This window comes from Zootoca vivipara, chromosome 13 (assembly GCF_965207765.1).
Source record: "Zootoca vivipara chromosome 13, rZooViv2.hap1.1, whole genome shotgun sequence".
NCBI lineage: Eukaryota > Metazoa > Chordata > Lepidosauria > Squamata > Lacertidae > Zootoca > Zootoca vivipara.
Window position 1 is genome coordinate 24,367,390 of NC_142596.1, and position 241,095 is coordinate 24,608,484.

General features: G+C 47.0%; 2 protein-coding genes across 2 annotated transcripts; both read right to left on the minus strand.

The window, feature by feature from the left end:
- Positions 1-24,225: 24,225 nt before the first annotated feature.
- On the minus strand, positions 24,226-132,334 carry IGDCC3 (immunoglobulin superfamily DCC subclass member 3). The gene is made up of 17 exons (XM_088657250.1): positions 132,314-132,334; positions 130,596-130,693; positions 129,267-129,797; positions 128,292-128,296; positions 110,175-110,480; positions 64,357-64,501; positions 60,811-60,941; positions 57,430-57,567; positions 55,424-55,582; positions 46,972-47,137; positions 35,483-35,730; positions 32,675-32,839; positions 30,356-30,544; positions 28,812-28,916; positions 26,919-27,057; positions 25,308-25,518; positions 24,226-24,850 (listed from the first exon to the last, which is right to left on the minus strand). The coding sequence occupies exons 1-17, from the start codon at positions 132,332-132,334 to the stop codon at positions 24,659-24,661; spliced, it is 2,949 nt and encodes a 982-aa protein (XP_088513376.1). The 3' UTR covers positions 24,226-24,658.
- A 3,388-nt stretch (positions 132,335-135,722) lies between these two features.
- On the minus strand, positions 135,723-208,308 carry IGDCC4 (immunoglobulin superfamily DCC subclass member 4). Its single transcript, XM_035131241.3, has 20 exons — positions 207,939-208,308; positions 187,383-187,715; positions 180,537-180,678; positions 179,166-179,299; positions 172,147-172,284; positions 169,463-169,618; positions 167,918-168,328; positions 166,282-166,446; positions 164,414-164,551; positions 163,764-163,934; positions 162,469-162,702; positions 157,916-158,023; positions 156,131-156,314; positions 153,596-153,723; positions 150,353-150,523; positions 149,911-150,048; positions 149,710-149,815; positions 148,628-148,865; positions 140,600-140,761; positions 135,723-139,582 (listed from the first exon to the last, which is right to left on the minus strand). Exons 1-20 carry the CDS (start codon positions 207,997-207,999, stop codon positions 139,058-139,060), a joined length of 3,843 nt encoding a protein of 1,280 aa, XP_034987132.2. The 5' UTR covers positions 208,000-208,308; the 3' UTR covers positions 135,723-139,057.
- Positions 208,309-241,095: the final 32,787 nt, after the last annotated feature.

Consider the following 241,095-nt stretch of genomic DNA (forward strand, 5'->3'; position numbering starts at 1 on the left):
CCTCCTCTTTCCCAAAGCTCAGTGCAAACGAGCCTGGCGGCCGCCAATACACACCGCTAACCCACCGGACGGCTTGTGAAGCCTTATTACAGGAGATTGCAACCAACACAGCAATTGGCAAGTGTTTCTTACAGTCATAATTATAGTCAATATAGGGCGGCACAGAGTTAAATTTTTAAACTTTTTTAATGGTGGTGTGCCTCGTGATTTTTTTCACGGAACAAGTGTGCCGTGGCCCAAAAAAGGTTGAGAAACACTGACCTAGAGCACAGCTGTAGCTCAACATCTGGAGGGTCGCAGACTGCCCAGCCCAACTCAGTACAATGACTGAAATCTGACTGTGTGAATCGATTCCACAGAAAAGCATTAAAGTGACTCCACAATCCCAGCTTATTTTCACAGAGACTTGGCTGCACCTAACTTTCACCAGATAGTGCCCCATTAACAGTTTCTGGGCAACTGATTAGCATGTAACACATAGCACATAGCCATTCATTCATGAAACCAGATTCCACTTTTCAGGGCCAAGAGTTTCTGTTGGAGAGATTCTGCAATGGAAATCCAATCCATCGCATTCAACTCTTAATGGCCAGTTTTGGAATCCCAGGCAATATGAGGGGTTTAGTTGTGTTGTGTTTGTTCAACTGTTTTTCTTTTCAACACTTTCATCTTAAGCCGCCTTGTGAGGGTTTGTGCAAAAGGCAAAGAAGAATAATTGTATTTAATAATTTTTTTAGATCTTATTGCAGTGAACCTCAAGTATGCAATAAAACCATCAATATAACCCACATTGACCGAAAGAAATATACTACTACTATGTCACTAAAACATTTTAAAAGCCTAAAATTACAGTGTCATAAAATGCAGAAGGGTTAGAGTCTAGTGATCCAGGAATATATTGAATAACTAAGGCGGGCATTGAAAATAAAGCACTTTTCCGTGATGGATGCATGGATTATCAAACCACCATACCGATATTATTCAATATTTCAGTGGTATTTAGAGTAGCAAGTGCATAACCTTCTCACCCCAACCCAAGAAGGAATATTCATGACAACCGAATTCAGTGCTGATTTTTATTCTCTCTCTCTCTCACTGAATTATTTAACAGTGGTAATGAATAATGCAACTCAGTCTTAATCTTGGTAACTATCCCTATGTATGTAATGTTGGGCATCCCTCATTTCCTTTTGAGGTGTTAGGGAAGAGAGAAGAGATCTGGGAAGGCAGTGGGATAGAGTGGCCTTTTCTCCTTTCTACCTAGGCAGAACTGGGGGAGTTGACTGCCCTCTCTCCTATCAAGGCAGAGGAAATAGAAGGAATTATTTTGCACTACAGGCAGAAAGAGTTTGTTGCAGAGAATCCTGAAGGGCAGCAGCCAGGAAGGTGAGAAGCCAAATGCAGAAGAATTCTCCTTCATTTTAGCACATATATATGCAATGGCAGCTGGCTGCCTCCCCAACCTGAGGCAATTGTCTCAATGCATCTCAGGATTGGGCCGGCCCAAACACACACACCCTCGTTCTCTTAGAATGGCAGTGGCATTATTTACTCAGTTCCAGCACCTCTCTTTTATTTATAATATTTGGTTTTACATATTTAAAATTATAATCACATCACAACATATCCACAGTTAAAAGATTCCTCCGAATCTCTGGACTTCCCACCTTCTCCTCCATGGGTTCTGTTGTTAAACCTTTTCCACTGCATCTTTTTTCAACCATCCAAGTTTTTTTTTATATAACTCCATTATGTCCATAGTTCTCCTTACATTACAAGTGTTATTGCAGTCCTGCTAATGTTTTCAACTGCTTACAGTGGTCTTTAAAATAAATTATATTTTTTTCTCATTCCTTATTAAAGTTTTGGTTTTCCTGGTTCCTGAACTTTCCGGTCAGTTTTGCCATTTCAGCATAGTCCATCAGCTTGATTTGCCATTCTTCTCTGGTAGGGACTTTATCTCCCTTCCATCTCTGGGCTAACAACATCCGTGCAGCTGGTGTCGCATACATAAAAAAAGTCTTTTCTGCTCCCTTGGAATTTCAGCACCTACAATTCCTAATAAATAAATAAAAACTCTGGTTGTTGTTTTTTAAAAAAAGTTATTTTAAACATTCTTTCAGTTCATTATATATCATTTCCTAGAATACTTTTGTTACCTTATGATAAAAGGAGCCTTCTTTTTCTTTACATTTCCAGAAAATATTTGAGTTCTGGCATCTCTGGTGCCATTGCAATTTGAAGAGAACAAGGGAGGTGTTTGGGCTGGCCCAACCAGAGGTGCATTGAGACAATGGTCTCAGGTTGGGGAGGCAGCCAGCGGCCATTACACAGAGTTCTCTGCTCAATTGCCCCTCTGCCAGCCTTCTAAAGGGACCTTGTGCCTCACTCTCAAAAAGGGTCATTAGAGCAAGGCATTCTGGATAAGGTGGCTGGGAATAGCGAAGCATTTTGTTGAATCATTCAGTGGAAGGAGGCTGGTCTGTGAGGGCAAATGGGGAAGGAGATGGGGGTTATGGATTTAATTATCGCCCCCACCTTTCCCCTATAATTAGGGCGTTCTTTACCAATGCCCTGCTCTCTCTCTCTCTCTGATGATCCTGCCCTTTTGAGGGGCTTGCCTTGCTTCTGAAATAAAAGACCTTTCGTCAATGGCACCGTGAGAATGCTTATTTCAACACCATTTGAATTTTTAAAAAGAAAAACTTTGAAGAAGGCAGATGGAGCTGGCAGTGAGCAGAGACAACGAATGTTGATGCTGTGAATGTAATAGCAGAAGCTAGCCATGCCCTCTGCATGGGTGTTCCCAGCATAAACGTTTCCAGACTGGGGATGTCACAGCAATGGAATGCAGGCAGCAATTCTCATTATAATGATGTAGAATCTTCCCAGGGACGCAAAACTATTTGGATAGCTGCTGCTGTCATTAGGACTGATATGGGTTATGGGTGTGAAATAGTCTCCCTCCCTCCCCTCTACCATTATACTTCTGGATGCAAAACTTTAATAGAGACTTACGGAAGAGCTCTGGAATTTGCAATGATAGTCTTGGAGATGCAATTGAGCTAAACTGAATACAAACTGTGCAAATGGGAAGTGGTGCCCATTCATATATTTCCAATTCACCAGGGACAGCCTGGGTCTTCAGGGTTCCATAAAGGTGACTTTTTAGGTGCTTTCAAATTATCAGTTTATTGAGCATTTATCCTGATCAGTTTGCAGGGTGATTATACAAAGCTGGCTTTTTAACAAGCTTTCTGATTTGCTTGTGAGGAGGCTAGATGGTGTTGCATCAAAGCAAGCATTATCCCACGTTTCCCCAACACATTTTCCCCATCACTTTCCTTCTTGCAAAAAGCCTGCTCTCTTGAGAAAATAGGTTTATTGAACAAGACCTCCCAATCAACTATAACTGCACAACCTGGGTCTGCTGTTATGTGATTGGATCCCACCTGAAAACAGAGATAGTCCAGAAGGAGTACTAGTTCCCTACCTCCTAGCAGAGGACTTTAGGACAAAAAGTAAGCTGGGAAGGGTTTTGTTTTGTTTTTTAATATTGAATCTCTTGGGACTCAAATGAGATTTATTCATATTTTATTTACACTAAAGTGGGTGTTTTCACGCACAATTTACCCTAGTACCTGCATTTTTGTATATGTTACTAGGCTGAAGAACTGCACTTTGAAATTCAGAGAAGTGTGAATTTAAAAGAATGTTTCAGTTCACATACTGTTTTTGATAGTGCAAATTAGGTAGGTAGGTTCACCTTTTGAGAAATGAATTAGAATAAAGCCTATACCTAAGTATGCTGTTTTCCCAGTTTTCCCAGTAGTGATGTATGGAAGTGAGAGCTGGACCATAAAGAAGGCTGATCGCCGAAGAATTTATACTTTTGAATGATGGTGCTGGAGGAGACTCTTGAGAGTCCCATGGACTGCAAGAAGATCAAACCTATCCATTTTTAAGGAAATCAGCCCCGAGTGCTCATTAGAAGGACAGATCCTGAAGCTGAGGCTCCAATACTTTGGCCACCTCATGAGAAGAGAAGACTCCCTGGAAAAGACCCTGATGTTGGGAAAGATGGAGGGCACAAGGAGAAGGGGACGACAGAGGAAGAGATGGTTGGACAGTGTTCTTGAAGCTACGAACATGAGTTTGACCAAACTGCGGGAGGCAGTGGAAGACAGGAGTACCTGGCGTGCTCTGGTCCATGGGGTCACAAAGAGTCGGACACGACTAAACAACAACAACAAAGTATGCTGTACTTTTCCTCTTGGGGGTTCTCTTTTGACTTGGTTCAGATGAGCTGGCTTTGTTTCCCCAAGGTCATCTCAATGTCAGGGGAGCAGCCCCCCTCCCCAGCTGAAGGGAAAGGTATTGATCACGGATGATGAATGATTCACGCTCCCTGAAGTAAGAATCCTTAGTTAATGGGTGAGCCATGTGAGCATGTTTGAGCCCCTTGTTGATGAGCTCTTTGGTGTTTAATTTTCCAACCAACACTTGTTGCAAAGCTCAGCTCATTGTCTTGCAATTTCTTTTTTATTTAAAGCCTTAATGTTAGTATGGCATTAATTGTTGTTGTTACTAGTCAAGTGATATTGTGGCTTTCTCTCTCTGCAAAGGAGTTGCTCACAGCGGCTTACAAACAGAAAAGGAAGCCCAAGATAACAACAGTGACTAAACCATTGAAACACAAATGACCAAAAATGAAATACAGCAGTGAAAATTGAAAACACAAAGAGCAAGGAACAGCAATCAATACATGAAGCGGCAACAGAATTAAAAGCTTGGGTTTTTTGTTTTTTTTTAATGTCAGTTACTGGCAGAAAACAGATTAAAAGGAAAGTGACCTAACCTCTTGGGGCAGGGAGTTCCACAAATCAGAATCCACCACAGAAAAATCCTCTCACATTTTGCCGCCAATCTCACCACAGAAGGCAATGGCGCTTGAAAGAGCAGCACAGCAGCTGGTCTTAAAAGGAGATGGTCTTTCAAGTGGCTTCATCCCAAGATCTTTAGGTAAAACCAGCCCCTTGAATTGCACTTGAAAATGAACTGGGAGCCAGTGCAGCTGATACAAAGAAGATCACTTGATCAAAGGAATGCAGGAAGCTGCTCCATCTAGCTCACTATTGTCAATACTATCTGGCAGCGACTCTCTAGAGTTTCAGAAATGGGATAGCCCTATCTGGAGATGCCAAGGGTTAAACCTGGGACCTTCTGCACGCAAAGCAAATGCTCTACCACTGAGCTACTGCCTGTCCCCAAGCGCTGGCCCCATCAAGATTTTACTGACAGCTTATGCACCAGTTGAAGTGTCTGAGTTGTTTTCAAGGGCAGGTGTGTGAAGAGTGCATTGCAGTAGTCCAATTGAGATAGAACTAATGCATTCAGGACCATGGTCAGCTCTAACACTACCAGGAAGAGGTGCCACGGGTGCTCCAGGCCACAGGCAACATCTGAGCATCTAGCAACAATTCTTGGTCCAGTTGTACTCTCAAGCCACAAATCTGATCTCCTAGAGACAAGCTAATACCCTATTCCTTAGCCAGCAAGCCTCATGCTAGCATTTCTGCCTTGTCTGGATTTAATTTCAGTTTTGCTTACCCTTATCACTGACTCTACCGACTCCATGGATGAATCTTTCAATTTCAGTTTCTCTCCTTTTCCCAATGTTAAGTTCAATTCTCCACATCCCCACATTGGTTTTTTATTGGTTTGTTTATCTTAAAAGTCTCCATGCATTTAATGCCTATTTTTAGTCAAACACCCCCCCCCCCCGGGAAAAGCTGCTGTTTGATTCCACTCTTTTGACTAATGATTGGCAGGTGTCCAACATTGCATTTTGGGGCAATTCGTGCTGACCAAACGGCCAAGAATTCCTGAATGAAACTGATAATCTGGATCCATTTCAGTCTGGACTCAGGTCTCGTTTGGGGATGGAAATGGCCTTGGTTGCCCTGACTGGTACCTCCTCTGGACAGTGGAAATGTGTCGCGGTTGATGCCATTGGATTTCTCAGTGACTTTCAATACACTTCTTTCAATTACATTGCAATACATTTCATTGCATTTCTTCCAAGCCTCCTTGCAGTGGTGGTGGTGGAAGGGGGTGGCCATTTCTCAGTGGTGCTGGTCCTTCATTACAGATGGGTCTCAGAAGGCAGTTTGGGGGACGACGACTCACTTGACCTTTCCCCCTATGGGTTTCCATATATTTTAATTTGGTCCCCCTTGCTTTTCAACATCTGCGGCAAATCCCCCTAAGACAGATGACACCCAGCACTTAGGAGTGGGAAATGATTTAGGCTTGACCATTAACAGGAAAGTCATGTGCAGAAAATGGATTAATGGGAGGAAAAAAAACCCCAAAACAGCAGCCGCTTTCCATTAGAATTAGGCCAGGTCAGATGGGGTTAAAACCAGGTAAATGAAGCAGGAAACAGTGCAGCATGTTACTGAGCAAAGATGATCAAATGCCTTGACATCTGTAACTCCCCGCCCCCCTCCGGTGTCCTATCAGGCTAAGAGAAAGCCTCTGAAATAGGCACACCCCACACCCTCAGCAATATGGTTTCAGTCTATATTTTTATTAGATTTTAGGGGGGTTGTGGCACAGCCTTTCTAAGACCAGGTTGGGGGAAGGCTGGTCCATGGCAGCTAGTAAACTAACCTAGCATTCTCCAGACTGGTGTTCTCCAAATGATAAGGGGAAAACCTCCATAGCAGAGTACAGTGGTACCTTGGTTCTCAAACGCCTTGGTACTCAAACAACTAGGAACCCAAACACTGCAAACCGGGAAGTAAGTGTTCTGGTTTGCAAACATTTTTCAGAAGCCGAACACGCTCTGTTTTGAGTGTTACGCTTCTGATTTGAGTGCCACCCTTCCGTTTTGAGTGTTAACGCTGAGGTCTGTTTTTGCTATTTATTTTGCTATTTATATTTATTTTTGCTATTTATTTTGTGCTATTTATTTTGTATTTTGTGTTGTGGCTCTTTTTTGTTTTGCTTTTGTGACCGTTTGGAACCCAATTCAGCTACTGATGGATTGATTGTGTGTGTGACTGCAGTACATTGTTTATTGCTTTCATTTTATGGATCAATGGTCTTGTTAGATAGTTTTGTTGTTGTTTAGTCGTTTAGTCGTGTCCGACTCTTCGTGACCCCATGGACCATAGCACGCCAGGCACTCCTGCCTCCCGCAGTTTGGTCAAACTCATGTTGGTAGCTTCGAGAACACTGTCCAACCATCTTGTCCTCTGTCGTCCCCTTCTCTTTGTGCCCTCAATCTTTCCCAACATCAGGGTCTTTTCCAGTGAGTCTTCTCTTCTCATGAGGTGGCCAAAGTATTGGAGCCTCAGCTTCAGGATCTGTCCTTCCAGGGAGCACTCAGGGCTGATTTCCTTAAGAATGGATAGGTTTGATCTTCTATCAGTCCATGGGACTCTCAAGAGTCTCCTCCAGCACCATAATTCAAAAGCATCAATTCTTCGGCGATCAGCCTTGTTTATGGTCCAGCTCTCACTTCCATACATCACTACTGGGAAAACCATAGCTTTAACTATACGAACCTTTGTCGGCAAGGTGATGTCTCTGCTTTTTAAGATGCTGTCTAGGTTTGTTAGATAGTAAAATTTATATTAAATTGCTGTTTTGGGGGGTTGTTTTAAAATGTCTGGAACGGAGTAATCCATTTTGCATTACTTTCTATGGGAAAGTGCGCCTTGGTTTTGGAATGCTTTGGTTTTGGAATGGATTTCCAGAACGGATTAAGTTTGAGAACCCAGGTACCTTTGTTTGCATGGGAAAAAAGTCCCAGGTTCAATCCATGATATCTGCAAGCAGGACCGAAAAATTCTGAAAACCCAGAGGACCACTGCCATTCATTTCAGGCTACACTAGGCTAGATGCATCAAAGATCTGACACAGGGCAGATGCACACTATCCTTCTAACACACATCCAGTGTGCATTTAAAGTGCATGGCTTCCCCCCCCCCCCAACATCCTGGGAATTGTTGTTTCCCCTCTTATGGAGACACAACCCCCATCACCCTTCACAAACTACAGTTCCCAGTATTCTCCAGGGGAAGTCAGGGGCCTTAAATGTGTGTTGGGTGTGCTTTAGAGGTATAAGGCATCTAAGATGAATAAGGTAGCTTCCCCAGGGTATCACTGTGTTTTGGACGGCAACTCATGGCATCTCCAGTTGGCGTGCCAGCATGATCCTTGGGCCAGCATTCGAAACTCCCCTTGTTCTAGGTGTGTTTTGCGACAGGGAAAATTTCATTAATGTGAGCAGTTTCTGAGCTCTGGGCACAGTACTGTGCCTAAGATTTCAGATTAAAACTGCCACTGTTGGAAGGAAAGGAGGACCTTTTTCTGCCTTCCAACTTCCAGACACTCTCTGAAGACCAGAGAAGCGACCCTCTTAAGAATATTAGGGGGGCGGGCAGGGAGAGTATGGCTTTGTTTTTTGCAGTATTAAGATGAGGACTTTTGCTGTTTAGTCGTTTAGTCGTGTCCGACTCTTCGTGACCCCATGGACCAGAGCACGCCAGGCACTCCTGTCTTCCACTGCCTCCCGCAGTTTGGTCAGACTCATGTTCATAGCTTCGAGAACACTGTCCAACCATCTCATCCTCTGTCGTCCCCTTCTCCTTGTGCTCTCCATCTTTCCCAACATCAGGGTCTTTTCCAGGGAGTCTTCTCTTCTCATGAGGTGGCCAAAGTATTGGAGCCTCAGCTTCAGGATCTGTCCTTCCAGGGAGCACTCAGGGCTGATTTCCTTCAGAATGGATAGGTTTGATCTTCTTGCAGTCCATGGGACTCTCAAGAGTCTCCTCCAACACCATAATTCAAAAGCATCAATTCTTTGGTAATCAGCCTTCTTTATGATCCAGCTCTCACTTCCATACATCACTACTGGGGAAACCATAGCTTTAACTATACGGACCTTTGTCGGCAAGGTGATGTCTCTGCTTTTTAAGATGCTGTCTAGGTTTTTCATTGCTTTTCTCCCAAGAAGCAGGCGTCTTTTAATTTCGTGACTGCTGTCACCATCTGCAGTGATCATGGAACCCAAGAAAGTAAAATCTCTCACTGCCACCATTTCTTCCCCTTCTATTTGCCAGGAGGTGATGGGACCAATGGCCATGATCCCTTTCATGGATCACTGCCTTGTCGTGGCAAAGGGGCTTGAACAACTCAGAGAAGCTATGAGCTATGCTGTGCAGGGACACCCAAGATGGACAGGTCATAGAGGAGAGTTTTGACTAAACGTGATCCACCTGGAGAAGGAACTGGCAAGCCACTCCAGTATCCCTGCCAAGAAAACTCCATGGACAAAGATGAGGACTAGACCATGTGAAAAATGCACATAAGGTTTTAGCTGCAGTATTCTTGCTATATAAAAAAGCAGCTTTGTATTTTTGTTATATAAAAAAGTGTGTCGACTCTAGACACTCCATTATGGTGCCCATGACCTAGGTTTAAGGTGCCATTTAGCTCCTAGGTTTCATATCTCAGTTTCTAACACTGCCTGGGACTGGTGGGAGTTGTAGTCCAAAAACATGTGGAGGGCACCAAGTTGGGGAAAGCTGGGCTGGTGCTGCTGGCCACTGATCCTTGATAGCCATTTTGCTATAAGACATTTTGCTTTAACGGCTCACCTGATGGATGAGCTCAGTCCTGAATTCTGTTCAGGCACATTTTTTTCTAGCAGCAGCAGCAGGAATTAAATATATCTGTGAACATTCAGGAACATGCAAGAGAGAGATAAAGAGTGTAATGATCACTCTGTTCAATTGCAATGCTCATAACCTGTTTTGAATAAGAACCACTGTTGGCGTAATTTGGAAATGGGCCAAGTCTCCATACATCTTCATCTCCCGTGCTTAATAATAATACCCGCCAGGTTCATGGCCTCTGAATCTATAGCCCAGCTGTAATATTATGTTGCATATTAATGGGACATGTTTGAAAGTGCTTTCAGATTATTAGAATTCATACAAGTGATTTATGGAGGGGAGGGGGGGCTTAAAACAGCTGGCTGCCAATATAAATGGGCTTAGGGAAAGTCGAGTGTAATATTTGCAGGTCCAAATAATGACAGCCCTCTCCCCCACCCCCAATACATCCAAAAGGCTGAGAAGCAGGAAATAATTTCCTGGCTCAAAAGATAAACCAAAGGCTTTGGGGCTGAGGTGGTGAACCCAGCCTGTGAAGAATTCATGCTATTCTCAATTAAATGTCAGGAGCTGCTTCTCTTGATTTAAAAACTGGCGGATTAAGACACCACAGATTTATATTTATAGCCCAATAAACAGCACAACCTTTCTTCTGCTGATCCTGGACAGTGGCAAAGCGAGATTCAGGGGGGTGCAACTGGTTCAGTCACAGAGTCTTGAGGGTACCACAGGGGGTGTCACAACTATTATTTAGAACAGAGCACAAGAGGCGGGGGGGGGGGATTTTGACTTCACATAGAGTGCCACTGAAATTGGAGACTCCAAGGTCCCCCGCTGCCAGTGGCCCTGAACTGCCTTCACCGGTAGGCTGAGAAGCAGAATCAGCTGGCAGTGGTTTGCCTAAGGTAAAAATAAATGCAAATTTGGGGGCCATCAGGAGCCAGGCTCATGAATTACATGTGACCAGCTCTGCCAGTGAGCAGAGGGGAGCAACTGCCTCAGGTGGAAGATACTGTGGGCAGCCTCTCCTCCTTGCTATTCCCCCCCCCCCGGCCACACACAGCAAAGGCAGTGTACAAATTCAAGTTGAAATGAAATTTCCCTCTGTTGGAGAGCAAAGCTATTCATGCTATGGGGGAAGGGGAAGCAAACTTACCTATTTCCAACTTCACTCGTGGACCAAAATGCAACCCTCCTTCAAAATATGCCCATCTCTGAATTTTGCAGTTCGCTTCTCTGACCCAAGTAATGTGTGAGGAAGCACATATAATGGACGGGGCTAAGTGTGCATTGAAATGCATATATGAGTTTTGCTTTGCAAAAATATGAATATTGGGCAAAATCAAGTGCACCTATATTATGAGACATTCCCATTAAATGCTGATTAATTTTTCACGAGGACTTCAATAAATAATTGCAAACTGTTTTGGAAATCTGGAGAAGCAAACTTCCTTCATCCCTTGCCCCAGTGCTGCCCTATATCCCCTTAACTGGCTTGCAGCCACTCAGGTGCTTTCCAACCCCATCATTCAGCCCAGACACAGGTGCAGCTCCGAGGGCTTTCTGGCGGTTCCCTCCCTGCGAGAAGTGAAGCTACAGGGAACCAGGCAGAGGGCCTTCTCGGTAGTGGCGCCCGCCCTGTGGAACACCCTCCCATGAGAGGTCAAGGAAATAATCAACTATCTGGCTTTTAGAAGACATCTGAAGGCAGCCCTGTTTAGGGAAGTTTTTAATGTTTTAATGTTCTGTTGGGAGCTGCCCAGAGTGGCTGGGGAAACCCAGCCAGATGGGTGGGGCATTAATAATAATAATAATAATAATAATAATAATAATAATAATAATATCCCACTATCATTCTTGGAGTGAGAATCAGCTGCCAATTTAATCAGCTTCTGTACAAGGAAAGGAATGTCTGTGCACCCTCTCGTCTTTGATCCCCAGATAAGAAGTGCATCACCTGCAAAAAAAGGTGACCCTATACAAATTTGCAAAAATGCTTCTGAATACCAGCTGCTGAAGACTCTTGTGCTTGGGTGCTGCTTCCGGTTTTCGCACAGGCCTGTAGTTGGCCACTGTGTGAACAGGATGCTGGACTGGATGGGCCATTGGCGAGATCCAGCAGGCTCTTCTTGTGTTCTTATATTGTCTACACTGACTGGAAGCAGCTCTTCACAGTGGCTTTTCTCACCCCTCCCTGATTTTTTTTTTAAGGGAGATCCTAGCAATTGGACTGCAGGCATTCTGCCTGTAAGGCATGTGCTCTGCTACTGAGCTCTATGGACCACCATCCTCTGGAGGGGCGCCGGGTTGGGGAAGGCAGACGTCGAGAGAAGCCTGCCAATCTGCATACGGCTGATGAAGACGTTCCAGCCCTTGATTTTTACAGATCGTTTTCCAGTGTGGCAAACATCACTATAAAAACGGTTTTATAGCCTCCCGGTTGAAATTAAGCATGGATTCATAAAAGTGTCAGCAAATGAGCCCAAAGGACCCGATGCAATCTCAGAGGAACCCAAATGACCTTTCAGGTAGCTTGATTTTTATGGGGGGTTATAAAATATATATTTGCCAGCAGCGTTGGAGTGAGAGTGTGGGCTGCCGCCTCTCCTGCCTGCTCCCGTCTTCAGCAGACCAGCCTTTCCTCCTCTGTCTTGAACAGCAGCTTTGAGTGGGAGAATCTTTTCAGGAAAGGGAGAGAAATAGGGTTCCCTTCTAATGCCTGCATAACCGCTATTCACCGAGAACAGTGTGGGTCACACCTGCATTCCCTGCAGCTTTGAAAGAAACTGGACATGCGGATTTCAGTTGCGCTATGTGCAGATGTGCCTCAATGAAGCTGAATGCTGGAAGATTCAGGGCAGGTAGAAGAAAGGAATTATTCATGGCGCACATAGGTAATCTATGGAACTCGCTTCCACAGGAGGTAGTGATGGCTACCAACTTGGATGGCTTTAAAAGAGGATCAGACCAATTCGTGGAAGGCAAAGCGGTCAATGGCTACTAGCCATGATGGCTATGTTCTGCCTCCATGGTCAGAGACAGTAATGCTTCTGTGAGGGACAGGGGATACCGGGAGGTCCCTCCCATCTTAAGTACCAGCTCATCGCCAAGCGCTGGGGAAAGCAGGGAGAGTTCCGCCTCAAGCGGAGACTCAGGAAGTGGTGCCCGAGGCTCCGGCAAGGTAGCGGAGCCCATGCACAAGGTGGGACAGGAAATGGGGAGCAAGGGGGGAAGGCCGATCCCGCCGACCCCGGAATTACGCAAGAAACGTCGTGGGAGGAGATGAGGTCTTCCCAAACTTCTTTGCTGGAAGAAAATGCGCCAACCTCCATTCGGAGGTACTGACACCTGACTGACAACATGTATATAGATCGCTCCGAGCACTGTAAATAATCAGCACTTAATAAAAGCCTAAAAGGACAATGCTGTGAGGAGTCGTTACTCTAGAGTAGCCGCATCTGCATCTCTGACAGCTTCAGACTGGGATCAGTTGCTGGAAGCCACAGGAGACAGTGTCCTTGTGTGTGGGTCTTGCTGGCTCCTGTTTGGCCACTGTGAGAACAGGATGCTGGACTAGATGGGCCACTGGCTCTTCTTATGACGTGTTGCAAGCAATCTCTCATAACACGTTCAGGAAAGCTACGTGCAGCTCGAGCCTGTGCTTCTATACTTTAAAATAAGCCTCGCTGAGGGCTCTCTCCCAAGGGTGCCTGCTGCCCCCAAAGCTTTCATAGCATCACTTGGAAAACCATCCAGTTTCCAGTACAGACAATGGAAGCTTTGCGTCGCTGGACCAGTATCCAAGTGATAGACTAATATGTGTGAAGCTGCCTTTAAAGCTGGAGCGAGGAACCCTTTTCAGTCTGAGGTCCACATCCCCATATGGGAAACCTTCTGTGGGGGGTTGCATACCTGTGGTGGATGTGGCCAGAGACACCCCACCCATTCAAACTCAAGCCTCCACTCAACCAAGTGGATCAATCAATCAATCAATCTTGGAAAACCAGATTTTGAAAACCAGGTAAGAGTTAGAAGCGAACCACACTTCTGAATGTGGTTTCCTTTCCTTTTTTAAGCAAGCTGGTGCTAAAAGAGGAGCCCTATCTAATACGACTTGTTTAGAATGTACAGTGGTACCTCAGGTTACAAACGCTTCAGGTTACAGACTCCGCTAACCCAGAAATAGTACCTCGGGTTAAGAACTTTGCTTCAGGAGGAGAACAGAAATTGTGCTCCGGCGGCGCAGCGGCAGCAGGAGGCCCCATTAGCTAAAGTGGTGCTTCAGGTTCAGAACAGTTTCAGGTTAAGAACAGACCTCCAGAACGAATTAAGCTCTTAACCAGAGGTACCACTGTATTTCAGCTGTCACCCAGCCTTCCGAGAACCAAGCGGCAGGTCTTTGGACTGCAGAATATGCCTTGGTTGATTTTCCTACCCAGCCAAGCAGAACGCACAGGGAGAATCACGCACGTCGAACAGTGAAGCCTGCGAGCTTAGTTGCAGATTTAAACCGAGGAGCGGTGCCCTGTGGGACTGGCCTTTCTGATAGCAGTTAATCCTGAATAAACATTCGCTAGGAAGCATTGCCTTCTGCCTAATGCATGTGCTTAGGGCTGCAGCGAGGGAAACCCCATCCCTAGGGAATGTCATGCCGTGGCTTCTCTTTTCAATTTCGTGCAAATTTCCGAAAGCCAAAGCCACACAGCTGCATGCGTTGATTACGTGCAAAACTGCTTTTGTCAATACGTTGGCAGAGGCATGGTGTGCCATGAAACCTTTAATAAGCCAAGATTGAGGCACCACATGTTATTATTAGGTTAACATCCGTGCTCTCAAACTGCTCCTTTGTTTTCATTTCCCTGTTCCTGTTTTGTCCCATTTAATTTGCCTTTTGGCAGCAGAGGTTGCTGGGGGAATGTGCAGGATGCGCATTTAAAAATGTTTGTCGGCAGCCTGGAGTTTCTAGACTCCTTTTCTTAGGCAAGGAAAGTGTCACACAGGATTTTGCCTGAGTTGACTGTCCAATGTGAAACTGGAGGTAGGCTAGCAAACAGTACCTGGTGTTGAGTAGGAATTCCTAGAAACCAAAAAAGTGTTCATAAATGGATAAGGTAATTTGTTAACTTTCTAGGGCAGTGTATATATAGAACAGAGAGCACATTTTAAGCCAAGGGTAAAATGTGGCTTCTGGGGCAAATGAGACCTTTTTGGCATTTGAATTTTCCATAACATTCTTACCTTATGTCATATTATGGCACCTCCATGTTTAAAAGCCATTTATAGAGCAGTAACTGCCTCTCTTTGGAATAGTTCTTGCTTGGGGCTGTTCATCCTTTCTCACTCACCGCCATCTTATAAATCTTCCTTCTTTATGACATGCCCCACAAGATAGCCATAAAAATATGCACTCAAGAAAATTACAGCAGTTATTTTTGACTACCAAATGAATTTATTTTTCACACTTTTTTCTTTCTTTTTTTAAGCTGTGGCCAATTTCTGACATCTTTCAAGCAACACTTTCACAATTCCTTCCCTGCCTGACCACCCCCAAATTTCACTCCTGAAATTCCTCAATGCAAAAAGAAGTGGGGTATTTGGTACGAAGTTGCAAGTGGGACAAGGGGAGGGGAGGGGGGTTAAATATGCTCTCTGTTCCTGGTTTTGAAAATGCAAATAAAATAAAATAAAGATGCTAAAAGAAGGAGGGTATATGAGTGAAGCTGTGTGAGATGCCAAGATGACGAGCCTCAGAGGCTTCCCACTAGCACACTGTAAGCTCGGCATCATGTTTTTTTATGGGGGTGTGTGTCCTTTTAATAATAATCTGCTGGAGGACCAGCCAAAAATGCTTTGCCGTCTGATGGGGAACAGCAAATGGTTCCCCTCCCCTAACGTCAAAGAGCATATCACCCAAAGCTGGGCATGTTATTTTGGCACCTATATGCAGAAAGATTCCAAAAAGCACCTCTCATGGGAGTAAAAGTACAATGACTACGTATTAAATGAAAAGCAATTTGCTGCCCTTTCTTGACACTCCAAATTAGCTGCCTGAGGCAACGGCTTCACTTAATGGTAGGGCTGCCATGTTTTGTTGCACCTTTTTGAAGGCATTGGATAAATAAATGGACAAAGAAGGCTAAATGCAGATGCCACGGAATACCAGTTCCAGGTGCAGAGAGCATTCTTACGCTCAGGAGGGGAGCTGATTTAGGAAGCTGCCTTTTGCCGAGTCAGTCCAGCGGTCTATTTCTAACTCAGGATTGCCTCTGAATACCAGCTAATGGGGATCACAAGTGGGGAGAGCCCTGCTGTGCTCAGGTCCTGCTTGGGGGCTTTCCATGGGGGCATCTGATTGGCCACTAGAACAGGATGCTGGACTAGATGGGCCACTGGCCTGATCCAGAAGGGTTCTTTTTATGTCCTTAAAAGGGGCCCTTTAAGAAGGGATTGTGTTGGAGCTGACTGAATAATCAGTTGGGATTTGGTTGGAAATGGCTATTTTATATTTCATATACTGTACCTAGTGTCACATTCACCTATGATAGTGCTGGAGTTGAAATAGTTAAACGGGTCACCCAATAAGAACCCAGGGGGGTGGAGTCAAGAGGGACTATAAAACCAGCTCTGGGGGGGGGGAGTTCAGTTAGTTCAGTTGGGACTGGAGTGGGAGTTGAATTGTGGGGGAGTCTGTGGGTAGGTTGAGTTAGTGTAGCGGAAAATAAGCTGAGTCAGTAACAGTTAGTTGCTAGGGAGTTCAGTAGATAACTGAAGGGTGGAACTGGATGCAGGAAGAAGGCTGGTTTAGGGAGTATGAGCAGGTATAGGAAGGTATAGGCCGGTATAGGCACCAAGTGTTTATAATTGACTGAAGACCATCTATGAAACCACACACTTGTTAAACTGCAATAAATAAACAGAAGTTTTATGTTCCAATTTAACCCTGACTGGACTCAGTATTTTACCAGGTAGAGCCTGGTTGGCGGCAGTGGGAAATAAAGCGGTGGCACAGGGATCAATAGACCCTGAAACATCTGGGGACCCTGTGTGATCGGCACACCTAGTTGGAGTGGAAAACAGGTTTGTTGCGATCTCCTCTATATGCAAGGAGCTCAGTCAGGTGGACTGACACATTCAGAGAAACTGCGTCATCACCTGCGGCTTAAAACCGCCCAGAAGCATCTTTCCTGGTTGATTCTGCCAAATGTACCAACAGCCTTAATGCCTGCAACGAACGTAGATTCTGAAGTGCGTTGAGAGCCTTCAAGAGGTTTCTGGTCCCCTTGTGTGTGATCTAAAGACACTTCAGCCTGGCAACATTGCCACTTCTCTGCTTAGCTCCAAGCAAGGTTCGCCAGTCAATTACCCTCTCTCAGAAAGCCTTTGTGTGCCTGCATCTCTGTCTCCTTGGGTGTTTCTGTTGCTTCAGAACCGTGTGACAGAATAAAGGGGCAGCCTTGAGTCATCTTTCCGATGCAGTTAATCTCACAAGAGGGAAGAGCTGTGGCTCAGTGGCAGAACATCTTCCTTGCATATGCAGAAGGTACCCAGGTTCAATCCCTGACAACATTCCAGGTAGGACTGGGAGAGATTCCTGCCTGAAACCCTGGAGGAGCTGCTGCCACTTAGTGCAGACAATATTGAGCTAGATAGACCAATGGTCAGGCTACTTGCACCTGCTTTGTCTACTCAATATGAAAACAGAATATGTGGACATGAGGTTTATTTTCCACTAGCAAGGATGTTATTTTGAGTGAGTAGCAAAATAACGAAGCCATATCACCAAGTGAAGAACCAGTTCTAGTTTTCCTACTCCACAGCGGCTAGCGCTTCAAGAGAGCAGGCAGGGGCCCAGAAAAAGGCTGCACGACAGAGGAGACCACAGAAGAGAAGATATTACTTAATTATTTTAAAAATAACTTTAGTAACTTTTCTCTCTCTCTTTTTTAAAAAAAGTGTCCCCGGATTCTTTGAAAAAAAAATCTGGTAACCTTACGTAGAATTGTGCGGCCAAATTGTTATTTGAACTGGGGGCTTTGCATGAACATGTGAGACACTATCTTGAGTTTCTCTCTGCAGTTTCCTCTCGCCGCAGCTGGGGAAGTATGGCCAAATGAGCAGGCATGCCATAGGTCAGGGCCCCACCTCTGCATGAACAGGGGCAGTGGTGCTCATTGGGTGAAAGGTGTGGAGACCAACAGTAGGGGGAGTCAGACCCAACAGCAGGCAGAGCCACCCTCTGACTACTTGTAAGTAAAGAGTCAGGTGGGGAGGGGGAGCCTATCTGAAGGCAGACCAATATTAGAAGGGCTCTATTTGTACTAATGGACCCACAGGGGCATAAAATTGGACTTGCACATTGGCATCGTGTTTTCTTCCAAATAAAATGGGAGCTTTGCAGAAACAATTTTCTTTTTCTTTTTAAAAATACTGGTCATTTGAAGATTCCCTAATTTTCATAGCTGTCTCCCCCCTCAAATAATAATTTAAAGATGAAAATGTTTCAGCTGCAAAGGAATGTCCCCTCACTTCAATGAACACTACTGAATGGGCAAAAGTTTCATGTGTATCACATCCGAAGCAGAAGATGCTCTAAGATGCAGCATCACGTCTGCATTAGGTGTTTTGGACTTTGTCAGTGGTTTGGTGAACGCAGTTGCCAATTTGCTGGCTATTCGGATTGGAAAGTGGAAGTTGATAACGAGACAAGACAACTCCTTTTAGCAGAATTCACCATACTCCTAAACAGGCTTGCCCAACCCATTGCCCAAATATGTTTTTGGACTAAAATATCCACCAGTCCCATCCAACACAGACCTTCTGGGTGGGGCTGGTAGGAGTTGTAGTCCAAAACACCCAGAAGGTACCGGGTTGGGCAAGGGTGCCCTGAAATGACAAGGAAGCCCCCATTTCCTGCCTTGCTTGCAGAATCAGCCCCTCTTTTGCCTGTCATAAATTGCTTTGGCTATTTTGCTATGGAACTTTCAAATGCTTAAAGAAATCCCAAAACAAAAGGAAAATCCAACCACCTAAAAACAAAACACAGTGTAATAATAATAATAATAATAATAATAATAATAATAATAATAATAATGTTAAAACTATTTAGGGGTTCACACCCATGAGGAATCTGTTGTCTCATAATGGGAAGTCCACATTGGATTAAATCATCACATTTTTAAGAAAGAAAGAAAGAAAGAAAGAAAGAAAGAAAGAAAGAAAGAAAGAAAGAAAGAAAGAAAGAAAGAAAGAAAGAAAGAAATTTCTACCTGATAGGCTACTGTAATAGCACTAATCAAATGGCACAACATTTTCCCTTTTAATCAAAGGAAGCAGTGACAAATATTTGTTTACAATATCACAATAACATGATATTAAATTAATAGCAGGTTCATACAGCCCTGGGGATTTGGAGCCAAAACTAGTCTAAAAAAGTACGTATCTTGCTTTGGCAATGATCCTTTATTTAAATCTGAGACTTCACATCGCTTACGAAGAGAGATATCATGTTAAAAAAACCAAATAAATCATTGGATGAGGTCGCCCTGACATAGATGTCATCAAGTGATGTACAATCAAAATAAATGTTCATTTTCTTTGTGTTTCTTAGCTATACAGTGTGAACTAAGCCATGCTCGACAATGTGCTGGTGACAAGATGGAGGAACACCAAATACTGGCTGCATTGAGTCTAGAATGTATTGGATTCACTTATCCCCTCTTCTGGCTGTAGGAGCTGGGTGTTCAGAGAGCAGGAGAAGAGAGGGGAGAGCTTATATTTTGAATGACAGTTGCTTCCATCAAGGAGGCAACACTAGAAACTGCTTCTGAAGGGTTGGGAAGGGGATCAAAGTTTTTTAAAGGGGCATGGGTATAGGTATGATGGTCTTAAACAGGCTCAATGGGTGTTCTCTTGACCTAGGGAATCTCTTCTGCAAACTGGGATAATTATTTTAAACTATGGGTAGCCAACATGGTGCCCTCCAGATGCTGTCAGACTACATTTCCCATCAGCCCCAACAAACGAGGCCAATGGCTAGGGATGATGGGAGATGTAGTCCTACATCATCTAGAGGGAACCATATTGACTACCTTTTTTTTTTTACACTTATATCCCCACTTTCCTCCAGGGAGTTCAGTCCACTTTTTTATTTTTGCACAGAGCCAGGTTAGTCTGAGAGATGTTGGGCTGGACCAGGGTCACACAGTGAGCTTTGTAGGTGGAGAAATATTTGAACTTGGTTCTCTGCAACTTTGTCCCCCAGATGCTATTGGACTCGAACTCCCATTGCCACTGGCCATTGGTTATGCTGGCTGGGACTCCTGGGAGTTGGAGTCCTGCACTGCCCGGAGAGCCACAGGCTTCCTATCTGGTTACTATGCTGTACCACACTGCAGGTACTGTGCCATAATAGGGAATGCAAACTTGAGTTAAGGGATATTTGGGGAGGCCGGTGTGGAGCACATGGAGGTCATTCCACACAGGCATGCTGATGGCAGTTCTGCCATGCATGCCTCCAATCTCCCCTACTTGTGCTTACATTCCCTATTCAGGAATAATCCCTGAACAGGGCTTCTACAACGAGGATTTCCGAGGAGGTCCCAGGACTCATTTAGACAAGGGCTGTTGCACAGCAGGAGAGCATCTGCCCCAGGTTCAGTCTCCAGTGGCCTCTCCAGGCCGGGAATGTCGCCTTCCTGAAAGCCTGGACAGCTGCTTGACAGTCAGTGTAGACTATAGTGAGCTAGATGGACCAAGGGTCCAACTTGGGAGAAGGAAGCTTCCTATGATCCTAGGATTCCTGGGAAAGAACCACAGTTGGTGCTAGATATGTATTTATTGGGTGGATCAGGGATAGCCAACAACAGTGCCCTCCAGATATTCTCTGACAATGACGCCCACCATTCTCTATTGTTTGTGAGGGTGAAATGCTTGCTTGAGGCTAGAAAGGCCAGCCTGTTTTTGGAAGAGTGACACCCTTTTCCCCACTCACTAGTCTCTCTCTCTCTCTCTCTCTCTCTCTCACTGCACCCTGCCGCTGCTGCAACGCTTTGCCCTCCTCTCCTGTTGCCCAGTTCTGAATAAACTGCTCACAAAAGCAACAGACTTATTCACAGACAGTTGGCGCTTCTGCTGTCCTCGTCCGGTGATATTTACACTGTTTAATGTACATGAGCAAAACAGTTGATGGGTGGGAAGTAGGGGGCAGTGAGGGAGCTGCCAGCTGACCCCCTAGTGCTGGTACTCCTAATGGAGAATTGGGGGTTTTCTTTTGTTTTAATCAACTTATTTTAAAAGACCTTAAATGCCCATTGTTACTGTTAGCTGGTTTCCTCCCCCCTCATCACCACACAGCCCTCTTTGATTTCATCTGCTTCTCTTTCAAACAAATCATTATTATTTTCAAAAGAACCTTTTTTCGATTCTTCTTTTCATCACCATATATAAAAATAGCTATTGGAATTATTTTTTAAAAAAATGAAAGGAAACATGAAAATGGAAGTGGCTTCTCTGTAGGATAAGGAGGCAGTCCACAGGGTTCCTGCACACATCGTTTGCTCCTTCCATGGAAGAGAGATGCAGGGAGCTTCCGCAGCCCAAAGGAGTCCCATAGGCATTTCACAGAGTCTTTCCGCCCATCTCAATTCTCAATGGACTTTGGGGAGGGGGAGATCTTTCCCCTTCCTCTCACCTCCTGACAACGGTCACATCAGAGGGGCTCCTCATCCTTTCTTCCATAACCTTCGACTACTTGTACTGAGGTAGGTCACCAGCCTAGAGAGAAAACACGCTACATTCTAAGGCTTCAGATATGAGGTCTATAACCAGCCGTGCCGCCACCGGTGACCTAAAGAGCAACTGTCAGATTCAGATAAGACATCTCCACAAGGAGAGAAGCTGACAACCCGAGAAGCTCAGCCCGCAGCATCAAGTGCTTTGAGGCTTGGCAGGAGATGTCCACCTTTTAGCAAACAGGTCTGGTTCACATGGACACTTTTGATAGCATGTGTGCTAAAACTGGAACGGTACAGGATGTAGGAACAAGCCTGCTGCATCATGCCAAAGACCCATCTAGTCCAGCATCCTGTTCTCACAGTGGCCAACCAGATTGGCAACACCCCAATTCTGTCCCCACCAACCCCCCCAAAACGACACACACACACCTGTGCAGTGTTCCACATTTCAGGTGAGAAATGGTGAGCGCTAAACCTTTGCATGTATATAGTCTCCTGCTCAAATTCTAGCACCTGCATTTAAAAGTATCTCAAACCAGAGGGCTCCTCTCTGCCTGCAATCTCCAGGAGTTGCTGCCAGACAGGGCAGAGCGGGCTTGGCTTGATGGGCTTGAAGGGAGAAACTACAGCTCATCCCAAGCATGTATGGGGAGGACCATAGCTCAATGGCAGAGCCCTTGCCTTGCATGCAGAAGGTCCCTGGTTCAATCCCCAGCATCTCCAGTTTCACTTGGGAGAGACTCCCTGTCTGAAACCCTGGAGAGTCCCTGCCTGTCATTGTGGACAATGCTGGGCTGGATGAGCCAATGGGTCTGGCTTGGTATGAGGCATGTCCCTATGTTACCTGGAAGCAGATTCCACTGAAACAATATTTAAGGGCAGTAGTTTAGTGGAAGGGCATCTAATTTGCGTGCAGAAGGTCCCAGGTTCAATCCCAGGCCTTTCCCAGGTAGGGTTGGAAGGCACCTGTGTCAAACCCCAGAAAACTGCTGCCAGTCAGTGTTGACAAAGCTGAGCAAGACGGATCAATGACCTGACTTGGTATACGGTAGCTCTTTCTATTTCTATGTTTTACAGGCCCTTCGTTCAGTTTCAGAGCCCTTGTTACACAGGCAAGAAGCCCCACTTTCAACCTTGGAGCATCTCAACACCATGAAGGATCTCTGGTACCAGGAGAAAGACTCCTCTTCACCTGAGACCCTGAGGAGTTGCTCCAAGGCAAAGGAAAAGGGTCATGGCTCAGAGGTGGAGCATCTCCTTTGCATGCAGAAGGTTCCAGGTTTAATCCCTAGCACCCCCAGGTAGGTCTGGGAGTGACCTCTGTCTGAGAAACTGGAGAGCCAATGCCAGTCAGTTGAGAAATACTGGGATAGATGGATCACTGGTCATACTCGGCATAAGGCATGTGAAGAACTGGACGCTGGGAGTGTGGATTCCACTGAACAGCCTTATGCACAAAGTGATAGGACTGTCCTCTCTGTGATGAAATCATTTGCACATGCAATCATCACGTGATGTTTTCAATCCTCACTTGATATTCCAGTCGTCAAGTATGCACAGATGTAGTGAACCAGCTCTGAGTGATAAAACTGGAAAGGGAGCAGCTCTTCAGTAGTAACCCGTGACCAGTAAGTAGTAAGTAGTCGCTTACGGGCAAAAGTTTCATCTTTAGGTGACCGGTGGCCCTGCCTTTTTTTTTTTTGCTACAACCCTAACAATCTTTAAAGTTCCTTTTAAAAAAACAACAACCAAACAAACATGATATAAAAACAACTCTTGACACAGTAAACCTCTACACAAGTTAACTAGCAACTTGCCTAAAAGTCAAGTTTATAACACTAAGGGGGGGGGGGGAGATGTCATCGACAACCACTACTGGGGACGAATCCATGCCTGCTCATCGTCATTCCTCTTTTGGAGTCTCGGGGCTGAGCGAAGGAAGAGAGGCGAAGGAGGGCGAGGTGGTCTGACGACACAACAACATGGTTCTTCTACAAAAAAGCTTCTTGAGGTAGAACATTGCTTTCAAGGTTTTGGAAGTGCTTTACATTGGAACGATGGTGACAATAAAGGAATACTTTAAAATAAAAAAATAATAAAAAGGTAACCAACAACCAACATGATAGACATGGAGTATGAACTTCTGAGGTAGTACCACAGCTTGTACTGACCAAGTGCTACTCTACTTTGCTTTGAAAACAAAAGGAAGACACAAGATACTTTGCTTCTTCCCAAAAGACATTCAATTCCGGTTGAGGTAGGTTCTGAATTTACTCGAGATGTTAGTCCAAGTATTTTCTTTTTCTTTCTTTTTTTCAGCAGACCTTCTTGTAGGCCTGGGTTTTTTTTATTTTCTCCTTTTTCTTTTTTTTTTTGACACACTCGCTTTGCCTTTAAAATAGTTCGTCGGCAACAAAACATCCTGAGAATTAGAGACAGAGAGACTTGAAACACGTCCGACAAAAATGTCGTCAAATGCACCGAGAAGTTTGGCCAACCAACCGAGCACCTGAACGGTTTTTTTTCCTCCCGGGTTTAGAGGGGAGGGCCCCGTTCCAATACCCTGTTTCTCATATTTTAAGACATACCCATAAAATAAGCCATAGCAGGATTTTTAACCATTCAAGGAATATAAGCCATACCCCGAAAATAAGACATAGTGATAGGCGCAGCAGCAATGCCGGCCGCGGCAGGAGGAGGAGGAAAAAAATAAGACATCCCTTGAAAATAAGCCATAGTGTGTTTTTTTGAGGAAAAAATAAATATAAGCCATGTCTTATAATATGAGAAACACGGTATGTTATCTCGACACATTTAACAATGGCAGATCTGTGGGAGGAGAGTCATCCTAAAGCTGCCAACTGAACGTTGGTGAACCAAGACGACAAGAGGTTCCCATCTCGGTGTCTTATGGAGTTGACCAAGGAAGGCGCCTTGAGAAGCCACAGTAGCTGTAGAGCGAACAGCTGGGATCCACGTGGGAAGGAATGTACTAGGAGGCCTGAGACAAGTCAGGAAGAAAAAACTTCATGGAGCTTCCGCAAGGCTGCCTACCGATATAGATATATATATATTTATATATATATATGTAATAAAAAAATTAAGAAACATATCGCAGAAATCTTAAAATTGACCTGAGATTGATGAGTCGGTTTAAGGACATCGCCAGGGGTGGGGTGGGGGGTAGGGAGTTGGTGGCTGGCGAGGTCCCGTTAAGAGTCTTCAAAGTCTTGGCAATTATCCTTCATTGGTTGGAGCTTGGTTCAAAGCTGGCTCATCTTGGCTGGCATTGAGGAGGGGCCTGCTGGGGGCCCCCAAGTGTGGGGGCTGGAAGAGGGTGTCGCTCTCCTCTTCGATGATGCTGAAGTCATCCGGTGGAAGCATGGACGTCTGGGTTTCGTCATGTGAGGTAGGAGGAATATGGTCCAGCTGGGAAAAGGGAGTGAAAAAATGGCTATTTGAATGCCCAAGGAGAAGATCAGTGTAGGCAATACTGAGCTAGACTGTAGCTTCCTATGAAACTAATGGACACTATCAAAGGCCGTGGCTCAGTGGTAGGGCACCTGTTCTGCATGCAGAAGGCCCCACATTCCATCCCTGGCCTCTACAGGAAGTGCCCCTGACTGAAATCCCAGAGAAGTCAAATGATGGGCGGAGCTAGAGGCAAAAGTGGGCGGAGCCCAGAGTGCCAATTTTACTTTGGTACAGCAGCCTAGCTTTTCTATACATGCTCACACGCCTCGCTCGAGCCTGGAGAGGGTTCCAAGGGCCAGGCTAAAAGGTGTGGAGGGCCGCATTTGCTCCCTAGCCCAGAAGTTTACCGCTGCTGTTTGAAGGTGTGGCAAACAAACAGAAGCCGCCCCCCCCCCCCGTGTCCCTTCCTTACCACAATCTCCTTGTTGTGTTGATCAGGCGGGGGAGGCGAAGCTGGGAAGAGTCTTTCCAGTTCATTCATATCCAGCTGCTTCCCGTTCGCATCTGGGTTGTCCCTGTCCCTCTGAGCAGATCCGTTTGAGGTAAGGCCTGCAGCATTCCTCTGGCTTCTTGGGACCTGTGGGGTTGACAGCTGCTCCTGGACATCTTTGCACACCAGCAGCCTGTGGAGATGAGTGAAAGAAGAAGAAGAACAATAAAAACCCTCTCTAGCAATGTAAGGTAAAGGTAAAGGGATCCCTGACCATTAGGTCCAGTCGTGACCGACTCTGGGGTTGCGCGCTCATCTCGCATTATTGGCCGAGGGAGCCGGCGTACAGCTTCCAGGTCATGTGGCCAGCATGACAAAGCCGCTTCTGGCGAACCAGAGCAGTGCACGGAAACGCCGTTTACCTTCCCGCTGTAGCGGTTCCTATTTATCTACTTGCATTTTGACGTGCTTTCGAACTGCTAGGTTGGCAGGAGCTGGGACCAAGCAACGGGAGCTCACCCCGTCACAGGGATTCGAACCGCCGACCTTCTGATCAGCCAGCCCTAGGCTCAGTGGTTTAACCACAGCGCCACCTCTAGCAATGTACCATCATATAAACAGGAAGTCGCCACACTGGAAGTCCATGAGAAGGGCAGAGGCACTGGGTAAAGTGTCTGTTTCGCACGTAACAACTCCCAGGATCAATTCATGGTTGCCTCCAGGTAGTCTTCGGGGTTTCAGGCAAAATAATTCCCCAGTCCTGCCTGGAAAGCCCAGGGAGTGAGCCTGAGACCTTGTAAGAGGTGCCCTCTAGCCCTGAGCTACAGACCTTCCAAAACTGAGTTTCGTCCTCTCCCTACACACAACATGGTTCTAGCAGAGTGCTAAGGACATCATATGAATGGGATGCTTATAGATGTAGACTTTGTTTGGATAAATATATTGACATTCGGAAGGTGTCCATACAGAATATAGGAGGTTATTAATAACCATTTATGTATTAGGACAATAACATTACTCATAAATCTATATAATAATGTATAGAAAAGTAACTGTTTGTAGTTACTGTATCATATTTTATCTTTCTTACTGTATTTTTTGCACTTCTCTTCTCCCTCTTTTTTTCTTTACTTTCTATATTATTTTAATAAAATACTAATAATAACAAAAAAGCGATGATGGGTGTTGCAGAACTATGTTTTATCTCTCTGCCTCCACCCCAACCCCAGGTTCCGAGTTCTCCTTCCAAACTCCCTCACTGCAAAGCTTAGTGGGGCAACCCAAACATGCAAACCTCCCCAGGTGATTTATAATGTGTGGGGACCTGGGAATTTCATAATGTGAGACTCCCAAGGCAGTAAATTCTATGCCTAAGGCATCTCCCATCAAGTGCCTGCAGATGTCTTGGACCACAACTCCCATCATCCCTGACCACCAGACACGCCGACTAGGGCTGATGGGAGTTGTAGTCCAACAATATCTAGAGGGCACCGGACTGGGGGAGGTTGGCCTTAGAAAGAATGCTTGTCCTGCTGCTCTGGAACATGAAAGCAGCCCACCCACTCCAAACGCAGCCAGTGGAGAGAGCCATACCTTCCTCGGTACCCAAACATGAGGAAGAGGACACAGAAGATGATGCAGGTGACTCCAATGTGGATTCCAATGATTATCCCAGTGGCCGACGTCTTATTGGTTTGCCCGTCCTTCATGCAGTTGCACGGTGGGTTCAGCCCTGGGATGAAAAGGAAAGGTGTAAATGGAAGGCAGGGCTCCATTAGGCATGGGAAGTTGTCAGTACTGGACTGTCTAGGGTGGCTGGTGTTAGCCCTCTGCGTTAGAGAGAGAGAGAGAGAGAGAGAGAGAATCTCTCCCAGCCATTGGAGATTGAACCAGGGACCTTCTGCACACAAAGGAGATGCTCTATCAGTCAGTTAAAGCTCTCCCCCTAAAAATAATTAAGATGCTAGTCCTTACAGTTCTATAAAAAAAACCCCTGAATTAAATAGGAAGCTGCATTATACTGAGTCCAACCAAAGATCCATCAAGATCAGTAGTGACCACATTGACCAGCAAGGGCTCTCCAGAGATTCAGGCTGGAGTCTTTCCCAGCCCTACCTTGGGGATGGAACCAGGGACCTTCTGCATGCAATGCAGGTGCTCTACCAGTGAGCAATGGCCCCCTTCATTCTATGCAAGCTGCCAAATGCTGGACCCCATCTTTTGCAACAGCCACCCTGCAGAGTGAGGGCCTCTGAGCCAGAGGGGGGGGGGATCTGGAACTCCGGTGGATTGGGCCTCTTGCAAAGGCTTTGGACCCAGAAGGAGGACAAAAACATAGAATGGAGAAATGAGTTGAGGCAGTTGAGAGAGAGAGAGAGAGAGAGAGAGAGAGAGAAGCGCAAGTACCGTAGCAGGCTTGGCAAATGGAAGGTGTGGGAAGGGAACAGTCAGGGACACAGAGAGGAGCAAAACTGGTGAGTAGGGAGGAGTAGTTTAAACATGGCCAGGAAAAGTCAGGCTCCTATCAGTGGGTAGGAGGTGAAGCACAGCAAAGGGCTAGGGCCCAGCCATTTGGGCCCTTTGTTTTTTCACAACGGAAAGTGGCTCAATGGAGAACGCTCCAGCCAAGCTCCCTGGCAACCAATGGGTCAGCTGATGGGAGCTGTAGTCCACAACATCTGGAGGGCACCAGGTTGGCAATAGCTGCAGCACTCTGATAAAAAGGTATCACTCCATGGGGCAGGAGAGAGGAGGAAGGAAGGATAGCCTGCTGTTATAGAGCCTTCTGCTCCACCTAGTGATTTGCAAGCTCCACATTTTTTTTCCTGCCGCTGTCAGTAAGGTATAGATGAAAGGGAAAGCGGCTCTCACTTTCAACTCCAGCAATGTCCCCCTCCCACTTCGTTGTAATGGCATGACTAATGGTGTCGCTAAACCAATTCCAGACCGAAAGAAAGAAAGAAAGAAAGAAAGAAAGAAAGAAAGAAAGAAAGAAAGAAAGAAAGAAAGAAAGAAAGAAAGTTTTGTCAGGGATCCGTTGCAATTTTCAGTTGAGATTAACAGTTACTGTGAAAAAGAAAAAAAAGAAACAGCAAATAGGAACCTGATCACAAGGAGGATGAGTAAGATGGTTCTCAAACATAAACCACTTTTAGAAGATGTGTCCCAAAACAAAAGCAGCGATTGAAGAGAGTCACACAGGTATGTATGCTTGGGTAAAACATCTAAACATCTATTTTTTATTTATTTTATTAATAATAATTAAACCTATTAGCATCCCACCCCCCAAAAAAGTAACTCAAAGTGGCTTGCAAACTTGCATCACAGCAGCAATGTGGAGAAACTTTCAACATGCCGATCTCCCTCTCTGTGTGTCTCTCTGTAAAACAGCTTTCTTTTCTCATCAAACCCCCTCAGCCAAAGCCTCCCCAACTGTCTTCAAAGACCATCTCCCTCAAGGCTGCTCAGGGCCGCTTGCCCACTCACCTGTCCTTTCGACAGTCTCTCGAAGGGACACAAAGCGAACAGTGGCATTCCCATCACCATGCTGGTTGTAGGCGAGGAGCTTTACTTCGTAGACTACTGATGGGTCTGGAAGAAAAAGGAAAGAAGAGATGTCGACCTGTGACTAAATGTGGCTAGACCTGCTGTGCTCGCTTGCATTTAAGGCAGGTTGGGGGAGCCTTTTTACAGCCAGAGGGCCACCTTCCCACTCGGGCAGCATTCCAAGGGCCACATGCCAGCAAGAGGCTGGTCCAGAGGCAAAGGTGGACCGGGTACCAGATGTAAATGTTACCTTTAGTACAGGAGGCTAGTTTCTACAAACGCTTGTAAGCTTCCATCCAGTGAATCAGGAGCTCAAAAATGCTCAAGGAGGATATGAAGCAGGGCTGGTGCAGAATGGGGAGAGGGATGTGGTCCCAAAGGCTAGATAGAGAGGCTGGGAGGGCCACCTGGGAGCATCTAAGATGCTCCCAGGTGAGAGCTGGGAGGGTACAACCTTTTCCATATGGGACAAAACTTAAGATACACCTGTGAGACAGGACTTCACATTCTTTTATCCTTTCCCTTCTCTTTCTTTCCTTCTTTGGTTTATTATGTTTTGTTTAGGTTAGCTTTTTTATTGTATTATGAAAAGTCTTCATCAAATTTTATTACTGACGGTGCAAAAAGAAAGGGTCCTCACTAAGGAAGGCAAGTCAGATGTTGGCAGCCCTGATTGGTGGTGAGGAACAGGGAACTGGGGAATGCGATACTGACAGGAGTGGAGAAGGAAGAGGTGGGTTTGGCAAGTCCAGTGGGCCTTCGTTTAATCTATTAATTAAACGTATATTCTATACTTCCCTCCTTCCCCAAGGAACCCTGAGGCGCAGGGTTCTAACATTTTCTCAGCAGCACTAGGGAATAGGTGCCAAGTTCTGGACTGAAAAATCCGGGATCAGCAGCGCCGCAGCACCGGAAGTCACTTCTACGCACTTCCGGACAGGCGTAGAAGCAATTTCCGATGCCGCTGTGCCCATTTCCAAAATGTCCGCAGCACCAGAAGTCGCTTCTACGCATTTTGTAAATGGGCACAGCGGCATCGGAAGTCGCTTCTACGCATGTCCGGAAGTGCGTAGAAGCGACTTCCGGTGCCAGCGCGGCATCAGAAGAACATGGCCGCCGGCAGTAGCTACGTAATCTGGGGGAATACGGGGTATTTTGCCATTCGGGACACCTGCGGGAAATGGTAAGAAAATACAGGGGTTTCCCGGGGAAAACGGGGTACTTGACAGCTATGCACTAGGGACTAGTTGTTTGACCCCTTGTGTCTTTTATGTTATCACACTCTCTTTGTATTTTATGAGAATCCGTATTCTGTTACGCATTCTTGATTACATATTTATCTAACTGTTTTGACGCTTGCTTTGCACAGCTATTATGCTACGCATTGACGCATTCGTTCTATGTCGCAAACCACCTTGTAGCCTTTTGACAAAGGGCAGTACATAAATTTAACGAATAATTGTAATAATGGAAATGACGCTCACCAAGCTGACTAATGTTGCAGGATGTGATGTTGCTGGCCAAAAACATGGGCCCGGTAAAGTGGGGAAGGTGGACTTTGCGGTAGTAGAGCTTGAACCCTTCGTGCTGGCCCAGTTTGATGGAGGGTTCCCACGTGGCCTGGATGGTGGTGCTGTTGAGGACTTTGATGAAGAGAGATGGCGTGGCCGGCACTGGAACAAAGCCACAGAAAGAGATAAAGTTGGTTTTGCCCTTTGATTCCTTTTTTACCCCTTTGGTTCCCCTTCCCTTGGATTCCTTATAAGCCGAACGAGCCACTCTCAAAGCCCCTTGTGCATTGGTTTTTAAAAAAGATGAAGGCTGAGGCTGATGGGAGTTGTAGTTCAAAAATCTGGAGGGTACCAGTTTGAAGACGGCTACATAAATCAACCATTGGCCTTGTGACGTTTCTTACTGTAGTAAGCCATGGTTTATTCTGAACCAGTGACCCTCAAATGTGGGGAGCGGCCGTCAAAATGGTGTTTGGGACATACTATGGAGCTCAAAGGGGTTTTCTAAACACAGGGGCATTTCCAGCAAAGAGACTGACCTGTAAATCAAACCGGGACAGAGGGGCTGAGCTAATGGTTAACCGCACCTGCTCATCCATGACGGGAGATGGAGCTTAAGGTCTAACCTTTTGTTCCATGGAAGCAAAGTTGTTGTTTTTCAAAACACATGCTTTAGAGCTTTGTGTGGTGGGATGGTGTTGAGCATCGAAGAGGTATATGTAATTTATTAGAGTGCGACAAGACCTGCAGCCCTTAACTCACAGGAAACGCAGTGGCCTGACTTCTCAAAACTCCAGAAAAACATGAACTTTATGAGGCAGAAAGCTACTGCCTTGAACTGCAAGGTTTTAGGTCAAGGTTTTTAAAGGGTTTAAGCCTTGTCAATCTCTCCGCTTGAAAAAGGAGGAGGCCAGGTTAATGGGCGGTTCTATCCTAGAATGCTGAGCGAAGGGATCTGGAAAGATGGGGCCATTGCTGGGTGCCAACCATCTCAAGGGTTTTGTGGGCCCTTTGCTCAAGTCATCTACAGCTGGCAGGGCTTCTGTGCAACCCTTGCATAACAAAGGTCAAACTCTGTTGGCTTTTATGCCATTATAGGAATTTTTAGTACTTTGGTTTTACGAGGTCTTGTTGTTACTGCAGGTTTATTGTTGTGTTTGTGTATGTTTGGATCATATATTGTAAGCCGAGGGATCCTTTGGGGGCTGTGTGGCCTGACTGAAATGCCAAAAGAAAAAGAAAAAGCAAATAACAAAAATGTCACAAGCTGCTGCTGCTGCTACAGTAGCTTAACAATGTGGCAGCTATTTTGCATCCTATTGACATCCGTGACCTCCCCACAACAACCCTGTGAAGTAGGTTGGACTGAGACACACCAAGTGGGGATCCCAGGTCCTTGTCCAACACAGTAACCACTACATTGCACCGGCTCTCTATAATATAATAGATTGTATGTTGCTATTAATAAAAAAAAAACCTTGGGCCACTTAAACAAAAATTAGCAGATTACAGTGGTACCTCGGTTTGCAAACGCAATCCGTTCTGCGGAGACGTTTACTCGCCGAAGTATTCGCTCGCCGAAGGCACGCTTTTGCGCATGCGCAAAGCGCCGATAGAGCGCTTCTGCGCGTGCGCGAACTGCACAGATCGCGTCTGCGCATCCAACGCCGCGGAACCCGGATGTAAATACTTCCGGGTCCACGGTGTTTGTAAACGGAGGTTTTCGTAAAGGGAGGTAGTCGTAAACCGAGGTTCCACTGTACTTTAGAAAAGGGAAATGAATAATAAACACATCAGAAATTGACATGAATTTAGCATGCGAAATTGATAGAAATCATGGAAATAAACTGAACCATGGGACGAGCTAGTCACACATGAAAATGCTTTATACCAAATCAGACCATAGACCAGGCATCCCCAGACTTCAGCCCTCCAGATGTTTTGGACTACAATTCCCATCATCCCTGACCACTGGTCCTGTTAGCTAGGGATCATGGGAGTTGTAGGCCAAAACATCTGGAGGGCCGCAGTTTGGGGATGCCTGCCATAGACCCATCTTGCTAAATGCTGTCTGCTCTGACATGCAGGAGATCCCTGAGAGCTCAGGCAGGGGGGGGGCGGGTTCCTGGTCTTGCTCCTAAGGGGTTTTTATCGAGAGGTGTCTCGGATTGGACCTGGGACCTTCCATATGCAAATTGGGTCCTCTGCCACTGATCTGCGTTCCCTCCTACAGCCTAGCAGGATGATGAGCTTGAACTTCCATTTCTCTTCGGCCCTTTTATCCATCCTTACCTTCTCCTAGCGTGCTCACCACCACGACGTCAGAGGCCTTGCTTGCCCCCCGAGAGGTATAAGCCTTTATGTAGAAGCTGTAGCTCATGGAGGGCTCCAAGTCAGTCACAAGCTGCTGGAATGTATTTTTGCTGACAGCTTCCTGGTACTCCATCTCCACAGGGTCTGAAATGCAAGGGGAAGGCGTAAGAACATAAGCGGAGCCTGCAGGATCAGGCCGAGCAGAATCTAGATCAGCATCCTGTTCTCACAGATGTCTCTGGGAAGCCAGGAAGCAAGACTTTTGTCTATACTTATATTTTATTGAAGAATTTCAGTGGGCAAATAAAGTGAAAGAAATGAAAATGTGCTTGGAACTGGAATACAATCCGATATATAAGTAATGTTATTATTACAAAGCGTATACAATCATTAACACGCCTCTATAATTTTTATAAATGCATTACAAATATCATGATAAATTAGCCATGCACGATCAGCTTCTTCTTTTATTTTGACAAAGTAATAATTATAAATAAATAAGAATAAGAATGTGCACCCCACCACCAAGACTGTTCCATTGTAACTATCCAACCTCCCAAAATTTCAACACCTCTTGCGATGGTTTGACCCCTTTCCATTTTAACAGTACATATTCTACAAACACCCTCCACATCTCCTCAAAATCATTTCTCCTGCACATTCCCCATCTTACCTTAATGGCACATGTTAATTTATCATTAATAGCTATACCCCACACCTCTTTATACCATTCTTCCATTTTATATTCTGCTTGCCCCTTCCACTTCCTACCTAGCTACAATAATTTGTGCAGCTGTCAATAAAGCACGATCAGCTTCTAAAAGCAATCTGTTCATAGGTCGCAAGACTCTTATTCTATCCACTGATCAAAGCAAGCATGGTTTCTATTTCAGATATTGGGAAAGCAAGACTTGTGATTCCCAGCGACTTTCCTTCAGGGCAGACTGCCTTTTTGACATCTCTGAAATCCGTCTGGATTTCCTCCTGCCATCCAGCCACCCAGATCCCGAGCATAAGAGAACTCTCCTCTCCATCTGGCACTGTTTGCAGCTCTCAAAAATCTAGCTACAGAGAGTGAGGCCATGTTCCAGTCGTAGCTTGCCAGTCCCAGGATGTGGCACGATGGCAGAGGTGTGCCGGATGCCACTCTGTTCACCATCAAGAGCTTGGCTCTGCTTGCTCCCTTGCTTCCTGCGTCACCAAACAAGGCATCCTGGCGGTTCCAAGCCACAGACCTAGTCTCTTCCCAGGAGACAAGCGATCCAGGAAGGTCACCTCTTGCCAGGGCCTGTGGTGAATCTCAAGATCTGGGAAGCTTGTCGTGGAGGGAAAGTCTCCATCTGAGCTCCCAGAATGCTGGACTGTTGTCTTCTGCTTGGAGGGAGTCACTGTGTCACAGGCTGTGGGGTGCTGGACCTCGCCACTAGATGTCAGGGCATGTCTACACTACAATCATGGGTATTTATTTATTTACTTACTTTATTTCCTTTCTCTCTCTCCCCCCCCCCCCACTTCCCACCCTTCGCAATGTCAGCTTACAAATGATGCCAGCGTGATAAAAATAAGATAGGCACAGGAGAGCCAGTGTTCAGTGGTTATTAGAGTGTCAGAGTAGGACCTGGGAGATCGGGAGTCGAATCCTCACTCAGCCATGAACCCTGGGTCAATCAGTCACTTGCAAACCCACCCTACTTCACAGGGTTATTGGGAGGAGGGGGAAGAGGAGGAGGAGGAGAACCATTTGTCCTACCTCTTTGGGGGAAAGGCAGGATATAAATGTAATAAATAAAACAATGCACACCCGCCCCTGAAACGTAAATGGGTGACCTTAAACCAGTCACCCAACTCCTGGGCCTAACCTATTTCATAGTGTTGCTGTGGGGATTTAATGGGTCCACTCTGAGGACGGCTGGCACTGGCTACAACCCAGTATGATTATATTGATTATTTGTTTATTTATTATAATTATTGCATTTACAACTTTTTCTCCAAGTAGCTCGCGGTGGCATGCATGGTTCTGCCCCTCCTCATCCATGCCCCACAACAACCCTGTGAGGTAGGTTTGGCTGAGAGGCAGTGACTGGCCCAAGGTCACGCAGTGAGCTTAATAGACGAGTGGAGATTTGAACCCTGCTCTCCCAGTTCACAGTCCCACACTCTGAACGATTACTTCGCATTTTTAACACTATTGCTAAAACTGTGAGCTGCATTGAGCTCAATATTGTTGTTGGAAAAGAGACATGCAAATATTAAACTAAACCACAGCCCTGCATCCTGCCCCGTGAGAATTTCACTGACATTTTACTTCCCCTTTGACAATTTTTGAAGGCAATTGGCAGCTTCCAAGGAGGAGCAATTCCAAAGAGCATCTGTTTGCCCATTGTTCCAACCTGGAGGTCCCTACAGTTACCGTAGGTGGAAAGTGTGGCCTACAAGAGAGCAGTAACTCTGAAAGCTGAGCCTCACACTTTTCACCAATCAGGATAGCCCTCATAGGCCCCCAAACTACACAGGTGCCCAGTGCCAGAGAGACCACCTTTACCCTAAAGACTGAAAGAACAAGCCCGGCAGCCACTTCTGAGCTCATCGCCACCACTCCTGCCTATAATTCCTCATTGGCGGTGATCACCAACCCTCTTACACTGAACAACCCACTTAGGTTGGGCCTGTGGTGGCACTATACAGCTCCCTGCCCCCTCACCACCACCCCTGCCACGACAGGGCATTGCGGAAGAATTTTTCAGCACAGCGCTAGTATCAATGCCCAATGGACTGTTGCCACCTCACCTGCTGCTCTCCTGATGTGTAGGACGTAGCCAATGATCTCCTTGGTGTTCTGCAGCGGCTCACTCCACAGCACTTGGATGGTGGTGGCAGAGACGGTCGTGGCTCTCACCTTCTGGGGCGGGCCAGGAAGCCCGTCGGCCCACAGCACCGTCAGCCTGGCACTGGCTTGGGTGGAGCCAGCACTGTTCTCCGCAATGCACTGGTATATGGCCTCGTCCGCTTGGCCGATGCTGTAGATCGTCAGCGTGCTGTGGGGAAACCCAGGAAGGCCATCGGGATTAGCGCTTTCCAGCAACGAACCTAGAAATCCCCCAGCCCTTTCTCCCTCCCTCCCTTGGCCAGCCATATCTAGGTTAATCCTGATGTGTCTGAAGAGGATGTAATGAAAGGCTAAGGCCGCTTAGTGGGAATTTCACTACAGGTCCTCCCACTTTTGGCTCTGGCAGGACAGGAGAAAATGTAGAGGATTGTTGCCTGGGATGGAAACCCGCAACCCAGTCGGGAAGTACCATATGGATTATGTTAAAGGCCGGGGGGGGGGGGATGAGGAAGTGATATTGGTGGCGGCATTATCCAGGTCTGATAATCACACAGCTCAGCTCTGCCTTGCATTAAAGAGACTATAGCCGCAAGTATTTAAAATCGCAAGGGGAAAGGGCAAATTCCCAGAGGGAAAAATAGGTAAGTGCCCATTCATACAATTGTGTTTTGCACCTGGTGGATGTGCCTACAGCGCAGTACATGTGTACAGAGAGACACCATGACATCTACACCAGGCATCTCTTCCTATATACATAGAAATGCAAGGCTGTCGTCACACAGCCCCTGTTGGAGGATTTGTACTGCTGCATCGCAATCCTGGATTTGAATGAAGAGAAACCCAAAAGGTCAAGAAAAGCAAGCTCAGTAGGTGCATGGGGTGGGAAGGGGAAGCTGGGGGGTGGGGATGGCGGGGTGTACATATACAGCCAACTCAGATGGTGCATCACAAGTGCATTGATGCAAGTAGGCCCACACATCCCCCCCATTTAAAAATCATGATTATAGTATTACATTTGTATCCCACTTTTCCTCCAAGGTGCTCAAAGTGGCACGCATGGCTTTCCTTTGTGTTCCTAAGTGTGCAAAACACCTCACGTACATTGCCTCAACAACCTTTACAGCAAGGGGAAGAACACCAGACTCTCCAATATATTGCTTCCAGCTCACATCATTCTTCAGTATTGGATCCTAGCTCACACCAGCCTCAGCAGCCAGCATGGCCAATGGCTTGAGAGGATGGGAGATGGAGAACAGCAACATCTGGAGGCCCACAGATTCTCTCCCCCTGCTGTACCGGGGTTCCCCATTGGGGTCCATGTAACCCACCTGGGAGGGGGGGGGTGTCCTGTGGCACTATTCACATAATAGAAACTACCATAGAGATATCAAAACTTTCAAAAGCAGAGGAGTCATTGGCTTGGCTTTTGAAAAACAGGGGGTTCAAAGTACGTAGCTAATTGGGAACCTTTGCATTGAAGTCTAGAGACAGGAGTGGAGAGAGTCCAGTGATTAGGGGAGCCACTGAGGCAGGTTCATGGCTGGCCTGAGGTTGGGAGTGGAGGCTTTCAGCTCATCACTCGTGTTCTCAAACACTCCATTACCTGAGATGGCTGAAGGGAACTGCCTGCTTTGCAACTGCTTCCATTCCAGTGGGAGGAATAATTAAACCAAGCTTCATAAAAGAACCACTTCCGCATTTTACGGAGGTGGTGTTGTGGGCGTGGCCCGTCTCGACCCTTGCGAGGGGGCTGAGAGTTCAGCCCTCTCGCGAGAAGGGGGGTTCCCGCCTCGGTCATTCCCCGGCTGACCAATAGGGCCAGCCGGGCGGGGCTTCCCCCGTGTTTAAATCAGGCTGGAGGCGGGAAGTCTGCCTCTCCTTCGCCCGGCACCTTGAGCGATCGGATCACCCATCCACCCACCCTCTGGTTAGGCAGGTTTAGGCCGACGCTGCTATGGAGTCAGTCGGTCGCCTCGGTTGGCCGTGGGGCCGGGTAGGACTTTTTCCACTTGGATTAGCCAATCTGGTTTTTTCACCTACCTCATAGCATTTCCTCACAACTTGGTTTGGCGGTTAGGCATTGGAAATTTGCATAAATAAAGAATGGGGGGCAGATTACGTCATCCTCTGCCCGAAATTGGAGATTTAATCCCGTTAAAGGGGTTCCGGGGGCGGTAGCTTTGTCCTGGGCCTACGGAGGTCAGGGCCTTATGGCACCCCCCAACGGTGGCCACAGGAGGTGTCTCAGTAGATGCATATCACTGGGCTCCTTTCTGGTGGTTAATTTCTCCCAGACTGTAACACACGGGTTACAGTCGGATATAGTCGGTTAGGGTCCAATGCCTAAGCCAATACCACTCAACATCCTTAACCAATAAAGTTGTGGCATTTTCACCCACTTAAACTTACTTCACTGTGTCTTGTTCATTATTTCTGGGGAGGGAGGGACATTGCCACACAATCAGCGCCACACTTGCCTATTGATGAAAGCCTGAAGAAGACTATGCCCTCCTTGCCAGTCACTGCCTGTTTAAAAGCACATTTTCCAACGACAGTCCACTTTCAGGCACAAGAAGAGTGGTCCAGTCAACAATTGCTCTGCTTTTTGCAAGCTCTGACATGCTTCCTTTGGAAAAATCAGGCTCAGAACAAAGAGGTTCGAACGACTGTGATCAAACGCTTTGCAAGAAATCACAAGTGACCTTCCAATGCTTGATCTCCCTAAGGTCTCCAAGCCCCTTTATCCACACCGTGTTGTTCCCTATATTCTGGTTGCAAGGAGCAGGCAACTTCTGAAGCTAGAATTAAATCTTGCTGAGCTTGCTTAGACCCCAGTGTGGCAGCTCAAGGAAAGCTGCACATTTAAATTTGCTCAATCTACTCACGTCACAGCGTAATTGCTACTGGATTAAAATGAGCATACTTAGAATCATAGAATCACAAAATTGTAGAGTTGGAAGGGACCTCGTGGGTCATCTAGCCCAACCCCCTGCAATGCAGGAACCTTTTTGCTCAATGTGGGCCTCGAACCCATGACCCTGAAATGAAGGGTCTCATGCTCTATGAACTGAGCTATCCAACAGGGGAAGCTGCCTTATACCGAGTCAGACCCTCAGAACATCTGGCTCAGTATGGTCTACACTGACTGGCAGCAGCTCCCCAGGGTTTTGGGCAAATAACTCTTCCCCAGCCCGACCTGGGGATGCTAGGAATTGAACCTGGCACCTTCTGCATGCCAAGCAGATGTTCTCCCATTTCTGCACATGCCCCTTTGCAGCCATTTCCCGGCTACACACTGTAGGATGAAAAGAGGCAATTTGTCCCCACAAATGCTTCCTTGTCACTGGGGCCAAAATTTGGACCTTTCTGCCTGCTGGTCCATTCTCTCCTGCTCTGCAAATGCCCAGAACCGCAATGACCATTGAACAGATGCGTATTCTACCCCCCACTCCCATGTGCCAAGAGTCCATGTTTCCTTGGAAACATTAGCAAGAGGTTTTGCTGATGGGGGTGATTTCGGTGGACTGGCCATAAGCTCTCCCCGTTGCCACAGACTCAACATATCTGATTAAGTTGCCAAGAAGACAAGAAGGAAAGAAAGGTCATCAGAGGCTGAGGGATGAGGTTGGGGACAGGAGGTCCCTAAGCCTCTTCTTCACTCAGGGACAGATGGAGGGATGGTGGAATCTGTCAATTTCAGTTTCTCTAATCTTACATTCAGTTCTCCGCATGTTCATATCAGTTTGCATATATATATATATATATATATATATATATATATATATATATCCGCATGAAAATCCATCAGCATTTTAGTGAGACGTTCTCCTAAAATACATATTTTGGCAACATAACTTCCTCCAAATGTAATTCATTTCTGAATATTATTTTCACTAATATATGCATGTTTTTTCATTTTACCTTAGAATTCAGGTGCGATTTTTGTGCACATTACTTGGCAAGAGAACATCACTCCAAAAGTCAGAGTATGGCTATGTTTTGGTCTGCATATTGTTTGGAGAAGTGGGAGTTAGGTAGGTTCACCTTTAAATGCACAGATGTCACCAAAAGCCCTCGAGGGGATGGGGCAGGGCTGCCAAGGGGTGCAGCCTAGAGACAGTTGTGAGTGGCAGATGGAGAGGTCTTGGGGGGGGTTGTATATGGAGAGGCTCCCAACTTCAGCTTGTACCCTAACTCAGCTTCCACTGGTGAGAGTGTCCTGTGAGCAGAGTTCTGCTCATGGGATGCTACTTCAGAACGGGAGTGGGAATTTTCATTTATCTCTCTTCCTCCCTGCATTCCTTTTGACCCTCAAAAACCTGCTCTGGAGAGTTGGAAACCACAGCGGGGCCGTATCCAACACAGCTCTAAGCTAAAGTCACTTGGGAGAATCCTTGTTCCGCTAGGAAAATGTTTTGTGCCTGTGGAACATGGTTGCACAAACCATAAGCAGGTTTCAGGGGGCTGCGTAACAGAAATGCGCCACCAGCTCCACTGTAAGTTTCCGTTCAAATCCTGCAACACTAGGAGACCAAATCCTCACAAATGTGGAACAAACACTGTGTGGCACTTGTAAAATTCCAAGCTGCGGCAGAACAGGCACGAATAATATGAGCGTTTGGAAGAGACGGGCAGGCGGCAGGGCTCCAAAAAAGAGGGGGGAAAGCAGGGTATCACTTTCATCCCAAGGGCGCCCCCTAAAGGGCTTCCCAGACACAAGAAGCACTGCAAGAAATTTGCCATTTCCATGTGGGGGCCACTCCCCTCCCCCACTTCAACAACAAATGTTAATTCTCTTTTGTGGGGAGGTGCAGAAGGCCTAAGGGGGAGGGGATGGAATCACAGACATTACGCCAAGCTTTTTTGCAAATCAGTCAGGTTCTAATTTATGCTCAGGCACCATCTGGCGTGTGTGTGAAACTGTCTCCATGTAAAGACGACCAGCCTTCATGTTTGGGGTGGGGTGGGGGGGTTGCTAGGTGTGACAGACATGATAGAGCAAAGAGGTGCCCTGAGGCTGTCGGGGGGGGGGCAGCCTCCTCTGTCATTGTCAGCTGTCACCCCCCCTCCAAACAAAGGAAATGTTGTTGCTGCTTAAAAAGCAGCTTCACACATTATGAAGAAATAGAAGCAGAGGAGAGCACGGAAGAGCTGAAAGTCAAGCAATTGCACAATCTGAAGCCACAAGACTCTCTGAAAGATGCTTCAAAACCGCTTTGGGTGTCCAATTTCGAGTACCAAGAAACCCATAAGTGAGTGGTGAGGAAACTCTGATCCAGTGTCCAAATGTGGCCCTCCATATCTTTCTATCAGGCCCTCGTGGCTCTTCACAAGCCATGCCCCCACCAGCCCTGTTGCTCTGTGGAAGAACCAGCTACTGCCTCCTCCATCTGGGCCAGGGAGGAAAGGAAGGCTTGATGCTGGTTGATGCATTTTTCACACAGAGGAGAGGGAGATTCCCTTTGCTAGAGCTATCCAAAATGAGTAATTGCTCCCCTTTGAAGCAAAGCCCATCACTCTGGGACATCTGCTCTCTCGAAGAGCCAGGCAGGTAGTGGCATTCACAGCCTGCCTATACTAAAGACACATTCAGGGAGCCGCAGTGATGTCAATCAAACCTTTGCACAATGACTCTGTCAGGCAGGGAGCAAAGAGGGAGAGGAGGCTTTTGGAGATTCACACTTGGCTCCACGAAGGTGGGGGCCCGCAGCCCCAAGAGAGAGAATGGAGAGGGGCGAGGGGGAGAGAGAACGGGTGTCTTCAGCCATTCAAAGAGAGCCCTATTCACAAGCTGTCGCTTCAGCCTGCAGGCAATCAAGATGACTGATCTCATCAAAGGTCAGCGGACCAGAGATGAACTTTCGGAGGCACCGCAAGGGAGAGGAAGCCAAGGCAAGAATGCAATGCTGAACCAGGACGACACGGGTTCAGCACACCCGAGGGAGCAAACAGGCCCACCTGCCAAGTTGTGAAAAATGCAGGGGGCCATGGACAGAGAGGAAGGGTGCCCCAGAAGGTGTGGTCCAACTGGCTCATGCTAGCGAGCCAAGTTTCATGCTGAAAGGGCAGCCTGGCGGGTTGAAGATGGGGCTGCGTGTACGCTGCATGAAAAGAAAAAAGAAAAGAAATCCTATCCCTTCAGGGAAAGCTGGCTTCTGCAACATGCATATATTATGCAAATCTTGCAAATCAGCACGATCCCCAGATTTTGCATAACTATGCCACCTTTCCTACTTTGCATAATTTATTCTAGTTTTGCTTGTCATGGAAAGAGGGCGGGAGCTGCGGAGGGCACTGAGGCCCCACAGCCACCCCACCCCCAGGAAATCCTATCCAGCTCCTCTCCCTGAATACTTGCCATGTTTTTCCAAGTCTCTTTTTGCAACCAGAAGAGCTAGAAACTTGCCCACTGTAAAAAGCAAAAGCAAAAGATTCTGAGGAAGCTGGATCCTGTTACTTCTTCTTCTGTCATGGAAAACCAAAGCTATTATTATTATTATTATTATTATTATTATTATTATTATTATTATTATCAATTGACCTTACAGGATCTGAGGGTGACGATGCATATAAGGAATCCTTCACTGGTTATGGCAAGCAATGGCATAAAAAGAAGAAGAAGATTTGTATGGCTGAAGTCCCCCTAGGAAAAGTTCATTGCAATGCCTGGCAGAGCCACAATGCCATAGGTTGTACCCAATACTAGTCCTACTCTTGCGTTGCAAGGGGTTGGACTAGATGACCCTTTGCACCCTTTTCCACCTAAAGTTAAGGGAACCAGCTTGGTGTCCTCCAGGGGTTGCTCAATTCCATCATTGCTGTCCACTGGCCAAGCTGGCTGTGACTGAAGGCATTTTGGCTCCAGTAATATCTGGAAGGCTAGCAGCTGCCCACCCTTTGACTACAGCATTATGGACCAGCATGGCTAAAGCAGCAAGAGATAATGCAGTGTCCTCCAGGTGTTGATGGATGACAACTTCCATCAGGTGTGTTGCCTCTGGTGCTGAGTGATCTCAAAGAAAGACATTCAAGAAGCCACCAGTGAACATTATGATGACTGGGGAAGCAGAGAGTTAATAGGGGAGAGGGGGGGATGGGGAAGACTTGTTCATAAGATGCAAGTTTATAGAGGAGAGCAAGTTCTTGGCCAGGGCTCAGCGTTGCTTTTTGGCAGAATTAATAAATAATGCCCACTTAATTACCATTTTGTAAATACAAGCAAACACACACACAAAATCAATATCAGGAGCTTGTGCATCGAGATGGTTGGCCTCTGCTACATGCCGTTGTGGTGAATGCATCTTGGCGATATAGACCCTTTAAGATAATTTATTTCTTCCCTGCCGATGACTCACCACCACTGCTCCAAGCAGACACACAGCCCTTGATGTGCACAGAGCAGGCCAAAGGAAAGCAATACACCTTCACTCTGTTACATTTTCTCACCTCACATCCCATACAAGCTCATGGCTATGCTGGGTGAAGCTGGTGGGAGTGGCAGGTTAACACATTGCAGAAGGTTGCTCTGAACCTCTTGTCCAAAAAAAAAAAACACCTTTCCCCCTCATACCTGGTCAATGGGCTTGCTGTCTGGAGGCCAACTCCAGTTGGAAGTCTGCAGGTTTCCCTGTTCTTTCTCTCATGCAGAAACCCTCCCTTTCCCCCAGGTCAGGAAGACTGGAGTTTGGGAGTGAAATGATGCTCAGAATTATATAGAAGCTGGAAGCTTCCTGGCTCACATGAGAGCACTGTTGCGCTCAGAGTTCTGGTTGTGGGTTTCCTATTGGGGCATCTGGTTGGCCATTGTGAGAAAAGGATTCAGTAAGAGCTGTTCAACAGTGGAATTTGCTGCCAAGAAGTGCGGTAGAGTCTCCTTCTTTGGAGGTCTTTAAGCAGAGGATTGACAGGCATATGTCAAGAATGCTTTGATGGTGTTTCCTGCTTGGCAGGGGGTTGGACTGGATGGCCCTTGTGGTCTCTTCCAACTCTACGATTCTATGACTGGGTGGGCTTACAATATGTTCTTCATGTAGGCTCTCCTTATGTTCTTACAGTAACTATGGGGATAGCTCCAGTTAGAATTTTGGGAAGCGTCCATGGAAAAGGAAAGCCATTGCTTGTGACCCTTATGTTCTTACAGTAACTATGGGGATAGCTCCAGTTAGAATTTTGGGAAGCGTCCATGGAAAAGGAAAGCCATTGCTTGTGACCCAACACTTTTCATTTAGCTTTCTCTTCTTCTATGTGTTATCCAGCAAGTGAGGAGATCATTTAGATAATACTGCCAATTAATTAGTAAACAGTTCAACCTGGGGTAGATTACTTCCCCCCAATTTTCATTGCTCTTTTCTTTGCTCTTTCATTGCCCCTGCCCTCTTCTAATCATCAACAACAACAAAAGGAAAATCCTTCAGGGGCATTCAGTCTTTTTATTACTATATGATGAGTTTTAATCCAATGAAATTTTCAGTAGGGGAAAGCATGTAATCTAATTAAGAGACTCAGGCGGCAGTTTAGCTGGACTCATTAACTGCAAGATAAGAGATCCCATCATTACAGAGACAAATATCCCCGCCCCCCAAGTGCACATCCGAAGGCCACTATGCAAACTGATTCTGCTTGGAACGAACTGGGCTATACCGTTTAGTCATGCACACAAGCATGAAACAAAGGGATTTGGGGAAGAGGGAGAGAGAGATTGAGAGAGGGGGAGAGAAAGGATGAGGAAAGCATCTCAGGAAACCTGGCTTCCTTTCTGCAACTCCTCCTTTCCAATAACATCCAGCACCTTAAAAATAGTTTTAAAGGACTTCTCGGCATCCTGGGTTTGGGAATTACCAAGAACATGGATGTATCGGTTGTAGGAAACTTATCCCAGTAAAAAGGGGGGGGCGGTAAAGGTAAAGGACCCCTGGATGGTTAAGTCCAGTCAAAGGTGACTATGGGGTTGTGGCGCTCATCTCGCTTTCAGGCCAAGGGAGTCAGCTTTTGTCCACAGACAGCCTTCCGGGTCATGTGGCCAGCAGGACTAAACTGCTTCTAGTGCAATAGAACACCGTGACAGAAACCAGAGCACATGGAAATGCCATTTACCTTCCCACTGCAGTGGTACCTATTTATCTACTTGCACTGGTGTGCTTTCAAACTGCTAGGTTGGCAGGAGCTGGGACAGAGCAATGAAAGCTCTCCCCGTCGTGGGGATTCGAACCGCCGACCTTCCGATCGGCAAGCCCAAGAGGCTCAGTGGTTTAGACCATAGCGTTACCCACATCCTAGTAAAAACACTTGGTTCATATAGGCCCTTTTGGTATGGAGAAAGTGGATAGAGGAAAGGTTTGCTCCCTTTCTCATAACACTCAACCTCTCTCATAGCTCTCAGACTTGGGGACATCCAATGAAGCTGAATGTTGGAGGATTCTGGACAAATCAAAAGGAAGTCCTTCTTTAGGCCGTGCATAGCTAAACAATGGAGCTTGTTCCCACAGGAGGCAATGGTGGCCACCAACATGGATGGCTTTAAAAGAGGATTGGACAACTTGTGAAAACAGGATGCTGGACTAGATGGGCCTGATCCAGCAGGCTCCTCCTGTTTTCTTATGCCAGTCATTTTCAAATTGCATCCTGCAAAACCAAAGTGTTTCTTGGAAATATATTTAAGGCGCTCCTCCATGAAAAGGTAATGCTTATGTATTGCAACAACTCAATCCCGCAGAGGAGTGCTGGGTGTTTTCCAGGGTGTTTTCCCAGTTTGCCATGGGGTGGGGATGGGGGAGGGGTTACAAGAGACCTATACGCTCTTCTTGAATAGACATGGGGCCCTACAACATGCTCCAGCACTGTCTGAAAGAAACAGAACTTTGTCATGCTGCATAGTGGTTAAGGTGACAAGAACAGGAGTGGACAGACTTGGGTTCAAATTCTAGCTCATCCATGGAAGAGAAGGCAGAAGTCCCATTGCGCTAGCAGGGCTTGTTACGCTGGCTCCCATGAGTACACCTGAGTCATTTACTTTAAATCAGGGATTCCCAAACTATGGCCCCGGGGCCGGATGCGGCCTGCGCGAGCCAATTGTGCGGCCCCCGACAACCCCTACCGCTCGCTCTTACTGGCATGCCGCGGTGCAGTTGCCCATTTCCGGGTCGGCGCGACGCCAGAAATAGCTTGTGCACAAGCGCGAGCCGGAGAGCAGGGGAACGTGCTCCCATACGCACGCGCACAAGCTATTTCTGGTGTCACGCCGACCCGGAATTGCACTGGAAATGACGTCTGCACATGCGCACAAGCCATTTCCGGTGCCGCACCATGCCAGAAAAAGCGAGTGCACACGCGTATGGGAGCATGTTCCCCGCCCTCCGACCCACCGTGTGATCGGCGCCGGAGGAACCAGCCCGAAGCCGGGTAAGTTTTAGGACCCCTGCTTTAAATACTAGCATGAGCACCTTGACTTGGACCCAGAAATAAACTGGCAACAACTTTTTCTGCCATCTCTTTCTCTGCAGCATGTACCTGCAATGTGTTGCAGTACAAAAAACCTGGAGAGTAGCAGTTTGGGGAAAATTGCATTAATCTATGCTGAAAACTGCAATGAGTGGCAATGGTTTCTGCAGAACCGTTTTTCAACAGGGGTTTAATGGTTTGCTTCCCAACTGTGGGTCAAATTGACCTCCCTTCCCTGCACTTTGAGGTAATAAGTGTCCTTGTGACCAACTTTCTCTGAATCCGGGCCTCTTATCTCGCCAGGGAAAGCAAAGAAAAACCAAAGAACCACATTTTCATGCCGCAGTACAGAGTGGTATTTGTGTGATGGAAATAGCAGGCCTGGGTGAGCCTAGTGTGAAAATTACTGGTCAGTGGATTTCGGTTTCTATGGAAATAACAGGCAACAATACAGAGAGAAATAACAGAGCTGGAGGGATAAACCCTGTAGGTTCATATAATCTCCTTAACGTGATATAACAGTGTTAAGTATATTAACAGATGTGTAGGAGCTTCAAGAAAATAATAATAATAATAATTGTTGTCATGATCCAAAGCTCCTCCGGGGTCCTGTTGGGCCTACAAGCATGTGGAGATTCCTCTGAGGTACAGAAGACATTGACTGAAAACATACATTCTGCCAGCCATACAGTGAAATGCTATTAAATTAAAGGGCTAGGGTTGCCAGACTTAATAGAGGACAGGACTTCTGTGCCTTTAATTGCCCTGCTCTCTTTTGAGTCTGGAAACCTTAAAGAGAAAGCAGCAGGCCCTTTGCTTGGAAATTAAACACACCAGCCCTTTCTTTAAAAGAAGTCAGTTCCCAGAAGCCTGTTGGAATAAGGAGGGATTCACCCATTCCCTAGGACAAGGACCTTTGTACTAGCAGACGCAGAACACTGGACCCGACCCATTCAGTCTGCTTGGTGTCCCCCACCCAGAGAATCTTAAGATCTACACATAAGCGATTTACCTGTTGTTATTCTTTAGCTTAATGTGGTCCGTAGGTTCTAAAATCTGCCCGTTCTTCAGCCACGTTATCTGCGGAGGAGGTTCTCCCTGTGCCAAGCAGGTAAAGATGGCAGTGGTCCCCACGGGCCTGGAAATAGACTGCGGGTGCTGCACAAATTCTGCAGGAGCTGCAAAGGCAAAGGAAAAGATGGGCGCTCTTTCTCTCTCTCTCTCTCTCTCTCTCTCTCTCTCTCTCTCTCTCTATATATATATATATACATGCACAGATGAAACTCAGAAAATTAGAATATCGTCGAAAAGTGCATTTATTTCAGTAATGCAACTTATTATTTTTTATTTTAATTTTACAATAATTATTATTTTAAATTTACAATAATACAAAAATAAACATCACTATTACATTTCATTAATTACATTCCATTTATAATTGACCCGCCTAACAAAAAATGATTACAACAAATATAGGCTTGACATATCTTGCTTTGCATGTCATGCATCTATCTCAGGGGTCCCCAAACTAAGGCCCGGGGGCCGGATGTGGCCCAATCGCCTTCTAAATTCAGCCCACGGGCGGTCCAGGAATCAGCATGTTTTTACATGAATAGAGTGTGTCCTTTTATTTAAAATGCATCTCTGGGTTATTTGTGGGGCATAGGAATTTGTTCATATTTTTTTCCAAAATATAGTCCGGCCCCCCACAAGGTCTGAGGGACAGTGGACCGGCCCCCTGCTGAAAAAGTTTGCTGACCCCTGATCTATCTCATATATTGGTTTCACCTTTTAAGTTGCATTACTGAAATAAATGCACTTTTCGGCGATATTCTAATTTCCCGAGTTTCACCTGTATATATATATAGAAGGGGTGGGGGAGGCAGAAAACTAAGCTTATTGCAGAGGTGAATCCCAGATAAATGAATGGGAGCTGCTGGAACTGGCATCACCAGGGTGCCCACGAAGATGCCAGGGCCTACGTGCCCTGGGAGGAGCCTGCATTGGCCTCCCTTTACGAAGAACATTGTGCCTTCAAATACACATGCATAGATAGTTGCATAAAGAGCTAGGGTGTTATATGGTTGGAATGGCACAGCATGACTCCCAGCCAGTCTTGGCTCTGCCACCGGTGACCTGGAGCACTCAGTGGGGAAATAGACAGTGGCCACACACGAAACTTGTGATGGCTGATTTTGAGAAGTGTTTCCCCCTTTTCTTTATTGCAACCCATTTTGACCATTTGTGGGAAAGCTTTATGCGAACAAAATTACCAATGAATGAATGGTACGATCTGGAAAGGAATGCCCAGTCCTGTAATCCCCAGAGCAGAAGGAAGTGAATTTAGAACGAGCACCAGCCCTCCTATTAACTCAAGCAGCGAGTGATGTACAGTAGGGCGTCCAGCTAGTGATGTGCAGAAAAGGGAATTTCAGCAGGCAGAGTTAGTTGTGCAAAGTACACCTCTCAAAAAACAAAAACAACAACAACCCCTTCTTGTACCCAGCTACTAAAGGCTCAGGAGCCTTGCCTTCTTTTCCATTTGGCCTCCCTAGAGGGCTCACGGCACTGGGAAACAGGAGGAAGGTATCAGCATACTTGTGGAGGACCAGGATTTCTGCCCACCCCCCCTCTAAATCAGTTAGAGGATGCTGGTGCCCATCTGGATATTCACCAGCCTCTTTGGTCTCTTATGACACCAAATGGCTAATTGGAAACAACAGAACGGGTGGCTGGTTGGGAGGGATCCCTGTTTCTTTGCAATCTGTTCTTCTTCCTCCCTGCCTCAAAAAGAAACACCCTCTTCATTTTGTCGTTGTATGTCTTAAGTTGTTAAGCATTCTCCTATACGGAGCTTGTTCATTTGCGACAAGGGATGAAAATGAGACTACCAACATCTGAGGTCACAGAACTGAGTGGAGTATAGGAAACTTGTCTGCTGCAGGGATCAAAGGAAGGAGATCAAAAGGACTCTCTGAAAGGGTCAAAGAAGGGGAACAGAAGAAGCTGGTTTAACATTTAGTACAGGGAGATGTTCCTGTCCTCCCACCACCACCACCAACTGAACTTGATTATAATACCACCGTGTTAAGTTGGCTTAAAAGATAATGATTGCTGGGAATAAATAAGCATTTCCAAGGTGCTTTAACAATCAAACCTTCTTCCCTGGGAACTCTGGACATTGTAGCTCTGAGCGGGCAATAGAGGATTCCAAACCACTCTCAGCACCCTTGGCAAACTACATCTCCCAGGATTCTTTGTGGGGAGCCATGACTGCTTAAAAACGGTATCATACCACTTTAAATGTATGGTATAGATGTTGGATGGACAAGATTCAAATGTAATGAATGAATGAAGTAGCTCTATGCTACTGTCAAAAGAACAGTTCTTTATACTTTAGGAAAGAATGCCAACTTTGCAAAGGGAGCACCTAAGCTTACTGAAAGTGTAGAAGGAGTCTGGTACCATTGGATGCAAGGAAGAGAATGAATGGATCACAATAAGTAGTTACGGTAACAACTGGAACGAGAGATTTTCACAATGTGGGTACAGAAAGCAGCAGCTACTGCAACAGGGACAGGGGAGGGATTCTTTGTTTGAGACCCTCAGCCCTTCACAGGAACATGGAAGTATGTGCCACACATAGCTCAGTACTGTCCACACTGACTGGCAGTGACTCTCTGAGGTTTTTTCAGGTAGGGGACATTTCAAGCCTTAACTGGAGACGATAGGAATTGAACCTGAGACCTCCTACATGCAAGGCCCTTCTCCTCTTTCTTTCTTTCTTTCTTTCTTTCTTTCTTTCTTTCTTTCTTTCTTTCTTTCTTTCTTTCTTTCTTTCTTTCTTTCTTTCTTTCCTCACTCTCTCCCACTTCTCTGCAATCCTGAGGCTTTTGCATAACACCAGCAGCTTCTGGATATATTCCAGACACTCCCTGATTTACTGCTCCAAACCTTCAACTGGCCCACTTGTGGCATGAGTTATAAACAAGTGTTTTGTTTAATACCTTCTGCTTTCAGAATGTTGTTTGTGTCTACCTGAGAACGTAGTGTGTGAGCTGATGAAAACCAGCAGATGGGCATGCCCCAGACCCTGTGGTGCCTTCAAATCAGCAGCCCACTCAATGCTGCAGAAATAAATTATTCTGAGTGTCTGGGAAAGGGTGAAGGAGGAGGAGGAGGAGGACACCCTAACATCAAGGCTGCTGAACGGGTCATCCTCTGTCAGCAGCAGCCATTCCTCCTCCTCCTCCTCCTCCTCCTCCTCCTCCTCCTCCTCCTCCTCCTCACACTCGGCTTCTTTCGTTGCATAATGGTTCCTCCAGCCCAACTGCTTCGAGAGCTGTGTTGCAGACAGAGGATGGCCGACCTTTCACTCACCTGGTCAACCGCAACGAGCAAGACTGCAGCTGCGCACACACACATCTAAAGCACATGCTTCCCCTCAAAGGCTTTTGGGAACTGTAGTTATCACAGACCCACAATTCCCAGCCCCCCAACAAACTACAGTTCCCAGGATTCTTTGCGGGAATGTATGGTGTACATGCAGCTTAACTCTCCAAGGGACATGGGGAGCTGCCTCAGACAAGTTCGGGATTGTCTGAGGAACCTCAGGCCCAGGGACTGGATGTACCCTTCAAGGCTCTCTTGTCTCTGTTTTGCACCCTCTCCTTGAGGGTCTTTGCCTGGCTGGAATTTTGTCCTAGAATTTTTGTAATGCCTCACCCTTCCCTAGATGGGAGGATGGAGAGGAGCTTTCAAAGAGGCTTAGACAAATCTGTGTGGAACAAGCCAATCAATGGCTACTAGCCGCAATGGCTAGGTTTACCACGTGTGGGTGGGCAGAGTGCTGTTGTGCCCCATTTCCAACTCGCGAGCTTCCCAAGGGCATCTGGTCTGCCGCTGCGAGAGCAGGATGCTGGCCTAGATGGGCCACTGGCCTGGTCCCAGCAGGGCTGTTCTTAGGCGTGTGCAAATATGAATGGAAATCAGCCTACCATACAAAGGTGAAATTGACAGGAATTGTTCCACCCACTTTTGCCTCTGGCTCCACCCACCGCTGGCATGTGGGCCCCAGAAGGCTGCCCAGGCGGAAAACAAATTATATTTGTTTACTTCTATACGGGGTTCCAGCACTTCTCAGGTGGGTGCCATTGCTATGATAAGAGAACTATGGGAGGCATTCCTGGTGAGTTCCAGCACCTCTTTTTCTAGAAAAATAGTACTGCTTATATATTAAATTTGTATCCTGCTCTTCCTCCCAAGGGAATTGGGTTCAACAGTGGATCTACAGTGGCGTCATCTCTCCTGGATTTCAGAGAGGGGTCGTTCCCAGGCCTTCTGCACATACCATGTGCTCTCTGTTTGTTCCTATGCTTGTTTTCTTTCTAGGCCGCAACTGACTTGGCGATGGTTGTTTGTGCGAACGCGCACAGGATGGCACCAAGTTACTGGTGCCCAAGGAAGGGGGTCTTTCGGGCCAATGGGTCTCGCCTTGTCCAAACGGAGGCTACAACAATGTCGTTTGGAGGCAAGGATGTTAGCAGAAAGAGATCTCCTTCCCCATTGCCCCAAAGGGGAAAAAAACCCCTCTTGCCTGGCCATCCCTGTGAAAATGGCCAATTAGGCCGCTCAGGTGGGAGAGAGATAATTTGAGATTCAGAGGCTCATCAAACCGAGCAGTTAACGAGGGGAGCTGATGAGAATGCGGGCCGCTGGAAACGGGCTACTTCAAAGGCGAAGCCGAGGCTCGTAATCAGGGAAAGGATTAACAGCATTCAGCTCTGTGTTGCCAGCTGTGTGTCGCTCCCCTTTTCTCTCCCCATCCCTCCCCTCCTCAAACCCTGGAAAAGGCATTCTCTGTGCAAAAACTTCACCATGGAGACTGGACGCACAGCAAACATTTGAGAAACTCCTTTTGGGGCAGCATTGGCCAAGGTCATTAAAAATGGCTTTTCAGGTCTGCTGTTAGGAGGATTTTGCCTTCGGTGGGGGGGGGGAGAGAAAAGCGCCCGCATTTCCCTGGTGCACAGACCACACAGCAGAGGGGTTTAGTTGCAGGACTGCAGCTACAGGAGAGCAGGGAACTGAGCTCTCTCACTAAGTTTTCAGCTTCCTTTTCTTTTCTTTTCCCCAAAACAAAAGGGAAAACGTAAGCTTCTTGCCCCTTTGCATACGGAGAAGGGAGGAGGTAAGGGCAGACAGCATTAAGAATATAAGGAAAGCCCATCTAGTCCAGCCTCCTGCTCTCACAGTGGCCAGCCAGAAACCTGCAAGTAGGATTTGAGCACTGTAGCATACTTCCCCCCTGCTGAGGTTTCCAGAAACTGGTATTCAGAAGCATTACTGGCTCTAAATGTGGAGGTAGAGAACAGTCATCATGGTCATCATGGCCAGTAGCCATTGGTAGCCTTCTCCTCCATGAATTTGTCTAATCTGAGTTAATCTGAGATTCTGTCCTGAATCTTCCAACATTCGACTTCATTGGATGCCCCTGACTTGAATTCTAGCATTATGAGAGAGGGAGAAAAACTATTCTATCTCTGCTTTCTTCAGGCCATGCATGATTTATTTATTTTTTAAACCAAACCTTGTCATGCCTCATTTGCCTTTTCTTGAACCTAAAAAGTCCCAAATGCTGTGAGCTTTCTTCATGGCGATATCGTTCCCTCCCCTCGATCATTTTGGTTGTCCTTTCCTATCCAATTGCTCTGCAGAACATCAACCTCAGTGCTCTCTGGTCAAAGAGTACAGAACAATGCCAGACTGTTGAAGGTATTTGGCCAAGCCAAATCTTGCAGGTTAAAGGGATGGGGCAAGAGGCCCAGCACTTGGTCCTGAAATTGCAAATCGGTGCTGAATGCTGCAACACGATTGCTGACAAAAGTAAGGCCCTGCCAGCATTTTAGACTTCTCTTCAGAAAATTGCACCGGCCACTGATTTGTTACTAGGTGAATTCCAGGTGTTACTCTTAGTATATAACAGCTTGGGAACAGTTTGCTTGAAGGATCACCTTGCCCACTTAACTGTTTTGGTCCGTGGAAGTGGCATTTTTCAAGTGCCGCATAATGTTTGCTCTGCGCTTGCAAGCAAGCAATCTTTCACTGTGGCACCCCGTGAATGTTGGAACTCCCTGCCTATTTACATTGAAGGGAGGCACATTCGCTGCATTTCTTTTCACCACCTGCCACAAGTATTTCTTTAAAGCAGGCATCCCCAAACTGCGGCCCTCCAGATGTTTTGGCCTACAACTCCCATGATCCCTAGCTAACAGGACCAGTGGCCGGGGAAGATGGGAATTGTAGTCCAAAACATCTGGAGGGCCGAATTTTGGGGATGCCTGCTTTAAAGCAAGCCTTACCCAGACATGTAAGTTTGGCATGAATTTCACTGTGTAGTTTTATTTTACAATGTAGGTTTTGAAACTGATTTTATTTTGAAAAATAAATACGTAAATCTTAGGCTAAGGTTTTTTACTGGCTATTTTTATAAGTAATTTTAGTTTTATGCAAAACTACTTAGAGGTTTTGAGGATTAATAAGTGGTATATAAATGAACAAGGCCAGTGGAAGTGATGATATTCCAGCTGAACTATTTAAAATTTTAAAAGATGATGCTGTTAAGGTGCTACACCCAATATGCCAGCAAGTTTGGAAAACTCAGCAATGGCCAGAGGATTGGAGAAGATCAGTCTACATCCCAATTCCAAAGAAGGGCAGTGCCAAAGAATGCTCCAACTACCGCACAATTGCGCTCATTTCACACGCTAGCAAGGTTATGCTTAAAATTCTACAAGGCAGGCTTAAGCAGTATGTGGACCGAGAACTCCCAGAAGTGCAAGCTGGATTTCGAAAAGGCAGAGGAACCAGAGACCAAATAGCAAACATGCGCTGGATTATGGAGAAAGCTAGAGAGTTCCAGAAAAACGTCTACTTCTGCTTCATTGACTATGCAAAAGCCTTTGACTGTGTCGACCACAGCAAACTATGGCAAGTTCTTAAAGAAATGGGAGTGCCTGATCACCTCATCTGTCTCCTGAGAAATCTCTATGTGGGACAAGAAGCTACAGTCAGAACTGGATATGGAACAACTGAGTGGTTCAAAATTGGGAAAGGAGTACGACAAGGTTGTATATTGTCTCCCTGCTTATTTAACTTATATGCAGAATTCATCATGCGAAAGGCTGGACTAGATGAATCCCAAGCCGGAATTAAGATTGCTGGAAGAAATATCAACAACCTCAGATATGCAGATGACACAACCTTGATGGCAGAAAGCGAGGAGGAATTAAAGAACCTTTTAATGAGGGTGAAAGAGGAGAGCGCAAAATATGGTCTGAAGCTCAACATCAAAAAAACCAAGATCATGGCCACTGGTCCCATCACCTCCTGGCAAATAGAAGGGGAAGAAATGGAGGCAGTGAGAGATTTCACCTTCTTGGGCTCCTTGATCACTGCAGATGGTGACAGCAGTCACGAAATTAAAAGACGCCTGCTTCTTGGGAGAAAAGCAATGACAAACCTAGACAGCATCTTAAAAAGCAGAGACATCACCTTGCCGACAAAGGTCCGTATAGTTAAAGCTATGGTTTTCCCAGTTGTGATGTATGGAAGTGAGAGCTGGACCATAAAGAAGGCTGATCGCCGAAGAATTGATGCTTTTGAATTATGGTGCTGGAGGAGACTCTTGAGAGTCCCATGGACTGCAAGAAGATCAAACCTATCCATTCTTCAGGAAATCAGCCCTGAGTGCTCCCTGGAAGGACAGATCGTGAAGCTGAGGCTCCAATACTTTGGCCACCTCATGAGAAGAGAAGAATCCTTGGAAAAGACCCTGATGTTGGGAAAGATTGAGGGCACTAGGAGAAGGGGACGACAGAGGACGAGATGGTTGGACAGTGTTCTCGAAGCTACGAACATGAGTTTGACCAAACTGCGGGAGGCAGTGCAAGACAGGAGTGCCTGGCGTGCTATGGTCCATGGGGTCACGAAGAGTCGGACACGACTAAACGACTAAACAACAACAACAACATATAAATGATCCTTTAAACAAAACAAAAATAATAATAAATACATTTAGGCTCCCTCATCACTCCCTTGTTACTATCACCACATTTTCAGCTGCAACCCTGTTTAGGTGATCAGAAGAAGAAATTTCCAGGACACAGTTATACTATTTTTAAAAATGAAAAATCCATTCATGGCGAGGAAGTAGGCACTGGACATTTCCTCATGTGACGCCAGGAACACTCTTAACTTGAAATGTGCTGCTTGTAAAATGTTGCTAATGAAGTATAGGAAGTGAAAGAGACCATTTTAAAAAAACTGAGTGTACATGCTAGTCAATGTCACTCTTCTGTTCTAGTTGAAGGAAATCCAAGGGCACCATTTACACTTTGCTTCACTTGTGAAAACAGTCATTTGGTGTCTTAGCAATTGAGGGATCCTGATCCTGATCGGCTTACCTTGCACCACCAACCTTCCTTGGGCTGTCCGCCTCACCCTCGTGCCGGGCTTATTGGCTGCGCACACATATATCCCAGAATGCTGCACAGTGAGGTCAGAGATCATCAGGTTTCCTGTCCCAAGGACCTGAATTCCTTCAACGCCAATCGGTCGGCCATCTGGGTTGCAGAAACACAAGAGCAAATTACACCCTGGGTCCATCTGGTATTTACGATGCAAAGGAGCCTGGAACTCTCTCTCTCTCTCTCTCTCTCTCTCTCTCTCTCTCTTAATCTAGAAAGGCACCGTTTCCCCTAGAACAACCAGGCTCACTCTAAGGGACCAGAAATGGGATGAGGAGATATGCTTCTCTTATGCCAAACCCAAACTCTCTTTCAAAGGCAGCCCTGAACAGATTTTAGCTTTCAACTTCAGTCGTCATCAAATATAATACAGGCACAAACTTAAGTTCCAATGAATACTGTTTAAAGACGGCTTCAAAGCCGATACCAATCTTCAAAGCATCAATGTACTTCAGGCATAAACAGTTTTTCACTTTTTATATACTTCTCCCAAACTTTGCAGTTTTCACAAGGCCACATAATCCTCCTCTTTTCCCAAGAGGAGCGTAAGCCCACTCCACCCCCTTTTGTCCCACCCCCTTTTCCGGCCACTTCCGGGTTGCCGCGATCCGCACATGCACGGTTGCACATCCATTGGATGCACATAAATTGGTCATTGCCTGTATTTTAAAGGTATAGTTATATGCCCAGGTTTACCGTGACCACTGAATTTGGTCACACTGGACGCTTTTATCTATTATTGGAACAATGTGAGGATGAGCACTTCTATATTGCTTATTAATACAACATAAAAACCACAATTTAAATGGCTGGTTTTATATACTGGGTTTCATACACCTCTTGGAGATTTTTCTTTCATATTAAACTTATATAAATGTGGCTCCTGGGAGGTTGCCCATGGGGGATTATACCCCTCAGGCTGGGGGGGGGGATAAGGCTTTCCCGCCTTTCGCTGAAACCTAACTACTGGTTCCATTTCTATTAAGTTCTTTTTGTAATTCACAGCATCCTTCAAAAATGCTGTCCATTTAATAATTTCAATCTGTGCCTCTCACAACTTTTGCAGCAGTTCCTTCTCTCAACTTCAGATATATACATCATATTAATTTTTTTAATGCTGTTGTAGAGAAAGAAGATGTTTAATATTTGTATGGTGCAGTCAAGGTGGCAAAAGGTATTTAAAGCAAGCTGCATTGCTGTGGTCAGGGCAGCAAAGCACAACAAACAGAGCACATTGATGTGACCTGGCGTGTGTGTGTGTGTGTGTGCGCGCGCGCGCGCGTTTAAAGCTTCTTGCTTGGCTATGGTTGACGGAGGCAGTGACCCCACTCTGCTCCAGCAGTCCTGGGATCAGCAGGGCCTCCATAGCTCACCAACCAGCCGTGAGGGATTAGAAGCTAGAATCTCATTAACTAGCAGAGAGAGCTTTAGCACTGAAAATGAAAGGGTGAATTCGCTCTCCTATGGAGAGCCAAGGAACATCTGATCCTGCTGGCTCCGATGAACATGTTTATGCTACGTTTAAGGAACGTGGCTTTCCTCAAAGAATCCTGGGAACTGTGGTTTATTAAGGGTGCTCAGAATTGTATGCCTGTGGGAGTGGCAAACTACATTTCCCAGGATTCCGTGGAGGAAGCAACGTGCTTTAAATGCATTTCAGGGACATAGAGAAGCGGATGTGAGAAAACCACAAGAAACAGATGACAAAAGCATTGCAGGGGGTTGAACGAGATGACCCTCTGGGTCCCTTCCAACGCTACCAGCTTTACGCGCAAAACTAGCAACTTCTTCCAGCTCACAAGGGTCTTCATACCCTCAAACCAAATTCCTACCTAGTAGCAACTATAATATACTGCGTGTAACTTCGCCCGCACTGAAGTAATAGCAAAGCTCTCCTTTCTTGTGTATGGATTCTGAAACGAGGGTAACCTCTGGTCACTTACCAAGTCGACTCCAGGAGACGATAGGCCTGGGGTTTCCAGTTGCAATGCATTCCAGGATGGCGGTCTGATGCACAGTTAAGGTCAGGTTCTCTGGTCCCACGAGAATCATGGGATCCTTGTACACGGGAGCATGAGAACCTGTGCATGGCAGACCAAGCGTTAACATGAGACATTCTGAAATTGAGAAGGTGCATCTGTATGTGTATATATACACCTCATTCCTGGGGCAGAGGCTCCGCGCGTAAGGTTTCAGGTGTGCTGTGTCACGTCAAGGCTAGAGCACAGCCTCAGCTCAGTGGTAAAGGATCTGCTTTGTCTGCAGAAGGTCCCAGGTTCGATCCCCAGGTAGGGATGGGAGAGCTCCCTACCTGAAACCATGGCGTGCTTCTGCCGGTCAGTGTAGACACAGTACTGAACTAGCCGAGCCAATGGCCTGACTCAATGGCAAGCAGTTCCTAGTGCTCTTATGAGAAGGCAGCCATGCCCCAAACCCGCATTGCCAGGATGTGCCTTCCCACTCACTGCAGAGGCTGAAATCCCGCAGGGAGAAGGTTCTCTTGACCAGGAAAGAGCACAAGGGGCTGACTCCTGGAATTTATACCAGGCTTGGCCAATCAGGAAGCCTCATGCTGCCTGCCAGTCACAGGAGCAGATGCCACATGGTGCTATTCTCTTCTACAGCTGAAGGGGGCACTTCCAGGCAACCTGTTTATCGAGCAGGGAAATTAGACAACACTGGCTATTTAATGATTCTGATTTGTTTGTGGGGAGGTTACACAACCTTGCATCAAAGCAAGTGTAATTCCACAATTTTCAGTGCACTGCCCTGTCGCTTCCCTCGCTGCATAAAGCCTGATAATTTGGGGAAGCATGTTTGTTGCACAAGACCTCCCTTTCAACTATACTTCGGCAACCTGAATTTGCTGGGATGCGATTCAATCCCACCTTAAAGCAGCAATGATCTGGAAGCTGAAACGCCCAAAACACCCACGGTAGTTCACTAGGCTTGGCTCCCGTGCTCAGGTGTCCTCAAGGGTTTCAAGGTAAAGCCACGAGGCACGACTGGTTTATTATACAATCTTTTAAAAAAGCCAGTGTGGCATAATAATGGTTAGTGTTGGACTGGGACGTGGTGAGAGCAGGGTTCAAATCCCCACTCAGCCATGAAGCTCACTGAGTGACTCTGGGCCACTCAGCATCCCATCTCTTAGCCTAACCTACCTCATAGGGTTGTTATGGTGATGAAATGGGAAGAAGAAGAACCATGGAGGTCTTTAAGTGGAGGCTTGACAGCCATCTGTCAGGAATGCTTTGATGGCATTTCCTGCTTGGCAGGGGATTGGACTGGATGGCCCTTGTGGTCTCTTCCAACTCTATGATTCTATGTATACCACCTTTTAGATCCTTGGAAGACAAAGGTGGCGTTTAAATGCAATAAATAAATAAATAAATAAATAACTATTTTTAAAAAATTAAACCAGTCCTTCCTATGCCCTCTAAATCCTACACTGCATGCTGCCTTATACTGAGTCAGACCACCTAGCTCAGCCCTGAACTGATAGCAGCTCTCCAAGGATTCAGGTAAGACTTTTTTCCAACCCCTATCTGGAGACGTCAAGGATTGAACCTGGGTACTTCTGTATGCAAAGCAGATGTTCTATCACTGAGGTAGGTCCCTCTCCCCTGACACCAAGCCACTTGCCACCCTGGACAGCTCCCCCTTGGGATCACCAAGATTAATCTGTTGGGAGACCTGCTTGCTCAGGTTCTGCTCATCACCAAAAAGCAGGCAGTGCTATGAAAGGAATGCTGTTTTTGCCTGGAGGTCAGTTTTGTTGCAGACCAGAGATGGACATTTTGACTCATTCCTCCTCCGAAGGCTGGTTTCCAGGACATGCTGGTAAGCAGGTGTGTGAACAGCCATTTGCAAAGTGGGTGTCAAGGCTGAAGGGAGGTGGGGAAAGCAGCTTTCAAGAGAGGGCCAGAAAAAAATCTAATGTGTCCTTTTGGAGAATAGGGCCAGACTGGAAGAAATTTAAAGAATATTTAAAGAAATATTGTAATATCTGATTGCTTGAGATAGATTTGGAAGTATTATAGGTTGCAGTTTTAGAAATTATGGTTTTAGGATGAAAACAATATGAGGTGATGATATAAAGGATGAATTTATAGAAATAAGGCGAAGTAAAATAGATACTATGAAATAAGAGTTAAAATATAGAAGTTACTAAAGATGAATTAAAATGAAGCACAGATGGGAGGGATCTGAGGAAGTCATGTTAAAATGGTTAGAAAACGACAAGATTGGAAAGTACAGATTTTTTTCTTTTGTATGTTTGTTTCGATGTGCTGTATTGTGTTTATTGTTCTATGTATTGTGTTTATTGTTCTATTATGTGTTGTTATAAAATGAATAAAAAAAATTGGGGGGCAAAAAAGGAGAATATTTAGCATCCTGCCAGGCTCAGGACCAACAGTTGGCCAGGTTGGGCACAAGCAAGGGTCTTGGGGGTTCAGAAGAAGAGTGCATTTGCAAGCCCAACATTCCTGCAAAGCGAGAGGGTCTCATGAGGGAGCATGTCATGCATCATCTTTAAAAGCTTGGTGGTCAGGATGCAGAAAGTGTTGGGACATTTTCATTGCTTTTGGCCAGTTCTAAATACCCTGAACTCTGGGACTCTGTGTCTGCTGCTGAACCTTCACCTTTTACTTGCCCAAATTAAGGTATCTTTCTTACTTGTACGTTAAGAGCCTTTGCCTATGTGTGATGAGCAGGAGCCAGGACTGTTGGGTTCTGCAGAGAAATGGCCTTCGGGTACCACCAGTCTGCGGTGTTTTGGGCATGAGAAAAGATGGGCCACCCCAACCACTTTGCTCCCTTCTCCTCTCTGCTCCACTTGAGGAAATGGTCTCTGAATTTCCAACGAAGCACTTTGCGCAAATTCAGGGCTCTCGGGTAGGATTCTGGCTGCAGAATTTCACATCCCCTGCTGAGAAGCAGCCGGCTTTACGGAGCAATGTGTTCAAGGAATGTCAACCATCTACTGCTTGCCCCTGGCAAAACAGCTCTATGCACCTGCACTGCAGAATCCGGACATGGTTGTTGTTTCAGGACTTTTGACAGGTTGACAAGCACAGTGGGCACAGCGGGCAGGGAGGGTAAAAAAAGGGGCTGTGTGAAGGTAAGCTCTATCTTCTCAATAGTCCCCTAACCGGTGCCCTCCAGGTGTTTTGCATTCCCAACAGCCTCAGCCAGCACATGGCGTCCAACACCATTCCAAGCACCGGTCTTACTGCAGCCAAATGAGTCGCATTAATAGGCTGGCCTGGTAGGAAATCAGTGGGACGAACCACCTGCTTCTGCCCCACAAACACACCAACCTGACACAGTGAGCCTGGCTCCCCTGCTGAACTTCACACTGGCAATGTTGGTGGCAACACAGTGGAAGATCCCAGTGTCTTCAGCTCGCAGTCCAGTAATCTGCAAAACGCCCTTGGGCAACAGCGTGTACCTAAAGGAGGAAGAAAATGCAAGGGAAAGAAAGGGAGGGAGGTTTTCAGCATAGTAACGGGTACATGGGTATTTAGAGAGTTAAAGGCCTGCTCCAGAATGAGGTGGCAAAGCATGCCACTCCAAACTGCAGGTGGCTGGTGATGTTTTGACTTCTTCCTTATGTTTTTGTTAAGGATCCTTGCAAGTAGAAATCTAGCACATCCAGCAAAGAACCCCGTTATGTTAGTTTTCTGACTGCAGAGGGATTTATTTACTTTGGTTTTCACATGGTGGACCATTCACAGTTGGCATCCAACAGCTGCAGTACGTAGTGCTGTAGTCCATTCTGCCACCTCAGCATCCTGCCCGCTATTTGCCTGCATATGCACTCTGCTTCCAAGCAGTTGCCTGAGGGGCATAATGATAAATGATCAGCGAAAGAAAGAGATGAACAATCACTTGGTATACCTGATCTCATAGATGGTTTTATGATTCTCCGCTTTTCCAGCTTTCCAGTATTCAGTTGTTGGTAGTACTGTAAATAGTTTTTCCCCTTCAGAACTGAACTAAAATACTATTTTCTGTATGTGGTAAGCATTAGCTGAATGAAAAATGGATTGTTTTGATGATACTCTATACATCTGTGTATGTATTTTATGGATGCAGCTCTTTACTCTGGCGTTTGACATCCAATATGTGTATTTTTGGATGCGGGTGGCGATGTGGTCTAAGGTCGGCGGTTCAAATCCCCACGATGGAGTGAGCTCCTGTTGCCCGGCTCCTGCTCCTGCCCAACCTAGCAGCTCAAAAGGACGTCAAAGTGCAAGTAGATAAATAGGTACCGCTCCAGTGGGAAGGTAAATGGCGTTTCCGTGCACTGCTCTGGTTCGCCAGAAGCAGCTTAGTAATGCTGGCCACATGACCCAAAAAAACTGTCTGCGGACAAAAGTCTGCTCCCTCGGCCAGTAAAACGAGATGAGTGCTGCAACCCCAGAGTCGTCTGCGACTGGACCTAATGGTCAGGGGTCCCTTTACCTTTATGTATATTTTTAGGATCCACCTTATGTCTGTGAACTGTTTGAATTGTTTTTAATATTGTACAGTGGTACCTCAGGTTAAGAACTTAATTCGTTCCAGAGGTCCGTTCTTAACCTGAAACTGTTCTTAACCTGAAGCACCACTTTAGCTAATGGGGCCTCCTGCTGCTGCCGCGCCACTGGAGCACGATTTCTGCTCTCATCCTGAAGCAAAGTTCTTAACCCGAGGTACTATTTCTGGGTTAGCGGAGTCTGTAACCTGAAGCGTTTGTAACCCAAGGTACTACTGTATTTTAATTGCTATGAACTTCCTTGGAACCTTAAGAGTAAACAGGTAAACAGTAAGCAGGTAAACAGCAGCAGCAGCAACATTTTAATATTTGCAAGCTACTTTGAAGGCGCTGCTATAAAGCAATCAATTTGGGGCATGGGTGTAGCCAGGATTTTTGTTAGGGTGGGGCAGAACCTCAGTTAGCTATGTATTTTTACTGATTTTTATTGATTTTTGGGGGGGTAGCTGCCACTCCCTACCCCTCTGGCTACTCCCATGATTTGGGTTGTTGATGGAAATAAATGGACTGAAAAATTAACAAATAACTAAGGAATGAATTGATAAGTGGGAAAAAGGCAAGCAGCCAATGGTGCGACCCTGCAGCCATACCAAGCCAACAAACACAAACCTGATTTGCAAAATTTGTTCTGTGAATGTGCACCGAATGAGGACACTTGGTTCTATGAGCACAAAAAGAGCCTCGCCAGATCAAGTCTCATCTAGTCCAGCATCCTGTTCTCATGGCAGCAAACCATGGAAAAGCCTGCAAGCAAGACCTGAGCACCACAGCACTGCCTGTCACCTGCTATTCCCAGCAGTGGACGTTCAAGAGGCTTGCTGCTTCTGACAGGGGAGGCAGAACATAGTCACTGTGGCTAATTCTCCTCCAGGGAATGACCTTAACCCCCTTTACAAGCCCTCCAGTTCAGTGAATGTCGCTGCCTCTTTGGGGAGCAAATTCCACTTTGCGCTGTGCGAAGAAGTTACTTCCTTTTCTCTGCCCCGAATCAGCTTCGTTTCAAATGTGCAGACACACACCCTGGGATTATCACGGGGTGTTTTTCACTTACCAGTTTAATTGCCTTTGCAACTGGTTGGGGGGCAGGTGAGTGGAGGTGGGTTATGAATAGGAAAGTTCCCTTGCTTAGTTATAATATCAAGCTTAGCGCTGCTATTATTCTGGAACACTGGTTTTCAAAGCCTGCAGCTTCGGAGAAGCTTATCAGGGGTTTGCCAGCTGTCTATCTTCCCTGAAAGTTAGCTTGCCGATCACAGTATTTTCTTGAAAGGCTCGGCAACAGAGGGGGATGTCAGGCATGTTCTGGAGCGCAGTCTCAGTTCAATGCTGAGGTCCATTCTGTCCAGACAATGGCAAGCACAGGATTCCCAAAAACATTTCCCAGAATCCTCTGCTGCATCCAGGCCTTGTCATGGGTCCAGAGAGGCTCATGTCACTTCGAGCTTTGGGGGACCCTAGCTACACAAAAAAATTTTTTTTAAGGACAACCCATGAAAACAAAATAAGGCACACCTCCCTCCAAAAAGAAGAACAAGGGTGACTGGTTTGTTTATAGAATAGTTGATCTGAGAGCACACATTCATCACAGTCTAATCTTGTAACATCAAATATATTTCTATTGGTATTCATGAACATTTTAATTTTAATTCTTTAAAATCTATTAACAGGTAACAAAAAAATCCCTTTTAACAAATCACATCTCTTACTTGCTTAAATTTGTAGCTCTAAGCTGAGAGAGCTTTGTCACATTTTCGTCCAATGCACATGAAAAAAAGTTGTGAAGCTTATCAGATGCCAAAAGATTAATAGGTGTCTAAATCGGAGGCCCCCTTTGAGGTCAAGGACCAGGCCAATTGGATCTACCTCCCCAAGTTGGCCCCAACTACTTGGAAGGGTTTTTAAGAAATCCATATTTTAGTGCGGCGGCAGCTCCACTTTGGAACTCCCTGCTGATTGGCGTCAGGCAAGTGCTTCACTGTACCCTTTTGAGCACCTGCTGAGAACATTTTAGTTCAGGCAAGCCTATCCAGACATGGAGGATGTTGGAATGTGTTTTAATCTGGATTTCAGCTTATTGTGAATTTTAATTAACTTTTGGATACTTAATTTTGGATTTTTGGATTCTATAGCTGTTTCTAACTGAATTTATTTTACTGCTAATTCAGTTGTTTTATCCTTTTTGTAAACCACCTTGAAGTTTCATTACAATCAAGCGGTATATAAATCTTGTGGTATAAATAAACGAGAGGTTCCATAGTAGATATGAAGAACTTTCAACCTGCAAGGTGTTTCTGAATAGGGCAGTGTTTGGACCCACTGTCCTTACCTGTCGTTTTCTGTATTGATGGGGAGATGGTTCTTCTGCCACATGATCACAGGCTCTGGCAAGCCATGGATCTGGCACTGAAACCTGGCCACGCCGCCTTCTTCCACCACTGCACTCTGGGGGTGGATGTGGAAGTCGGACATAGCTGAAAGGGAAAAGGAAGGGGAAAGTTGAAATGAAAATTTGGGGGGGAAATGTCGTGGAATTCTACTCAATATTGATCCAGAGCAGAACTCCAATGTATAGACCAGAGGAAAAACTTTGTAGGATTCCCAAAAAATTGATCAGAGACAATTGTATTTCATCCAGCAGAGCTTTACTGCTACTGAAGGCAAATCAGCATAATGGTCACAAATCCAATACATTCAGGATTGGCACTGTCCATAAGAAATGGAGGCAGAGGAAGACAGGAGTGCCTGGCGTGCTCTGGTCCATGGGGTCATGAAGAGTCGGACACGACTAAACAACAAAACAATAAGAAATCCAGCTGCAGCAGACTTAACTTAAACTTACAATAACTTACAATAAGTCTAAATCTTAACACTAACCATGTACAGAACACCATACCAGAAGGAAGAGAGGCTGAAAGCTAAAGTGAAACCTAGGCTCCTTCTGGCCCTACTTTTATAGTCAGCATGACCTTGACTGAAAGAGATAACAGAACCAGTTTAAGACAGTTTTACTCAGTTTCTCTGAAGGAATAACTCAAATATCATGAACCTTCTGCTTGTTTCCTTCACACAGAGAAGCTTCCAGAAGCCTCTTGAATTAAGTAGAATAGGAAAGATCTCTACACATCAGATCAATACTTTCTGCGCTAAGAAATGCGAGCTGACAGTTACCGGTAATTCTGTATTTCAAATTCTGGCGCGGCTACTGTCAAGAGCAACCCACGACTCCAAAAATTGCAACCTATGTCCATCTTTGCCAAGCTGCTGCGTTCCAGATGTTCCCACTAGCTAAATCTGCTCAGGGATTCCTGCTATGGGGATTCTCAGGAAGATTCCTGCTCTGGGGCCAGGACATGGAAAATAAAAAGAGCCTGCTGTATCAGGCCAATTTAGTTCAGCAACCTGTTCTCACAGCGACCCAACAATGAGAAGCCAGCAAGCAGGAATCAATCACAAGAGAAATCTCACCTCTTGTGATTCGCAGAAGCATTACTGCCTCCAACCATGGAGGAAGAGTGTAGCAATCGTAACTAGCAGCCATCGATAGCCCTCTCCTCCTCTGGGAATTTGTCTAATCCTCATTTAAAGCTGTTCCAAGTTGGTGGCCATTACGGCCTCCTGCGGGAGTGAGTTCCACACTTTAACAACATGCTGTGCAAATGAGTTCTTTCATTTGCTCTCAGTCCTTCAACATTCAGCTTCACTGGATGTCCCCAAGTTCAAGTATGATGAGAGAAGGGGAATAAACTGGTCTCTATCCACTTTCTCTACACCACACATCAATTCATGGATCACTATAATGTCTCCTGTTGCTCAATTTTCCCCTAAGCTGAAAAGCCCCGAACGCTGCAACCTCAGTTGTTCCATCTCCTTGATCATTCTGGTTGCTCTTTTTCCTGAACCTTTTCCAACTCCGCAATATCCTTTTCCAGGATATTTTCATCCGTGCTCGTAACTCCAAAACAAAAAGCCCATATTTAAACTGTGCCTTATCCTCGCCCCCCCTGCCAGCCTCCCCTTAACACAAAATGCCTCCTTGGCTGCACATTAACACACACACACACACACTCACACCTCAATCTCCTTCCTTCAACACACATCAAAGATAATACATGTGCATCTCTTTAAGGAAAAGAACCAAAGACATGTCAGGAAGGATCCATCATTCATCTCCAGACTCCCATTGGGCTCCGACAGATGGGAGACTTCTTATTCCACTTCATACATTAAACATGGGCCATATCACCCTCCTCTCACGCCCCTCTGTCATAAGCTTCAGCTCACTAAATAGGGAGGGTTTAGAAAATACAACATGCTGATTGTGCTTTTAAGGGATCCACCGTTGTTCTTCTCTGTCTTTTAACAACAGGGGGAAAAAACCCAAAACAACCCTGCTTTCAACTGGATTTTAATGCCATCTGAGAGCATTTTATTAAATTATGTAAGCTGCTTGAGCACTAATTACATTTTATTGTGCTAAGAAAAGGGCTTTGAGCAGCAACCAACCAAAGTGGAGGTACAATCGGAACATACTTATTGTATTAGCGCTCAATACCATTATACAATAGCGAGGCTCATAAGAAACATCACTCTATTTTTAGCAGTGCTCTTAGTAAATGTTTTTGTTAAATTCTACAATCTAAGTTGCAAGGGTAGCTGGAAATGATCCGCCAGGACATAGTTTTATCCTAAAGCTTATTTCCATTGCGCTACACATTTCAGTGAAGTGTTTTCTGGGTTAGGGCCCCTAGCAATGATTTCTGAACTGTTTGGGTAACCCTAGAGTTACATGGAAACTGATCAGGGCTTTGCGAGTGGACATTTAGGAATGGAACCTAGGAAACGGTGTTATTCTGAGTCCCTCTAGCTCTGTATTGTCTACACGGACTGGAAGCAGCTCTCAGGCTGGGTTCTCACCTAGCTCTGCCTGGAGATACTGGGGATTGAACCTTCTGCATGCAAAGCAGAGATGCTGTATCTCTGAGCGAGGGCCATTGGGGCTGAGTGTGTTCTTGATAAGGACCCCATTCATATTCAAGCAGGGTAACACTGAGGCCCCAAACGATGCCCCATGTTAATTGTGTTGGCACCCTAGAGCAATGTACTGGGGTTCGCCAACAGACTAGTTGGCACTGAAAGGGTCGCCCAGGAAGATTGAACTATTAGTTATATGCATATGAGGAATGAATAACGCATCACAGAGCTTAAAGACTTCCACGAACTAAATGGATTGGCTCCAGGTCCAAACACAAAGCAGGCATGCCAGAAAAGGGGATTCCCTCCATTAATGATTTGCAGGGACCAAAGCAAAACAAAAACAAACCTCAACCACCCCCAAACCATTCAAGTTCAGAAGGCATAACTGCTCTCTAGGAATCCCCAGGATAGAGGTCCTCCAGCTGGCAAAGGGTTAACCAGAAGGAGAGCTTTGTCAACAAAAACAGCCCCCAAGTGAAGAAATGGGATCTCTGTCACTTTATTTCAATAATATCATCTCTTCCAGGTAAAATTGCAGCAATAACCTCTCCTCTTAAAGACACTGGTATTAATATTTATCATGAATAAAACATCGGGAGGGCATAAATAATTCATTGATGAGGATGTTAAGTAAAATAAGGCTCTACAGTGACCCTATAATGTGGCTTTAAAGCACAGTTTTATGTCAGATGCAGGAGGAAATGCCACAACCCTCGCCCAAGCAACTGGGTGTTTTGTTTTTGATCATTTGTGGGCTTTAAAATAAATAAATAAATCATGCCCCATGTTACAAAATGTTCTTCTCCTTGTTTTTAAAATATGGGTTTGGCAAACTTTATTTACAGCTGCAAAGGCAGCCATTCTGAGTCTTGCAGCTCAGCCCCAGGCTCCAGCAGCAAACCATCGCTGGTAGATTCTGAGTGGTGGGTGGGTGGTGGTCCCCCCATCACTGCCGTTACCATGAGATTTCCAGTATGACTGTGTCAGAAATTCACTGGAAACAGGCCAAAAGAATGGCGTTTGCTAATTGCTCACATTTCCATTTAAATTCTCAGGAACTTAGGAAGCTGCCTTATACCGAGTCAGAGCACTGATCCATCTAGCTCAGGGTTGTCTAGAGCAGGCATCCCCAAACTGCAGCCCTCCAGATGTTTTGGCCTACAACTCCCATGACCCCTAGCTAACAGGACCAGTGGTCAGGGATGATGGGAACTGTAGTCCAAAACATCTGGAGGGCCGAAGTTTGGGGATGCCTGGTCTAGAGCCTCTCCCAGCCCTACCTAGAGATGCTATTGGAGATTGAACCTGGGACCTCCTGCTTGCAAGGCAGGTGCTCTTGCACTGAGCTACGGAACCTCTCCACTGGTTGATCAATGAAAGTAGCCTTCCCCGAGCTGACACTCTTCAGAGGCTTTGGACTGCAGGAGCTGATGGGAACTATAGTTCAAAACATCCCGAGGGCACCAGATGGAGAAAGCTGACCCCAAAGATTAAACCCATTCAAGATCATACCGCAGAAATGCTACGGTACCTTGTGTGATTATCTTTCCACACCATATAAGTAACGCACGCAATGCCTGTCAAACAGGGGAGAGGCAAATCAATGGCTACTAGCCATGATGGCTGTGCTCTGCTTCCACGGTTGGAGGCAGCAATGCTACTGAATACCAGTTGCTGGAAACCACAGGAAGGGAAAGAGCCCTTGTCCTCAGGTCCTCCTTGAAGGTTTCCTACAGGCATCTGGGTGGCCACTGTGAGAACAGGATGCATTGGTCTGATCCAACAGGGTCTTCCTAGGATCTTAACTGGTGCTGGCAAACCGGTGCCCAGTGCTTTCTGATCACTGAGCATATATCAGTGGGTTCTGGCGGACTGGTCTCCTTTCACTACAGATGCAAAGGCTTACGAACAGAGCAATAAACCCTTCTATCCTCTCCCGTTTAAGGGCCGGGTCACAGCTCCATCCATATTCATGAGAGGTTTATTCAGGCAAACAGCTTGGCCGGATCCCCCTTAATCGAACCACAAGCCAGCTCATGAGCCTGATGACAGCGGCGGCAGCGGAGGCAGCAAATCTGATATAATAAAGATGAAAACAGGTATTGAATGAAATTTTCTTTACTCCATGAAAAACTAAATTGAAGCCATTAGGAGGCAATCTGTTTTCGCTCAGCGGAGCATTAGCGATAAGGAGGAGGCTGGCCTCGATTTGGTGTGGAAAAAGGGGGAACATTAACTCAATATGTCACAGTAAATCCAAGGCCTGTTAGGATCATTAAAGCACAGACCCTGGGATCAACTGCAAGCAACAGAAAGTGGGGTGTGTGTGTAGGTAGGTGTAGGTGTGTGTGTAGGTGTAGGTGTGTGTAGGTGCAGCAGAGGAGGGATGAAGAGACAGAACTGGCACCAGGTTACAGGGGACTCTGGGCTAAGTGACCCTTTAAGTCCCCCAGGGGACTAGGCACCCTCACAACATAGAACACAAGAAAAGCCTGCTGGATCAGGTCAGTGGCCTGTCTAGTCCAGCATCCTGTTCTCACAGTGGCCTGTAGGAAACCCGCAAGCAGGACCTGAGCACAAGAGCCCTCTCTCCCACCTGTAGTCTTCAGCAACTGGTATTCAGAGGCCTCTGACCATTGATTTCATAATCACTTTTCATGAATTGAGAAGGCATCTGACAACACCCCTTTTCCAGCATGCAGCCCAGTAGAAGATTGTCTGCGAAGGGAAATACGTATGTCAGGGAAGCTTGCCCAACCATTAATTACCTTCCCTGAGGGTCCTCTGAAACACAATTTGAAAACCACAGATATTGAATGTAACAACCATCATAGTTGCTGAGAACAAAGGTCTATCCAATATGGCGCTCTCTCCATCATCCTGTGGCCATCGGCCATGCTGGCTGCCGGGGCTGATGGGAGTTGGGGAGTCCATCAACATCTGGAGAGCACCAAATTGGCTACCCTTAGTCCATCTAGTCCAGCATCCCCTAATCTGATGCCCTCCAGATGTTTTGGACTACAACTCCCACGGGGCTGATGGAAGCTGTAGTCTAAAATAGTTTTTGAGGGCACCAGATTGGGGAACACTGATCTGATCTTACATCCAGGTTCACTAAAATGTTCGGCCGTTAACTTTGTGCTGTGGCTGCAAACATGTGTTTGTGGCTCAGACCAATTTGAACCAATTTTATTTTAGTTTATTATTTCTTACATTTTTAGGCCACCTTTTCCTCCAAGGAGCTTGTGGTTCCCCTCCAACCCATCACATCCTCACAACAACCCTGTGAGGTAGGTTAGGATGAGAGAAAGTGACTGACCCAAGGTCACCCAGTGAGCTTCATGGCTGAGTGGGAATTCAAACCCTGGTCTTCCAGGCCGTGGTCCAACATTTTAACTGTGATGCCTTGCCATGCTGGCTCTCATGATTCCAACCTCCTCAATAAGAGGAGTATAAATGTCTTATTAACTTACTTACGGTACTTACTACTGTACTTACTTACACCTTTTTCAGTAGGGTTGCCATATTTCAAAAAGTGAAAACCAGGACACCCCGAAAGTTGTTGAGCCAAAAAACCACCACTTTTCGATTGACTTGCCTAAGATCCAAGACAAAGCGCCACATTTCAGAAATCACACACACACACACACACACACACACACACACACACACACAGCATCATTTCTGTCTTTGAAATCCCGTTACTGTCCTGTGAGCCCTATTTTCAGGAATATCCCACCTTTCTTCCACCAAGGAAGCCAAGGGGACCCTGGAAAATGCAATAGAATTAATGTAATGTTTAATAGTTGCGTGTGAACAGCAAAGAAGAAAGGTGTGCTCTCTCTCTCTGACTCCCTTGGCCATTCATGGTTCATGAGAATGCAGCCTTCCTGTAGAGGGCAGGATAGGGCGAGTGGAGGGAAACTTTTGTCTGCAGTCGTATTAAATTAGCAGCATTATAAGATCAGAGGCTGAGCATCATTTGCTCTGGAATCCTTCCAGATGGCAGAATTGGTCAGGAGTGTTTATGTGTGGAGAAACTCTTTTCTGCAAAAGGCATCATTATACAACATGCCAATTAAACAGACATGGGAGCCTTTAAATTGTTGGCATTCTCGCACTCAACCAGAATCACCCCTCAACTGACCTGAGTTCAAATAGCAAAATGCCAGGCTTACCCCCCCACACACAAACACACCTCCACAAATACACACATTATAACAGCATGAACCAGGGCTGGCCCAGTACATTTTGCTGCCTGAGGCAACGGACAAAATGGAATCCCCTCTCCATGTACTGAATTTGACTGAATAAACCACTGAATCTTGCTTCCAAACCCTGTCAGCGTTGATAACATCCCTTCAATGCACCTAAAGTCAGGAGGCTAATTTGGGCCGCTATCACAGCATATGTTCAAAGCACCCTGGCACCATTTTTAACAGCCATGGCTTCCCCCAAAGAAGCCTGGGAGCTGCACCTTGTTATGGGTGCTGAGAGTTTTTAGTCAACCTCTAATCCCCTCACAGGGCTACAATTCCCAAAGTTCCTCATGTAGAGAGATTGAACTGTCAAACCACTTAGGGAATTGAAGTTCTGCGAGGTGAATGAGCGTCTTCTCACAACTCTCAGCACCCTTAACAAACCACAGCTCCCAGAATTCTTTGGGGGGAAGCCTTGACTATTTAAAGTGGCATCATAGAGCTTGAAATGCATGGTGCAAATGTGGCCCAAGAGGGTCCATGACAGGCCCGCATAGCTCTGATCTCCAATACACAAGCATGATCAGGGGGTCAAGAGGAATGGCTGGTAGGAGAAGAGTGCTGCTCCAGCCCCAGTTTCTGTCACATGAGGTGACTGCCTCAGTCTGCCTAGCGGTAGAGCCGGCCATGCCATGAATCTTGCAGCCTGACCCACAAGCCACGAGGTCAACCCAAGCTACGGAGAGTCTGGACATTGACTGCCTTATACATCAAGCTCACTGTTGTTTACACTGACTGGCGGTAGCTCTCCAGGGCTTCAGGCAAAGCACACCCACTCAAGAATCTCAAGAACTTTAGTTTGCTATGGGGGCTGGGGGCTGTAGTTCTCTCAGGGGTGAATTACAGTCCTCTGGATTATCCTGGGGGGTAATGTGCTGTGGGTTAAACCACAGAGCCTAGGGCTTGCTGATCAGAAGGTCGGCAGTTCGAATCCCCGCAACAGGGTGAGCTCCCGTTGCTCGGTCCCTGCTCCTGCCAACCTAGCAGTTTGAAAGCATGTCAAAGTGCAAGTAGATAAATAGGTACCACTCCGGCAGGAAGGTAAACGGCGTTTCCGTGTGCTGCTCTGGTTCGCCAGAAGCGGCTTTGTCATGCTGGCCACATGACCTGGAAGCTGTACACCGGCTCCCTCGGCCAATAAAGCGAGATGAGCGCCGCAACCACAGAGTCGGTCACGACTGGACCTAATGGTCAGGGGTCCCTTTACCTTTACCTTTACCGTGCTTTAAATATATGGTTTGTATGCACCCCTTATCGGAGGAAGGTGGGGGAAGAAGTGATTTAATACAGTTCCCCCCTTCACACTCTGGAACCTTAGGATGTGAAAGCAGTTGGGAGATGAAAGGGAGGGAAAGAGTTTGGGGACGGAGGAGAAGGGTGGGGAGAGGCTTTGTCCTCTTCCTTCTGCGACCCTCTGCTTTGACAATCCCGATGGTTTTTACAAAGCTTTAAGGGCATTCAGAAAGTGACATTGTATCTTCCTTTTGCATCCCCCCCCTTTGATAAAATAGACCTCTCCTCCATCACTCAACCCCAGCCCCCCACCAAAAGGCTCCACTCCCAGAACAAGGGGCTGCTGGCTATTCAGGGAAGCTCAGTGGCGGCAAACTGGAGACTCGCTCTCCGTGTCTAATGATGCTATTGTCCAAAGCTGCCACTGCCAGACCCCAGAGCCCGGCTCTGAATACTCCCTTCTCTATGCGTAGCCAAGTGTGAACGACAGCGCCGCCCATTTATTCTCCCAGAGTCCGGGGAATAGGGGGAGGGGGGAGGGGGCAGGCCGGACTCCCTAGTGTTGAAAGGGAAGAGAAAAGAAGGATTTGAATATAATAAAACGGCGGGATTTTTTTAAAAGCCAACTAGACTCCTTTTGCTGTTCTCTGTCCTTCCACGCAAAGAAAACATGCCTTTGCATGTTTTCCAAGAGGGGTTGAAATGCTAACACTTCTTCATCTTCATCGTCTTCTTCTTCAACATCATCGAGACGAGGTCCAAGACCTGAGCAAAACAGGCTAAAAAGGCTCTATTCCTGCCCACCCCCAACTGCTTTCACCATTTTATAATACGAGCATATTTATTGAAATATTTATATATCATCACCTATTACAAAAGCACCTGAAGGCAGTTTACAATAAAACCCATTAAAAAATACCACCCCAACAAAATGAATCAAGCAGGATTATCAGTCAGTAGGCAATCTTACTAAAAACAGGACTAGATGGGTCACTGGTCTGATGAACCAGGCTCTTCTTCTGATATTAGATTAGGAACATGGGAAGATACCTTATTCCAAATCTTGCCATTGTTCCATCAGTATCGGTGCCCCCCCCCCCGGGGTCTCTCCCAGCCCAACTAGAGATGCCAGGTTTTGAACCTGGGACCTTCTGCATACAAAGCACATGCTCTGCCGCAGAGCTGTGGCTCTTGCCTTTCTTAAACTTTAGAGAGTGTAGACCTGATTCCCACCACTTCTTGTAGCCTGGACCCAATGGGATTTGTAGCCCCAAATATCCGAAGGGCACCAGGTTGGCAAAGGTTTCCCTAACGGTTACAAGGCACGGCACCTCCAGGAAAGACACATTTAATTTTGCACATGCCCGTCGATAACGCCATCAAAACCCTTCCTGGTTCCCAATCAAGCCTAATGAATTTTAAATGGGAGGGGCAAATTAACTTTACATTGTCAATCCTCACAAGTCCACAAAGCAATCATCTCCAATAATAGACCGCAAGCTTTCAGAATGCGTTTGCGACGGCATCCTTGCAATTAGCTCACTCAATGTCTAACCCAGCTTTGTTATTTTCCAAGAATTGCTTCGTTCGCTGCTATCAAGAGATAGCAGCCTTGCTCCGGGGTCTACAAGGATTTTGCCCTTTGTTCTTTGGTGGATATCCAAGTAAGAGGAAGATGACACACCGATGAATGACAAGCCAGCCTATCACCGCACACTCCACATTTAATGTCTTCATACTGGCTCATTAATTACCACGGAAAGCTCCTTCCCAAATGGAACCTGTGATTTATAGAACGCTCAGGCAAGGTGCCATTTTCATCAGGCAAACAGCCAATGGCGTCGCCAGAGTTAATTGCCTTCCGTTTTTTCCCCCTCGGCAATAGCAGACGTCATCTTTGTTCTGCTCTGCCTCCAATAAAGACTACGGCTTGGTTTCATCATATTTCCTAGGAGGTGGGTGCTGTCATATACCGGAAGGGTCTGCCCACCCCCTGCCCACAAGGTCAAGTGGGGAAAGGGTACGGGGGACCTTGGCAGGGTTGGGATTTTTGCTGAGAACAGGTTGGGCCAAGGCATCAGACCGATGGGGCAAGGCAAAGAATAAGGTTGGAGACACATACAGAGAGGATAGTCAAGCTAGTTCACTGGTCCACTTAGCTCAGTACTGTCAACACGGACCGGCAGTGACTTTTCAGGTGGGAGCCTTTCCCAATCCTACCCTATGTCGCGAACCGCCCTAAGGTCTACGGATGAAGGGCGGTGTAATAAAAAAATAAATATAGAAATAAAAAAATTGAAAATACCTGCAGACACCACAGGAATAGAACCAGGAATGCAAAGCAGGTGTTCCACCCTCCCCTCCATGGGTGTAGCCAGCGTTTGTTTGTTTGTTTGTTTGTTGGGGGGGCAGGCTTTATGTTAACGGGGCCAGAACCAAGTTATATGTGATGCAATTGGTCAGTGAGTTAAGTATTTTTATTTATTTACTTGATTTGGGGGGGGGGCAGCTACCCTGCTCCTGCTACACCAATGCTCCCCTCCCCTCTACATCCCTCCCCCAAAGAAACAGGCTGAGGTCAATTCCAAAAAAAAACCCAGTCCAGGCAGGCGAGGAGAGAGAAGCCCACCACAGCAGGCCTGATAAAAGGCATATAGGGCATAGAAGAAGGAAAGGCAGGGATATGTGTGCAAAATGTACATAAGAAGCTAAGAAGAGCCTGCTGGATCAGGCCAGTGGCCCCCCATTTACTCCAGCACCCTGTTCATACAGTTGCCACCCACACACCTGTGCAAAACAAGCAAGCAGGACCCGAGCAAAAGAGAGCTCTCTCCTCTCCTGTGGTTTCCAGCAATGTGGGAAGGTGCTTAGCTGCCCAAGCGAAGGGTTGGTTTATACCAAGGCAGGCAAGGTCCATGGCCAGTCATTGCAGAAAGGTGGACCAGGGAAGGTAACTTGCGCCCATGGAGGTCTTTGGTTTTCACAGGGCTCAATGAATGAAGAGGAATCTAGCCATGCTACTGGAAGGCCTGTGGGTCAAGTCCGTCTAAGGCGCTAAGCCCTTACGCAGGCCACCCTCATGGAACCCAGACATGTGTTGCCTTGTGGGAAGCTAGATGCAGCCCAGAGACTCCTGGAAATGAAGCATTGCTTTGTTACGGTTGCCATACATCCGGAATTTCCCAGACATAGCCAGAATACAGCAATCTTGGGGGCGGAGGGAGGAAGCCTAACAACTTTTGTGTCCGGATTTTCACTTTTTGAAATTTGGCAACCATAGCGTCTTCCCGTCCATCTGATGTGGCTTAGTGACATCATCACAAAGGCAAATCTGTTTGGCAGCTTGATGGTATGATATCATCACATTGCAGAGGTAACCCTACTCAAGTCTCATGAAAAAGTCATTTAAAAAAAGGTCTGAAAGGGCAGATTAGGCAAAGAAGCAACTGCATGCAGGTGGTGAATGGGACTTTAAAAAGATAAGCAGGCTGGGGGGTGGGGAACTTTCAGCCTCCCTGACCCCCAACCCCTTTGAGTAAATGAAGCAGATTAAATTTCATAACATCTTAAATTTGGCCAAATCAGTTCCCAACATACAATTAAATCCATGGCTAGTTCAGGGAGGGGGGGCATTTTTCAGCCTAAGGGCCACATTTCCTTCTGAGCAACCTTTTGGGGGCCGCATGCCAGAAGTGGGTGGGTCCAGAGGCAAAAGTGGGTGGAGTCACAGATGTAAATTTTACTTCTCATATAACAGTCTACCTCAGGCATCCCCAAACTGCGGCCCTCCAGGTGTTTTGGCCTACAACTCCCATAATCCCTAGCTAACAGGACCAGTGGTCAGGAATGATGGGAATTGTAGTCCAAAACATCTGGAGGGTTTGGGGATGCCTGGTCTACCTTATACACAGCCTTCTCTATCCTCCAAGCAGGCAAGCAGGAGGCATTATCAGAGTTCAGTGACTCATACTAGGAAAGGGGGTGCAAAACAGGTCTACTGAGGGGCAGTAAGGATGGAAGAGAAATTCAGTCCAGTTTGCATTTAAAGCCAAAAGCTGGATTTAACAATTACATTAAATACATCTCTGCTGCTCCAGAGAAGCGGACACGGAGCAATGGATTCAAACTACAAGAAAGAAGATTCCACCTAAACATTAGGAAGAACTTCCTGACAGTAAGAGCTGTTCGGCAGTGGAATTTGCTACCAAGGATTGTGGTGGAGTCTCCTTCTTTGGAGGTCTTTAAGCAGAGGCTTGACAGGCATATGTCAAGAATGCTTTGATGGTGTTTCCTGCTCGGCAGGGGGTTGGACTGGATGGCCCTTGTGGTCTCTTCCAACTCTACGATTCTATGATTCTATTAAACAAGAACTGAAATTGACATATTCTTCAAGATAGCTCAGTTGATAAGAGCGTGGTGCTGATAACACAAAGGTTGCAGGTTCGATCCCCATATGGCACAGCTGCATAGTCCTGTATTGCAGGGGGTTGAACTAGATTATCCTCAGGGTCCCTTTCCAATTCTACAATTCTATGATTCCATTCAGTCATGAAGATCCCAAAAGTTCCCCTCCCATGGCCCAGTCCATCGAATTATATTAAGAGGGAGAATATGCAATCCAACATCTCCCGGTGTTGCTAATTTTATTTTCTACAGGTTGAGTATTTCTTGCTTTCTCCCTAAACGAAGAGCTGCAATTACTTTCTCGTAGCTAAGCTGTGCATATCCACTCTCTTTGGCGCCTGTAACTACTACTGCATTTTGCTGGCAAAAATTCAAGGGAGGGGAAAAGGGAGGTTGAATCAGCTGTTCCTCAGAAAATACAACATATCCCTGGAAATAGGTCATATGACTCCATACATTGGGGGAGGGGGGGCATCCTGTTCTATTTATTCACTGGGAAAAGCCCTGTTGGTTGAAAATAGCTTGTCACTAGAAGTTCCCTCTTCCGCCTGTGCTGGCTGCCTTATGCTTCGATTGGCCGATGGCCAAATCCTGGCTGCCTGAACGAAGAGGTTTCGTAGCTCTCCAGCATGCATGCTCAGCTGTTATTATGGTAAATGCATTTTGATGTTTTCACTGATCTCTCTCTGGTCTGTGCTTCTGTGAAATATGACTTTTGAAACCAACCCATTTCTGATCTTCGGTTGGGAGTGCTTTGGATGGAAAATGTCATAGACTATTAAATCATCGACGCTGCTGCTATAACTACTGGAACAAGCCTTTCGCCTAGATGCTAATAGTAGGCGAGTTAAGCCAGGTTGCATATACTTTAAGCCAGTGATCAAATCTCACAACCCCGCCAAAAACAAACAGCAGCAGTTAGCTGCCCAGTGTGTTAGCACCCCATCCGTTAATTTGGCATACCTGTCACACACACACCCCCTCCAACTAAGGCAGATTTCAAAAGCATGTAAGGGAGACTGCTCTACATTTGAAATTTGCTGTTATTTTTCCATGGGAAGCTTTATAGGGGGCAGGGAATGGGGTCCTCATATTTCTCTTCTGCAGGGAACCTCTGGTGCTAATCGCCTGCCTCATACAACATCATGCTTATGGAAATGAGCTACACCTCACTAGAGCAGGGGTCAGGATACTTTTTCAACAGGGGGCCGGTCCACTGTCCCTCAGACCTTGGGGGGGGGATGAACGAATTCCTATGCCCCACAAATAACCCAGAGATGCATTTTAAATAAAAGGACACATTCTACTCATGTAAAAAACACACTGATTCCCAGACCGTCCGCGGGCTGGATTTAGAAGGCGATTGGGCCGGATCCACCCTCCAGGCCTACCCATGCACACATCTACAGTGGAACCTCGGTTTATGAACACCTCGGTTTACAAATTTTCGGTTTACGAACGCCGCAGACCATCTGGAACGGATTAATTCACTTTCCATTACTTTCAGTGGGAAAGTTCGCTTCAGTTTATGAACGCTTCAGTTTATGAACAGACTTCCGGAACCAATTACACCCATGCTTCGGGTTAAGTACGCTTCAGGTTGAGTACTCTGCGGACCCATCTGGAACGGATTAATCCACTTTCCATTACTTTCAATGGGAAAGTTCACTTCAGTTTATGAACCCTTCAGTTTAAGTACTCCGCGGACCGCCTGGAACAGATTAATCCACTTTCCATTACTTTCAATGGGAAAGTTCGCTTCAGTTTATGAACGCTTCAGTTTATGAACAGACTTCCGGAACCAATTGTGTTCATAAACCGAGGTACCACTGTATCTGGTAGTGAGGAACCTCCAGATGAAAAGAAGTGCTTCCAGCAAATGTATAGTCAGCAAACGATGTGGAGGCATTGTGTTAAAGGGTTTTTGAGGACAGTTTTTTTTAGAGAGATGTAATATCATCGGTCAACAAATCATTCAGTTCCCAGAGTTAGCTTTACTGAATATATTTCAGGGTCAGAATACAGATCACTTCACTTAAATCTCCTATAGGTCCTCTGTTGTTAGCAGCTAGACTTGTTATAGCCCAATTGTTTAAAAAGTCTTACAAGGAGCATCCTTATCAAATTGGCTTAATAAAGCTTGTCAACTGGCCCTAATAAGAGAAACTGGTCAACAAAATATGACTATCAAAAGACACAAAGCCTGATTTACAACTGACTGGAACGTTTTTGCATGAATAAGGAAAAAAATGCTGAACTTTCCCAAATATCCAGACTTTTTGGGTTGCTCTAGGTTAAATCATAGTCTACACTTTCAAACCCTCCAAGTGTCCCTACTTCCCAGGGACAGTCCCAGATTTACAGAAGCCGTTCCAGATTCTGATTTGATCCTGAATTTCCCACTTTTCCTTAGGACGTCCCTATTTTTATTGGAGAAATGTTGAAGGGTATGGTGGGATGTCCCTATTTTCATCAGAGAAATGTTGCAGCGTATGGAGTTATGGGACCCCCAAGCCAAGGAGATAAGTAAATATACAACCTATACAACAGGGAAGTTTTTAAAATGTTTTCTTATGTTTTTATATATACTGTATTGGAAGCCGCCCAGAGTGTCTGGGCAACCCAGTCCGATGAGCAGGGTAGTAGTAGTAATAATAATAATAATAATAGGACACCCCATCTTTATCAGAGAAATGTTGGAGAGTATGAAAATGGGGGGGGGTCGTGGAGGGTCAGTTTTGGGGAGTGAGAAATATCCTTATTTTCATCTAAGGAATGTTGGAGGGTATGCACTTTAGACTGCTGGCTATTCTTACGCTGTATTTTCACTGCATACCCCAATATTTCTTTTAGTAAGGGTGGGGCGTTATTTAAAAAAAAAACCAAGAAAGTTTTTTTAAAAGTAAACAATGACAGTAACTTGCTTTGTTAATCCATGCAAGCAACAACAACAACAAAAATTCCATTCCCACAGCCTTCACCAACCTGGTGCCCTCCAGATGTTTTGGGCAACTCCCAAAGCTGTAGTCCAAAACATCTGGACAGCATGTGGTTCCAGAAGGCTGCATGGCTCTTGTGAAGGCTATCTGAACAAAAGTGTGCCTACAATAGCTCCCTAGGAGACCCACAGAGACACTTTATTTAGTTTGTTCATGCCAGGACACTGGCAGCGGAGGGTAGCCCATGTGCTGAAGCCCAGGCGGCGTGGTGCCTAGGGGCAGAAAGGAACCTCTGCTGCCCCATCTCAAAAGTATACAGAGAAGGAGCAAATAAATAAATAAATACATGGCACAGTTTGCAAGGAGCCGAGGCATTCCAAAATGGCAGCCACGCTCAGGCTAAAGAAAGGAAAGGCGAAGACTGCAGGCAGCCCCTCTCTCCTTTGTCAAGAGGCACAATGCTCGTGTCAACAGAACCGTGAGCCTGCTCTGACTCTACAATCCACCATCTGGCCGGCTGGCTAATGCACGCCCACAGCAATTCAGCTGGGTAAGGAAGCCACAGGGGAAATCAAGCCCAGCCAAGACCGATGCTTTGAGCTATATATATATATATAAATTAATGCAGATGGTTCAAATGCAGATGGATCGCCACTTGGATGGGGCCAGCACTGGTGACCTGCCTGTCGAGAGAAGTCTGACCATGAGGCACTAAAAGGAGAGGGAGGGAGGGAGGGGGTAAGGGAGGGAGGGGAGGGACAGAGAGGAGTAGGAGGCTCACAGCTTCCCACTTAATAGCATTGTCAGGGAGCGTCAGGGTAGCTCTTTCCTATGAGAGGGATCTGGTAAAAACATGCAAGGCTCTACACATGCCAGAGGATATCTGAGCATACTTCTGCAGCTGCAGGGACGGAGCCACACACACTCCTGCTTCCAGAGTTAGACCCATCTCTCAATATGCTAAGGTCGCCTTCGCCATCCTAAGGCCCCTTCCGGTGTTTCGGATGAGAACATAGCTGAGGGCTGATAGGAGTTATAGTCCAAAACACCAGGAGGACTCCAGGCTGGCAAAGGTTGTGCTAAAGAAAGGCTGGGCCAAGGAACATAGAATTTTGGCCACTGGCTACAGCCGATCAACCAGAACCTTGAAAGTCTTCAAACCACATGCTTTTGTTTTGTTTTGTTTTGTTGTATCAAAGAGGGCTGCTCAGAAGAATGCCATCTCCCCATATGAACCAACTAGGACCCTGTAATTGTCCCTTCTCTGTGTGTCCACTCCACAGGAAGTTCAAAGGGTGGCAACATGAGAACCAGTCTTTTTAGTGACGGCTTTCTGCTTGCAGAATACTCTCCAGAGAAAGGCTCACCTGGCACTTTCATTACATATCTTTAGGTGCCCGCCAAAAACATTTCTTTTCCGCCAGGCCTTTGACTTTCTGTGGCCTCCTTTAGTGGGTGGGATGTTTGGGCAGGATCCCTTTCTTCCCCTGCCCCATCTGTTCATTGAACGTGCAAGGGTACATTTTTAAAGCTACACATCACAGGAATTCTGTGAGATGGAGGGTAAGTTGAATTCAACTCATTAGACTATACACCAATAGACCTATTGAAATTAACGGACCTTCTCCAATTCCCTCTTCTTCTCCAAGTATAGTCAGCCCTGGAGACAACCCTGACTCATCATATGTCACATCTCAGTTTTTCCTCATATCTTACAAAAAACCAAAAACAACTCTATCACACTTTAGATTGGCAGTTGGCAGGGGTGAGCTGGAAAAGATTATCATTCCAGCAGAGCCAGATAATTTATAATCCCATTAAGAAAGGTTTCCCATTTTCTTGCTCAATGCTACCAGAGATGCTACCTCGGCATGCTTCTGCATCCTGGTACCCTTCAGGTGTTTTGGACTACAAATCCCAACAGCTTTTGGGCAGTGGAGGACCCTAGGTTTCAGAAGGCTGTTTTATAACCATGATATTTAAATTTTTACACACACAGACACTGCACCTAAGCTTAAAGAAAAGTTCCATGTGACTCAAAATAACACCCCCTGCACTGTCAATGTTAATTAATCCAGTAAGTGTGTGAGAAAAACCTTCTGGATCAGGCCAATGGCCCATCTAGTCGGGCATCCTGCTCTCACAGAAGCCAACCAGATGCCTGCAGGAAATTTGCAAGTACAGCCAGAGCACAAGAGCCCTCCCTGCTGTGGTTTCCAGCCAGTGGTACTCGAAAGCATTACTACCCCTAATATGGAGGCAGAGCATAGCCATCGCGGCTAGTAAACCTTGACAGGCTTCTCCTCCACAAATTTGTCCAAGAAATCTAAGTCAGTGGCTGTCTCTGCCTCCTTCCAATGTTCAACTTCATTGGAGGTCCAATACTTACGAAAGACAGCGAAAAACTTTCCTTTTGGCACTTTCTCAATGCCATGCATAACCCAGTTTTGCTCTGTCTGAGCGGGTTATCGGGGTGTACACATCAGCAGCATGTTTCTTTCTGCACATGCTTCGATACTGAGTCATGACCGAAGTGCTGGAGCAACATCCCTTATGGAGCCTCAGTGAAACTGAGCCCAGTGATGCTGCCTTGTTCCCACAACCACCTGCCATTATTTCTCAGTTGCTACCACCGTTCACGTGGGTGGCACTGTGGGTTAAACCACAGACCCTAGAGCTTGCCAATCAGAAGGTCGGTGGTTCGAATCCCCACGACAGGGTGAGCTCCCGTTGCTCGGTCCCTGCTCCTGCCAACCTAGCAGTTCGAAAGCACATCAAAGTGCAAGTAGATAAATAGGTACCGCTCCGGCGGGAAGGTAAACGGCATTTCCGTGTGCTGCTCTGGTTTGCCAGAAGTGGCTTTGTCATGCTAGTCACATGACCTGGAAGCTGTACGCCGGCTCCCTTGGCCAGTAAAGCAAGATGAGCACCGCAACCCCAGAATCGTCCACAACTGGACCGAATGGTCAGGGGTCCCTTTACCTTTACCTTACCACCGTTCACGTCCCAAGAAGTCAATGGTGGAAATGGACAACCTCCCCCTCCCTACCCCTCAATCCCCACTGCTGCAGTGAGTCTGTGAGCAAAGGAAGAAAGCAATCAGAGCACAGGAAACAGTTATAGCTCCAAGAGCACAAAAAACAGCAACACCCCAAAATGAGAGAGAGAGAGAGAGAGAGAGAGAGAGAGAGAGAGAGAGAGAGAGAGAGAGAGAGAGAGAGAGAGAGAGAGAGAGAGGACCCATAAGTCAAACCCAAGGAAAAAAGGGGGGAGGGGGAGACCCAGGCATGTGAGGCCTGAGTTAAGGTACACTCACATCAGGCACTGCAGGAAAGGAGGTGAGGTTTTTTCCCCCCTTCCCTTTCTTTCAGCAGGATGCTTTAAACGTCAGGCATGGCTTTAATTAGTGGGGCTGGGATGAGAATTGTAGCCCTTTCTCCCTTTTCTTTTTCGCCAGGCTGGGAACGGAAACAAAGCCCCGGTCCTCACAGTCCTCGGATGGAAAGCCCAGATTCCAAAGTTTAGCCGTTCCACCTCAGTTCAGATGAATGGTTTTGCTCCCCAGCGTCTAACTGACATTTGGATTGGCCTGATGTGGAACGAGTTTGCCTAGGTGTCCATGAGGCCATGCACTACCCAAGTGATGGCTGGCAACCACTGCACTTAATGGGGCTAGCAAGGAGATAGGGACAAGGAGGTCACCAGAGGTGGCGGTGGTGGAACCCAACTTGTTCTGGTTTTCTCCCCTTCCCCCCCCCTGGTGAAAACAGGGCACCAGCCTGCAAATACTGTGGGCACTAAAACAATGTAGAAGCACACTTAGCAGCTCAAAGGGCAGATCCACACTTCACATTTAACACACATCTTGGGAACTGTAGTATTCCCCTTACAGAGGCACAATTCCCAGTGCCCTTCACAAACTATAGTTCACAGGATTCTTTGGGGGAAGTCATGTGTTTTAAATGTAAGGTATAGATTTGCCGTTAACTGGGTGAAGCCAAACTGCTGTGTTAGCACCACGGAAGTGACCTCCCCGGGGCGCAAGCCTGGGCAGTGGGTATGGAGGTCCTGGGCTGCCCAGACTACAAGATCTCCCTCTCAGCCTCACTGTTGTGGTCCAAAGGAAAGCAGAGCAATACATTTGGCAACAGCTTGGAGGCAGGGGTTGCCAAAAGGAGATGTACAAGGCACCATCCAACCGTCTTAGAGACACCACTCCAGATTTGTGTAGGGTTTACTCTTCCGCCTTTTTCTCTCCCAAAGATATCCCGCAAGTACCAGGCAAATTTGGCAGTTTTCCCAATGCAAACTGAACATTCCCTGGGCACACCTGAGAGCATCTGTACCTGGCCCTGTACTCAATGGTATCTTTTCTTCCCTGACAACAGAGACGGAGGTCATTTTGACCAGGGCTGTATTATCTAACAGGCTAACAAGGCTCTGACATCTGGGCTATGATTTTCATAGCACAGTGCTGCATTTGCCTATGATGGTGGTATTGCAGAAAACATGCTTTTAAACATATGCGCATTGATTTGGAGAACAACAAAAAGTTTATTAAGTGGTCCGCTGAGACCCCGAACAATTTCAGGTAGGGGGTGGAGAGTTTGATAACAAGTACTCATCAGTCAGAATCCCTACACATTAATAATAATTATTATTTATACCCCCACCCATCTAGCTGGCTTTCCCCAGCCACTCTTTTTACACATTTTTTACACATTTACACCCATTTGTCAGTGCTCTAATATTTTTAAACCGTTGGTTTTAGAGAAAAGCATGGAAATTGCAAGCAAAGATATCTGGGAAGAATAGCTGTGCCATGTAAACAGTAAAGAGATTCACTTGCAAGACATCCTCCATGTATCACACTTTGACTTGGTCTTCTATTTCCAATCCTCTTCCTCAGTTGGGCAGGGGAGGGACACACAAAAGTCTGCACCCTAAGCTTCTGCTTTCTCTAGTATACACTTTCCTTTGGGCTAGAGATAATAGCATTCATTAACATGGGGAAAAGCCATCGCTCAGTGTTAGAGCACCTGCTTTGCATGCAAAAGGTCCCAGTTTCAATCCCTGGCATCTCCAGGTAGGGCTGGGAAATCCCAGAGAGCCTCTGCAAGATGGCCAATGACCTGACTCAGATAAGGCAGCTTCCTATTTTCCCAATGTTTGGGGAATGGGTGGGGATAGAGAGGGGAGGTCTGCAAGGGACAGAAAAGCCTGGGGGAAGACACACACTTGTGTATCTGCATCATCACAAGGCAGCACACGTCAGCGAGCAAAAAGGGGAGTCAAGTCTTGAGTTTACGGTTAAATAGGCACATAATTAGTTTCTGCAGCCCTCCTTTAGGATGAATGAATTAAATCTTCAGCGCTCACAAGTCGACAAGTTTGCTGCTCTGATAAGCTTGAACAGTTCCCTAGTTAGTTTGCCTTTTCAGCCAGAGGTGCATAAGGTCTTATTGAAAACCAAAGTACAACTGGCCAAAGCCAGGGGTGTGGTCTGGGGGCAGTTCTGAGGGCCAGATGGAAAGGCCTTGAGGGCCACATTTGACCCCCCCCCCCCCGTTGCACAGCTTCCCGACCCCTGCCTTATGGAATAGAGTAGCCTCTCGACTGCCTGTATAGCTGGCCACCCATAACGACAGCCAACTCCCCAAACCAATGAGGACACATCAGACCCTTAAAAAAAAGCCAAAACCCTTGAAACCAAGCCAGCTTATCGGCCTGAGCCACTTGTCTTGACTTGGTGGGATTCTGCCTGCTCTTCTGCTTTCTCTTCCTGACTATGGCCTCAAGATTGTGACCCCTGCCTTTGACCTTGCATGTCCTCCTGGCCCCATCAATCCTCTCCCTGCCACTTTGGAACTCGACCTTCTGCCTGCCTCTGACTCCATCCTTGTCCCTGGCACTTTGATCCTTGCCTGCTTGATCTGGTGCCTGACCTCCAGGCTATCTATGGCCACATCTATTTCCCTCCACATCCTACATCCAAACCAGAAACCATCTGCAGCCAATCTTGGGAGCCAGACTATGGCCACCATTTCAAACCAACAAAACCCAGAAAATAAAGCAGGTTCCATATTTCATTATGCTCTGAAACGGGGTGGAGGTTTTTTTGTGTGTGTGATTTCTCACCCATTTGGACCCATCTGAGTTCATTTTGTATTTTATTTTATTTAAAAAACCACATATACCAGACATATATATCCATTCACTTTAATGGATCTACTCTGAGTAGGTCAACCCATCATTGCTAATGAATAGAAAAATAAAACACTGCACAACCTTCTACAGAAGATTTTTTAGGGATATTCCTGCCTAAAAGATGAAGAATGGAAGGCTAGCATCACCAGAAACACACACGCTCATGAAATCCTTGAGCTCCAAAAAAGCCTAGAACAATTACTTTCCTAATTAGTCAACAAATTACTGTTTCACCAAAGCAGATCTTATGTTGTTGGGGAAACTATCAGCATTTCTAGTGCAATTTCATGCTTTGTTGATGATGGATAAAATGAGGCTGAGTGGCGCCCATTCACATCCCAACTTCACTGCTGGACAAGTAGTTGGACTCAATATCCAAAGGAGCAAACACTGAGATTTGGACCACAAACCTTGGACCACAAGGGCGGTAAAATAATGAGGCTAAGGCCCATTCCATATATTATATGCAGAGAGAACCACACAACTGATGAGTTACCAGGCCAAATACAAGGTGTTAGTTCTAGCATAAAAAGCCCCAAATGGCTTGGGACTCAAAAACTCAAAAGAGTGCCTTCCCCAATACCAACCATCTTTGGACCCTACAATTGGCAGATGAGGCCTTGTTGGGGGCTGCCTGGTTGGTGCTGACCCATGGCAGGGCCTTTTCAGTGGTGGTTCCCCAGTTGCAGAATGCCCTCCCTAATGAGGCGTACCTGTCTCCATCATCATTAACCTTCAGGAGGCATTTATAAACATTCCTGTTGTTCGTTTTTATATCTCTTGTTACATTCAATTTCTATTTTGTAACTTTATACAATATGCATATCACTGAAAAACCATTTAAAAAAAAACATTCCTGGGGGCACAAGAATACTGATCCTGGCAACCCTGAGATCATTGGATAGAAGAATGTTTTTAATTGCTTTCTAGAATGTTTTAACTGTAGCTGATTTTCAGCATAAATGTTTTTAGGATATTTGTAACCACTTTTTAAAGTTTTTGTTTGCTTGTTTTTAAATTGTGCATTTGTTTGCCAGCCTGGGCTCCTTGGGGAGGAAGGGTGGGGCATAAATAAATTCAATCAATCAATAAGATATAAATAAAATTCTGGCTTCCTTACAAGCACACATGTATGATGCACCTGTTTGGAAATGCATATTCCTTCAGCTCAGAGGGGTTTAGCAGTAACTGGGCAGTGCTGACCCCATGCTTTGGAGCCCCTTGGTACACGAGACCCCCTTCCCCCCAGGTAGCTCTCAACAGATGCCTGCCCTTGCTGCCCCTCACCACCAGCCCTACAACTTGGGTTGGGTTTGTGGCTTTCTGAGTTTCTTTCCCCAGAAAACTTGCTTGAAGGTGACCTGGAAACTACAACTAATCCAGAATGTGGCAGCTAGACTGGTGACTGGGAGTGGCCACCGAGACCACATAACACCAGCCTTGAAAGACCTACACTGGCTCCCAGTACGTTTCCAGGCACAATTCAAAGTGTTGGTGCTGACCTTTAAAGCCCTAAACGGCCTCAGTCCTGCATACCTGAAGGAGCGTCTCCACCCCCATTGTTCTGCCCGGACCCTGAAGTCCAGTGCCGAGGGCCTTCTAGCGGTTCCCTCGTTGCGAGAAGCCAAGTTGCAGGGAACCAGGCAGAGGGCCTTCTCAGTGGTGGCGCCCGCCCTGTGGAACGCCCTCCCACCAGATGTCAAAGAGAAAAACAACTACCAGACTTTTAGAAGACATCTGAATATAGCTTTTAATGTTTGATGGACTATTGTATTTTAATATTTTGTTGGAAGCCGCCCAGAGTGTCTGGGGAAACCCAGCCAGATGGCCAGGGTATAAATAATAAATTATCATCATCATCATTATTATTATTGCTGCTGCTGCATTTGGGGGGCAACGAAAGGTGATTGCACCCACTATGTATACCTCCTTGAGCAGCTTTCCCGAGCTTCTTTTTAAACTAATTCACCCTCCTCCTGCTCCTCTGCTATAACTGGGTTTGCAGGGCCCACTGATAATGAACTTTTTCCAGCCCACCGGCGGCAGGAATATAAATCGCACGCCACAATTCCGTGCCGTTAATGGCCGGACAGGCATCTCTCTCTACCCTACCTATCTGTTTTAAGAGACTTGGATAAATATGCCGCTCATATTAAGAAATCGAATCGAGCTGCTGGGGAGCACAATTTATCCCATAAAATCTCTAAAAAGCTTGTAAACTCCTGGTGTTATTAGCCCAGATTTATTATGTGTATTTGAAGCAATACTCAGAGGCATTGTTAAGCTACTGCTGGCGGGAGGCTGTGGCTTTCTCGTTTTACATATTATTGTTGTTGTCGTTGGGCTGTTTTAAATGTATTTCCCTTTTGTTACGGGAGGTTGGGGCACTGACTGCCATATGGGGAGTTGGCATTGAGAAGCCCATCAAAGGCAAAGGAAATTGATGGGTGCCTTTGCTTGCCCATTCCTGCTTTCCATAGCCCATTCCTGCTTTCAAAATCCATCCCTTTTGTGGCTTCCAGCTGAGGTTCTACTCCCATTTCAACTGCAAGCTGCAAATTTCCAAGAACAGGAAAGTCATGGAACAGCTCCACAGAACCAGCAAAATAGTGGTTAGGGTGTCAGACTAGGAACTGAGAGAGACCGGGGTTTACGGTGTGAGCCAGCCACTGCCTCTCAGCCTAACCTACCACACAGGGTTGTTGTGCAGATTAAATGATGGGAAGAACCATGTAGGCCACCCTGAGATCTTGGGAGAAAAGGGTGGGAAATAAATGCAAAAAATACAATACATAAATAAAAATTCTGACCAAAGGCTGTTAAGGCAGCTGAAGCTCAGCAGCAGAGCACATGGAAACGCTGCTGCCAGCCTGTCCTGGCAATGCTGAATAGGTAGACCAGTGGGCTGAGTCAGCAATAAGGCAGCTTCCCATGTTTCTGTTCGAATTGGCTCTTCGTGTAGAATGGGGGGGGGAGCCTGCGCCCCTTGGGGCGTTGTTGTGACTACAGCAAGCATAGTGCTGTATGGGCCTAGCGAGAGATGCAGTCCACCAACATCTGGGAGATATCCCCTCATTTTGAACCATGAGGACTAGAATCTTTAAGAAAAAGGACCGTGGCTCCATGGCAGAGCACACGCTGTGTGCATGCAAAAAAAAACCCCAACATCTTCAAGCAGGATTGGGAAAGCCTGAGACCCTTGGAGAGGTGCCACCAATCAAAAGAATATAGACTATACTGAGCTAAGATGGACTAGTGGTCTGGCTCACTCGACAAGGCAGCTCCCAGTGTCCATTTTATCCAATCCTCCCGAGGGAGAAAGGCTGCCACATCAATGGGCCACCCATGCCTCAAACGTCTTGTTTCCTGCAACACACCATTTCAAATTCCATTATACGAGAGTTACCAGCCTCCAAATGACAGGGTGAGGTAGGGTCTGTTTCAAGCAGCAGCTTACGGGGAGACATCAAAGGCCAGAAAACTGTCGATGATGATGATGATGATGATGGTTATTATTATTATTATTATTATTATTATTATTATTATTATTATTATTATTATTATCTCAGTGCGGGGAGCCTTTTGAATGCCCTGCCTCGGGGCACCAAAACGTCTTGGGCTGCCTCTAATGCATCACTCTTGCATCTTGAAGAAGCTGGGGGTTGGGGGGGGGAGCATGGAAATCGTCGGGAAAGAGTGCAAAACTGCCCTCTTAAGAGCAATCTTAGAACCGTGCAGCAATACGGTACCAAACTCCTTCCCTTTTCTTTTTATACATGTGCTGTAGCTCAGTGGCTGAGCATCTGCTTTGTCTGCAGAAGGTCTCAGATCCGATCCCTGGCATCTCCAGGTAGTAGGGCTGGGAGAGACTCTGTGGCAGAGACTCTAAGAAACCCACTGCTGCCAGTCAGTGTGGGCATTACTGATCTAGATGGACGAGTGGCCTGGCTCAGTAGACGGCAACTTCCTAAATTCCTGTGATAGCATTGCAAGTGGTGGAATTTGAAGAAAGCAGTGAATTCTTTGGTTCAGAAGCAGGAATAAGCAACAGCAGCAGAGCAGAAGGCGAGCCATTGCCCAAGTATGGATTCCCTCAATGGGACCCCAGTGCATACCTTCCCCCCCTCCCCTCTTGCAGCTTCCTTTCACTGCCCCCCCCTTCAGAGGCAGCTGCGTACCAGGTGAAAAGAATCAAGGGTCGAAACTACCCTGGGCCGCTTCTAATTGGCTCCCAGCCCTCTGACACCCTCCCCTCCTTCCAGCCCACTGCCCATTTCCCTTTGAAGCTCAGCTAATGACAAAATGACATCCTGCGCCCCCACCCCACCCCACCCCAATTCTCCCCCTTTGCCCATTAAGAGGGGCCCCTCACCCTGACCTTAAGGTGTTTCTGCTTCCCAGCTCCAAGCCGCAGCTCCCAAGAAACGGAGCATTTATACTGATCTGAACACACACACAAACACAGCCTGAAAGAAAAGGGATACTTCCCTCTCTGTTTCAGGCTGACGCTGCTTTTGATTGATCAATCAATTAAACAAATACAGTCGTAGGACAGGACTCTTGTCTTCTCTTTTTCTCTGTTTCTGAGATAATAAACCCATAAAGCCAGTGTGATGCAATGTGCCGCACAGTGTCGGCTTTCGCCAAGGTAGAGAAAGCATAAAAAGGAAGGATTTCTTCATGCAACACATATGGGAACTCAATTCCACAGGAGGCAGTGATGGCTTTTGGGTGGCTTTAGAAGAGGATTAGACAAATGATAATTCTATCAATGGCTACTAGCCATGAGGGCTATGCTCTGCCTCCACAGTCAGAGGCAGAAATGCTTCTGAATACCAATTGCTGGAAACCGCAACAGCAGTAATGCTGTTGTGCTTAGGTCCTGCCTGCCTGCATCCCACAGGGATCTTGTTGGCCACCAGAAGAACAGGATGCTGGCCTGATCCAATGGGCTCTTCTTAAGTTCTTAAGCAGATCTGGAGTCCTGCTCAGTCATGAAGCTCTTGGGCTGGATTTGACCAGACCTTGCCTGGGCCGGTTCACTCCAGCGGAGATCCCTCCGTGGGCTGGATTTGAGCAGACGCGATTTCCAGCGTCTGTGCAGACACGATTTTTGGCGCCGTGGAAGCAAGTCCCCCCGCTGTGCTGCGCTGGTTTAGCGCAGTGCGCGGGGACTCGCCAAGCGGGCAGCTCAGTTCAGGGGCAGCTCAGGGGCTGGTTAAACAACCCCCGTGGGCCGCTTGTGGCCCATGGCCCTTCGGTTGCCTACCCCTGCTCTTGGGTGATGAATCGTTCTCTCTGAGCTTGACCACTTTACAGGACAGTCCCCCAAGGATGTTGAATATGTGTGTGTTTCTTTTAGCTTACCCTGTTTCCCCAAAAATAAGACATACCCATAAAATAAATCGTAGCAGGATTTCTAAGCATTTGCGCAATATAAGCCATACCCCCCCCAAATAAGACATAGTGATAGGCACAGTTCTGGAGGGCGCCAAGGAAGAGGCGAGGCTGGACGCGTAATAAAAAAATAAGACATCCCCTGAAAATAAGCCATAGTGTGTCTTCTTGAGGAAAAATAAATATAAGACAGTGTCTTGTTTTCGGGAAAACATGGTAGCTATTGGCCCACACTATGCATTCCACATTCACGAAAGCAAAAGATGTTAGTTGAAACAAAGAATGGATGAGGAGAGAGGCGGGGTGGGGTGGGGGGGGGGGAGAGAGAGAAATTACTCTCCATCACTGAGAATTGCAATCATCAGAAAGGGTCGTTAAGGGAAAGAGTCGGCCCAAATGCATATAATCAGCAAATTTATGGTCTGCTTGTTCTATTATTTGGCAGGGAGAGAAGGTGGAAAGGCAGAAAGGGAAGTGCTTAATCCAGAATTATTAAAATACAAGCTGGTAGGTCGTCTTCGCTCTTGTTTCACTGCTCGGGATGCCAGCTTGCCTCCACGTGTCTCTACAGTTTTGCAAAACACATCCATACATACACAGCAGGGTTTCAGTCCCTCCACCCCCACGGCCCACAATCTAAGTGATTTCCCCCAAGGGAATTGTATGAATTTTATAGGGCATAACTAATACCGATAAGCAGGCTTGATAAGGAGGTGTTATTAACCAACTGATGGGCCAATTCATTCACAAATGCATCCTCTTTTAAACAGAGGGGAACGTAATTAACAGTACGGCAGCCTGCAAGCAACCTTTATTGCTTTGCAAGGGCTGTGGCAGGGTGGGCCCAGCAGATTCCCTCTGGAGGATAAATGGAGGAACACAGGTAAGAGCAAGTGAGCCAAGTGTCCTTTTACTGGAGACACAGCTGGGCTGGGCTTGCCACTGTCTTGCAAATCAGCCCCTCTTCTGCCACATGATAACTATGCTCTACCTCCACTTGTCGGGAGATAGCATGCTCTGAATGCTAGTTGCTGGAAACCACTAGAGAAGAGAGTGATGTTGCACTCAGCTCCTGCTTCTGGGATTCTCCTAGGTATATGACTGGCTTATGAACTAGATGAACCACAGAATTGTAGAGTTGGAAGGGACCCTGAGGATCATCTAGCCCAACCCCCCTTGCAATGCAGGAATATGCAGCTGTCCCATATAGGAATCAAACCTGCAACCTTGGCGTTATTAGCAGCATGCCCTAACCAACTGAGCTATCCACAATCATCCAGCAGGGAAACTCTAATGTTCTTACGGACTACAGTAACTGCCATGGGAAAGAACGGCTGGCATAGGCCCTCGAAAACGGCCTTGCGTCGAGTCAAGCCATTGGTCAATCTAGCTCAGGATTACCTCCAAATAATAATAATAATTTATTATTTATACCCCGCCCATCTGGCTGGGTTTCCCCAGCCACTCTGGGCGGCTTCCAACAGAAAAATAAAACACAGTAATATATTAAACATTAAAAGCCTCCCTGAACAGGGCTGCCTTCAGATGTCTTCTAAAAGTCTGGTAGTTGTTTTCCTCTTTGACATCTGTTGGGAGGGCGTTCCACAGGGCAGGCGCCACCACCGAGAAGGCCCTCTGCCTAGTTCCCTGCAACTTGGCTTCTCGCAACGAGGGAACCACCAGAAGGCCCTCGGTGCTGGACCTCAGTGTCCGGGCAGAATGATGGAGGTGGAGGCGCTCCTTCAGGTATAAATGCCAGCTGCTGGAAGCCACAGAAAGGAAGAGGGGCTCTTGTGCCCAGGACCTGCTTGTGGGCTTTCCAGCAGTTGGCCACTGCAAGAACAGGATACTGAGCACAACAAGCCTGACCCAGGGAGGCTGTTCTTGTGGAATCGGTCCAAAAACATGTGGGGAAGGGTGCAGGGAGCAGGCTGGCGATGGGTGCCCCGAAGAGGCCACCGTAACGAATTTCCGCCCGCTTGACGGCATGCCTCGCCTCTGCCACCACCACCACCCCCCTGCCCCGATGGAAGGGGAGGATAATGTTATGCCTGTTACCGAGCATACCAGAGTCACGTTCGAAGGTCTCTGGCATTCTGCGGAGGCAGAGGTCAGGGGCCTGTGCCCCCAGGGGCTATGAGAGAAAAGCCAGCGAAGGAAGGGGGTGTGGCCATCTGCTGGACTACTTACTCAGAGGTCATTGCTCCCTGTCACACAGCCCCTCTAGCCTTTGGCTCCCAGGGCCCCCAAAGGGAGGTGGAGAGGGGGGAGATAAGCATGATGAAAGCCAAGCCCTGATGCACAGAGACAAGCTGGCCAGAGGAGGCTAAGTGGAAACAGCCGGGAGCGCCCCACTCTTAAAGGTGCAGCGCTGCTTTAAAAGCTTCCCTTTCCTTCAAGATGAATTCCACCAGAAGTACAGGGATTAGGTGTTTCCCCCCCCCTCCCTTTTAATCTCATCTTCTTCTCTCAAAGACCAGACATTTTAAGTACTTTTATATCACTTTGAACAGCCATGGGCTCCCCCTCACAGGGATTGTAGTTTGCTAAGGGTGCAGAGAGTTGATTCCACCTTTCCCCTCACAGAGCTACAGTTCCCAGAGTGGTTTAGCAACCAAACTCTGGGAAGGAGTTTCTGCGAAGGGGAAACGGGGGGGGGGGGAATCTCATAACAGCTCCCAGCACCCTTAAAAAACTGCAGGCCGCAGGATTCTTTATCTACACGTGTTTTCAATGTATGGTGAAGCAGCTGCCCTGCTGGATTTTTTCCTTTCTTGATATATTTATGGACAGCACTTATTATAAAAGCACGTTTTATAATTAATTTTTATTTTAAATTTAATTTTGATGTATTTACTTTTGTTGTTGAGTTGTATTTTAACCAGTTGTTTTATATTTGGTGTTAGCCACTCTGAGCCCGGCTTTGGCTGGGGAGGGCGGGGCATAAATAAAAAAAATATTATTATTTATTCATAGTATACAAAATGGCAGCTACAATAAAAGCATCAATGAAAGAAAGTCATGTTTGAAGGGCCTGTTTGAAGAACGGCTTTCGACAGATGTCTAAAAGCAGGCAGGTGCCTCTAGTGGCAGGGAGTTTCACAGGCAGCGGCTACCTCACCGAAAGCTCTGTCCCTAGCAGGGCCGTCTCAAGCAGGTGGGGCGCCCTGGCGCTGAGGGGCAGAGATCGCTCTGGCGCCCCTGCCCTCGCAGCGCGCAGCGCCCCCCCCCTGCCGGCCCGGTGCCCTGGCGCCCCGCGCCACTGGGACTACACCTGGAGCCGGGCCTGGTCCCTAGTAGAGGCTGACCGAACCTCAGAGGCCTGGCGGGGAACCACAGAAGTGTCCCACCAGTAGATCTCTGTGACTGAGGTGAAGCAGAAGGGATCAGGTGATCTTTAATGCACTTTGGGGCCCAAGTTGTTTGAGTCTTTGTGAGTTAAGATAAGAACCTTGAACCTGGTTGATTTCAGATCAGAGGTTCACCCCGCGTTATCAGACTGTTTTCAGAAAGCAGGCAGCCGGCCATTCTCAAGCGGCATTTTACTTTTCATCAGAATTGATTTGTTTTTCATTTCTAGCCCATCTTTCATTCCAGAAGGATTCCCAAGGCAGCTTACACAGGGCAATCAAACACAATGTGCGATATCTGATATTAGGCAGACTCAAAGCAAAACCCTTGAAAGGGATGGCCTTAAGTTACTTGAGTCATAAGAAGAGGCCTGCTGCATCATGAAGGGGAGTGTGACTGGGTATGAAAAACTTAACATTATTAGTTACTCGCCTTTTGCCCTAAGCCCCCCCTCCCCCTACTCCCGGGGATTGGGGGGGCGGGTTTACAACAATTTAAACACAACAGTTTAAAACAAATGAGCCAGAGAAATAGGGCGAGTCCTAAAAATATGCAACTCGGGTTTCCAAAACCAAGATGCTCTCCCACTGAGGCCTTGAGATCTCACTCAGCATTATGCAGATTTACCAGGCTTTAAGGGGTGAAATGAGACCCTCAGCACAACAATTTTAGTGCCTAACTCCAAAAGCACAATTGCCAAATGCACAACATAGCCTTTGCGGCTGGCATACATACACACTATTTGCTGAAAAGAGAACATGCAAAAAATAAAATGTAGTGACTTAACAGGAATCCACCAGAAAACAGAAATGAATAAAATGACATCAGTAAACCTGAGTGTTGGAGAAGAGTCTCCCCGCTGTGCCTCTGTATGTTTCACTGCTTTAGCTTCTTCGCCTACCAATGGGCCTCGGCTGGAGGCAAGTCATTCTGCTGCCTCCCTGCACTGGAGGTGACTTGATCACTCAGTCACTCCTGAAGCAAAGACATCCATGCTTGAAAGAAGCTGGCTGTTGTGTCTCTGCATGAGTCATGAGGTCTGGCTTGGCTCCCTTACAACCAGGAACCATAGGGGGAAACATCATGGCTGCTCTCAGTTTTCCCTGCCCCAGTAAGGAAACATTTGGGGGTGTCAGAGAGAAGTATCTCCCTAATTTCAATTTGGAAGCAGAAATGTGCCATATTTTGGAAAATAGTGTTCAGTATCAGCACAGTTCAACAAGCCACTTTCTTATTCAAGCAGCAGAACTCCAGATCTTCTGCAAGATTGCAGAGTGTGATGTTTTCAACACTTTTTTTCCCAACCACTTTAATCAAGCTTCACAGGAAACCTGGAATGGGAGGAAATGCATTTAATTCATCTGCAAATATAATTAAACTATGCACTGCTAAGATTTCATCGTTAATTGGCTCACATTCGCCATCTCATTCAGGCAGCAAATCATGAGGTAGCTGTGCTCTGTTCCTCTTCCGACTTTATGTATAATGCATTTGACAAATACTAGGAATGGAGAAGATTACATTCCAAACCCCGCAGTGAGTAAATTAAATGTAGTTGCTGCAAAGTAAATTGAAATACATATTGGACTTATTACACTGTCGAGTTTAATAGCCACCAGTGGGCTGGATTTCACCTGGTGAATATAATCTGCCTGTGGTGTGAATGAATGTGGGTTGGATTTTTTGATTTTAAAAAGGCAAGAATATCTTTGAACGGTGGTATCACAGTTTATTTTGAGACTGTTTAGCAACTGCTGGCGTTTCACCTTTTTCATCAGTCACCAATATTCCCCAGCTTTTTATGGCCTAACCCTTTCCAGACCAAACTTAAGAGCTGTTTTGTTTACAAAGAGTTTTGATAAAGATAGCTGGTGAGGGTGTAGAACAGGGGTCCCCAGACTTACCGTGCAGCGGGCCGGTGCCCGCCGCGCCGACCGCACGGCGGGCCGGAGGGCAGGGGAGTGCGCGCGCAGCGGACCGGAGGGCGGGGGAGTGCGCGCCCGTGCGCATGCGCACACGCACGGGGTCGGGGGAAAATCGCCGAAAATCGCTTGTGCGCATGCGTATGGGCCTCCCCCGACCCGGAAGTGCATCGGAAATGACCTCTTCTGGGTCGGGAGAGGCCCATACGCATGCGCACAAAGGATTTTCGGCGATTTTTTGCCGATTTTGAAGATCGTCGCCGCGCCGCGCGCTGTAAGAGCGGGCGGCGGGGGTCGTCGCGGGCCGGATTGGGAGGCCAATTGGGCCGCATCCGGCCCGGGGGCCGTAGTTTGGGGGCCCTGGTGTAGAACAACGTTTTTTGAGGCCGGGACGGTCCACTCCCCAGCAGACCTCTCGGTGTGCAGGAGTGTGCGTGCTCGTGCACACCCGCTCGTGCTCTCAAGCTATTTCCGGCGCTCTTCTGACCCGAAAGTTGGTCTCCACAGCGAGAAAAAAAAATGGTTCCGTGGGGGAAAAAAGCACGGAATCCCCACACCGATCCACAGAACGGCCATGGACCGGTTCCAGGAAGCTCATGGGCCGGAATCGGCCCATGGGCCTTAGGTTGCCGACCTCTTGTGTAGAAGGAAGAGGTCTGTTTGTGCAAATCCACAATTTGAGTTGACTTTTAATTTGGTGGTTTTGCAAACTTTGGAGCAGTCTGGCGAGCATGTTTTGACGGATGTCAAGATGCCAATTTGCCAGATGAGTCCACACAACTGACTTATACTGGGCCACTGCTGAGCAGGCATTTTGTACCATGAATCCAAATCTGACTTTCTGACCTATGCCTTGCTCATCTCTAAAACCCTGATCTCATGAACCAACCCTTTGGCTTAAGAATCTGCCCAGTCTTGGGGGGGCTCTTTCTTCAAAGAACCATTTCTTTCTTCCCATCCCTCCTCTAATGACAGTGATGCTTTACGAGGGAGCTAGCCTGGGCTCTGTTATTTATTCTTCAGCCTTTAGGTGAGGTGTATGTGTGTTGGTGTGAATGTGTGTGCGTGCGCGTGCAAGCACACACACAGCAGGGTATTGTTCCCAAGTTGTCCTTTCTGGAAAATAAATCCTTTATGCATGGGCTTTAAAAAGGGGAGAGAGCCTTCATGCTTTCATATTTATCCTCCTGTGCTCCTCGCTGACCTTGCGTGACCTCCATTACTCAGGAATCCTCCAGAGGATTCCTTAAAAGACAGGCTTGCAATTATGGACCTTCAAAATCATTTGTTTGCTCAGGGCAGGGTGGTCTGCGACATCCGGACCCTTCCCCCATTCCCTCTCCCCACCCCCTAAAAAAGCATCCCCAGAATTCATTGGTAGGGAAAAGACTCTTTCTGCTCCTGTTCCCAAAATTATGATGATTATCATAATTATCCCTCTCAGCTTAAAATTGCAAATCCCCCTCTTGTTCCTAAAGGCCGGAGGACCCTAATAAGCTTTGTGAATTCGCTGGCTTAAGCATGTTCCCAGCCCAGGATTTCAAGGCAGTATAAGACTGGGGTGGGGTGGAAAAGGATTCATCTACATTATAAAAATGAAGTGCTCCCCTCTTGAGAAGGTTTCTAGTGGTGTGAGAACGGGGGGGGGGGGGGAGGAGAAAAAAAGAAGGAAAGAAAAAAAATGCTCTTTTTGGACATCTGCTTCCTGGTGCTTCCCCCCCTCCCCAAGTGGAAGCCCTGAAAGAAGATGGCAGGAAGGAAGGAGGGAGGGTGGGAGGGAGAGGTAGCCAACAATGGATGAAAGACATTTGAAAATCTTTAATTCTGTGAGAACTAGAAGCTGTGGGTGGTAAGCAGATTTTTAATGCAGGGAGGGGAGTATGCAATTTTTAAACAAACTTCCAGTGGGTTCGCATAACCAATATTCTGCTATTCAAAATGTTTTCTGCAAGTTGTTGGGTTCTTCTTCTTCGAAAAGAATAATAATAATAATAATAATAATAATAATAATAATAATAATAATAAATAATAATAAATAAATAATAAAATTTTATTTATACCCCGCCCTCCCCAGTCAAAACCGGGCTCAGGGTGGGAAGAAGAAGAAGAAGAAGAAGAAGAAGAAGAAGAAGAAGAAGAAGAAGAAGAAGAAGAAGAAGAAGAAGAAGAAGAAGAAGAATTTCCATGAAACCACATGTTGGAATATTCAAGGCAGATAACAGAAAGGACTTCTTCGTAGAGCACATAGAAGCAGTGGTAGATTTGGATGGATTTAAAAAAAGGATTGGACAAATTCATGGAGTACAAAGCCATCAGTGGCTACTAGCCACAACTGGGACTTGGGTGGTGCTGTGGTCTAAACCACTGAGCCTCTTGGGCTTGCCGATCAGAAGGTTGGCAGTTCGAATCCCCACAGCGGGAAGGTGAGTTGTGGCCCAAATAAAGGAGACATCTCAAGTGATGTCTGAAAACCAGCCCAAGCTTTCGGACAACCTTCTTTAGCCTGGTGCCCTTGCAGATGTTGCCATGCTCACTGGGGCTGCTGGGAGTTGTAGTCCAACAACATCTGCAGGGGCACCAAGATGGGGAAGGCTGCTTTAGGAGGAACAAAAATGTTTTGCAAACTGCTTGTTAGACACAGTTAGTAGTGAACAACCTTGGTCCTATAATGGAGTATTCCAGCCTCATCCAAACTAATTTCCTTTTGGGGAGGTGGGAGACGACGGCAATGAGCTTTCAGGAACTGGGAACCACTTAAGACTTCACAATAAAAATAAAAAGCCACCATTAAGCTATCCTCCTTCCTTTTTTTCAACTGTAAGTGGACTGGTTTGTCTAAATTAGATTTAAATGAAGTATTTTACATTTGCCAAAAGTACCTGGAGTCACGCTGTCAAAACGTCACTCTTGTTTTCCTTAAAACACCACCACCCAGCTCACTCGGCAGCTCTTGGTGGGAGGGGGGTGGCCTTGCCGAAGGCGGGGGGGCGGGTTGGAGAGAAAGAGCTGCATTAAAAGAGTGTCTCATAATTATGCGGCAGTGGTTAAGAAAGTGTTATTTGTCTGCTAAATCCAGCACCCGGGCCATTATCATCCCTGGCAAGGAGCCAAACTTTGCAGCAATTTTGTGCCAGAGTTTTCGTTGACATACTGCTGCCGGATCGTTAAATAAATAAATAAAAATTCTAAACACAAAACCTTGCAGGAAAAAATGTATGTGTGGATTTCTCATTATTTGCTCTATTAAAATATTTATATCCCATCTGTTATGTGGGCGCCACGTGGCAATGTACAGCAAACACAATATAAAACCCTCAAATGCGATCAAAAGTCACCAAAATACAACAAACAACCATCAATCAACAATCCAAAGATAATCCTTAAAAGTTCTACAGCGACAGATATCAATAGCCAGCAAAAGCCACAGTGAGCAGAATCCCCCCCCCCCGGGCAAGGACCAAAACTGTGTTGATGCTGGTACATACCTTATTTCTATGAGGAAGACTGTTGACCACTACCAGAGAATCGGAGAATCATAGAACTGTAGAGCTGGAAGGGACCACAAGGGTCATCTAGTCCAGCCCCCTGCCATGCAGGAATCTTTTGCCCAACGTGGGGCTCGAACCCATGACCCTAAGAGTAAGAGTCTCGTGCTCTACTGACTGAGCTATCCTAAGTTCAAGGCCCTCTCTTAGATGGCTTTGTTTCTTGAAATATACTGTATTTCCATCTTTCTGCTGCATTGCAGCTGCTGGCCTCTCATGATTTCAGAACCCAGCAGCAAGCAAGACTTCAGAGTCCAAGGCCAGGTTCAAAGCTTTGGGCTTGCTGGTGGAGATCAAGAGGATCATGGAGCATTACACTCCTGAGCTCCTAGAAAAAAACTCTCATAGTTCAGGTTGTCTTGGACACCTTCACCTTCCACAGGACCTCATTGACCAAGCAGCAAAGGGAGCTTACCAGGTGGTGGGTTATGGAATAGAGGAGGCCAGCCCATCTTCAGGTGAGAGTTGGCCCTTTAAAAAGTTGAAGTTATCCACATGGGGGAGCAGAGCTTAGGAGTAAGGTAGTTTAAAAGGCTCAGTCTTCCTCAGCTTTCCTCAGAGCACAGAGGCTCCCCTGGAGTTCTCCGTGGTCCTGAAACTCCTGACCCGCTTTGTCCAGTGAGATCCAGCATGAGACCCAAGTAAGACAACGCCAAGGGCTTGCCAAGGGGCTTCCATCTTTCAAAAAGGAAAGCACCCACATAGCTGAACCCTTAGCAGATGCTCCTTAATTCTAGGGCTCCCTCCCCACACCCCTTAAGAGATTTCCCACAAGTTATGAGGCAACAAGATGGCACTGCTGGTTCCCTCAACGGACATGTAAACTGCGCAAAGCAGGCAGGGCCTCTAATCCCTGGGAATGTGCACCAGACAACCTTGATTGGCTGCTCCCCAGCATGATGTCATCCCCATGTATTTAGGGGCACAGGGCAGGCACCCACCTTCCCATGAGGCAGAGTGAGGGAGCTGCATCACACAGCTAAGGCCCCATTCGCACTACATATTTGTAGCAGGAATATAGTATCTCGAGAAGTATCCTGAGAAGCATGATTTGTTAAGGGTGCTGAGTGTTGTTAATACACCCCCCCTCTCCTCACACAGCTACAATACCCACAGCTCCCTAGGAAGAGGGATTGACAGGTGAACCACTCTGGGAACAGTCGCTCTGTGAGATCTCTGTGCCTGAAGTAATACATGCAGGAGGTCCCAGGCCCAATCTCTGGCATCCCCCTCCCTGAAGCCCCAGAGAGCTGCTGCCAGTCAGTGTAGACAATACTGAGCCAAATGGGCCAATTGTCTGAGTCAATTTAAGGCAACTTCCTATGTTCCTAAACGGCAATGCTATAGCCCAGGGGTCAGCAATTTTTTTAGCAGCGGGCCGGTCCACTGTCCCTCAGACCTTGCGGCGGGACAGAGAAATGGCACCGGGGCGGGAAGCTGGAAGAAGAGGCTAGAGGGGCAAGTAGTCCTCCTCCCCAGCCCCCAGCTGCTGTGCTTACCTTCCCAGGGGCTGCCGCCACCACCACCACCGCTGCTGCTGCTTCTCGTGGGTAGGCAGAGTGAGCTTGTCCGCGGTGGCGGGAGGAAGAGGCGAAGCGGCAATGGGAGGAAGAGGCCACGTGGCAGCCGCTCTTCTGGCGACGGGAGGAAGTGGCCAAGCAGCGGCAGCTCTACCAATAAAATGCCTCCCCTGGTTTTCCTCAGTGCGGTGCGAGGACATCTCTGCCAATCAAACGCCGCTGAGGTAAACCAAGTGCAGCATTTGAGTGGCAGAGCCACCGCCAATCAGCCTCTTCCTCTTGTCGCCATCACCGGGAGTCTTGGCTTCATGGCGGGTTCCAGCTTCGTGGTGCTGGCCGGATTTAGGACCCAGGTGGGCCTGATCGACCCCTGCTATAGCCCCTTCAAATATATGAATAAGCTGGGTAGAGTTGGAGAAATGTGTTTTGGGTAGGGAAGTGGCAGAAACTCCTGACTTTTGCAAACTACTGCACAAGGTAAGAAGCACACCTGGTGCCCCATCCACCTTCACCTCTAGCCCCCACTGGCTTGCGGACCCTGGAAAGTTCCACTTGGGGGAATGCGGCCCTCAGGCTAAGCTAGATTCCCCACTCCTGCCCTTGCAGGCAAAGTTCGTGCTTTTCTGCAAAGCCATGGCCTCTTGAGACGATGGCCCTGGGCCTCTTTGCCAATTGCAAAGCATACCAGAAAGAGGAGAAGAGGACCTCGGGCTCAATAATTGCATTTTGCCTTCCACTGGGTCTCCTGGGATGGATGGTCCTCTCACTCGCTCCGGCAGCTAGAAAACACACACACACACACACACACACACCCTCCACCGCCTGCCTCCTCATAACACTGCTTTGCTCACACCCCTCACTGCCATCCACCGTCGCGTTGGCCTGAAGATGAACTTGTTGCCATGGCAGGAGCTCAAATGCACACAGCCCAGCTCTGAATGGACAGGCAGCGGCAGAAGCGCCGAGCTCTGCCGCTTCTCCTGGAGATTCTTGTTGATGGCCTCATGCTCGCCATGGCCAGGGATTGGGCCCAACATCCGGCTAGGTCTGCCTCGGGATGTCTGGAAGCCTTAAATCACTCTTTCTCAAATTACCGACTGCCCAGCACACAGTCAACTTCCCCTCCCCACCCCTGGCTCTGCTTGCTCTGCTCATGGAGGGGGGGGGGAGTTTCCTTTTAAAGCAGACAGGAGAGTAAGAGAACCTCCCTTGCCCATGTGAGGTCTGAGTGAGGTCCACACACCCCCTCCAATTGATCTCCAGAGCAGAAAATCCAAGCACAAAAATAGGCAGAAGCCCCCAGCCAGTTAAAAAGAGGAGGGAGAGGGAATTCCCAAGAGCTACGAAACTCACTGTAAGCCCAGCCTGTTCCCAAAGGCCACCTTTTAGCAACACTTCTCTAACACACCAGAAGATATTGTGGGACTTGCTGTAGTATCCCTGGTGCAAAGGGTTGGTACCTTTGCAAAAAGATTTCTTCCCTTCCGCCCACCCCACTGCTGGTGCCCTGAAATGCATTGGGCTCAGAAAAATAAACACTCTTTCTTAGCACCTGGAGTTTTCTGGACAAAGAAATTCAAAAGAAAGCATAAACTGTATTTATGCTTATTTAACCACAACGGCAAGGAATCACTATGCACAGAAGTAGGAGGAATGAATACCCTTCCAAGGAAAAATGGCTGATGAAAATCATGGAATACGCAGAGATGGCAAAACTGACGGCACTGATAAGAGACACAAGTTTAGTATCTTTCAAGGACTGGAAACCTTTTCTCGTCTATTTAAAAATACCTTTTCATATGCAAAGTCCACAGTGGGGTTTGAAGTTTATAGCAGAACATAGTTAAGAAACCTGTTAAAGAAGATGAAACTGAATGCGATGGAATTTAAAAACACAACTGTGTGTAATCATGATTATAAATACCGAGGATGGGTGAGCAGGAAGTCATTAGTATTCCAGAATAGGATTATTACCATTGAGTGGCAAAGTGTAACTTTGAATCTTGAAATAAAATAAAATATTAAGCAAGTTGTCTCCCAGAAAACTCATTCAGAGGCTCCAAAAGCAGCCAAGACTATGCACTGGGGGTGACGGAATGAACCAGCCCCACCCACTGCCAAGACATGGAAGAACTGCTGGCCGCAGGAGCAGAGGCTGAGTGGAAGGAGAAACTGACAACACAGAGACTCAGGTGCTTTGAGCTCCTACAAACAAAGGATGCTGCCACTGATCCAACTAGCTCGGCAATCTCTGCACCAGGGGAGGTAATCACATGCTCTCCAGGTGTCATTGGATCCCACCCCCCCCCCCCATCCCTGACCACAAGGACCATAGGAATTGGGAGTCCAGCCATATCTGGAAGACTAAAGATTCCCCAACCCACCTCCTTTGGCAGGGAGCATTAAGAACATAAAAAGAACCTGCTGGATCAGGCCAAAGGGGGACCATTTAGACCTGTTATCACAGAGGTCAACCACATGCCTCAATGTGAAGCCCCCAAAGAAGGGCCTAAAAACAACAGCCGTCCCCCCACAAAGGGCAATCAGAAGCATTGTTGCCTCCGACAGTGGAGGCAGGACTTAGCACCACCACTCCTCTGCATGCCACCTGGATGCGGCCACCAGCCCTTTGCCCCCTCTGTGCATCAGAAGGCGGTCCTTGCTTCCTTTCTGGAGCCTAGCCTCCCTCGCAGCAAAATCCCACTTGCTGCTCCTCTGCCTTCTTTCCAACAAGGCCTCTTGCCTCCATTGTTCCCTTCCTGTGACCTGTGAAAGCCGAGCCACTGAGCTCAGCGAGGGTGGTGGGCGCAAGAGGCGGCATCAAAGGGACGCTAGCAGAGGAGGGGGCTGGGGCCTGATCTTGGCCTTGACAAAGCGCTGCTGTTAATCAAGCGAGAGCTCAAGGAGGTGCCAGCTTATTTAGCTGTGGCTCCTCTTCAGAAAGGATTGGGGGGGCGGGGGGAAAGAGTCGAGAGGCCAAGCGGCCGCTCCCAAACCGAGAAGGGGAGATGCCATAAGATGATCAGCAAAAACCTTTTAGGCTCCAGACTAATGGTCAATTCGGACACACATTCCAAGCATAAAGCAACCCTAGTTTTATCAAGCCAGGAACAAGCACCCAGACAACCTCTGCTTTTGCTGGATTTGATGCTACAATCCCAATTGTGTTAAATTGTGGTGCCTGGCTGCATTCGTAGTTTAGGGAGCTAAGAAAGAGTGTTAGGGTTCTTCCCGCGAGCTTCACTTCTTCCCCTCCTGCACTGCCCTTACTCCTGCAGTACTAGCTATGTTAAACAAAAGTTATGTCAAACCGTTAGTCCCTCTAGTTCAGTACTGTCTACACCAGAGCTTTCCAAAGTTTTCATGTTGTGCGACACATTAATTCAGTTTTACTAGGAAACTGGAGGTTAAGTGAACCCAGGAGGAGTGCGGAGACAGCTACACGCTGCAGCCAGCAGACTAACATGTTGCAACACACAGTTTGGAAAGCCCTGGTCTACACCTTTTAGAAGAGGCTCCCCAGGGTTTCAAACAGGATGCCCTTCTGGAGCTGTTGGGAATTGAACCTGGGACCTTCTGCATGCCAAGCAGATGCTCTGCCACCGAACTACACCAAAATGGCGTAAAAAAAAAAAAAGGACTATAATTCCCACCATCCCTGATCATTGGCAGAGACTGGTGGCCAGTGGGAGTCGCAGAGCATCCAATGGGGAGAAGGCAACCTAAGCCTTTCTAAACTAACCTCCCCACAACTCTGTAGCTGTTCCTCCCTGGGAAGGGGCTCCAGCACTTTTCCCCAACGGGTTTGCCTTTGCCCTCTCCCCCCCCCCCAGCCATATGGCATTTGAGAGGCGGTCCACTCTGCAAGGAACTCAAGTGCAGAGCTCGGCTGCTTTCCCACCGCAACTTTCTGGCAGGGACCATTCCTGTCTCTGGAGTTGTTTACCAGGGACGGGGCTTTGTCCGTTCTGCCGCCTTCTCCCAAGGCAGGAGGGGAAGGAGCTGCCTGCACTTGAGCTCACACAGGGCTCTCCTCCTGCCTACATCTAGCAGTGTGCAAGTATTCAACGCCCTGGGAAAGAGCAAAGAATGAAAATGGCCAATTGTCTGTGGCTGAGCACCCTCTCCAAGCAGGAAAATTGCAAGGAGGTGGCAGAAGAAAAGAGAGGAGGGGGGGAGAGTCCTCTCCCACTCATACATCCTCCCCACCCACAAATCTGAGAGGTAGATGTGAAAGAAGGTGGCAGTTGTGTGTGCTCTGAGAACAGTTCCCAGTCCTCTTAAGGATGCAAGCCCAGCGAGGAAGGAGGCCTCTTTTTCAATCCCTCTCGAGAATCCACATCGCTTGGGCCGCATCTCCCAGGCTCCGCAAAGCAAGCAGACTTTCGCTTTCAGCAGCGCCCCATTCAGCTCTGAACAATGAGGGACAATAGGCGGAGGGGAAAGGGTGGCCGTCTTTGAGCTGCATTCAAGAGGCCATCTGCTCCAGACGTCACGGCCAAGGCTGGGAACCAGGGAAGCTCCCAGGTTCAGCCTTCATCCGAGCCACTTCGCAAGCGGTCCTTAGGCAAAGCTGCCTGACCCCGCCTTTGCGAAGCCAACTGTTAAAAATCAAGTTTAAAGAAGGAGCCTCCCTTTAAAAAGCCAAGATGCTACATCTGGGGATGTAGGCGGCCAGGAAGGCAGAAATGCCTACTGCAGTGGCAGGGTTACCCTTTCCAACCCAAGGGCCACATGCCACTCTGGGCAACCTTCCGAGGGCCGCATGTCACTGGTAGGTGGAGCCAGAGGTGAAAGCGGGCAGAGCAACAGCTGTCAATTTCAGCTTTGCACAGCAGGCTAGTTTCTGCACACAGTCACACCCCCTTCTCTATCCTGCATACAGGGAAGCAAGAGGACATGTCCCAGCAAGGCAAAAACACTCCCGATATTATGCAGGGCCAGTGGGAAGGCTTGAGGAGAATTCAAAGGGCCAGTTCGGTTCCCCACCTTCTGGGTTACCCTGCCTGATGGCTAAATAATATATAGAAGCCCTTCTCCAAATTAGGAGAGGGGGCCTTTCTCCTTGATAACTCTCTGGGTTTGAACCATCCTCCGGAGAGATGCCTGTCTAGCATCCACCTTGCTGAGTTTTAGTTTCTGGATACAACTTGTTTAATGTGTCAGGTTTCCCCATGATGTTGTTTGCTGCTGTTGCTGCTACTTTACTGCTATGCAAAAGTGGCTTGGAAAAACGTGTCCATTCAGCAAAATTGCATTAACCTGCTGGTGAATGTCATGAAGGCTTCTTGAAAATCGCAAACTGGTGCAGAAATGTGGCAAGCAGAGCTTAAGAATAGAAGATTGAGAAACTGGAATTGGCAGGTTCAGCTACCCTGACCCTGGGGACGGCAAAGGATTGGCCAACAGCCTGAAGCCTGCCGTGAAGAAAACACCCAGAGAGATAAACTATACATGGAGCACATTGAATCTAGAGAACCATGCAAGATGATACAAGGTGACATGAAAGAAATTTATAAAATTACACATGGCACAAGGAAGTGGATAAAGAAAAGTTGTTCTCCATCTCTTACAATGCTAAAACTCATAGATATCCAACGAAGCTGAATGCTGGAGTTTTGGGACACATAAATGAATGGCTACTAGCCACAAGAGGCAGCAATGCTGCTGAAGACCAGTTGCTGAAAACCTCTGGAGTGGGGGAGAGAGTTCTTGCATTCAGGTCCTGCTTATGGGTTTCCCACAGGCATCTGGCTGGCCATCGATGTTGGACTCTCTGGGACACTGGCTCTTCCCACATCCTTACAATGCAAACATAAAATTATTCCAAAGATGTCCTTGAGCAATTGCTAGGGACCCCTTACGATTTCCACGTGCTGAGATTTGATGGCTGTAACAAAGCCCAAGCCTTCTCGGTTTTGCAAGACAAGTTAAAGATGATAAATTGCTCAACAGGATTCGCCATTAGTGCAACGCCTTGGATAAATTTCCCCTGAGCCTCCTGCAAACAACTGGGTGATGCTGCTACCTGCAGCAGGCGGATAGAAAAAGCCAGCAAGCAACTTATCCCCATCGCGTAAGAGAGGGAGGTCAATTTTTAGCATACCTTGCATGATTACAGTCCCAGAGCCCATGCAGTGCACCTGGCTGTGTTTGAGTACGGAATCCGTCTAAGATAATACAACCTACCAAGATTATACAGTAATCTTATAATTATACAATAACAATCAGGGATGCATTGCAATGATCAGTGCAGATCTCCATGTCTTGCCTTTCAGCGAGATGTACTATTTTCTGTCCACATACTTGAGAAATCATTTGGAGTGCTCTCTAGTATGTATCTTCTTTTGGAATGACCAAAGGTGTGTTTTCCATGAAGTAGTAGAAGTAATAATAATAATAATAATAATTTTATTATTATTTATATCCCGCCCATCTGGCTGGGTTTCCCCAGCCATTCTGGGCGGCTCCAAACAGAACACTAAAAACAGAATAAAACATCAGACATGGAAAAACTTCCCTAAACAGGGTTGCCTTCAGATGTCTTCTAAAAGTCAGATAGTTGTTTATTTCCTTGATATCTGATGGGAGGGCGTTCCACAGGGCGGGTACCACTACCGAGAAGGCCCTTGGAGCTGGATCTCAGTGTCTGGGCTGAACGATGGAGATGGAGACGCTCCTTCAGGTATACTGGGGCGAGGCCGTTTAGGGCTTTAAAGGTCAGCACCAACACTTTGAATTGTGCTCAGAAAGATACTAGGAGCCAATGTAGGTCTTTCAGGACCAGTGTTATGTGGTCTCGGTGGTCACTCCCAGTCACCAGTCTAGCTGCTGCATTCTGGATTAGTTGCAGTTCCACTGCACATAACAGAATGAGCACCCCCATTCTCTTGAAATTGAAGCACCTCTTGTTTTTGGTGTTCCTAAATACATTGGAGCACTGGGACTAAAAAAACCCTTCCCTTTCAGTCTGATGTAGTGGCTCTAGGACATTGGGGATATGGACCTTGCATGGACCCAGCTGCAGAAACAGTAATGGGTCTTCTGCTCCCTGCAGCCCTGGACCAGTACCCCTTTGATCCTGACCCAACCTGGCCTTCTCCAAGTAGCCTGATTCAAATCAAGATCAAGATCAGGTCATTCATACTGATCTCATCCAATGGCATACTTCTCCAGGGTCTTTTTCCAGGGCAGAATTCCAGCCTTGTAAGAGTCCCAGCTTCTCACACCCTCCCTGCTCCCCTCTTTCACCACAAAGAAAAAAAGGGGGGATCATTGTGTAGCTGGACAATGTTTATTACAGCATGTGGCTTTCCTGCAATCCACTGTGATCTGTTTCTCTCACCACCACTACCACCCCATTCAGTCCAGAGATACAACACATATTAAAGGGGGTGGGAGGGGGAGAGAGGGGGGGGAATCCCTTCATTTAGGAACAGTCAAGGAATCCAATCATTGAGAAATGCAGTAGAAAACTGGCTGGATCCCTGCCTCCTGCGTTTAATGTGCAAATCTGAACACAGAGGGGCATATTTAAGGCCATATTCACACCACACAGACAAAACAGTATCCATCTCTTTAAAAAGATGTTGCTTACTCCAAAGAATTCTGGGAGCTGTAGTTTGTCAAGGATGCTGAGAGCTCCTAGGAAAACCCTATTCCTTCCCCCCACCCCACCCTGCACAAAGCTACAATTCTCAAAGGGATTTAAATGTATCTGTGAATGTAGCATCTGCAGACCTTTGTACTTCCCCAATGTTCCAACACAGTTCTCACCAATACAGTCGTACCTTAGTTCTTGAAACATTTTGGCTCCTGAACGCAGCAAACCCGGAATTGACTGTTCAAGTTCGCGAACTATTTTTGGAAGCCAAACGTCCAACGGGGCTTCCTACAGCCATTCAGAAGCCACGCTTTGGTTTCTGAAGGTTTTGGAAGTTGAACAGACTTCCGGAACGGATTCCGTTTGACTTCCAAGGTACGACTGTAAAAACATTTTCAAAAAATGTGTATTGACATAAAATACTTTCTTTAAAAACACACATTTAAATGTACATTTTCTTCCATTTTTTAAAATTCATCCAGCAAACTAAAAAAAGGGGGGGTAGACCTTTCCTTCTGCATTGCAGCCCTAACTGCAAACTATGGGATTCCCCCCTCCAATATTTGAGAAAGAAAAAGGAGCTACAGGTGTGCTTACTGTCATGCTTACTGTCACCCAAATACTTAGAAATCATCTGATCACCATTCAAAACCAGCCAATTCTAGCTATTATAACCTGTGCTCCATCAACGCCTTCCAGCCAGCTTAGCTACTTTCACATCTATTAATGTCCAACAGTCAACAAAGGCAAGGGAAGGGATTTGCAAGACGGAGGAACCTCCTCAACTTACTTGCTGCTTGAATCCTGGCTTTGCGGCTCACCACCATCCCAAAGCGATTCCGAGCCATGCAGTCGTACTCGCCTTCGTCCGAGGACCCATCGCCCTTCAGTTTCTGGAAGTGGGAGAAGTACAGCGAGCCGTTGGCGAGTGTGAAGGAGTCCTCTCTGTCCACCACCAGCACCCCGTTCTTGCGCCATGTGATGCTGATGGGCTGGATCCCTTCCACCTGGCAATACAGCTCCAGCGGCTGCTCCTGCACAGCTATGTGGTCACTGGGCTCGATGGCAAAGGAGAGTTCTGTGGAACGGCTCAAGTCTGAAACATAGAGAGGAGGGAAGGGGAAGGAGAGGTCATCTCAAAGGCCACAGAGACACAGTCTTCCTGCTATGGCAGGGATCACCCACCAGGAAGCTGCCTTATGAATATTGGAAAATAATATATATATGATAAGAATATTGGAGAAAACTGGATATTGAAACCTGCTTAACCTAAATCATATATCCTAGTTTTACAGCGGCCCTTTAAAGTACGCTTCACGCAGAGTATACACAGTCAGAAGTTGACCTGGCTAAGAAAACACCACCAAGAGCGTAGGGAATTACCCTTATATGAAACCCCTTACTAGCTGCACACTTGTAAAAGTATGCAGATGAAAATATAAATGGTTGGGTTTCTTTAACTGAAAAGCAAACTGACTCTAAAGAGACTTTAAACTAAAGATAAATGCTTTCTCCCACATTCCAAACCTCCCACAAACTCCCACATAACTCCCATTAAACTATCCAAGAATTAACAGCAAACTAGCACTCGCACTAAGAAATCATACTAAGATTCAACTAAGGAATCTCTTAAACTGAGAACAACTGAGAGAGTGATCTACTAAGAAATGAATCAAACTGAAAAGATCTAACTAAGAGATACAGACGGCTTTCTGGCAGAGCCTTATATACAAAAAGCAGAGCCCACGCCTGTGAGCAATTAACAGAAACACCGGCACCTGTTTCTCTTAAACAGACAGTATTTACATTAGACCGGCTCTAAAGTAACTTGACTATTCAAAAAATCCAACAGTGAAGAGGGTCAAACCACTGGTCCATCTTGCTTAGCATTGACCACAGTGATTGGAGTACAGTGTGGCATAGCTGCCAAGTTTTCCCTTTTCTCACGAGGAAGCCTATTCAGCATAAGGGAAAATCCCTGTAAAAAAGGGATAACTTGGCAGCTATGCAGTGTGGTACTCCTAAGATCTCAGGCAGGGTCTTCCCCAAACCTAGTTGGAAACGCCAATGGATTGAAGATGGAGCCATCAAGCTGTGGCCCTTCTCTTAGTGATAAAGATTCCTCATGGTTCATAATGGAGAGCTAATTTAAATGTCAACATAGGAAGCTAGTCCAGTGTTAAAGGTAAAGGTAAAGGGACCATTGGGTCCAGTCGTGTCCGACTCTGGGGTTGCGGCGCTCATCTCGCTCTATAGGCCGAGGGAGCCAGCGTTTGTCCGCAGACAGCTTCTGGGTCATGTGGCCAGCATGACTAAGCCGCTGCCGCTTCTGGCGAACCAGAGCAGCGCACGGAAACGCCGTTTACCTTCCCGCCGGAGCGGTACCTATTTATCTACTTGCAATTTGATGTGCTTTCGAACTGCTAGGTGGGCAGGAGCAGGGACCAAGCAACGGGAGCTCACTCCGTCGCGGGGATTCGAACCGCCGACCTTCTGATTGGCAAGCCCTAGGCTCTGTGGTTTAACCCACAGTGCCACCTGCGCCCCAGTCCAGTGTTAGCAACTCAGATATATAAGCTAATTGCCAAATGGCATCTTAAAGCCTAGGTTACAGTCAACACAACGGAGTCTCTAGGCGCCTTTTTCCCAAGGAGATTTTATTTATTTATTTATTTATTTATTTATTTATTTATTTACTATTTTCATTTCTATACTCCTTTATATTTTAAAGAAAATATCTCAAAGTGGTTTGCAACACATTAAAACATCAAATAGAACAATCCAGAATTATACAAATTCAAGCTTCAAGGAAAATATTTCACATTCTTCTCTAAGTGACATTTTGCTTTCCCCATATTTTGTTGCCTACTTAATATATATAGCTGCCCCACAGCAGAAGTACTCTAGGAAGTCAGTGCGGTGTAGTGGTGAGAGTGTCAGGCTAGGACCTGGGAGATCAGGGTTCAAATCTCAACTCAGTCAGGAAGCTTACTGGGTGACTGTGGGCCAGTCACAGCCCCTTAACCTACCTCACAGGGTCGTTGTAGGGATTAACTGAGGAGGGGGGGTGAACCATGTACTCATTGGAGAAAAAGGTGGGATATAAATGCAATAAATAAGCTGCTCGGTTTACCTGCTTAAGAAGGCTGGAGGGGCCAGCTAGTTGGAGACGTCAGTCGCCAACCTGGCATCCAAAGATCTCCACATGGTCGCAACTGGACCCATGTAAGTCACAAAAATGTGCCTGGCCCCTGGCTAATTTCAAACACTGGAAGCTATGTGATCATTGACTCACCCATTAGTCCTTCTAGCTCAGTGCTGTCTATAAACGGAGTAAGATGCACAGGTAAGAGTTACTCGGGTCTGTCGTGGGACTAACTTGCAAGGAAGCTGGAAAGCCAAGTTTCAAGGTTTGCACCTGGGAATGCTAAAAATGTGTATGTGACCTGCAGAGCACAGGACACAGAATCCTGCAGCTGGGGGGGGGGGTGTCACCCAGTTCAATTGCCTGCTTGAGGCAGGAAATCCAGAGTTAGAGATTTCCTCCTAATGTTCAACTGAAACTGGCCCTCTTGTAGCTTAAATCCATTAGGTCTAGCCCAGTCCTTCACAAGAGCAGAGAACACGTCTTTACGTTCTCGTGTGGGGAACCCCCTCAAGTTTTGAAAGAGTGCTATTCCAACCACCCCCAGGCTTCCCTCCTCTAGGTTAGAGATGGGTCAGTTTCCGTTTCCCACATTTTCCCCATCTTTAAATTCCGTTTTCCACATTTCCATGTCAATTTTTGTTTCCAAGAGTCCTCATGAAAATCCAGCAGCATGAATTCAGTGCAAATTCATTCGAGTATACAATTTGGCCATTTGCATATGTAACTTTGATATAAAGAATTTTTGACTGTCGATTTCACCAGTATGTGCAAACTTTGCCTCAGTAGATGCATTTTTGTACACACAGAAAACTGCATTGCAGGATTCTGAATAAGGCAAATTTGAAAGGATGTATTTGGGGTTCCCATTAAGTTCCAGGAAGTGCAAATTAGATGGATTCCCCTTTAAATGGAATCCAAGCTTAATTCCACAGCCCAGCAATAAATATGGTTCCCTCGGATCAATTCAGCCCTGCTCCACAGCACCTATCTGCCTTGATGTTTAGAAGTACAGTACTAACCTTCCTGTTTACAAGACAGGCAGCTCTTTAAAGAGGGAGAGCGGAGGGAGGGAGGGGAGGGAGGGAAATCTTAGATGAGTCTTTCCGTGACAGGATGAAGCCTGATGTTTTAAGATGCTTAATGGGTTAATAAAAGGAGGCGGACAAAGGCCATGTTTATTCTCAGCCTCCACTGCCCAAATGGAGTCGCCATTTGGAAAAGTTCCTGCAGCCTCACCTCTGACATGCAGCTCGGTAACCCAAAGCTGCCTCTTTGTCTGCCCAAGTCCATCTGCCTCATCTCAGATTTCACTCCATGCTGATCCCATCGTAATCCAATTTAAGTTGCCATATATAAGGCGAGAGGGGGAAACCTGGAAGTGCCCAAGTCTCCCAAAGCATACGGGTTCTCATTTTTTGCAAAAGAGAAGCGACTAGTTCCTTTCAAAGCAGAATAGAGTTTGCGGGGGGGGGGAGGCGCAAGCCATTCCATCCTTTGCCAAGCAGGCTAAGTTGAGGGCTGGGGAGCTGGGGAGTCAGCGTGGACCAACAGCAGAGGTGGATTAGGGCACAGCAACCAGTTCCGTTACACTGGGCGCCAAAACTATGACGCCGCAAATTGAGCAGAACGGAAGGTGAGAGGTGGGGACGCTGAATTTTGGGCTGGCACAGGAGGGCGCTGAAATTTGAAAGACCAAAGTCTCCCCCTGCCAACAGAGATGCTCAGGCTCAGTTGAGTGCTGGGGGGGGGGCATTACTGCTGACACAGGTAGTACTGTCAAAACCAGAAAGGAGCCAGGTCCTGCTACCTTAGTCACCACTTAAAAGTGTTTGAAATTAGCCAGGCACAATTTTCAACCACTTGCGGCCAAGTGAAGATGCCTGGGCACTAGGATGGCACCTGGCACCTCCACCATCTGGATGGATGCCAGCAGATCCTTGGATCTTGCCTGTTTCCTCCACACTAACACCACATCCTGTAGTATTCTATCAGTTCTTTTTTATCTACACAATCAAAATGAATTTCAGGAACCAAAATGCTTTTCCTGGGCAGCCTGAGCAGGAACAGTGAACCATGTTAATATACCGTAGTTCAGGGGTTCCCAACAAAATTTTCTCGAGGACCCCTCATCGAGCCGCTATTGTGACAAGGACCCCCATTAATTCCTAATCCTAAAATTAAAAAGTGAGAGCCAAATTAAGAGTCTTTTTATATTTTATATTTATACGTTTTTTACAGTTACAACAGAGTACTCCATCAGTATACAGTTAGTTTTAGTTTTCAGTTCTTAATGAGATGAGTTAAATCTGTCCTTTGAGTCCATTATTTCTGAAATATTAGGTTCCAAACTTGAAACTTTCACTCTGAAATCTGACCGCATGTCGAGCCGATTACTATATTTGTTTTTCATGAAACACATGGAAGAAAATGCTTGCTCACACCGATATGTGGTTGCAAATGGAAGGATCTTTTTCATTGCCTTATCTCCAAGTTTCTTGTAGTCCTTGCGGCATACAGCAGAACTACTGCCTCTATCTAATTTTGCGCTAGACTCTGCTCATGCAGGAAGCGGCCAAAACAAAAAATCTGTTATCATACGAAATATATTTAATATATTTTTTATTCTAATAGGATCTTGAGGACCCCTCTGGCATAGCTCACGGACCCCTGGGGGTCCCCGGACCACCTGTTGGGAACCACTGCCATAGTTAATTGTTGTAACTTGTCTTCACTTACCCCACCCCACTGACCTGCTCATAGTTGTGAAGAATATTCCTACGTTATGAATGGTCCGTGTCGCCATTAAGAAAAAGAAGTAGGAATCAGTGTTAGAAACTGGGATAGAAAAGCTAGAAGCCAAATGGCTTCTGGCGCCTGGGTTGTGGGCGCCAAAACAGAATGTCTAGTTGCCACTGGGGGCAGGTCAGCAACACTTTTTAGTTATTATTTTGATAAGCATGAATTAATACACAATTCACATAGGTGACAGATTGTTAATATCACATTTTTAGCAGAAATTGTTAATACAGTCGTATCTCGGAAGTCGAACAGAATCCATTCTGGAAGTCCATTTGACATCCAAAACACTTGGAAACCAAGGCGTGGCTTCCGATTGGCTGCAGGAAGCTCCTGCGGCCAATCGGAAGCCGCGTCAGACGTTCGGGTTCCAAAGAACGTTCGCAAACCGGGACACTCACTTCTGGGTTTGCAGCATTCAGGAGCCAAAACGTTCGACTCACAAGGAGTTTGACTTCCAAGGTACGACTGTACATGTTTAATTTGGCGTTGACAATGAAAATATTGGTACCATACTTCCATTTTCAAACACTCTACTCTTTAAACTCCTTAACATATTGTCTATCCTTGACATATACTTCGAGGCTTCAAAGCACATACATTTCAGTAATCCTTGAGTGTCAGCCCGGCACAAAAAAAATGGCACCCAGACTTACAGTATTTAGATTCTCGCAAATGGAGAACCTTTAGGCACAAAACGCACCTGGTTCCCTGCTAATTTCAAACCCTGGTAGGAATAGGCTAAAATAGATGTGGACTGTCCCTGGATCAAGTGACTTTTCTTCTATAAGAAGAATCTAGCTCAAGGTAATCATCCAAACTAGCCAGATGTTTAACTAAGATTCCATCGCAGCCGGTCCATCGTTTGAAAAATAAAACTTAAGAGCAGTCTTGCTCAAAAATGGCAGCTAGATATTCCGTTGTGGCGACTGTAACCTTGGTTTGAGGAGTCATTTGGTGCCTGGCTTATACACCTGAGTTTCTGATCACTAAGCAAGGGACAGGAACACAGGAAGCTTCCTTACACCGAGTCAGGCATATTGGTTCATCTAGCTCAGTATTGCCTACCCTGGCTGGCAGCAGCTCTCCAGGGTTTCAGGCAGGGGACACTGGCAACCCACCCTGGAGGTGCACGAGTTTGAACCTCAGGCCTTCTGAGTGCAAGGCAGTTGCTCTGTCACTGAGCAACACTTCGCTAAGCTCTGGAGGTAACCACAGAGGGGGAAGAATGAAAACCCTTTAAAATAAAATAAGGGATGTTTGGTTTAGAGATCAGCTTGGATTCACTGGCAAAAGAGTGGCTTCAATTGAAATGAAGGCAATTTCAGATATGGATGAGATGTTTTATCTTTTGCTCTCGAATAACTGAAATATCACCCCAGGCCAGAGGCAAAAGGTTAAAGGCGGTTTTGGAGGTGGATTTCCACTCCTCCTCCTCCTCCTCCTCCTTCTTCTTTGTTTAAGGCAATTGTAAATACGATTACACAATTAATGGAGGAGGAGGAAAAGGCCTCCATTCACTTTGCTGGAGGGGGAAAGAAAATAATTGCGGCTAATTTCCTAATATAACCCTATTCACATCTTGGATGCCTATCAAATCTAATATCATGGTGCCAGAGCCCCAAGGCAGGTGGATGGGAAGACAGATGTGAAGGAAGCCTTTTCAAAACAGGGTGTGCAACACTGCAATAATTTAATACAGTTGTGTTATATACAGTTGTGCTATATACACCTGAGCCCAATACAGCTGGGCTCAGAAGTAAGCCCAAGCAAGTTTAAATGGGTCTAACTCTAACCCAGGGCTGTAGCCTCCTATGCTAAGTTGGCTTCTTAAATAACTGGGAGATTCTTCACCAGTAAATTAAGTTCTTGCTCATCTCCACTCCAGCTGGGGCTTTGTCAGGGGAATTTTCTCTCCCTCCTTTTAAATCGCTTTTACCTTTTATTATGGCAAAGGAAAGGAGGGTGGGAGCCAGGAAAATGTAATTGACAATGTCACAATGGAGGAGGGAAAACTTCAAGACAGAAAACTCCCCCTCTCTGCCAGTTCTCCTACGAGAAACATTTCATATCTCCCCCAACAATATGATGTGTGGCGACACAAACAGTTATTTAACCAAAAAATATTTGATCAGAGAGAAAACAATTAGCAGTGCAAAGGCTGAACTCCCAGATTTATCTTGCAGAGAGAGGGAAAGGGGGGGAGGAGGCTTGGGGGTGAATGAGAGCTTTTCAATGCACTCTGAAGTTATTGTTTTCCCCATCTTCCAACCCTCGCTTTTAACTGGGCATCTGCCGTTCCTTTCCACAACCTGAACAGCACCAGCTACCACTACACAGTATCAAGGTTGGTGTTTAGGGAGGCTTTTAATGTTTAACTGTTTTATTTCATTTTTCTGTTGTAAGACGCCCAGAGTGGCTGGGGAAACCCAGCCAGATGGGCAGGGTATAAATATTATTTATTATTATTATTATTACTACTATTATTATTATTATTATTATGATATTGCCCACACCTGGGAGTAAGCCCCATTGAACATGGTGGGGGCTTACTTCTGAGTAAACCTGCAAAGGGTTGTGTTGTGAATGGGTTACCAGACTCCCGGAATCTTATCTCCTCCCCCACAATGACAATTGGGGGGGGGTTGCTTCAGGAGGGAAGCCACCGTAAATGCAGAACCCACCATTGCTTTTTTTTATATAAAAAAAAAGAGCAACCCCTCCTAATATTTTTCAGATGCTCCAAAACTAAGCTGAAGCCTTCCCAGGTGTTAGCACTCCAAATACAATTGCTAAGGGGAAACAGGAAGGAATTTGGGGGGGGGGAGGGCGCTCTAAGGAGACAGCCAGAAAGAGATCAAACTAGCTCTGACCCTTTCCCTTTTTTTTCTGCAAAGCTACAGGAGGCTCAATCAGGGATTCCATAGAGGGGCACCGTGAGAGGTTTGGTCATATGAAATCTATTTACAGCTACCGTAAGGAATCAGTCCTTGCACTGTCTAACATTGGGGGGGGGGAATGAGCAGGGAGCATACTGGGATCTACTGGGAGATCTCCGAGTGATTCACAGTAGATCAGCATGCGGTTCTGACTCCTAATCTCTAGCGATTGCAACTACCGGTAGAAAGCTTCTTTATTTCTTTTTAAAAAGCACAGGGTGGTGAGGAGAGGGAGAAGAACATGAGTTTAGGTTCAAAAGGACCAGTGTGCTTGGTTCTGGTACTGATCCTCATATCTATTACATTATTATATCATTATCCCATCCTATGGAACGCCCTCCCATCAGATGTCAAACAGATACACAGCTGTATGACTTTTAGAAGACATCTGAAGGCAGCCCTGTTGTACAGGGAAGTTTTTAACGTTTGAGGTTTTATAGTGTTTTTAATATTTTGTTGGGAGCCACCCAGAATGGCTGGGGCAACCCATTCAGATGGATGGCATATAAATAATAAAATTATCACCATCATCATAATCATCATCACAAACTCCTTAATTCTTAACTAAACCACTTTGTCTTCCTTCCTTCCTTCCTTCCTTCCTTCCTTCCTTCCTTCCTTCCTTCCTTCCTTCCCTTATTACTACACTAGTCTCATTCAGCCCATTAAGAAAACGGGCACTAGAGGTGCGACGGGGCCGCGGCCTTCCCTCCCTTTCTGCACTCGGCCGCGGGGGGGCGCCAGAAACGCAATTAAACAAAGCGCTCTCCCATCATGTCCCGCGGCCGACCGCAGAGAGGGAAGGAAGGCCGCAGCCCCGCCGCTCCTCCCACGGGCCAGGTAGGGTTGTCAGGAGGCTGCGACGACGGACCAAGATGGCGGCATCAGGCTCCGGAGCCCGATGCCGCCATCTTGGTCCGCCGCTGCAGGGGAATGGGAGGCAGAGGGTTGGGGGGGAAGAACGCGCGTGCGTGGGGCACATGCGCATTAGCGCGGACACAGGGACACAGGGACTGGACGCAGAGACACAGGGACTTTATTATATAGGATTTACTTTCCACCTAGGAGCTGAAGATAGTGTACATGGCTCTCCCTCTTTTACTCTCACAACCACCCTATGAGGGAGCTCAGACGAAGAGGCGTGCCCGGCCAAAGGTCACCCAGCAAGCTTGATGGCCAAGTGGGAATTTGAATCCTGGTCTCCCAGGTCATAGTCACAAAACACTCTAACCACTACACCACATTGGCCTTTTTGCACCTGGCTGTGATCGGTGGCCTCCGGATTCTAGTGAGAAACAAGCAAACAAAGGAGATCCTGCATGCCTGAAGTTCGCCATCCTTGGTCTAGTATCTAATCCATGTTCTGAAGACTCGCTTGAAGGCTTTTGGGGTTGGGTTTGCTGTGAGCAACCCTCTTCTAGGGCCTTGCTTTACAGTACGAGTAGGAATTGGAAACCTTTTCATCTCTGAGGGCCACATCTTCATCAGGATCAGCCTCGTAGGGCCAAATCGGACAGGTGGGTGGGGCTGCCCACCTATCAGTCCCATGAAATCACACGCAAGGCACTTTGAAGTCCCGAAGCTGGGGCTTCTAAAAGGGAGTGTTTCTCCCCTTGATTTGGCGGTGGGATTCCAATGCACAGCCCTTCCTGATCCATTGCAGGTCTGGATGGAAACCTCAATGGAAACAATGGAAGAGAAACTCCATTTTAGCAGATGGCTACAATGTAAACCCCTCCCTGAACACCAGGGTTTGGGGAAGGGGTCTTTCCTACTTGGAGAGACCAAGGATTGAACCAGAGAATTTTTGCACTCAAAGCGCTGAGTCAAAGACCCTTCCACACTCCAAACAAAGGACATACTAGCACTAAGCAGCATAGCATTAATGCTTCCCAATATATTCTGTTGGAAACCTGCACTGAAGCTACCTCAGCTCTTAAGCTGAGGCTGCCCTGGGGAACATGGCTGAGCCTCCTCCAGGAGGGGCCATTGGCCAGTCCCTCTCTGCCTCTCTTTCTTTGAAAGTGCAATTATGGGCCCGCTCACTTCCTGCCCTGTTGCTTTTACGGGCTTGCGAAACACATGAAAACAATTATTTTTATCCTCCTGCAAAACCAAAACTTTCTAGACTCTTTTGGGTTGACTGGCCAAGGACAAGCTTTTTCATGAGCCATGCTACATAATTTATTGGTTTTTTAAAAACTCTGTAAAGTTTTTTTAAGAAAAAAAGAACTCCAGTAAAGTTCAGACCAGTTCGTGAGACTGAAGTAATTCCGAACTGACTCTTTCACGCACAAACCCCCTAATCATTTCGACTTAACAGATGTTTATAGTCCATAGAGAACTTGACTTGCTACAGGATACTAACAATGGTATTGTTCAGTAAATGGAAATAAGAGTGTGAAGAGGAAATAGCCGTTGGGGCTTGAATATTCCTGTCCCCTTCCCAACTAAAGCTTACATATTGATTGCATTTATATACACCACCTTTTCCTCCAAGTTGCTCGGGGCAACATACACAGTTCTCGCCCTCCTCATTTAATCCCCACAACAACCCTGTGAGGTAGGTGAGGCTGAGACACAGTGACTGGCCCAAGGTCACCCAGCGAGCTTTGTGACCAAGCAGGCATTTGACCCCTGGTCTCCCGGGTCCTACTCAGACACCCGAACCACTACACTATGTATTTAAAAGGCACATTCACACATACACCCCAACAACCAGCCCAATAATTAACTTCAAGTTGCAGTGGAAACACCACACACTAGGAAAGTCCTACTAGAGACTGCAAAGATGGGGAAAGCATAAGGTGAGCCTGGCTGTGAAATCGGGCTAATGGCCCATTTAGTCCGGAATCCTGTTCTCACAATGACCATCCAGAATCTGTATCTGCGGAGATATGAAGGCCACAGCACTCTCCGGGGCCAGTGTTAGAAACTCAGCTTTATAAACTAGGTGCCTGGTGAACTTCCCAGCAACTGGTATTCAGAGGGCTAGTATCTCCGAGAGTAGAGGTAACAGAGAATAATGATTGTGGCTAGTAGCCACTGATAGCCATGTCCTTCAAGAATTAATCTAATCCTCTGTTAAAGCTGCCAGACTTAGCAGTGTCACGGTCCGGTCGGCGGGCGATTGAAGCCCTGACTGAGGACGTCAGGACCAGAGGCAAGATGGTGATGTAGAAGCAGGAACAGGTGCAGGGCTGAGGGTCCAGCAAAAGGCAGTCGCAGGGTCAAGGAGTAAGGCAGAGGCGAAGGTCTGGGAGTCAAGGAGCAAGGCGTCGGCAAGGCAAAGGCCCAAGGAGCAAGAGGCCAGAGGCAACCAGGCAGGGGTAGCATTGCTGTGGCCAAGAGCTGAAGGGAAATGCTGAGCTTTTATCCCTCCCAGCTCCTGCCACCAGGTGCAGTGAGGTATCAAGTGGCCTCACCTGAGTGACCACTCCTTGCCTCTCCAGCACAAGCTGAGGTCTTCACCTGAGTGGCCACTCCTTGCTTCTCCAGCACAAGCCGAGGCAGGCCCCAGTCCTGCAAAGCACTACAGGCCCCAGAGCCTGACTCCTGCCCATACTCCTGACAAGCAGTCAGCCTCACATCCTGCTGACTGATTTTATATCTACTGCTAGTTTTACTGTTGCTACAATAATTGCTTTCGGTTCTGATGTTTCTGATCTGTTTTATATTTGTTTTATGGTTCTCTTTCGCAGGATTTCTTGAATATCTGACCTGAAGCTTCCAACCTTCAACTTTGCTGGACGCCGGGGGCTCCGCTCAAGGAAAATCCGGCACGTGGATCTGCTTGGACAAGCTGTTCCTCGGGGCTGGTGGAATGGGGAAGGCCCAATCCAGCAGTGCCTACCATGGGAACAAGATACAGACCATCCCAACAGCAGCCACTGTGCCATGGCAATAAAGCCAGCTTCCTTTGATCTCTCCATGCCACGCAAAGGAGCTGGTATGGATCAGAAAGCCCGGTGGGGATGGCATAAAAGAAGACAGTCTTGATGCACAGCCACTTCCAAAGGCAGAATGGCGGACAGCTGAGTTGACTTTGGGTTCCAAGGGGAAAGGGGGCTCATGAGAACAAAAGCAAGAGTAAAGAAAGACTAGAAAGAGAGAAACGCAGAAAAGGAATTTTGTTCCTCGGAAATGCACCAGAAAAACAGCACCAAACACCAAAAGCAGCACTTTTGCTCACTCATTCACTGCATGCCCACTTTGTTGTTGTTGTTGTTGTTTAGTCGTGTCTGACTCTTCGTGACCCCATGGACCAGAGCACACCAGGCACTCCTGTCTTCCACTGCCTCCCACAGTTTGGTCAGACTCATGTTGGTATCTTCGAGAACACTGTCCAACCATCTCGTCCTCAGTCATCCCCTTCTCCTTGTGCCCTCCATCTGTCCCAACATCAGGGTCTTTTCCAGGGAGTCTTCTCTTCTCATGAGGTGGCCAAAGTATTGGTGCCTCAGCTTCTGGATCTGTCCTTCCAGTGAGAACGCAGGGCTGATTTCCTTCAGAATGGATAGGTTTGATCTTCTTGCAGTCCATGGGACTCTCAAGCGTCTTCTCCTCCTCCTCCTCCTCCTCCATAATTCAAAAGCATCACATACTCAGACCAAAAGGAGGAGCAGATCTGTTTCCCTAACAGAGAGCTGCACTCGAACCCGGGAATGTTAACGTGTAAACCAGTCTTCCCTCAGGAGGTTTTGAAGTACAACTCCCATGGCCCCAGCCAATGGAAGCTGTAGCCCAAAACATCCAGAGGGCGCCAGGTTGGGGAACAGCTGCTGTAAATAATCAGCTGACCCCATTCCCATCCACTTTTCTTTCACTTCCAGCGCAGCTCGGTTCACACGCTAGAGAACCAATCTGCTCCTTCCTTTTGTTAAGCTGGCTGTTTTGATTAGAAATGAGCACGGATCCAATCTCGGCACTTTCAAATGCATTTGTATGCCCAACGCCAGCTTTAATTTCATATATCATGTCAACGTTTTTTATTAGTTAAATGATACCCGGTGTGTGGTTTAAGCAGGGAGAAGGAGAGATATATAGGGGGGTATTACACCAATTTAGGTGAAAGCAATCCCATTCCACATCAAAAACAAAACTAAGCCCATGTAGGCAGAGGAATTAATGAAAGCTTAGACCCTTGAATAATTTAAAAAGTGAAGCCCTAGTTAAATATAAATGACAAGATTTAATTCTAGGGCTCTAACCAAGCAGGGGCTGAAGCTCATAACCTGTTCTTGTCCCTGAAAACTGACTGGGCTCTGTGGCAGCAGACAAAAGGTGTCCATCACCCAAAACAAAGACGTTTTTTTGGATTTATTTTTAAAATATATAGCGTCAAGGCTTGCAAGCTGTTGTAAACCTAGTGTTTCAAGTTACCCGTTCCCGATCCTTTATCCTTCAACTCAATTACTGAGATCCTCCAATGGGGCATTTCTGGTGGCTCCTTTCAAGGCCCCTGAGATTCGGTCAACCTTTACTAGGGACTGAGTCTTTTGCGTGGCAGGCCCTGTCCTGTGGAACTCACTGCCAGTGGAGACTCAGCAGCAGGGCCATCCCAAAACATGTTGACACCTGAAATGGTTCCCAGTTCCCTTCCAAATTTGAATACCAGCTGCTAGGATCCACAGGGGTCTGCTTTGCCACTGTGACAGCAGGATGCCAGACTCTGATCCATCCGTGGAAGCCTTGTAAGTCATTGCAGGAGAAGGGCTATGAGCAACAGCAGGCCAGAAACATTTCTAGGACCAAACTGAAACTGTCAAGTTTCCCTGTTACTTTCCCTATTGCCAAGGGGTGAAATGCTGTTAATGCAATATTGTTATATTTCCGGTAATGAAATGCTGGGAGGTTTTGAATATTGTTATATTTGCCGTGATGCTGTTGTTTTATTATGTTATCATGATTTTTCTCTCGCAATGGTTAGTTTTGAGGTGCATTCTTGTTTTCTTTGTTGTAAGCCGCTTTGAGCAGGATTCTTTTTTGCAGAAAAAAATGGCATGCAAATAAAATCATGAATGAAACAACTTGGTTCACCGGTGGAACAACTTGGAATACCTTAGAGCTGCCACCAGTGGAGTTCTGAGACTCTGCATGAATCACAAATCAAATGTGGGAGGAGAATAATGCAATAATAATGCAATCCAACCACACAGTTTCCCTCCTTCAGGCCACAACAACCAGCAAAGGCAAGTGTTAAAGCTTGATGTGGACACAGGACATTTAAATGCTGCATTCACAAGAATATGCAATGGACAAGTGTTCAGTCTCTTCTGAAAAATGGAGTCATTAAAGATCTACTTTCACAAGCTGTTGGAAAGAGGAGTGCTGAAAGTGCACCTTTCAGTTGGCTAGCCCACATTTTACTCAAGAGTAGACCCATTAAAACTAGTAGAAGCAGGTTAGTAACACCCATTTAACTTCCACCGTAACTTCTTTGAGTATAACTGGCATTGGTGTTTTAAGTTTCACACAACAAATTAATAATATTTCATACAAAGAGGACTGGGCGATGAGCTCAAGGGATACATCGATTCCTTTAAGCCACAAGAGATACAATCTTCAGGAAGTTCAGAAAGCAAAACCATCCCCTGCAAAAATCAGGATTGTTTGTCTGTTGTTTTTCTACTCTTCCTAATACCCATCTAGCTGTCTGGTGGTTTGCATTTATGAAGGGTTCAGCTTTCAAGAGATTGTCAGATTTGGGGGAGGGGGGGAGAGAGAGAAGAATCAGCATTATTTCAATCATCTTAATTGCATACTATTATCCGCCCTGACATCATGACAGCAGAGCTCCCTAATTGCATTTTGTTAATCAGTGCTTTGTACTTCACAAGGGCCACAATACACACTCTGCTCACCTTTGACTGCTGGAGGTGCAAGTGTTAGGGACCTTCGTTTGCTGAAACCCACAGCCTCATCGCTCTCATTATTCGTTTCCTAAGAGGCATCTCACCTCCAGTGAACAAAATACGGTACCCTCCTTTCCCTCTTGGTCTCTTTTAGACCAGCAGTGGGAGCTCAGAGGTCAAAGGCAGCTCTCCTCTGGGCCTCTCTATCTAGCCCTTTGAACTCTCCCCAGGCCACACCCCTCACTGGCCCTGCCCTGCACCCCCAGAGTCTTTGCCTGGCTAGAATTTGTCCTCGGACTCCGATCATGCCCCTTGTGTGTAGGAACTAGCTTGCTCTACAGTAGTAATATTCACATTCGATGCTCTGCACACTTTGGCCTCCCCATCAATGGCATGTGGCCCTTCAAAGGCTACTCAGGGGGGAATGTGGCCCTCAGGCTAGAAAAGGCTCTCCACTCCTGTTCCAGGGAAGGCATCCCTTGCTACTCTTCCCCATCCCCCCCAACTACTACTACTACTACTACTACTACTGTTTGAATTTAGATTGCCAGCTGCTTGCAGGCAGAGACCATGGAAAGCATTACAGGAGACCATAGGAAACTGCCTGATACGAGCTCAGTCGATTTGCCCACCTCGGCTAGTATTGCAGACTCCGGCAGGCAGTGGCTGTGACCCTTTTAACTACAGATCCCAGAGGGTGAATCCAGAGCTTGCACAGAACATCTGCTTTGCCCCTGATCTGCAAGGTGCATAACTGTCCACAGATCATGCTCTCAGAAAGTTAAGAGCCTGCTGGATCAGTCCACTGGCCCATCTAATCCAGCATCTTGTTCTCACAGTGGCTGACCAGAGCCTCTGGAAAGCCTGCAAGCCGGACCTGAGCACAAGGGCACTCTGCCCACTTGTGATCTCCTGCATAATGCCTCTGACAGTGGAGGAAGAACATTGCCATTGTGGCTAGTGGCCAAAGTGACTAGTAGCCACTGGTAGCCTTGTCCTCCTGTGTGAACAGCCAGCAGCAGCAATGGATCATGTGATGATTGTGCTGTAGGAGTTCCCAAAAGAAATTTTGGGGTTGGAGAAGGGACACAGCAACCTCCCACTTTCCCAGTTTCTGACCTAAATGTCCCCTTCCTCTTTGCCTATTCACTTCACATAAATTTGGAGGCTGGGCAGCAAAAATAAATTGGGGGGAGGTGATGGCAAACAGGAGGAGGAAATGCTTGCAATCATTGGCAAAGGTTTCAGCTCAGTAGTTCCAAGGGGGAAATCCCTGTAATGTTTTTGTTGTTCTGCTTCAGTCCGGCGGGTGGTGTTAACTAACAAGTTTCTTGAAAGGTAAAAACCACACATTGCAATAAAGCCTCCTGCTTTCGAGGATAAGGAAAGGAACACTAATCTCATGCCCAACTTTCCATCCTGCAATCACGTTTGTGCAATGGCTTGTGATTTCACTGCCTTCTCTATCAGTGGCTCCGTGCTATGCCTGCTTGGCTCAGAAGAAAGCCCCTCCAATTCCAATGGATTTACTCGCAGGTAAGCATGCACAAAATTGCAGCCTTCATCTTCCTTCCCGTCCCTGGTGCATGCAAAGGAACAATGCAGAAAAAGAGGCATGGCCCACTTGGGAGAACATTTTGCAACTGTGTTTTTATTTTAAAAAAATATGAATTTAAAGGTGGCTTTTCTGCAGACACGTTAGTGAACATCCTTCTGGAAACTGGTAGGAAAAAAAACATTATGTGTAGTAGAGGCTTTTTCTCCCAAGATGCCTAGTCTTCTCATCAACATCTTTTCAAGCACATCAACTTCGACCAAGAAAAGGTCTTCCTAACTCTAGAAAAAGGCCAGCACAGCCTAACATCTTTCCAAGAGTAACCAACCAGAGACCTCCGCAAAGCAGCACACAAAGACAACAGCCCCTCTCCCCCTGCATGCCAATGTGGCATAGTGGTAAGAGAGCAGGTCTAGGGCCTGGGAAACCAGGGTTCAAATCCCGCATTTGGCCAAGAAGCTCGCTGCATGACCTTTGGCCAGTCACTGCCTCTCAGCAAAATCCATCTCACAGGATTGTTGTAAGGATAAAACAGGAGAGGGGGGGGGCGTGTGCACCACCTTACATGGCTTGGAGGAAAGATGTGGGATATAATAAACGTAAGAAAATATAGTTCAGCTCAGCATATGAACATGGGAGTTTTCAGGACCAATACCGTTTACATACACAAAAGCATGCCCTATTATCCCAGCTCGCTCCATTTGCTATTACCCATATACATTAGCTGGAGTGAGAGAAGTATCCTGTTTAGATGGCAAGCTTGAAAGTCCAGCTAAGAGGGGGGGGGGAAAGAAAGTCCAGCTAAGAGGCTTTATGAAGGTCCACGCTGGGGTAATCTCAAGAGTTCACCTTGCTTCCCCTTCCAGTTCTGCTGTCTCGAGCCACTTTCCTTTCTCAGGAAACACTCCTGGTGCATTTGCCCCTTGTGCATTTGAAGTTTCCTTGATGCTTTAAAGTTAACCATCCATTGCGCTCCTATGGATGCCTCCTGATTTGTACCGGGATGTTGCCATCCCAGATAAGAACAGTAAGAAGGAGAAAAAGCCAGCACATCCCCATTGGCACCTGCTTTGTCCCTGAAACTCAAGAGGGGTCCCCACAACCTTTTCAGCAATTCCGTGTTTTGAAAGGAGTAAGGGAGAGTGGGACTCACAAGACCCACCGACTCCTCCATACCCATTGGGTTCTCTGGACTTTCCCTCCAGCAAACTGAAGACACGCACCCCCTTGCACCCCACTTCATACTAAAAGGGAATCTCAACCCACATATTCCACAAACCGCTTCTAGCCCATGATAGTAAGGACTGACCAAAATCGGACCATACCAAATGTCCATCTAATCTGTCCCCAACAGTGCCAATCACATGCTGGGAACGTCCACTGGGACAAGACAGAGAGAGCCACCCCCAACTGCTGAACCCCAGGACCTGGTGGCAATCAGAGGCCCCCTGTCTCTGGGAATCAGAGGCGTCCAGCATCGCCACAGCATTGGTGCAGGGAGAAATCTCACTCTCCACATGACCTGTTCTTAACACACAACAAATGGAAGCAACTGCAAAACCATGGCTCAACCCTGCATTAACAATGTACACTGCTCCTTGCCATAAGACCCAACAGGACCTAGGAACAGAGAAAGGGAACTTACAGCAAGTCAGACCATTGCTCCACCTGGGTCTGTACTGCCTACACTGGCTGGCAGCGAACCAGAAAGGTTCTCCTTGCCCTGGGATCCTTCTGCACGCAAAACAGATGATCTACTACTGAGTTACTACAACCACTATCTTTTTTGGTCAACGAGATTAAATAAATACACCAAAGACAGGTCAGGCAATAGCTACCAGTCACGGTGAAGAGGCACTAGACCCCTGGATACCAGACGCTGGGGAAAGACGCCAGAGAGAAAACCCAGCTCCTTTCTGAGCTTTGCAGAGGCATCTCTGGCTCGTTAGGCAGCGCTGGAATCAGAGCACCAGGGCGAAATTTCGGTCTGGTCCAAAGCACAGCGCTCCTGATGCTCTTAAACAAAGAGGGTGCGGAGGAAGGCGAGAGTGATTTTATCATGTGGAGAAGCATTTATCCTAGGCAGAAGGGCGAGCGCAGCTCCTTCCTGCAAGAGCTGGTGCTTCGCCCAGAAGCGCCTCTCTCTCAGCCTCTCCGTTGCGCCTCTGAAGGAGGCGAGGGAGGCGGAGAGAACAGGCGGATCGCGGTCGTCGGTTTATTTACTGCGACTTGGCACGTTTCCCTCCTTGGAAGAGGACTTGTTGACAGACCCATGTGCTTTCCAGAGAAGGGGAGGAAAGAAGGGGAGAACCACGCGCGCACCCAAACGCAGCCGGAGAGAAGCCGGGGAGGGGATCGCGCGGCAACAACCGAGTCCGGAGCTTCAGGGTGCGATTGCCATTTCCACACACCCACACCCACACCGAGAAAGGGGCTCCCCCGCCCCGTCGAAGAAAAACAAAGTCTGAAAGGGGCGCACGTCCCAAAGTTGAAATCTCAGCTAGTCAGAGGAGGGGGCTCCCTACCCTTCCTGAAGAATCGGTGCCCCCCTCGTCCCCCTGCCCCTCCGAAGGGAACCCCGCGTGCCTACCTGCTGCCAGGGCGGCGGCGACCAGGAGGCAGGCGAGCGAGCAAAGCGGCGGCAAGGGCCAGCCGCGGGGAGCCATTGGCTCCGGGAAGATTGGAGGGGTCCTCTTTTTTTCCCGCGGGCGGGTTCCCCCGAACCCTTCTCTCGACGACGAAGCCCCGTCCGGCGCGGCTGCCTCGCTTCTCTCCCGGGCGAAGCAGGCGTGGCGAGGAGCCGACGGAGCCGTACAAAGCAGCGGCCGCGCACGTGCGCCCGCCGCCGGGCCCAAATACAAGCGCCCTCGGAGCCGGGCCGGACCGGCGGTGGGTGAGCGGATCCGTCCGTCCGTCCGTGGGGCAGGCCGAGCCTAACGCCTCAACCTTCGCCTCGAGGAGAAGCAGTAGCGGCGGCAGCGAGGGCGGGAGGAGCCTGCGCGGCGGCGAGGGCGGCCTTGCGCCATCTTGCCGGACGGGCAGCCGGCCTGCCTGCCTGCCTCTTCGCTTGGCGTACGCTCTGGCGCGGCGGCTCTCCCGGCGCCCGGCTCGCCTCTCCTGCCTGCCAGGCGGCGCCCCAGCAGTAGCAGTAGCAACAGCAACAGCAGCAGCGCCGCTGCCGCCGCCTTCGAGCCCCCCAACCCTCCTCCTGCTGCTGCCCCGCCCCTCCTTTCCCCTCCCCTGGGAGTCCCCAGCAAAGGGGGCAGAACAAAAGGCGAGCCAACGGCCGGCCGGCGCGCTCCGGCTTCGCTCGCTCCTGCGACGGGACGGACCCCGCCGGCCAGCGCGCACGGCCAAATAAAGCCCCCCCCCCAATGACTTCCTGAGGAGGAGAGCTCTCTTTTTTGTACGGGGGAGGGGGTTTCCTTTAAATGCTGCTAGGAATCAAAGCAGGTCAGACGGGGGGAGTTTGGGGGGCTGAGGGTGAGGTCTCTACCCTCCCCAGCACAGCTTTGCAAAGGCTTGAAAAGCCTTTCTCTCCCCACCCTCCCTTTGCAAAGAAAAAGCTACGACCGATAGTGGGGTTTCCCCTCTTTGTGGGTCTGCAATGTCTGCGCCCCCTCCCCTCAAAAAAAGAGCCCTAAAAACATGCACAGATTTCACCCCCTACCCCGGCCCCGTGAAAACACACGCAGGGATTTCGTGGCGCATGGTGCAAATGTGGCGAAGAATTGCGCTGTGTTGGAGATTCCCTTAAGGGGAAAAAGTTCTCCTCCGGATCAGCAGCGCTGTCGAAAGTAGCAACTGCGGTGGTGTTGGTAACTGGACGGTGTCAAAAAATCCACACCGCTGAAGAGGTGTGGCCCGGCAGAGGGGTTGCAAAGACAGAGGGCTCGATAAAGGATGAAAACACTCCTACAGTTTCCCAGGGACTCCCATACGCTCCTCCCACGGGCAGGGACAGACGAGGACCTCTGCGCCCCGAAACTGAGCCCCAGCGTCCCACAAGGCCTGGTACTAGAGACGGGCGAGAGTAGCGGTCAGCGGAGAGCAGATGCTGAGCTGGGATTCGGGGGGTTGAGCGAGAGAAACAAAAGATGCTCGCTTGACATTCAGACGTTGTGCAGCAGCCCGGCTTGAGAAAGAAGATGGCTATCGCGGGGGTGTAAAGTAGGGGTACTTTTGTATGTTGGTTCCCCGCCCCGCCCCCGTACACTGTTCAATACTGAACGGAACGAAGGCCGCTTCCCGTGTTTAAATCAGCTCCTCTTTTACAGTCATGAGGTCTGGAGCCTTTTATCTTTAAGAAGGACCACAGCTCAGTAGCAGAGCATCTCCTGTACCTTCAGAAAAGGCCCCACGTTCAATCTTCAAGTAAGGCTGGGAAAAGCTCTAGGCTGAACCCCTGGAGAGCTGCTGCCAGTCCGTGCAGGCAATGCTAAGCCGGATGGACCGAAGGCCCGCCTTTGCCTAAGACTGTTTGGAGCGGGGGCAAACTGTGGTTCACTGGCAGAGCACATGTTTGGCGTGCAGAAGGTCCCATGTTCCGTCCTAGAGAACTGTTCTACTCCTGTCCTGTTTATGGTCTCCCTCCCCTTCGGAAACCTGAAGAGTCACTTCAGGTCATAGCTGTCAAGTTTTCCCTTTTCTCGCGAGGAAGCCTATTCAGCATAAGGAAATTTCTCTTAAAAGGGGGGAGAACTCGACAGCTATGCTTCAGGTCAGTGCAGAAGGACCAATGGTCTGACAGTGTAAAGGCAAGAGAGGCAACTCTGGGGTTGCGCGCTCATCTCGCATTATTGGCCGAGGGAGCCAGCGTATAGCTTCCAGGTCATGTGGCCAGCATGACAAAGTCGCTTCTGGAAACGCCATTTACCTTCCTGCTGTAGTGGTACCTATTTATCTACTTGCACTTGGACGTGCTTTCCAACTGCTAGGTTGGCAGGAGCTGGGACCGAGCAACAGGAGCTCACCCAGTTGCGGGGATTCGAACCGGGGACCTTCTGATCGGAAAGCCCTAGGCTGTGTTACTTAGAGCCTAAAAGTCAGGTTCTGTGGCAGCCTCCAGGGGGGCGCTCGGGGGCTAGAAGGTCCCAGTACCAGGAGTATTGTGTCCAGTTCTGGGCAGCGTAATTTTAGAAGGATATTGACAAGGCGGAACGTGTGCTGAGGAGGGTGACCAAGATGATCAAGGCTCTGGAAACCAAGCCTTGTGGAGAACAGTTGAAGGAGTTGGGTATGCTTAGCCTGGAATAGAGGAGACTGCGAGGAGATATGATAGCCTTCTTCAAATATTTCAAGGGCTGTCACATGGAAGAGGGAGAAAGTTTTTTCTCTCCTGCTCCGGAAGGTAGGACCCAGAACCAATGGATTATAATGACAACAAAGGATATTCCAACAGGATATTCCATCAGGAAGAATTTTCTGACCGTAAGAGCTGTTCGACGGTGAAACAGACTACCTTGGAAGGTTGTGGATTCTCTTTCACTGAAGGTTTTTAAGCAGAGGTTGGATGGCCACCTGTCATGGATGCTTTAGTTGAGATTCCTGCATTGCAGGGGGTTGGACTAGATGACCCTCGGGGGTCCCTTCCAATTCTACAATGCTATGATTCTGTGAGGACTTGGTGACAGTTACCAGGTCAGGGCTAGGAGTCATGTCAGTTAGATGTTGCATGTGCTCATGTGCCAATATTGTATGTCGTTTTCTAAGGGAAAGCTGCCGTCGAAGCAAAGTCAACAAATATATAAACTAAGTTTTAAAGCGGGGTGGGGAGAGAAATGCAGGTGTTCCTGTGCAAAAGACCCGGGACTGCTTGTAACGCCCGCTAACAACATCCCTGCAGGGCAGGCCGCTCCCCTTATTCATATTTCCTAATGAAGTCTGGGGTCGTCTGCCACTTAAATCGGCTGACCCCGATGCCTTGCCTGATGACATGACTCTTTCTAGCCACCCCTAAGTTTCAGAAACCTCCAGCGTTATTTTCATAGGATTGTATCGCTGGAAGGAGCCCCAAGGGTCATCTAGTTCAACCCCCTGTGATACATGGCTTCCCATCCAATTTGAAACCATACCGGACCCTGCTTAGTTTCGCAAGCGTGCAAGCAGTTTTATTGTTGCGCTATAAGAAAGATCTCCTTTCTCATCCGGAGTCAGAAGTGCCCGAGCTGCGGAGCCTCGGGAACGTTCCCAAGCTCCAGCTCTATATATGCCTCCTTGCCCCTCCGCGCGCTCTCGCTCCCGCTCTCTCTGCAGTTTCTATGAACCACCTCTAGCCCGGACTAGATTGTATTACCAAACAGTGAGCGGGAGCCCCTTGCAAGGGAGAGCAGACCAGGGCGGCTCTCACTTCGCCGGAGCAGCTACTGAATTCCACAGCCGTCGCGAGCAGATTAGACCGGCGCTTGCAATAACAATCCCAGCTGCATCGGGAGCAATCGCACTTTCGTGGATAATTAGGAGGAGGAAAGAGGGAGGGAGACGCGGGCGAAATGAGGCTTTCGCTGTTCTGGGAAAAGACCTGTGTTTGGGGGTCTGCGTTTTCGGCAAGACCAAAATTGCATCGCGCAGAGACATATTGCAAACCTTTTGCTGCTGCTGTTCAATGCGAGGGCCACTTTCCTTGGTGGTTCCTTGGTGGTTGGGGGGGGGGAGAGAGATGCCGGCGGTCGGTGGATGGTGGGGGCCATCCTATCCCATCAAATAATCCCCACTGATCCCCAGTGTAGTTGCAAATTCAGACGTGCAGGGTAGCTTCATGATAGTCATAGCCACTTCCTCTCTAAAATTATGCAACCATCCAAGATTATACAATGATCTTATAATTATACAGTAATAATAACATGGGATGCATTGCAAGGATCAGTGCAGATCTCCATGTGTTGCCTTTCATATTGAAAAGGAAGCGCGTTATGTTTTCAGTGTTCCTAAATGCTTCGCTTTGGAACATCTGGATGCCATTCAAAGTGCTGGTTTTGACCAATAAAGCCTCATGCAGCTCAGCACCCCAATGCCTCAAGGGCCGTCTCTCCCCATATGAACCAACCTGGACCCTGTGATTGTCATCTGCAGATGGGCCCCCTTCATGGAGGTCTGGAGGGTGGCAACACAAGAACAGACCTTTTCTGTGGTGGCTCCCCATTTGTGGAATGTTCTCCCCAGAGAGCCTCGCCTGGCGGTGCCATCCTTACACATCTTTAGGTGCCAGGCAAAAACATTCTCTTTTTCATCAGTCCTTTGGCCTTTTTGTGTGGGTGGAATGTTTTCATCTAGCTTTTTAAAAATAGGATTGTCTTTTAGATTTTTTTTAAATGCCGTTCTTAATGCATGTATGTTTTTGTTTGATTAAAATATTGAAAAGTTTCTTTGAGCTGCTGCAGCAACAACAAAAAAAGCAACCCATAAATTTAATAAATAAAGCAAACCAATAATGTAGCTATACAAATACAGTCATACCTCTGTTTAAGCACGCTTCGGTTTGAGTACTTTCAGTTTAAGTACTCTGCGGACCCGTCTGGAACGGATTAATCCACTTTCCATTACTTTCAATGGGAGAGTTCGCTTCAGGTTAAGTACGCTTCAGGTTAAGTACAGACTTCCGGAACCAATTGTGTACTTAAACTGAGGTACCATTGTATCCCCTTTCAGGCTGATTAGGACACTGAAGATGGGGAGTCTGCAAATAATCTTGCTGCAGAAATGGCAACATCAGCCTCTCCCCGCCACCCGCTGTCACCCAGAACACTGCATCACTGCCACTGATGCTTCTCCCAAGACTTCCAGTTTGGGAGCCCATCTGGGAAAGAAGAAATATTAAAAATAGATTGGGATGTGAGATTTCCAGGGGAGAGGTGGTGGCCAGGAGAAGGATGTAGCACCCCACCGCCCTGCTTCCCCCCCCACCCCCCCGGAATTTATACCTCCCTGAACATGTCATGTCTAACGCTGGCAGGAAATAGGACCTGGCCATTTCGAAGAGGAGTACATCCTGTGAACACCCCCTCACCACCCCAGTAACTCTCAGTAGAATGCCCCCCCTTTCTCACTCTGCTTTTTGTAATTAAGTCCAACATCTGGTTTACTTTCTTCCCTAACTGTTGCTGCACACAGAGCAGATGTTTTCATCCTGATGGCCAGGCCAGCATGTAAATCTATTTCCTGAGTGGTTCCAGTTCATTTAAAACCTATCAACATGTATGTAAATAACCAATGGGCATGATGGAGTTCATTAATCTGTGATTGGCAGGTCCGGCGACAGGGTGGAGGGGTGGCTCCTAAAGCCAGACCTGATTTAATATCCCCAGATACAATGAAACCCTCAACATCTCTGCTTTTGCTTATTTCCTCTTCAAGCAAGTGACAGGGAAACGCAAAGAAGCAAGCAAAGAAAGAAAGAAAGAGATACCAGGTTGAGTCTCCTTCTTGCCATGTTCTTTCTGGGAGGCAGAGGGTGGAACCCTCCCAGGGGCCACAGTCCCTTGGTCAATGGCAGGGGCCTGAGTTTGTCCGAACCCTTTTTAAAGCCTCCAAGTGGGTAGCTGTAAAAGTGAATTGTATGATGACGATAATGATTTATGCCCCACCCATCTGGCTGGGTTTCCACAGCCACTCTGATGATAGCGATAAAACATTGAACATTAAAAACTTCCCTAAACAGGGCTGCCTTCAGATGTCTTTTAAAAGTCAGATAGTTGTTTATTTCCTTGACATCTCATAGGAGGGCGTCCCACAGGGCAGGTGCCACTACCAAGAAGGCCCTCTGCCTGGTTCCCTGTAGCTTCACTTCTCGCAGTGAGGGAACCACCAGAAGGCCCTCGGAGCTGGACCTCAGTGTCCAGTGCTAATCCTACTCACCCGCTGAAATGAAAAGTTGTTGTTGTTAAGTCGTTTAGTCGTGTCTGACTCTTCGTGACCCTATGGACCAGAGCACGCCATGAAAAGTAGCCATGTTCAATGTGCCTGTTCTGAGTGGGTTAAGCCTTGGATATGACTCATATATACTTAGTTTACTTATATTTTTTACAAAAGAATAAGAGCAAACACCGCAAAGGAGCAAAAATCTACTGCTTTTATTCTTCCTCTTTTTTTAATAATAAAAAAACAAGCATGAGGTAGTTGTTGTGTTAAAGGGGGGGGGGACACCATAGAGAAATAGCAGTACAAACGCTACGCTAGAGACACACACTACTAGATTTTTTTTTCCTTTTTCATATAAAAATTAAATAATATAAAGATGCTCTGAGGAAATAAAAAATACATTGTCATACATTAAAAAGGAGAAAAAAGAGAGAGGCCAATACCTAAAATATTAGGTACAAGAACCTAGGGGGCCCCATCGCAGCAGGAATCCCTCACCGAGCCCCCAGTGAAATTAACAAGAGCCATAAATGGACCCCCGTTCCTTTCAGTGGGGCTGAGGCAGGAGGGCTTCCTGCCTGGAAAGTGGCCTGTGTTAACACAAACATCCAGGCTAGTGAGGTGACCCAGTTGCTGGAGACGGTTCTCTATTTTCGGAACAAGTTGTTAGAAGCACTCGCAGAGTGTGTAATAAGACGCGGCAACACCTGCCTGCAAGGAAGGTTGCTTTCCAGCTGATGATGAACACAGAAAACATAGGGAAAGGATGGGGGGGAGCTTTCTCAGCCCCAGGGCCACATTCCCCTGTGGGTAACCTCCTGGGGGCCGCATGCCAGTGCTGCATGGGGGCCTGAGGCAGAAGCAAGGGATGTACAGTAGCTAGATTAGAGGTGTGCCAACTCAGGAGGTCCCTACACAGCCCCACCTGCCCCTCCGTGTTCTCCATGGGACAAACAGGAGGCAGTATTGCAGCCCAGCTGGACAAAAGCACCTAGGAGGGCTGCATTGCCAGATCAAGAGGCCCATGGGGGTGTCACCCCCCCCCCAGGATTGAGGTTCTCCACCCCCGTGGAAAGGCTTTCATTGCAAGGGAAGAAAAACTGATGGTTGTGGTTGTGAGCATGTCAGGGTGAAGGCTAAAGTGAAACTGTTGTCCAGGCCAATAAAACCTTCATACCGCTTGATTCTGCTGAACGTATAAACCGGCCCTAAATACTGCAACTCTCACATAAGGTGAGGGAGCAGGGATGTTACAGCAGCATTGCAAGGGGGACAGGGGTGACCCTCTCTTCTTAATCAGAAAAGTCAGCATCGGCAAAGGATGCAACCCAATAGGATGCTGGCCTGGGAGGTGGAGGGAAATTTCAAGGAATAGGTTGAGCGTTTCGGAACAGTTCCACAGCCCCACTGTGCCCCCACCCCAACACTTCCCTGCTGCTGGATGTTGAGGACCAGGTAGATTGGGGCTCCTTTTAAGCACCGGAAGAACACCAGATGAGCTGCAGTGCACTGGGAGTACCTGCAGACTGAATTCTACCTGCTCTTAGTAGAAATACACTACTGGAGGGACCAAAGGCAAGTGGGAAAAGATTGCCATATTGTTCCCTGGGCCCTTTTGATACACAACACAGTTTCTCTCCTACTTCAGAGAGGGAGGTCCAACAGCCTCCCTGAAACTGGAGGACTGCAGCTTTAACCGTCCTGATTGCTGTGCATCACACACTTGGAAAATGTCACCTGGTTTGGTGTTAGACTGGAGACAGACAAAGGTTTTAAGCTGAGAGCGGGTGGAGAGAGGCGACCATTCCAATGGCCTTCCATACTGAATCAGCTCTCATCCCTCTGTCTACAGTGTTTTTAAGTAGAGTTCAAAACCAGACATGCACATGGAGGGAGGGGGTCAGATTTCTCTAACTGTGCTATTTTAACTGAGATCTGTTTGAACAAAATGTGCATTTATGATATGCTAATGCAAATTCATTTTTGGCATTTCCAGTTACGGAAGCCATTAGGCATAGGGATTCTCTTTCCTGTTTTTAAAAGTAGGGGTAAAGGCATTAATTCTGGATAGTTGATATTTAATATAATTAAAATATTTCAATTGGGGTAAAGAAAAACACCTTATCACATAGCCCAGGGGTCCCCTAACTAAGGCCTGGGGGCCGGATGCAGCCCAATCGCCTTCTCAATCTGGTCCACGGACGGTCTGGGAATCAGCATGTTTTTACATGAGTAGAATGTGTCCTTTTATTTAAAATGAATCTCTGGGTTATTTGTGGTGCCTGCCTGGTGTTTTTACATGAGTAGAATGTGACCTTTTATTTAAAATGAATCTCTGGGTTATTTGTGGGGCCTGCCTGGTGTTTTTACATGAGTAGAATGTGTCCTTTTATTTAAAATGCATCTCTGGGTTATTTGTGGGGCATAGGAATTCGTTCATTATTTTTTTTTCAAAATATAGTCTCCCCCCCCAAGGTCTGAGTGGACCGGCCCCCTGCTAAAAAGTTTGCTGACCCCTGACATAGCCTTTAAGACTTGTAAAAAGCATCCCCCTCGAGGCTGAATTTGGAAAGTGCCCCTTTCCTCCTAACCTTGCATATGAAATAAACTGAATTGGTGCCAGGTGTTGGCAAAGGTATCCCTGCCCCCCAGTTAAAGGGCTCAGCAGCTTCAAACCAATCCTTGAACGGGGTGGGGGGGTTGAGGGAACGGCTCAGCCAGGTGAGAGGCAGTGCACCCCACCTGTTTAGGCAAAGGGTGACCCTTCCATAGGGTCCTGTGTTGGCACAAGAGATTCTGGGTCGGTTTCACAAGTCACACAACCTATTGCTCCTCTGCAAGGCCGGATTGCCAAAAGGCCTTATAAAAGCTGGACCCAAACTAAGACCTGCTTACTCTGCGCCATACAGAGGTGCAAACCTGACACTGGTGCCAACGCCAGAAGGGAGCAACACTCATTCCATTGCGCCAAGGCTCCTCCCGGCTGCATGGCAACCACCAAAAGGTGGCACTACGGGGTTGTGTGGGCTGGAGGGGGGAAATCCTGGTGGGATGAAAACACCCTGAGGGCCTTGTGTGGCCCAGACTGGCCCTTTGTGACCCCAGAATACCAGTCCATGGCACCTCCTTGACCCTCAGCAGCTACGTTAACCTTTCCATAGTGGTAACTGCAGGAGAACTGCTCACAAAATAAGACAGGCAGCAGCTTCTTGGGTCCTACGTAATGCAAAGGCAAAATACTTGTGGGGTTGGGAGGAGGTCTCCATAGTATATACGTTTGGGAGGCACTGGTGTACCTTCCAACAGGAACACAGGAAGCTGCCTTAAACGAGTCCATCTAGCTTGGTATTGTCTACTCTGTCTGGCGGCAGTGGCTCTCTGGGGTTTCCAGGCCCTCCTCCTCCTCCTCCTCCAGACCAGGAACTGTGAGGCTATTTAGTACCATCAAGGGCTAAGCCTTATTTAATAGGTATTACGTTACTTCTAAGCTCTGCTCTGGTCAAAGGTTTATAGTCAACGCCCCCTTCAAAGATGGTGGACGCAGGCCACACTCTCAAACACTGAGGGTGAATTGATTATACTAGAGAGGCTGCTACACAAGAGGGCCTGCGACTGGCCTGTGGGGAAGGCCTTGCGCAGGTTGGCTTGCGCATCTTCTCCCCCTTCCGGAAGGGAGTCGGAGTCCCCGCTCTTGGCTGAGTCCAGGCTTTGGCCAGGCCTGGGGAAGCCAGTGTCTGTCTCAAGGAATTCAGTGGCCATCTTGTGGGCCTGCCCATCCATCCTGAGCAACACACTGTGGGCCTCAGGGTCAGTCTCGTTTTCTTGGTCCTGGGACACTTTGGTGAGGCTCAGGCTGGGGGACGCCTGCCGTGATGAGTCCTCCGCATGGAGGTGTTCCCGTTCGCAGTCCTCAAAGAGAACAGGTTCCCCGTCCAGCACACAAAGCTGGGAGTCATAATCTCGGTCAGAGGCTGAGAAGTCCGAGTGGACAATGACCTCTGCTTCCATCTGGTTGAGGCTGCTGGGGGCGTGTTCCTTGTTCGCGTCGTTCTGTATTATGAAAGAGACAAGCGAAGAGTAGGAACAGCGGTGAAATACTGCAAGGTGTGTTTATCGAAAAGCAAGAGGTGCGTCTTGAACAAACGTAGGATGAGGAACACCTGGCTTGACAGCAGAACACATGAAAAGGATCTGCAGGTCGTAGTAAACACAAGCTTAATGTGGGGCAACAGTGTGATGCAAGAGCAAAAAAAGCGAATGCTATTCTAGGCTGCATCAACTGAAGTATAATATCTCTGGGCCTTAAATTGAGGCTCAGACAACAATAACAAATATTTAGAATATACTGGACCCCATTACGTTTGTTAATCTTAAGGTATCTAACTGCTGGAGATGCAACAGGGATAATGCTTCTCTAAAAGATGTGTTTCTTCATTGTCCTATATTGAAAGATTTTTGGCAGAAGATAACTGAAGCTATCAACAGAACTGCACAGAACAACCTTGCATTTACAGAGCAAAATATCCTCTTGAATTATATACGCAGCACATGGAACCTTACAAAAGGACAATGCGGGTGGATTCTCTGTGCCCTTACCACAACAAAAAGACTGATACTGATGAATTGGAAAAATAAAAATGTGGCTCCCTTCTACGATTAGATTGAAAACTTATACAAACATATGAACAACTTGCATATAAACACAGAGTTGCAATGGGCAAATTCAATGATATTTGGAATCCATTCTTACAAATACTGTAATAGGTTAAGATCTGGTGATGTGCACACACACAAAAAAGTATAATGTCCAGATCAAAGGAAGTCACTAGAGTCTGAGTAGCAATCCAGCCAAATTTTGCTGACCCCTGGCACCAACCTGAGGAAATTCCTATAGGTGCTCTGTTGACAGAATGCACTTTCTCCTGGTAAACTAGTCAACCAGGCATTCTGAGGAGAAGCCAGGAATTTAAACGTAACTTCTCAGTCCCCAGTGTTATGTGAGCCCTGCAAACAAATCTTTCCCTTCCTCTTCCAAACAGCAAGAATCCCCCTGCTGGGAATACACACCGTAACAACCTCGTAGACCAGCGCTTGCAGCAAGACCTTTTGCCCTCCGTTGGATGCCATCTTCAACGATCCGTTCAAAGCCATGGTGGGATCTTTGGGAGCTGTGTCTCCATAGCCAGCAATGCTGTTTGCCCAGCTGCTCAGCGATTTCTCCCAGGGAGGCTACAGAATTGTAAGGAAAGGAAGGGACATTATCTCTGGTGCCACACAGGAAGAACAACCAAGGTCTATGGGTGGAAATAAAGCCTAAGGGTTTGGGGGACACTTTGCTGCTGGGATTTGCAAGGCAAATGGAAGCAGTGGAAATAAACAAAGGTAAACAAAATGAACTGTCTAGTAATGTAAAAAAAGGAAAAGGCGGTTCCTCACCAGCCTTTCCCAGATGTTTCAGACTGCAACTCCTGTCAGTCCCAGCCAGCACAGCTGTCTAAAACATCTGGAGGGCACCAGTAAGGCTGCTCTTCTCCAACCAGTTTGAAGCCCAGGTGAAATAATGAAATAAATGCTTCATTTCCACTGAGGTGAGTCTTGGCTGAGCCATTTTGGACTTAAGGTAGCCAAATGCAATAAGGAATTAATCCCAGCACATAATTAGTATGTCGGGGAGAAAGGTAGTCAACAGCTGCATGACATGCTAGCTTTCTAGGTGAGGGGATTAAAACTTTTTTTTTGTACAAAGGAGTATTCAGTGATGTGAGCCCTCACCTGCAGTCTAGCACTTTAGTGAGAAGAGGGCCAAAAGGGCCTCAACGAAGTGTATATGAACTCTTGCAAAGTGTTCTACTCTTTAATGAGTTTCTTACCACTTAGTGCCTTGTAATAAAATAAAAATATTAAAGAGAGCTGGGTTAATTGCTTTTAAAAAAAGCAACAGAAACAGAATTTTGCAGTCTTCTGAAGTTAGACCAATTTATTCAGCTTTACATCATTTCTTCCCCTGCCAGGTTCTGAATTTCTCTGGCTTTTGCTCACATGTTTCAATTCTGCCTTTGCAGACTTAAGGGAACTAACTTGCTTGTTTGTTTGTGGGAGCGGGCAGGATGGAAGCATGAGTCTCTTGTCTTTCTGCCCCTAGGTGCTCAGCTTTGGACTAGTTTGGACAGAGTAAATTCATTCACAAGGAGGGTTGATATATGGTGTATTTGTTTCAAAAGGCCATGGGTTTTCTTCCCCCCTGTCAAAATCGCCAAAAGGAAAACAACATCAGCTAGGGATGGGGCCCTGTCTTTGCAAAGAGGTTCCCTTGTGTGGAGACCCAGCCAAAACCTGACTAGAGGAAGAGGAAGGCAGCAAGGTGGGAAATGAAAAAGCGAATTGGCCTTGTGGACTGGGCAGTTAACATGGAGAGAGAGAGAGAGAGAGAGAGAGAGAGAGAGAGAGAGAGAGAGAGAGAGAGAGAGAGAGCGCCACAGGCATGTGAGAGAATCTGGCAGCAGTGATGCTAAGGCTGACAGTCCTGTGGTTTATCTTGCATTGGATGATCTCCTTCAATAGGTTTTGGCTGCATGGCCAAATCCTGCTCACTCCCCCCCCCCCGATCCCAGACTCAAAAACTATTGCTTCATAAACCAGGCGAAAACTTGCTCCTCTGCAGCGTTCTCCAATCCCGTGGGCCACAAGTGTTACCCTGTTTGCAAGCCTAATTAAATTATACAGCTAGAAGAGAACCTGTCCAGGCTCCTTTATTCTCTCCTCCTCTTCCTCCTCTCCGGTTTGCCATAAAAACTACCATGCGCAACACTTTGGGCCTTTGGGAAGCTTGGCCTTTCAGAGCTAGAGCTGGTTGGCTCTCAAGTTGGCCTTTTCCAGATCCCAGAGTGGGACGGTTTCTCTGGGTGCTGGAGGTCCCCAGCTGGGGCAAAAGGACTTGCTCTCAGGTGTTTCGAAAGGTACAAAAGTTGCTGTTCCCACCCACCCATTCCCCAACCTTCCCCGCTAGCTGGAAATTGAAAATGGCATACCAGAGCCCTCCCACTCTTGCAAGGAGCACCCAGGGAGGCCTCCGTATCCATTGGCAATGCCAGGGTGTTGTCTCGCCTTCCCCTCCCACTCCAAAGCATGCCAGGTCCTGCTCTCAGTATCCCCAGCCCTATTTTATATCTTAGAAGAGGACCATAGGAATCTGTCTTATCCAAAGTCAGACCATTGGTCTATCTAACTCAAAATTGTCTACACTGACCGGTAGCAGCTTCTCTTCAGGGATTCTGGAAAGGAGCTTCCCCCAGCCATTGGGGACTGAACCTGGGGCTTCTGCATGCAAAGCAGATGCTCTAAAGCCGACCTATGATCCTGAGTCTGAAGCTGCCTGATACCCTTGGTCCATCTAACTCAGAGCTGTCTACACTGACTGGCAGCAGCTCTCAGACAGGGATGCTCTCCCAGTCCTGCCTGAAGATGCTAGGGATAGAACTCAGGACCTGTGTTCTAGCCACTGAGCTACAGACCTTCGAATTCTAAAATTGGATTATAAAGAGAAATGCAATCATGTTTTTCCTCTGGGGGGAAAAAGAGAAGATGAAACAGGAGGAAGGATTAGAGTAGAGGGACCTTCCCTGACATCTGTTTAGCATGCTGCTGTTCTGGCACGGAAAAAGTGGAGCGAGTGAGAAATCAGAGTGTGATGCTTCCTAACACGAGGCTGACCTTGGCTCAAGTCGACCTGACCTCGTTTCCACGTCAAAATGTGGAGGGGAGCACACCAGATGTTGTGTGTTTCTCTCATGCCGTGACCTTTCCATGGCATGCCGCTGTCAATAATCCAGATGGGAAGGGACAAGGAAGGGTGAGCTGGGCATGTTAAAAAGGCCTCCTTGTGCCAATCTTATTGCCAGGGCAGCTGGGACGATCCCTTTGGCAAGGACACCTTCCAAGCCAAGACTAAATCAGTGCGCCTAAGACTCTTAAGACGAGCCCCTCAGGGTCCTTTTCTCTCTCTTCAACTCACAGTATGTCTAACTCTGCACAACACCCCCCAAAAAGGTAGGACCAAAGGGCACACAAGTAAAAAATATCCAGATTTATATGGAGGCATGGAGGCAAATTTAGAAACGATTGCTAAACATTCAATAGGAATACATCTCACCTTGGAGGGGAGGCCTGGCTGCCTGCAGGGCTAAATCCACTGCCCAGGTTTGCTAACTGTTGATGGGCAGCTTCCAGGTTGCCTCCACCAGGTTCCTCCCACTATTCCTCTGCGTCCAACCAGCCCATGACAAGGCCTCACGTAGCCAAGATGGTTAACAGGCATTTCTAGACTTATCTTCCATTAATGTAAAAAAAACATTAAAGAGCAGCTCTGCTAGATCTAGCCCAGCCTGTAATCACAGCAGCCAAGCAAATACCCATGGGGAACCCACGGTATGTCACTCTAACCCCCTTTAAAGTTATGCAGCCTGCCTCTCTGATAAGAAGGTAGGCATATTGGGGCTGGCTGAGGGCAGACTGAGTTTGGATCAGATGCTACTCCTTAATCCATTCCAGAAGATCGTTTGGTTTCCGAAAAGTTTGAAAACTGAGACTCAATGGGCTGGCTGCAAAGTCAATGGGGGGGGAATTAAAAACATGGTTCGGAAGCCATTCAGCTTCCAAAAACCGTTCAAAAACCAGAGCAGTTACTTCTGGGTTTTCGGCAACCAGGAACCAAAACGTTCCAAAACAGAGGCATTCGGGAACCAAGGTTTGACTGCATGGGCCAGATCTTGGTTAGGCAGTCGCATTTCCTTTCAACCGCCCCCACAAACCTCATAGATTTGCTTTTAGAAAAATAACAACACAGACCCTGAGCTTCCCAACCCTCCCCCCCCCCTTTGTGGAGAGATATAAAGTGGAAATCACACCCCAAAATCTGTCTCAAAATAAGGCCGGGGAACAACTGGCACCTGTCAATAATGGTTTGCGTAGAAGAAAATGAAAGGCAAAGATGAAAGCTGCATCTTTTTACTGGGCCAACTGATTGTTGGAAAAACCAGAAAACTGTGGAGTTTCAGCTGTTCTTTGTAGCTGAAACTGACCAGCAGCTACATTAAAAACCTAACCCAGGCTGGGTTGGTGGGTTAGCACAGACATCAAAGCCACCAGGACAAAGGAAATGAGTTTGCAGCAGCAGGATTAGCCAGCAGGGGCCTCTCAGTGGGTGTGAAAAGAGGGGGGGGAGGACTTCGAGATACATGGATAAACACCCCTTCCCCATTACTTGCTCAAACCCCAAACAGCTCAGATGGAACAGCAAAGAAGAGTTGCGTTCCTCCATGTTTTCCAAGATAATCTGGGGTCTCAATGGATGATGAAGCCACATGAGACTCTCTTACATGGAGACTCTTCGAAGGTGGGCAGGCCTCGCTCCTTCCCCCACCAAATGCTGACAGTAGTGGCAGCACACACACACACAAACACCCCTCTCTGCAGGGCAGGCTTCAACAGAGATTGTCTTTGCTCCCCTCTAGCGGCCAGCCAGGAGTGTGGAGACCAGGCGGAAGATGTCTCCCTGCTCAGCTCAAGGCTGAAACAAAACACTCTCAGCAGCTGTTCTCAGGGCACTCATGCCCAGGTCCCTCCCTGCCTGGCAAAGGTCATGCGGGGCTCTGGGTTGGCCCTTTCTTCTCCAGCAGGGCTGTCATGGGAGGACTTGGCCACTGTACTTCATGCTCTCCAGATTGGACTACCGCAATACGCTCTCGGTGGGGCTGCCCTTGAAGGACGATTCAAAAAATTTCAGCTTGCCTGGTTTTGGCAGTGGTGGCAAGGAGGGGAGAAATTAAGCAAACAGGGTGCTAGGGTGGGCAGAGACAAGGAGTGGGGGATGCAAATCACCCCTTTCCCATTCATCAGGTAGATTGATGAGTGCAGCAGAGGTGGCAGCTCTCCACCTTTCCTCAGCAAATCTGCACAGAACCGCTGAAGGGGGGTTGTGGGTCTCCATGCTTTTCTGTGTATGTATGTGAATGGGTGCATGAGTGTGTGGGGTGGCATGTGACCCCCTGGAGGCTGAATGCAGCCCTCAAACCAAAAAAGGTAAGCGGCCCCGATGTACAAAATCTTGACCAGACTGGCAGCTGAATCTTATTTCAACGGTGGTTGTGGGACAACTTCCCCCTCCATCACGCAATACTAGAGGGCAGAAGGCTAGCTTAGGGGGCGCAGACCAGCTTTGGGGACTCAGGAGGATGGGGCGGGTTACACCTCCAGCATCTGGCACCTGGGGCAGCTGCCCCACTCTGGCAAGATGTTGCTGAGCCACTCTGGCAAGTGGCAGGGCTGGCTCTGATGTTTAGAGTCTGCATCTGCTTACTGAAGATAATATCGAGCCTGAAAAGAAAGACCATGTGTTGCATTTCTTGGAAGATCTTATACTTCTGCTTCCTCAGACAAGCCTCACAGGGTCCTGGAGATGACTCCTCCTGGCCACCTGACCTGCTGTTCAGGTGTGTACAGAGCCTTTCCCTCCCTCTCTCATCAGATTGTCACTCCGGACATCCATTGAAGCCGAATGGTCGAAAATTCAGGACGAATACTTCTTCATGCAACATATAGTTTAAGGTTGCCTTTCAAAAAGTGAAAATCCGGACACAAAAGTTGTTGAGTTTTAAAAATCATTTTTGGCCTTAAATTGAGCTTAAATGTGACGTTCTGAGCTCTTTTTAATAGCTCAATCTACACTTCCGACATGGGCGCTGTTTATCAGGACCGAATCCCAGCTACGTCCGGGAAATTCTGGACATATGGCAGCCCTAATATAGTTAAACTATGGAAATCAATCCCACAAGAGGGAGTGACGACCACCACTTTGGATAGCTTTAAAAGAAGACTGGACAAAGTCATGGAGGAGAGGGCTATCCGTGGCTACTTGCCAAGAAGGTGGTGTTTTGCCTTTGCCACCAGAAGCCTATGAATACCAGTGGCTGGGAATCACAGGACAAGCGCTGCTGGGCTGGGGTCCTCCTCCTGGGCTTCCCAGAGGCATCAGGTTGGCCACTGTGAGAACAGGATGCTGAGCTAGATGGGCTCCCTTTGGCCTGATCCGGGAGCCAGGCTCTTTTTATGTTCTTATGTAAGTGGTTTACAAGCAGCTGAGCTGCAGCTATTATTCCCTTTTTAAATACGGTATGGAAGAGAAGAGAGGGTGAATTGCCCGAGGGCCATGCGGTGAGTCCTTGGCGGAGGCAGAGAACATGAACCCAGATCCACCACCATTTCTCCACCCGCAAAGAATGAAACCTCTGGCTGTAACAAAACTCCACCCTGCCCAGCTAAAGCTCATGCCACCCGGCTGCACTTTGGCCTCCTCCCCGTCTCCAGCTTGACGGCTGCTTTCTCTTCAGGGCTGGGGACCCGCAAGAAATGCCATGATTGACGCCAACGCGAAATCCCACGCGCTCGCCACACACTTGTTTCAGTCAATCTCCTAATTACCTTACACATTCTCCACAGGCAACAAAGACAGGCATAAACTGATTAGCTAAATTAGGCCAATTAAACATTCCCTAATGAAATGAAATGCTCCAGACTAACTCTGGGAAGCTTTAAAGCAAAAGGGGGGGGAGGAAAAGCAAAGACGGCACAATTGGCAGGCAAAATAAGTTGCCGCGAAAGAAAGTAAAAGTTATAAAGGGATCTTGGAGCAGAAACTGCCGTGACAGCAATACTTTTTTGGGGGGTGGAGTGGGAGTGGGGAAGACGCACAGGTGCAGCCCCCCCCCCTTCTGCCTGTCCATAAAACACACCAACCTCCAGAACCTTATGATGCAGATCTGTGCATGGGGCAACTTCTGGCCACAGAAGGAGTCAGAGGAAGAAGAATGGTTCCCAAATCCATGACCTGGCATGCAGTTTGCTGACACCAAGCCCCAACCACCGAAGGGGAATGGGCTAAATACACATGCAGGACATCTTGGGAAGCAATAAGTGGGAGCCACAGCAGGGATCACGGACGTCTCTTAAGACACATGATTTGGCTTGGTTCTGAACTGCAGAAGTTCTCTCTGGTATTCCAGGTTGAGCAATTGTTTTTCCTACATTGCCTTAGCACAGGGATGGCCATTTTCTTCTCATGGGATTGTTGTGTTTTCTAAGCCGAGGGCACTGGTTGCCAGCAACAGTCCTCCACTGAGCTCTTCCTAAGGTGTCTGCGAACCGGCTTCCCGCTCCTCTTCGCTGCTCCCTTGGTCACACAGTGGTGGGGGGCGGTTACCTTTTCCTCCCTTGCAAAGTACATACAGCTGAAGGAGGGAGCTGGAAAAGTGACTCTCTTCCCCACTTCCTCCTTCAGCTCTATGTGCTCAAGCTCACTTTTGCCCAGATCCTGTGATCTCAGCACACGTTTTCTCTATTGGCGGGGCAGAGGACTGATCCATGAGAGAGAATTGAATGGGGGTGGGTGGGGAGATGCCTACTGCACTGAGCAAAATAAATAAATCTAAATGTGCCTTGGAATTGGCTATCATGTGCTCCTGCACTTTCTTTGCAGAACTTATCTGGCCCCATCTGGATAGTCGCAATCATTTTCACCCCAAACCAGACACTTCTTGGCTCCTTTCAGTTCCCCACCCCACGCCCAGCAATCACGTTAAAGGCTGCTCTGCCATTATTTTTATTTTAAGCTCTAGCAACCTGCTTCCATCCTAGCAGAAGTGGTGCCTGGGCCCTTTTGCACATTCTCAGCATGTCCCAAAATGTCTCCCAGTGCCTAACAAATCCAAACCCCCTCTTCCCAACGTCTCATCCATACATTGTCTAGCTGGCCCTGCGTGTGGAACAGAGAAAGCCCACCTTGAAGGTCCTGTCTTTCTTGCCCCCCTCCCCCTTCCAAGCAACCTAATTTGGGCTTTCAGGATCGCCAGGAATGTGTCCTTTCCGCATTAAAATATCTTCACTGGCTTCAACATTTCAAGGTGCAATTCAAACTGTAAGATGTAATCTCCCCCCAAAATTATCCAACCCACCTTGGGAACAGGTTATCCAAGGACTGCTTGTTTCCCTTCAAAGTGGCAAGGGGATCCCCACGAAAGGTGACCATAGTACCAAAGAAAATACCTTTCTTTTGACATGGCCCATGCTCTCATCCAGGGGGCAACCACGAATGAAGCCCTGTGCTTCAGTCAGCTCCATGATGTCCGCCGGTGGTGAGGGAGCATCATCAGAGAGCGGGGTCATCAGGGACTCCAGTTCGTGAGAGTTGGAGGGGGCCACAGGAAGGGACGGTGTTTGCCGGCTCCGGTGATAGTAGGTGTGGTTCCCGGCTGCTTGGGAAACCAGGCCTGCCACAGACTCCCTGCAGGAGTGAATAAACAAAAGACTAAGCGCTCACCGACCAGTAACGAAACTTCCCCCGCAGCTCAATGAATGATGGAGATTTCCCAGCAGATTGAACCAGTGCTAGGCATAGGACTCATTCTTGGCCAATAGCAGCAGGTTATTAAGTGACCGATTGCTGGCTTATTTGCTGCAGGATGATATACGGAACAGAAAGCTACCTTATACAGAGTTAGACCCCTGGTCCATCTAGGTCAGGGTTTCCCAAACTTGGGTCTCCAGCTGTTTTTGGACTACAACTCCCATAATCCCTAGCTAGCAAGACCAGTGGTCAGGGATAATGGGAACTGTAGTCCAAAAACAGCTGGAAACCCAAGTTTGGGAAACCTTGATCTAGGTCATTATTGTCCACAATGGCAGGTAGAAGATCGCCAAGATTTCAAGCAGGGGTTTCTTTTCAGTCCTGCCTGGAGACACAGCCAGGGAAAACACATGAGACCTTTACTTTCAAAAACCGTGACATTGCCTTCCTAATTCCAGCAAGGCAGCTGTGTTAGTTAGCCAATACAAAAAAACATATGCTATGGTACACTTTAGGGTTGTAGCTACTTTTTTAGATTATCCTGCTACGTGTGTCCGTGACGATGCTTTCTCTAGCACCATAGGAAACGGTCTTTGACTGAGTCAGACCATTGGCACATCTCGCTCACCGCTATCTGCACTGACTGGCAGTGGCCCTCCAGGGCTTCGGGCAAAAGACACAGAACAGAGGCTGCGATACAGATATGGCAGCCTCATGGCCAAACGGAGTGGCTTCAGTTTGGTCTGATGTACTTTGGGCCAAGGCGAGACAGAAAACCTACCTTGGCTTGTTGTTGCGAAAGCTGGCGCACATGCAGAAGAGGACACACAGCAAGCCTAGGCAGATTCCCACGATGATCCCCGTGACAGAGTGAACGTCCAGCATATCTGAGGGACACAGGAGAGCAGTCAAAGAGAAGAGGGCGATGCCGCGGCCTGTCAAGGCGAACCCCGCCTTGCACTGTGTGCGCTGCTGTGTGTACCTGAGAACTTCTCCTGCAAGGTCTGCACGTCCTTGACGTTGGAGTACGGCCCTGACCCGACCACCGTCTTGGCTCCCATCTTGAAGAAATACCGGGTGTCACTCTCCAGCCCGTGGACTTCAGTGCTGAACGTATTGCCTGAACAAAAGAGCAAAGCCAGCAGGTGCTCAAGTGTTGCAGACTGGTTAAAAAACCAGCGGAAGTTCTGCGCCTCCTATATAGTGGAAGATAGCTTCTTCTTCAAACATCCACAGGGGTCCAATTTCAGGTGAATGGCAAAGAGGGGGAGAGGGGGTGGCAGAAGAAGAGAAAGACCTGTTCACCGCCACCCCTGCTCACCCCGGCATGTGGCCCCTGGCAGGTGACCCCCGAGGGAAAGTTGAAAAACGAAACGGCTTCCGCACTCCTGCACAAAAGTTCCCTCTCTGCATTTTTTTTTTACCTTCTTTTGTCAGTAGAGTCCACATCTCATCGGGTTGAGTGTGGTTGGCGTTGTACAGGATGAGGTACTCCACGATGATGCCGTTTGGCTCAGAGGGGGGGCACCAGTGGACCTGGACGGCATATGGGTTGATGGGGTGCAGCCGCAAGTCAGAGGGAGGCGTTGACGGCCCTGCAGGAAGAGGAGGACAGAAGGCAAAAGGGAGAAGGGGGGTTTATCGAGCAACCGTTAAGGCAGCCGTCTCCAGGTGTCAGGGACTGGGCAGAGGAGGAATGGTGGAGACTGCCTCCCCAGCCTGACCCTTCCAGAAAAGAAGAAGACAGTTCAGAATTACAAGAGGGGTTTGAGAGAGATCGCAGCTCAGAGGCAGATGAGGGGGAAAGTTGTGAAATAATGGGAGAGGAGGAGGAAGAAGCGCTAGGGGGTCGACAGCTGACAGACACAGCGTCTTTAGAAAGCATTCCAGACCCCCCCCCAACCCGGTGAGCCTTAAAAGTAGGAGAGCAAAGAGCTCAAAGGCAGAGGGCCCTTGTCAGCACCCGTACTGATGACACATGAAGGGAGAGGGTGGAGACTCGCACGGAGCAATGCCATTATTCCAAGAGGCTGCATTTCTCAGCCTCTTGTGAATATTGTGAATATTGTGAATATTGAATAAAAAGCAGTTGGTAAGAACTTTTCCTTGTCTTATCCATCTTATCTATTCCTGGCAACCTGCCATGGGGGGTTGGATCCTTTGCTGCCTGACACCAACCTGCTATGTCCTTCGTCTAGAACCCTGGGGAGCCACAGTGGTCTTCTTGAACCTTGGGTCCTCAGATGTTGATGGGCTATAACTCCTGTCTTCCCTGACCTTTAGCTAAGCTGCCTGTGGATGTTGGGAGTTGGACTCCAACAAGCCCTAGGGACTTCAAGGTTGAAGAAGGGCACTGGTGCAGATAATGCTCAGCTAGAAGGGCCAATGATCAGTGGCAAAGCATGTACTTTGTATGCAGAAGGTTCCAGGTTCAATCCCTGGTGCCACCTGGTAGGGCTGGAAGAGACCCCTGCCTAGAACTCTGTAATGTCAGTGCAGACATTACAGAGCTAAGTGGATCAACGGTCTGTTGGTATAAGGCAGCTTCCTGTGAGACTCAGTAGAAAACCAACTTCTTATGGCTTACTCCAGCCTTCTCCAACCTGGTGCCCCCCTGGATGTTTGGGACGTCAGGTGCCGTCAGCACCGCCAGCCAGCATGGCTGTCTCATGGCAAGGCCCATGGGAGCACATTGGGATTTTTCGCTCTTAATTTGGATTTTTTTTTTTCTGGTCGAGGCTTCTGTTGTGTCTTCGTTTTTTTTTTTTTTTTTACAGTATTTCACAAAATTTCGCTTCCCTTACTGTCATCTTTTAATTTGCTTTCCCTCTTATTAATTCCAATTGATTTATTGGCGATTGGAAGCCAATTTTAATTTAAAATGAATTGATTTTATGGGTATATGTTTATGTGTTATGATCTGATTTGGGGATGAGTTTTGTTACATTATGTTTGTTTAATTTGATATTGCATATTATTTGCAGTTCAATTGATTTAATGTGCCCAGCAAGTTTTGATTAATTTGATTTGCCTATTTATGTTGATTAATTTATGTTAGGTGGCTTAAATGTGTAGTTATGTTATTTATGTTACTATGTTATTACATTTTTTCCCTGGTGTATGTATACTTCTTTTTAAAAGTTTCTCAAATAAAGTTTATTTTAATTTTTAAAAAAGAAATATTTCACAAAATTTATATTCTGCATGGTTCTATTAAAAAAGCCAAACCTCTCAAAGTGGTTAACAAAAAGAATAAAACAATAGACAACTATTTAAAAAAACCTTTAAGAATAATTAAAATCAACGATAAGCTAAAAACCAGATTAAAACACATGTCAATGTTCTGCATGTGTGGATAGGTTTGCCCCCCCCCCCAAAATGTTACGAGCAGGCATCAAAAAGAGAACAGCGAAGTTACCCGCCTGTTGTCAATAGGCAGGGAGTTCCAAAGTATGAGTTCTAACACACCGAAAAATTTATTTCTTTGCAGAGCAAATATTAGTTATTGTCAGAAATTTTTATTTCCTTTTGCCTGTATTGGAGATTTGTATCTTTACTGAGATTTTTTTTAAATGAACAGCAGAATATTTTGGAATAAGCAGTTATAGGGGCTAAAAACTTACATTTAAAACTCTCAGTCTTAAAACTAAGCACTGCAAGAACCTGGGTAAGAACCCAAGCCGTTTTGCTGCTTGAGGCAAAGGGAAAAGTGCAGCCTCCTCTGTTCCTATCATTCCACATGCAGAAGCCAAGGAAATGGCAGCTGAATGTGACAGTGGAGGTAGAGCACAGCAGCAGCAGCAGCCTTCAGTTTGTCTAATCCTCTTTTAGAGCCAACTAAGTTGGTGGCCATCACTATCTCCTGTGGGAGAGAGAGCCACAATTTAACCATGAGCTGTGTGAAGAAGCCACTGGTCCAAGGGTTAGGAGAGAAGCAGCCATTGGTCTTAGCAGGTGATACACCCAGCTCTGTTCTCCCCAACACCTTTTCCATCAATGCTGTCAGGGCGTTGTTGCGGCTACTCTCGAGTAAAGACGCTCCATTCTTCCGCGCTGTCTTTAAGAGTTTTATTCTGCATACTATTTACAGTGCAGAGATAGCAGAAAACATGACCGCCTAGTCACTTTCAGAGTCCGGCAATGGCTTCCGTCTGCTTTGGGGCCTGCATAAAAGCCTGGGAACCCCAAAACGCCGCCCCTTAGCCCTATGTGTGGGCGCGCGCCTCAATTCGGGTGCCGGAAGGAGAGGTCTCCCCTCTTGCTGGCTGGGGCGGCGCCTGGGCTCCAACGTATCGCTGAGCTCCTCATACGCTGTCCCCCGACCAGTGCATAGCCAGGGCTCGGACGCGTCTCTGAGCCCTCTCTCCATTCCTCGTTCCCTTCTCCTGACTTGCTGCTCATGCTATCTCTGGGCAAAGTGCTGGTCAGGATGATGGGGGAGGGGGAAAGCTCCCTGTAGGGAGTCCCCCTGACAAATGCCTCCATCCCACATCTGCTGCCTGAGACTCTGCCTAACGCTGCCTTGCTCTGCCTAACGATAGGGCCGGTCCTTCATGGAACACATATGCTATTGTTCAGTTAGGGAAGGTAACCTGCATTCCCCCACCCAAATCTTTCGTCCCAAACCTGCAGACATTTATTTATCAAGCACTCTGTTGTGTACTCACTGTCTGGAAGGGTGAACCATTCCACCGCATTCCCGAATGGCCCATCGACGCCGACGCCATTCGACTGCACGGCAAATTCGTATCTGGTGAACGGCTTCAGCCCACTGATGAGGATGTCTTCGTCAGAGCTACGGAAGGAAGAATGCCCACGAGGGAGAAAATATTATGACGCCATCTGCAATCTGTGTGCCCCCATAAGAAGACTGGCAGCTGTCAAAGCAGAAGAGATGGCAGGTCTTGTGGTTTCATAGTGCTTCACTTGATATTTGAGATTCTTACCTAATAGCAACCCCCACTTGAAGCAAAGAGTTCATTCAGAGAAGTTCTGGGCTTCTCTGTGATAGGACAGGAAACTGATGGATGCAGAACTCACTGGCCTTAATGCTGACCCATGGATTGCCAATATATGGTTTATAAAGTCATGGATTATGTACAGGGCTAGAGAACTTCAGGCCCAGAGGCTGAATGTGGTCCTTCAAGGCTTTCCTCAGGCTGCACCTCCCCTCATCAGCCCTGCTTTGCACCCTCCTTGAATGTTTTTGCCTTGCTGGATTGTGTCCTTGAACTCTTGCCTGCTTGGATAGAGAGCAGGGAGGACAGTAAGAGTCTGCATAGAAACTAGCTTAGTGTACAAAGGTAACATTCACATCCATTGCCCGTTCTCATGAGTTGCAGCAGAAGCTGGCAATAATAGGCCATCTCCGTACATGTGAACCTGCCTGTCCTTTAATATGAGCTTTTTTTTTAAAAAAAAAGTTTTTATTAAATATTTTCTTGTGTTATAAAACAAGGAAATAAACAAGGAAAAGTACATAAGAGTGCCTCCGCTTTCAATTCATAAAGTCTTTTTACAGTTCATTTACATTCAGTATGAAACACTATTGTCATAGACATTGTGCAGTTGGGGGGAAAGAGAGGAGAGGGAGAGAGATGAGGGTCTAATGATCTTTCATTCTGTTGCACAGTATTTGTGTAGGGTTTTTGCGTCAGCCTCACGTGGATGGGTCCTTTATTCATTTTTATTGGCTTTGCAAGAGATTATAGCGTACAGAAGGGACACGGGTGGTGCTGTGGGTTAAACCACAGAGCCTAGTGTTTGCCGATCAGAAGGTCGGCGGTTCGAATCCCCGTGACGGGGTGAGCTCCCGTTGCTCGGTCCCAGCTCCTGCCAACCTAGCAGTTCAAAAGCACGTCAAAGTGCAAGCAGATAAATAGGTACCACTCCGGCGGGTAAGCGTTTCCGTGTGCTGCTCTGGTTCGCCAGAAGCGGCTTTGTCATGCTGGCCACTTGACCTGGAAGCTGTACGCCGGCTCCCTCAGCCAATAACGCGAGATGAGCGTCGCAACCCCAGAGTCTGTCACGACTGGACCTAACGGTCAGGGGTCCCTTTACCTTTACAGCGTACAGAGCTTGCTTGGTTGTGTTCAGTTGGTTGCAGTATGGTTTGTTTTTATGTGTGGGGGGTTGTCGGATCAGACTGGCCAAATCATTTCATATGCTGTTGGGGAGGGGGGGGTAGGTCTTGTTGTACTGTATATGTGATAAAGGGGAGCCACACTGGGATGAAGGCATCCTCCTTTGCTTGTCCCTGGGCTAGTTTAAGTTTGTTGGTTAACTATTTTCCAAGATGATCTGTTGAGGCAAATTCACGTGTGCAATTGTCTTCTGAGACACAGTTGGCTGCAGTGCGCAAGAGAGCTTTCTAAACATTAAGAAGAGCCTGCTGGATCATGCCAATGGCCCATCTAGTCCAGCATCCTGTTCTCACAGTAGCCAACCAGATGCCTATGGGAAACACATAAAAAGGACCCGAGCGCAAGAGCCCTCTCCCCTCCTGTGGTCTCCAGCAGCTGGTATTCAGAAGCTGCTTCCAACCATAGAGGCAGAGCATAGCAGGTAAAGGGACCCCTGACCATTAGGTCCAGTCGTGACCGACTCTGGGGTTGCGCGCTCATCTCGCATTATTGGCCGAGAGAGCCGGCGTATAGCTTCCAGGTCATGTGGCCAGCATGACAAAGCCACTTCTGGAGAACCAGAGCAGCACACGGAAACGCTGTTTACCTTCCCGCTGTAGCGGTTCCTATTTATCTACTTGCATTTTGACGTGCTTTCGAACTGCTAGGTTGGCAGGAGCTGGGACCGAGCAACGGGAGCTCACCCCGTCACAGGGATTCGAACCGCTGACCTTCTGATCAGCAAGCCCTAGGCATGGTGGTTTAACTCACAGCACCACATGAGTCCCCAATAGCCATCATGGCTAGTAGCCATTGATAGCCTTATTCTTCATGGATTTGCCCAATCCTCTATAAAACCCTTCCAAAGTCGTGGCCATCACTGCCTCCTTTGGGAATGAGTCATATAGCTTTACTATGGGCTACGTGAAGAAGTCCTTTCTTTTATCTCCCAACATTCAGCTTCACTGGAAGTCAACAAGTTCTAGCGTGATGAGAGAGGGAGAACAACTTTCACCCGTCCTCTTTATTTGCAGCAGCACCCCATATGCAGACCGCACGGGTGCTCAGTCACCCTCTTACCTTGTGTAGTAAGTCACAAGCGAGGCATTTTTCAGCCCCCAGGGACTGAACCGCACGGTGTAATTGACGATCTTCACAGTGGTGAAATCCGGCTTCTTCCACCTCAACCAGATTGACGTGGAGCTGTTGGATTCCACGTAGACGTGGGCCGGGGGCAGTGGTGGGCCCTTCTGAAGTGGAGGGTCTGAAAGGATGATCAAGAGAAGACAAGAGATGCAGGATCAGGCGCACGGAGGATGGCTCCTGGACCAGCTCGCAAAGGAACAGCAGCAGGAATTACAGGGGAACAAGGCAGGGTGAAATGCTGTGGTCAGTTGAGCCACAGAACGTGGAAGAAGTCAAATGCGGCTGACTGCAGCTGTGGTCCATAAGACCCCCAGCAGAACCTGCTGGATCAGGCCAACAGCCCATCTAATTCAGCATCCTGTTCTCACAGCTGCCAGCCCAAAAAGGCTATGAAACAAACAAACAGGACCTGAGCACAAGAGCTCTTTCCCCTCCTGTGGTGTCCGGCAACTGGTATTCAGAAGCATGACTGCCTCCGACCATGGAAGCAGAGCATAGCCTTCTCCTTCATGAATCTGTCCAACCCTCTTTTAAAGCCATTCAAGTTGGGGGCCACCACTGCCTCCTATGGAAGCACCTTTCATAGTCTATGCTCTGCATGAAGAAGTCTTTTCTTATAACAGTCCTGGGTTGTCCAACATTTGGCTTCATTGGATGTCCGCAAGTTCTAGGGTTAGGAGAGAAGGAGAAAAACTTTTATCTCTCCCTTTTCCATGCCGTGCAAACTGCATCTAAAGGGAATTTTTAAATATTTGATGTTTTCTTCTTGTTGTTGTTGTTGTTTTTAAATACAGTGGAACCTTGATTGCCGAACGTTTTGGCTTTCGAATACCGACAACCCAGAAGTGAATGCTCCCATTTTTGAATGTGCCTTGGAAGTCGAACAGAAGTTCTCCATTTTTTCAATGGATTTTGCCAACTGTCCATTGAGCTTCGGTTGTCAAACGTTTCGGAAGTCGAACAGCCTTCTGGAACGGATCATGTTCAACAACTGAGGTTCCACTGTATTATGTTGGGAGCAACCCAGTTAGATGGTTGGCATATACATAACAAGTTGTTGTTGTTGTTGTTGTTGTTAAACAACTTCCATCATGTCACCTTTTACTCATCTTTTCTCTCATCTAAAAGTCCCCAGTACTGCAACGTTTCCTCATATGGGAGTTTTTCCATCCCCACAGGGCCGGATTTAGGTTTGATGAGGCCCTAAGCTACTGAAGGTAATGGGGCCCTTTATATGTCCAGCTGTCCTTTGTCAACAAAAAATTGTCACTGTTTCTTGTGTTGAATATATGCTATATGGTAATTTATGGACCTAATAGGTCCATACACAACTCAAAATACTGTTGCTGTATGTAGGTTTTATTTTATGTGTTTTTTATCTTATATTTTGGAAATGTACATCCAGTTTTTTCCCCTGTAATTTTTTGGGGGCCCCCAAGAGAGTGGGGCCCTAAGCCATAGCTGCCAAGTTTTCCCTTTTCTCGCGAGGAAGCCTATTCAGCATAAGGGAAAATCCCTTAAAATAAGGGATAACTTGGCAGCTATGCCCTAAGCTATAGCTTGTTTAGCTTATACTGCATTCCCTTGATCATTTTGGCTGCCCTTGTCTTAACACCTGGAGGGACCAGGTTAGTGAAGGCTGCCTTATCATATTGCTTTGTGGAAAAGCCATCCACAAACATGAGCCAGGAGTCAAGGCCTTGCAGCAGCAGCATCTACCTGCTACGGTTACAGGTGCCCTCTCGGTCCTTCCCTTCCAAACTGCCGCATAGCCGTCTTCGTGCTTGTTGAACGCCACCAGCTTCACTTCGTAGAGTCTCCCAGGAACTGGAGAGAATAAGCAGAGGAATGGAAGAGTGGGTCAAGCAACAAAAAGAGCAGCATGGCTTAGAAGAGCAAAATCATGGCTACAATCTCCATTTCAGCAAAGGGTCGTATCCAACGTTCTCTCTCCGCCAGTGGAGGAACTCTTGGGCTAGCATATGGAAGAGTTGAAGGAATCCAATGCAACAACTGCACTAGCGGAAGCTTGTTGCACAACAGCTGGTTCTTGCCGCACAATCTATTACACAACCATCTGTGGTAATGAACCAGCACAAGTGACTTCAACTTAGCACTGCATCAGATACAACCCATTCATAATAATTAAATGTGTGCCTCACATCGTAAGAGGTTTGCAAGACAAGGCAAAAGTTCTGCCTAGTCCAGCAACCCTGTTTCCGATAGTGGGGAGACAAACAAGTTTGGGAAGCAGAGCAAGAAGGCAACCTCCCTCCTCTCTCAGTTGGCATATAGCTTTTAGTGGCATTCTGCTGATCCAGTCCAGACTTCCCTAGCCTGTTGTTCTCCAGATGTTTTGGACAACACCTCCTATTACTCCCTTTCTTAAACCACCTGTACCTAGTACATAGCTGCCAAGTCTCCCGCTGAAAAATGCGGGATCAGCAGCGGCGCGGCACTGGAAGTCGCTTCTACGCATGTCTGGACCTGCGTATAAGCAACTTCCGGCGCCGCTCTGCCCGATTTCCGGTGCCCAGGCATGGGCAGAGTGGCACCCGAAATGGAGCCTCCCTGGCAGGTAGGAAATCCGGGGGATTTGCGGCATTTTTTCGATTTGGGATAACAGTGGGAAACGGATTAAAATCTGGGGGGTTCCCGCAAAAAATGGGAGACTTGGCAGCTATGACCTAGTGGCCCATGGACTTATTTTGGTGATCATGAGTTCTATCATTAACGGATGTATCTTTTTTAAAACGAAAAAGATAATAAATCAGAGAAAACGCCAAAAACTGAAAAGCAAGAAACGAGGGCAATTAGCAGCAAAAAATCTGGATGATTTAGTTTGGTTTAATGGTCAGAGCGCCGGACTAAGACGAGGGTTCAAATACCCAATTAGCCACGAAGTTCACTGAGGGGCCTTGGGCCAATCACAGTCTCTCAGAATTGTATTCAACTAACTTTTACTTATAGGAGACCGACTGAAATAAATGACTCTAACTTAAGCCGCTTAATTTCAATGGGTCTATTCTGAGTAAAAGTTAACTTGGGCCCATTAATATTCAATTTCAATGGGTCTATTCTGAGTAAAAGTTAGGTTGAACGCAACTCTCAGACCATAACCTACCTCACAGGGTTGTTGTGAGGATAAAAAGGGCATGCTCCTTTGAGTTCCTTAGAAGAAAAGTGGGATGCTGTATAAATGTAATGAATACATTTAAAATTAAGAGAAAAACTTGGTGTCCCAAATCCATCTCCCTTTGCCCAACTTGAATCAAGTGCCGGGTGAGTCTTCAGTAACCTCCTCCAGGCAATTGTCCTTTGGCATTTCCATCACTACGGGGGATTGTACAGCGACTCTACTCCACGCTCCCATTGACCCCACCTCTTGAATAAAGCAAACCAGGAGCAGGGCTGTTTAAGCATTTTTATTGGATGCTGCCAAAATATAAATAGGGCATTTTTTTAACCCATTAAATGAGTGCATGGACCTGCTGTATTGTTGAAGGCCATCCAGGGCAGATCATGGCCTTGCAACCAACGCGGAGCTTTCCGGTGGTGTGAATTCTGTGTTACCGCCAGATCCAGCCACCCTTTTTGGCTGTGCTGCAATCCAAGCCGAGCTCCAGAGAGAGCAAGCCAAGAGGGCTGTTCCAAAGCTCGCCTGCTTCTTTCTTCACCCCTCTTTTGTAAGATCTGCTTATTCAAGGGAACCGCTTGAGCATCTCAAAGTTTACAAATAGAGGGAAAATGGGGCAATTCTCTCTTTGGACACCCAGCTCCTTGTTCCTCCCCAAATGGCCTCCCCCCCCAACCTCTTGTCGGTTTCATTGACGAAGCTCTGCTAATTAAGGATGTGCCTATTCAGGGCCTGGTGTGGAGAAGATGGCCAGCTCTTTTCGCCACCACAATACGGTCTGTACAAAAGCACTTTTTGGCTGTGCCAAGTGTTATCATTCTTCTTTTGATTGTGCAAGTGTGTATGGGGGGACGGGGACGAGTGGTGCCACACACACACACACACACACAGCAAGGAAAAGCACATGGATAGCAAGGATCAGAAAAGCCTTATGCTGTGCAACACACATTTGCATCTGGAAGAGAGAGAAAACATTTTAGCTCCTTTTTTTTTGCCAGCCTCCCCAAGAATGCCACAGCAAAATGGCTTTTTTGTCTGCTCTGAAAATCTTGGCAGCAGGCAGAACAGAGTCAGCTTGGAGATGGCCCAAACTGGTGTGTGTGTGTGTGTGTGTGTGTGTGTGTGTGTGTGTTGGCTGAGGAGTGCCTCAGCATTGAGCAAAGGCTTAAAAGAGGGACCCACAGCCAAACATCTCCCCTCACAGGGTGCCCTCTCTCTCCAGTCACAGCCCAAATGTAATGGAGGTACCCCTCAGGCCTGGTTCAGGCAACGGCACATGGAGGAAATGTTCTATGGTTATTAGACAACCGCCAACTCAACTTCCTCCTCTTTCAGGCATGGATTTCTACCTACTCAATTCATAGCACAACAAACTGTACAACTGAGGTTGTATCCAACTAATGCCACATTTGCACCATGCTTTTTAAAGCACTATGAGCTTAAACAGCCATGGCTTCCCCCAAAGAATTCTGGGAGCTGTAGATTGTTATGGGTGCCAAGGGTTGTTAGGAGATCCCAAATCCCCCCCCCCACAGAGCTAAGTTCTTAAGAGTGGCTTAACAATATATCCCTCTGGGAACTGCAGTTCTGCGAAGAGGAATAGGGGCCTCCCAACAGTCCTCAGCATCCTTTAAAAAACAACACCTGCCAGAATTTGTTGGGGAAACCAGGATTGTTGAAAGTAGTTATTGTGATGCTTTCAGTGTCTGGTGCAAATGCAGTCTAAGTGCTACTTAGAGGCCTAATTTTTGCACACCCAAGTGGATCTTCTCAATTATAGATCTTCTCAGTTTGGCGCCCCCTTGGCTTGGCGCCCTGGGCGGGGGAACCCCCTGCACCGCCCTAAATCTGGCACGGCTCAGGACAGGCATGTTGAAAGAATTAGGCATGCCTACTAATGTTAATGGGTCTACTCTGAATAGGACTAGCATCAGATACAACCTTTGGGATTATGCTAGCTTGACTAATGCAGGGAGTTTCGGGTTATGTTTTTATTTATTTACTTCATAAAATTTATACACTGCTAGATTGCAAAAAACTGCAAGTGGTTCTAGTGCCTGGGAGAAGTCCTGTTTCCTCTACCCACAGCTATCTAGATTCCTCATTCTCCTGACTCCATGGCCCGTTCTTCCCAAATTTTCAGAACCTCCCGCCTTCCTCACAATTCTATACCTCTGGACTAGCCTTTGCCAAATCGGGTGCCCTCCAGATTTTTCCGACTACAACCCCCTTCAGTCCCAGCCAGCCCCAAACATCTGGAAGGGCAACAGATTAGGGGTACTCTGTCTAAACCCTGTCTTGAAATGCCAGCATATGAGATGCCCCCCCATAAGCAGTGCATGCTATTTGTTTTATTCATTTAACAAAATGCGTATACTGTACTGCATAATTGTAAGGAAATCTCTAAGCAGCTTACAAAAAAAAAAACCAAACCATTAAAATTTTTGGTAAAAACGGGTATTTAAGAACATTCAAGATTGTTTAAGTCAGCAGGAACTAAAAAGAAATGAAACAGATTTAACTTCTATATGTCTGGAAATTTGCAAAAGTTGGCTTAAGTAGCAACATTTATCCCACTTGGAAAAGCTGTACAGTATTTCTTTGGCATGGCAATTAGATGGAGGTTGGATAACTTTTTTCCCTGTTGAGGACCACATTCCTTTCAGGGTAATCTGTTGAGGGCCGCAAGCCAGCAGAGGGTGGAGCCAATGGGGCGCTTGCTTTTCTCTCTCATCCTGCCACTCTGTTTTCTCCTTCCTTGCCACCCCCACGGAATTAGGTTGAGGACCTAATTTGGAAAGTTTGGGTCCATACAGATCAGATAATGTTCTCATTGATGGGCTCCTTGCCACAGACAACCTCCATGGCCAGTTCACGGGAACAAGCAGGGCACAGGAAACCTTTTCCGAGAGCCAACATGGTGTAGTGGTTAGAGTGTCAGAGACCTGGATTCAAATCCCTCCCCTTGATCATGAAGTTCACTGGGTGACCTTGGGCCAGTCACTGCCTCCTGAACTAACCTACCTCACAGGTTTGTTGTGAGGATTAAAGGGAGGAGGAAGAGAACCATGTACACCACCTTGACATCTTTGGACAAAAAAGGTGGGGTATAAATTCAACAAATAAATGAACTTACTTAACTCTGTCAGTTCATGCTGCTTGACCTTCTTCTTCAGCTTTATCGGCCCAACATCCCAAGCGCCATCCCCGGGACCTTCAGAGAGGTTCTCCTCACTCGTCTCCTCTGTGGCCACTTCGCGGTAGTAAAGTTTGTAGCCTGAAATCTGGGCGTGGTTAGCTGGAGGTTGCCAACTCACCAGCAGGGACTCCATTTTCGCTCGGACTTTTAACTCAGTCGGGGCAAACGGAACTAGGGGAAGCAAGGAAGAAACATCAGCAGTGGTTGCCCCAAGAATCAAGGTGCTAGGTTTTTGTTTTGTTTTTTGGTGTATAAAGCCCTACTCAACTTGGGACCAGGAAACCTGAAAGATTGTCTCATCCTTTATACACCCCAGCTGCTCTGCAGGTGAGGATCTCGTGTAGATACCGTCTTATCAGATGGCCCATTCCACACAATATAGGAATTGGGTCTTAAGCGTTGTGGCACCTTTGGAATTCTCTCCCTTTACCCATTAGAAAAGCTGTTGTCTTTTTTGGTGCCTGCCAAAAACCTTCTTCCTTCAACAAGCCTTTTAAGTAGCGCTCTCTCCCAGTCTACATCTGCACTGGAATTGTTTTCATTGCTTTTGTTGTTGTTTTATCAGCTTTTTGTTTGCTGCTCATGGCTCTTTTGAGAGGAAGGCAGGGTGAAAATTAAAATAATAATAAATGTGCTATTCTCAGCTCCTTGGAGGAAGAGTAGGATAAAAATACAAGAAGGTACCAAACAGGGTTGTACTATATCAGGGTAAGCAGTGCGGTACTCTCCAGATGTTTGGGAAACAACTTTCCTCATCCCCAACCCTTGACCAAGATGGCTGGGGCCAATGGGAGCCAGAGCCCAACAACACTGGGGGGACACAAGGTTTTCCAGTGCCTCCCCCACTCTGTTAAACAGTTTGCCTGGGCCAACTGCCACCCGCGCTGCTTGCTCACTCACTTGCCACCTGTTCCTGCTGGAGTTGGTGTGATCATGAACTGCTGCATGATGACAGCCTTACATTTTTATTTATATAGGAAGAAAATACTCTGGATGCATTCTGATGAAGGGTGGTACATATACATTTAAAATCAAATAAAGTAATCAGCATTTCATTGCCACCTTTATCTCAGCTCGCTCTCCTTGGCGATTATGCTTCCTACCTTTGATTAAAGCTTCCACGTACTTCTCCATCTTGGATCCGAATTCCATTTGTAGACACAGAACTCTCCATGTCCGACTAAGCCCTGAGAGCAGCGGATATGATCCTCAAAGGCAGTGGGCTGACCTACCATGAGTTTGGTTGTCTCTATCCGGGGTACGGTGCTGTGTCCATTCTGAAGGGGCCCCATAGCCCACGTTTGTACTCGCTGCAATGCGCACTTTGTAGATTTTATTAGGATGCAGGCCGTGAAGAGTGAGCTGGGTCTCATTCGCACCAACCTCGGTTGAGGAAATCAGATCTGTTAGAAAAACAGAGCCCAACATGCTGAATCTAACATGCTGCTGGGTGCTAGAGAATTTCATCAGAAGCAGAAATGGGAGCAGAAATTGCCACAGTTCACATGTGCATCTGAGGTCAGGAACAGAAATAACACCAGTGAGCACAAGCTATTGTTTTACATAAATAGTTACATTACTTTCTGCACTGTTTTTGATGTTTCCCTTCCACTGAACTTGATTGTGAAATTAATTACATTAGTTTTGGTCAGTGCTATTTTCCCTCGAAAAATAGGTGCTGGTACTCAGTACCCCCTGAAAAAAGCACTGGTTTTGGTCAAAGCTTAGAGTGAGAAAACAACACCAGTTTTGCTGGAAGCTGAACTGTAGCAGAATGGAAACAGCACTGATCGTGATGAACCCAGGACAGGGTGAAAATCACTGCTTCGCTACATCCCTAATCGTGCCCCAGTTTCTGGCACTAGAACCATCTCTTCCTTACCTTCTTTGAGAGGAGCGTAGTCAATTTTGTACTTGGTGATTCTCCCATTGCTGAGTTCCGGAAGGAGAGGCAGCCAAGTCGCCTTGATGTCCATCGGTGTGGTGCTGGAAAGAGACAGCTGAGGAGCTGCGCTGGGAACTGGGGAGGGTGAAAGGATAAAAGCGATGACTCCACCTCATCACAAAGGAAACGAGCAAAACACCCATTTGGTGGGTAAAAACTCACACACATATTTGAACCTGGAGGCCTTCACTGATTGGCTGCAGATTGGTTTCCAGGCTCAATTTGAAGTGTTTGTTTTGACCTTTAAAGCCTTAAATGGCCCAGAACCCCACAGCATAGCTGCCAAGTTCTCCCTTTTTTAAGGGAAGCTCCCTTATGCTGAATAGGCTTCCTCGCGAGAAAAGGGAAAACTTGGCAGCTATGCCCCACAGCACCTTAGGAACCACCTCTCCCCACCATAGCTGCCAGGTTATCCCTTTTTTACAGGGATTTCCCCTTATGCTGAATAGGCTTCTTCGCGAGAAAAGCGAAAACTTGGCAGCCATGCTCCCCACATGAACCTACATGGACCCTGTGTTCATCACCTGAGGACCTTCTTTGTGTGCCCCCTCACAGGGAAGCAACACCAGGACAGGCTTTTTCAGTGGTGGCTTCCCCAACTATGAAACACTGTCCCCAAAGAGATATGCATGGCACCACCATTACAAACTTTTAGGCGCCAGACAGAGACAATCCTGTTCACCCAAGAGTCTGGGTCTTAACTGGATGATAGGGTATGATTTATACCCAAGTCTGTATTGATGTTCATCTTCAGTAGGGCAGGATAGGGGCTGACCATTTTATGTTATTGCAAGATGAGCAGCACTTTTCGTTAATTTATGTTCTTTTATTTATTTATTTCCAATTTTGTTTTATGCCCGCTTTTATAATTGTAAGTTTCTTTGAGACGTTTTGGTAGTAGGAGACAAACAACTGTAAGAATAAATAATAAAGATAATAAATAAGAGAACATTTGGAAACACACTCTGAAATTCACTTAGTCAACCTATTTCCTCTAGGAAAGGAAATCTGGCTACCGGTATTTTTCTTTCATGCAGAAGTATTTTCTAACACCAATGCAAAGAGAGATTTCCAAGGGGGAAGGGTGGAGATACCAGAACACCAGGACTGCACAACATGAGACCCACCAAGCTGAATTGATCTCAGGGTAAGTTCTTGATTTTTGATAATGCATCTGCATGCTATTTCAGATCAACAGGGCGCCTAATTGGCACAGGGATGGCTACTAGACACAATGCCTAAGTTAGACCATGGCAGCATGCCTCTAAATACCAATTGTTAGGACCACAAATGAGAAGAGTGTTGTTGCACTCAATATCCTGCTTTGGGGCTTCCTTTCAAGGCACTTGGTTGGCTACTGTGAGAACAGAATGCTGACCAGACAGGCCATTTAGAAATTAAATATGTCACTGTTGTATCTAGCAATGAAGGGAGGATTGCTGAACAAATTTGTCATCTTTAAAATTATTTTTATCATACTTTTTTCTTTTTAAAAACTAACATACAAACTTTTTTTTGCACAACTGACCAGCAGAACATCCTGCGGCAAGGAGTTCCACAGATCAGTACATCCTTTTGTTTTAAACTTCCACTCCATCAGCCGTTTGGCGCGTCCCAGTTTCAAAAAAACAATATGCAAATTGTGTTGACCTCATCTAATTACAAACACAAATGAGGGTCACCCCTTCAGTTCAAAATACTTCTCACTGCTGCACACACACATATAACGGGGCCCGCTATGTGATTTATTTATTTCAGGAAGCATGGGGGTGTGGAACTGTCCCTTCCCCTCCAGGTCTACGAACCATCCTCCAGTGTCTGTACGTTGATGGAAGAGGAGGTTCGGCTGGCTCCAAGCTGCGAATATGCTACCACGTAGAAAACGTAGTTGGTGCTGGGCTCCAGATCTTTGACCTGGAACTCTGTCGTGTCGTTATTCACCGCGAACTGGTACTCCACATTGTCAGCGCCTAGAGAGGGTACACAACGCTGTCAGACAAAGAAAAAGGAAAAAAAGAAGAAAGTGTTTTGTCCTTTCTTCGGAGCAGCTTCTTGCAAGCAGCTCGCAGAAAAGGTCCAGTGTGCCTTTCACGGCACGCAGTTGGGTTTTTAAGCAAATGCTGGGGCTGTTCCCACCTTTTCAACACAATCAGGGTTTCAAACCCACATTTCTGGCAACGAGTTAAGTGACATCTGTGCCAAACACTTAAAGCACTATTAAACAGTCGTGGTTTCTCCCAAAGACTCCTGGGACTTGGAGTGTGTTGAGAATTTTAAGAATATGTTAAGAGAGTTGTTACGAAACAGCTACTCCTCTCATAGCGCTACAGTTCCCATAGCGGTTTTTAGCAACAATTCCCTCTTTTCAGGGCTACATCCACCCCCTTCATACATCCTTCATACTGTGCTTTTTATTTATTATTTATTATTATTTTGACAAAGTCATAATCATAAATAAGAATAAAAATGTGCACCCCACCACCGAGACCATTCCATTGCAACTATCCAACCTCCCAAAATTTCAACACCTCTTGCGATGGTTTGACCCCTTTCCGTTTTAACAGTACATATTCTACAAACACCCTCCATATCTCCTCAAAATCATTTCTCCTGCATATTCCCTGTTTTACCTTAATGGCACATGTTAATTTATCATTGATAGTTATATCCCACACCTCTTTATACCATTCTTCCATTTTATATTCTGCTTGCCCCTTCCACTTCCTAGTTATAATAATTCGTGCAGCTGTCAATAAATTTGTGAGCAAGTCCTTCAGGAGGAAGAGGAGGAGGAGGAGGAGGAGGAGGAGGAGGAGGAGGAGGAGGAGGAGGAGGAGGAGGAGGAGGGAAGTACTTCATACTGTGGTTTAACCTCAGCAATGACCTCCTCCCAGAGTTCCCAAGAGTTCTGTGCAAAGAGGGACTGTTGTAGCTCTGTGAAGAGAACAGTGGTCTGTGAAGAACTTTCAGTAGCCTTAACAAACTATAGGTCCCATAATTCTTGGGGGAAAGAGCCATGACTTCTTGAAGTGGAATACACGTGTGTTAAATTTATGGTGCAGGTGTGGCCTAAAGGACAACAGGGAAGTCAATTCTGCGCCAATTAACATACATCTGAAGACTTTAATCTCATCTTTGAAACAGAGACTCAGACTTTTAAGAGAGGCCCAAACAGCATTAGAAGGCTAGCTACTTTGACCTTCAAGTCGGAGGGGCCAGGGGGCCACCTGCCCACCTATTATTATTATTATTATTATTATTATTATTATTATTATTATTCTACCCCAGCCACTCTGGGTGGCTTTCAACAGAACATTAAAAACAGAAAAAAACTTCAAACATTAAAAACTTCCCTAAACAGGGCTGCCTTCAGATGTCTTCCAAAAGTCAATATACCACGATACAAACTATGACGACAAAACAACCATTTAAGGGACATACCCAAAGCCTTCTGGTAATGGAGTGAGAAGCCAATGATCCGCTCGCTGTTGAACTCTGGACGTTCCCAGGATACCAAGACAGTTGTGCTGGAGAGGGAACTGGCAGACACCCTCTTAGGGGCGCTGGGCAAACCTTCCCGCACGATCACCACCAGCCTGGCCCCGGCACACGCCATGCCCAGCTGATTCTCTGCCACGCATTGGTAATAGCCGGCGTCGTCCAGCCCGATCTGGTTGATCACCAGGGTGCCGCTACTTTGCATCTTCACCCGCCCTTTGGAGAAGAGAGGCTCTCCATTCTTCATCCAGTGGATGCTGGGGGACGGCTCTCCTTCTGCTTTGCACACAAACCTGGCAGTACTGGCACGGGTCCGAGAAATGGTCTCCGGAGCCTGGGAGATGGCAGGGGGAGCTTAAGAGGCAGAAGAAGAAATTTAGCTTCTAAAGGTTAGGAAAGGAGCTATTTCGTTTCGAGGAAAGGCAAGGAAGAAGTGACACGACAGAGCAACATAAAATCATGAATGGTGATGGGTAACACTAGAACCCAGGGACAGCCAATGAAGCTGAATGTTGGAAGACTCAGGGCAGGCAAATTAATGGAGGATAAGGCTATGAGTTGCTACTCGTTCTCCCATCCCTGTCATAGTCAGTATGCCTCTCAGTATCAGCTGCTGGGAATCACAAGTAGGGAGAGAGTGTCACATTTTGAGTCTTGCTTAAGAGCTTCTCGTAAGATAGGTTGACTGGGGCTCGTGAGAGTTGTAGCCCAAAACATCAGGAGAACACCCAGTTGGGGAATGTTGTCCTAGCCCAGTCTTTGAGGCTGTCACTTCGACAAAGCGAAGGCTAACCAAAACCATTTCTTCTAGTCCTTCCTGCTGGAATAGATATGGGGGCCTGGAAGTGGTGAGTGGACCCCATAAGCAAGCAGGAGAGACCTTGGTTCATGCAGCATTCAGCTTTGCAAGGACCCAAAAATAATAGCCCCCAAATATTGAGGCAGTTTTTACAACATAAAGAGCACAGGAAGGCGGAACTTACAGCTTTGAGCTTCTAAGTCAGGCATCCCCAAACTTCGGCCCTCCAGATGTTTTGAACTACAATTCCCATCATCCCTGACCACTGGTCCTGTTAACTAGGGATCATGGGAGGTGTAGGCCAAAACATCTGGAGGGCCGCAGTTTGGGGATGCCTGTTCTAAGTCCTTTACAGTGCAGTGTTGAATTTTATTTGAAGAAAGCTTTTTATTATGCATTTTGTGTTTTTGTCTTGTATTTTTATGCTGTGAACCACCCTGAGACAATAATAATAATAATAATAATAATAATAATAATAATAATAATAATAATCTGAGCCAGACCCAATGGTCCAGCTCAGCATTGCCCATACTGGCTGGCAAAGTCTCTCTACGATTTCAAGCCTGGTTTTCTCCCAGCCCTACCTGGAGATGCTGGGGGTTGAACCTGAGACATTCTACATGCAAAGCAGATGCTCCACCCAGCTACAGTCTACGACAGCACAGAACCGGTTTATTCTCTGTTCTCACCAAGAACTCTGAGCTCAGCCGCAGCAGTTACAAACTGCCTGGTCTGGGGTTTATTGGCACGGCAGACATAGATCCCTGAGTGATGGAGCTGGGCGTGAGGAATCAAGAGGTTGGTCCGTCCCAGCACAATCACATCTGTGGAAATAGGGTCCCCATCTGCAAAGGAACAACAAGGCATCAAATTCTTATGTAAGGTAATGGGGGGAGAGAGAGAATCCCTGCACATTATCATCTTAAAATTGCATCACTCTGGCAGGATGATGATCTTAATATTTCAGACTTTTGGGCAGAATTTTTGCACTCAGTTTTGAGAACCTTACGTTTCGGCTATAATTAAGCACCACGTTTGCAAGGGGTTGTTGTAATTTCCAACTGATTGCTTAGAGCAGCCAAAGAAAGACTGTACAGTCGCGTCCCCTACTTAATCAGGGGACACACTGCAATGGAATGTATGAAGATCAGTGGAGGGGTGTTGCAATTTTACATCAAAATTGGTTTCTCTTATGGCAAGGAGGCGGAGTGGGGGGGAACCTTTTTCAGGGCAAGGTCCACATTTTCTTCTGGTCAACCTTCGGTGTGGGATACATGCCAGAAGTGGACAGGGCCAGAGCAAAAGGGATCAGAACAATGAATGCAAACTTTACCTTTGTAGAGTTGGCTAGTTTCTACATACACACATCTATATCTTCAGTGCTTTTTTGGTTAAAAAATGAGGTGCCAGTACTCTGGCTTGTTAAGAATGGAAGAAGAGCCTGCTGGATCAGACCAATGGTCCATCTAGTACAGCACCCTGTTTCTCTTTTTATCTTCAATAAATGTTTTCCAACCTTCTCTAAACGTATGTTCTTTTTGTTCTCTTATTCTATAAGTTATGTCTGCAAGCTGTGTATATTCTATCAACTTGCCATTCTTCTTTGGTTGGGATCTCGCTCGTTTTCCATTTTGGGGCTAACGAAAGACAGGCATACATAAATAACCTTTTTTGATACCTGGGAATTTCAGTCTGAATTATCCCCAACAGAAAGGACTCTGGGTTTTTTTGGGAGGGAAGTACTTTTAAACATTTTTTTCAATTCATTATGGATCATTTCCCAATACTCTTTTACCCTTTCACAAGTCCACCACATATGAAAGAATGATCCCTATATACCTGAAGGAGTGTCTCCACCCCCATTGTTCAGCCCGGACACTGAGATCCAGCGCCGAGGGCCTTCTGGCGGTTCCCTCACTGCGAGAAGCAAAGCTACAGGGAACCAGGCAGAGGGCCTTCTCGGTAGTGGCGCCCGCCCTGTGGAACGCCCTCCCATCGGAGGTCAAGGAGATAAACAGCTACCTGACATTTAGAAAACACCTAAAGGCAGCCCTGTTTAGGGAAGTTTTTAATCTGTGATATTTTAATGTATTTTGGTATTTGTTGGAAGCCGCCCAGAGTGGCGGGGGAAACCCAGCCAGATGGGTGGGGTATAAATAATAATAATAATCCCTCTACCTCTTTGTACAGCATCCTGTTTCTCAAAGAGATGCCTGTGAGAAAACCACAAGCAGGACCCGAGCTCTCCCCTCCCGTGGTTTCCAGCAACTGACATTCAGAAGCATTACTGCCTCCAACATAGATAGGCAGAGATAGCCCTCTCCTTTATGAATTTGCCAAATCCTCTTCAGAAGCCATCCAAGTTGGTGGCCATCACTGCCTCCTATGGGAGGGAGTTCCATAGTTGAACTGTGTACTGCACGAAGAGGTACTTTTTTAAAGGGCTGTGGGTGCCAGCACCTAATGGCTGGCATGGGAAGCCCCTCAAAAAAGAGGTGCCAATACTCTGGACCAAGGAGCCCCATCACGCACAAAAAGCACTGCATCTTCCTACATCCAGGCAAGCAGTCATTACCCAATGCCACATTCAAGCCAGGCAGAAACACTCTAGGAGGCTGCGAAGTGGCATCGGTGTAGGGTGTGGCTTGGGCACAAAGAGGGTGGCTGGAGAGGGGTGTTGCCAGAGGACCAGGCAGGGAGACCTGGAGGGCCACATTTGGACCCTTGGGCCTGAAAACCCCCCAGCCTGGTAGGTTGGTCAATTTGGGGCAGGGCAGTTGGTCTCCAATCCTGCAAAATTAGGTGCGTTGGCTCTTGCTTGTGCATCCTTTGATCTGCATCGAATTTGGGTCTTTGGTGACTTTCACACGCCACCTTCACTCCCACAGGGAAATGCCACATTTCTTTAAAGGAGACGCATGCCCCAGCCCTGCCCCATCCCCAGCGCCTTCAGCGATCTTTATCACGTTTTTATAATCCTAAAGATAACCCAAGAGCTATTTTTGCAAAGCAGGAACAGATGCGCCGAGCCCCGCGAAACGTCTACAAAAGCCCCGACCCTCCTGCCCTTCCCTTTTGAGCTGGGGGGCATCATTCGATATTGGCCGTGTCCGATTTAGATCAAAAGGCATCCAGCAACTAGAATTCGGTATCTTTTACAGATCAAACAACATAAATGAATCACATGCTTTTGCATCGCGTTAACGTTAATGGGCCAGCTCGACTCGGGAGCCACGGAGAGCTCGGCCGCCTTATATTCAGTTGCACTTCGCAAAGCTTTTCGGGGCACATTCCTCTCCTGATGGGTTTTTCAGAAACCAAAGGGTCCCACCATCACCTCTTGGCATCAAAAGGGCTGGCGGTCTTCACTTACCATCCCGTATCCAAGAGACAAATGGCGTGGGGCTGGCAGATGCCATGCACTCCATCACGGCGCTCTCTCCAACCACGACAGTGGCGTTCTCCGGCATAGCGACGATGGCAACATCCCCTGTCGCAGGCAGCTGGTGCCCTAGCGGAATAAAGTACAGGTTTTTAGTCTTTCCAAAAAAACGAGATACAGTAAAGGAGTCGAGGCATTCTAAGCAAGCCAAACTTTCAAGGAAAGAAGAAGAAGTCCCAGCAAAGGGAAGAATGGATACAAAAACTTGTGGAATATGCAGAAATGGGAAAACTTACCGGAATAATAAGAAATCAAGATAACAAACTTTTTATTATAAAAAAGTGGAAATGGTTTATTGAATATTTATAGATAAATTGTAAACAGATAAAAAACACTGGCAGGATTATATATTTAAAGAGTATATATTTAAAGAAGATAAAAATAAATGAGTAAGTTAAGTGAATTTGGATACGCAGAAGAAATTAAAAATAAATTTAAGGAACCGCAGAAAGAGGGGGGAGGAAGTCAAGTTTTAAAATGTCAAAATGATTGTAAAATCAATGAAATGTATATACCTGAAAAGTGTAAATAAAAAATTTAAAAATCTAAGCAAGGCAAGCTTTCAAGAAAATAATCTAGTTCCTCTAGGCCCAGAGCTGCTTTCAATTTGAAGTCTATGAGCGAAGGAGGTGCTTGTATAGTGACTACAACACATCAAGTGGGAGAAGTACTATCCTGTGCATGGCAAAGGACTGTAGCTCCACGGCAGAGCACCTGCATACATAAGGTCCCAAGTTCAATCCCTATCATCTCCAGGTAGGGCTGTGAGTGTGACAGTGTCCTGTCTGAAATCCTGGAGGATCACTGCCGGTCAGTGTAGACAATACTGAGTTAGATGGACCAATGGTCTGACTCAGTACAAGAAGCTCCCTATGTTCCTAATGGAATCACCCTGTTATTCAAAATCATGAGAACCAGAATATTGATTTTTATTTTTTAGGGAAAGGGGCTGCCGCTCAGTGGCAGAGCATCTGCTTGGAATGCAGAAGGTCCCAAGTTCAATCCCAGGCTGCATCTCCTGGCAGGGCTGGGAAAGACTCTTGTCTGGAACCCCAGAGAGCTGCTGCCAGTCAGTGTGGACAATACTGTCACCTTCCTGATGTTGTTGGACTCCAGCTCCCATCGGCATGGTGAGGGATGATGGGAGCTGGATCTGCAGCACCAAGGATTAAACCTGGAATTTTCTGCATATAAACAGGAGCTCTGCTGCTGATCCAAGGGCCTGTTGCCCTTATTCTGCCTTCTCCATTCCCCTTTTTACCTTAAGCACCAAACAATAGGATTGCAGCCTACCCTTCCAAGTTACAGAAACCTGCGTGCTTACTCTGTTACGCGGCCTCAACCACTGTGAGAACAGGATGCTGGACTAGATGGGCCATTGGCCTGATCCAGCAAAACTCTCCTTTGGTTCCTCATTCAGTACTCACCTCAATTTAAACAAATCAGCCCGTCACCTCAAGCTCAACACTGGCGTCTTGTTTGAGATACCAGGGGACATGTGAGACGGTTTACCCTTCCAGCAACAAAAGCCGCCCCCCCCCCTTTCTCATTTTCCTTACTGCAGTGACCATTCAGAGCCAACATTACTTTGGGAAGCAGCAAACAGCTAATTCTCAGGCTCACCGATTGAGAGCGTCCTCTCGTTGATCAAAATCACTCCCTCCCTCCAACGTTTTCATTGCTTAATCTTCTGGCTAAACAGGTTAAAACTTGCAAAACTAATTATGTGATAAAGAATGGAGGTTTCTGTAAAACCTCCTTTTGTTTCCCAACGGACAAGGACTGTACAATGTGCAGTTAACGGGTGGGTGGAGAAAGGCTGAGTTTTTGAAAGCTCCTCAACTGCAGAATGGGTCTCTCGCTATCTGCGGAAGAATGGTAGAAAATCACGGACGGATCCTTTCCCCTCCCCTTCCCTCCATTCAACAGCTGCTCCAAAAGCCTGAATCTATTCTCAAGGGAGGTTCTCGGGGGCTGAATGAGACTTCAAGCTCCTCCTCTGGAAAAGGGTGAGAAAGTTCACGGCAAAACAGCAGAGCAGGGCTCAGTTGTCTGATATCTCGCTGTCTCGGGCTGTTGCTGACAGCTGAGATCCAAGCGGGTCGCCGGCCTCCCCACCACCAAGCGAGCCATGTTGGAACGCAAGTGGTGTGGGGCCGAGCATTTGCGAAATGCGGGGGGTTGGGGGGCAGAGGCAATGGCAGCAGCCATCCGTCTCTGCCTGGGCAGGCCTCTGCTGGGACTAATTTCTCAGAACTGACTCTTAAGGCCACTCCACGATTCATCTGTGCAGCAGGGCTGTTGGAAGAAGGGAGGAACCCGAGGGCAACCCTGGTTTCATGAAAAAATGGGGGATAAAGGGGGCAATAGAGAAAGAGAGAGAAAAAGGGCAGCAGGGAGGGAGAGAGACTTTTGTCCAGGCCTGCAATTCCCGACAGGTTACCTTTTACAGAATTTCAGCCTTGACTTATAAAAAGGTTTCAGATCCCCAACTCAACTAGGAAGTACATTGAGTGACCTCAGCCTAACCTACCTCACAGGGTTTATGTTGAGGATAAAATGAGGACTGGGGGAAAATCTTGCAAGCTGCCTTGAGCTCTGTGGAGGAAGGGTGGAATGAAGATGTTTGTATTGGTGGAATTACAAAACAGGTGCAGGTAGGAGCTTTCTTGGGGAAAGTCCGTGGCCCGGTGACAGAGCATCTGCCTTGCATGCAGAAGGTCCTGGGTTCAATTGCTGGCACCTCCAAACAGGACTGGGAAATGACTCCTGTTTGAATTCTCAGAGAGAATTCCTGCTCTTTACTGCTGGATCGGAGCAAACAGCAATCCACAGAAAACCTGAATTGCCATTTGCTCTGACTTAGTGGTAAAGATCGGGTTTTTCTATGGAAAGCGGTGCGGGGGGGGGGGTCAGGAAAGCTGTGCCTAGAAAGCTCAATGGAAAAGGTAAGTGTGGATAAGACCTCAGTGTAGACAATACTAAGTCAACTGTTTGGGTTTAATAGAAGGCAAATTCCTTTATTTCTGGCTTGCAGTCATGGACAGCTCCCTGTTTGATATGATGAAAAGGTGCAATGATCTGGAGGCAGAATCCCTCTGAATGCCAGCTGCTGGGATTTGCAAGTGAGGAGGATGTGGTGTTCAATTCCTTCTTGTGTGCTATTTATTTATTTATTCGCTTATTTAATTAATTTATATCTCACCTTTATCTCTGAGGAGCTCATGGTGGTATACATGGGCCTCCCCCATCCTCTAATAATAATAATAATAATAATAATAATAATAATAATAATAATAATAATACTAATAATAATAATTTTATTTGTACCCTACCCACCTGACTGGGCTGCCCCAGCCACTCTGGGAGGCTTCCAACATATATAAGACATAATAAAACATTACACATTGAAAGGCTTCCCTATACAGGGCTGCCTTCAGATGTCTACTCAGCTCCTTGACACCTGATGAGAGGGCATTCCACAAGGTGGGTGCCACTGCCAAGGTGTGGGCCCCGATGCAACAACTGGGGCTGGGTGGGTGTCATGGATTTGCAGCTAGAGAACTGGGTGAGCCTGCTATTACTGAGGATGCTGGGAGGCTGCTGCTGGCAGAATCGCTTCCTGTGGCTCTGTCACCACTAAAAACGTGCTTCCAACATCAAATATTTGCACAAGATATGAGCAGCAGGGTAGAGAGCCAGCAGCATCAGCCCAGCAGAGCTTCTCCTCCCTTCAGGACAAAACAAAGCAGCAGCAGATTGAAGAGAAGGCAGGGGAGGAGGAGGAGGAGGATGCGAGGGTCAAGGTTCCTTCTGGACAACCCTGGGGTGTTGGTGGGCGTGGCCAGAGGCCAAAGTGGGCGGGGCAACAAACAAATGCTACCTTTGTACAGTCAGCTAGTTTCTACGCAGGCTCAAAGCACTCCTCCCTCTATCCTCTGCCTAAGCAAGCGAGAGGTGTTATCAGAGTTCAAGGACACATTCCGGTCAGGCAAAAACACTTCAAGCATGAGCGGTAAGGGGTGTGGCTAAGGGCCAGGCAGAGAGGACTGGAGGGCCGCATTCCCCACCCCTGCTCTCTTTGTTTCTATGCTGAATCCACACACACACACACACACACACACACTTTCCTATTGAGTTGGGGTCCGACACAAGGGTTTTCTTTTCGGAAGAGAGTCCATGGCTGGCTCATATTTGGCACCCCACTTTGGAGAGGGGAGTAGGCGAGGAGTTCTTGGTCACCCTCTCTGAGGTCTGGACGGGGACTTAAGTGACCAGAGCTGTGCTATTTCTCTTTCTCTCCCTTCCTCCCTCTCTCCCTCTCTCTCTTTGCAGAGATATTTCCTCTAAGTGACGACAACTTCTCCATTTCAGGGCCATGAAAGAGATCTGCTTGTAAAAGGCCCCCAGATCCTTCTCCCCGTTTGGAATGCAGTTCCCCAAGGAGCGTCTGGAAATTTACACCATGACGTCTGCCCGGCCTGAAACATCTGCCGCTCGCACGGCAACAGCCCTGACTCTCAGTTGCTGCCTGCATCTCCGCCACCAACAGGGTAGCAAACCCCTTTCGGTGACCTTCGACGGAGATGAGCTAGCCTTTGAAATAGCCAAGGGGGTGGCGGTGGGGTCCCCTCTACCATCCAGGGAAAGAAAAACTGGAATTTTTAGAAGACTCCTATTCCCCTCTCACAGAACTTCCAATCCCCAGGGTAGTTTAACAATCAATCCCTCTTCACAGCAAACTCTAGGAATTGTAGCTCCCAGAGCGAAGCATATGTGTTTTGAAAAGTGGCTTGTTTGCTATGCATTTAGACACCACCTCTTTAGATACTGCAAACTAATTTTGCCTGATGGTTCCCGAGATTGAGGAGCAAGTTTCTGCCTATGTTTGGATACGACTGGGTACTGTTTTGAATCAAGATGGCAGGCTGAATGCTTCTATACTGCACTAATTTTTTTAGGTTTCATAGAATTCCCAAGCAACGTCAGATATGAGGCTGCCAATGCATGTATGTATAAAGCTTTGTTTAACAACAGCAACAGGAATGGTTTCTGAGCAGGCGCCACTTGCCTTCCTTGAGTGCTTTGGAAATAAGGAAAGAAGCAAAGGATCAGCCACCTGCCAGAGATGTCAATGATCTTTCAGAGGGCGGTGTTTCTTATTAAAAACAAAACATCGTATTCATCATCCACAGAAGAGTTTTTGTCACCCACAACCATGTTTTGGCTGCCTTCTGTCTGCCTCAGTGTGGGGAGATTTATTTTCCTCAGAAAAGAGAAGAAAAATAGCCTGGCAACTACTTGAAAACAGTGGTTTTCAAACTCTGAGTGGTATGTAACTCGATGTTAGAGCAGACTTACTTAAATTGGTGGACTGAGCTTAATCATGTTTGTTAATTTCACAGTTGAAAACCATGCTGAATGCCACCCAGTGTTCCTGGGAGAACCTCAGTTTTTATCCAGAACCTTCTTAGGATTCATCAATGTGAGGCTCAAGTAATAATAGACAGGCTCCACTGACAGACAACTTTGCCCTTTGCACATAAGGGTACTCCTCAACAGTGTAGTGGCAAACCCAGAAGTGCAAGGTCCCTTCAGGACAGTCACAGACACACACCCTTCTTAGATTATGCAATAATTTCACAATATAATGATGATGATGATGATGATGATGGATGCATTGCAATGATTAATGCAGGTCTCCGTGTGCTGCCTTTCACTAAATCTACTTGTTTCTGTGCATGTACAAATGATTTTGAGTGCTCCAGTATTTTCTTCCAGGGTGACTTAAATTGTGTTTTCCATAAAGTTGCATTGTACATAACAGAACCTGCACACCATTCTTTTGCAACGGAAACACTTTGCGTTTTGGAGCAAACGGCAGTGAAAAAGCTCCCCTTTCATGTTGACTGGGCAGCTTTCGAACATGGAAACAGGGATCCTTCTGCAGAAAGAGCAAGGGGTCTTCAGCCGCCCATGACCCCGGACCACCACACAACTGCTTCCGCTACAATCTTCTTTTGGAAGTGCCAAGTCTGAGGAGGGCTTGGACTAGGTGCCTCCCTCAGCGCTGCCCTAGTTACTCTCTTAGCACCATCCTAAGAGTTGGTCCCCATTCCCCTCCTCACTACAAGCCTATCTGGTAGTGGCAAGGATTGTTACCGTTAATTACAGGTGGCAGCATTTAAAAAAACCAAAAAGCCGCAGGACGGGCCGGTGCTAGAGCTTTTTGCGCCCTAGGCAAAATCACCTTCTGGGACCCCCCGGCACATGCGTCATGACACATGCGTCATGCCCCACGCACAACACCACTGACGCGCGTGCATCCCCTCCATAGGCGGGATGAGCGCAAGCCAAAAGGAGAGCTCAGCACCCTCCCGCCTATGGAGGGGACGCTGTGAGCTCCTCAGCGGCTGCATAGAGTGAGCGGCAGCAGCAGCAGCAGCAGCACCCATAGCTGAAGGCTTCAGCTACGGGCGCTGCCACCGCCACCGCCACTGCTCGCTTGCTCGCTCACTGCAGCCGCTGAGGAGCTCACAGCGTCCCCTCCATAGGCGGGAGGAGCGCAAGCGCGCGCCGTGGGAGGGCGGCGGTCGTGTGGGGGTCTTGTGGGGCAGGCTGGCCAGCGCCCCCTCTATTTACGCGCCCTAGGCAACTGCCTAGTTCGCCTAAATGGACGCACCGGCCCTGGCCGCAGGAAAAATACAAAGTCAAGGGACTGTAGCAGCCGCCATCTTTCTTTTCCCACAATGCCTCTGGGCCCCAATGCAGCATTACTTAAGGGATGTCACTGGAAGGGATGTAAAAAATCATGGTGGTTGCAGACACCCAGCTCAGAGTTACTCTTATTGGTGCTGGGCCATAAAAAAAGGTTTAAAGAAAGAATCAAATGTTGCTGAGGCTGACAGATATTAAAAGAACAGAGTAGATTTGGCTTATACAACCCCTACCTTTCAAGATGCTGAGAACTGCTCCAGAGCTGTAGCGTTGCCCTGCCCAGTTGGTTGCCACACAATGGTACATTCCAGCATCACTCTCCTGCACGTCTATGATCTGGAGGACCCCGTTGGGGAGTTCAATGAACCTGTGGGAATCAAAGGACAGGGGAATATATATTCTGACAGCCATGCTAGATTGAGCCAATACATCAGCCATATAGCACAGCTCACGGGGCTGATTCACATGCACGTGTAACGACCTGTTATCTCTCGGTGTTATGGGGGTGGGAATGCCAGAATCTGTCAGGGGAGGAGGACCTCCAAGTCAGGGGGAAACACCGTGAGTGGGGAGGAAGAGAGTCCCACACTGTTTTGGCTGGACACCTCTGTGCTGGAGTAGGAGTTGTCTGGGCCAGATCCTGCGTTGACTCCCGATCTTCCCAGGGTAACCAAAGATGCAGGGTAACCAAAGATGCAGCTGGTCAATTGGTAGAGCCGGCTAGGTTGGGAGTGGAAGGAGGGTTGAAGAGTTGGACTCAGGGTGCGGCACCCCCTGCACCCTAGAACAGGCACCCCCAAACTTCAGCCCTCCAGATGTTTTGGACTACAATTCCCATCATCCCTGACCACTGGTCCTGTTAGCTAGGGATCATGGGAGTTGTAGGCCAAAACATCTGGAGGGCCGCAGTTTGGGGGTGCCTGCCCTAGAACCCCACGGGGCCTGGATAGCTTGGTTGGTTAGAGTATAGTGCTGATAAAGCCAAAGTTGTAAGTTTGATCCCCCTATGGGACAGCTGCATATTCCTGCCTTGCAGGGGGTTGGACTAAATGAGCCTCAGGGTCCCTTCCAATTCTACCATTCTGTTCTTCTAAATGACTGGTCCTGCCCCCCACCCCTCTCTTTAAAAGCTGGAGCGGCCTCTCAGCTGTTATTGCTTAGGAACATAGGAAGCTGCCTTATACTGAACCATATCATTGGTCCATCTAGCTCAGTGTTGCCTACACTGGCTAGCAGCAGTTCTCTAGGATTTCAGGGAGGGGGTCTCTCCCAGCCCCACCTGGAGATGCAGCCAGGGACTGAACCTTCATCCAAAGCTGATGTTCCACTACTAAGCTTTAGCCCTTCCCCAACCGCTGGGATAACATCTTATGGACTGCTAACATTTTTATGGACTCAGATTATTGATGTAATTTTAAGTTGCTTTGAACTGTTTCTCTCAGTTTCCTTACTGTTGTACCCACCCTGACACCTTAGGGTGAAGGGCAGGTCATAACTGGCAATAAGGATACTACAGTATTTGTATTTGGACTGATGAATTATCCATATCACCAACAACAGGTTTTTTTATCCACCTGGAAGCTACACACTCCAGCCCAGCTCACCTGGCCTCTGAAGGCACAGCCACATGGTCCTTCTCCCAGGTGATCACTGGAGGAGGCAGCCCTTTGATCCGGCACTCAAAGCGGGCCATCCCATTTTCTTTCACCGTCTGGGACTCTGGATGTTGAAAAAATTGAGACAAAGCTGGAGGTGGGAGGTCAAGGGTGGCAGTGGAAGAGAGGCAGGAAAGGGGGCAGAGAAACAGGAAAAGTTTTAGTTCCTTACGATTTCTCTCTTCTTCGGTTATGTCAAAGTTAATGGGAGCACTAGGGAGGGTTTCTCCCAAAGGACGAAATAATACTAAAAAGTGCCAGCCATGCTGTTTATTTACCAACACGTGTGTTCAATTGTGCGCATAAGTAAAAGTGGCAAAAAAATTGTATTTTAAAAACAGTGGAGGGAGTTTTGTGTTTGGATCAAGGATGGGGTCTTGGGTTAGGTACCTAACTGGTTTTTAACAATGACCCATTAAGCTCTCGGCCTCCAGCTGGTTTTAGACTACAGTTCCCATCATCCCTGACCACTGGTCCTCCTAGCTAGGGATGATGGGATTTGTAGTCCAAAAACAGCTGGAGACCCAAGTTTGGGAAACCCTGGTTAAACCGTTCATTTTATTAGAACCAAGGGGGTACTTTAATCATCAACATGTTTTGATGCACATATGTTTGATGCCACATATGCTAATCACACACAAAAACCAGGCATGGGGAATCTGTGGCCCTCCAAGTGTCATTGGACTCCATTTCCCATCACCCACAGTCAGGATGACCAAGGATCATGGGAGCTGTTGTCCCACAACATCTGGAGCACCATGGGTTCCTAGTCATCGCTAGAGTCCTTCACAGGTGCTTTAGAGTGCAGGTAGACAGATAAGATATAGAGCAGGCACTCCTAGTTGCCTGCAGCAAGCAAAGTGGAGTCCCGGGCCGCCCTGGGAAGTGATTTTGGCTACTAATGGCTGCTTCCGTTGGTGTTCCTGCAGTTGGTGGCCTGCAGGGCAGAGGAAATTCTTTGCTATGCTGCTTGGTTTGCCCATGACTGGAGCAAAATGACAAGGAAGGCAACCCCCCCTCACTCCTGCCCTTGCTAAGAAAGGAGAAAGGCAAACTGCCACCTACAGAATGGTGTCTGGTTTCAGAAACAACTGGGCAATATTTGATCACAGTCAACACATGACAAACTAGGCAATATAGTATTTGACCAGGCAGGCTGGCCAGGCACAATGCGCACTGGGATCTCTTAATTGGCCACTGGGTGATGTTGCTCAACCACCTCTCAGCCTAATCTACCTTGCAGGGTTGTTGTAAGGATTAGGGGTGCTTAAAGAGTTCCTTCTTCCTGAATTCCCATATGAACTGATCTGATCTGCCACTCCTGGACGAATGTGCAGATGGGAATGCTGCCACCCTCCGCACTTCTTCCTAAATGTTGCAACGCAGTTTTCAGCTATTAAAAAAAGTGCCCAAAGGCATATAAAGTCTGTATTTTAGGATAAAATATGTTGAGAAATGCCTACTCTGAAAGAAAGGAGTGTGCATTTTCATAGAATTGTCGAGCTGGAAGAAACCCTGAGGGTCACTTTGTAAGAAAAGACATTCAAAAATTCAGATTAACATGGCACTGAACAGACTCACAAATGATCATGTGTGAAACTGGCAAAGAGCAGAAACAGGCTGATCTATCCACCTCTAGCGACAAAAAAAAAAAAAAAAATGGGACAACTTCCCTGTACTCCTTGCAGCTCTGAGCTGATTAGAGGAAAAGCCAGATAGTATAATTAAATATCATTTTAATGATTAATCATACATGTCTTATTTCACGTCAAGATCACATGAACAGCACACACACAATAAAAACCATTTGCGTATCAAAACAGGTGTCAACATGGCATCCCTTCCTTGGCTCAGCTGAAAGTGTGAACAGATCTGCTTCCAGAGAGAGAGGGAAATGAATTTCTAACCCTCCCAAATGGCTTCTAGAGGCCATGTTCATTCATCCTAAGGCCAAGAGGCAAGGCCCGAGACGGAGGGTGAGCACATCTAAGAGCTAGTTCTGCCTCTGCAGCCTGAATGGCAAACAAGGATAGAAGAGAGAACATCTGTGCCCATGGAAAAGTTGGAGCAATTGCTGGATAATTTCCTCTAAGTTTTACTCCATTGATTCCGTAGTGGCCAACTGGGGCCAACAAAGAAAGATCTGAGCGTTGTTATTCATATGTAACATAGAAAACTACCTTCTGCCAAATCTGACCCCCGGTCTACCTAGCCCACAGGATCATAGGATGCTGCCTTATACTGAGCCAGACCATTCACTACCCAGTTCACTATCGTTGACACTGATTGACAATGACGCTCAAGGGTTTCAGGGGACAGGTGCTGCCAAGGATTGAACCTGGGACACAAAATAGATGTTCTACATAGAAGAGCTATGGCCCTTCCCAGAATTGGCTGTTTGGAGGTAACACTAATCCATAGTTTAGCATTATGTGAACAGACTGGTGAGCTCTCCCTTCCTTTGACACAGCCACAAGGAGATCAGAAGCTGTCATCCCCATTTTCAACAAACTGCAGTGTTTATTCTTAACTATGGTTCAGAAAAACCAGCCAACTTCAAACCACAGTTTCTGATCCTGGCTCTTTCCCCTAAACTGTAGTCAAGACTAAACACCGTTCTGAGCACACGTCAGCAAATCATGGTTAGCGAAAAACAGAAGCAGATGCTTCCCATCTCCTTGACGCAATCTCAGTGGAGAAGGGAAAGGGAGTTTGTGAGCCCAAGGCCCATGCACTACCGTGACCTGTTTATCCAGCACTGATCTGGACATAGAGTCAGAGGCTGCAGGGGCACCAGAAGGTGAGCCAGGTCTGGGTCAGGACTCAAAGCTGACTGCGGAAAGAAGAGGAGGAAGAAGAGTTTGGATTTGATATCCTGCTTTATCACTACCTGAAGGGGTCTCAAAGCAGCTAACATTCTCCTTTCCCTTCGTCTCCCACAACAAACCCTCTGTGAGGTGGGTGGGGCTGAGAGACTTCAAAGAAGTGTGACTAGCCCAAGGTCACCCAGCAGCTGCATGTGGAGGAGCAGAGACACGAACCCGGTTCCCCAGATTACGAGTCTACCGCTCTTAACCACTACACCACACTGGCTCTCTCATAAAGACCACTGCGAGTTGGGCAAGAACTCCCAGAGCAACTCTCAGGTAATCAATGCTGAAAGGGCCAGAGCCCTCAAGGACACCTTCTCCTAAGCCAGAAGAAGCAAGATGCTTCCGACTGCACATCATCATCATCATCATCATCATCCCAGCAGTGTTGAGAGTGCACTAGGACGGAGGCTGTGGAAGGAAGGAGCATTGGTTGCCTGGGACAAAGTCTGGAGGAGGTAGTCCAAAGCCAGAGGCATAAAAGGCCTCAGCCTGATCACAACCTTTATCAGAGTAATTTTCTCACTTGGAGCTGTCCATGGTCCAGCAACACTGGACCAGCCTTGGTGCTTTCCCCATGGGTTCTGGAAATCAACCGAAACAGGACATGCATGTGAGGCTAAACCAGTTAGGGTTATGTCAGAGCCCAACCACTTACTACTGAAGTGGCTGTCTAGGGTCTCATCAGAAAGCATTCTTTTCCATCCTGCTGCTTTGAGAGCCAGAGATTTGGATTTGGGGCTTTATACTTTCCAAGTCTGTGCTCTACCATCCACCTAGGGGTCATCCCAAACAAAGGTGTGCCCCAGGAAATGGCCCAGCCTGGGAATTGGGCCGCTGCCTCCCAAAGAATCATGTCCATTGTCCAATAAAGCCTGTTCAATTTTTCTCCGCATTCTGCCCCATGGGCATCAATGCCAAGGTCTTGGTGGGGAAGTGGAACAACATTACTTTGTAGTACGGAGCCTCCCACCTATTTAGCACCTGATATCATCCATGATGTCAGGTGTGGTGCAGGTAAAGATGCAGGTCGGTCTAAAGGGGCCATGCTGTGCAAATGGCTTTGCAAGCTCTGGCAATCAGCTGATTGTCAGGGGTTGCAGAGCTGCTCATTGAATGGGCGGGCCTTGCAAAGTGCTGTGCAAGGCCTGGCAAACAGGTGATTGCTGCGGCTGGTGCTTAGCACTCTGCTGACCATCAGTGCCTTTCAGGCTGTGCCTTGCCTGCACGGATTGATTTCAAACTGTGCAGGCAAAAACAGGGCGGCCTTACCTGGAGATGCCTAGGATTCAACACGAGACCTTGTGCATGCAAAGCAAAGGCCCTGCTGCTGAGTCCTTCCCCCCAAAAAACATGAAAAGCTGCCTTGCTGGTCTATCTAGCTCAATACTGGGAGCAGATCTGCACGGTTTCAGGACAGGGTGCTGGAAGTCCTTCCCACCTGCCCTAGAAATGCTGGATGAACCTGGACCTTCTGCCCGCACCTGCTGCTGCTGAGCTGTGGCCCTTCCCCTGGAATGGAGGAAGTTGCCTTAAACACAGTCTTGCCCACCTAAGCAGAGTGTTGTCAACACTGACTGGTAGCCAATCTGCAAGGTGTTCCCCAACCCTAGGTGGAGACATCAGGGACTGAACCTGTATCAAAAGGGACTTTACAAAGAGCATGCTCCACCTCTCAGCTACAGCCCCTGGAACAGAAGAAGCTACCCTACACAAAGCCAGACCTTTGGTACATCTACACTCTTGGCAGCACTCCCAGGCATATTAGGAGATAACAGGCAGTGATGGGCAACCTTTTGAGCTTGGTGTGTCAAAATTCGCCAAAAAACCGAGCATAACTCGGGTGGTGTGTCACTTCAAGAGAAAAAACCATAATTTCGTGATATTTATAGTTTAAATAACAAAAAAGTATAATTGTAATATGTAACTGTATTTAATAAACCAAAAACTAATTATTTAACCAAACCAAACCAAAAACCCCTTATTTATCACAAAGTGCCCAGAGTTGCTGAGCTTTTTGGGGGGAGCTGCTGACCAAAGTTTTGGAGGGTTTTTTGGGGGGTGCAAAAGTTGCTTTGCTTTGGGGGGTGGGAGAGAACAGAAATAAATGACGAATAATACCTTCGCTGGAACTAACACGCAGCACCGACATAGTCTGCCAAAGCGCCAAAAAAACCAGCACAGAACGGGTTAAAAAACCAATCTCTGGCTATCAGCAACAACAACAACAAAAAAGGATCCGGGTTTTAACAGCGGAGACAAGCTGTAGTGTGAGGAGGAGCGGGAGAACAAATTGGGGGGGGGGGCAACAACAACAGCGTGATTGGGCCGATGGGGCGCGTGCCAGCAGTGAGGGCTCTGTGTGTCACATCTGACACGCGTGTCATAGGTTCGCCATCACTGTAACAGGGATTGAACCTGGGTCTTTCTGCATGCCAAGCAGGCGCTCTACTGCTGAGCTACAGCCTCTCCTCAACACAGGAAGCCGCCTCAAACCAGGTGAGAATATTTGCCCACTGAGCTGGATCTTGTACCTGGGATCTTTTGCATGCAAAATGAAAACTCTCCCGCTGAGCCGGGGCCATTCTCCATATATACACCTCCGCAGACATTAATGATATATTGCCAAATATTAATCAGCCCTCCCTACCCCCAGCATGAGGAATGAACCCTTCTGCGTGTAAACAAGTCCTTTGATCGAACACAACATTACGTCCCACTTGCTGCAAGATGGATATCTCTGGGATCCTTCCTGCGCTCACACAGGCTGAATGCTAAATGGAGCACACAAAGAGCGCATGGTCAAAACAACCCAGCAGGCGACTTTCATCCATCACAATGGGCATATTTCCCCCTTCTCGTTCAGGAGATGCTGAGCTGCACCAGGAGCAAAAGCTCATCGGGGAGATTTCCTGCCTCTTCTGCATGAGCCATCAAATAATCTTTAGGAGCCATGCAGCCTTTTTAGATGACTCAAAGTACTTTATGGACTTTTTCTCTTTTCCCCCCCACACAGCCATTACAACGACCCTATAAGGTAGTTCAATGTTACTCTCTCAATATTGCAGATATTGCCATACGTCCAGAATTTCCCAGACATATCCAGGATTCATCTGTCGGAAATAGCGTCTGGGCAGAAGGAGCAAAATGTGTATGGAAACCATGTCGGAAGTGTTTGTTTATTTTTTGGCTAATTTCCTTTAAAAAAAAAAAGCTCATAAATTTGGCCAAACAACAACTTGGCCAAAAGAAACTCTGCAACTTTTGTGTCTGGATTTTCACTTTTTGAAATATGGCAACCCTAAGATAGGAAGGTTGGGGCAGAGAAAAAGAGAGAGAGAGAGGTTTGCCAAAGAACACTGAGTGAAGTCCGTGGCAGAGGCAAGGTTCACACAAACAGTCATTCATCAACGACTGGGGTTCATTTTCACTGGCAATGCTTATTTAAATTTATTTATCTATATACTGACCCCTCTCACAAATATCAAGTACAGTTATGTTTGCATTAAAAAGCACACTTTAAAACCAATACAAAACAATCATAAAAATGTCTTGCCTACCTGATTGTTTTTTTTTAGAAAACAGTAAATAAAACTTGCTTCTTCCCCTTGTTTTTAGAAAGAGCTTTTTAAATACTCTTTAAATCTCAGTCAGGGAATCTTTTAAAAGATTTCCTGACAGGGATTCATCCATGACTGCGCTTTCATTTTTACTGGCATTGCTAATTTAAATTTATTTATCTATATTCTGACCCCTCTCACAAAACATGAAGTACTGCGGTGTTAAAACAACACCCCTTTAAAAGCAACACAGAACAATCATTAAAATGACTTGCCTACTTGAAATTGTTTTTAGAAAACAGTAAATAAAACCGGCTTTTATTTTAATGTTAAAAGGAGGCAGGCACAAAAACCCGAATACTCACTCGACGCACGAAGCACAATGGTCTGGCCAGCGACTGAGCCGAAAGATCCATGGGAAACGCAAGAGTAATTCCCCTCTGTGCTGGATCCTCCTGGGAAGGTGCCCTCCTCTGAAGCTGCCCCAGGGGACGAAATGAGCAAAGATCCATTGGGGAGGAGGCGGAAGTTGTCCTTTTCTGCTAATGGGAGCCCATTCTTCTTCCAGGTAATGTTGAGGAGCTCCTCAACGGGAGCCAAGTTGCAGCGCAGCTCCAGGGTTTGGTTTGGCTCTAAGGTCACTCGGCCTGGGCCCGGCCCACAGGTCAGCTCCAGTGAAGGCCTTGGAGATGGTTCCCCTGCAGCAAAGCAAAACAGAAGGTTGGCTTGTTGGAGAAACTACGGTAAGGTAAAGGGACCCCTAACCATTAGGTCCAGTCGCAGACGACTCTGGGGTTGTGGCGCTCATCTCACTTTACTGGCCGAGGGAGCCGGTGTACAGCTTCCAAGTCATGTGGCCAGCATGACAAAGCCGCTTCTGGCGAACCAGAGCAGCATACAGAAACGCTGTTTACCTTCCCGCCGGAGCAGCTTGCACTTTGATGTGCTTTCGAACTGCTAGGTGGGCAGGAGCAGGGACCGAGCGAGCTCACCCCATCGCGGGGACTCAAACCACCAACCTTCTGATTGGCAAGCCCTAGGCTCTGTGGTTTAGACCACAGCACCACCCACGTCCCTAGAAACTACGGTAGGACTCCTTAAAAAAATTTTTTTTTATTCATGCAACTTGTCTATTGTTGTTTTGACAATCATGGTCATATCAACCACAGGAATATAACAATAACAATATGAACCCTCAAACATTACCAGTACTCTGATGGTGGTGGTGGTGGTGATATTTATACCCCACCCATCTGACTAGGTAGGTTGCCCCAGCCACTCTGGGCAGCTTCCAACATATATAAAAACAATGAAACATTAAACATTTAAAAACTTCCCTATACAGTGGAACCTCGGTTTATGAACACCTCGGTTTACGAATTTTCGGTTTACGGACGCTGCAGACCCATCTGGAACGGATTCATTCACTTTCCATTACTTTCAATGGGAAAGTTCGCTTCAGTTTATGAACGCTTCAGTTTATGAACAGACTTCCGGAACCAATTACACCCATGCTTCGGGTTAAGTACGCTTCAGGTTGAGTACTCAGCGGACCCGTCTGGAACGGATTAATCCACTTTCCATTACTTTCAATGGGAAAGTTCACTTCAGTTTATGAACAGACTTCCGGAACCAATTGTGTTCATAAACCGAGGTACCACTGTACAGGGCTGCCTTCAGATGTCTTCTAAAGGTTGCATAGTTACTTATCTCCTTGGCTCGGGGTTTGCATAACTCCATACCTGCCAACATTTCTCTGATGAAAATAGGGACATCCTAAGGAAAAGGACATTCTGGGATCAAATCAGAAACTGGAATGGCTTCTGTAAATCCAGGACTGTCCCCGGAAAATAGGGACACTTGGAGTGTCTGATAATTTCATACATTAATACAACTATTTATTTATTACATTCTATCCCGCCCCTTTTCCAAGGAACTCAAGATAGCGTACGTGGTTCTCTCTCCCCCCATTTTATCCCCACAACAACCCCTTGAGGTAGGTTAGGCTGAGAGAGGGGGACAGGACACAAGGCACCTAGTGAGTGTCGTGACTGAGTGAGAGTCAGAACCTGGCCCTCCCTACTAGTCTGTGCACCCAAAGTTGTCATCATCATTGACAAAAGGGCAGGACAACCAACATATAATAACAACAAGCACTGGTGTTGGGTGGTTTCTTGAGCATGTGCAGAGAGGGCCTGATGTGGGCCACACTAACCTCCTAAGTGCCCACTTGCAAGAGAGCCACAGCATTTCCTGAAAGTGTTCAGCCATTATCTGCAAATGTCCTCGAGAAACACAGTGGCCAACAGGAATTTGCACGGCTATCGCAGCCTCCTCAGTGAGGAAACCCTCCACAAGCCTGCTCCGTTTACAACCCTGCGCCAAATAATTTTGTTACCATTCCAACTGAAAATGTTTCCTGATTCCATAACAAGTTTATCAGCATGGGCTGGGAACCACATGGCTGGGTGCCCAGTGCCTATCGCAGATTAATTTTATAGCTATTCAAGCACCCAATTAAACCTTCTGCTACCTACGGATGGTAAAAAGGGCCACCTTTCTCGGGGGTGGGGGTGGAGAAGAGCTCACTCCAGAGCATGCAATTAACTGCAGCGATGCCCAACATTAACACAGTTAAATTGCATTCTTCAAAGACATGCAAGGAAAGCTGGGGGGGATTGCATTCTTGGCAAGTGAAATGGCTAAATGGTCAGTTAATTTAATTCACCCTCCTTCCTAGGCCTGCAATCCATCATAGCGGCCATTATTTCAGAGGTGAGTGTTGCGATCTTCTCACTGCAGACTTTTGGTGTGAGAAGTTGCACTGTGCTTCTTCCCCCCCCCAAAAAAAACCTTATCCTCTTCTGCACAAGATATTCAAGTTGAAAGACTTGGATCTTATAGACACCTTGTCACTGTACCAAAAGGTGCCTAGAATCTATTCCATCCCTAGAATCTATTCCATCTGATCACAAAGGTCTAAACCAAACATAGACAGTATGGTGTAGTGGTCAGAGTGCTGGACTAGGAGGACCTGGGTGACCAGGGTTCAAATCCCCACTCAGACCTTGGACCACCAGCCACCATCTCTCAGCCTGTTCTACACCGCAGGGCTGTTGTGAAGACGAAATTAGGAGTGGGAGAACGACAAATGTCTCTGTGAGCACCTTTAAGGAAGATGGGGTATAAATAGGTGACCTTGGACCAGTCCCATTCGTTCAACCCAACCTACCTGACAGGGTCCTTGCGGTATATAAATGCAATAAATAAAAAAAATGGGGGGGACTCTTCTTGTATTGCAGGGGGTTGTACTAGATGACCCTTAAGGATCCCTTCCAACTCTACAATTGACTTGCATGTATGTAAAGGCACCCAATGTATATAAAACATGGCTAATCCGTGCTCCTCACAGCGCTTGCAAAATCCAGCGCCAAGGCATTCTTCCGCGGCTGAGAGATGCAACCCAAAGAGCCTGGAATATCTACTCAGCAAAAAAGGGAATGAATAAAAGGGGCAGAGACTAAGCAGACCCCCTCAGACACTTTGCAGAAGGGCTAGCTAGCCTGTCCTCCTTCCAACGCTGATATCACTTTCCAGTCCTTGGCACCAGTCAAGGAGTTTTCCTGGACAGCTCCTGCTGCTACTGCGCAGGCAGGTCCCTCTTGCTGGGCCTGGGTACCAGCCAGCCAGCTCCATTCCTGCTTCTGGGCACGTCAGCCTCCCTGGAGAAAACCACGTATGTGCACCTTGCAGAACCCAACAACAAACACCTCTGGAACAAGGGAACTTTTTCAGAAAGCAGAAGGGAAACAGCCCAGCTAAAGAGGAGGCGAGCCCAGGGGACCGTTTTAGTCCGTTTTAATGCTAGGAGAAATTTCAGCACAGGTGCTGAGCGCAAGCCGTGTTAGAAATTCAGTTACATAAGCTAGGTGTCAAATGGCTCCTTAAAACCAGGGTTGTTGTCTGCAAAACTGAATGCCTAGTTGCCATTTTTGAGCCAGACAATGCAACTTTTTGGTTCCCGAAATTCATTCTGATTGTGCAGATGAAATATAATGGATAGAATTATAAAGGATGTGTTGCTAGTGTGTGAAAACAGTCAATATCCAAGTGTGGATGCATGCACCTCTGGAGACGTCAGGTGTCATCCTGCCATCCAGCCATCTTCACTTGGGTGCAAGTGGCCTGGTTTTGAACGCTGAGCGCAAGCTCAACCTACAGGTGGTCCCAGGTTGAGTCCTGGTTAGAGAAGGATGAGGCAGCAAAGAAACATCTCCTCTGGTAGCTGGAACAGCCAGAGCAAGCCACACTTAGATGAACCAGTAACCTGTCTCAATAGGACAGTTTCATACATTCAACCACTTGGAAAGTTAATATCCTGTGCTGTCATGAGCAGTTGCCTTATAACAAGCCATGGTATCTACCACTTGGTCTTCTAGCTTAGTGCTGTCTGCACAGATTGGCAGCAGCTCTCCGGGGTTTTAGACAAGGGACGTTCCCAGCTCTACCTGGAGTTGCTGTCGAAAATTGTACTCAAGGCCTTCTGCATGCAAAGCGGATGCTCAGTTACTCAGTGACGTGCAAGTGGGACCTGAGCACCAGAGCTCTTCTCTCCTCCTGCAGAAGGATTACTGCCTCTAACAATGGAGGCAGAGCATAGCCATTGTGGCCATCAGCCCAACCCTCGTTTCATTCCATCCACTTCATGACTAATAGCTATCAATAGGTGCAAGAAGGAACATAGGAGGCTAATGCCAATCACTTGCTATACTTGGGTTTTAGTGTTTTGTTGTTTTGGGTCACCTTCGTGAAGGGAGAAAAATAATAAAAATAGGAAGCTGCCTTATACAGAACCAGAGCTTTCCAGAATCAGAACATTCCCAGTCTGACCAGGAGATGCCGGGAATTGAAGCTGAGCTATGACACTTCCCAGCATCCTGTGCAACACACACACACACACACACACACACACACACACACACACAACCCTCACCTTCCCCAACCTGGATTTCCTCTTCACAGCATCATCAGCCCTGACAGAATACCCCAAAAACTAGAGCTATGGCACTATTAACATTACAATTCCTTCAGTAGCGCCTTAAAGACCAACTAAGTTTTTATTTTGGTATGAGCTTTCGTGTGCATGCACACTTCTTCAGATACACTTGAAACGGTTTCAAGTGTATCTGAAGAAGTGTGCATGCACACGAAAGCTCATACCAAAATAAAAACTTAGTTGGTCTTTAAGGTGCTACTGAAGGATTTTTTTTTATTTTGCTTCAACTCAGACCAACACGGCTACCTACCTGTAACTAGAACTATTATTATTATTTTGCTTATTTGGGGGTGGGGGTGGGATTGAATCACACCAGCTAATTATGGTTACACAATTATAGTTGATTGGGAGTTATCCTGCAACAAACCTGCTACACCCAAAAGTCTGGACATTTTCCCATCAGGGAACTGATAGGAAAATCCACTGGGAAGTGTGGGATAACACTTTCCAACAAATCAGAATAAATGCTCATGAAATAGCAACTATCATCTAACCTCCCTGCAAACCAATCAGGACAAACGGTCAATAAATGAGCCGCCTGGAAGTGCCTCAGTTTTGACCCAATCGCAAGGTAAGATGAAGATACTTCCAGTGGTGTATCTGGGATCCAACTAAGGGACTGGCTACAAATTTGGTCCACCACATAATGTGCCCTAATCTCACCAGTTTGCATCTAGCCTACTGAACTAGAGGAAAGTATCCTATCTATACTTGAATTCCCAGTGGGTCTGGCAGGCACAGAAAATATATGCTGGATGGGGGCAGCTCAAGCCTTTCCCCCAATCCAATGACAGCATCACTTGTTTGGGTGACATATCTGACATCGGCAGATGGCCTGAAACCCTCTTCTGGAACACACAGAGACATCTGGCTTTTGAACCGGTGCCCAGAAGCATTTCGACTTTAATGGATCTTTCCATTAAGAACTCACTAAAGGGAATATGGCTGCCAGGACATCAAAATCACCCCCACCCCCAATTATGGGTGTTATAAAAATAAAACAAATTAGCTGCAATTATTTGCGGGTGCCCAACGCAAAAGCCTGAGCTTTATGAAAGAAATGAAAATTGATTTGGATTAGCAGGCATTGAAGGCTTTAAAAAAAATTAACCAGTTGCTTATGACTTCAAAGCCTGGTTGGGTTTGGTCAGTGTTGCTGTGGCTATTTACCTGCCTGAGGAATCTTCCGCCACTACCTTCAAAGGCCGCTGGCTCAGCAGCAGATTTGCCATTAGGAAGAGCCAGGTTACAGTTCCCGAAGTTCTTGCGTGCAACACTGAAAATGTGTTTTTAATTGGTGTTGCATTTTTGCAAGGTTTTTAATTATGTGTGGCATTATTTACTTTGTGGTGTTTGCCTCGCGCTCAGTGTGGAAGCTGCAGTAAGGTTGCCGACAGAAGTGAGACCTTGTCAACATATGACACCCCTGCCAGTGCGCTGGTTGCAAATCTCTTACTGGGCCAAGTTCAATGTGTTGCTGTTAATATATAAAGCAGCTTGGGACCAGTTTACTTGCAGGATCATCTTACCCCATATATGCCAACTTGGCCGCTTTGATCTGCGGCACTTTTACACACGCCACATAATATTCATTCCACGCTATTAATATTCGTGCCACAGTTTATCAGGGTGGCAGCACCTACACACACTGGAACTCCCAGCCTCTTGACAACAGGCTTGCACCTTCGCTCTGCACTTTATGACACCTGCTAAAAACCTTTTTGCAACAAATCCTAGGAATCTATGTAAATACTAGCAGGCGTTTTGATCTGACATTTTAATGATGCTGATTTTAATTTTCAAAACTTCCTCTTAACTTTAACCTTCTTAAGGTTAAAGAATATTGGGAAATGATATATAATGAATTGAATTGAAAAAAATGTTGGGAAAAGCCTTTGTTTAAAAAAAACCAGACTCTTTCCTGCTCGGAATTTTCGATCATGATATAAGAGAGGGAAACGGGATATTGTTTATGTATGCGACAACTGCAGCAAGAATTTTATTAGCACAAGTATAGAAAACAGAGAAAACGCCAACAAAGGAAGAATGGCAAGCCAGGTTTATGGACTATGCGGAACTAGCTAATCTGACGGAGAGGATACATGAGAGAGACAGCATGGATTTCAAAAAGGAGTGGGGACCATTTATAAACCATATAAAAAGACAGTATAAAGATTTGGACTCCTTGGCAGGTTTTGACTAAACTTTCACAACTATATAAGAGGTAAAACCAGCAGGGTATAGAATTTGTTTAATAAATCAATACGGAAATACGGGGGAAGCCAAAGAGGGGGGAGGGGAGAAATATGGATATATAAAATGTCCAGTTAAGATTTGTGGAAAATTTGTTGTTACAATTTGAAAATGTAATAAAAATTATTTTAATAAATAAAATAAGAACTTCCTCTTAACGTTGACTGTTAATTATCATTTTAACGCACATTTTATTTTTTGTTTTTTGTCAAATGCTTCAAGGTTTTACTCACAGTTAAGGAGTATACAAATTCTGTTCAAAATCATAGAACAAAATAAAATAAAAAATATGCCTTTATGCCCATCCTGGGCTCCTTTGGGCAGGATAAAAATCAAATGAACCATGATTGCAATAATAACAACTTCTGACCTACATACAGGTAGGTAGCCATGTTGGTATGCCGTAGTCGAAAGAGATTTTTGTTGTTGTTGTTGTTGTTGTTGTTCTGACCTACATGACAGCCATGAGGAACACTGGGGACCAAGACCACGTTGTTGCCATCTCGGGCAGGCAGCACAAGAAATGGAAAATCCAGTCCATTGGCAACCTGATTATTTTAAGAAGCTGCTCACATTCATCTTACGAAGGATTGCCCACCTGATGTGAAACTGCAGAGTAACCTCATAGCTGGGGAAGCATGCAAGGAGGATGGAGCAGAACTCAGTGGCAAAACACCTGCTTGGCATGCAGAAGGTCCCAGGTTCAATCAAGGCCTCCGGGGTTTCAGGCAGGAGCTTTACCCCAGTCCTACCTGGAGATGCCATTGGGGTTTGAACCCAGGACCTTCTGCATGCAAAGCAGTTGCTCTGCCCCTGAGCCACAAGCATTCCCTCTTCCTCATTTCTACTAGAAGCTCAGCCGTCAAGATTCTCTATGTCATTCCAGGTCATGGAATATGCCATCAAGGGCACAGAGTGAATCTGCCAAGTCCTCATTAATCAGCAACTACAGGGCGAAAGCAGGTGACCTGACCAAAGAGGAGCATTGACTCCCACCCCAGCCATTTTCACGGAGTACATGCAGCAGCCTTGTGAACCTCGGAAAAGCTGACTTTTGCCTCTTCCAGCTCCAATTGCAAAACAGAGATAAGGGTATTTTCCCTCCCTCCCTGAAACTCCCAAGCCCTGATTTCGTGACATCCTAATCTCTTCCTTGCTGGGAAATGTCCCCCCCCCCCCGCTTGACAACCCATGAAAATAAGTCTATGTTCAGCTCTGCCAAAAGAACCTGCTTTATAAACTAAGGAAGCCTCACTTTGGACCAATATATTGCCTACATTGAAGAATTTGGAGGTTTGGTGTGTTGTTGTTTTTACTAGGGACACACAAGGGCATTTTTATTTATTTATCTTTAAAAAGCATTTCTGTACGGTCATGGTCATAAAATACCAGGGGGTGTAGAATGCTAAGGCATCAAACACCATTAAAAAAAAATAATTGCAGATATGTAATGGTTAAGGTGTCTGGATAATTGAAAAGGGGGGTGGATCTAAAAGCCACAAGGGATTTTTAAAAAAGCTCAACTTTTTGAGGAAACACTCAAAAGTCAAAAGCGAGGATGTGTCTGCTGCAACTTTGCTGGAAGAGCATTCCACAGGCATGGGACTGGCGACCCTAAAAGCCCTATTTTTTTGTTGAGTTTTGTTGGCTATCTGTAACATGGGGGACAACAAACAGCACTCCTCTCCATGCTTTCCACAATGGGGCTGGGACATGAAGACTCAAGCCTTCCTTGAGGTAATAAGAATAATAATTTATTATTTATACCCTGCCCATCTGGCTGGGTTTCCCCAGCCACTCTGGGCGGCTCCCAACAGAATATTAAAAACACGATAAAACATCAAACGTTAAAAACTTCCCTCAACAGGGCTGCCTTCAGATGTCTTCTAAAAGTCAGATAGTTCTTTATCTTGTTGACATCTGATGGGAGGGCATTCCACAGGGCGGGCGCCACTACCGAAAAGGCCCACTGCCTGGTTCCCTGTAACCTCACTTCTCGCAGGGAGGGAACCGCCAGAAGGCCCTTGGCGCTGGACCTCAGTGTCCAGGCTGAACAATGAGGGTGGAGACGCTCCTTCAGATATACTGGGCCGAGGCTGTTTAGGGCGTTAAAGCTCAGCACCAACACTTGGAATTGTGCTCGGATGTACTGGGAGCCAATGTAGGTCTTTCAGGACCAGTATTATGTGCAGGTATCCTACAACCAAGTTATTTAGGGCTTTGTGTATCAACACAAGAACCTTAAACCAGCATTCAAAATCCCCCAGGCGCCAAGCATGTTCTGCAACTGACGCGGGTCCAATTGAGACCACATGGAGATCTCTGGAGGTCAGGTTGGCAACTGACATCTCCACCTGGCTGGCCCGTCCAGCTTTCTTAAGCAGGTCTCAAATTTCAGCAGTGAATTAAGATTCGTTCCCCACCCCCAACACCTGCACCCTATTCTAACCATAAAGCTAAGTTGGTAGATCAATAGGCTCTTAATCTCAGGGTGGTGAGTTTGAGCCCCACTTTGGGTGAAAGATTCCTTAGTTGGTCTTTAAGGGGCTGCTGGAAGGATTTTTTTATTATTATTTTGCATCGCAAGGGGTTGGACTAGATTACCCTTGTGGTCTCTTCCATCTCTACGATTCTGTGATCCCCTGCCGTGCCCCCGAGGCTCCACACCCAGTGCGTCTGAACCACTTGACAGGGGCTGAATCAAGAATTCATTCCCTAACTATCCCCCATGGGAAAACTGCTCCATGGCCATTTTGAATCTGTTACCAATGACCGCATAGGATGAAGGAGACATAGGTCCAGGGGACCTCAGGGACTGGCTGACCCTCTTACCCCAGCTTGATCACTGACATCATCTGCAGGCGTGTCGTGGGTCGTCCTCAAAATGAACAAGGCTCACTTGACAACAACAAGAAACTAAGCCTGTTGTGTCATCAGGCCAGACTTGTGGAACATTCTGCCAACAGAGGTTCAGCAGAGGCCTCCCGTGCCAACTTTTAAACACCTGCTGAAAACTTTTCTATCCCCATCAGGCTTATGCAGGCAAGTAAGAAAGACATCTTTCCATAACAGCCAATTTCTGGATTTAATTTGTTGTATGGTTTGATGTGCAATTGCTGTAAGATGCTCTGATTTTTTTTTTAATCAACAGTGGTATACATTTTAATAAATAAATAGACATCCAAACCGCTTCCCTTCCTGGAGCTTTAGTGACTACTTAGTCCCTGTCCCATCCAAACAAGATTTGGGGGATGCCCTGAGCTCATCAGACTGTCACTGCCACTGGAAAGGGATTACCATTAATGGAGCTTACACTTTATTAGCTCCGGATTATTTCTTAGTTGTTGGTCTATAATCACTCTCATTTTCCGAAACTGAGAGAATTACAAGTCTTGCTCGGTTCACAGGGACAATCCAAATCACATCTTTTTTCTTCCTTGCAAATTCTTCATGCAAAAAAACAACAACCCTCACAACCAATCCTCTGCTCTTTCCCAAATATCCTATTAGTTCAGCTTTGCCAAAGCCATATAAAAAAAATGATACTGTGAAATTTGAAGCCCCTACCAAGCTCTGTTGGATCTGTTTTCTGGCATACTACAGTACTGCATGTGTCTGAAATGTAAAAATGCACACAAGTTGGTTTGTTTTGCTCCAAAATTTAGATCTCTCAAAGGTGGGGAACCTCTGGCCCTGCAGATGTTGTTGGACTCCAACTCCCATCTCCCTTGACAATTGCACTAAGCTTGGCTGGGGATGATGGGAGTTGGAGTTTAACCACAGCTGGGGATCCTAGGTTGAAGAACAACAGACAATAACCTCCTAGACAATAACTTTATGGTGTCTCCCTAATGAAACCGAACAGGCAAGTCCTGACTCCACCCAAACACAATTGAGTCCACTGCCACCTAGTGACTAAACAATAGAATGACACTATCCACACAATTGGGTCTTAGACAGGCATCCCCAAACTGCGGCCCTCCAGATGTTCTGGCCTACAACTCCCATGATCCCTAGCTAACAGGACCAGTGGTTGGGGAAGATGGGAATTGTAGTCCAAAACATCTGGAGGGCCAAAGTTTGGGGGTGCCTGGTCTTGGGGTTTGATCTGGCAATTCAAGGTTTTAGCCTCCTTATCAAACATGGGCATAGCCGGGGGGGGGCAGCTGTCCCCCTGATGAAGTAAAACAATAGAAATACTTAACAAACTGACCAATCACGTCGACTATACTTCCCCCCAAAAGTCCTGCCCCCTCTAACAGAGCCCTGCGCCCCCCAACAAAAATCCTGGCTACACCCATGTTTTCAAACCATCCAGAGACCAGTGTTTTCCAACTTGGCTCACCAGCTGTTTTTGGACCACAATTCCCATCATTCCTGGCCACTGATCCTGCTAGCTATGGGTGATGGGAGTTGTAGTCCGAAAACAGCTGGAGACCCAAGTTTGGAAAACCATGCTCCAGATGAAGGAACGTGCAGCAAATGGAGGGAGTGAATGATCTGTAGACTTCAGGGTCCCCACCCCCCCAATTATGAAATCTAAAACACCATCTTCTCCAACATATTAGGATCTTCTTACTGCAGAAGGCAGAGATAGGCACCAATAAAGGGATAATAAATCGATTTGGGAAACAAGTAGGAATGTGGGTGACAATTCTGCCTGGGAGACGCCTGAGAGCTCTTTTAAAAAGCCAGACTCTCTCCTCCACCACTGCTTTTACAAGCACTATGTCTGAGCATTCAGTTTCACTCTGAAGCCTCTGAGTTGGAGCCTCAAGGGGGGCACAGTGGTTCTTACCATGCATAGCTAGTGCGCTGTGTTTGGTTCGCTTGACATACAGGCCGCTTTGGCAACAAAGTCATCGGGCCGAGGACTCTAAATTCAACCAAATCACTGAGAAAGTTATGGAACAAAGTGAATTTCAAATTGGTGCCAGCGTCATCTAATCATTGCTTGGAACCAGAGAACCCTTCTCCCATCTAGCTCGGAATTGTCCACACTGACTGGCAGCAGCTCTCTGGGATTTCAGAAAAGGAGCCTGTCCGGAGATACTGTATTGGGGATTGAACCTGGGACCTTCTGCGTGCCAAGCAGGTGCTCTGCCTCCCACAGCTGGTCATAAGGGCACATCTCATTCGCCACCCCCAAATCGTGCCCTTTACACTCTGCACACGAATTCTCAAGAGCCGGTTTGCAAATAAATAAAAATAAACAATCTGCTAAGGCAGCTAATGGCCTGTTTGGCCACACCAATTAACTTAATTATTTATTGACTGCCTATTTAAAGATCAGCTAGAAGACGGAAATCCCCTAGGCATGGGAGAAATAGCACAGAATTGCATACAGGCACACCTGCCTTCCAAAGGTGTCTAAAAGCCACAGAAAAGATTACACACACACACACACACACACACACACACACACACACACACACACATGCTCCATGCACTGTCACTATTTGTGATGTGCCTTAGAATCATCTGGGGAAGGAGCAGAGATAGGGGTCATTGGAGACGTAGCAGATGTCCAAGGTCTGCAGGAGAATCCTGGGGTTTTTTCCCTCACTTTTTTTTTTAAAAAAAGTAATTTGTTTTGTTTTTAAAATTATACAACTACGCAAAGGAGAGAGGAAGATCTTAGATAAGTCACAGTCAGGTTGGTAAGCTGTGACTATGCAGATGTTGCTGAACTCCAGGTCCCAGTGGTCTCAGCAAGCATGGCCAATGGTCAGGGGTGATGGGGAGGCAGTTAAAAAAACCCACCTAGAACTGGTCCTTAGGGTGTCCCTATTTTCATCGGAGAAATGCTGGAAGGTATGAAAAGCTACCTTGTCTTTTGCTCCCTCCCTCAACCTGACCTCATGCAAATCCAGGATTGTCACGAGGCACTGTGAATCCTCTAACGTGGGCTGCGTGATGACAGCCTTACATTTTTATGCATATGGAAAGATATAAGCTTTGGTGGGCTGAAGCTTATGCCATAATCAATGTGTTCATCTAAATACAATGTACTTTTATTTCCGTTTCAAAAAGACAACATTTCTGTACACAAAACTACAGTACTGCCATCTGCCATAGCGCTTGTCTCAGGCGTGTTTACACTTATTTTTGCCTAAGCTTTGAGCACTGTTGCATATCAACAAAGAATTCCGTGTTAGTCTTTAAGATGCTGCAAGACTGCAGTTTTTGCTAGCAGCTACCCCGCCGGGAATCCCTCCCACAGTTCCTTGTAGTCCATTCTTTTGTACGGCAGTCTTCTTTTCCATATAATTCTCTGCTAAGAGGCAGATCTGGTGCTAGGGTCAATTGTGAGGCACTATTTCATCTTAAACCAACTTGGAATTTTTCGAAACTGGTAAGAAATCCATCTTTTAGTGCAGCAGCATCTCTACACTTTGGAACTCCCTGCCTAGGGAAGCACATTCAATGCACTCTTTCTATCACCTGCTTAAAGCATTTGTGTTCAGGAAAGCCTTTCCAGACACAGAGAAGTTACATGTATTTCTTTCTCTTTTTTGATGCTATTGATTTTTGATCATCTTCTGGACATTTTTTAAACACCTGTTTTTAACTTGTTTTATTGATAATGTAAACGTTTTATTATATATATATTTGTAAACTGCTTTTTTTGCAGGGGATGTGTGTTTAACAAATTTGTTTACATACATATATATCGGCAGGACAGAAATCTCTACAGTATTTTCAAACTGACTTGGGAGCCCCTGCTGGGACCAAAACGTAGATTTGGAATAGTTGCAAAAATGCAAGCTAGGTCTCCTCGGGAGCCTCCTCTCCTGGGCACATAGCTGCCAAATTATCCCTTTTTTTAAGGGATTTTCCATTATGCTGAATAGGCTTCCTCGCGAGAAAAGGGAAAACTTGGCAGCTATGCCTGGGCATTGTTGCCTAAGTTGCATTTCAGTTCTCCAAACAGCCTCTTTCTATCCCCAATGCACAAAATTAACTCGCTACCCCGAACAACAATGCTCTCGTTAAGTTGCTGCGTTCTCCCTCTGTAATGCAAATATGGAGTAAGGAAAAACGTTGGGATGCAGGCCAGAGACAAATTACTGTGCAATTAAATACTTGCTTAATTATATGAACCAGGGAGGCTGGGCTCATTGCTGTGGGAAACCGTCAAGAGCAGGAAAGGAGACTGTAAGCAGGCTGGAGCTGCCTCAATAGGCACCACACACTGGCCACTGAGGGACTTGAGAGCTGTGGAAGGTGGTCGCAGGTTCAATCCCCAGCATCTGGGAGGAGCTCCTGGTCTGAAACCCTGGAGAGCTGCTGCCACTCAGTGCCAACAACACTGATCTACCTGGACCAATAGGTCTGACTTGGTGTAAAGGCAACCTGGGATGCTTCTCTGTGCACAGGGTGCATCACCTGCAGCAACCGGTATTCCAAGGTACATTGCCTCTGAGCGTGGAGTCTCTACTTACCAAGCAAAGCATATTGATCTTGCCTTCAAGAATCCATCCATGCCAACCCTTTTCTAACCCGATGCATTCGAGATGTTTTGGACTACAACTCCTATCAGGTCCAGCCATAGGAGTTGTAGTCGAAAATGCCTAGAGGACAATGGGTTAGGAAAGGGTAATCTATCAGTGCATCCCAGTGGCAGCAAATTCAATGAATTAATTCTGAGCATGTGAAGTCCCTCCTTTTGTCTTCTGAACAAGCAGCATCCAAGATAATAATAATAATAATAATAATAATAATAATAATAATAATAATAATAATTTATTATTTATACCCTGCACATCTGGCTGGGTTTCCCAGATGTTTTACTGTGGCTTTATAATTTGTTGGAAGCTGCCCAGAGTGGCTGGGGCTAACAACAACAACAACAACAACAACAACAACAACAACAACAACAACAACAACAGAAGATAATATGTGATAATATGTGACCTCAATTTTTATTATTAATTATTTTTACAATTTTTAAAAAAGAGTATGTTCATCCACTGCCACCTCAAGCCAATTTGATTCCCAGCCGGCACTGCAAGCCACCAACCCCAAACTCCCCCCTCCCTTCCAGCCCATCTCTCTATAGAAACTTGGTCCCAAAAAAAGCCAACCGCGTTTTAAGCAGGCCTCTGTGCCTTTGCAAAATGATATTGTGCAAGGAGCTGAATGAAATCTGCATGCAGGTGACCATTCGGAAAAAAAACGAGCAAGAGGCATGTGACTGCCAAGACAATGGGAGACCCAAATTCTCAGGGAAAGGGTCCTAAGTCTATTCAGACGCCAACAGCTTCTGGTGTGGGGAGGGGTGGGGGGGTAGTGATGAGAAAAGGAGAAAAAGCATCCGCTGGGAACAAAAAAAGCCTTAAAGTCAAGGGAGGAAATTCACAAAAGGAACCTAATACAAACTGCCTAAATTGAGGATTATATAATCCGATTGTGGAGCTAGTGGGAAAAAGCTTCTTTCTTTCACCTCTCCGTTCCCAGAGCTGGTTCTGTCCCTTTAGGGAGCCCCACCACAAAGCAAGCAACGCGCACTGCCATAACAGAAACCAACAGGGCATGTCGCTCTCTTTTATTTTTCTAAAGTGCTTCTGTAAGTTCTTCAGGGAAAATCCACAACAGAAGAGACCTTGCTATAGTCAGAACAGTCTGCACTGAGCAGAGAAAAGGTGAATTCTATATGTTTGCAATACACACCCAGGGTTTTGCATCGTCTATTCGAGTAATATGGTTCAGGCTTTCAAAGGGGAGGTGGGGGTGGAGAGGGACCCTTTTAGGGAGAGTAAACATGACAAAAGAATGACAAAAAGATAAAGGAGGGTTGCCAGGTTTTTCACTGGGTCTAGTCTTGTGCTTTTAAGAGAGGTTTTAACACACAGCAAAATTTAGTAGGCTTCCCTCCCTTGTACAGAGGAGAGAGTAATGGGGGAAGAGAAGCTGCTCAATTTCTGTGTGCCAGGGAAACACACTGGTAACTTTTTGGTGGGGTGGGGGGAGAGGGGTACATGATCTTTTATAGTGTTTCTTCCAAGTGATCACTTCCCCATGAAAAAGTTTTTTTTAATAATTATATTTTATTGAAAATGTTCAGTGGGCAAAGAAAGTGAAAGAAATGAAAAGAAACAAATAAAAAGGTGCTTGAAATTATAATACAATATGATATATAGGGATATAAGTAATGCTATTGTTCCGATTATTAGCAAGTCATTATATAAATGCACTTCTAGTATCATCATATTTATCCAGACACAAGTTGTGAAAAGCCATCCCCTGAAAGCATTTTTAGAAAACAACGAAAGCCATATTTCCTCAGCTGCCTTTCCCCATCCACTTCTTAAAGGTTTACGTTTTCAGCACATAACATGGCTTGCCTGATATTTATCTGAATAATCCTGACACAAAGGAGATTATTGGCTTCTGTGTTAACGACATCTTGTGCAACAGAGAAAAGAATTGCAGGACAAGCGACATCTGCCAAAATTTCTCCTTCACCTCTTTTATCGAGATGTTTGCAAACCTTAAAAACTGCAACCAAGCCAAGCCACAGAGATGCAGAACGCTAAGGCAAGATTTTGCTTGGCAAGGAATATGACCGCAGTCCTATTGAAAGGAAAGTCCCATTGAAATTGCTGGGGCTTGCCTCTGATTAAGCATGTGCAACAATCAGGCTGTTTGATGGGCTACAATTATGAGGCTTAGAAACTTCTACAGCTGGGCTCTGCTCTCCACACCCCCAAGCCACCGCCCCTCTTTCCATCCTGCTTGAGGAAGACTCCTGTGGCATACAAAAACTTGCATACCCCTACATGAACAGAAATTTGTATAGGGAAAGACTGTGTACATTTCCAGTGGAATTGGGGGGGTGGGGGAGTACAGCAGTGAAATGCTGTCTCTGGTGGGTTGGGGAAGGGAGCTTTTAGAAAGTGTCCCAGGCCCTAGTGGTCTCCTGCCTGGATGGGAAAAGTTCTTTCCTACCTGGTTGAAGAATGGAGTCTAGTCAAATCAAGCAAAAAACCTGCTGTTGTGCCAGCCTTATACTGCACACCATGGAAAAGGAGAGAAGGGTTTCCTTAAAGGAACTCCAGCTGAATAATGTACGGAACGTGTTAAAAATTCACAGATCTGCATTAAGCTAAAGCCACTGCAGAACTTTTCATTAAGCAAAACAGCAGCAGGAGCAAAGTTTGAGGGAGCTGCAAATCAGTTTGATCTGGAAAGCGGGGCTCCCACTCGGCCACACTTAACACTCTTTAATAATCCAGAGGCAGCAGAAAGAGAAGCTAAAGGGCTCCTGGAACAGTTCATATATGTGTGCAAGGGGGAATGTCAACAGGTAGAACTCATCTCTGCCCTGAAATCCCCTCTACTATAGAAACACGTCTTCCTATATACATAAAAATGTAAGGTTGTTGTCATGCTGCAGTACACACTGCGGCTAATAGGTGGCCACACCACCAGCAGTATGATGGCAGGCAGGCAGGTAGCAGGTGGTCCAGGTGAGCTGTTTAATAGAGGGGTGAAGTACTTCAAAGAGACATTTGGCAATCACCTCTCTGAAGTCGTCGTCGTAGTCCCCCCGCTAAATGCAACTGCAGCAAAGTGGAGAGGAGGTATTTCATTTGAGAATTTGAACATTATTTGTTTGAGAATCATTTGAAAATTTGCTCTTTATTACTCTAAAAGCAAGTGCACCAGATATGAGAGCTGAAAGAAAGGACTTCTTCAAGCAGTACATAGTTAACCTACAGAACTTGCTCTCACTGGACGCAGTGATGGCCAGCAATGTAGATGGCTTTAAAAGACAAATTCATGGAGTAGAAGGCTATTAATTGCTACAAGCCGCAAAGGCCGTGTTCTGGCATTGTTCCTGAATATCAGCTGCTGGAAACCTCAGGAGTTCTTGTGCTCAGGTCTTGCTTCTGGGTTTCCCACAGGCATCTGGTTGGCCACTGTGAGAACAGGATGCTGGACTAGATGGGCCATTGGAATGATCCAGCAGCCTCTAAAGAACACACTGTTCTCCACTCCCTAGTCTCTTCTTCCCATGGGTTCCCTGACTCCATTTCTAAAACTGCCCAAAGGCTTCCTAGCATGCCTAGATGTAACCCCCTGATCCTATACAAGCTGCCACCCCTGCTTGCTCCACTCGCCATCCCCTTTCCCAACCCTATTTCCCCCACAGCTCACCAAACCCTGCCCCCTTTACACCTAACCGAAACCCACCTCTCTTTGCACCTCACCCAGCCCCTCACCCATCTCCCTGCCTGAAGCCCCTCCCCTCCCTGCTTGGCCCAAGCCGCATGCCCTTTCAAAAGAGGGGGAAAGTGCTTCAGAAAGCAGTTTGCCAGACAGCTGTTTTCATATGAAATTAAGGTTGCAAACTTCTTTCACCACTCCTGCTCCTTTGAGCAACAGTCTGGCATGGCAGAAATTAACAAGCAATACTGTAGTGGTGGTGGTGTTTTTTCACAGCACAGAGATAGCTTATGGGGGAAATCCACTACCTGATTCATTTCCTCTGTATGTCGGGTGCAGGAATTGTTTAATAATAAGAACCAGTTGCTCTTTACAGTTTGATGGGTCAGTGCGTCTGGCTGTTAACCACAAGGCTGGTGGTTCGAGCCCACCCAGGGATGGCTCACAGCTGTGGGCAGGATTCCTGCATTGCAGGGGGTTGGACTAGATGACCCTCGGGACCCCCTTCCCATTCTACAATTCTATGATTGTATGAAATAATCCTTTAATCAAATATTAAGTGATGCTTTATTGCATTCTCTGGATTTTTAATACAGCTGTTCCATGCTCAAAACTAATCCAGTTACAGAGCAGGAAAAAAGGAATGGAAGAGTATTCCCTTTTCATCCGTTGGCAAAGCAAATACTTTCAAGGCCGCTCATGCCAGTGAGCCCAGCCACGTGCTCTATACTGCATGGATTTTGGAACAAAGGTGTCTGGGCCACCACCAGCATCACAAATGACACTCCACTGGCCAGCCACCTGAGGTTTTCAGAAGCAGCCATGGCTACCTTCTGCCCATTCCATCCTGGCCAGAAAGTCTACACTTAAGGAATTGTCTTCTGCAGAAGGTGCCCTCCAGAAATCTTGGACTGCAACTCCCACCAGCCTGAAAACATCACAGAGGGCACCCATTTCACGAAAAGCTGCTTTCCAGCTCAACTCAGCTAGCAGTAGTTGCAACTATGAAAGTCTTGGAGAAAACCAGGGAGAGATTTGGGTTAGTTTGCCAGCCAGCTTGCCTGCACCTGCCATGTCTCAGGAGCACAGGAATTTGACTGGTACAGAGTCAGTTCATCTAGCTTAGCACTGTCCATACTGACCAGCCGGCTTTCAGCCAGGGGACATACCCAGCCCTATCTGAAAGTATCATGAAAGCAGATGCCCGGCTACCACCAACCTGCTGCCTTGCCTTTTCCCTAAGTCTTACAAGTGGCTCATTGCAGCTGGTCTTCAGAGTTACTCCTGGGAAGGCTCTTCACTCAGCTTTGGTGAGAAGTCTCACAGCAGCCCCCGAGACAGTTTTGCCAGGCAGGGGCGACAAGTTCCCTAGAAAAACAACTTTTGAGGGACGTGGGGAGGGCGAACACGATCATAACCCTGGACAAAGACTGAATGTGAAAGGGTGGCGGGCTGTGAACACCAATGCCATCTTGCAAACAAGACAGCTGGCTAATGTGGGTATGATTTTTCTCTCGTTGCCAACAGATCCTTTATCTGTTGGACAGCCGGGAAGACCCCGTTCCAAAGCCCGCTTGGAGAGCATGGCGGTCTTTGTTTGTTGATCCCCCACCCCCCGCGCAAATCTCATTGAACGCTGGAAACGTCGCCATGGAAGTACCTGAAACTCCCCTCTCCACCTCGCATTTTTTTGCAAGGCTTTCTTAACGCCCCCACCCCAGTACGCAGGACGGGTGTTGTGTTGTTGTTTTGGGGGGCATTGTCGAAACACCAAGGCCATCGCAAGGAGAGCACCATCCGATCTCCAGAGGAAGGTCCGTTTGCGCGGAGCATTTCCCCGTCGCGCGCGTCCCGCTTCCACCACGCCTTGTAAGCCAGCAAACAAACCCACCCCGCGTGGGGCGCGGGCAGCTCCGGCCACGCGAGCCCGCCCCCTGCGACCAGTCGCAAGAGGCGAGGCGAGGCAGCCCTGGGATTCGGCGCAAGGATTGCACGTGCAAAAACGCGCACACACCTGTTTGCGCTCGTCACCCCGCCGAGCAACGGGGCGGCCGGAGCTCCGCCGCGCGCACCCTCCCCCCTCGCCAGGGCCACCACCACCGCGTTGTCCATGGTGGACGCGCCAGCGAAGATTGGAGGCTGAGATGGAACCACGGAGCGGCGACCCTGACCTCTTCACGCATACACACAACCCATTATTTGAGCGTTTCTTTTTTCGTGGCCCCAGGATCAGACCCCGGCCGAGGGGTCCCGCGCGCCCTGCCCAGCTCCCGCTCTGCGCTCCACCGCGCCGGGTTCTTCGCACCGACCGACTAGCAAGGCGGGAGGGGGGTGGGTAGGAAATACAACCACAAAACCCCATCCCACGAAGAAAATAAGAGCGCCCGCCCAGCCACGCCAAGCGCCCTCAGCTCCCCCTCTCCTGGGTTTAGGTCTTTACCTTCCACGGTCAAGGTCAACAAGGCAAGAATCGCGAGGCCAAACAGTCCCTCTAGCGCCATGTAAGCCCTTCGGAGCTCCGGGTGTGCGAAAGGGGGCGCCGTGAGGAGGAGGTGGCGGCGAGCGGCCGAGGCAGCAACCCCGGCGGCCGGAGACTGCTCCGCGGCTCGCTTGTTGGGGCTGGCGCGCGAGGGTTAGACGCGCGCGCGAGCGAAGGGCTGCTGCCGCTGCTGCCTCCCCTCCTCCATCGCCATCTTGTGTGAATGCAAAAAAAAGAAGAAAAAAAGGAAAAGAGGTGACTCTGGGAGTTGCAAGGCACACACGCGCAACCACGCGCGCCCGGCCCGAGCCGAGTCCCCCTTTCGGTGCCCGAGGGAGACGCCCCGGGCGCCACCTCCCGCCGGCCGCTCCCCCTGGACTGCCCCTCTCTCTCGCGCGCCCCCTTGGCTTTCTCTTCTAGGCTGCTGAGCCCAGACAGATGGGTCTCTCTCTCTCTCTCCTCCTTCTCTCCTGGGAAGGGGAAGGGGGTGGTCTCTCTGTCAGCGCAAAACAAGGGGACGGAGACGGCAAAAGGGAGCCTTGCTTTCCTCCCTGCTTTTGCTGGACGGGCGAGAGAGGAGAAATTAATCTCTCTCTGTCTCTCGTCGCCCCGTCCTTGCTTTCTTTTTGCACCCAGAGATAAAAATCATGCATGGCATTCAGAAAGGAGAGAGAGAAAAGTTATTCTCCCTCTCTCAGAGCACTGAGCTGCATGTTGAAAGAGTCGGGACAGGGACAAGAACTTTACGCAGCGCGTGGTTAACCTCTGGAACTCGCTCCCGCAAGAGGCAAGGGATGGTCATCAACTTGGTTGTCTTTAACAGAGGATTGAACAAATTCCATGGAGGACGAAGCTACCAATGGCTCCCACCCGCGATGACTATCGTCTTCCCCCACAGTCAGAGGCGCCAGCAAGGCTTCAACTCTTAATCTCAGGGTTGTGGGTTTGAGCCCCACACTGGGTGAAATATTCCTGCATTGCAGGGGGTTGGACTAGATGACCCTCAGGATCCCAACTCTACAACTCTATGATTCCAAATACCAGTTGCTGGGAGCCACAGGAGGAGAGGGGGCTGTTATGTTTGAGTCCTACATGCTAGTTTCCCAGTCAAGCATGTGTTCGGCCACTGTGAGAACAGCATGCTGGACTGAATAGGTCATTGGCCTGATCCAATGGGCTCTTATGTTCTTACATAGCACAGTGATATATGAACCATATAATTGCAGAGCTAGAATGGATCCTAAAGGTGATCTTATCTAACCCTCTGCAATGCAGGAATCACAAGTACTATATGAAAAGAGAGTAGGGCCCCAGGAAGCCTGCTGGACACTCAGACTTCTGATTGTGCCATAAGCTCCTCAGATGGTTCCAAGTTTATTGGCACAGGCTTAACAAGAAACACACCTTTAAATTCACACCATGTCAGAGAGAGAAGTGTTTTGAAGCTGATGACTGCATAGTTCTGTGCCTGGAGTAAATGTCTACTCAATGTGGAATCTATACAGCTCAGCAGGACTCCATTGGTTGCTAATTGGTAACTTGGTAAGTTTTCACAGCCTATTGGAAAAAGGAGGGGGAACAGGCAAGTGTTCTGAGTGAAGAAGATGCCTGTGTGATCTGAAAGCCTGCTACCTTGCCAACACAATTGGACCTATGGTGAGGAAGGGAGAGGATACAGTGAGTCATCAGTGACCCTAACTGCAAGCAAACACACACACACACACACACACACACACACACACACACACACGAAGGTTGAAACAGTCCTGTCTGAAATAGTATGGAAGTGTTATTGAGTGAGGAAGATGCCTGTGTGATCTGAAAGCTTGCTATTGTACCAACCCAACTGGGTCCAATGGGCAGGTGTGGGTGGGTGGGTGTGAAGTAAACCACCAAAAACCCTGTCTGCTAGCAACATAGATGCCAAGTTTTCCCTTTTCTCGCGAGGAAGCCTATTCAGCATAAGGGAATTTCCCTTAAAAAAGGGAGAACTTGGCAGCTATGGCTAGCAAGCAAGCAAGTACACACACACACACCAGCAGCCACAAGTCTTGTCTGGATCAGCCGTGCCAAAGAGCAGCAGCTGGCTGCATTTAATAGGCATAATGTAAGTGAACAACAAAATACGCAATTTGCTCAACAACTCAAGAGATATCAGGGCAATTCTGTACAGCAAAAAGGGAGGGGAAGCAGCCCTTTAGATGCTCATGCCCTCCGGGAGCTTATGTATAATAAGTTCATTTCATTATGCTGGCTCTCATAAATATTTATTGCATGCACACAACCACCTCTCATTGCTCTTCTGAGGATGGGTGGTGGATACATTATTGTTAGGCATGGAGGTTTCCTCCTCCCTCTGCCACCACCGCCCAGCCCCCTCTCAGTCTGGCCTCCCTGCAAGCTGTGCAGAGAAGTCTGTTTGGACAAGAGGCTTTGGGGGAGTGAGAGGGTAAGGGTGGCAGCAAAAACTGGAGAAGGCAAGAGGCAGATTCCGTTCCATAAAGGGTCCTAACTCAGTGGCAGAGCATCTGAAGGCCCCAGGTCCATTCCCCAGATTCTCTAGGTGGGGGGGGGATAGGGGACCCCCATCTGAAACCCCAGAGAGCAGGCTCCCAGACAGTGTCAACAATACTGAGCTAGGTGGGCCAACAATCTGACCCAGGATAAGGCAGCTTCCTAGGCTCCTATTTAAATCAGTCCTTTAATCAGAACCATGAGCAATGGAGTGTTATGTTTAAAGGAATGGCCAAAGCTAAGGTAGCAATTGTATATTCTTACTGTTTTTGGCAACAGCCATAGGACAGGGGCAGAGCATCTGCTTTAAATCCAGGAGATCACAGGTTCAAACCCCAGAAGCATCTCCAGGTAGGGCTGGGACCTTCCTCTACCTGAAACCCTGCAAAGCTACTGCCAGTCAGTGTAGGCAATACTGATCTAGATGAACCCATGGTATGACTCATGGTCTGACACAGCTTCCTGTGTAGGACTCCTGATTGATAGCTCTGTCAGTAGAGCATGAGATGCTTAATCTCAGGGCCATGGGTTCGAGCCCCACATTGGGCAAAAGATTCCTGCGTTGCAGCAGGTCTTCCAACTCTACGATTCTATGCTTCTATGCAGAGCTGCTGCCAGTCAGTGTCAACAATACAATGGTCTGACTTGGTAGAAAGCAGCTATGATATGCAGGGTGGCTTGCACTCTGAGCCAGTGGTGGTGGTGAATTCATATATATATATATATATATATATATATATATATATGTGTGTGTGTGTGTGTGTGTGTGTGTGTGTGTGTGTGTGTGTGTATAAAACAACCCCAGAACTATGCCCCTTCTACAGCTGTAGTACAAAATGAAATTTTGACTAGTAAAGACATTATGGTTTCAGCCCACCCTCTGTTGTCTTCTCCTCCTCCTCCTCCTCCTCCTCCTCCTCCTCCTCCTCCTCCTCCTCCTCCTCCTCCTCCTTCTTCTTCTCTCTCTCTCTCTCTCTCTCTCTCTCTCTCTCTCTCACACACACACACACACACACACTTTGCTTAACATCCAGCCTGATGATGAAGAGTTCTGCTGGACTCAAAAGCTTGCTCCCTATTTTGTGGCGTTTTGATTTTCTGCTAGTTCTGAAAAACAAAATGGGCAGTTTTAACCTTTAGCTATGCATGTAAATAAGGCAACCTCCCCTTCTTCTGCTTTGCTTATTGGGTAGGTTTCTCTTTGTGAAAAGCTCACTTATTTGGTATGCAAAGGATTGGCAAATAGCGGTGAAATAGATTAAACAAGGGGTGGCAATTCATCCCTGCTTCCCTATGCCACTGCCCTCAGCTTCCCCAAAGCAAACAAAGAATACACTACATAGGAAGCTGCCTTATGTTGAGTCTCACCATTGCCCCATTTAACTCAGTATTGTCTGCACTGACTGGCAGCAGCCCTCCAGGGTTTCAGGCAGAGGTCTCTCCAGAAGTCTCTGGAGATTTAACCTGGGACCTTCTCCATGCACAGCAAAAGCTCTGCCATTGAGCTGAGCTGTCCTTTGAATGGCCTGGAGTGCCTGGTGCTGTGCAGAGAGCTCTCTGCTCCCATGGAGTATACAATTTTAAATGTCTTTCTTTTTGCCTGTCCTGAGTCTCCCACCATTCTGCCTTATGATTCTGGGTTCTAGGGCTACGACAGAGTTTTTTTCCCCTCCTATCCATCTAACTCTGTACTGTCTACTCTGACTTGCAGCAGCTCTACGGGGTTTCAGACAAGGAGCCTTACCTGGAGGTGCCAGGGATTGAACCTGAGGCATTCTGCATGCCAAGCAGGTGCTCTGTTGTGTCCATATGGCCCTTCCCTGAAATGTTGTAACATTTTCTCCCAGGAAAAGTGCTTTTACCTCTCTCCCTCCCCAAAAATTTCGCTTGCCCCTTTCTGAACCTTTCCCACTCGCCACCCCCAGTGAAGATGCACAGCACCCACGGCTATTAGCATTATTTTGGCACCTGAGTCAGAAAACCCCACAAGCACTTAGAATCATAGAATCGTAGAGTTGGAAGAGACCACAAGGGCCATCCAGTCCAACCCCCTGCCGAGCAGGAAACACCATCAAAGCATTCTTGACATATGCCTGTCAAGCCTCTGCTTAAAGACCTCCAAAGAAGGAGACTCCACCACACTCCTTGGCAGCAAGTTCCACTGCCGAACAGCTCTTACTGTCAGGAAGTTCTTCCTAATGTTTAGGTGGAATCTTCTTTCTTGTAGCTTGAATCCATTGCTCCGTGTCTGCTTCTCTGGAGCAGCAGAAAACCTTTCTCCCTCCTCTATATGACACCCTTTTATATATTTGAACATGGCTCTCATATCACCCCTTAACCTTCTCTTCTCCAGGCTAAACATACCCAGCTCCCTAAGCCGTTCCTTTCTTGGGGAGTAAAAAAATAAAATACAACAATAATACTAAGGTTAAATAGCTAACCGCTGGATGCCCTATCACAATAGACACAAAATCAGCCCCTGGAAGCAAGCATCTCGCTCTTCCTTGTGGTAGGACCGGCTCACAATGCTGCTGAATAACAGGTTACCAGAATACCTGTGCCAGCTGAGAGGCTGCCTCATGATTTCTAATATGTCAAGGCTGAGACCTTGGCATTAGAGAAAAATGAGAGTTCAAATTAAGGCATGGCAAGGACAGGCAGCGTTAAGTGCTTGGGGGTCTGCTTTCGGAAACACCAGCAATGTTGAGAAGTCCTGACACAATTGCTCTTTCTTTTTACCGCGGCGAAGAGCCCTACAGTGACGAGAGGAAATAAATACATCCCAAACCGCTGGTGCTTCGAAAACAGGACTTTCCCTTATTTTGCATGCCTGGTTCCCATTGCCACCAGCTCCCTCACACACACACACACTGGAGCATTTTGTTTCGAAACCTCGCTGCTGGAGGGATTCCATGTGAATTGCTGCCCTTCAGTCAAAAGCGGTGTTCTTATCTCATTTCTGGGTTTCTTCCCTGTCCCACCCCCACCCCACCCCAGCTTTAAAAAGACACAGTTGTCCTTTCCTGCATGGGAAGCTGAGAAATAGAAGATAGGTGGGGTTTGTCATTATAGTCAGTGTGGCGAAGTGATAGAACCAGCAGTTGGGAATCTCAGGCACAAGGTCTAGATGTGAGATGTGAATAGATGCTAGGAGAGGATATATTTACAGTATTAAGATATTATCCTTCCTTCCTCACGTTTGTGAGTCCAACAGAGTGTCATCCCTTTGCAACTTAAAGGGAAGCTTAGATAGGCTAGTGTTAGCCTTTTTGTTGAAGTAATCTATAGAATCATAGAATCATAGAGTTGGAAGAGACCACAAAGGCCATCCAGTCCAACCCCCTGCCAAGCAGGAAACACCATCAAAGCATTCCTGACAGATGGCTGTCAAGCCTCCGCTTAAAGACCTCCAAAGAAGGAGACTCCACCACACACCTTGGCAGCAAATTCCACTGTCGAACGACTCTTACTGTCAGGAAGTTCTTCCTAATGTTTAGGTGGAATCTTCTTTCTTGTAGCTTGAATCCATTGCTCCGTGTCCGCTTCTCTGGAGCAGCAGAAAACAACCTTTCTCCCTCCTCTATATGGCATCCTTTTATATATTTGAACATGGCTATCATATCACCCCTTAACCTTCTCTTCTCCAGGCTAAACATACCCAGCTCCCTAAGCCGTTCCTCATAAGGCATCGTTTCCAGGCCTTTGACCATTTTGGAGCTGGAAGAAGAGGCGAGGGGGCAAGTAGTCCTCCTCCCCACCCCCTACCCCCAGCCCCAGCCGCTGCGCTTACCTTCCCTGAGGGTGCTGCCACCGCCACCACTGCCATTGTTGCAGCTGGTTCTCGTGGGTAGGCAGAGCGAGCTCGTCCACTCGGCTCTGGGCTGGCTCCAGAGAGGGGCTGCTTAAAATGGCGCTCAGCCAGCTCAGCCCAGCCCCCTTCCTCCTCTAGGCAGGGCGGGGAGAAGCCAGGAGGAGGGAGGCAGTGGCGGAGCTTCATGCTCCAGCACCGAGGGCAGAGAGCAGGCAGGGGCATGGCTGACACGTGCCCCGGGAGCATGGCACACCCCCCCCCCGGATTATGGTGCTGGGGCGGTGCACTCCCCCCGCCCCCTTCCTCTGCCAGTGGAGGGAGGGAGGAGGTGCTGCCATGGTGCGTGTGAGGGAGAGGGGGGAATGGAATGGCGCAGGGGGGAATGGTGCAGCTCGAACAAACAGAATCCCCACGCCGATCCACGGACAGTCCACGGGCTGGATCCTGAAGGCAATTAGGTCTGATCCGGCCCGCAGGCCTTTGTTTGCTGACCCCTGCTCAATATGGAAAACCCAATATGGAAAACTCAGTATGGAAGCCGCATGGCATGTTCGGCTCCTGAGGCAAGTTCGAAAACCAAAGCATTTATTTCCGGGTTTATGGCATCCAAAACTGAAATGTTCAAAAACGGAGACGTTCGAAAACCAAGGTAACACTCAGAATACTTGTTGTTGTTGAAGAGCAACAGATATAGCAGCTTTGTTCAGGCAGGCTTAATATGGTAATTTGGTTACAAAGATTTAACTTAAGTCTAGCTTAAAATGGTCTTAGCAGATGTTCTCACATTGTTGGCAGGGCAGAAAGAGATGGGTCAGTATTAAAGATAGTGATAAGTAGCACTAGGTACCGAGCCGAATGGCTTGTGCAATGGGGCTTGTGCAACAGGACAAGTTCTACCCCTTTTCTTCCAGCACCTAAATCACATCTGGGTTTTCCCCCAACTCCCTGGCGCAAATTAGGGGGAGATGCATTGGAAGGAGATGGGGCAGAACGGCCCACTGCACATGTGGAAGTCATTCTGCTCATGCATTGATTTAGTGAAATACTGCCCTTCTATTCCCATACCACAAAGAGTGTCCCTTGTTGCACTCAGTCATTTGGTTTCAACCAGTAAATACCGCCAGAGGTTAAGACTGCAACAGAACAGCACCATTAAATAATTTCAGAGCTTTTCAAACAACATTTCATGTGGTTTTCAACACATAGACACACACAAAAAAACCCTTCTCACCCTCCAAGTTCCCATGGCATCCGAGCAATTACGAGAAGCTCATCAGCTTCCCTTTGAACTGTCCAATTAAATTTGTCATAAACAAAGCTATTGTCTTACAGCTGCCTTGCCCTGGGAAGTGATGGAGGAGAATTGCTAACGAGATCATCGTTGCTAATTGGTCTGTTGTGCACTCCCCCTTAACTTTTCCCAACTGAAGACAACTTTACATTTTTTAAAAAGAGTAAAATGGGAGAGGGGGGAGAGAGAGGGGGAGAGAGAGAGAAGAAAAGGATTAAAGGAATCAGGGAGCGATGGTAAGTGGGTTCGTGAAATTTATTTCACCGTCCACACCTTACAGTTAAAACACATTTAAAACACATGTCTCCCCCCCAAAAAATCATGGGAGTTATAGTTTCCTAAGGGTGCTCGGAATTGTAGTTTTGTGAGGGATAGACTGTTTCCAGTATTCTTTGGGGGGAAGTAATGTGCTTTAAATGTATGGTGTGGAAGATCACTGTAGGAAACAGTGAAGAAGGGGAATGGAGACAAAACATGACCAAAGTCCTGCAAGCCCATTTGTTTTCTTCTAGACTGGAATAAGAATCCAGAAAAGCAAGGCAGGAGATGATTGATAGTTTTATAAAGAGGTAAACAGTATACATGTCTCCCACTTTCGTCTCACTGTTACTGCTGATCCAACAGATTTGGTAGGCTTTTGAATATTAAAACCTGCCCAATCTGTTTACCAGAACATTGGATGCTGGCAGACCACCCGGTCTATCTAGCTCAGTACAGTCTACACTGACTGGCAGTGGCTCACCAGGATTTTAGATGGAGGGGATTTCTCCCAGTCCTACCCGGAGATGCCAGAGGTTGAAACTTCTGCATGCAAAGCAGATGCCCTGCTACAAAAATGCACATAGCAAAATGTGCATAACAATGCATATATCTCTGAAAATAACATACAAAAATGCATTGTATATGGGGGGGGGAATCCCTTGCAAAAATAGTGTGTATTAGGCAAAATTGTGTACAAAATGTGTATATTTGAAGGAAATTGTGCTAAGATGCTGCTAGATTTCCATGAAGACTTTTTTTATTTAAAAAAATGCAAATGTGGAGGACTGAATTTTAGATTTGGAAAATGAGAAATTGAGAGAACCTAAAATTGACATATTCACACACCTCTGAACTGCAGGTGTATTCAGTCTCTCAGCCTCCTCTGGACCTTTGCTGGGTTGACAGACCCTTTCTAACCACTTGAACCACTCGCTACAGAACTCCTTGGCTCAGCCCCGGCTACAACTTTGAATCCGGCTCCAACCTCCATGCCAGGTGCTGGACACAGAGAGTCTTGCAGATCTATAGCCCCGCAAGGCAGACTACTTGTTCCTGGTGCTTGCTGATGCAATTGTGTTCCTGTGCCTGCAAAATCTCTGAGCAACTCTTTGTGCTTGGTGAGGGTGATGACCTTTCCTGCCCCTTCAAAAGTAAATAGAGCAGAGTTTCTGCTTCAAGTCTGGCAATGGAGGCTGATCCCTTAGAACAAATGGGGTACTGCCCCAGTACCTTCTGTCTGCCCCAGCCAGTCCCCACTTGCCTGCCGCCTTACTTTGAACCAGTCCAGAGGATAGAACTGCCTGTCAAATTCCTCCCCCCCCCTCCTCCCTGGCAAGGGATGGGGACAAAACTAGACTGAGTGGGCTCTGGCTGTCATGGCGCCACCTACTGTTGGCCAGGGACCCAGGTGGCGCTGTGGGTTAAACCACAGAGTCTAGGGCTTGCTGATCAGAAGGTCGGCGATTCGAATCCCTGCAACAGGGTGAGCTCCCGTTGCTCGGTCCCAGCTCCTGCCCACCTAGCAGGGACCACTCCGACGGGAAGGTAAACGGCATTTCTGTGCGTTGCTCTGGTTCGCCAGAAGCAGCTTTGTCATGCTGGCCACATGACCCGGAAGCTGCCTGTGGACAAACGCCGGCTCCCTCGGCCTATAGAGTGAGATGAGCGCCGCAACCCCAGAGTCGGACACGACTGGACCTGATGGTCAGGGGCCCCTTTACCTTTACTGTCAGGCTCCCTACCTTGTGCCCTACCAGTCCTGACCTCCGAGGCCATTCTTGAACCTGATGCCAACACACCTTGTCTGCTCACTTCCCCACCTTCGCACCTGATCCCCCAATCCGATTGCTTCCATCAAAGCAGATCTGAAAGCCTCTGAACAATCATTTTCTCTTGTGATGCTTTCTCTCCACCATGGCATCAGCCATGCACTACTCAACTCACTGTTCCTCCTAATTAATTAATCTGTGGCTGCATTCATTTAAAATTGCAGTGATCAGAGGGCTTATCCAAACCAAGCGATTGAAGGTCTGTCTCAGACTAATTAAATGCCAACGTCTCTTGAAATCAAAGCGGGGGGGGGGAGGCCCCAAAACTCAACAACATAGTTTTATCTTACATCAACTTATGCACTTGATGTTTCCAATGCCTGTAGTTATATTCGGCAAAGGTTTTCATATTTGTGAAATGTGTTTCTTCTAGTATACAAGGGCCTCAATCATCTGATGGAGAAACAGGTTCTCTCCAAATAAAAGCTTTGTGGCTTTTGGAGAGTGCTGGCACATTTGGCTGCCCAAATGGTACCCCTCTCCCATGAAAGTCAATGCTTTCAAAGGCTTGCTGCATGGAATAGACATCCATTCCCATCTGCATCTATCTTCGTGCACACCTGGTGCCAATTGAAGCAGATCACTTCAATCTGGGGCATGGCAAGACCAGCCCTGTTTTCCACACATGCTGTCAGGGACTGGCTGGACAAAGTGGAGTGGTAGGAGGCACCAGCTCGGGAACCACACAAGGATACTCTTTGTATAGCAATCTAGCTGCACTTCGTATAGCAATCTGAGTTAACACCACCCTTAAAAGCGGAGCCATTTCGTCTGTTGCTCTCTCCAGACGCTATGTCTGCTACTTTTACTCATCTACACTCACCCTGTAAATAGTTCCTGCATGAATAAAGCCTTTGAACTCCAGAAACTGTAAGTGATTGTCCCAATGTAATTCACCCAAGATGCAAAGTCTGCTAACAGTTCCCACAATTTCTGGGTGAAATGAACACAAATTCCATTCCATTCTCATTTTAATTCTATATTTTTAATATAATTTTTATAATAGCACTTAGCTCTGTGCTTGACTGTGGCCATTGCATTTACCATTTTTACCTATCTGAAAAATGTTGATGCTGTCTAAGCTTAAATATCATAATTGTTGGGGAAAATAAATTAAACAATTGTTCTTATCACAATGTGTGTGTGTGTGTGTTTGTTGATGTCTTTCTAGCCTTCTTGTGTATATTTCATCCTTAAGCAGAGCAACTTCAGCAGAGCAGTTCTTTTTTAAAATGAACTTTCCAAGCACTGGACTCCCCTATGTGAAAAATTCAGTTGCAGAATAGGCCCACAGACCATAGCTGCCAAGTTTTCCCTTTTCTCGTGAGGAAGCCTATTCAGCATAAGGGAAAATCCCTGTAAAAAAGGGATAACTTGGCAGCTATGCCACAGACGTCTGCACTAAACTCCCAGGACCCTGCCAAGAAACTAACTTCTGTGTCTGTCTCCAAAATATCCCTATAAAACTTTGCTTTCTGCAGCTGGAATGCCTTCGTTCAGAGTTTTATAATCTCAGGGAACGGGGGGGGGGGGAGTTCATGCAAACCCTACCAGACACTGAAAGCTCAAAGGAGACAGTTGTGTGGCATTGCTAACTGGCCATTCCTTCCCCAAAAATCAGCCACATGTTTGGTGGCATTGCAAAAAAAGGCTTTATGCATGTACATCCTTGTGCATGTGGATCCTTCTCACATTGCCATAAAACACATGGCTGGTGGGGAGCATCATCACTGTGGTTGCCATATGTCCTCTTTTTCCAGGGGACGTCCTCTTTTTTATGCGTATGTGAAATGAGGGTCGTCATAGCGATGCATAGTTAAAAGTAGAAGTCAGCCAATGTGTCCTCTTTTTTTGCTCTTCAAAATATGGCAACCCTACTCATTGCTAAGTGTGGCTATGGACACACTAATCTGTGCGTTTTGGTTTGCCTCAGTTTCTCATTTTCGGAATCTTAAGTTCATTTCTCCACATTTCCACATCCGCTTGTGAATTCCTTTTAATAAAAAATTATCTTGAAAACTAAAAAGTATTTTGGTGTTTCGGGAAGTGTGGATGAGTTGATTCACCTTTAAATGCGGACTGAAATTACTCTCCTATTGCTAGTTGTGGGTGGTACCTATCCACATGGGGGGGCAGGGCAGTTGGCAACACCCCCTGAGGGGTTTGTGTTCACTCTCCGTACTCTCTCTGTGTTGCAGGACCCCCTATCTCATCCCGTTTCCTCTCACTCTCACTGATTTGAGCCGCGAAGATTATTGAGAGAATTCAATGAAAGTGGTTGATCAGGAAGAACAAGATACCTGAAGGCAGCAAAACAGGTTTGTCCCATCCATGGGAAATAGAAGATAAAAGGATCTCGTCTTTTGGATGCTGTGCTGTTAGAAGGGATGGACGCCTCTGTCAGTTTTGGCTTTTCTCTGTTTCTGGCTTTGTTTCCAAAACCAAGTTCAGTTCATCATGTTGCCACATCCGATTTTGCAGACTTAAAAAATAAATAAATTACTTATGCATCTTAAGCACACTTGGCATCTCAAGAGAGCAAGGGGAAGGTTGAAAGCTGGAGACCAAGGAGAGCAGAGTTCAACTCTGTGCTCAGACATGAAAGTCACCTCGGACCAGGCACAGTCTCTTAGCCTAGCCTACCTCACAGGGTTGCTGTGATGATAGAATGAGGAGGAAGAGAACCATGTACACCACCTTGAGTTCCTTTGTGGGAAGGTGGAATAGAGACAGCAGTCTGGGTAGCTTAGCTGGTTAAGCGCCAAGGTTAAGGCTTTGGCCCCTGCATATTCCTGCATTGCAGGGGGTTGGACTCGATGATCTTCGGGGTCCCTTCCCACTCTATGATTCTATGAAATAAAATTCTCCAGCAACCATTAACAGTTGCCAAACACTAGTGAACTTTTAACTAACAGGAGAACGCACCATTCCCTGAGGAAACAGGGAAAGATTCATGTGTCTTGGGTCTGCAGCTGCTGTTGTGGTTTGAGCTTTTGGCTGGCTGACAAAAATGACTTTGGAGCGGAGCAAGCTGCCTTAATCTGAACCGCTGGTCCATCTAGCAACTATCAGCATTTCTCTCCAGGGCTTCAGGCAGGGAACATGTTCCACCCCACCTGGAGATGCTATGATTTGAACCTGGAACCTTCTGCATGGAAAGGAGATGCTCTACCACTGAGCTATGGTCTTCCCCCCTGCCGCACACGCACACGCCCCAGGAACATAGAAAGCTGCCATTTTACCAAGCCAGACCACTGGGTGTATTTAGCCCAGTGGTGCCAACACTGGCCTGCATCAGTTCTCCAGGGCTTCAGGGAGGAAACATGCCCGTCCCTGCCTGCAGAGGACCTCCTGCATGTGAGGGACCTTCTGAACCTGGGACCTTTTGCATGCAAGGGAGGGGCTTTGCCGCTGACTTACAGTGCTGGCAAAGCAGGTTGCCAGCTGGGGCAGATAAAGCTAAAGATAAATGTGGCCATTAGCAGGAGCAACCAACTGGTTCTTGCCGAAGAGTAGGTGGCACCACCTCGTAATTTAATAGCTTGAGCTGAATGTTTCTTAAACTCGAGAGACAGCTTGTAAATCATTGAGATTATGCTTGCTCCTTCCAGCCCTTCTCTCCCTCTCCCACCCACCCCTTGCAAGTTGCTGCTGCGAGGTTGAGTATGGGAAGTCCATTCCACAAACCCAGCTGTCCTTAAGCTGCCAAAGAAAGAGCGGGAGAGGCAGCTTAAGTCCCACTAGGTGTTCCCAGCTAGTAAATCAATCAGTTTCCCAAAGGCTTTGGACATGGTGCATTGAGCAATTCGCTGGTTGGGAGCCAGCGAGGAATCTGTGAATTTCGGTTTCTCTCATGCTGCAGATGCACCGTGCCTTTAAAGTGCATCAAAAACACACGGCTTCCCACAAAGAATCCTGGGAACTGTAGTTTACTGCTCACATTCTGAGCACCCACCTCCAACTACAAATCCCAGGATTCTTTGGGGGAAGTAATGTGCTTTAAATGTAAGTGCGTGTGCAGTCTCAGTTTCTCGTTTTTCCAATCTTAAGATCCGTTCTTGATATTCCCACATCAGTTTGCAATTTTAAAGGAATCCTCATGAAAATTCATCACCATTTTAGTGCAAATTTCTCCTAAGATATCAATTTTTGTATGCAGTTTTCATAGCTGTCAAGTTCTCCCTTTTTTTAAGGGAAGTTCCATTACTGTATGCTGAACAGGCTTCCTCGCGAGAAAAGGGAAAACCTGACAGCTATGGCAGTTTTGCCATTCAATTTCCCTTACTATGATGCATTTTGCATGTTATCTTCAAGAATATATGCAATTTGTGCATATATTCATTGAGATATTCATTTCCCTGTACAGTAATATATACATTTTGGTACACATTACTTGACTGAAGAACTGCCTTGCAAAATTCAGAGAAGTGCAAATTTCAAAGGGCAGCTGTATTTTGGTTTGCGTATTGTTCCAGAAAGTGTGAATTAGGTAGGTAGCTTCACCTTTAAATGGGAACTGAATTGAATTTCTGCCCCATACCTTCTGGTTGGGGCATTTCAAAGGCTCACACCCAAATCCATTGGTTTTTGCAGGGTGTCCTTGGAGGGGGATTCTGTCTTTCTGCACTTGAGTCCTCATCTGGGTGTGTTTAAAAGGCACACCCAGCAATCTTAGACATCTCAATGGCACATAGCGGGGAGTAGAGGCACATTTGTTCATTGTATGCCATTTTAAACCCTTTCTGTCCTCCTCTAAAGAATTCACTTCCCATTTTATCCTCACAACAACCCTGCGAGGGAAGCAAGGCTGAGACATAGTGACTGGCTCAAGGTCAGCCAGCATGTTTGAGAGGGGAAGAGAGAGAGTCTTCTCTATGGCTGCACCTAGATGTTGAAAGTCTGCAGCTCCCTTTAACCTCCTCACTTGCTTTGCTTCTTGCTACTTAGCCAGTAGGGTTTTGGCCTGTCAAGTAGAAAATCCTTTGCTGATTTGGCCCCTGGTTTTGTTTGTTTTAATCTGCTACACCTGCCTCTATTTTTACAGGGGCTTGTTTTCCTGTTGCTCTTGTCAATTGTTTGATTAATTTCTGTTGGACGTTTTATTTTCCCTTGCTAGAAAGGCTGACCTTTAAATATTGCTTCTGGGTGGGAAACAAATGAACAAGGAGCATCTAATGTGGGTTTGAAAAACCTGCCTTTGTGGGATAGATATCCCACTGACCTGGGTGGAACCCACACACATATTTAAAAAAACATTGTGAAAATGCTTTTTTTAAAAAAACAGTTTTGAAAAATATATTGAATTTGCCAGACCTCACCATTGCCATCTAGTGTCATTTTTGTATAATGCATTTTACAACACACAAAACATTTTATTTGCAGCTGTAAAGCTGAGTCCCCTGTTGTTCTTAGGTGTGTGCGCTCTCTCTCTCCAGTCAGGACTGCATTTCATTCTGGATATATCAGCTCAGTCTTTGCCAACCTGGTGCCCTCCAGGTGTTTTGTACTTCTTGGTGCCACTATCCAGTTGGTGTTGACCAGGCACCCCCAAACCTCGGCCCTCCAGATTTTTTGGACTACAATTCCCATCATCCCTGACCGCTGGTCCTCTTAGCTAGGGATCATGGGAGTTGTAGGCCAAAACATCTGGAGGGCTGCAGTTTGGGGATGCCTGGTGTTGACTCATGACAGGGCCTTTTCAGTAATGGCTCCCCATTTGTGGAAATCCCTCCCTAGGGAGGTTCACCTGTCTCCATCTTTATTAACTTTCAGGGACACTTGTTTGAAAACATTCCTGTTTACCCAGGCATTTGGTGGGTGAAGAATACTGTTCCTGGCAGCATGGAGATCATAGGATGGAATAATGGTTTTGATAGTAACTGCATTTAGAGGTTTTAAACTGTAATTGTCTTCAGAATGTTTTGATCTATTTGGGTTTTGTTTTTGTTTTTTGCTTTGTTTTTAAATTGTATACCTCTTTGCCTCCCTGGGATCCTTGGGGAAGAAGAGCGGAATATAATTTCAAACAACAACAACACCCATTGGCTTGTGGTTGTGCCCTTTCTGCCCCTGCATGATAGAGCTCTCCTGGCCAGAATTTGGGCTGTGGTCCAAAAATATCTGGAGGAACCTGGGCTAGAGAAGGTTGGTTGGCATAGCCTGTGAATGTTTATTTTGATAAAAGAGCAAGTAATAAGCTAAACAGGTTGTTTGGTATATGTGGTGGGGTGTGTGTGTGTGTGTGTGTGATGGACTGCCCTTGCCCTCACTTGGGAGGGCGGTATGAACTTCAAACTGAAGTTCCTCCTTCAACACTGAGCCATCTTAATTGGCAGCACAGCCACTTAGGGAAGCTGGAATATAATTAAGCTGTAGCCATAGAAACCAAGGCACCTTGATGAGATGGTGACAAAAAATGCAGTCAGATCTTTGAGAAGCTGGGATTCACAGGGTCTCTGCAAAGAACGAGCAAGAAGCTTCTTGTGCGATTTGGGGAAAAGGATGGGCCAAAACTTGTCATTGTGAAACCTGAGGAGTTGCAAGGGATTGCTAGAATATTTTTTAAGGTTGGAATGGCAGCCAAGCCACTCTTAACAGTGCATAAGGCTAGCAATGGCTACTAGCCATGAAGGCTAGTATCCCTCTGAACCCCAATTACTGGGAATTGCAAGCAGGAAGAGTGCTGTCACCCCCTCAGGTCCTGCTCACAAGCTTCTCACTGGGGTATCTGGGTATCAGGATAGCGAACAAGATGGGCCAGCGGTCTGATCCTGCAAGGCTATCCCTTATGTTCTCAAAATGGCAAACAAACATGTGCTTATTAGGCGATATTTGCATTAAAATACTGGAGTATTTTCACTATGGTTTTTTTTTAATGTAAATTGCTGCCAAAATGCAGGAAACTGAGTTTAAAACCAGGGAAAAGGAGAAATAGAGAGAACTGAGATTAACAGATCCATCCACCCCTACATACAGCTCCCGTATTCTCACATTAAAGTTTATTACGGCCAGTTTACCTGAGCCATTGCCTCCATCTCTGCGCCCCACCCCCACCCCCTGCACAATTCTGAAAACTATTCTGCATCTGCTATACACCTTTAATCTGCAGTAGAAAATGGAATGCATGGCTTTAGATGCTACGGGAGCTCAGGAGCCCCAGGGGGCAGCGAGGCCAGAGAGGAGAGGGGCCAAACCCCATGAAGGAGCGTCTCCACCCCCATTGTTCAGCCCGGACACTGAGGTCCAGCTCTGAGGGCCTTCTGGCAGTTCCCTCCCTGTGAGAAGTGATGTTAATAATAATAATAATAATAATAATTTATTTATACCCCGCCCTCCCCAGCCAAGACCGGGCTCAGGGCGGCTAACATCGGATATAAACAATTGATTAAAATACAGCTTAAAACATAGTTAAATGCAACATTAAAATGCAGCCTCATTTCAATAGAAACTCAAATCAAAAACTGTTTGGGGAAGAAAATGTCAAATCTTCACCAGGCCAACTATCCAGACTGGTCCTACGTGGGCCAGAAAAAAAGCCAGAGAAGTCCCCAAATGTGAGTTCCATCACAGAAGGAAATAAGGAAGAAGGAAAGAGGGGGAGGGGATCAAGTTGGTCCCAAGACAAAGGCCAGGTGGAACAACTCTGTCTTACAAGCTGTTATGTACTGAGCTGAATCCTAGAACAATAGGATTCAGAATCAGCAGTCTGATTGGTCAGCAGGAGCTACCCAATCCAACTCCAGGTGGAAGTTAATCCGCAACCTGATTGGTCTGCAGGAGTAGCCAATCAGGCGGCTGGTAGAAGAGAATCTGCAACCTGATTGGCCTGTAGGAGCAGCCAATCAGGCTGCAGGCAGAAGTCAATCCACAACCTGATTGGCCCACAGTTGTATCCCTGAAGTAGCCAATCACGCAAGGCCCATTGTGTAAATAATGTATATAAGCAGATGGTTTTGGGAAAAGAGCCATTCTTCTCTTCTTCTCCTTGATGACTATGATCTGAATAAAGAGCATGAAATTCACTCTCGACTCCGAGTATATTTCACAAGCCCTGTGGAAAGAAATCAGATCCCGCAGGGCCCTGGTCTCATGAGACAGAGCGTTCCACCAGGCTGGAGCCAGTACGGTATTGAAAAGGCCCAGGTTCTGGTTGAGGCTAATCTGACTTCCTTAGGGCCCAGGACCTCTGGAGTGTTGCTATTTATGGACCTTAAGCTCCTCCGTGGAGCATACTGGGAGAGGCGGTCCCGTAGGTACAGGGAATCAGTCAGAAGGCCTTCTCGGTTATTAAATAGTGGGTAGACACAGCGATTCTTCAAGAAGCTCTTTATTCGGAAGCCAGAACAGAACTGACCTGCATTGCCGAGCTGGCCTGCTTTTATAGAGGCTGGATCAAACATAATTCAAAGTTCCCTCCTAAAGTTCCCTTCTACAACAACGGACCTTTGCGATGTGACCCCTTCTGAACCGACACTTGACAAGGGGATGGTTGCCTCCACAACCGGCACATTCTAATTGGACCTTGGACCTCTGTTTGAACTTCCTGCGCTCCCGCTTTGTCTGGTGCACGTCATCGTCTTCTCTGGAGGGTGCCTCATCACTGCTGGCTTCCTCATGGTGCACGGGGATTGTCTTCTTAGCAGGATGCAGGCTGCTGGCCTTGTGGATCTCCTGAGCATAGAGTTCAGCAGCTTCTGAGGCCGCTGCCTCCTCGATGGCCTTCTGCAGCATGAGGTCTGGCATGGCGAGAAGGCGCCGTTGTAAACGGTTGTCCCGGACTCCGCAGATGATTTGATCCATCAGGGCGTCTTCTAAGTCTCGGAACTGGCAGTGCAGGGTGGCCTTTCGAAGCGCGGCGATGTAGTTGTTGATCGACTCACCCTGTGCCTGATCTCGGTGATAGAACGCATGACGGGCAGCAATTTTGGACGGCTTGGGCACATAGTGGTTACGGAGCTTCTCTTTGAGCATGTCCCATGGCGTTGCCTCAACAGCTAGAGGCGCGACCAAGGCCTGGGCTGTCTCAAAGACCTCGGAGCCACAAAGACAGAGGAAAAGGCCCCGCTTCCTTTCTGCAGACACCGCTGTCAGCTCATTTGCTTGGAGATAGCAGGCAAACCGAGCGAGGTAAGTGTCCCACGATTCAGAGGCTGGTGCAAACAGCGGTAGAGGCACGAATGAAGCCATGATTCCAATGCCGATGTGGAGGGCGATGGATGGAACACAGGGCTCTAGCCAGAATGGTCAGCTCTGAATTGGTTCTGCCCAGTGATTCCGCTCAGTGATTTCGCTCGGTGAGCGTCCGAATCTGTCTGTGCTCTGATGTCCATCCATCCCATCCTCGTCACCAGTATTAAATAGTGGATAGACGACACAGCGATTCTTCAAGAAGCTCTTTATTCGGAAGCCAGAACTGAACTGAACTGCATTGCCGAGCTGGCCTGCTTTTATAGAGGCTGGCTCAAACAATGTATCAAACATAATTCAAAGTTCCCTCCTAAAGTTCCCTCCTAAAACAACTGTCAAGGACCTGAGGGAAAACTATATACACTAATACATAACATCGATGATGGCGCCTGCCCTGTGGAATGCCCTCCCATCAGGTGTCAAGGAAATAAGCAACTATCTGACCTTTATAAGACATCTGAAGGCAGCCCTGTTTAGGGAAGTTTTTAATGTTTGATGTTTTATCGTGCTTTTAATATTCTGTTGGGAGATTCCTGGTTGGCGGGGAATAAATAATAAAAGAATCATCACCATCATTATATTGATTTCAAACAAAGCTTTGCAACTTCTGTTATTGTCCACTTGCCCCAAGGTTTGTGCCCATTGTGTTGTTAGCTCATCGTTCCCAATAAGATACATTTGGGGTCCCCTGTGCTAATGAGTTTCAGACTGCCGTGTATGTGTGTGTTTCTTGGAGCATTATGGAGAGAGGAGACTCTTCTCAGGAACAGCTAGACCCCCATCCGAAGAGGACGCCTCTCAGAGGAAGCCGCACGCCGCCACAAGTGTCCAAGTGAATGGGAACCTTGTTAGGTGGGAAACAAGGGTCCCCCGCTAACAAGCTCTTATCTCCGCTTTTGTTTCCAACTGAAGGTGCCCGCCATTAGCCGAAGTGTTAACAAGAGCTCTCAATAGCCTCCAAAGAAGCCAGGTGCTGCTGAATATTCATGAAGGTGCGAAGAGAATGTGGGAAAGCAAACAAGAGGAGGAAAGGGAGGCAGGGGTGGGAGCATTGTCCAAGGAGAGAGGCCACCTAACACACTGTGAGAAAAAGGGGGTGGGGGTCACCAGAACGATATGGCCTCCCTTCCAGTAAACTCTGTCCCGTCTGCCTGGGGAAGTTCTTGTCAATTCATGACACGAGAAGGATGGATTTTTCCAGCTGACACCTGCGCACATGCGCGCACACACACACACTGCACACACTGTACATTTCAAGTGCATGACTTTCTCCAAGGAATCCATGGGATCATATGAATGAACCCCTCCCCCCAAGCTGAGGGGCCCCCTGACCACTAGGTCCAGTCGTGACCGACTCTGGGGTTGCGGCGCTCATCTCGTGTTATTGGCCAAGGGAGCCGGCGTACAGCTTCTGGGTCATGTGGCCAGCATGACTAAGCCGCTTCTGGCGAACCAGAGCAGCGCACGGAAACACCGTTTACCTTCCCGCTGTAGCGGTACCTATTTATCTAATTGCACTTTGACGTGCTTTTGAACTGCTAGGTTGGCAGGAGCTGGGATCGAGCAACAGGAGCTCACCCCGTCGCGGGGATTCGAACCGCCGACCTTCTGATCGGCAAGCCCTAGGCTCAGTGGTTTAGACCACAGCGCCACCCGCGTCCTTTGAGGGGCATTGCCATTCAAATGGTGTGTGTGTGTGAGATGCATCATGTGATTGATTATGCAGGGTGGAATTGTAGTTTGTTAAGGGTGCTGGGAAGGGTTGTTCAGTAAGGTGTGAACTACAGATCCCAGGATTCTTTGGGGGAAGCCATGTATGCCGTGTACACAGCTTGAACCTGGGATTTATAGTTCTGTAAGGAGCACAGGGACTTAAACTAGGGGTTCTCAAACTGGAACACCAGAGGTCTGCAAACTTCATTCCACGGGGGAAGGCATTAACTATCCATAACAAAAGTTAATTGTATTTTAGTTGCTACTGTTACTTCTTATATTGTATTGATTGTATTACTAATCTGAATTGTATGGAATACAAGAAAATGCAATGTGTAATTAAAGAAGCAATAAAAGCACAATTACAAACCATAAAGCATCTAGCAGCATGCATCGCAACTGCTACAGTGGTTAGAAAAATCATTAAGTGGTCTGCCAAGACCCTACGCAATTTTCAAGTGGTCTGGGTGGGTGGGTGGGTGGGGTGGGGAATCAGTTGTCTACATTGACTGACAGCTGCTCTCTACTTTTTCAGGCAAGAGTCTCTCTCAGGCCTACCTAGAGATGCCGGGCATTGAACCTGAAACCTTCTGCATGCAAAGCAGGTGTTCCACCACTGAGCCATGCCCACCCCCCCTGCATCTCCCAAGCATTCGGCTTAATTGGATGACCCTGGGTTCCGGAGGCATATTTACAGCACACATTTAAAGCATTATGATACCACTTGGAACAGTCGTGTCTACCTGCAAAGCATTCTGGGAGCTGTAGCTGTCTGGGGAGCTGTTAGGAGACTCCCTCCCCAGGCTTCAATTCCCAGAATTCCCTGTGAAGAGGGATGGGTTGTTCAATTGCTCTGGAAGGAGAATAGGGATGTCCCAATCGCTCTTTCACAAACCACAGCTCTTTGGGAGAAGCCATGATTATTTAAAGAGGTGCTTTTAAATGTATGTGGCCTAGAGAGGTTTTAAATGTATGTGAGAGAGGAAGGAAAAATATCTGTCTATCCATCTGTCATTAGCTTTTCCACACCAGGTGTAATTTTATAGTCTGTGGAATAGGGGCAGGACCTTGGGCTGGCCTGTGCCCTTCCCCAAGCAGCCATCTTGCAAAACAAATCTTGCCTCCAAAAGGGCTAGAAGAAAACCTGACGGGAAAAGGAGGGTTACAATTTTGTGAAAATGAAGGTTCTCCCCCCCCCAGGCTGTTCTTATTGCCCTGACCAGCTCCCCCCACAGCTGTTGAAAAGTGTGTTTTTGTTGGGATGAGGGGTGATTTTGGGGTTTTGTTTTTTTTAGCCTGCCTCCTCACCTCACCCCTCTTTCGAAAGTTTTCAAACTTTTGCATGTTGCTGGTGAGCCGAGGGTCATAGTATTCACTCAACAAATCGATGAATGGAAACAGATTTGAGAACAGGAGCCACATGGGGAAATGGGGGGGGTTGTTCATGGATAACAACAGCTGCTGGGATGGAGAAGAGGGGGGAGACTGAGGAGGAGGGGTGGAAAGGATCAGATTTTTTTTTATTAACAAGTGGAAGGAGGGTGGCGGGGAGGAAAGCAGACTGAAGAAATGGGAACACAACAGAAAGAAAGCAAAAAGGGGCAGGGAGGAAATAGGAAAAGAGCACCTTCTATTCCTAAAAAGGCCTTCTTTTTTGGTGCTGTTTACTGGTCTGCTTGACATGAAATAAAAAGCTAAGGAAATCTAAAAGAACCAGGGAGCTAATGATCACAAACAACTTGGCGACAGGAGCCAAGAAGCCTTTCTGAGCAAGCGAATCACACACAGAATACAAAGTGGAGGGAGAAAGAATGGCCTCCCTAAAAGCAAGCTGGCTTCTCCTGGCAAAGGGAAGGGTGAACTGCAGCCTGCCTGCCTGCCTGCCTGCCTGCTGCTGCTGCTGCTGCTGCTGCTGCTGCTGCTGCTGCTGCTGCTGCCGCTGCCCATCTTGGCAGCCTCCTGAGAGGAAAACTCAGCCTCCTCCTCCTCACCCTACCCAGTTTCTTTCAAAGCTGCTGAGAATCACCAGTGGGGAGAGTGGCAGTTGCTCTCAGCCCTGCTTTCCGTCTTCCCCTTGAGGCATCTGGCTGGCCACTGAGGGAACAGAGGGCTGGGCTAGATGGGCCGCCTTTGGCCTGATCCAGCACACAGGCTCTTCGGGCCCTATTGCTGACAGGAGGGATGGGGAAGAAATTAGGTTCGGTTTGCACCCACCTAATTAACACTTTCTGAATCAATATGTGAACTGAAGCACAGCCGTCCATCTAAATTCACTCTTCTCTGAATTTTGCAACACAGGCCTCCTGCCGAATAAGACATACAAAAATGCATATACCAAGGTAACGTATGCAGAAAAGCTCACACATTAGTGAAAACAACCTTTTAAAATGCATTGTGTTAGGGAGAATAGAAATATTAGGGGGAAATAATACGTATCTTAGATAACTTTGCGTATAAAATGTTAGGAGAAATTTGCATGAAAATGTTGAATTTTCATGATGAATTTTCTTTTTTAAAAGGAAATTTGCAATCTGGCATGGAAATATGACAAATCTAACATAAAAAAAATTAGAAACTGAGAGGAACTGAAATTGACAGATTTACTCATCCCTAGAGGAGGTGGACACTGTTGAATGTGTTCTGCTGTTTTGGAGTGGAATAATTTGAACTGCTCGCATCTTTCTCTTACTGATCAATCAGAGTCCTCCAGTTTGAGCCCTCTTCATATAAAAGGATGTGGAGAATTTGGGGGAATGACCTTACTCCTCTCTTTCCCAGAGGCCTCCCTCCCTCTGGTTTGCTCAGAAACAAAAAAACAAAAAACAAAAACTCAGCTGTGTTTGTGGTCACCCAGAGTTCTGAGACACGAGATACAGACCAGCCGCTCCCAATTTAGATTGTGATATTTTGTTCCTCCAGTGATAAATTCACATTACCTCATTTATTTCTGGGCATGCTACAGCTGTCTGAAATAGACTGGCTTCCTTAAATAGTGGTCCCAGCTTAGACAGACCATCAAACTCCTTTATGCCAAGAAACTGATCCTGAGCTGGAATTATGCTTTCTCTCCATCTGATCTATTACACACAAAATTTTCTTGCTTCAGTGCTCTTCCATTGGCATTAATATTTTGATTCATATTTATTTTTTAATTATTATTTTTTAAATACTGTATAATGGACTGTCCTTCATTGGTGTTTTTTAAACATAGTTTGAATGGCCACCCGTCAAGGCTGATGATTCCTGAACCCTTCCAACAGTTCTGTGATTCTATCATAGAACCCAAAGTGCTACAAGTGTGATTCTCCTTCATCAAGGAGCTGAGAACTTGCAATGTATATTCACATGCCTTGTGGCTGCACATTCATATCCCTTAACATTTGTTCTGTACCCTGCGATAAGGTTCTGAGCATGGCTTAACCATCAATCAATACATCTTTCTTTACTCATTCCCCTTTTCCAGAAAACAACAACAACAATGGTCATCTGTCATGGATGCTTTAGTTGAAATTCCTGCATTGCAGGGGGGTTGGACTAGATGACCACAGGGGTCCCTTCCAACTCTACAATTCTGTGATTCTATGAAACCTGCTGCCACAAAATCTCTACCTTTCTGGCTTGCTCATATCGTGGTTAGCCAGCATGCAGCTCTGCAGATGCTGTTGGACTCTAACTCCCATCAGCCCTAGCTAGTACGGCCAATGGTCAGGGATGGTGGGAGTTGTAGGCTCCTTATAAAGGTAAAGATAAAGGGACCCCTGACCATTAGGTCCAGTCGTGACCGACTCTGGGGTTGCGCGCTCATCTCGCATTATTGGCCGAGGGAGCCGGCGTATAGCTTCCAGCTCATGTGGCCAGCATGACAAAGCCACTTCTGGCAAACCAGAGCAGCACATGGAAACGCCGTTTACCTTCCCTCTGTAGCGGTTCCTATTTATCTACTTGCATTTTGACGTGCTTTCGAACTGCTAGGTTGGCAGGAGCTGGGACCGAGCAACGGGAGCTCACCCCGTCACAGGGATTCGAACCGCCGACCTTCTGATCAGCAAGCCCTAGGCTCAGTGGTTTAACCACAGCGCCACCTGTAGGCTCCTTATATCATCAGGCAATTGATCCATCTAACTCAGTATGGTCTACGCTGACTGGCAGTGACTCTCCAGGGTTTCAGGCAGAGGACATTCCCAGCCCTACCTGGAGGTGTCATTGGAGATCGAACCTGGGACCCAGGTTGGCTACCTCTGGCTCAGATCGTTTCCCCCTTTCTAAAGGTGCTTCTTTCTGCAGTGACACGCTCAACGAAATACTGCAAGAGCAAGCAAATCAGCTGCCCTTACCCAAAAGCATCTGTCACCCCCACAGCAAAAGCACAGGAAATCGATACACCAACAGTAAGATGAATGCCTACCATTCTCACACAAATGGGCTGCCACTTTGGGTAGGAGAAGCAGTGGCAGAGGATGCAGAGAGACGCTGGTAGCTAATCTACAGTGGGGTTTGGGCCTAAATCCTTCCTGGGGGTTTATTTCAAGCATTTCCTTCCTTTCCTCAGGAGAGTTTGAGACAGCTAAGAACGATAACACAACAACAACAACAACAACAACAACAACAACAACAACAACAACAACAACAACAACAACAACAATCATTATTACGGTCGCAGACCAGCATGAGATACAAACATGCAAATGAAATAAAGCACATAAGTCTTAAAAGGGAGAGGGATAAAAGCTAATAGTTGGTTATAACTCACATAAACTCAAAGCAGATAGAGACAAAAGACGATAACATAAAATACTGTAATGCAACTGTGTATAACAATAGTGACAATAATAATACCGACGAAAGGAAAAATGTGAAAAGCAATCCTTAAGGTATTGAGGTCCTGAGATGGGTAAGGGTTTTTCACACAAAAGTGCTCACCTTCTAAAACCATTAGAGGCTCATCTGGAAGTGTGATGGCAGCACAAGGAATACCAAAATAAAGACGCCAACAGGGCTAGCAAGAGGTTTGGTTCTATTGCTTGTGGAATGAATAGAGACAACGGATGTTTATAACATCACATGCGTGAAGTGGCTTACACCAATGCTATCGCCAACCTTTTTGTGAATTACCGCTGTCAATAACGTAATTATCACCGTCTCTGTAGCGTCTACATTTTGTTTGCCTTTGACCTCACCATTTACAACTCCCACCCTGCATATGTGTGCCTGCAACTCAGGATAACGTTTCATCTGATGAAGTGCACTGTAGTCCACAAAAAACTTATGCCAAAATAAATTTGTAGGTGCCACAGGACTCTCTCTGCTAGTTTTGCTCCTGCAAACCAACAGGACTCTGGGAAGCCCCTCCTGCACCCTGCTGGGACACCAATGCAAACCAATTAGCAAAACAAGGTGATAACCGTCCTTTGGGCTGGGAGAGTCAGCTGGGGCTTTGACAACAAAGCCTCGCAGAGATTAAGTGAGCCCCTCACCTTTCCGAGCTGTGTAGGCAGAGATGGCTTAGGTTTCTCTCCTCCCAGAGCGCATAAGTCAGCATAATGGAAACTGTTGTCCTTTGTCCTGCCTGGCTGCCCAGGATCGTGACTCAGCAATCTGAGAACAGAGAAGCAGCAACAGGGATGCACATTAAGGAGGTACAATATGCATTTTTCTCACTGGGTACTTTGCGAAAACACGCTTCGGAAAGCTGAGCCATGCCATGGCTTTTTTTTTACAAAAATTAAGGGCTTCACCCAAAGTTCTGTATCACCAGCACAAGGGCTTTCACTTTAGTGGACAGGTGAGTTTTGATACTGTGCAACAGTTACACTAGCCTGAGCTTATTCTCAGTATATTGAATAAAAAACCTTTATTTTAGAATAGGGTATTTATTGTTGAATATAGGCAGCGAGCAAGGGACGCGGGTGGCGCTGTGGGTTAAACCACTGAGCCTAGGGCTTGCCGATCAGAAGGTCGGCAGTTCGAATCCCCGTGATGGGGTGAGCTCCCATTGCTCGGTCCCAGCTCCTGCCACCCTAGCAGTTCAAAAGCACGTCAAAGTCCAAGTAGTGCAAGCGGGAAGGTAAACAGAGTTTCTGTGTGCTGCTCTGGTTCACTAGAAGCGGCTTTGTCATGCTGGCCACATGACCTGGAAGCTGTACGCCGGCTCCCTTGGCCAATAATGCGAGATGAGCGCTGCAACCCCAGAGTCGGTCACGACTGGACCTAATGGTCAGGGGTCCCTTTACCTTTTATAGGCAGCGAGCAGGCAAAGAAAAGTGCATGGAAACGAGGACTTCTGCTCTATAACTTTTCTTTTATGAGAGCTGTTCGCTGTGTATCAACCAACTTTTTCAAAAGATGAGTGTTCACCCTCTGGATCTTTGTTAATAATAATAATAATAATAATAATAATAATAATAATAATAATAATACCCTACCCATCTGGCTAGGTTTCTCCAGTCACTCTGGGTGGCTTCCAGCACGTATAAAAACATAATAAACTTATTTGCTGAAATAGCTCCGTATAATGGATCCTTAGATTTGGCATTTTGCACCATGCACCCAGACGTGTGGCAGTTGAATCTGTGAACTGAATGCACACCAACACTGTTTGTTAGTGACAAGGTAAAGCAGCAGAGCTCGGTTCTCACTGTCTCTGTGGCAAGACCATATTTCCTGTAGCTACACATTCCATCTCACTGGGGATATTGGGCTACCATTTGTTGACCCCCTCTAAGATGTCACCCTGAGGCCCTGAAGGGGAAATGCAAGCCCTGGTGGTCCAGGAATCCTATTCTTAGAACTGGGTTCTTGACCCTCTGTTTAGAAAGAGGGCCCCCATCAACAAATAGGGTAACTGTATGGACACACCACATAGTTAAGACTTCCAGGCACGCACCCCTTCTGCATGTAATATAATGTTTCACAAAGCATCTCCTCATCCCCAAGGCTATACCCATTGGTACGCAGGGTTGTGGGCCCATTTCTGAAGCTGAAGTGATGAGTAGTAATCACTCTGGTCACCTTCAGATTGGGGGCTCAGCTATATAGCTGCAAATAAAACGTTTTGAGCATGTTGTAAAGTGCATTGTACAAATGTGGAACCTAGACAACATCTTAAAAAGCAGAGACATCACCTTGCCAACAAAGGTCCGTATAGTTAAAGCTATGGTTTTCCCAGTAGTGATGTATGGAAGTGAGAGCTGGACCATAAAGAAGGCTGATCGCCGAAGAATTGATGCTTTTGAATTATGGTGCTGGAAGGAGACTCTTGAGAGTCCCATGGACTCAGAGAAGATCAAACTTATCAATTCTGAAGGAAATCAGCCCTGAGTGCTCACTGGAAGGACAGATCGTGAAGCTGAGGCTCCAATACTTTGACCACCTCATGAGAAGAGAAGACTCCCTGGAAAAGACCCTGATGTTGGGAAAGATTGAGGGCACAAGGAGAAGGGGACGACAGAGGACGAGATGGCTGGACAGTGTTCTTGAAGCTACGAACATGAGTTTGACCAAACTGCAGTAGGCAGTGGAAGACAGGCGTGCCTGGCGTGCTCTGATCCATGGGGTCACGAAGAGTCGGACATGACTAAACGACTAAACAACAACAACAAATGTGGCACTAGATGGCAAAGGTGAGCTATGGCAAATTCAATATATTTTTCTAAACGGTTTCTTAAAAAAGCGTTTCCACGATGCTTTTTTATGTCTGTGTAAATTCCACGTGGGTTGCTGCATAAACTGTTTGGAAATTTCCTTTGGTTCAAAATGTAGCTGCAGGGACACTTTTTAGAGACCAACCAGTAACAATATATCTCGCCAGTTTTTGAACAGCTTGCAGGCTTCTCATTGGGGCATCGGGTTGGCCATTGTGAGAAAAGTCCAACAGGACTTTTCTTACGCTCTTAGTTAAAGTTATTAGTTATTGCAGCCTTCAGTCTACAAATGATACGTGTAATTGATCACAACCCCACTTTGCATTTCCTTTCCATTGAAATGAACGGGGTGGAGCAACACAATTCACATCATTAATTACAGACAGCAAGACAAAGAATGTAGATGTTGGTGAAAGATGACCTGCAATGGAAAGGAAACAGCAGCATGCATTGCAGAATGGAAAAGGGTGCCTTCTTGCATTCCTAGTCCTTAGAACAATCTGCATACCTCCAAAATGAAATATATAATTTTCCAGTTGAACAACAGACTGTATGAGAGAGGGAGAAGGAGAGGGAGAGCATTCCCTCTGAAGGAACAGGGGTCATTTCTCTCTCCTCCTGAGCAATGATTGCTTTGTCTGCAGAGTCGATTGCTAGAGAGTTCTGAGCTGTTCTCTCCCCCCCTCCATTTCCCCACTTCCTTCACTTGGGCTTCAGAAATGATGGAGTGGCTTGTCTCATTTCCAAGCCCCTCTGACAAATGAGCATTTATACAGCTTCCCGAGAACTCTGGATGATTTTGAAAACAAGTTGAGGTCTGCTAAGTAACCATTTATCAAGCCATTTGCAAAGTAAGGAAGGGAAACTGATCCCACAAGCTACTGGGCAGTTATGAGTTCTTCTCCTTTTTCTCTTTTTTTAATAATGCCGTGAAAGTTCTTCATTTTGGCTACTGCCCCTTAGGCACTGAGCTGGATTAAAGAATGAAACGACAGAGGATGGTAGGAAGCTGCCTTATACGCGGTCAGACCGTTAGCCCATCTCGCTCAGTATTTCCTACACTGACTGGCAGCAGCTTTCCGGGATTTCCGGAAGGGGGTGTTCCCAGCCCTACTTGCAGGTGCCAGGGATTGAAACTGGATGCAAGGCGGATGCTTTACCACAGAGCTATGGTCTTGTCCTCTAAAAACTAAAGTAAGATTCTAGTCCTCGTGGTTCTGCAGGGGGAAAATCAGATTTAAATAGGAAGCTGCTTTAAACAAAATTAGGCAATTGGTACCTCTAACTCAGTATTGTCCATGCTCTCCAGGGTTTTGGCTAGGGGACATTCCCAGCCCTTCCTGGAGATGCCAAGGTTTAAACCTGGGAACTTCTGCATGCAAAGCAGATGCTCTACCACTGACCAGCATTCCCTCCCATACCTCCTGGATGTTTAAGAGTGGCAGGCTGACAAATCCCCACTAACACAACTTGAGCTTTATGAATGGAGCAAGGGCAGCCCTTTGAAAGAGACAAGAGGTGCTTTGTGAAGTTGCTCTACTCAACTCTTTTAGGCAGTATTAGAATCCTACCTGACCTGTACCTGTATACCTGAAGGAGCATCTCCACCCCTATCATTTGTTTGTTTGTTGGATTTGTATACCACCCTATACCTGCAGTTCTCAGGGCAGTTCAGCCCGGACACTGAGGTCCACCTCCGAGGGTCTTCTGATGGTTCCCTCACTGTGAGCAGTGAAGTTACAGGGAATCCGGCAGAGGGCCTTCTCGGTAATGATGCCCGCCCTGTGGAACACCCTCCTGTCAGATGTCAAGGAGATAAACAGCATCTTTTGGAAGACGTCTGAAGGCAGGCCTGTACAGGAAAGGTTTTAATGTTTGATGTTTTATTATGCTTTTATATTTGGTCGAAACAAAATTGAAAAAATCCTTCCAGTAGCACTTGGAGACCAACTAAGTTTGTTATCGGTATGAGCTTTCATGTGCATGCACACTTCTTCAGATACATTTAGATATATTCAGATATATTTATATTTGGTGGAAGCCATTCAGAGTGGCTGGGGTAACCCAGTCAGATGGTTGGTGTACAAATTATCATCATCATTATCATCTCCATTCCAAATCATGTCTTCTTTTTCCCCTTCACAAAGCCAAGAGCTGAGCAGCTGCCTTCACTGAACCAGAGCGTGGGTCCACCGACCTCAGTATTGTCTGCACTGACTGGCAGTGGTTCTACAGTATTTCAGGCAGAGGTTCTCTCCCAACTGTACCAGGAGATTCCCAGGATTGGACCTGGGACCTGCAAGGCAGATGCTCTGCCGCTGAGCTATGGCCCTCTCTATGAAGAGAGCTTGCAGGATTGCCATCCTCCTTGAAGCAGCCATGTCAAAGGCTGATAGTCCAGACTCCCAGGGTTAACTTTGCAAGAATTCCCTCCTTGCCCACTCAGATGTGTTGGACTCAGCCTGATGGGAGTTGCCATCTCAAACATCTGGAGGGCACCGGCTTGGCTAAGACTGTTGCAAATGCATCTTTACTGATGAGAAATGAAATGTTTCCTGGAAAACAGCTCACTTTGTGTTCTCAGCCGGGCTGATTTCATAATCCATTTTAACATAAAGGCAGGATTTTTCCATCAGTGTCGCTGTCGAAACAGCAATAGCTATTAATCAGGGGAAACAGACTCTCTGTAAGCTCATCTTCTGCCTGTCTTGTTCGGTTGATTTATACGCTCTACCATTCTTGCCCAAATAGAGCTTTCTTTTTCAAATAATTGCGGGGTGCCGCATCCAGGGAGCTACCTCGCACTTCCCTTTCGGGAACAGCCACCCATTTATTTATTTTCGGTTTTTTAATTAGGCCTTGTTTACAAAAGGTCACACTGCAGTAAACAGACTCTGAGGCAGGGTGGAGATGAGGCATGTCAGGTGAGCTGCCCCTGCTGTGCCCTAGGAAAGGGCAGCCTGTTTTCAGTTAATTGGAAAACGAGTACTGTTCTGGTGGCCTCACCTCATGAAGGATATTGCCGAGTTGGAAGAAGTTCAGAAAAGGGCAGCCAAAATTGTATTAAGAGGGATGGAGCAACTCCCCAGCGAGGAAACATTAACACATTGTGGGTCTTTGTAGTTTAGAGGAAAGCCAAGGAAGAGGAGACATGATACAACCGTCTAAAAATTATCCACGGTGGAGAGAAAATGGATAGAGAGCTGTGTTTCTCCCTCCTCTTGTAATAATGCTACAACTCACAGACATTAAATGAAACTGAATGTCGGAAGACTCCAAACAGATGGCATAAATTACCTATTCACAAAATGCATAAACTATGGAATTTGCTCCCACAAAAGGTTTTCACGGCCACCAACGGGGTGGCTTAAAAAGAATTTTAGACAAGTTCATGGAGAATAAGGCTATCAATGGCTACTAACCGCAGTGGTTGTGTTTTCACCAGCGTGAAGAGTGCTGTTGGGCTCTGGACTTCCTTGGGGGCTTTTGATAGGTATTGGGTTTGTATTGGGTTTGGTACGGTGCGAACAGGATGCTGAACTTACTGGGCCTTTGCTCCAGCAGGGCTCTTATTGCATTCATATATCACATACAGGTGAGGCACCGACGAGATGCCTTGTGACATCTTGGACAATAAAACAAGTCACTCTTTTGGGCTGCAACATCTTTCAAACGCACTCAACCTGAAGCTGCGGATTATGATCTCCCACAGCTCTCTCCGTATAGACGAACTAACCACATGTAATTTGCAGGTTGCCTTGTGTTACAGCACTGCCTGCTGGTTGTAGGAGAGCCTCCCATAATTTGATCTAATGATTCCTCACAGCCACAAGAGACAAAAAAATTCAAGTTTCCATCTCTGATTGTAGCAGGCCAACAACACTCCCATGTTCCTTACTTGCAGTTCCTGACTCAGTTAAAGGAGCAGAACTGAGATCTGAAATCCTCTGCCCCCTACCCTGTAAGCTTTGGCATTGAGTTCAATTCCCACAGACTTCGCATATAAAGAGGTTCTCCCCTCACTGTGCCTTGCCTTAACTCACCAATTCAAATAAGAATGGTTTCTTCCTTTTGTACATTTCTTATCTCATCTTATCTTATCTTATCTTAATCTTTATCTTATCTTATCCCCATGGACTGTATACAATGCTCTCTGTCCGCTGATGAGTGAATCCAAGGCAAACTGTTGTCTGACAGGTTCCACAATCTGTGCAAAAAGAATAAAATCACCAGCTACCTGCTTGTGCACCTTATTATTATTTATTATTTCATTAAATTTATACTGTACACCACTTGATGGTTAAAAAAAACAAAAACCACCTCAAAGCGGTTTAGAAAAAGATAAAACCACAAAATCAAGAGGAAGAAAAATCACAACCATACTTTTAACTCATACAATAGTTAAAATACTAAAGGAGATTAAAATTACCTCAACTTTACAAGTGTCTCTGTAGGCTTGTCTAAGCAAGAATGTCTTTAGCAGGTGCTGAAGAGTGCTTGATCCCAATAGGCAACAAATATTTTTACTAGCAGAGCAACTATGCCACTAAGTGACTAAAACTTAGCACTACAGTGGATACAACCCAGTTACTAGGAAATAAAAGTTAAATAAGGACATTGGCTGGGATGCATTTTCTGGGGTAGATTCACTGAGTTGTAGGGCTAGAAGGGATCCCAAGGATCATCTAGTCCAGCCCCCTGAAATGCAGGAATCACAGAGAAAGAATCCCTGACAGATGGCCCTCCAACCTGTCTTTAAAAACTTCCTATGAAGTAGAATTGGTCACCTCCCAAGGTAGTCTGTTTCACTGTCCAACAATACCTACCATCAGGAAGATATTGCTAATGTTTTGTGCTGTGGTCTAAACCACTG

What these genes read in the sequence shown, in the direction of transcription:
- IGDCC3 (XM_088657250.1), bottom strand. Translation starts at nt 132,334, where the DNA reads ATGACTCCTAGCCCTGACCTG. An exon ending in TGACTCCTAGCCCTGACCTG is followed by an intron (nt 130,694 to 132,313) that starts GTAACTGTCACC and finishes GCCCGTCTCTAG; the next exon opens with TACCAGGCCTTGTGGGACGC. An exon ending in CGTCTCCTGGAGTCGACTTG is followed by an intron (nt 55,583 to 57,429) that starts GTAAGTGACCAG and finishes TCTGCAACCCAG; the next exon opens with ATGGCCGACCGATTGGCGTT.
- IGDCC4 (XM_035131241.3), bottom strand. Translation starts at nt 207,999, where the DNA reads ATGGCGCTAGAGGGACTGTTTGGCCTCGCGATTCTTGCCTTGTTGACC. An exon ending in GTTGACCTTGACCGTGGAAG is followed by an intron (nt 187,716 to 207,938) that starts GTAAAGACCTAA and finishes GCTTTGCTGCAG; the next exon opens with GGGAACCATCTCCAAGGCCT. An exon ending in CTTGCAGGAGAAGTTCTCAG is followed by an intron (nt 149,816 to 149,910) that starts GTACACACAGCA and finishes TGTGTCCCTCAG; the next exon opens with ATATGCTGGACGTTCACTCT.